General features: G+C 36.3%; 21 protein-coding genes, 3 long non-coding RNA genes and 2 pseudogenes across 57 annotated transcripts in view; 12 read left to right on the top strand and 14 right to left on the bottom strand.

The window, feature by feature from the left end:
- The window catches only part of LOC143905801 (uncharacterized), a 2,104-nt gene extending 1,335 nt beyond the window's left edge, over window positions 1–769 (bottom strand). For both annotated transcript variants that reach the window (XR_013259325.1, XM_077421392.1), the window contains exon 1: window positions 1–769. This exon is cut by the window's left edge and continues 19 nt beyond it. Coding sequence is in view for 1 of the 2 variants with exons in the window: in XM_077421392.1 (XP_077277518.1) it covers window positions 1–741 (741 nt within the window). In the remaining variant the exon portion in view is untranslated.
- LOC143905809 (uncharacterized) overlaps window positions 1–50,382 on the top strand; it is a 55,302-nt gene extending 4,920 nt beyond the window's left edge. For 3 of the 8 annotated variants that reach the window (XR_013259326.1, XR_013259331.1, XR_013259330.1), the window contains 2 exons: window positions 35,289–35,445; window positions 50,114–50,382. This is a non-coding gene — a long non-coding RNA (uncharacterized LOC143905809). Of the gene's footprint in view, window positions 1–12,487; window positions 13,042–20,418; window positions 20,546–26,446; window positions 26,582–34,149; window positions 34,994–35,288; window positions 35,446–50,113 lie in introns of those variants that run through there. The other 5 variants (XR_013259332.1, XR_013259329.1, XR_013259333.1 and 2 more) reach the window with 5 other exon arrangements.
- Window positions 813–3,069, bottom strand: LOC143905793 (uncharacterized). Its single transcript, XM_077421383.1, has 2 exons — window positions 1,075–3,069; window positions 813–929 (listed from the first exon to the last, which is right to left on the bottom strand). The coding sequence occupies exons 1-2, from the start codon at window positions 3,067–3,069 to the stop codon at window positions 813–815; spliced, it is 2,112 nt and encodes a 703-aa protein (XP_077277509.1).
- LOC143905792 (uncharacterized) lies at window positions 6,504–7,446 on the bottom strand. Its single transcript, XM_077421381.1, has 2 exons — window positions 6,757–7,446; window positions 6,504–6,634 (listed from the first exon to the last, which is right to left on the bottom strand). The coding sequence occupies exons 1-2, from the start codon at window positions 6,968–6,970 to the stop codon at window positions 6,504–6,506; spliced, it is 345 nt and encodes a 114-aa protein (XP_077277507.1). The 5' UTR covers window positions 6,971–7,446.
- On the top strand, window positions 9,114–10,862 carry LOC143905791 (uncharacterized). Its single transcript, XM_077421380.1, has one exon. The coding sequence runs from the start codon at window positions 9,114–9,116 to the stop codon at window positions 10,860–10,862; it is 1,749 nt and encodes a 582-aa protein (XP_077277506.1).
- On the bottom strand, window positions 20,466–23,493 carry LOC143905805 (uncharacterized). Of its 4 annotated transcripts, XM_077421403.1 has the most exons (6): window positions 23,362–23,493; window positions 23,192–23,284; window positions 22,986–23,110; window positions 22,305–22,880; window positions 21,435–22,224; window positions 20,466–21,311 (listed from the first exon to the last, which is right to left on the bottom strand). In XM_077421403.1, exons 1-6 carry the CDS (start codon window positions 23,465–23,467, stop codon window positions 21,067–21,069), a joined length of 1,935 nt encoding a protein of 644 aa, XP_077277529.1. In that variant the 5' UTR covers window positions 23,468–23,493; the 3' UTR covers window positions 20,466–21,066. The 4 variants fall into 4 exon arrangements, with proteins under 4 accessions (XP_077277529.1, XP_077277528.1, XP_077277527.1 ...); XM_077421402.1 differs by having other exon boundaries at window positions 22,986–23,284; XM_077421401.1 differs by having other exon boundaries at window positions 22,305–23,110.
- On the bottom strand, window positions 23,761–34,673 carry LOC143905790 (uncharacterized). The gene is made up of 5 exons (XM_077421379.1): window positions 34,527–34,673; window positions 25,787–26,033; window positions 24,772–25,620; window positions 24,570–24,678; window positions 23,761–24,503 (listed from the first exon to the last, which is right to left on the bottom strand). The coding sequence occupies exons 1-5, from the start codon at window positions 34,671–34,673 to the stop codon at window positions 23,774–23,776; spliced, it is 2,082 nt and encodes a 693-aa protein (XP_077277505.1). The 3' UTR covers window positions 23,761–23,773.
- A 4,798-nt stretch (window positions 50,383–55,180) lies between the features above and the next one.
- Window positions 55,181–55,921, bottom strand: LOC143905789 (uncharacterized; annotated as a pseudogene).
- Window positions 55,922–58,831: 2,910 nt separating this feature from the next.
- LOC143905798 (uncharacterized) lies at window positions 58,832–59,648 on the top strand. The gene is made up of 3 exons (XR_013259322.1): window positions 58,832–58,946; window positions 59,060–59,222; window positions 59,351–59,648. It is a non-coding gene; the product is annotated as an uncharacterized LOC143905798 (long non-coding RNA).
- Window positions 59,649–60,286: 638 nt separating this feature from the next.
- LOC143905797 (uncharacterized) lies at window positions 60,287–64,201 on the bottom strand. 2 transcript variants are annotated; one of them, XM_077421391.1, is made up of 4 exons: window positions 63,645–64,200; window positions 63,369–63,531; window positions 63,149–63,239; window positions 60,287–61,153 (listed from the first exon to the last, which is right to left on the bottom strand). In XM_077421391.1, exons 2-4 carry the CDS (start codon window positions 63,522–63,524, stop codon window positions 60,615–60,617), a joined length of 786 nt encoding a protein of 261 aa, XP_077277517.1. In that variant the 5' UTR covers window positions 63,525–63,531; window positions 63,645–64,200; the 3' UTR covers window positions 60,287–60,614. The 2 variants fall into 2 exon arrangements, with proteins under 2 accessions (XP_077277517.1, XP_077277516.1); XM_077421390.1 differs by lacking the exon at window positions 60,287–61,153 and having other exon boundaries at window positions 61,863–63,239; window positions 63,645–64,201.
- Window positions 64,202–66,669: 2,468 nt separating this feature from the next.
- On the top strand, window positions 66,670–67,410 carry LOC143905788 (uncharacterized; annotated as a pseudogene).
- Window positions 67,411–69,200: 1,790 nt separating this feature from the next.
- On the top strand, window positions 69,201–73,567 carry LOC143905814 (uncharacterized). Of its 3 annotated transcripts, XM_077421417.1 has the most exons (6): window positions 69,211–69,735; window positions 69,821–69,950; window positions 70,043–70,552; window positions 70,633–70,866; window positions 71,325–71,464; window positions 71,661–71,693. In XM_077421417.1, the coding sequence occupies exons 1-6, from the start codon at window positions 69,592–69,594 to the stop codon at window positions 71,676–71,678; spliced, it is 1,176 nt and encodes a 391-aa protein (XP_077277543.1). In that variant the 5' UTR covers window positions 69,211–69,591; the 3' UTR covers window positions 71,679–71,693. The 3 variants fall into 3 exon arrangements, with proteins under 3 accessions (XP_077277541.1, XP_077277543.1, XP_077277542.1); XM_077421415.1 differs by having other exon boundaries at window positions 69,201–69,735; window positions 71,325–73,112; XM_077421416.1 differs by lacking the exons at window positions 69,211–69,735; window positions 69,821–69,950; window positions 70,043–70,552; window positions 70,633–70,866 and having other exon boundaries at window positions 71,359–71,464; window positions 71,661–73,567.
- Window positions 73,568–75,435: 1,868 nt separating this feature from the next.
- Window positions 75,436–78,562, top strand: Dhfr (dihydrofolate reductase). Of its 5 annotated transcripts, none has more exons than XM_077421426.1 (6): window positions 75,436–75,814; window positions 77,316–77,436; window positions 77,507–77,662; window positions 77,734–77,851; window positions 78,112–78,221; window positions 78,301–78,562. In XM_077421426.1, the coding sequence occupies exons 1-6, from the start codon at window positions 75,793–75,795 to the stop codon at window positions 78,374–78,376; spliced, it is 603 nt and encodes a 200-aa protein (XP_077277552.1). In that variant the 5' UTR covers window positions 75,436–75,792; the 3' UTR covers window positions 78,377–78,562. The 5 variants fall into 5 exon arrangements, with proteins under 5 accessions (XP_077277552.1, XP_077277553.1, XP_077277551.1 ...); XM_077421427.1 differs by having other exon boundaries at window positions 75,804–75,886; XM_077421425.1 differs by lacking the exon at window positions 75,436–75,814 and adding an exon at window positions 75,841–76,003.
- Window positions 78,511–79,841, bottom strand: Hint1 (histidine triad nucleotide binding protein 1). The gene is made up of 2 exons (XM_077421430.1): window positions 79,520–79,841; window positions 78,511–78,949 (listed from the first exon to the last, which is right to left on the bottom strand). The coding sequence occupies exons 1-2, from the start codon at window positions 79,739–79,741 to the stop codon at window positions 78,680–78,682; spliced, it is 492 nt and encodes a 163-aa protein (XP_077277556.1). The 5' UTR covers window positions 79,742–79,841; the 3' UTR covers window positions 78,511–78,679.
- Window positions 79,842–80,075: 234 nt separating this feature from the next.
- Window positions 80,076–161,549, bottom strand: LOC143905815 (cyclin-dependent kinase 4). 6 transcript variants are annotated; one of them, XM_077421418.1, is made up of 5 exons: window positions 161,497–161,549; window positions 82,659–83,349; window positions 82,110–82,469; window positions 81,542–81,702; window positions 80,076–81,453 (listed from the first exon to the last, which is right to left on the bottom strand). In XM_077421418.1, exons 2-5 carry the CDS (start codon window positions 83,331–83,333, stop codon window positions 81,231–81,233), a joined length of 1,419 nt encoding a protein of 472 aa, XP_077277544.1. In that variant the 5' UTR covers window positions 83,334–83,349; window positions 161,497–161,549; the 3' UTR covers window positions 80,076–81,230. The 6 variants fall into 6 exon arrangements, with proteins under 6 accessions (XP_077277544.1, XP_077277549.1, XP_077277548.1 ...); XM_077421423.1 differs by lacking the exon at window positions 161,497–161,549 and adding an exon at window positions 95,322–96,664; XM_077421422.1 differs by lacking the exon at window positions 161,497–161,549 and adding an exon at window positions 95,322–96,663 and having other exon boundaries at window positions 82,659–83,353.
- On the top strand, window positions 110,868–133,689 carry Pwn (calcium-binding EGF-like domain-containing protein pawn). The gene is made up of 16 exons (XM_077421385.1): window positions 110,868–112,198; window positions 124,088–124,403; window positions 124,726–125,064; window positions 126,089–126,324; window positions 126,499–127,356; window positions 127,643–127,816; window positions 128,244–128,439; window positions 128,924–129,165; window positions 129,245–129,372; window positions 129,742–130,012; window positions 130,280–130,496; window positions 130,567–130,692; window positions 130,785–130,867; window positions 130,958–131,082; window positions 131,447–131,689; window positions 132,779–133,689. The coding sequence occupies exons 1-16, from the start codon at window positions 112,135–112,137 to the stop codon at window positions 132,884–132,886; spliced, it is 3,726 nt and encodes a 1,241-aa protein (XP_077277511.1). The 5' UTR covers window positions 110,868–112,134; the 3' UTR covers window positions 132,887–133,689.
- LOC143905813 (uncharacterized) lies at window positions 154,008–225,228 on the top strand. 3 transcript variants are annotated; one of them, XM_077421413.1, is made up of 10 exons: window positions 154,008–154,559; window positions 204,234–204,307; window positions 207,832–211,096; window positions 211,540–211,729; window positions 212,051–212,176; window positions 214,667–214,834; window positions 217,811–218,053; window positions 221,625–221,891; window positions 222,335–222,649; window positions 222,895–225,228. In XM_077421413.1, the coding sequence occupies exons 2-10, from the start codon at window positions 204,262–204,264 to the stop codon at window positions 222,949–222,951; spliced, it is 4,677 nt and encodes a 1,558-aa protein (XP_077277539.1). In that variant the 5' UTR covers window positions 154,008–154,559; window positions 204,234–204,261; the 3' UTR covers window positions 222,952–225,228. The 3 variants fall into 3 exon arrangements, with proteins under 3 accessions (XP_077277539.1, XP_077277540.1, XP_077277538.1); XM_077421414.1 differs by having other exon boundaries at window positions 154,008–154,563; window positions 212,069–212,176; XM_077421412.1 differs by having other exon boundaries at window positions 154,008–154,563.
- Window positions 175,596–199,863, bottom strand: LOC143905818 (uncharacterized). Its single transcript, XM_077421432.1, has 3 exons — window positions 199,483–199,863; window positions 199,111–199,160; window positions 175,596–176,052 (listed from the first exon to the last, which is right to left on the bottom strand). The coding sequence occupies exons 1-3, from the start codon at window positions 199,576–199,578 to the stop codon at window positions 175,869–175,871; spliced, it is 330 nt and encodes a 109-aa protein (XP_077277558.1). The 5' UTR covers window positions 199,579–199,863; the 3' UTR covers window positions 175,596–175,868.
- A 19,197-nt stretch (window positions 225,229–244,425) lies between the features above and the next one.
- Window positions 244,426–261,363, top strand: Nkcc (sodium potassium chloride cotransporter). Of its 3 annotated transcripts, none has more exons than XM_077421445.1 (20): window positions 244,432–245,120; window positions 250,095–250,238; window positions 250,665–250,725; window positions 253,139–253,400; window positions 253,978–254,231; window positions 254,642–254,756; window positions 254,869–255,188; window positions 255,657–255,888; window positions 255,992–256,113; window positions 256,487–256,686; window positions 256,836–256,983; window positions 257,076–257,317; window positions 257,417–257,634; window positions 257,939–258,050; window positions 258,435–258,541; window positions 258,680–258,794; window positions 258,942–259,090; window positions 259,182–259,293; window positions 259,638–259,801; window positions 260,668–261,363. In XM_077421445.1, the coding sequence occupies exons 2-19, from the start codon at window positions 250,105–250,107 to the stop codon at window positions 259,771–259,773; spliced, it is 3,039 nt and encodes a 1,012-aa protein (XP_077277571.1). In that variant the 5' UTR covers window positions 244,432–245,120; window positions 250,095–250,104; the 3' UTR covers window positions 259,774–259,801; window positions 260,668–261,363. The 3 variants fall into 3 exon arrangements, with proteins under 3 accessions (XP_077277574.1, XP_077277571.1, XP_077277573.1); XM_077421447.1 differs by lacking the exon at window positions 244,432–245,120 and adding an exon at window positions 245,863–246,021; XM_077421448.1 differs by lacking the exons at window positions 258,942–259,090; window positions 259,182–259,293; window positions 259,638–259,801; window positions 260,668–261,363 and having other exon boundaries at window positions 244,426–245,120; window positions 258,663–258,794.
- Window positions 255,897–257,033, bottom strand: LOC143905832 (uncharacterized). The gene is made up of 3 exons (XR_013259339.1): window positions 256,893–257,033; window positions 256,498–256,664; window positions 255,897–256,102 (listed from the first exon to the last, which is right to left on the bottom strand). It is a non-coding gene; the product is annotated as an uncharacterized LOC143905832 (long non-coding RNA).
- Window positions 261,364–262,627: 1,264 nt separating the features above from the next.
- Window positions 262,628–263,529, top strand: LOC143905831 (COMM domain-containing protein 7). The gene is made up of 2 exons (XM_077421460.1): window positions 262,628–262,923; window positions 263,275–263,529. The coding sequence occupies exons 1-2, from the start codon at window positions 262,875–262,877 to the stop codon at window positions 263,448–263,450; spliced, it is 225 nt and encodes a 74-aa protein (XP_077277586.1). The 5' UTR covers window positions 262,628–262,874; the 3' UTR covers window positions 263,451–263,529.
- A 604-nt stretch (window positions 263,530–264,133) lies between these two features.
- Window positions 264,134–270,794, bottom strand: Ripk5 (receptor interacting protein kinase 5). 4 transcript variants are annotated; one of them, XM_077421451.1, is made up of 5 exons: window positions 269,338–270,167; window positions 268,679–268,853; window positions 266,149–268,581; window positions 265,575–265,817; window positions 264,134–264,665 (listed from the first exon to the last, which is right to left on the bottom strand). In XM_077421451.1, the coding sequence occupies exons 2-5, from the start codon at window positions 268,800–268,802 to the stop codon at window positions 264,634–264,636; spliced, it is 2,832 nt and encodes a 943-aa protein (XP_077277577.1). In that variant the 5' UTR covers window positions 268,803–268,853; window positions 269,338–270,167; the 3' UTR covers window positions 264,134–264,633. The 4 variants fall into 4 exon arrangements, with proteins under 4 accessions (XP_077277577.1, XP_077277578.1, XP_077277576.1 ...); XM_077421452.1 differs by having other exon boundaries at window positions 264,451–264,665; window positions 265,674–265,817; window positions 269,338–270,166; XM_077421450.1 differs by lacking the exons at window positions 264,134–264,665; window positions 269,338–270,167 and adding an exon at window positions 270,220–270,794 and having other exon boundaries at window positions 264,814–265,817.
- A 1,738-nt stretch (window positions 270,795–272,532) lies between these two features.
- Bin1 (histone deacetylase complex subunit SAP18) lies at window positions 272,533–273,741 on the top strand. Its single transcript, XM_077421455.1, has 4 exons — window positions 272,533–272,825; window positions 272,954–273,060; window positions 273,197–273,391; window positions 273,513–273,741. The coding sequence occupies exons 1-4, from the start codon at window positions 272,754–272,756 to the stop codon at window positions 273,604–273,606; spliced, it is 468 nt and encodes a 155-aa protein (XP_077277581.1). The 5' UTR covers window positions 272,533–272,753; the 3' UTR covers window positions 273,607–273,741.
- A 911-nt stretch (window positions 273,742–274,652) lies between these two features.
- Window positions 274,653–276,260, bottom strand: LOC143905830 (WD repeat-containing protein 47-like). Of its 3 annotated transcripts, none has more exons than XM_077421459.1 (2): window positions 276,162–276,260; window positions 274,653–275,354 (listed from the first exon to the last, which is right to left on the bottom strand). In XM_077421459.1, the coding sequence occupies exon 2, from the start codon at window positions 275,307–275,309 to the stop codon at window positions 274,938–274,940; it is 372 nt and encodes a 123-aa protein (XP_077277585.1). In that variant the 5' UTR covers window positions 275,310–275,354; window positions 276,162–276,260; the 3' UTR covers window positions 274,653–274,937. The 3 variants fall into 3 exon arrangements, with proteins under 3 accessions (XP_077277585.1, XP_077277583.1, XP_077277584.1); XM_077421457.1 differs by lacking the exon at window positions 276,162–276,260 and adding an exon at window positions 275,430–275,609; XM_077421458.1 differs by lacking the exon at window positions 276,162–276,260 and adding an exon at window positions 275,417–275,576.
- LOC143905828 (uncharacterized) lies at window positions 276,200–278,048 on the top strand. 2 transcript variants are annotated; one of them, XM_077421454.1, is made up of 5 exons: window positions 276,200–276,341; window positions 276,519–276,853; window positions 276,969–277,146; window positions 277,222–277,329; window positions 277,404–278,048. In XM_077421454.1, exons 2-5 carry the CDS (start codon window positions 276,604–276,606, stop codon window positions 277,411–277,413), a joined length of 546 nt encoding a protein of 181 aa, XP_077277580.1. In that variant the 5' UTR covers window positions 276,200–276,341; window positions 276,519–276,603; the 3' UTR covers window positions 277,414–278,048. The 2 variants fall into 2 exon arrangements, with proteins under 2 accessions (XP_077277580.1, XP_077277579.1); XM_077421453.1 differs by having other exon boundaries at window positions 277,222–278,048.
- Window positions 278,049–278,393: 345 nt separating this feature from the next.
- Window positions 278,394–281,171, bottom strand: LOC143905778 (uncharacterized). Its single transcript, XM_077421369.1, has 5 exons — window positions 280,550–281,171; window positions 279,863–280,220; window positions 279,402–279,754; window positions 278,867–279,297; window positions 278,394–278,800 (listed from the first exon to the last, which is right to left on the bottom strand). The coding sequence occupies exons 2-5, from the start codon at window positions 280,174–280,176 to the stop codon at window positions 278,636–278,638; spliced, it is 1,263 nt and encodes a 420-aa protein (XP_077277495.1). The 5' UTR covers window positions 280,177–280,220; window positions 280,550–281,171; the 3' UTR covers window positions 278,394–278,635.
- Window positions 281,172–288,358: the final 7,187 nt, after the last annotated feature.

The raw sequence follows: 288,358 nt of genomic DNA, 5'->3' as shown, positions 1-288,358 counted from the left end.
CCAATTTGCAAATTCCTTTTCATCCGCAGTTCTCATATTTTGCTGTAATTTAACCTGAGTTACATTTCTCCATATAGGATTGTATTTGACAGTTGACTCAATTATGGCTGCTTTATGTGCATGAGGTACTACTGGGAGATTTTGTCTGAAATCTCCTGCAAATAAAATAACTTTTCCTCCAAATGGTCTAGGATTCTTCATTAGATCCTTGAAGAGTTTATCAACTGCTGTTAAGGCATGCCCAACCGTCATGCTCACCTCATCCCATATAATGAGTTTAGCAGAGATCAGTTCTCGTGCAGCTTGAGAGTTTCCTCTTATATTAGATTTAGCTCCATCATCAATTGGTATTGAAAGTTTGAACAGGGAATGATAAGTTTTTCCTCCTTTTAGAAGTGTGGCTGCAATGCCAGTTGAAGCACATGGAATAACCATTTCGTTTTTTCCTCGAATAACACTCAGAAATGTGTTAAATAGATAGGTTTTTCCACTTCCTGCAAACCCGTCAATATAAAATAACCGCTGAGGTTCATTCTCATTGTCAATCGCTCGCATAACTATATCGTACACGTATCTTTGTTCAACATTTAATGTTGATAATAAATAGTCACCACGTCTTCTTTCTTCATCTACATTATATTCTGTGACGTAAATATTCACTGGAATTGGATTTGGCAATTGGAAGTTCTCACAGCTACTTCCATTATTTTTCAGAATTTCTTGTATATGGTTTAAAGCCATATTTTCAGGATTGACAACATTGTTGTGTACAAAGTCCTTAATCATGTGATCTTTATATTTATTCCAAAGAGTTAGTACATCTGTTGGAGTTCCATAGATGCAAATGTAGGCAAATAGCTCTCGAAGTTGTACGGGCATTTTGGAATCTGTTGCTTCTTCCAGCGTTTTTTCCCAAAGATCATCAGCTTCTACCAAATTTTTTGCAATTGCTGCATCCTTAAACGTTTTATAAAGAACTCCATTTACAGTTCTCAAATCTTCAAAACATTTAGCTCCAACTACATGAAGTAGAAGAAGACGGAGATAAAATCTCTCAATATCTTTTATACTTACTGTATAAAGTCTTGAAATTATTTTATCACCACCCTTTTTGCGTGGCTTCCACTTAGTTTCTTTTTTATCATAGATATAATGATAAGGAATATCTGTGTAAAGAAAATGCACCGCATTTTCATCAGATTGATTTAATTTAAACCATGCAGTCAACGTGGTATCTCGAGTTAGCTCTCTTTGAGCAGCTTGTTCTTCATTTCCCGCTCGGAAATAAACCATTTGGCGATTAGGCAAATGAACTGCCAGTCTTATTACTGTGTGAGACTTCATGAACAGATCATATCCGTTCAGTCTCCACATTGCTTCTGGAGCACTAACATATCTTGCATCCAGGTATGAATTAACTTCATCTATTTTAATTAACCTTGTGCCATCTTGTGCTTGTACTTCAATTGCAGCACAATCAAATCCTTTATGAATATATTTATATAAGTATTTTACGCTCTTCACTGATGAACATATTTCCAAATTGATATGTCGATCATATTTCATAATTAAATATGGTGAATATGGTACTACCCATCGATTATCAATTTCTTTTCCTCTGACGATGTATTTTTTCTTAAAATTCCTTCGTTGATACATAGGATATCCATTTACATTAGCATTAGTTTCTTCACGAAACTCTTTTGGAAAACCTTTTGAACATTTTCCATCATCCCCAGTGCAAGGATATCTCTGAGAATGATCTCCACAAGGACCATGAATCATGTGCCTCAAAACTTTTACATTAAGTTCTGGATATCTTTCTTTGTCAGGAATTTCAGCCCATACCATCATGTCAATGACTTCTTGAAGTCTGGGCTTATCTTCATCACTCAACATTGCAAGTAAATGCAAATGTGGAAGTCCTCTTTTTTGAAATTCAATCACACCTGCATAAGCTACAATATTTCCAAAAATATTATTTTGGGTTAAATCTTTTAAAACTTCTTTGACATCCAAATTAAATGTTTTAGCGACCAAATCAGGTCGAAATTCAATTAAACATCCATCAAGATTATCTTTAATTTCGGGGCATTGAGGATTGCAAGTCATCGTAAGAAAAATATCAGGTTTACCAAACTTTCTAACCAGAGACATGGCATCTTGATATCTTTCTTGCATATTTCTTGGACTGCCCATAAATGAAGATGGTAATATTACAGGTATACCAGCTTTAATTCCTTCATTTTGTGCTCGATTATCTAGGTGATCCATTAATCCCGAATAAAGTTCTGCTCTTAATTGAGGTTGATTTAATATAATATAATTAAGCCTATTTGCTTCAGTTTTCATATAAGCATCAAGTATAAACTGACATCTTAATTTTCCTGCCTTTTTAAATTGACTAAATTCAACTCTTGGTGCCAACAGGTGAGCATAATAATCCATTTGAGTTACTTTAAATCCTGGATATTTAAGATTATATGATTTAAGTTGTGAATGCCATCCATCGTTACCATATGGATATAACAACGGATAACACATTGGATCACATCTTTTGTCTAGAATTGATATTTGTTGAACATCGTTCGAATTTTTGTTATAAATTCGAATATCTCTCTCAAATGGAGGCTCACCATCAACATTTTGAAAAACCACAGCTATTTCATTAGCTCGTGGAGCATTGTATCTTCTTTGATCGTGTTGAGGATCATTTCGAAAGGACAACATTAAATTTATGGCTTTATTGCCTCTCGGATTAAGATCTTGTTCAACTTGACGCATCATCTTAAAAGTTTTTGCAAATTCATTGCTTTGGATCATAAAGCAGGACAAATCTTTCATTAAGACTGGATCACACTTTTGATTAGCTTTATTATTCATTCTATGATTAATAGCTTCTTCTGTATCTAAAAAATAAAGCTGCGCAAAACGCGGAGCTTGCCCATCCGCTGGGCGCATTGCCGTTGTGGTCAAATGATGATATTGCCCATGAATCTTCAAGCAATAAAGAGCATTGTTCACAACATCCAATGGATTTCTATTGCCCGGGGCACCCATGGAAGCCATAGCTAAAGCGCTATTATATGAACGAATATTATCAAGAAAATTTTTTGATACAGAATCATTTCCCATATATAATTTTTTAAGAAAATTAGGACAATTTATTGGTTTTAATTTAAGCTTTCCCTTTTGGCAACAATATGTAAATTTTCCATCTTTAGATTTTTCACATGCAAAGTTTAACGATTTGCAAAATTGACATTCTACATTCATTTGGCCAAGTGTATGAACTGGCACATTTATTTCATGTTCTTTTGAAATTAGCGCAATGTGATGATTTAATTGTCTAGCTTGGTGCCTTCCCTGAGCATGTCTCTGGGCATCAGCTTTGAGTCGTTTATTCATTGCGTCATCATTTTCATTGACCCTCTGCTGAGCATGTCTCTGAGCATCAGCTTCGAGTCGTTGAGTCCTTGCGTCATCATTTTCATTGACCCTTTGCTGAGCATGTCTCTGAGCATCAGCTTCGAGTCGTTGAGTCCTTGCGTCATTATTTTCATTGACCCTTTGCTGAGCATGTCTCTGAGCATCAGCTTCGAGTCGTTGAGTCTTTGCGTCATTATTTTCATTGACCCTCTGCTGAGCATGTCTCTGAGCATCAGCTTCGAGTCGTTGAGTCCTTGCGTCATTATTTTCATTGACCCTTTGCTGAGTATGTCTCTGAGCATCAGCTTCGAGTCGTTTAGTCTTTGCGTCATTATTTTTATTGACCCTTTGCTGAGTATGTCTCTGAGCATCAGCTTCGAGTCGTTTAGTCTTTGCGTCATTATTTTCATTCGCCCTATGCTGAGAATTTCTTTGAGCATTAGCTTCGAGTCGTTGAGACCTTTCCTCCGAACTTTCATTTTTGCGCATTTGTCGTAAGCGTTTATTTTCGCGACTCACTTTAGTCAAATTTCCGTATTTTCTTTTTTGAGGCATAATTATTTACGTCGTACCGTAGGTATTTATACGAAATGTTATATAACAATACGTAAATAAATAACAATATACGTAAATAAATACAATTATTTTTCAAATCTATATTAGTTTTCAAATATATTCTGAGCGCAAACTACTTATTTGCATTAATATATCGATTTTCTTAATAGATCTTTTCTTTCTCTTGCTTTTTCTGTTTTATTGATTCTTTATATAGGCGCACAGCAGCTCTGTATCGGCGGATAGTAGTCGTTTTTTTACAGGCGCACAGCAACCTTTTTTATACAGGCGCACAGCAGCTCTGTATCTGCGGATAACAGCCGGTTTTTACAGGCGCACAGCTGCTCTGTCTCGGCGCACAGTAGCCGTTTTTTAAAAGCGCACAGCAGCCTTTTTTGTACAGGCGCACAGCAGCTCTGTGTCGGCTCGGCGGATAACATCCGTTTTTTACAGGCGCACAGCAGCTCTGTCTCGGCGCACAGTAGCCGTTTTTTAAAAGCGCACAGCAGCCTTTTTTGTACAGGCGCACAGCAGCTCTGTGTCGGCCCACAGCACCCTATTTTATACAGGCGCACAGCTGCTCTGTATCGTCGCACAGCAGCCGTTTTTTAAAAGCGCACAGCAGCTTTTTTATATAATGTATTTTTTATCTATATATATTAAAAGAAAAATGTAATAAAAATGTAATTATTAATGTAAAAATATCTATTACAAATATTTAAACACATTTATTACATTTAATAAATATTTAAATACATTTATTCCATCACCATGGTAACTTTTTATCCACAATATTCATATTATACGCGTACCACATCTCCAATTGTTTTTGAAGCTGTCCTGCATATTTCTTCTATATAATAATATAGTATATAATATTATATACGATATAGTTTAAATGCTTACAGAGATCGAAAGAAACAGCGAAAATGCATGCACTTCACAGGAGCATAATGTAAGTAAATTTGAATTTTATAGAAAGAGAAAGAGAGAGAGAAAAATGACAGAATGAAAGATAGAGAATGATATTAAAAGAGAGAAAAAGAGAAAGTGTGTGTGTGTGTGTGAGAGAGAGAGAGAAAGAGAGAGAGAGAGAGAGAGAGAGAGAGAGAGAGAATGAAGTTAAGAGAGATAGAGAGAAAGAGAAATTGCCGTTATTAAATATCTATATAGATTTATATATCTTTTTTTAGAATGACCTGGAGGATATTAATGCCAAAAATCGGCATTTAAAGAGGAAGTTGCAGGAGTTGCAGCGGCAACTGGCCGCTGCTTTGGCCAAGCAACCACCACTGCAGGCTGTGGTGGCTGCTGACAATTTACAACCTGCAGTGGTGGCTGCTGACAATCCACAGCCTGCAGTGGTGGCTACTGAGATTCCTCCAGTGTCACTGGAGGATGAGATATTGCATCGTAAGTATATAGAATAATAATTAATATAGAATAATAAATAATACTAAATAAATAAAATAATAAAATAATATAGAATAATAATAAATAATACTAAATAAAAATAAAAATTAAATTTTTTACAGCAATAAATAAACCTCGACGATGGGCCAGAGGAGGAAGCGGGCGTGGCCGTGGACGCGGGCGTGGCCGTGAACGCGAACGTCGCCGCGAAAATACAATTATTATTAACATGTAATAATTTATGTTTTATTATGTTATATGTTATTTATTTATTATTAATGTTAAATAACATAATAAAACATAAATTATTACATGTTACATTAATTTACATAAATATTACATATTATTACATCTATATATATAAGTACCGTCCGTCTGTCTGTCTGTCTGTCTGTCTGTCAGTATGTACGCGAACTACTCATTCGTTAGTGGACCGAATTTTTACCAAAAGTATATGAAACAGGGGTAGAATTTCCCGGGGATGAAAATGTCGTGGCCATTTTTTTGCTACCGATTTTCTGGAAACCGATTTTTCTAATTCTTCTAATTTTTCGGGAAATAATTGACTAAATTTAAAAGAATTATATATAAAACAGGGGTAGAATTTCCCGGGGAGTGCCATAAAGTGTATAGTTTTTTGTTAACAACCTTTTAGAAACTAATTTTTTTAATTTTTTTAGAGAAAGAGAGAGCAAGAGAGAGAGAGAGAGAGAGGGACCGAATTTTTACTACGAGTACATGAAATAGGGGTAGAATTTCCCGGGGAGTGCCATAAAGTGTATAGTTTTTTGTAATTTCTTTAATTTTTTTAGAGAAAGAGAGAGCAAGAGAGAGAGAGAGAGAGAGAGAGAGAAAGAGAATCAAATTTATTAATTTAAAATCAAATGGGATGAATATAATTTATTTAACACAAAATTGTAATAATTTATGTTTTAACATGTAATAATTTATAATAAACATGTAATAATTTATGTTTTATTATGTTAACATGTAATAATATGTAATAATTTATGTAAATTAATGTAACATGTAATAATTTATGTTTTATTATGTTATTTAACATTAATAACAAATAAATAACATATAACATAATAAAACATAAATTATTACATGTTAATAAAAATTGTATTTTCGCGGCGACGTTCGCGTTCACGGCCACGCCCGCGTCCACGGCCACGCCCGCTTCCACGTCCTCGGCCTCTTCCTCCTCTGGCCCATCGTCGAGGTTTATTTATTGCTGTAAAAAATTTAATTTTTATTTTTATTTAGTATTATTTATTATTATTCTATATTATTTTATTATTTTATTTATTTAGTATTATTTATTATTCTATATTATTTATTATTCTATATACTTACGATGCAATATCTCATCCTCCAGTGACACTGGAGGAATCTCAGTAGCCACCACTGCAGGCTGTGGATTGTCAGCAGCCACCACTGCAGGTTGTAAATTGTCAGCAGCCACCACAGCCTGCAGTGGTGGTTGCTTGGCCAAAGCAGCGGCCAGTTGCCGCTGCAACTCCTGCAACTTCCTCTTTAAATGCCGATTTTTGGCATTAATATCCTCCATGTCATTCTAAAAAAAGATATATAAATCTATATAGATATTTAATAACGGCAATTTCTCTTTCTCTCTATCTCTCTTAACTTCATTCTCTCTCTCTCTCTCTCTCTCTCTCTCTCTCTCTCTCTCTCTCTCTCTCTCTCTCTCTCTTTCTCTCTCTCTCTCTCACACACACACACACACTTTCTCTTTTTCTCTCTTTTAATATCATTCTCTATCTTTCATTCTGTCATTTTTCTCTCTCTCTTTCTCTTTCTATAAAATTCAAATTTACTTACATTATGCTCCTGTGAAGTGCATGCATTTTCGCTGTTTCTTTCGATCTCTGTAGGCATTTTAAACTATATCGTATATAATATTATATACTATATTATTATATAGAAGAAATATGCAGGACAGCTTCAAAAACAATTGGAGATGTGGTACGCGTATAATATGAATATTGTGGATAAAAAGTTACCATGGTGATGGAATAAATGTATTTAAATATTTATTAAATGTAATAAATGTGTTTAAATATTTGTAATAGATATTTTTACATTAATAATTACATTTTTATTACATTTTTCTTTTAATATATATAGATAAAAAATACATTATATAAAAAAGCTGCTGTGCGCTTTTAAAAAACGGCTGCTGTGCGACGATACAGAGCAGCTGTGCGCCTGTATAAAATAGGGTGCTGTGGGCCGACACAGAGCTGCTGTGCGCCTGTACAAAAAAGGCTGCTGTGCGCTTTTAAAAAACGGCTACTGTGCGCCGAGACAGAGCTGCTGTGCGCCTGTAAAAAACGGATGTTATCCGCCGAGCCGACACAGAGCTGCTGTGCGCCTGTACAAAAAAGGCTGCTGTGCGCTTTTAAAAAACGGCTACTGTGCGCCGAGACAGAGCAGCTGTGCGCCTGTAAAAACCGGCTGTTATCCGCAGATACAGAGCTGCTGTGCGCCTGTATAAAAAAGGTTGCTGTGCGCCTGTAAAAAAACGACTACTATCCGCCGATACAGAGCTGCTGTGCGCCTATATAAAGAATCAATAAAACAGAAAAAGCAAGAGAAAGAAAAGATCTATTAAGAAAATCGATATATTAATGCAAATAAGTAGTTTGCGCTCAGAATATATTTGAAAACTAATATAGATTTGAAAAATAATTGTATTTATTTACGTATATTGTTATTTATTTACGTATTGTTATATAACATTTCGTATAAATACCTACGGTACGACGTAAATAATTATGCCTCAAAAAAGAAAATACGGAAATTTGACTAAAGTGAGTCGCGAAAATAAACGCTTACGACAAATGCGCAAAAATGAAAGTTCGGAGGAAAGGTCTCAACGACTCGAAGCTAATGCTCAAAGAAATTCTCAGCATAGGGCGAATGAAAATAATGACGCAAAGACTAAACGACTCGAAGCTGATGCTCAGAGACATACTCAGCAAAGGGTCAATAAAAATAATGACGCAAAGACTAAACGACTCGAAGCTGATGCTCAGAGACATACTCAGCAAAGGGTCAATGAAAATAATGACGCAAGGACTCAACGACTCGAAGCTGATGCTCAGAGACATGCTCAGCAGAGGGTCAATGAAAATAATGACGCAAAGACTCAACGACTCGAAGCTGATGCTCAGAGACATGCTCAGCAAAGGGTCAATGAAAATAATGACGCAAGGACTCAACGACTCGAAGCTGATGCTCAGAGACATGCTCAGCAAAGGGTCAATGAAAATGATGACGCAAGGACTCAACGACTCGAAGCTGATGCTCAGAGACATGCTCAGCAGAGGGTCAATGAAAATGATGACGCAATGAATAAACGACTCAAAGCTGATGCCCAGAGACATGCTCAGGGAAGGCACCAAGCTAGACAATTAAATCATCACATTGCGCTAATTTCAAAAGAACATGAAATAAATGTGCCAGTTCATACACTTGGCCAAATGAATGTAGAATGTCAATTTTGCAAATCGTTAAACTTTGCATGTGAAAAATCTAAAGATGGAAAATTTACATATTGTTGCCAAAAGGGAAAGCTTAAATTAAAACCAATAAATTGTCCTAATTTTCTTAAAAAATTATATATGGGAAATGATTCTGTATCAAAAAATTTTCTTGATAATATTCGTTCATATAATAGCGCTTTAGCTATGGCTTCCATGGGTGCCCCGGGCAATAGAAATCCATTGGATGTTGTGAACAATGCTCCTTATTGCTTGAAGATTCATGGGCAATATCATCATTTGACCACAACGGCAATGCGCCCAGCGGATGGGCAAGCTCCGCGTTTTGCGCAGCTTTATTTTTTAGATACAGAAGAAGCTATTAATCATAGAATGAATAATAAAGCTAATCAAAAGTGTGATCCAGTCTTAATGAAAGATTTGTCCTGCTTTATGATCCAAAGCAATGAATTTGCAAAAACTTTTAAGATGATGCGTCAAGTTGAACAAGATCTTAATCCGAGAGGCAATAAAGCCATAAATTTAATGTTGTCCTTTCGAAATGATCCTCAACACGATCAAAGAAGATACAATGCTCCACGAGCTAATGAAATAGCTGTGGTTTTTCAAAATGTTGATGGTGAGCCTCCATTTGAGAGAGATATTCGAATTTATAACAAAAATTCGAACGATGTTCAACAAATATCAATTCTAGACAAAAGATGTGATCCAATGTGTTATCCGTTGTTATATCCATATGGTAACGATGGATGGCATTCACAACTTAAATCATATAATCTTAAATATCCAGGATTTAAAGTAACTCAAATGGATTATTATGCTCACCTGTTGGCACCAAGAGTTGAATTTAGTCAATTTAAAAAGGCAGGAAAATTAAGATGTCAGTTTATACTTGATGCTTATATGAAAACTGAAGCAAATAGGCTTAATTATATTAAATTAAATCAACCTCAATTAAGAGCAGAACTTTATTCGGGATTAATGGATCACCTAGATAATCGAGCACAAAATGAAGGAATTAAAGCTGGTATACCTGTAATATTACCATCTTCATTTATGGGCAGTCCAAGAAATATGCAAGAAAGATATCAAGATGCCATGTCTCTGGTTAGAAAGTTTGGTAAACCTGATATTTTTCTTACGATGACTTGCAATCCTCAATGCCCCGAAATTAAAGATAATCTTGATGGATGTTTAATTGAATTTCGACCTGATTTGGTCGCTAAAACATTTAATTTGGATGTCAAAGAAGTTTTAAAAGATTTAACCCAAAATAATATTTTTGGAAATATTGTAGCTTATGCAGGTGTGATTGAATTTCAAAAAAGAGGACTTCCACATTTGCATTTACTTGCAATGTTGAGTGATGAAGATAAGCCCAGACTTCAAGAAGTCATTGACATGATGGTATGGGCTGAAATTCCTGACAAAGAAAGATATCCAGAACTTAATGTAAAAGTTTTGAGGCACATGATTCATGGTCCTTGTGGAGATCATTCTCAGAGATATCCTTGCACTGGGGATGATGGAAAATGTTCAAAAGGTTTTCCAAAAGAGTTTCGTGAAGAAACTAATGCTAATGTAAATGGATATCCTATGTATCAACGAAGGAATTTTAAGAAAAAATACATCGTCAGAGGAAAAGAAATTGATAATCGATGGGTAGTACTATATTCACCATATTTAATTATGAAATATGATCGACATATCAATTTGGAAATATGTTCATCAGTGAAGAGCGTAAAATACTTATATAAATATATTCATAAAGGATTTGATTGTGCTGCAATTGAAGTACAAGCACAAGATGGCACAAGGTTAATTAAAATAGATGAAGTTAATTCATACCTGGATGCAAGATATGTTAGTGCTCCAGAAGCAATGTGGAAACTGAACGGATATGATCTGTTCATGAAGTCTCACACAGTATTGTAAACAAAATTGTAAGCGTCGCGTCACTCCGGCGCACCAGTGCAGTGCCATTCCGCGTTGCGGGTGTTTGATGTAACTTATTTACTAGCACATATGTACGTCTGCAATTAGCTTATAATATGTATACTTTTTAATTTTTATAGTTTCCAGAGTTTACTACGTGGAGGTTGCAGTACGGTTTTAAACTCCTTATTGGGGGCTTTTTTAACGTGAGTCCCTTCGCCTCTCACTATATATTTCCGCAAAATCGGGGTGCTTTTTTAACGTGAGTCCTCTCGCCTTTCACTACGTTTCCGTAAAATCAGGGTGCTTTTTTAACGTGAGTCCCTTCGCCTCTCACTACGTTTTCGTAAAATCAGGGTGCTTTTTTAACGTGAGTCCCTTCGCCTCTCACTACGTTTCCGTAAAATCGGGGTGCTTTTTGAATGTAAGACCTCTCGCTTCTCATTACGCCTTACACCTACGATTTTATTTAATCTTCTTCACTATCACTGTCTATTACTGGAATGTTATTTGTTTTTTTAAACAGATCGCTCAGTATTTCTGCTGGTTTCAAAATTTTCGCTAAATATCTTGCATGAAATAGATAATATATAATTGCAGCAATATGACAGCAGCATCCAATTGTTCGTAGCCCATTAGCGATCTGTTTAAGAAAACAAATAACATTCCAGTAATAGACAGTGTGTGATAGTGAAGAAGATTAAATAAATCGTAGGTGTAGGGTGTAATGAGAGACGAGGGGTCTTACATTCAAAAAGCACCCCGATTTTACGGAAACGTAGTGAGAGGCAAAGAGACTCACGTTAAAAAAGCACCCTGATTTTACGGAAACGTAGTGAAAAGCGAGGGGACTCACGTTAAAAAAACACCCCGATTTTACGGAAACGTAGTGAGAGGCGAAGGGACTCACGTTAAAAAAGCACCCTGATTTTACGGAAACGTATAGTGAAAGGCGAGGGGACTCCGTTAAAAAAGCATCCCAATAAGGAGTTTAAAACCGTGTGCAACCTCCACATGGTAAACTCTAAAAACTATAAAAATTAAAAAGTATACATATTATAGGCTAATTGCAGACGTACATATGTGCTAGTAAAGTTACATCGAACACCCGCAACGCGGAATGGCACTGCACTGTGCGCCGGAGTGACGCGACGCTTACGATTTTCGTATTTTTAACTATGTTCCACCATTTAAAAAAAATTGAAAAAAATATATGTTATAGTGGACATTTTAAGAAAAATTTTCGTAAAAATAATTTCAAAGGGGTACCTCGAAAATATCACCCTAAAAAAAAATATTTAAAAATTCAAATATTTTTTTTTGGTCTTTTTTTTGGCAAACATTTTAGACATTTTTTTTGTTAATTAGTTTTATTAGTCTACATAACATATATTTTTTTCATCAAGATCGGTCAAGTGGTTTTCGAGAAAAATATATTTCTTTATTTTATTTTCTCCTTGCATAACTTCTAAAAAAATGAATTTTTCTCAATACTAGGCCAAAAGTACGTCGTTCCGGCTTCCATCTTACGGCAGAAAGCCTAACTTTTATGCCGTGATAGTGTCGCGCATGCGCTCTGCGACAGCGGGCCGAAAGGTACACTGATGAGACTGGTACACAATACACAAGACGGCCGAAAGTCGAGAGTCGCTCACTCTGTTACATAGAAACTTATTCGCGCGCATTAATACAATAAAAGAAGTTCCCATCATACAGTAGAACCTCTATCTTCTGTATTAACATTCTAACCACACTCCGCTAACTACTCTTGATTTCTAACCTTAAAATTTATTTGCAATTGATGTATGCCAATATTTGACAGTTATCTAATTTTGTGAATTGTGCATAATAGAAATTGCTATTACTACAATTATGAGTGCAAATGAATCATCCGATGAATCATCAGATGAAGATGAAGTTAACAGAAATTTTGAAGCCGAAGCGCAATTAATTATTGAAACTGACACCTTACCTAAGAAATCTGCCGAGAGATACCTACTTGTGTACGAAACATATAAAAAATGGAAAACGGAACATAAAAATGCATTGTCACAATCCGAAGAAGATAATCTTATAGTATATTTTCAAAGTTTACAAACAAGGTTAAGTCCGGCAACGTTGTGGAGTGTGTACTCAATGTTGAAAAACATATTATACACAAGAGAGAACATTGATTTAAGCAAGTATTACAAGTTAATAAATATAATAAAAATAAAGCCAAAGGTTATAAACCAAAGAAATCTGCTGTGTTCACATGGGATGAAATTATGAAGTTCATGAATGATGCGCCGGATCACCAATATTTAGGATTAAAAGTATGTATGGTCGGGGGCAGGCTTCAAATCAAATACATTTAAATAAATAAATGTAGTTATTTTTCTGGAATACTTATTTTTTATTAATTTGTAAAACGAACTTTTATTATAGTTTTATGAAGCTTGGTCATTATTTTGCGAGTAATAAAAATTATTAACAATATTGCCATGAAACACACAATTTTCATATTTTATACTTGAATCTTTGATTTTAGCTGAATGAGTAGAAGTTAAATCTGATGCCTGGTTATCCCTTTCAGTTGTTTCAAATTTATTTCTTTTTATTGGTGGTTTATTTTCTTTCTGACAGTGAACAACAGAGATCGGTGGTTTGTTCATGAAATGCGTTGGCTTGATTGATTCACTATTAGCATTTACAACTATTTTTCTCTTGCTCTCGGCATAAAAAAATGTTGGTGACTGTTTTGACTGTCCTGGTAGAATCAGTTCTTTTGGTAAAGTAGGTTCTTTTGGTAAAATCGATTCTTCTGGTGGAATCAATTTCTCTAGCTCTGCTAAAGCGTCATTATCAACTTCGAACTCTTCATGAAAATAATCATAACCAATTTCTAATGTGTTTCATGGCAATATTGTTAATAATTTTTATTACTCGCAAAATAATGACCAAGCTTCATAAAACTATAATAAAAGTTCGTTTTACAAATTAATAAAAAATAAGTATTCCAGAATAATAACTACATTTATTTATTTAGATGTATTTGATTTGAGAAGCCTGCCCCCGACCAGCAGCACTCGCTTCGCTCGTGCAGCAAATGTCGGGGCAGGTATCAATATCATTTAACACACGAATGCAATTTCATTCGTACTTTCGGCCTAGTATTGAGAAAAATAGTATACACTACATGGGCAAAAAGTTGAGAGCCCTGAACTGCGCAGTGCAGGAATCTCAACTTTCTGCCCTTGTAATGTAATATACTATTTTTAAATAATATTTGGTGAAAAGTTTTATCATATTGGTACTAACTTGTGACATTAATGTCAGCTTTGTATAATCAAGGGCCGATTTCACATGCTTACTCCGCTAGGCCCTTCGGGTTAAAGTCGCAATTGAATCGAGTAAAAGTCGCATACAGAACACATTAACTTTTTATTAAAGTCTTATATATAAATATTCTGCATCATGTATGGTTCTGGATCATATATAATCCACATAAGTTATCTTATTAAATACAAATTAAAACCATATTTGATTCGAAGTGTTATATGATCCACATAAGTGATCTAATTAAATTTTAATTAAAGCCCTATTTTATTGTGGATCATATTTAATCTACATAACTGATTAAAATAAGTGCAAATTAAAACTGTATTTAAACAAATATAATTTTAATATAAAATCTGGAATTAATTTGAATTTTACCCAAATTTAATATGATTTAATATGATTTTAGTTATATTCATATTAGATCGTTTTTCGCGGGTTTTAATTAAAAATCCGCAAACATATTTAAATGCGTTTTCTTCTGGCAGATCCATTGAACGATATTCATGAGTCGGAATATTTAAAATGTTATGCGCCGATGATGAAGCAGTAAATTCCGAAACAGTGGACTCTTTGTTATTATCTAACGTTCCAATAAGATTTAACATATCATCATTATCAGAAGCACAATTCTGCGTATCCAAATGTTTTAATAATGTTGTACTAAAAAGTTTTGGTAATTATGCAGTATAGGGGAAGCACCTCCGATGACCTTGACCTTGACATATGTTGTCAAGGTCACCCTCCTGAGTGACCTTCAGAAGGTTTTAGCCGTCGCTCGTTTTTTATTAAAAAGTTATAAACAAAAAATTTTTCGAAAATATAGCAGTTATTTTAAGTACTGAGAGGCATAAACGACTAATATTACGTTTTTCTTTAAAGCAGAGAATAATTTATTTCGCGAGACAGCCGCTGCTTTACCAAAACACAACATTTAAAGCAGTAAATTGTTGATAAATTGAAATTTTTTTGTTAAAGCAGAGAATACATTATTTTGCGAAAAAATCGCTGCTTTACCAAAACACAACATTTAAAGCAGTAAATCGTACCTATGTAGGTTAGTGACGCGCTTTAAAAGTATTTAAGTGTTTAAAGCGCGTCAACTAACCTATATATGCACCTATATATGCTATACTTTCCAAACTTTTTTTGTTAATAACTTTTTAACGAATAGCGAGCGACGGCTAAAACTTTCTGAAGATCACTCGTGGTCATGACCTTGACAACATATATCAAGGTCATTTAAATCGGTGAGGTCGCCAAACTTTTTTTTGTTAATAACTTTTCAATAAAAAACGAGCGACGGCTAAAACCTTCTGAAGGTCACTCAGGAGGGTGACCTTGACAACATATGTCAAGGTCAAGGTCATCGGAGGTGCTTCCCCTATACTGCATAATTACCAAAGTTTTTTAAAGGCGCGCTTAAATTGTATAGGTGTCGGATTAAGACAATTACCGCCTTGTTTCCGAACGGAACCAAAAAAATTTTCGACACAATCTTGATTCAATCTACGTGTTCGGAGATATGGAAAATTATGATTTTTTAATATTTCCCAAAGCTGAATGATGCTATTAATTGTTATCTGCCAGCATTCAAAGCATTTAACTTTTACATATTTACCATTATTATTATTAATAACTACTTTAATACTTTTTATAAGATCTGACATTTCTTGCAAAAACTGCATTTGTTTTTCACTTCCGGTAAAAACTTTTCCATGTTCTTTAGGATTATTTACGGCGGACGAATTTAACATATCGAACAACTTATCAAAATGATCAATTAAATCTATAGTTCCAACGACTTCAGTCGGAAGAAGACCGACAGACATCTGTGTACACATTCCTGCACATACATGGTTACTAAGTACTTGTACGGCATATTTAACTTTCATTCTCATAAAGTTATTTGGGTCCATATGAATTTTTGATAATTTAGGAGCTGCTCTTATCCATTGTTTGACGTCTTGCATATAAAACTGTCTAATATGATCCCACGAAGCTACTTTATTATTAAATTCAAAATTATGTTTTAACAAATTATTTCGGGTTGCTTTTATTAAATGTGGAGTGTCAAAAATGTAAACTAAATTTTCTCCGTTAACTGAAAAAGTTGAATTTTGTGTAGATATTCCTAAATCACGGGACAGTTGTATAAAATTAGAACCCATGTCCGTAACCAATGCATGCACCATAGCACCTGTATTTCTTAATTTAATTATTGTATTAAATATCAGATTTTTTAAAAAGTTCATATGGCATGTAGTTTCTACAAAACAAAAAACAATAGGCACCTTCCAATTACCTGCAATACTACGTGCCATAATAACTAAAGCGCTTCTTGCAGGTTTAGATGATTTTTTATCACCAATGTCTTCGAAACCAATTATTTCATCCCGTGATATATTATAAAATAAATGAGCTTTTAAACTCATTTCGTCGGCACATATTATGCAATGACGTTCTACAAGAGGCAACGTATTCAATTTTAATTTAAGTGCTTCAAAAATTTTATCATTTATACCAGGCTCAATATTCCATTTTTGCGTAAATAATTGTAGAGAACGTACAGAAGGCAATGCAATTGAATCTTTTAATTCCCGGTACATTCGTGGATTTAAAAAAAATAATGATAAAGCAAATTTCTTAAATTCGAGATCATATCTTCTGCCACGTTTACATTTTAATTGTGCGTCGACTTGTGTCGCTAATAATCTATTAAATTTTTCCGGTAATAACTTACGGCCTAATTTTATTAGTTGATTGAATTCGTTTTCTTCTTCAACTTTTGTAGCTTTCTTCTTGTTTTCCATACGAAACCGTCGGATTGTTTCACGCATTACTTTATTTTGCGCCTTTAATTTTTGGAACTTCTCTCGCAATTTCCTTTTTCTCGGGCTATCATCAGACGATTTAGTCGTAACTGCAGGCTTCTTGATAGTGGATGTGCTCCTATAATATATTCCAAACGTTAGATCATAGCACAAAGATTATTTTAAAATATGATATATGTAATTATGTAACTATTTTGCTGTAAGAGACAAAAACAGCAAAATAATATTAAATAAAATCTAAAGTTAAAAAAAATTTAAATATAAAGTGTTAATAAATAAATTACATATATCCTGACAATTATATTTTATAAGAAAACTTTTATTACATAACAAATAAAGAAAATAAAAATACATAGAATAATAAATTTCTTTCGCCAATATATAGAATAACAATTAAAGTAATTTAAATCGACCTGACTGGCAATATATATAACGTCTTTCCGATATGAACATTGAAAAACTGTGAGCCAACTCGGTTTGTCGGATTCACACAGCACTTTTTTTCAGATCGATATCGAGACATTATTAATTTTGACCATGGTTTTGGTCAGTTGATGTAATTTCTAAATTAAATAGTTTTTAATTTTATTGCGAAAAATATTACCCCAGCCAGGGTTTGAACCTAGAACCTCCCGTATACCGTGCGGGTGTCGTGCCAATTCGACCACTGGGGCTGTGGTAATATTTATCGCAATAACAACTGTAAGATGGAGCACCGATTACTAGGTCGACGGTGTATAATAAACAGAATAATAAATTTCTTTCGCCAGTATATAGAATAACAATTAAAGTAATTTAAATCGACCTTTTGCAATAAAATTAAAAACTATTTAATTTAGAAATTACATCAACTGACCAAAACCATGGTCAAAATTAATAATGTCTCGATATCGATCTGAAAAAAAGTGCTGTGTGAATCCGACAAACCAAGTTGGCTCACAGTTTTTCAATGTTCATATCGGAAAGACGTTATATATATTGCCAGTCAGGTCGATTTAAATTACTTTAATTGTTATTCTATATACTGGCGAAAGAAATTTATTATTCTGTTTATTATACACCGTCGACCTAGTAATCGGTGCTCCATCTTACAGTTGTTATTGCGATAAATATTACCACAGCCCCAGTGGTCGAATTGGCACGACACCCGCACGGTATACGGGAGGTTCTAGGTTCAAACCCTGGCAGGGGTAATATTTTTCGCAATAAAATTAAAAACTATTTAATTTAGAAATTACATCAACTGACCAAAACCATGGTCAAAATTAATAATGTCTCGATATCGATCTGGAAAAAAAGTGCTGTGTGAATCCGACAAACCAAGTTGGCTCACAGTTTTTCAATGTTCATATCGGAAAGACGTTATATATATTGCCAGTCAGGTCGATTTAAATTACTTTAATTGTTATAAAAATACATGTTTAACTGTAAATTAGTAAAGAAAAACTTACGGTTGAGTTATTTCTACGTCACTGACAATAATTGGGACGATTGTTTGTGAAGTTTCTGCTTTGCTGAAAATATACAATTATTTTTCTTTTAGCTATTATTGTTAATAAACGTAAACAAGTCTCTTATTAATATAAATTACCTATTATCTTCTTGCACTTGCATTTCTGCAACAAAAAATATGTATCATATAATATCTATTATAAAATATAATATTATAACAAATAGAACATTTATATTTAGCATACCTATCTACTTTCTCTTTAACCACATTTTCCTCATTTTGTTGTGTTGTTTGTTCGGGTGCTGTGTTGTCCCTAAAAGATTTTAATTATTTTGTTTTTATATGTTACTTTCACATAATACATAAAAAATAATGTAAATATTGTTAGATATTGCTGCTATTATTTTTTATATACCTTATACCAGTATTATTCAATTTTATACTTTTTATGTGAAACAAAACTAATTTAATTAAATTAAAATATGTAAAATTAATAATTATTTGTTAGTAAAAACTCACTGTTGTTGAAAACCTGGTCCAAAAAATATAGTGGGTACAGCATCTGGGTGAAGACGAGCCCTAACTTTATTAATTTTGTACCATTTGTTTTCAAAATGCAAATGGCACAAACGACAATTCTGGTGGGCATATTCTGGACCTTTAGGTTCTAGATCCAGCCTTCTACATGCTCGTACCCATTGCAGCCATCTGTAAATGTTGTACCATTTTACCAATGACAAAGTAATGCACACATTACAATTAAAAAAAATGGGTGCAAATTACAAACTTGCACATTGCTTCCTCATTATTACAGGAAGCTTATTTCATTTAATGTATAAATTTAATGTATATGAGGAAACTTTTATTTTATTTAATATACAATTATTAGTATTTATTTTTTTGGCTTCCTCATAGAAGAAGCTTTGTGAGCAAAGGGTTCTACTTGCACACTTAAAAACTATCAAGAAGCCCGATATCTCAATATTTGCGGAAGTTAGAGCAAATTTACCAAAATTTCTATAACTCCAGAACTAATCAACCAAATCTTAACAAATTATATATGAAATAGGGGTAGAAGAGACTGAAAAATGTAATAAAATTAGAAATAGATCGATATCTCCAAATTTGCGGAAATTAAAGCATAAACAAACATTTCTGCAAATTCAAAATTTTATTAAAAAAGAACCCCTTGATTATTAGCAATTTTTATTAATTCTATTATATTCTTCAGTTTTTTCTACCCCTATTTCATATATAATTCGTTAAGATTTGGTTGATTAGTTCTGGAGTTAAAGAAATTTCGGTAAATTTGGCACGTACACACATACATACACACACACACACACACATACATACATACAGACATTTTTTAAAACTGCAATTTTTCGACGTTTTAGAACATTCTGAACGCGTTCAGAAAAACAAAAAAAAATTTTTTTTACGAAAACAAAGCTTCTTCTATGTGAGGAAGCAATATAATTTATATAAAAAATAATAATATTATATAAAGCAATGTGTTATACCTGTCTTGTTCCTTTGGAAATTAAAAAAAATGTTGCACATCAATAAAACTTCTTAACGCACTCTGGTACTGCACAGCTTGGCTTTCTTATCGCATTCATTTTTAATTATTATATGCAGCAACACCTGAAACAAAGCTAAGATCAAAGTGCTTCCAAGAGAATTGAAAACTTATATAATATTTATATAGGTTAACTATTCCCTTAGAAAAAAATTTCTCTTTTATGTTTCCTTCGCTTTTATCACTTTTTATCATTTTTATCATTTATTTCACTTTTATCACTTTCTTCACTTTTCTTTACTTCATTCTTTCACTGTCTTTATACTTTGTAAACTCTTTTCACTTTAATCACATAAACGTATTCAGAGTCTGTCAAACACTTCTAACAGCTCTCAATAGCATTCAGTGACTAATTGAGCTAATTCTCTCCAAATTTCTGTTCCAATACAGATAGGCATTTATTTAACTGACCATTTAAATTCTAAGAGGGAGCGAAGCAGAACGGAGAAAGGTAGAGCAATTGAGAAAGAAGTTCAGAGAACGACGTTCAGATGGGGTTAGTGGGCGCTTACTTATTTCGCGCATGCGCACTCCATTTTAGACAACAAGAAATCAGGAGAGTTGCGCTGCTGTATATACTGTGTCGCAAGATACACGCACAGTCTACATGTCAATCTAACAAAGAGGTTAGGTTAACATGTAGACTGTGGCTGGGTTCGAGGAGCGCGCTTTTAGCGCTATGAGCGTGCTCTGTCCTTGTTCAACTTTCAGTAAGTAACAGAGACAGAATGACGTTGTCAGCGCTAATAGCGTCTCCCCGAACGCAGCCTGTGTGTGTGCTTGCGACTCGCGTTCTGCGTCTTATGTAGATAGACCTTAACGGCAGTTGCTAAACGTAAACATGCCGGTGAATTTTCTGTCGGGGGGTTTTTCAGTCGCTCTCGGGTGAGAGCTATTTAGTGTCTTGCACCGTCGGTGATTGACACATGGCCTCTTAATCTAATTGTAACACTTTGCACTTTACATAACAATACTACTTTACGCTTAACCTATCTGGATTTTTTTTTCTCGTACTATTTATATAATTCTCTTGGTCGACTTAATAAATTGAAATATTATATTCAAAACTTTCCAATTTTTCCGTTTAATTAGTTTAACAATATCTTCTTCCAGAAAACCAATTGCTCTCAAATCCTTATCCATCTTTATTCTCGGCTCATCATAATGGCAACACTGCAGTATCACGTGGTTCAAATCTTCCCTCTCGTGACCACAGTCACATCTCTCACTATCGACGTATCCCTTTCTCTTCAGAGAAGAACCTAGATTGAAGTGGTTTGCTCTCACTCTATTTATTCAAGTTATAAAATATCTTTCCTTATCCAGCTTCGAAAACCATGGTTTTGTGGCCCGTCGCTCATAAAAATTTGTGAAGTAAAAAGCACCTTTGTACGTTGATTCAGCCTCGATCGAATTCTGCGTTGTATCCCACGTAGCTCTCCTTATACCAGTCATCATATCACTCACCGGCACGACGATAGAAGGGTCCGCTTCCTCGGTAGCAGCCTCCTTGGCTGTTGCATCCGCCAGTTCATTACCGAGTATACCCTTATGAGCGGGAATCCATACAAGTATGACTCTTTTTTCGTGTTTATAACACAGCTCATACAATATTCTTCTAGCTTCAATAATATATTGATTCCTATGAACATCCAATATATTGCTCCGAATACTCATCAACACTGATCTACAGTCAGACAGAATAACCATATCTCTTGCCCTCCTCTCGATCTGACAAAGCATCAGCCGCAACGCAGCCATCACCGCGAAAGCCTCCGCAGTGTACGACGAACACATGAACGGGAGACTGATTTTATATGCGATCTCCTGATCACATATAATCACGGAGGCACCAGTAGATCTCTTGTTTTCGTCTTGAGATCCATCTGTGAAGATAATTTCTGGCAATTCCAAATTATATTGCGTAATAATCTCCTTAATCAAAATTTCGTCTGAAAATTTTTTGAATTTTCTTTTCAAACCGATATCAAAATCAACTAAGGGAACGAAAGTATGTGCTTCATAATTCCCCCGGAAAACCTCGAACTGCCGTGATGGGCCCAACCAGTCTCTTCTCTTCAAGGAGGACTTCCAAACCTCCGACAGGAGGGAGAATCTGTACGTGGGAAAGAGAAACCGTGCATAACTCTCACAATCACAGGCACGCTGTAGTTTCTGGAATAAGTCATTTTGGTTGTACACCATAGCTTTGTTGATAAAGTTACTATAAATGCTCGGTCTCGAAGAGATCTCACCTTTGCTTCTGCAACGATTACATTGTTCGGGGAACTGTTCCTATATCCCAGGGCCGTGCGTATACCCATAAATTGAGCTCGTTCTAACTTGAGTGAATACGAGGCATCTCTGGGAAAATACACAAATATTCCATAATCCATAACAAATCTAACGAGGTTCTTGTAGAGCATCAAAGCTGTGTTTGTCTCCATACCAGTAGAAACATGGCAAAGATATCTCATAATGGAATTGGCTCTATTTACTTTTCCTCTTATTTCCTGTGTTTGACGATGGAAAGTCAATCCGCCATCAAGCCAAATTCCAAGGAATTTAGCCTCACCTCTATTATACACCTTAGTTCCCTGTATATTGATAAATAAATTCCTATCCACGTATCCGCTTCTGGAAAATTCCACCAGAACCGTCTTTTTCGGTTCGAGATCTAAACCAATCCTCTTGAGTCTTTCAGCGATCACATTAACAGCACGCTCCAACAGATCCCGGTTCTTTCTTCTACTAATACCAGATACATATAGACCGATATCATCGGCAAATTCTACTGCCTCCACTCCCTCCGGTAACTCCGCACATAAACCCTGCGTGAATAGAGAATACATGATAGGGCTAAGAACCGCGCCCTGCGGGAGCCCTCCATAAACAAGGCGATCCACGTATTCTTGAGAATTTATAGTAAATCTCACCCTTCTACAGTATAACCATTTACAGATGAATCTAGCAATGTTTACAGGGCAATGAAGCGCCACCAGATTGTCCATCATGATCCAGTAATTCACACAGTCATACGCCGCAGATACATCCGAAAAGGCTGCCAAGGTATATTCGTTTGAACAAATAGAAGCACGTATATCCGCCGTGATTCGTGCAAGGTTATCGGTACAAGATTTACCTCGTCTGAATCCGCTCTGTGATTTACTGAACTTGTCCTCGTTCTCCGCCCACCACATTAGTCTTTCGTTAATGAGTCTCTCTATTAGTTTACCTACACAGGATGACAGTGAAATAGGACGTACCTTCTCTCGTCCTGGCTTATCAATAAATATAATCTGGTATAGTTACCAATCCTCCGGAATGACTCCCGTTTGCCATACAGAATTGTACATGTGTAACAGGCCCTCCCTGCCTGAGTCCGGCAATAGCCGTAGCATCTTGTATTCCACGCCATCCATCCCCGGCGCAGAGTCCCTCCTAGCCATAGCTATAGCCCTGTCCAGCTCAGCCCTCGAAAAAGGGGTGTCAAACTCACCGGCAGCTCTCTTGAAGTTGTTATAAGGTTTATTACCAACAGTAGGGGGGGGACAAGCTGTCCGTCGTTCTCCTAATTTCCGATTCTCTGTCATTTGACTGCCATTTATTCCAAGAAATGTTATTCCTGGTCTTCTTAAATATACGGATGGTCTTCCAAACATATCCAGGGTCCGTAAATTTATTTATTCCTTGACAGAGTTCCTTAAAGTTTTCTTTCTTCTTCTCATTGAGTCTTTTTAACCAACGCACAACATCTTTTGTAATCAACCCAGGAGTGAATAGTTTTATGTTTCTTAAAAGCAGAAAGGGCAGATTTCCTATTTCTAATCATCTCGTCACATTGCGCATCCCACCATCTATGGGATCTCTTGTTTTTATTTGGTTTCTTGTTTGCCTCAGATGTTGTTTTTCTTCCAGAAGCTCTAGCGATACCATTCTTGAGAATATCTATAAATGTCTTATAATAAAAATCAAAATTAGAATCAAGATTATTCGTATTTGTTACCGAGAATGTTTCAAATTCCCCAGTAATCAACTTACAATATCGCTCCCAATCCGTTCTTTTGGTGAAAACACGATTGGTTAGCTTCCTGTAAATTCGTGTCTGTCGATCGATTCGAAAAGTCAATGGAAAGTGGTCACTACCCCATTTATCCTCCTCCTGGCAGCATTCCATCTCGTCTATTATGCCCATCGAACAAAACAAAAGATCCAGATTGGAGTCACGCTGGCCACTATAGCCCAGTCGTGATTTCGTGTCAACGTTCACGCACAGTAAATCCTTATCGTTCATAATATCTAACAGAGTATCCCCGCTCTCATTGGTTGAATCACAATTCCAGAGAGTGTTATGTGCGTTGAAATCTCCAAGGACAATCACATCATCCTCACCATTCCTCATAGAGTTGAACACTGCTCGAAAATTTTGTCCAGCTATGGCCTTTCTCGGGTGTCTGTAAACAGCCACCAGATTAAAGTTATGATTCAGATTCTTGGTTTTAATAATGATTACGTCATACCCAAACGGGAGAGTCGCGATGGGAACAACATCAAAATCAATATGTGTACGGATTGAGATTGATACTCCACCGCTGCCTAATGGATTATCACTATTCAGAGTTCTGAATCCTGGAAAATAAACCTGACTGCGTGACGAACGTTTTGTTTCCGTAAGGACCACTATATCGTAGTCCATGACTCTCTTAGATAACTCTTGCTTACGGCCTTTGAAACCCTGGCAATTCCATAATAATAAATTGAATTTCTCCATAACATGGGAAAGCAAAGTTTCCCCCTCGTTGATCGTCTGTGTATCATATTCCATCTCGTCAGTCTCTCTAGGTCGCTGAGGACTCCTTTCAGATATTGCTCGCCTCTCTATTCGCTTGAGTGCCTCTATCAATAGGCTTTTCACCTGTGGATCCCTTTGCAGCAATAAAAGGATTCCCTCGACAGTATCTCTGGCATTCGAGACCCCAACGGAGCTCGTCGTGTCTTCCCCTCCATCGCAGGATGTCGCATCTTTGCAACCTCCTTCCTCTGATGCGTCGCTGTGGTGGGCCCCAAGCGCCACGCCTCTCCTATCTTTGGTAATTTCCTCTTCTCGAAGGTTAAATTGTTTGTAAAATGAGCGGGAGGGATCTTTCTTCCTTTTGTCCTTGTGAGTATCTTCACGGGGATATTCTACCCTGTAGTCATTTTTTGATTTAGAAGTTTCTACCTTGTTCCGGGCGTTAGATCTGGCTTTTGCGGAGTACGTCATGCCTCCTTTAGGATCCGGTAGGGTGGGCCATGCCCCCGGGTTCACGTATATATCATGGCTGGGCAACACTGGAGCTTCCTTGCCTTCCACTATTTTTCGTGCTCTGTAAAATGATATATTAGTGTGTGCTTTCACAACATTAATTTTCTTATTTTTATCAAAAATAGGACATCCTCTAAACGTGGATCTATGAGGACCATCACAATTACAACACTTAACCGGTTTCGTACATTGACCATGGGCCTTGTCACCATATATGTATAATGCATTTCGTCTTGCTCTTACATGCATTCTTTGTGTGTCCGAATCTGAAACAGTTATAGCATTGTCTAACTTGCATAATGTAAGGCCGAACTCTCAGGCCAACCATATTATTAAATATTTTTAGTCCCCTCAGTTTATTATCTCTAAATGTAATGATAATATTGTCTGTTTCTGCCAGAGAGGCAATCTTATTTGTAGCGTCCCATTTACGTCTATACATTCGTTCCAAACTAACTATATTTGTCTTATCGCTAATAGCTGCCCACAAATCGGGGATCGCAGAAGGCCAATCTGTTATAACACCTTTACAAAAAATTTGGTGTTTTTCTATATTAGCAGTTATCTTTTTAGTCTTAAGATTCTCTATTTTTTCCAGCGCAGAATTTGCCGATGATCCATTTTCAAATTCTGCTTCGGCCAAAAAATAATTTAATATAACAACGTTATTTGGACGGATCTTTAATTCAGTTAGAATCATCCATATCTTAATATGATTCCTAATTTTTCTCGTTAATGTTTGCTCTGGGGGGAGCCGGAGGGTCAATGATACCTTACCCTCGTGATCGTCAGAGAATCTATTTTTGAATGTGCTCCACTTCGTCCACAAGTGCTGCACTCTCAATCAACTCCGATCACGGCCGTATACACAGGTCGCGAAACTCCCGTGGTGGGGGTATGCCTCTTGGGGTGCGTTCGGGAAGACGCTATTAGTGCTATTTGCTTATTTTATCCTTGTTTTACAACTGATGAGCGATAAAGATAGAATGATGCAATAGCGCTAATAGCGCGCTTCCCGAACGCAGCCTTGATGTAACGACCTGTGCTTCACAGATCGTCCGCTACAGTCCGCTAGCCGCGGAGCGCTGCAATCGTATGGTAAAACACAGTTGACAATGTGACAGTGACAGTGAGTAGGAATCGGCTCTCGGCAGCTCTCGGCTTTCGAGTTGAAAGTTTCGACGAAGTGAATTAATGAACATCGTTTCTGTCTGTGGCTACATTAACGTAAGTAACATTGTATAATCAGTATTAAGTTTATAAAGTGTTTATTGATATCGAGAAGATTAAATTTGAAAGTATGGGTACAATAACGAGTTAAGGGTCGACAGGAGTCACGGCCGAACTCCGAATTGATGTTGGAGACCTCGCGCGGTGACAATACGAAACTTCGTTTCAGTGTCGCCAATGTCGAGAAACTAACTTCTGGTTTTATGTGTGAATACGCACACACACCATTGAACTGCTCACGCGGACGCATGGTAGAAAGACATATGCTAAGACTGCGGCGTTGCCGCGTCTGTGCGGCGTTGCCGCGTGCTCCCCGCTTTAGCAATACGGCCTGAAAAATGCTTTCTGGCCGTCCGTAGCAGAAGGCAGTAACGTACCAAGGCCAACAAGCACCCGCTTTAGATAAATTTTGTGTTTTGCTGATGTATTTAGAAAATTTACAATAAACTAGAATGATTCATCAAAATGTTTTTATATCAGCGGTGCACACGTACTTTTGTTGTTAAAATTTTGCAGCAAATATTGAGATTCTGATGTATTAAAAAATTAGATGGATAATAATGTTGATAAACACTCCTTTTTTTTATGTTATAAAACTTTATTTTAACATTATACAAAATTATTTTACAATAAGTTTTATTTCTGTAATATTATATGTAAGTTATATATATAATATCACATATGTCATAATTATACATATTATTATGAGAACACTTTGCAATAAGTATGTATGTGTGTATATATATATATATATATATATATATATATATATATACAATCATGCAAGTATTTGCGACAATTTTTCGTCAAATAATGTTTAAAATAATTTTATTGCAAAACTACGCAATTAGGCAGTTCTGTATTGAAAAAAATGAGAAGAAAAATAAAATAATGACTTTTTTACTTGCTATAGTTTCTATATAGTCACTCTTTCAAATACTACAATATCAGAAATGTTAAATAAATGAGAATTAAACATATTATTACGAGAACACTTTGCAATAAGTATGTGTATATATATATGACATATATGTCATATATATATATATATATGACATATATGTGATATAACACTTACATATAATATATTACAGAAATAAAACTTATTGTGAAATATTTTCGTATAATATGAAATAAAGTTTTATAACATTAAAAAAAAGAACAAAAAACGGAGTGTTTAATTAACATTATTATCCATCTAATTTTTAAATACATCAGGCTCTCAATAATTGCTGCAAAATTTTAACAACAAAAGTACATGTGCACCGCTGATATAAAATCATTTTGATAAATCATTCTAGTTTATTGTGGATTTTCTAAATACATCAGCAAAACACAAAATTCATCTAGGTTTTCATTTATGTCTTGCATGTATGTTGAGATAGGTACTGCACCTCTCTGGCCACCTTCTAATGCATAGAGCATACAGTCTTATCCAATATAATACCGACTTTATTTTGGTATACTATTTAATATCTTATTGATGTTTACTGTGCTTTTCTATTATTCAATTTTATAATTTTGTAATTTTTATTTATAACTCATATTTACCTGTAATATATAAAATAGATATTATTTTCAAGTTACATCATATTTTAATCACAGAGAATATGACAGATATATTTATAGCATTATTTACTTTAATCTTACCATTGATAATAATGCCAAGGAGTTTGGTGTTGAAAATTTATAATTACTTCGACTGTATATATAATTGTATATAAAATTGTATATAAAATCATTTTGACAATAAATCATTCAAGTTTATTGTAGATTTTCTAAATATATTAGCAAAACACCAAATTCATCTATGTTTTCATTCATATTTTCTGCATAACTATAATTATAATGTATGTAAAGAGTTACTGCATTTCTTGCACTTCTAATAATTTTTTTCCTTGTAATATAAATAATGAATGATGTATAACATAATTTATTTTATTTGTATGAAAATAAATAAACAAGCAACAAAAAAAACGAAAAAAATTATTAGGAACTATATAGGAGATGGATTATAATGCATTCAATGTACAAATCTGGATGGATGTCGTTCTACAAATTTTTAATGCAAATCAAGGACCTATTAAAGGATTCAAATCCATGTTAATTGCCAGTATGAAATCTACACATGTGTCACAAGATTTTGGGACGTATATAGAAAAAGCAGTGACCGAAGCTACTAAATTTGCATCCAGACATTTAAAAAAAATTGAGCTTACTAATAAGAATGGATAAGCGATTATACTTGTTAAAAATTATTATATTATTAGCACAAGAAATACATATAATTGTAATAAAATCATATTTTTATCTCTATCTTTATATAAATGAATGTATGTGTTTGTCCCGGTTTGTCCGCTATGCAAATCTACAGTTTTGAAATTAAATCAACCTAATTTGGTATACTATTTTATGATACTCTAACTTAGACCGTAGACATATTTTAAGAACCGCATCATTACCGATTTTTTGGGATATCGGTTCTAAAATATTTATAATGTCTGTCTGTCTGTCTGACTTACCTACTGCGAACTACTCATTTATTAATGGACCGATTTACTGGAAACTGGTGCCAAAATTTTTCTAACTTTTCGGAAATAATGTACTAATATATAACATTCTTACGGTGGTGTGTACGTATGTTTGGACGTTACATTTATATATTTTATGTATATTTGTCAAATAAAGAAATATAATAAATAATATAATATAAATTATGTCACTCTTGGTCGTGTTCCGAAACTGCCAGTACTAAAAATCTATAGGTCACGTCACATGTATTACAGATTTTCAGCACTGGCAGTCAATTTCGGAACACAGCTCTACGGCCTGTATTACAATATATTGTACAAAATGTTTAAAATAGTCATTGGTAAAGAGGAAAATAAATTATTATTTGACGAGGTATTCAACGTACGTTGAATGTATACGGACGTAATGTACGTATTTCATGTTAAAACGTTGTTTTTTTAAACAGCTGTACATAATTTTGCACAAAATTGTACTTTTAAGTACGACATTCCTATAGAATGTTTTCCTTGGCAAAATCAAACAACTTTTTCTATTTTAAATTGTGTAAAAAATGTAGAAGAAATATATATATTATTATTTCATTAAATACATATATGTATATATGTGTATTTAATCCGTGGTTATAAATTAAGTTTTATATCTGTTTTTTTTGTAATAACATTATTTATATCGATTTTGATTTTATTATAACATATTTCTTTTGTTAATTTCAAAAATTGGCTGTAGTCGTAATAGTTTGGATGATTTCTGAAATATTTTTGCTATAAACCAGGTAGCAGACAGTCGTCATAATGATGTGATTTTTACGTCATTTTATGACGTATGTTACGTCATTTATTTCTAGAGTTTAACGTAAAAATGACGTATTTTACACGGTCCTAAGTCACATCCCAAAGACGTCATTTTCTGACGTTTTATTGACGGCAAAAATGGGTTCAATGTACGACATACCGGTTTCTAGAAATGTTTTTTATGAAATTAAAATTTTAAAACTTGAAAATTTTGTCTACTTGATAAACGTTTATAAAAATATGTTCTTTTTCTTTATTTAAGAAAAAAAAAGTTTTTTTAACTGTTTCGTTACATGCCATGTGCATATAGACGCTCTCTCAAGGCGGTCACGTCACCCACCCATCCTAGTACAGTACCGTCGGAGTCGCTTGACTTCGATGATCCAGTGGACAGTGACGATCTTCTCACCCTGATGCTTTCTTATTAACTGTACTTATCTATAAAACAGGTACATCTTTAAAGTGTTCAAAAATCTTGTAATAATATCTTCTTGATAGTTATAACACTGCATGAAGTAGTTGTCATAAAACTATAATTACACACGCAACTAGATCCACTTATACCATAAATTCACCACGTCAATCATAAAATTACGAAACACTTTATAAATGTAGGAATATTCCTGTGAAAAATACTGTGAAAAATATGCCATTTTTACGTTAAACTTTAGGAATAAATGACGTAACATGCGTCATAAAATGACGTAAGAATCACGTCATTATGACGACTGTCTGCTACCTGGGTAGTCACGTAAACGTCTATATAATGTCATTTTACAAAGTCTTTTTGACGTATTAAAACATGACGTTAAATATACGTCACTTAATCGACGAATGACGTTACTGACCAATTATGACCAAATATTGACGTCAAAATGACGAGTGCTTGCTACCCTGGAATGTTATTATTTTCAGTATTATAATAAATAAAACATGTGCATTTTTTTCCGATTAAACACTAGAAATACCAAAAGCTATTTTCAACCGTTTCTATTTTTTAATATCCTGTTTTTTATTGTAAAAGTAGAAAATGTAGATTATAATAAAAAAATTATTCGATGTTTTTAACATAATTAATGTAACATTACTTTTAAAAATTGAAACGGTAGAAAATTATTTGATATTTCTAGTGTAAAGGTTACTTTAGACAATCTAATATAATTCACGTCAGAAGAATTATATAATTCTATTTGTTATGTTTTGTATTTTGTAATCTAGAGAACATTTGAAGATGTATAATTAATGTATGTATGTATACATATGTCTGTATCTGTATATATTTTTTTACATGTACCTCTAATTTTTTGAATGTTTTTTTATATATGCAATTTTGTCACAAACTGTCGTGAATTATAAATCGTGTAAATTAAAACTAATACTCTTTTAATATCTTTTCTTTTTCTATGTTCTGTCCTGTATATTTTTGTCTATCCTTTTATATTTTTTTTATGTCTATCCTTTATACCAATTCTATGTCTCTCTCTATCTTTCTCTTTCTTTGTTCTATTTGTATTCGTAGGAAATGTAAAGAATTGTTTTCTTTAATATTAAAGAAAACAATTTTTACATTTTCTCTTGACGGAAAAGACCACCGCACCTTCTCGCGGTTTCCGTTGAGCAACAATATGTACGTTGTGTCCATGCATTTATTTGAGAACAATTACAATAAATTTATCATATTGTTGCACAAATAATTTATTCCTTTTTTAAATTTTATATTACATGTATTTGCCATTAGCAAAGTAATTATACTATCAAAACAATATTTCTAAAACAAACAATATATAATTTAATGTTTTATTTCACTTTTCTTGTGTTAACAATAATTTATTTTCTACATTAATAACATGATTTTTTTTAGAAGAAAGCGTACATATTGGCCAAGAGTGGATTTCTATTATTTACGCTTTTTCTGTTTTTTATTTCTTATATACAGTTTATTTTCAAAATAAAGATAATATAGTTTTATTAGATATTATTTATGTAATTGATCAATTTTACTAACATTTTTTGTTATTAGTTTCATTACTTTTAAATAAGAGACACACGATAGTGTTTCACGCCTAGTGTGGGAAGGGATATTTTATTGTCATATGCAATGTCATAATATATATTTTATTCATAATCAACATCAGAAGGGAAACGCGAGACATAACAGACGAGTCAAGTCAGCCGACGCGCTAACGCATATGAACGCATACGCCGACTTTCGGACCGGCTATGGCTATGGCTATGCTTATGTATGCGCTTTTCTACCCGCCCGAAGCTGGCCGAGCCGCGCCGAGTCGCCGGTCGCCGCCGAGCGCCCAGCGCACACGTACACGGCTCCGTCAGCTGTGTGCGTGTCCCCACCAGGCGCGCAGGCAGCGGGCAAACAGCACCATTGGCACCTCTGAACACAGCCCTTGTCAGTATGTTACCACGGAAATTCCCCATAAGCTGCTCTTACTAGTGAGAATCGTTTGTCCCAAAGTTTAGCCTAATTACGTAATGAATCTCATTAAAATTAGGCTCATTTTAATCAGTAAGATCAGCCGCAAGCTGGTACAGAGCCGGATTTTGCATTTTGGCTCTTAAAAATTTATTATAAATAAAATACGGACTCGCAGCTGACCCAACCTGACCCGTGTCTAGCTGCGCGTTTCCCCACATTTATTATAAATTTTATTTCGATCCTTTTTCCAAAATCCGGCTCTGTACCAGCTTGCGGCTGATCTTACTGATTAAAACGAGCATAAGTAAAATGAGATTCGTTAATTAATTAGGCTAAACTTTGGGAAAAACGAATCCGTAATTCCCGACCGGCCGACAGAGGTCTCCACTCTTACTCCTGTCGACCCTTAAGTGTAATGTTATTCCACCTATACGTTCATTTGTATATTGAGATGTAGCATTACATACAACTTCTCGGTAAAAAAATTTTTCATACAAAAACATACATAAATATATATATATATATAATTATAAATAAAATAGGCCCATACATGTTTTCTTTCTCTTGTACAATTTCTGTTCGTATATACAAGAAAAATAAAAAAAAAAATCTAAAATAATTAAAAAAATTATTTTTGCATTTTATTTTTTATAAATAGTTAAGTTTGAGGAAATAAGGAAAATGTTCCTATATGTATATAACAACAGTTACATTTATTTATGATTATACAGGCCTATATATAAACAAATTTTTCTCGTTTCCTCAAACTTCTCTTTTTTTTTAAATACAATGCGAAAATGATCTTTTTAATTATTTTTAGATTTATCTTTTTATTGTTTTGCCTGTATATGCGAATAAAAATTATATAAGAGAAGGAAAACATGTATAGACATATTTTATTTACAATTATACATATATACTTATATATTTTTTTATATAAAAAATTTTTCTTTTATCAACCATTGAAATGTAAGTTTACTTTTAGTAGAAATCATAGCTTCGAATTTTAAATAAATATTTGTAAATTACATGATTATATACTGCTTTTACAGGCTATCTATGTAAGCAAATATTAAAAAATGAAATTTACAGAACTTGTAAATTTTGTCAAGAAGGTTTAACAAGGTCCGACATATATACATCAGTTTCGCAATTGGTTAACATGAAAACAAGAGGAGGCTTAATTCATGCAAATTTACATTTTTTTAATTTAATCAAATATGTTGAAGAATGTTTCTCTAAACACGTGACTAATTCAAATGTCTTCAATTTAACGGTTGATGAAGTATTAGATAATTATGAATTCACATTTCCTTGTAAAGATCACGGTTCAGACATCTTGTCTTATGCAATTTTTTATTATATTCGACTAAGAATGCGCCAATTCACTTACCAAGAAAATCAAAAAGTAAAAAAAAAATGTATTATTCAAAGAAAAATGTCGAAACTTAACAACGTTTAATATTTAATATTCTTTATTAATATATTATGAAAAAAAACTTGACAGCGAATTAACTATTGGACTTTCAAAATTTGAATAATATACGTACTATTCAAATCTAATATAGTTATCCAATAGTTACTTCGCTCTCAATAGTTTTTTATTAACACGTTCATTTGCAACAATAATGTGTATATCTATATAAATGTAAATGTACCTATTATATATACATATATGAATATATTTATAATATTTCATACAGATATATATATATATTGTTATTTCAAATCCTTCAAAAAATACTAAGAATTTATCTACATAATTGTTTCACATATTGCATGCATAATGTTTTAAGTATAATTACATTTTTTCAACCATTACGAAACTTTCAATCCTTCAAGAATAATTAATGCTTTTAGTGTTATTAATGCTTGGTGTTATTAAATAAAATTTAAATTATACAAATAATTTCCGTAATTTTTACATTATTTATACAATTTGTGTAAATAATAAAACGTCTTCTTGTCATTTAAAACTTTGTAAGAAACAAAACTTTATAAGCAAGTAATTTGAAGCTATATATATATATATATATATACCTATTGTTTTCACATTTACCATACGATCGCAGCGCTCCGCGGCTAGCGGACGATCTGTGAAGCACAGGTCGTTACATTAAGAGGCATACCCCCACCATGGGAGTTTCGCGACCTGTGTATACGACCGTGACTCCGATCCACGTACCCTGTATATCTTTCTTTCCTTCATTCCTTCGATGAATTTGTCGAAGTCCTTCTCCGAAACGCCGGTCTTGACTAGATCGTTGATCACTTTATCTGAATCTGCGGGCTGATACCCGACTTCCTCTCTCTCTTCGTCTGAGATCTCCATTTCCAATCGTCTCTTATTCAACGGAAAAAAAAGAACAAAAAGAAATATATTGCTTCCCCTCCGAGAGGGGAGCTCACAAAATACTAGAAATTCTTTATTCCCTCCCAAAGATTTCAGCCCAATTAGCACCGAGAACCTGACTTCAAAATTGCATTAACCGGAACTATCCCTCTGCGTAACTATGAATATTCCAGAATAGGTTAAGTGCCAGATCGCGCTAATACGTCCGTCACGTACGACCGCTCAACCGGAACTCTGAATTTTCTGTCATTCTGGATAAGGTTAGGTGCCCGCGATTTGGCTATACCCAAATCCTGTCGGTATGTGCACGTTTTTGGTTCTCTTCCGTGCTGTGTCTACTATTTTGTGGTAATGTCAACGATTTTTGGGTTCTCTTTTATGTTATGTTCACAATTTTTTGGTTTTCTTCCGTTAGATTCATGATGTTTTGGTTTTATTTCCAAAGAGAATCAAAAAATCGTGGACATAGCACGGAAGATATAGTGGTATATTTAAATAAATGTTATAATCTGTCAATATTTTATCGTTTTTTTTTAAGGCACTTAATTAGCACTTAATTAGCACTAAATTATAGTGTACTTATCTTCTCTGTAGGATCATTTTCTGATATGTGGGATCCCAGCTTAATAGAGGTACCTCTAGAGCCACGACGTCAACGACGACCCCGGCGGTCGTAACGGCGCCCATGGCCATGGCGACAATGTCGACGACAGCAACGGCTCCGACGGTGACTCAACCGATCGTATTAAACGTAAGTATTAAAATAATGGGATAATTTCTTATCATTATTAATAATGTTAACACTTTGCAACGACAGTTGCACATATAACATGTGACGCATACGTGACAGCGTTCGACAAAGTGTTAATAATGAAATTTATTTACGTGTATATATTGTCACGACCTTTTTGCACTCCCGGACCGCTCCGGGACGTGTGCCGGATCAAAAGGACTTAGGAGAGCGGGAGGGTCGGCCTCTCCAGTGATTTCCTCGCACCTCCGATACTCCACGAAATGTTCCGAATGTTGGGTGCCAGACGCGTACATTCGCGTCCACGAAATCGCGAAAACCTGAACGAGACGCAAAACGAAGTGTGGAGGTGCATGGAATCGGCTAGCTTGACCTAATCACGGGCGGGGTTAATGAAGGGCGGCGCAATATTCGGCAGGGTGACACGTTAGTTTCATACTCAGTCAGATAACAAAGAAAATAACATTTATTGAGTACTTACTGGTTGTCGAAGAAATAACATTTATTGAGTACTGGTTGTCGAGAAAATAACAACGCTTATCCATCCGGCTTCGATCAAACACAAGATAAATTCAATAAATAAATCAAGAATAGCCGGTGGCGGGGTGTCTAGATTCCTCTAACAGAAATAATATTAATGCGGACGCGAGACACCCATGAAGTATTCATTGAGTCTCTAATAAACACGCTGAAGGCGCTATTCTCAAACAATTGATAATTCGAGTCGAAAGTTATAATACGCAAGAATACTACACTTAATATCACTAAGAGGGGTGAGGTTCAACGTAAAATGTCGCGAAATAATGGTACGTCACGCTGGGATTGCGTGAAGACCACGTCCGGAACCGTACGAAAACTCTGTCACCATGATATCTTAACCTGACGCGAGTGATTTTGCTCGGGCGCAACGGGGAGGCGCCGAGTCATTTAACCAGGCAAAGAATACGATAACTAACGCAAAATACTGGATTAATGCGGTCCTCCAATGATGCAGAATGCCGGTCAACGCGAAATACTAGAGTCGCGGTATCGCTAATAACCACGGAACGCCATGAAGAACTACGCAAGTAACGCACGAAACGTGTGAACGCCGGTAATTTCTTAACGCGAGTACAAGTCTAACATAAGTAATCAATCGGCGGGAACGACATTCGGCCGCAATTAACAATGCCATCGACCTCCCAACGCAAAATTCGAGGTTATCGCGAGCAGGGACGCCATAGGACGTAACGCAAGTAATACCGGACGCAAAGTTTCTCCACGCGAGAGCAAACCTTACGCGATCAACCCGTAATAACGAGATCCGAACACAAATCGACACGCTAACCCCGACGCTCAAACACAAGAATTTCCCGACGCGAAAAAACGGTAACGCAATTTACGAAGTACCGGCCCGTATGCGGCCGTACCCAGGGTCGCGAGGACAACGCAATATACTCGCGATATCGAACTCATTAACGCCTATCGCAACCTCCAGGGATTCGCCATAACGCTTGTACCACGGTTCCGCGGCCACGATACCATCCCGAGGCCCTTCGCTCTCGTTATCGATCGCGAAATTACACTCGATCTTAACATGCGTTATCCCGAGCGAGAGCGTGCACCGGAGGGCGGTGTCGTGGCTTTACATCTCGCGATTTACGGGCAACCTCACCGGTGATACGCCTCCTCCTGGGCTCCTCGCCGTCACCTTCCACCAACGATCCTCGATCCGCCAGATAAAGATCGGAATGCCCGACTCGGGGTGGCTATCGCGTATCTTAGCAAAACGTATTATCTCGCCGACGGACGACCAGAGAGTGAAACGCTAAACCCGCTCGATTGCGGAATTGATACGGTACCCCTTTCTGAGGGGCGCGCGAGCCAATCGGGCGCGAGCTTGTAAGCCCGCGGTGTCCCGGCGCAGTGCTGTTGATACGAGGTCCTTCGGGGGCGGGCAACGGTCCCTCGGCGGCGTACGACTCCTCAAATTTTTGTCCTTAGCGGCGGAAGGAACTTCGCTCGTGCCGGTGTGCCTCCGGTTTGACCCTGGGGCGGTGGCCAGCCACCCCGTGGGTCGGTGTTTTATGGAGATCATTTGCTGAAGCCGGGTGTTTACCCAAGCGCTTGGGGCCTCGCTATCGGTGGCCTCGTCCGTCGCTGCCGCACGTGCCGCCCTCCTGCCGCGTTGCTCTCGCCAGCCCGCGATCTCTGCTGTTTTCGTGTTAGCCACCCCTCCTTGGTTATCGATCGTCCTTGATTTTTTTCGCCAAGTACTCCCTCGAAGGTTTGCCGTGGTGTGGGTGAGGTGTCGCGCGTATTACATTGCATAAAAACAAAAGAAGGTAATCAGAATACGGAAACGCGATTAAATACGACTCCTGGAGATCTCGTCGTTGCCCTACTGGTCCGTCCCTGGGCGCAAAATTCCGCGCCTTGTGACGGCGGCGGGGCGCCGCGACGGTGCGGCGAGCCGCAACGTTACAATATATATACATATATATATATATATATATATATATATATATGTAGGGTATATATATATATATATATATATATATATATATATGTAGGGTTACGATACCGAGGATGGTGCAGGAACGGACGTTTTCTTTAATACAACTTAAGGACTTCAATGCCGATATATGCGTATACAGTCCTTCTCCGAGCGCGGTCGACTACTCACTCTCCCCGCGCGCTCCCTGACCTACACTACTGTCCTCGCGCAAGCGCCGCGCGCGCGGGTTTTCTGTCGTTAGCGCCACCAAACTAGGGGCCCACTCCTACACTCGGCCATTCTGCTAATCTTCGGTCCCCGAAGATTCACCTCCCTGGTACAGGTATGGCTTCATGTAGTCCGCTGCCGTAGTAGTTATTTTCGGACCTTCTCCTTCTCCAACTCGAATCACCTCATAACGATGGTTGCCGTTTACCTGCGATACTTTGTATGGACCAAGAAACTTCTTTTTAATTTTTAGTCCGGGACCAAACTGTGTTCGTTTGATGGCCACGATGTCGCCCTTCTTGTACAATATAGCGGCCTTGCGGTTTCGGTTGAACGTACGCCGATTTTCTTCTTGTATCTTATACAAATTTGCTTTGGCTAAACTACGTAGGTCCTCTCGATTATTCTCGAACAACTCGGCCGATTCTTGCTCAATTAGTTCCAGAATTCGTGGATCTTCCTTCCGCCGCATCTTTACGCCAAACATCAGTTCCAATGACGTCATTCCAATACTCCGTTGATATGTGCTGTTTAGGCAACCCTGAACTTGGTCTACATAGCGATACCATCTGTCGGGATGATCCAAAGCCAGCTTCGTTAGTATTGGTATAATGATTCTGTTGACTTTCTCGACTTGGCCGTTTCCTCTAGGTACTCCAGTGGTGATTCTGATGTGCTCTATATTCTCTGACGTGCAGTAGTCCGTAAATTCGCCTGATGTGAATGCCGTGCCTCGATCGCTGATGATCCGTTGTGGGCTGCCGAACGTCATTTGCTGCATCGTCAGTTTGGCAACCACCTCTTTCGCATTTGTTGTTTTGGTGGGGTATAACCACACGAACTTTGAGAAGCTATCAACAACTATGAACAAGTGTTTGTAGAGCTTCGACGTTGATGTCATCGAGCCAAGATGATCGATGTGATACGTCGACAATGGTATATCCCCTTTCGGGATAGGCATGAGCTCTCCTTCCATCTTTCCCTTCTTTCTGTCCGCCAGAATGCATGGTACGCAACAACTGACAAATCTCTCAAGCTTCTCTTTCAACTTAGGGATGTAGAAGTCCTCCTTGATGCTTTCAGACATTTTTTTCACACTGAAGTGTCCGTTTTCATGGGCTCTGCGAATGATGTCCATGTGCATACTACTAGGAAGCGCTATGACGACCTTGTTATCGATTCTTTTCATTAATAAACCGTTCTCGACTATGTAATCTTCGTACGGCTCCGTCTCCAGTATCCGTTTTAACGCTCGTAGTCTCTCATCTTCGTCCTGTCGTTTCTGTATCATCTGCGTAACCGTGTCGTCCACTATTAGGACGGGATAGCGACTGAGGGCGTCTACATGTCGTAGACGTGATCCTGCTCGATGTTCTACCTCGTACTGGAATTCTTCCATGAACAACGCCCATCTTGCGACCTTGGCCGGCAGGTCACGCTTGTCCAATGTCTTCCGGAATGCATCACAGTCCGTTACGATCATGAATTTAATACCCTGTAGGTAGACTCGGAATTTCTTCAACGCGTTGACGATGGCGAGCACTTCCAATTCGTACGAGTGAAGCTTCTGCTCGGCATCCGACGTCTTGCGGCTCATATAGTAGACTGGATGGAAGCTGTCGTCTACTGAGTCCTTCTGCAGCAGAATTGCCCCGTATCCCAGCTTGCTGGCGTCCGTATGGAGTTCCGTGATTGCGTCCGGCTTGTAGATTCGCAGCACGGGCTCCTTCGACAATATCGCCTTTAACCTGTCAAACGCCTCCTCTTGCGCTGCTCCGAAACCGAACCCCTTATTGTCCTTCAGGAGATCAGATAATGGTCGAGCGATAATTGCGTAATCTAAAACAAACTTGCGAAAGTAGCCTGTTAAACCAAGGAAACTTTGGAGATCCTTTCGACACTTCGGCCTCGGAAACATCTGCACTGCTTTGATCTTTTCGTTGGAGGGACGAACACAGCCACCTCTGACAATATGTCCAAGGAACTCCACCTCTCGTTCCAGGAACTTGCATTTCTTCCAGTTGATCACCAACCCATTTTCAACTGCAACTCTCAGGGTCTCACGAAGTCCGTACATTGCTCCTTCTTCATTCCTACCCGGTATGACGACGTCGTCTAAATACTTGCGAAGAATGCGTCGCCTGATGAGTTCATAGAAAACTTCCTCCATGAATATCAAAAATTCGGTCGGACTGTTACACAGACCGAATGGGGAAAACAGGAAATCATACTGTCCGTCAGGCGTCACAAAGGATGTATACGGTTGACTGTCTTCCGCAACTGGGACGTGGAAGAAGCCATTCTTCAGGTCGATCACCGAGAAAACTCGGGCTGAGGCCAAATCATCGATACAGTCTTCAATCAACGGTGTTGGAAACTGGCCTCGAATAATCTTCTTGTTGATTGGACGATAATCAATACAGACGCGATAAGTTCCGTCTTTTTTCTTCACGAGTACCACGGCACTCGAATAGGGCTTCTACTGGGCTTGATGATTCCGTCTCTCAACCATTCATCGACTTGCTTCTGTAGGATCTGTCTTTCTTGCACTGACAGTCGCCGTGGTTTAGCACGAACAGGTTCTTGATCTTGCAGCACAATCTTCATTTCGACTTTAGGCCGCACCTGCTTGATCGGCTTGTAATCGTCTATCAGCTTCCTGATCTCTTCTGCGTAAGGTCCTCGAACACTGATTTCATCGGGCTCGACGTAGTTGATTGTAGACAAACCACATCGCTCCCATTCTGCACTGACCTCATCGCCATCTTCGTCTTTGGGTCGGTTACCCTGCACACTCTCTTCGCTCTTGACCTCGTGCGCGGGTGTTCCATCGTCAATTGCCTTTATCTTCCGGAATGTTGTCTGTCCACCGAGAATACGGATATCCATCTGTTTGAGTAGGTCTTTCCCCATGAGCATCCTCGCGTCCATTGTTTCGACTGGAACAACATATACTTCGTTGCAATAAACTTTGTCTTGAATTATCTCTGCATAACTCTGCAATAAGAAATAACTCTGCATCGAAGACGCCTTTCGCCTTGCTTCGCGCGTTTCCAAATCCTCTAAATAAGCGTACCGTCGGTTTTAGCGTAGGACTGCCGATCTTCACGTATTCATCTTCCCGTAAAATAGTTTTGGAACTGCCTGTATCCAGTATAGCCAGCGTGTCTATACCGTTAACTTGAATCGCGATGGTCTCTTCGTCAACAGTCACTCAGTTGATTTTTTCGTCTTTCTTGCTTGTCTTGGCTGGTTGCTCGCAATTACTTGACACGTGTCCGTACTGGTCGCATCGGAAGCACTTCGGTCCTTTGTCTTTGTGGGGACAATCCTTAACCGCATGATCCGGTGATCCACATGCAAAACAATGAGCCTTTTTTGTCGATTGCTTCGCGTCCTTCTTTTCTTTCGCGTCATCCTTGCTTGATTCGCCCTTTGCGTCAGCTTTACCTGCTGGTTTCTTCCGGCCCGACTTCTCGCGCATGCGGTCATAGAGCTCCAGATTCTTCTTCACCTCGTCGATCATCCGTGAGTTATACAAAATCTGCTTATTTGCTTCATAATCCGGGATGCCGTCAATAATGTATTGGATAAGGGCCTCGTCTTCTACACGGCCTTGATTCGCGATCGTTCGCATAGCGTACACGTATTGACGCGGAGTCCCGTTGGCTTGACGCTTACGCTTCTGTAATTGAGAGTGGATTGTCGCGCTGTTAACCTCCACTTCAAATTCTTTAATGAGACAATCTTTGAGAGCCGCCCACGACACTAGTCCTTGCTGTAAGGCAATGTATTGTTTCGCCGACCCGCGAAGCATTTTTTTCCGTAAATTACCTTCTGTAAATCGCTTCATTGCAACAGGACGCTCGTATCTTCGAACTCCTCAATCAAATTTTGGATGGTCATCTTATCGTCACCGGTGAAAGTAAGGATACTTCCTTCAACATCTATGATAGTAAATGCAGCTTTCATGTGATTTACTTGTGTCATTTCTCGTTCGTTTGGCACGCCGTGCCGACGATTTGCTCGCACTCGCGTTTCGTCTTGCGTTTCTTCCGGGTCGTCTTCACTGTTGCTTACCAATTCTTGTGTTTGAACTCGCCGGACGGTTCGCTTCGGCGAGCTATGACGTCTCGTCTGCTGACGTGTGGTACGCCCCAGTGGCTGCAAATGGCGCTGTCTTCGATCCTGAGCACCATGCACCACTGTCAGTTGTTTAACCTCTTCATCGTCGCTGCTGTCATCCGTCGCGTCGATCTCCGATCCATCGTCCTCGTTGTCTATTGCTTTTTGCAAACGATCTGCCAGGACCTTTTTTTTTCCTGCTATCGATAAGCCTTTCTTACGTCTTGGAGTTGTAACACTGTCATCTTTTCGATCGGTATCTGCGGTGTTTGCGAGTCGACTTGGTCGGCTATTTGTTTTCCCGCTCTTCTGTCGGTATTACCGACGCCGTCCATCTTTCGCACGACGTTCGACGCGTCCTCTGTATTCGCCGTACGGTCGCCTCCTTCGTTTCCGCTGACCGTTGGCGCCTTTTCTTTGGGAGGCGGCGTCCGCGGCGTCGTAAATATTTCGGCACTTTACGTTGCACGATTATGTCCTGCGTACGATGATGCACTCGACACACGGCTGCCTCTTGCACGCGATTGCTTTTCGACCGTCTTCTGCCCACAACCGTCTCAAACACCACTGTCTCTCTTGCACGACTGCTCGGCTCGTGCCACGTTCTATGATGGCCGCCGTATCGCGAACTCGATTAAACGCACGCAACTTCAACGTTGGCTTGCACGCGGCGACTTCCGCGGTACACACCGTTTCGCACGTTTGATGGAAATCCGCACAACTTCGACTGTAACAATTTGCTGGCTCGCTGAGCGTCGCGCGTGCGACACGTTCGAGCCCGCTCACGACTTTTTGGTTGCGATTCCGAGTCGCCCGACTTTACGACGTAACTCGACTTTTCTTTTCGACTTCACCGATCCCACACACGCTGTCGGCCTCGATCCCGGACAAGCCCCCAACTGTAGGGTTACGATACCGAGGATGGTGCAGGAACGGACGTTTTCTTTAATACAACTTAAGGACTTCAATGCCGATATATGCGTATCATAAAGTTACTTCATGATGCGTATACAGTCCTTCTCCGAGCGCGGTCGACTACTCTTCTTCTTCTTCTTCTTTGCGCCCCTAATGGATCTCTGGCTCAACAGGCCATGGTACCACGCTTTCCATACAAGACAGTGGATCCAGTGGCGGGGAGCACTGGAGCCCTCTTGTATCATTTACAGGAGGCTTCAAGCCGATTCAGTTATTACTTTGACCAACTGAGAGGTCGATAACTTCAAAAATTCAAATGTGCCATGCGCACGTATCAACAACCCAAGATTACAATCTTTAATAAAGGAGAGTATCGCCTTAACAATCTTGTAATTAAAGTTACTATATAAATATAGGCAAGAAAAAGGAGCCAAGAGTTTAAGGTCAAAAAGAGATCGTAAAAACCTAGATCTACCACTTTCAAACCGGCTACATGCCCAGAATAAATGATCAACATCTTGATACTCACAGCCACAAGGGCATGAGGGGGATTCGCCGATACCAAACCTATACTTAATAACGTTAGTATATGGGTAACCAGCAAGCAAACGAGCCATAATTCCAAAATTTCTCCTGCTAATTCTAAACTTTGATAAAAATGACAGATTCAAATTTAGATCGGCCAGATTTTCCATGTAAAACCTGCCCGATCCATTATTAATACGGTCCAAGAACCCCGCATCAATATCGTTGTAAGCATACAAAAGATGAGATGAAATATCCTTATGAGAAATTTTGTTACTAAGTAAGGAGCCACTTAGCGAAGCTTCCTTAGCAGCCGAGTCGGCCTGCTCATTACCCAAAATTCCTTTATGTGCAGGACACCATGAAAATCTAACCGTCAAGCCGCTTGCAGCGGCAAGACTAAGCTTAGACTTTAGATTCGGAACCAAAGGGCTAAGTTTGCCATTGCTAAATGGTTTAATATTTGCGATAGTTTGCAAGACGCTCCACGAATCCGTACATATGTTAACATGTTCCCACGAATTGACCAGCGTCAAATCGACAGCAGCAATAATCGCCAGAGCCTCTGCGGAGAAAGAGCTTGTATATCTATTCAATTTAATTCGTTGAGTAATATTTAATTTGGGAATCCGAACCGAGCAGCCCGCAAATGGAACTCCATCAGTCCCCACAGATTTAGAACCATCGGTAAAAATATCAATCTCAGTAGGGAAAGATCTATTCAGAGAGATCAAATTAGTGAAAGCCAAGTTAGGGTTACCGTTATCCTTAGCAAACTGACCAGAGGTGCTATCTATGGGAGGGGAAACAGCGAAAATATGTGACGGGAAAGAGAAAACCGGATGTACATCCCAGGTATATAAATGACTGCGGAACGGAACTATTACAGGCCATCGAGAGACAATGAAGGGAACATTACTCGGAGCAGTGTTTTGCCGATTATTCAACCAATGCAAATTAGCAACCTTATTTATCATTTTATTATTACGCAATTAAATAGATCTACCCAAATATTTGTCGCATTTATACGAAATTCTTCTAATAAAGGATCTCTGACCCGAAAACACCCAACACACCCTGTTAGAGGAAGATTTGGGAATATTCAGAGCAACCTTGTACGCAGAGCATAACAGACTCTCGACGGTCCCGAGATAAGAGCGAGCAGCGCTAATATACCACATAGAGCCCCACTCACAAATCGCACCAAGGGTAGCGTTAATGAAGTTAATCGCAAGAATGGGGCTGATACCCCAGGATCTTCCCGCAAGCCATTTCAAAATATTCACAAAAGTGAAAGACTTGGTTCGCAAGGAGGAGATATGATCCTTCCATCTAAGACCACGGTCCATAATCAGCCCCAAATACTTAATAGAAAGGCTAAGAGGTATATTGCCACCAGGCAACTCCAGAATATCAGGCAGGATCAAAGATCTTTTACGATGAAAGATAGTGAATTGAGTTTTTGGGAGAGAAACCGACAGATCCAAATCATTCAACCACTTCTCCAGTCGAATAAAGGTCGACCTCAAACCAAAAATAATATTATCCAATAAACTGTCAGAACATAGAATCGCGATATCATCAGCATATTGTAATAAGACAACATTATGAGGAACATGCAGTAGAATATCCTTAACATATAAATTAAACAATAACGGGCTCAGGACAGACCCCTGAGATAAGCCCCTTTGCAGAAGCCTACTACCATATGAAATGCCCGACTCATAAAAACACGCAGACCTAGGAGAAAGTTCATGAAAAATTTCTTATACCCAGAAGGAATCCTAAGTTTATTTATCAGGCTAAACAAGGTACAGGGATTGACATTATCGTAGGCACCTTTAATATCTAAAAAGAGAGCACCCGTCATGGAACGTTGAGCAAAGGCTTTATATACCTCCAGGTTGATAAGAACCAGGCAGTCATCACATGATTTACCCCTCCTGAATCCAAACTGACAATTGGGTAAAAGCATTTCCAACTCAATGAACTTCTCAAATCGTCCCTTAATCATTTTTTCAAATATTTTCAAAACATTGGAAGCCAAGGAGATAGGTCTAAAGTCCACCTTGTTAGGCTTAGGAATAAGTACCACATCAAATCGCCGCCATTGAGACGGATATGACCCATCGCGAATAATTAAGTTAAAAATGTCCAAGAGCTTAGATCTAGCAGAGTCAGGAAGCAACTTCAAAAGATGATAACCAATCAGATCCGGGCCAGGAGAGCTAGAATCTCTGGAAGAGTCAATAGTCACATTAAGCTCAAAAAAGGAGAATTCGTCATCGAATAAAGAAGTGAAAGGAGTATCGGAAATATTTTCAAACCGATTAAAGGCCCAGGGGGTGAAAAATTATCAATGAATTTATTTATACCTTGAAATTTACTACTTGAAGGGGGATTGTTTGATTTGAAAAATACAGAATTTTTAAAAGAATTGATCGTTTTCCAAAAAGTTTTAATATTAAAATTTTCATTTAAATCATTAACAAAATTGACAAAATTTTCCTTTTTTCTTCGACGGATAGTTCTTCTGGCATAATCAGAACTCTTCCTGTACAGATCAACATTCTCCCTAGAAAAGCGAGCACAACAGTTCTTGAAAGATCTCTTCCTTTGAGCAACAGCCTCCTCACATTCCGAGTCCCACCATGGTTTACGGGTACGATTTTTAAAATTAGGTTTATAAGATTTACAGGTCTGGGACTTTCCATCAAAATACTGGATGTGTCCTGTAGCATCAAAAATTGATGCACCAGCCTTAAGGGCACAATCAATTACAGAGGAAGCCCCACTGATCATACGCACAACCTCTAGAAATACCTCCAAGAGTGAAACCTTCCATAGCTGCATTAATTAAATCACTAAAGTAATCCTTTTGCATCTTATTCATACACATCCTAGGTCTTTTATTAGAATCAACAGAACTGGCAACAGGGGAAAATTGAATATAGATCTGAAAATGGTCACTACCAAAGGGTTCTTCAGAAATAGACCAAGAGCAATCTTGACATAGTGAGTTAGAAATAAAAGTGATATCAGGACAGCTATGGATGCTCGGATCATCAGAGACTCTGGTAGGGTCCCCATTATTAAATAAGAGAACAAGGTCATAATGTAAAGTTGCCTCTAAAAGGGATACACCATCTCCATTGTTCCTGGAAGAACCCCAGGACTCATGCTGGGAATTGAAATCCCCACAAAAAATAATATCTCCTGAATCAGAGGCACCAACGACTCGGAAAATAAAATCTCTCCAACAGGTTTGGTTAATATATACATCCGGGGGTTTATAGACAGACACAACCAGAATTCTATGGGACCTTATTATTAAAAAGAGAAATACATGTGAATTCAATACCTGGATTACCAGGGAAATCGATTTCTATAGAGATAGGGTCCAACTCAGGTCGGCATATGATGGCAGTGCCACCACCTATAAAATCATTAGGTCTATCGCTTCTAAAAGCAAGGAAATCTTTAAGGGAAAAGTAAGACCTCACATGGAGCCAAGTCTCCTGCAAGCACACTACATCGAAATCATTAATCATATTAGAAAATTCTTGAAATTTACCCGTAATTCCCCTGCTGTTTCACTGCATAATCCTCATAACTTATGCCCTACTGAAGTTTACTAAACAAAACACGCAGATACTGCGACACAGTATGAGCCCTTATATGGGATTTTTCACTATTATATAACATTCGTATATCATTAAGAATAATATCGGGATTCGGGAATAGACCAGATAATGAAGGCAAAACATATTCCGAAATCAAATCCGAACGAGGTTCGATTTGGAGGTCCATAGCCTCGCCAGACATAGACCCTTCGCCGGAAGGACGAATAGTAGATTCCAAATCGGGGGGGGGGGGGTGGAGACAATTCAGATCCATCGCTAACACTAGTCGACTGACTAATTCTCTTATTCTTACGACGAAGATTACCTTCCACAATCTCATTAGGAACCACCTTAATCCAGGCATAATAGGCTTGGGACCTAAACTCACTAATGGCCTGTTGGCAAGACTCAATACCTCTAGACCTAACCAGTCTTCTCGACTGAGAGAAGGAAGAATTTGTATAGGCCATAACGGTATTTATTATCCGATGTGCTGAATAGGTAGGGCAAGAAAGATCAGATGAGACATGTTCACCCCTGCAATTGATGCAGCAGAGAGCTGAGTTACAGGCTTCAGACGTAAGGTGTGACAATCCACAGCTCACGCACAGAGGTTTACCTCTGCAAGCAGCCGCAGAATGTCCCCATCTATGGCAGTTATGACAGTTACGAACTTTATTAACAAAGGGAAAAACTCTACACTTAACTCTCCAAATATATACAAATTCCGGAAGGAGATTAGATGCAAAAGAGACTTTAATCAAAAACGAATCCTTGATTTCACTACTTGTTCTATCTCGATACTTCATTCTTTCAAGAGAGAGAATTTTCACCGGAGCATCAGGCCAAGAAATACCATCCATAATTTCCTCACAGGAAAGGTGGATATCTACATTTCTGATAATTCCGGTTCTGAACAACTTATAGTTAGGGATATAAGCATACAAATCCGAGGGAAGGAGGTTTTTAGTTTCAACAAACGAGTTAGCTTCCAAGTAATCCTCAAACTCGACTTTAATTAAATTCCTGCCAAGTCTTTGCAGGGTATTAATATTATATTTATTACATAAAAGTTTGCCAATTTTCATAGGGTGAGCATTACCAATATTATCAGACGAGTTAGAAGCACTCTCAATATGAACCGAAAAAGGAGCAAGAATATTATCCGAATATCTATTCCCCAACTGAGACTGAATAAAGCGAAGTCTAGAAGAAGCAGGGTCAATATTAACTAGGACCAAGGCCAAGGACGAGGACGAGGACGACTCATTATTATCGTCCTTTTTAAGTCGCTTAGAAAAGTTACCATTTTTATTCTCCTTAGGGGAGGAGGGAGAACGATTCCCTCGATTCCCACCCTTAGTCATGATGAGTACACAATAAATCGGTATGCGAAAAATATATTTCCGCATATATTAGTAGAAAAACAATAATAATAAAAAGAGAAGTGAAAAATAATATTTTATTCACCATATAATATATTATTAGAGAAACAGAAATATCAGAATAAGAATAATATGGAGTGTGGAACAGGAATGCGAAGAAAAGACTCTCATAAATATTCTCGAATAGAACACACTGTTACAATAACACAAGAGGGAAGCAGCCCGCCTCTGAAAAACACGCAAAAACCAAGGCGAGCAACGGAATGTAAACACACAATTCGAAATAACGAGTTCCGAAAGAACCTATCGCAGGCAATAATATAAATATTAAACCATTTAGCTGAAAGAAAAATACAATTAAATCATAAATAATAAGGCATATAATGCAAAAAGTAACAATGTAAGGAACGAACATACAATAAATACTCCGAAATATTGCAAGTTCGTAATGTGATTAATAAGGCAAATATAATGTTCTGATATGAACGGTATCCAAAATGTTCCCGAATAATAAATACAGATACAATAACGACAGCACATACAAGTATAGTACAAATTAACGAAATTTCAATAGATACTAGCTATTCTGAAGAAATAGTAATAACAATAGAAATAGAAAATCAAAAAACTCCAGAATCTCAAAATGACTATAGTTAATTAATTAAATATATAAGCATAAGCATGAAATCAGCGAATATGAGCATATAGGCGAAAACGAAGTAGTAAATATAGTAGCTTAACAGAGAAAATATCCGAAGTGAATTTTAAAGAACGGTAAGGCCAACGTACGGAATGCTCCAGAATGTATCTAAGAATGACGATAATTAACTAAAGAAGTACAGGTGAAAACGAAAATATAAACCCAAAGTATAATAGCAAAACGGAGTAAAAATATCTGGAGTAAATTTTATTTTTTAAAGAAAAGTAAGGCATATAAAGAACAGACATAGTTATCTCGCTCGTCAGCTCACAGAATGTCCTCAGCGTTCTCAAGCAAGCGGCCAATACTCCTGCGTCATGTGCTCCTCCAAGCCATTCCAGAAACACGTGCAAGCATTCCCATGCAAATGCGGAGCAGGATATATTGCGAAGCGCAAAGCGGGATATATGTGAAGCGAATGAAATAAAATTATGAATATATATAAGCAATAATCGGATAGAATCCGCCCGAAGAGAGTAAACTAGACACGTCCTACTCGGAGCATGTCTCAAGACGGAGTCGGTCGACTACTCACTCTCCCCGCGCGCTCCCTGACCTACACTACTGTTCTCGCGCAAGCGCCGCGCGCGCGGGTCCTCTGTCGTTAGCGCCACCGAACTAGGAGCCCACTCCTACATATATATATACGCGAAAATGTCATTTTACTTAAAATATTTATTTTTTGTTACAGCCTGAAACGTTAAGCTCGTTGGTGCGGGCGGTATATAACGCGATGCGAGGGAGAGGCAGAGGCAGAGGCAGAGACAGTGGCAGTGGCAGTGGCAGTGGCAGAGGCAGAGGAAGAGGTGGAGGTAGAGGAAGAGGCAGAGGCAGAGGCGAAGCTGGAGAAGAGAAAAAAAAAATCACGGAAATTCAAATTCATTATTATGAGAAATAACTTTTATATCATACGTACTTTTTTTTTTAATTTACTTTGAAATAAAATAATATTAATATACATATAGGTAATATATTTTATTTATGCGTAGCTGTTCCTCTGACTCCTAAAAATCCTTTCCTTCCTTAATTAACAAAAATAGTATTACGTTAACAAATAATTTTTATGTTAATAAATATTTCAAAATAAGTCGTTTTATTTTCGACCCAACTGGCCAATTGAAACCAAATTGCACAACGTTTCGACCGAATTCCGGTCCTTATCAAGTGCTTTAGGTTACACTAATCCGCATAACAAAGAGCATCGGCAAAAAATGCCCGTTTTCGGTACCTCGATTTTTGAAACTTTTTTTATGCCAAATGGTTATTTATGATGACCCAATAATCCCTGCAAAATTTTAAGAGGAGCATACGCCCCGTTTAAGAAATATAGGGGGTCAAAGTTGACCATTTCCAATCAAAAAATATAGCAGCTTCACATTTATACTCCAATAATAATGTCCAAAAAATTCAGCCGAAATGGTTCTTTTAAGATTTTTGGCTGCTGATTACGAATCTGAAGTCAGATTTTAAAAATTCAAAATGGCGGATCCAATATGGCGGATTAATTTTTCTTAAATTCATCGGATTCACTTGAAACTCGTTACTCGGGGATTTTGGGGGTCGCTGATTGCGAATCTAAAGTCAGATTTTAAAAATTCAAAATGGCGGATCCAATATGGCGGACTGATTTTTCTTAAATTTATCGGATTCACTTGAAACTCGTTACTCGGGGGTTTTGGGGGTCGCTGATTACGAATCTGAAGTCAAATTTTAAAAATTCAAAATGGCGGATCTAATATATCCAACAAAGGCAAGATGTAATAATCCAACCAACGAAGGCAAGATGTAATGCATAATGCAGCCAGCAAAGGCAAGTTGTAATCGACAATCCAGCCAGCAAAGGCAAGTTGTAATAATCCAACCAACGAAGGCAAGATGTAATGCATAATCCAGCCAGCAAAGGCAAGTTGTAATAATCCAACCAACGAAGGCAAGATGTAATGCATAATCCAGCCAGCAAAGGCAAGATGTAATAATCCAACCAACGAAGGCAAGATGTAATGCATAATCCAGCCAGCAAAGGCAAGATGTAATCGACAATCCAGCCAGCAAAGGCAAGTTGTAATAATCCAACCAACGAAGGCAAGATGTAATGCATAATCCAGCCAGCAAAGGCAAGATGTAATCGACAATCCAGCCAGCAAAGGCAAGTTGTAATAATCCAACAAACGAAGGCAAGATGTAATGCATAATCCAGCCAGCAAAGGCAAGTTGTAATAATCCAACCAACAAAGGCAAGATGTAATGCATAATCCAGCCAGCAAAGGCAAGATGTAATGCATAATCCAGCCAGCAAAGGCAAGATGTAATCGACAATCCAGCCAGCAAAGGCAAGTTGTAATAATCCAACCAACGAAGGCAAGATGTAATGTATAATCCAGCCAGCAAAGGCAAGATGTAATAATCCAACCAACGAAGGCAAGATGTAATGCATAATGCAGCCAGCAAAGGCAAGTTGTAATCGACAATCCAGCCAGCAAAGGCAAGTTGTAATGTAGGTTCTTTAGTTTTCTGTTTGCATTGGTTGTGGCTTTTCCTTAGGTATAGTTATAGAAACGTCACATATTCCAGGGTTAGGTGTACTTATTTCATGATATTGTCCGTATCCAAGAAACCAAATAATTGTCATAATGTGACTACAACAGCCAACTGTTCTAGCGCCACTTTCACACGTACAAAAATATTCTTTAATAGAGTTTTGTCCTGTTAAGGCTCTGTCAAAAAGAACAAAGATGTGATGGTGTTTTCCACCACGGTATCGTGATTTCATGTAAGCTTTTATTAATATAGGATCTTGGATAGTAATATTAAAATCTGTGTATCCAATAGCTGCTGTTTTGTGTTTTGGGTTTGGTTGAAACTTAGAAACCAGAAATATTCCTTCATTCTGATGTTCTGCATAATAGGAAGTAGCATTTAGTATTTGATAAGGACCCAGACTAATATTATACAAATCGTCTAGTGTAAGTTGTGGAAAGCGAAGCTGTTGGTTGTTTTCAACATTATCAAGTGTTACATATTCCATTTCCAAAAACGCTGCTCTAACTTTTGAAAGGTTGAAGTTTTCTACAATACATTGTAATCGGTTTGGAATGTGTAGTCTCGATTTCATTAGCCGAACTGTTTAAAACGAGACTCAGTCCGCTCGATGCTCACCGCTCCTAGGTAGAATATAGGTCCAATGTAAGGAAAAATAGGTCCATTGTAGGACAAAATAGGTTCTATGTAGATTTAATGTAGTGACAAAGAAGATTTAGTGTTGGTTAAAAGTTAGTTCACCGTTAGATTCGTGATCAGCGACCCCAAAAACCCCCGAGTAACGAGTTTCAAGTAAATCCGATGAATTTTGAAAAAATCAGTCCGCCATATTAGATCCGCCATTTTGAATTTCTCTAAACTGACTTCAATTTCGTAATCAGCGACCCCCAAAACCCCCGAGTAACGAGTTTCAAGTGAATCCGATGAATTTAAGAAAAATTCGTCCGCCATATTAAATCCGCCATTTTGAATTTTTAAAATCTGACTTCAGATTTGTAATCAGCAGCCAAAAATCTTAAAAGAACCATTTCGGCTGAATTTTTTGGACATTATTATTGGAGTATAAATGTGAAGCTGCTATATTTTTTGATTGGAAATGATCAACTTTGACCCCCTATATTTCTTAAACGGGGCGTATGCTCCTCTTAAAATTTTGCAGGGATTATTGGGTCATCATAAGTAACCATTTGGCATAAAAAAAGTTTCAAAAATCAAGGTACCGAAAACGGGCATTTTTTGCAGGGGGCTTGCCGATGCTCTTTACATGCATCGTTGACGTGGTGTCCTGACAACGTCAAGACAAACGCAAAACTAAACAAAAGACAAAATAATACATTTAACAATAAAAAACTATACAAAATCGTCATAATATCGCGCTGGTCAAAAACAATAAAATTTGTTTATTTATCGCACACCTTGGACCAGAAAAATGGTGTTTCATCGTAACGAAGGATTTTTTGTCAACATCACGAGACGGTTTGGACGGAAGACAACGTTATTATTGAAGTCTTGGATGAAGATCAAACTCAAGGCTATTTCCGCTAATCAACAACTAAGATTTTTGCTTCGAAGATTTGATGTCTTACCTCCACACTTACACCGGCTGCAGTTGAATATCGAATTGCATAGTAATAGGGTAAAACACGAGTTTACTCTTTTCAAGAGACGCATACAGACAAAATTCCTTAATTTTGAAATTAATGATACTAATGTTAATTTATGTTTTATTCGTTCCAAGATCATTAGAATAGAGAACCAACTTCGTGCGTTCTTACCTGGTCATGTTGTCAACAACTTTTTCTATGCTAACAACGATTATTTCCATACATATGACCAAAAAATACAAAGAAAACTTATTAATAAATTTAACACAGTTATAGCTGCGCAAAACCCAGTTATTAATTCGTTAATAAACTTTGATCACAACAAATGGATTATTAATATTAGCAGCAAACAAATCCCAGACAGAGTACTGAGGTTTCTTAGTCTTGGCGATAGATTCGCTCTACCAGTTGACAGCAATGACAAGAGAGATCGCATAAATTCGGTGGTCGACGTAATTAAAAATTTCGAATTCAATGTTTACCAGATTTCTGACGATATTGTTGACGAAGCGCGCAACCGTATTTCGAATTCGTTGTTTAAGTTCTTGCGGACTAATAAACATATAAAGTGTATAGAGAAGTTTATTTTGCAAGAATTTAGATTCTGTAAAAGGTTATTCCTCCGCAACAACGATGATGTCTTTGTTACAAAGGCAGACAAGGGCCAAGTTACCGTGATCATGGAAAAAAGTACGTTAATAAGATGACTGACTTACTTAGTGACAGTTCCACGTACAAAAAATTGAAAAGCAATCCTATAAGAAAAATAACATCAAAAATCAACGAATTGGCAAAGTCTTGGTTTAACATGAGCATCATCAATGAGCAAGTTTTTAGACAATTAAATTGCACTGATGGGAATCTCCCGCGCAGTTACGGGCTCCCGAAGATTCATAAAATTGGCTCACCATTACGTATAATTGTTTCCACTTTAGGCAGTACGCTCTATAATATCGCCAGTCGTTTGCAAAATATTTTAGAAAAATCTGTTCCTAAACCTGAATCATATGTTAAGGACGGCTGGTCCTTTGTAGAATTGATTAGAGGAGTAACAGTGGGAGACGGTGACGTTTTAATTTCGTTAGACGTCACTTCTCTTTTCACTAACGTACCTAAAGATCTGGTTTTAAAAGCGATTATGAAGAGAGATGGAATTACATCACTACAAAAACTGATCTCAGCCTTCCACAATTCTTGAGTGCCGTAGACTTGATCCTTAGTTCTACTAGTTTTCTGTTCAACGGCCAATTTTATGAACAGATCTTCGGAAGCCCGATGGGGTCTCCCCTCTCTCCCATCTTAGCCGACATGGTCATGGAGGATTTAGAGAAACATTGTATACAGCGGCTCAGTTTCAGGATATCCTTTTTTATTATAATGCTTTGTAAACAACTGAGTACAGTGGCCAAACTAAAAATGCGAACTGATCGAGGCAAGCGTCGTGCTCAGTCTGGGGGGAAGTTAACGAACGCGGGAAAAGTTACGGTAGCGCGCATACGCAGTGTATCCAACGGAAGATCAAAATAAGCATAGACAATACAAATATATGAGATGAGATCTTAATAGAAAACTAATACAATTTTCTCCACAACACTCTCCCTAAAACTGTATTCGGGTTACATAAGACCAATTTTATAACTAAGTTCTTTTAAACGCAACGGTCCTACAGACTTTGTGAACATATCAGCTACTTGATTATTCGTTTCGATATATTCTAATACAATCTTCTTTTCCGACACCAATTCTCGAATGTAGTGATATCTCACTGCGATGTGCTTCGTTCTTTTGTGTTGTTCAGGATTGTTAGCTAGACGAATCGCAGCTTGATTGTCCACGAGGAGGCGAGCTTGAATTCCAGGTTTGAATTCGTTTACAATGTTATGCAACCATACTAGCTCCTTGGCCGCTGTGGATGCCGCCACATACTCAGCCTCCGTTGTCGACAAGGCTACACAGTTTTGTCGCTGACTACTCCATGTAATAGCTCCATTTCCCAAAGTTGACACATAACCGGTAGTGGAGCGCCTTGTTAACACATCTCCCGCATAGTCTGCATCAGTAAATATAGTCAAATAATTATCAAAGGACTTACTATAAGTAATACCTAGCCCTACTGTTCCGCTTAAATATCTAAGGATACGTTTAACAAATTTCCATAAGCCTATTGTTGGTTTCGACATTTGCTGAGCTGCCTTTCCAACCGCAAAGGCCAAGTCAGGTCTTGTAGTAACTACAAGGTACATAAGACGCCCAATGGCAGAGGCAATAGGATGTTCGACGTCGGCTTCCTTCTCATCATATAAAATATTCAATGATGCCTGATCTGCAGGTACTTTTGAAGATCGACAATCATCCATCTCGAACATTTCCAACGTCTTTCGTGCATAGGCAGCTTGATGAATTTTGATATCTCCATTGTCCAAGCGTTCTATTCAGTGATGTCTTTCTTCCGGTGTGCAAGGACTAGTCCGTCATCAACATAAACGCCAATAATCATCCAACTTCCATCAGCATTTCGTTTAATGAATACACATGGATCAAATGGACATCTCGTGAAACCGATGGACTCCAAGAACTGACTCAATTTTTCATGCCAACACCGAGGTGCCTGTTTGAGTCCGTACAAGCTCCGAATCAGTTTGCATATCCGTCCTGACCCATCATCATAGCCTTCCGGTTGTACCATGAAGATCGACTCCTCCAACTTTCCATTTAAGAAGGCCGTTTTACAGTCAAATTGACTGATTTCCAGATTGTCTGCAGCAGCCAACCAAAGTAATAGTCGTATCGTATCGTATCGAACTACAGGACTGAAAGTTTCCGTATAGTTTACGCCATAAACCTGCTCGTATCCCTTAATAACCAGACGAGCTTTAAAACGATCAATTTCTCCATTGGCTTTGGCTTTAATACAGTAAACCCATTTTACTGATAGAGGATGCATATCTTGATTAAGCTCCACTAGCTCCCACGTACCATTCTTCCTATGAGAATTCATCTCGTCATCCATCGCTTTAATCCAGCTCTCTCTCTCCGGTACTTGTAATGCTTCATTGTAGGAGTTCGGCTCGACAGGGGATTTATGAAACATGTAAACAAATCGTTGCGGTGCTTGAAGTGTTGCTCGATTTCTCAACTGATACGTTGACTTCGATTGGTCTTCATTTCTTCCTCTTTTCGCTTGACCGTTCTGTTCTTGATTTTCTTCCTGTGTACATTTTCCTTGAAATTCCTTTTCTTGTAAGCTTTCATCTTCTTTCTCTCCCTGGTTCAAATCTATCAATGCTTCCGGAACAGCGACTTCACGAAATTCAACATCTCGGCTAATTTCAACTCGTGTCTCATCCGGTATCCAAACACGATAGTTTCCAGTAATGTCTTCGTATCCTACAAAAATTCCTCGCTTACTTGTCGTTCCAAACTTCTTGTCATTCCTTTTCTGTTTTGGTACTCGTACAAAGCATTCACTTCCAAAAATCTTCAAATGATGTAAAGGATATTCGCGATTAAACCAAGCTTCATAAGGTGTTTTCCCTTTTTCCCGTGACTTTCCCGAACGATTCAGAATATATCCAGCACAGTTCAATGCTTCTGCCCAAAAGCGTCTAGACATCCCATGCGTTAATAACATCGTTCGTGACATCTCAATTAGGGTCCGATTTTCCCTTTCTGCACGCCCATTTTGTTGAGGTGTATAAGTTGCTGACCTTCCTATCTCGATGCCATTCTTCTTTGCCACTTCAACGAAAGCTTGATCAGTGTATTCCGTTCCGTTATCTGACATAATAGTTTTGATCATGTTTCCAGTCTGAGTGTGAATATATTTAACATACTGTTCAAAACATGATGCGACTTCATTCTTATGGCGAATAAAATAAACTTTTCGATACTGTGTGAAATCGTCTTTAAATGTCACAAAAAATCGGTATCCACTCCATGACGGTTCCTCCATGGGTCCACAGACATCCGTTACGACCAGCTCACCTGCTTTACTTGCTTTTGGCATTTCTCGAAAATTAGTACGTTGACATTTTCCAAAGGAGCATCCATCGCAATATTCCGTTCCATCCAATGACGACGTTTCAATACCCTTTGATGTCAAGAGTTCTTTCACGTGAGTTTTACTCTGGTGACCCATCTGTTCGTGCCATACTTGTAGAGAATTCTCCTTCCGACTGCGCGCCACAAAGCTGTGTTCCTGATTGAGAATTACATAAATATCCAAGATGTACATATCGTTTTTCTTGTAACCTTCAACAATGAGTGATCCATTCTTCTTAAATAACCATTTGTCACCTACAATGGTCTGCATGAATCCTTTCTCAGCAACAGCTCTAACCGAGAATAAATTAGCTTTCATTTCAGGAACAAACATGACACTTTGGAAATAATGTTCTTTTCCATCTACATGTGAACGTATTCTAATTTGTCCGCTACCTTCCGCTGACACCTTACGACCATCGCCCAATTCAAAAGTAATAGTTTCTTTCAACTTTTCGTAATTCACAAAATATTCAATTGGCCAGCAGACATGCTCTGTACACCCTGAATCAATGATCCACTTCGTTGTGTCGGACGTATTCGAAAATCGCGTACTCACCATAGCAAGGCCATGAGTTTCTTCCTTTTGCTTATCTTCACTCTTACCGTCTTTCTTCTTCTGTGAGCAGTCACGACGTAAGTGTGGGCCTCCGCAAGTCCAGCATTTTAATTTTATTTTATAACTGTCGCCCTTATCCTTCTTGTGTGTCCTCTGAGCAGCGCTTCCTCCTGCAGCATTTCCCTTCAGTTGCTTCTTTGCCACCAAGGCTGATTCGGCACCCACGTTCATGTCGCTGATTCCTAATCTCGTTTCTTCAACCATCAGTCTAGATATGAGCTTATCCAAGGTTCGCTCGACAGCAGGGGTCGAATCCCAAGCGCTATGAAAATGTCGAAATGCGGGAGGTAAGGTATTCAATACTGTCGTTATCAGCATTGTATCAGAAATCAGCTCATTAAGCTCTTGTAATCGACGAGCGAATGATTCTAATTTGCTTACGTGAGTTGCAATATCATCGCCAGGATTGTAACGATACTCACGAAACAGCGTCTGAAGCAAGTAAACTGAATCCGCAGATTTCTGTTCATAAATATTCAATAACTTTACCCACATATCTCGTGCTGTATCACACGTCATAACCAACGACAATGGTTTTTTGTCTAACGTTGTGACCAAAATTGCTTTTGCTACCTTATTCGCCAATGATCACGTGATCGTGAGATGACGCTGATTGGTCAGGGTGAATTGTGCTTATGTAGCTACTGCCATATTGAATTATACATAGCGACAACGCGTGTACACATGCAACGACACATGTGTTTCACTGTCATCTTATAGAGGTTAGCACATTTTACTTTGACGTATTTTTATTATTTATAGGCTTTTATTCAACGAATTATTGTTATTGCATTATTAAATGCTTTGCATTAATTATTGCACATTTTTTGTTCAGACTCGCGATGCCAACCTTTTGTGCGGCAAATCGCTGTACCAATAACAGTAATAAAGGTTACTCTGTCTTTGATTTTCCATCAAACAAAGAGTTACGACAGAAATGGATAGCAGCGCTTGGGAAGGGCTCGGATTGGCGACCCACATTTCAAAGAATTTGTGAGGTGAGTGATAAAAATTAATTTTCATTAGTTTATTATCAGCTGTAAAAGGAATAGAGCTTTTAATAACTAGTGTTTCTAATTTATATTTGTCCTATTTCTCAGTCCTGTATATTTTTCTTATATTTCAGGTCCATTTCAATTCAGTGGATATACAGCTCGTTGCTGGACGGAAGCAATTATGTGAAAATGCCATACCATGCCATTTCTGTGTATGCCCGTATGATAAGGAGACTAGTAAAAAAAATAAATTAAGGAAGAAGTCCACCAAGCCATTCGAAACTGCAGACCATGCGTATTGTTCAGAAAAGAAGTCTTTACCTCTGCAACTCCGCTCCTCTAATAATACTTTGCCACACACTTATATATCCGAACACAATTATTTTGCTGACACTGGAAAGAAGAATAAAGGGTATTTTGTAAAAGAAATGTCTAATGATGCAAAGAAAAAATTGGGTTGGGTAAATAGTAAAAGAAATACACATGCTGATCACTGCCCATTATTGAAGAGTCCGAGGAGTTCTCTAGAGCAATTATTGACAGAATCAAATATGGAAATAATATGATTTTGTAACATAATTTAGAATAGATATAAAATAATATGATTTTGTAACATAAATTTGATTTGATATGAAATAATATGATTTTGCAACATAATTTTGAATTAATATTAAATATGATTTTGTGACATACCTAATTTTGAATTGATATTAAATAATATGATTTTGTGACATATCTATATATAATTTTGAATTAATATTAAATAATATAATTTTGTAACATAATTTTGAATTGATATGAAATAAAATACACATTTATTTAATAAAAAAATGTTTATTTTTATATTTCAACAAAATTCTATTAATAGTACATCTATTTGACGTTTACAGAGAAATTGCGTAACATGGGGAATCTATTTAATAACATAGTCAAAATAATATACTTAATAATATATGTAACTTGAAATTAATTATAAATCACTCTCAAGAATAGGAACTAAAATGTGAGAAATATCACAGAATTGTGAGGAACAATATATCCATTTAAAATAAAAAGAAGTTGCACAACATGGAATCTACTTAGACAATAATATACTTAATAATATATGTATGTACCTAATTTAACATCTAAATTAGTAAAAAATAAGAACTAAATTTTTGGCACAATGTCACAAAAGTGTGAAAAATAATATATGCATTTAAAATAAAAAAATTGCACAATATGGATTTACTTAATATTATAAATAATAATATATTTAATAATGTATTTAAATTTGAATTTAAATCACTCTCAAGAATAAGAACTAAAAATCTAGAAATATTAGAATTGACAAAAACATAAAATAAAAAAATTGCACAAAATGGAATTTACTTAATAATATAAACTCTTAAGTTTTTATCTGGGACGTGGATTAAAAGCGTCAGCAAGTAATCTTGAACCCATACTTTTACTAGCAAATGCAGTATTCTGGTTACTTTTTGGGCAAGGTAGTAATTGACGGAGTCGCATGCTAAGAAATCTTGAAATTAATGTTTGTCTTTGGTCATGACATGTAGACAATGGAAATGAAGATAATTCCTTCATTATATGACTTTCCAAAGTACATTTGAGTGATCCTCCTAAATCTTTCATTATGTTCTCAGAAGCCATTATAATTGATTCTGCACCATGAAGAATCTGATACACTTCATCAGACACTCGTACTAATGCAGCTTCTACAAATTCACATACAAGCAAAAGTCCAGCTTTGGGATGATCTACAGGTCTCTGGTGTAGTAAACTATTGTAACATACTTTACATTTTATACTTGACTGCAGCTTACGGAGAACATATCCACACATCTTGTATAAGGTTTCTTCTTCTTCCAAGGACAAGGATGGACAGTCTTGCAGTTTTGGCAGTTTAATAGAAAGTTCGGAAGTTTGTTTTGTGTTTGGCCTTTCAATTTTCTGCATGAGACTGATCAATGTGGGGCTGTCATCATGGTCGTAACTGGAATTTGAAATACGAGTGGCTTCCCCAGATATGCTCAAATTTTTTAGGCGGTACTTGAAGTCTCTTGCTGTAGACTTAGGACAACTTGATCGAACTTGAGAGAATTTATTTTCAACTGAATCTTGAGTCAAATTACCAAGATATACAAATTCGAAAGATTTCTCTTGCAAAAGGTAGTTTTGAATTTCCAATATACAATCACAGTACATTATTACGTGAGACCGAGTTACTTTCCAATTCTCTCCCAAGTCAGCATTTTTAAATATATTGTTCACTAGTTGGATGATTTTAATGGAAGTTGTATAAGCATCCATGTTGTGGAAACTGAGAGCAAAACGTCTGTTTCTGGAAGTCACAATTTTAAACCAGTGTCGCAAAATCAATATAAACCAACCTGTCGTTATCATGACAGGATCCTGAAGTAATTCACCATATCGGAAAAGACCACTTGCTGTCTGTTCATTTAATACTGAGGTTGTAGTATAAACTTTCATTTTTTTTAAATGATTTGCTTTAATATTTTTCTTCTTCAATTTTGGTGCAAATTTCAAGCCCATGTCAGACTGTTGTTCATCAAGCCATTCGATCAAATTCATATCTATAGTTTCCGTTGGTAAACCATATTCACGAACCAATTCATCCGGAAGAGTAATAATCCCAATTTTCATGAGCATTCCTTTTAGATTTTTAAATACATGAACTACATCAGGCAAAGCAAATAACTTCTCCTTCTTATTAAAAGGATGCTGTATACTGTATTAAATATCATTTTTACGGCAACTGAAGCCCAGCTGGTTTAAAATACCTCTGTTTCCCATGTCACAAACTAATACAAGCACGTAAAGCCCAGAAGTTTCACATTTTTCTAACAGGGATAAAATAAAGTCTTTTACAGTTGCACTGTCTGTAGAAGTTGATGTGAAATGGTACGCAAAAACTTGTTTATATCGTTTATAGACTCCAGCAATAAGAAATAGCAAAGCCTTGGATGCTGCAATTGGAAGGGCTGGAAGAGTACAGTATCCCATGTTTGAATCACTACCTCGATCGTACTCAATTTTAGGCTCTATACTCATTTCATCGAAGACAAAACAACAAAGTTTACTTCTCTCCTCCATATTGTTGATTCTACTTTCTAGACACAAGAAAATATCCTCCAGGATTCCTGGGTTGAATGAAATATTTTGAATTTTTCTCTGAAGTGTTCTTGGTGCAGGGAGCTCAACATCAAATGCTTTCCTAACTCGATTGTATCCGCTTGTACCACATGCAGTCCAAAGGCTAAGCCCTTTTATAATTGATTTGTCAGAATATTGACTTGGTCTTGATGTTAATTTATCAACTGATGAATTGATTCTTATGATCTGTTGATTGAGTTTCTCTAGTTGTTTTTTTAAAGCTTTGTTATCAGCGGTAACTTCTTTTAGTTTTGCATCTTGGTCATTTATCTTCCTAGTTTGAGTCATCCGTATTTCATTTAACTTCAACTTCAGATTTTCATTGTTTTTTGACAAAGTATCTATCTTAGAAATTAAAGCTTGTCTTGAATTTATATCTAATTCATTGTGATTCATATCCAAGTTTGATTCATTCTGATTTATATCCATATTTGATTCTGTCCATAATTGGTCTATAGAAATCGGACTCTTCAATAATGGGCAGTGATCAACATGTCTATTTCTTTCACTATTTACTAAGCCCAATTTTTTCTTTGCATCATTAAACACTTCTTTTATAAAATACTCCTTATTCTCCTTCCCAGTGTGAGCAAAATAATTGTGTTCGGATATATAAGTGTGTGGCAAAGTATTATTAGAGGAGCGGAGTTGAAGAGGTAAAGACTTCTTTTCTGAACAATACGCATGATCTGCAGTTTCGAATGGCTTGGTGGACTTCTTCCTTAATTTATTTTTTTTATTAATCTCCTTATCATACGGGCATACACAGAAATGGCATGGTATGGCATTTTCACATAATTGCTTCCGTCCAGCAACGAGCTGTATATCCACTGAATTGAAATGGACCTGAAATATAAGAAAAATATTACAGGACTGAGAAATAGGACAAATATAAATTAGAAACACTAGTTATTAAAAGCTCTATTCCTTTTACAGCTGATAATAAACTAATGAAAATTAATTTTTATCACTCACCTCACAAATTCTTTGAAATGTGGGTCGCCAATCCGAGCCCTTCCCAAGCGCTGCTATCCATTTCTGTCGTAACTCTTTGTTTGATGGAAAATCAAAGACAGAGTAACCTTTATTACTGTTATTGGTACAGCGATTTGCCGCACAAAAGGTTGGCATCGCGAGTCTGAACAAAAAATGTGCAATAATTAATGCAAAGCATTTAATAATGCAATAACAATAATTCGTTGAATAAAAGCCTATAAATAATAAAAATACGTCAAAGTAAAATGTGCTAACCTCTATAAGATGACAGTGAAACACATGTGTCGTTGCATGTGTACACGCGTTGTCGCTATGTATAATTCAATATGGCAGTAGCTACATAAGCACAATTCACCCTGACCAATCAGCGTCATCTCACGATCACGTGATCATTGGCGAATAAGGTAGCAAAAGCAATTTTGGTCACAACGTTAGACAAAAAACCATTGTCGTTGGTTATGACGTGTGATACAGCACGAGATATGTGGGTAAAGTTATTGAATATTTATGAACAGAAATCTGCGGATTCAGTTTACTTGCTTCAGACGCTGTTTCGTGAGTATCGTTACAATCCTGGCGATGATATTGCAACTCACGTAAGCAAATTAGAATCATTCGCTCGTCGATTACAAGAGCTTAATGAGCTGATTTCTGATACAATGCTGATAACGACAGTATTGAATACCTTACCTCCCGCATTTCGACATTTTCATAGCGCTTGGGATTCGACCCCTGCTGTCGAGCGAACCTTGGATAAGCTCATATCTAGACTGATGGTTGAAGAAACGAGATTAGGAATCAGCGACATGAACGTGGGTGCCGAATCAGCCTTGGTGGCAAAGAAGCAATTGAAGGGAAATGCTGCAGGAGGAAGCGCTGCTCAGAGGACACACAAGAAGGATAAGGGCGACAGTTATAAAATAAAATTAAAATGCTGGACTTGCGGAGGCCCACACTTACGTCGTGACTGCTCACAGAAGAAGAAAGACGGTAAGAGTGAAGATAAGCAAAAGGAAGAAACTCATGGCCTTGCTATGGTGAGTACGCGATTTTCGAATACGTCCGACACAACGAAGTGGATCATTGATTCAGGGTGTACAGAGCATGTCTGCTGGCCAATTGAATATTTTGTGAATTACGAAAAGTTGAAAGAAACTATTACTTTTGAATTGGGCGATGGTCGTAAGGTGTCAGCGGAAGGTAGCGGACAAATTAGAATACGTTCACATGTAGATGGAAAAGAACATTATTTCCAAAGTGTCATGTTTGTTCCTGAAATGAAAGCTAATTTATTCTCGGTTAGAGCTGTTGCTGAGAAAGGATTCATGCAGACCATTGTAGGTGACAAATGGTTATTTAAGAAGAATGGATCACTCATTGTTGAAGGTTACAGGAAAAACGATATGTACATCTTGGATATTGATGTAATTCTCAATCAGGAACACAGCTTTGTGGCGCGCAGTCGGAAGGAGAATTCTCTACAAGTATGGCACGAACAGATGGGTCACCAGAGTAAAACTCACGTGAAAGAACTCTTGACATCAAAGGGTATTGAAACGTCGTCATTGGATGGAACGGAATATTGCGATGGATGCTCCTTTGGAAAATGTCAACGTACTAATTTTCGAGAAATGCCAAAAGCAAGTAAAGCAGGTGAGCTGGTCGTAACGGATGTCTGTGGACCCATGGAGGAACCGTCATGGAGTGGATACCGATTTTTTGTGACATTTAAAGACGATTTCACACAGTATCGAAAAGTTTATTTTATTCGCCATAAGAATGAAGTCGCATCATGTTTTGAACAGTATGTTAAATATATTCACACTCAGACTGGAAACATGATCAAAACTATTATGTCAGATAACGGAACGGAATACACTGATCAAGCTTTCGTTGAAGTGGCAAAGAAGAATGGCATCGAGATAGGAAGGTCAGCAACTTATACACCTCAACAAAATGGGCGTGCAGAAAGGGAAAATCGGACCCTAATTGAGATGTCACGAACGATGTTATTAACGCATGGGATGTCTAGACGCTTTTGGGCAGAAGCATTGAACTGTGCTGGATATATTCTGAATCGTTCGGGAAAGTCACGGGAAAAAGGGAAAACACCTTATGAAGCTTGGTTTAATCGCGAATATCCTTTACATCATTTGAAGATTTTTGGAAGTGAATGCTTTGTACGAGTACCAAAACAGAAAAGGAATGACAAGAAGTTTGGAACGACAAGTAAGCGAGGAATTTTTGTAGGATACGAAGACATTACTGGAAACTATCGTGTTTGGATACCGGATGAGACACGAGTTGAAATTAGCCGAGATGTTGAATTTCGTGAAGTCGCTGTTCCGGAAGCATTGATAGATTTGAACCAGGGAGAGAAAGAAGATGAAAGCTTACAAGAAAAGGAATTTCAAGGAAAATGTACACAGGAAGAAAATCAAGAACAGAACGGTCAAGCGAAAAGAGGAAGAAATGAAGACCAATCGAAGTCAACGTATCAGTTGAGAAATCGAGCAACACTTCAAGCACCGCAACAATTTGTTTACATGTTTCATAAATCCCCTGTCGAGCCGAACTCCTACAATGAAGCATTACAAGTACCGGAGAGAGAGAGCTGGATTAAAGCGATGGATGACGAGATGAATTCTCATAGGAAGAATGGTACGTGGGAGCTAGTGGAGCTTAATCAAGATATGCATCCTCTATCAGTAAAATGGGTTTACTGTATTAAAGCCAAAGCCAATGGAGAAATTGATCGTTTTAAAGCTCGTCTGGTTATTAAGGGATACGAGCAGGTTTATGGCGTAAACTATACGGAAACTTTCAGTCCTGTAGTTCGATACGATACGATACGACTATTACTTTGGTTGGCTGCTGCAGACAATCTGGAAATCAGTCAATTTGACTGTAAAACGGCCTTCTTAAATGGAAAGTTGGAGGAGTCGATCTTCATGGTACAACCGGAAGGCTATGATGATGGGTCAGGACGGATATGCAAACTGATTCGGAGCTTGTACGGACTCAAACAGGCACCTCGGTGTTGGCATGAAAAATTGAGTCAGTTCTTGGAGTCCATCGGTTTCACGAGATGTCCATTTGATCCATGTGTATTCATTAAACGAAATGCTGATGGAAGTTGGATGATTATTGGCGTTTATGTTGATGACGGACTAGTCCTTGCACACCGGAAGAAAGACATCACTGAATAGAACGCTTGGACAATGGAGATATCAAAATTCATCAAGCTGCCTATGCACGAAAGACGTTGGAAATGTTCGAGATGGATGATTGTCGATCTTCAAAAGTACCTGCAGATCAGGCATCATTGAATATTTTATATGATGAGAAGGAAGCCGACGTCGAACATCCTATTGCCTCTGCCATTGGGCGTCTTATGTACCTTGTAGTTACTACAAGACCTGACTTGGCCTTTGCGGTTGGAAAGGCAGCTCAGCAAATGTCGAAACCAACAATAGGCTTATGGAAATTTGTTAAACGTATCCTTAGATATTTAAGCGGAACAGTAGGGCTAGGTATTACTTATAGTAAGTCCTTTGATAATTATTTGACTATATTTACTGATGCAGACTATGCGGGAGATGTGTTAACAAGGCGCTCCACTACCGGTTATGTGTCAACTTTGGGAAATGGAGCTATTACATGGAGTAGTCAGCGACAAAACTGTGTAGCCTTGTCGACAACGGAGGCTGAGTATGTGGCGGCATCCACAGCGGCCAAGGAGCTAGTATGGTTGCATAACATTGTAAACGAATTCAAACCTGGAATTCAAGCTCGCCTCCTCGTGGACAATCAAGCTGCGATTCGTCTAGCTAACAATCCTGAACAACACAAAAGAACGAAGCACATCGCAGTGAGATATCACTACATTCGAGAATTGGTGTCGGAAAAGAAGATTGTATTAGAATATATCGAAACGAATAATCAAGTAGCTGATATGTTCACAAAGTCTGTAGGACCGTTGCGTTTAAAAGAACTTAGTTATAAAATTGGTCTTATGTAACCCGAATACAGTTTTAGGGAGAGTGTTGTGGAGAAAATTGTATTAGTTTTCTATTAAGATCTCATCTCATATATTTGTATTGTCTATGCTTATTTTGATCTTCCGTTGGATACACTGCGTATGCGCGCTACCGTAACTTTTCCCGCGTTCGTTAACTTCCCCCCAGACTGAGCACGACGCTTGCCTCGATCAGTTCGCATTTTTAGTTTGGCCACTGTACTCAGTTGTTTACAAAGCATTATAATAAATCTCAATTGTAACCGTATTGACTTGTTTAAAGACCCTAACAACAACATTAGTGAATCGTTTATTTACGGTATTCTATCAGAAACTCACGTTACAAAATACTTGGAATCTTATCGTAAATGTCTTCTCAGCTGCACATCAGTTTCTATCGTTTTTAATATGGTTAGTGAATCGTTTACTTACGGTACTCTATCAGAAACTCACGTTACAAAATACTTGGAATCCTATTGTAAATATCTTATCAGCTATATATCAGTTTCTATCGTTTTTAATATAATTAGTGAATCATTTATTTACGGTATTTGATCAGAAACTCATGTTGCAAAATACTTGGGATTCTATCGGAAATTTCTTATTACCTTTATATCGGTCTCATTCAGTTTTTAACATAATTGAAGTTTCGTTTATTCACGATACTCTATAAGAAATTCTCGATACAATACACATGGGCTTGCATCCTAAATTTCTTATTAGTGGTGCATCGGTTTCTATAATTTTTAATGGTATTAAAGTAGCTATAATTGTCTTTTTAATATGGTTAATAGTGAACCGTTTATTTACGATGCCTTGTCAGAAAAAAATTGGAAAAATTTGAAATTTCTCAGCTATATATCAGTCAGAACATCTTTAGATGTTTGCTACTCTGCATGCCACCGGATTATAACCGTGTAAAAGAAAAATAAACCGTATCAGAGATCTTTCTATGATAAAGAAAGAACTGCATTTTTTTTTTAATAATTAAGCTTCCACCTTTGCGACAACAGCACCAGGAAGCCAACGGCCAAACTTTTCACGGTTATTAGAGAAATAAAAACAACATTTACATTAGAAACGTCTTATTTAAAATTGCACTAAAATACAAATAAAATATTTTATTATTTTAATCTTAATAACAAATCACACACACACACACACATAAAAATACTTCGACGAACTTTGTTTTCGAAGATGATAAGTTGTATGTCGGAAAATCCTGATAAGAAACGATAGATGTGACGGTTCGGTTAAGTCGTATAAATATCGACGAGATGTCTATCGTTTTAACCTTATAAAAATATATGCAAAGTAGAAGGTTTTCAAACGATTCAATTTATATCATTAATATACGATAGAAAACGAACCGATTTGCTGCCGTACAGAAAATGATAAGTTGTATGTCGGAAAATCCTGATAAGAAACGATAGATGTATCGGTTCGGTTAAATCGTATAAATATCGACGAGATGTCTATCGTTTTAACTTTATACAAACATATACAAAGTAGGTTTTCAAACGATTCAATTTATATCATTAATATACGATAGAAAACGAACCGATTTGCTGCCATAATGATAAGTTGTATGTCAGAAGATCCTGATAAGAAACGATAGATGTATCGGTTCGGTTAAGTCATATAAATATCGATAAGATGTCTATCATTTTATTCTTATATATCCGTATTAATGCATACGGTAAAATTATTACCATAAATAACGATACATATTATATCGTGTATATACGATTGATTCAGATGGGCAATAATTGTACATATAGAAAACGATTCATAACTATAAAATTTGTATAGTTATTTTCTTATTCGGACCTAAAACGATAGAAACCGATTCGATTCGATTAATGTTTTATCTGTCTTCTAAATATGCAACGATAGAACCGATAAGATACGATTAAAAACGATACAGATATAGCCGTTTTTAATCGTTTTCTATCGGATATGGTTACCACTGTTACCAGGGATGGTAAATTGCAAGGTCGGTAAATGACGCGTCGGTAGCGACGCTACTAAGGTCTTCCGACGGCCGCCATTTTGGATCCAGTGACTGTGTATTAGTGCACGTCGTACAATAGTTGTTACTGTGTGCGTAGTTCGCCATTCGCGCTGATGGTGTACGGCACTGCACGGACACGTGTCTCGTCGGAATAAAGACGAAAAGCTGCAATGGTAGGCTGCTGTGCAAAACATTGCAAGAATCGCAGTGAAAATGGGTTTCGTATGTTTCGGTTTCCCAAAGACAAGCAACGAAATCAAGTATGGCTCGAAAAATGCGGCAAAAGTATAGCACCGACTTCGAGGTTATGCGAGGTATGTAAATGAATTATGTCAATTAAAAATATTATAATTTAAATTTCGAGCAAGTATTATAATTATCACTCTTTATTTTATGTAGCGTCACTTTGATGACTCCCAATTTGAAAACCACCGAGAGGATAAATGGCGAAAATTAAAACCAAACGCTGTTCCAACTATTTTTAATGATGAAAATTCAACAATTACATTCAATAACCAGTTAGCAGTTGGTAAGAATTATTGCAGAATCATATATTTTTATTCAATATCTGTGAATATTAGATAATAATAATTATTTTTTAATTACATTTATTATTTGCAGGGCAACAAACTCCTCACGAAAATCTATTTGAAAATGATTATGTTCAAGACTTTAATCCGGTGATTTTAACTAATTTCAACAGTAATATTAGGGATAATGAGAACGTTATCGATGGAAATTCACTAAATGAACATTTTCCATCAGCAAAAATGGTCACAGATACAAGCATTCAAACTGATGGTGACAGTGACACACTTATGTTACAAACAAAATACGTTTCTAATGAAGAAGGTACTATCCGACAAGCTAATGAAATAAAATACTTGCAACTGCAATTAGAAAAAGAGCGTGCAAAAGCTAATATGCTAAAGTCGAAATATGAAAATGAAAAATTATTACGACTAAAAATGACAACAAAAATGAAATCTTATAAGAAAAAATGTTGTACCTTATCTGGAAAATTGGAAAAGATTCCATTTTTCAAGAAATTTGCTGCAGGATTATCTAATCCACATCAACCAAAATGGTCTCCTGAATGCTTAAAATTTGCAATACAAATAAGATACGCTGGTAATTCCCTCAATTTTTAAATAAAGTAATGTTAGTTTTTGTATGGAATTAACACTAATTTTGATACTTTCTGTTTACAGTTGGATGGAAGGCCTATTTATATTTGAAAAAAGACCTCCAGTTACCTTTACCAGCTTATTCTACTTTATGCAAACACATCAGTAAACTTGATTTCTCTCCTGGTCTGTTAAAAGACGTCCTTTCATTAATGGCAAAGAAAAAGAAAACTCATTCATCTACGCATCAAAGTGATAGTGTAGTTTTGATGGATGAAATGGACATTAAAAAATCCTTGGAGTATGATGTTAGCACAGGTATATATGATACAAACTGAAGTTTATATTTATATTACGACTAATGATTACAAAATATGATTACAAAAATAGGTATTCTTAGCATCCTTATTAAAAGAAACTCCTACACTCTGTATATCTCTGTATACAAGTACTAATTCATGAGTGTTTTTCTACAGTCTCTTTATTAATAAATAGAATATATTTTCAATTGTATAATAATAATATTAATATTAATAATAATTGTAAGAATAATAATTGTAATTAAAATAATGATTTTGATAATAGTATTAATAATGATACCTATAAGTAATAGTATTAGAGTAAAAAAATTGTAATAATAATAACATAATTTTTTTCTCATATTTTGTTATTTAGTCATTTCCTTGTCTCTCTATACAGTTCATAGGCGTAACCCATTGGTTCAAAATCCAAAGTACGTTAAAATTGAAATATATATTTTTAATCTATAACTACAGGGTCATTTATTGGACAAACAACGTGTGAAGAAGGAGCAAAACTAAGCACTACTGTTGTTGTTTTTATGCTCAGAGGACTAACAGAAAACTGGAAGCAAATTATTTCGTGGCATCTGACGTCTAAATCTTCAGATGATTGTGTAATGACCCAATTACTTTTAGAAATTGTTGAAGAAATCGAGAAAATAGGCTTTAGGGTTCATGGATTAGTCTGTGATATGGGTCCGAAAAATCAAGCTATATGGCGCAACTTAGGAGTAAATGTTTCGAGGGATAACGTTGTACCGTTTATAGATCATCCTGTACGAACTGGTAATTCTTTTTATATCTTTCCAGATGTTCCACATTTTTTAAAAAATTTACGAATGGCGTTAACCAATAATTCCATCATTATAATAGCTCGATCAATTGTAGAGTCTGAAAATTTGCCATGTAATGAAGTACGATTTAAATACCTTGAAGAATTAGTTGCAATTCAAGAACGACATAGTGATTTAAAATTAGCACCAAATATAACAGCTGAGATTTTAAGGCCTTCTTCTTTTAATAAAATGCAAGTACCACCAGCAGCGCATATATTTAATGTAAGAACTGCCGTTGCTCTGGAAACTTTGATTGAACTGAAAATGATAGATAAAGAAGCTGAAACTACAGCTTGGTTTATAAGAAAGGTTCGAGCTTGGTTTGATGTAATGAATAGCAGATACCAAAGTGAAGCTATAAATTTAAGTAATAAAAACGTAAAAATAGCTATTATTGATGATTTTTTAGATTTAATAGAAAATATAATAATTGGCAAGTCATGGAAACCAGTTCAGACGGGTATAAAAATGTCAGTTTTAAATACTATAACACTCGTGAATTTATTATTTAAAACTGGATATAACTTTTTTTTAACCTCTCGCCTTAATCAAGATGCCATAGAAAATTTGTTTTCGACTTTACGTCGACATGGAAACGATAATCCAACTGCTTTAGAAACTAAACGGTGTCTACGACTGATTACATTATGTCAATTTATAGACACTCGAAAAACTAAAAAAAATTATGAAGATGATAATGATGAGCATTACGTTCAATTTTTTTTATCAAAAGAACCAAAGGAAGGAAAAGATTTAATTGGGATTTCGCCAGAGGATTGTATGTATTCCCCCGTTTATGAAAATACACAAAATTACACTTATGTAACCCCAATAACGAATAGATTAGAGTGTAATATTATAAACAACGTACTAGGAAGTGCAATTTCTTATGTTTTACGAAAAAAATACGCTTGTAGTGATTGTTTAAAAGCTTTTACTGATGATAATGGTCAGTATTTGTTTTATACCAAAGCTCTTTCTTTTGGATTCTTAGAAAATCCTTCAAATAGTATATTTAACTATATTTCTTTAGTTGAAGGTCATTTGCAAGCGCATTTTGATAGATGTGCTCTGCACCCTCGATTATTTGAGCATTTATTACAAATGATCGAAAAATGGGCACCTTATAAAGAATTAACTATCTCAAACATTTGTGCGGAACGTACTAAACCTTGTAATTTCTTCTACAATATTTTACGTCGATATATTCATATTCGACAAATTATTTTTGTTAACGATCAAAAAAAAAAAATACGTTTAACGAAAAATAAATCATTTGCTTCAAAAAGTGCTTATAGGCAATCTATTATCTAAAAATCAAAATTATTTACAAAGTAATATTGTTATTGTTTTTAAATATTTATTTTAATAGCAATATTATTTAAATAAATATTTTTTTGCAATATTTTAATCGCCAGTTAAAGTCCATTTAAAATGTATTATTTGAGTTATTATTTTAATTATTATAATTACATGTTTATTAATAAAAATAGAAGATTATTGGAAAATTTAATTTCTAATCTAATTATTTTAAACACTCAATGTGTTTATAATTAAGAGTTAGTAATAAAATTAGTTAATATATTTGAGAATGCATGCTGTTTATTTTTCTAATTTCGATCAAGTATTATTTATTTTTGTTTTTTTAATTTAACTTAACTTTTAAACAGCCTAAACATTAACATTTACCTAAAAATCAAACATTATATTTTTTGGCTGATTAGCTCAAGGTCCGTAGATATACGCGACGTACCTGTCGTCGCGTCTATCTATGGACCTTCGATCAGCTGAGCGTTGTGGTCGCCATTTTGGATCCAAACAGCTCGAAGTGCGGCGGAAGACCTTATGTAGCGTCGCTACCGACGCGTCATTTACCGACCTTGGTAAATTGAGTTTCCTTGATACCACGGTCATCCGCGAGAGAGGCGCATTGCTCACGAATTGGTTCCGTAAACCAACTTTCTCGGGCCGGTATATAAATTATTTTTCAAGCCATCCTATGAAATATAAAATTAACATCGTAAGGAATTTGGTTGATCGGGCGATTCTTTTGTCCGACGTGCGGTTTCACAAGTCTAATATTAGTGAAATAAAAAAGATCCTTATTAATAATTGTTACCCGAAGAAAATTGTTGATAAATATGTCAATGTCCGACTTGGTGAATTGCGAAATCGTAACAACAATGATCCTGTCAGTAACGAAGTGGCCCAAGATCCTCGAAGGTGCATTACTGTACCTTACATACGGGGTCTTAACGAGAATGTTAGCTGTACAATGCGAAACATGAACTTTAGAGTTCTTCACACCATCCCGAAGAGATTAGACTGTGTCATTAGAAAGGGCAAGGACGGGTTGCCGAATCTCAGCCAGACAGAGTTAGTTTATAAGATTGATTGTGCAAATTGTGATGCAGTATATATTGGCCAGACAAAAAGGCATTTAGAAACACGCATCAAAGAACATCGATGTGATATCAGGAAAAATGTAGATAATCATTCGGTTGTGAGCAAACACCGTCTTGCACACAATCATGATTTTAAGTGGCAGCATCCAAAAATTTTATACAAAGAAAAACATTTCAAAAAAAGAAAAATATCGGAAATGTTTTTCATTAAAAAACATGATTGCACAATCAATTTACAAAACGATACTGAGAGCCTGCCATCTAGCTATTTATAACCGTGTCATTGGTATTACTTAGTCGGCCCTGTATATTCGGTTCTGCTCGTTTTTCCCACCAGAGCACCTTTTGCTATCCGCGGATTACGTTTGACAATTTCATTTCGCTTTGACTGCAATGTCTTAAGGTGCCTTTTCATGCTGACGCTCGACGCTCATTTTCAGCGGCAAGAAGGTCGCATGACCACACGTGACGTCGGCGTCAATTGAAATTCATGAAAAGGAAAACAGCGTCAAAATTTCGGCGTCTTCGCGCTGCTTTGGCTTTGACGCTAAAGCTGAGAAAATCCAGCTTTCTTTGCTTGACGCTAGCGTCAGCGCGAAATCACGTGATTTCGCGATACGCTGAAACGAGCGTCCCATGAATTCGCACCTTTACTGTTCGGACGTTGTGCCTCGATATGGCTTGTGACGTTTTGATCTCACCGTTTGTTTTGGAACGCATAAGAATTGTAAGTTTTTAACTGATTTACAGTGTTAATTAATTTATTGTTTTTGACCAGCGCGATATTATGACGATTTTATATAGTTTTTTATTGTTAAATGTATTATTTTGTCTTTTGTTTAGTTTTGCGTTTGTCTTGACGTTGTCAGGACACCACGTCAACGATGCATGTAAATTTGTTATGCGGATCGGTGTAACCTAAAGCACTTGATAAGGACCGGAATTCGGTCGAAACGTTGTGCAATTTGGTTTCAATTGGCCAGTTGGGTCGAAAATAAAACGACTTATTTTGAATTATTCGCTGGCGAGAGAAATTGTTTTGTTTATTAATAAATATTTATTTTGTTTTATTTACAGTTTTTATATTTATAAATTATATATACTATATGTATATATATATGTATATATATATATATATACATATATATATATATATATATATATATATATATATATATATATATATATATATATATATATTGTATATATATAATATATATATATGTACATATATACATACATACATACATACATACATATATATATATATATATATATATATATATATATATATATAATTTATAAATATTTATAAATGTAACGTAGCGCATCTCATCGATTTGCCAACTCGAGATTCGGCACTCGGCGAGACACCGTACGCGATACCCGAAATGCGTGGCAACGTCGCATAGCCGGCGAAGCAGCACGTCATAGACGGAGACAACCGAGACAGTAAATCGTATGTCTGTCCTTCTCTTCTCGCTCGAAGCTTGCCGAGCGGCGAGCGCCGGGGCCGGCCGAGCGCGGCCGCCGCGGCCGCAGCATATCCCAGAGGGGTCCGAAACTCCGAACTGGCTAGTTCGGACACGAACCATTAGCACGGACGCAAACCATGTGCGGTTACCGAGCGAAACGACGTAGTTGATGCGCACTTTCTCAGGCGGCGCGTCGGAAAATGCGACACAGAAAAATTGACGAAAAATGCCGGGATGGCCTCTCTCAGGTTTCTCTCTGCTCATAGTTTAAAAGTTTCTCTCCTATATCTTTTATTATATGCATACATCACACGTGAAAGGTTTTTCTTCCTTCTTCTTACATTTTTCAAGAAGTAAAGAAGTCTATCAAAAAGAATTACTAAAAATATCGAGCGTCTTTATGGGAGCGTTTCCTTTAAGAATTACAAAACAGAATGGTAGGGGAAAGCTATTCGAATGAATGGCTCAACTCGCTCGACCGTTAGTGTTTGCTAGTTGGTTGGCTTCGCGGTAATCAGTAGAGTGGTGTTAGAGCAAATAAAGCAAGCAAATAAGTTGACTTGAGAAGATCATCGGAAAATTTAATACGTGGCGATCAACATTGAAGCAATTTAGACCTTCCGTTCACGTAACTAACATGATTATTAGTCTATTTAAGGGGATCCTAAAGTGAAGGCTGAACTTCCTCGACGTCGGTAATGTCAACATTTCTAATCCTGTTTTCTATGTCATATATCTATATCTGTCCTTGTCTAACGAGAGGCATCTGTCCTTGTTTCGATTGCTGCGCCATCTCTCGCTACACGCAATGTCAACCTGAATGTGCTTTTGCACATATAAAAGTTTATTTAAACTAATCTTTTTTTCTAGGCTTCCAATCTTAGATCTAATTGCATGATATTGTTCTTAAATGTTGCCCCTAGGTCATGCCGGTCTAATTTTGTGGATATTTATTGTGGAAATTTTGTACAAAGCAAATATTGTCACGTATACCAAAAATTAACAAAAATATTAATTTTTTCTCGTTTCCGATATAAATTCGATCACCATGACCTAGATTTTGATGCGTACTTTAATTCTAGACAAGAATTTTGCATTTCTATAAAGCCAATTAAAAGATTAGTGCTAAGAAAAAAAGCCGGTACTAGTGAACTATAGAATCTTGATTACAAAACATAATAGGAATTGTGTAAAAGTATTTGTGTATGCCAACAACTTCTGTAAAAACCAAACGGATTTTTAGTATAACTGAGAAAATATCTGATAGAAAATTAAGAATAGAAGTAAAAATATGCAAATTTTTCTGAAAAATCATAAATTTTAAGGCTCTTGCCTCAAAATATATGATTGCTAAATACAATTTATAAATTCTTTTATAGTTATTATAATATAATTAGAGAGATAAAGCTTATACTTTTTGAAGCAAATTTTTAAGAGACTTCGAGTTATAGCAGTTTTGTCATTGACATTGACAAAGTGAAAGGAATTGTAATTTTCTTGATTGCTTGATAAGATATGAATTAAAGCGACTATGTTATGATTTGTAATCGTATCTGATACATCTGAGTGATTGTCGCTTTTTTAAACTCGTAATTACATTGAAAAATCAACATTAAATATTTCACGTTTTTTTCCTATACTTAATTAAAAACTTTACTTTAATGGAGTAACAAAACTGCAGATAAAACCTTTTTTGCCATAATGATTTTTTAAATAAACAGAATTTAATGATATTATTGCATGGTCCAGGACTGTTGCACCGGATTTACTCGAGAGTGTATCTCAATATGCCACCTAAATTAGAGCTAATCGCTGCAGCATGCGAAAATATGGGCATTGGAGCAAATGGCGATTTACCTTGGCGTTTAAAGTAAGATTGTTAATAAATTATATACGTGACTGAGCTCGAAGAAACATTTAAACTAAGTATTCGTACGTAGGACGGAAATGGCGTTCTTCACGCGCATGACGACTGACACAAAGGACAAAAATAAAAGGAACGTCGTACTTATGGGCCGGCGCACGTGGGAGTGCATCCCCGGGAAGTATCGACCTCTGAAGAACCGCATAAACATGGTGTTGACTTCGCAATTATTGTAATTATAAGTGAAATGATGTGAAAAAATTTTAATTCTTCAGAAGATAAGAGATCGTATATCAATTTTAGGAATTGCAGAGACGAGGCGATAGCGTGCAAGAGTATACCACACGCTCTTGACGTGATTTCAGAAATGCAGAATCAAGTAGAAAGGATATGGGTAATAGGAGGAAGTAGCGTGTACAAGGTATTTTGTACAATGAATTAACGTAATGTACATTTTGAAAAAAATAAATCTGTCCTTTTTAAATGCGATGCTATAAATATTTTCTACATTTAACTTAAAACGAGTATTCGCGACTCAAGGACAGAGGAAAGAGAAATAATTTTAAGAAAGTACAGAAAGTGCGACTAAAAGAACACAAATCTAATACGGTAATGAAGGCGTAAATATTAGCAATATAAATTTAAATTAGATATAACAATTAGTGTATAATTTTATATTAGAGCGCTATGGAATCTCCACACTTTGGACGATTGTACCTGACGCGTATAAAGAAAAAATTTGAATGCGATACGTTCTTTCCCCTTATTCCGAATGACTTCGTGTCAATTGAGTAAGTATTAATATTTCTCTGTTGGGTTTTATGTTTCACATTCATGTCACCGTCTTACAATAGCTAATAATAATTCCAGGGATCCAGCGGTACCACAAGGTACACAGGAAGAAAATGGAATTGAATTTGTATATGAAGTGTATGAAAGAAGATAAACAGCAGAACTACTTCTTCCAATCATTAAAACTATAAATAAATGAGGCCGTTTTTATAAACACATCTTTTGCATCTGTAAAAATAGGATATCGCGAGAAACGCGATTATAATATTAATGCTATTGTCAATCATATTCTCTCTAATATATGTATAAGTACATAATAAATACATATTATTGATAATAATACGTATTTTATTATGCAATATCCTTTAATCATATATTTTCACTTTTATCTATACTTTATAACAGAAGATAAAGACTTCATAATGGAAATCAAATTTATGTTCAAATGTGTAACACTTTAGCCGGGTGGCCACTGTAACTGCCGACCACCAAGAACATGCAGATGTAGATGGTACACAGACTGCGCACCGTGTTTTCCATCGTTGACAACTAAGCGAAATCCATTCGTCAGACCTTTTTGCTTGGCAACTTTTTGAGCGACGTTCATTAGGTGACCGAGCAAAGGTTCGTCCTCATCTTGAGCTTTCGAGAGCTGTGGAATCGGCTTTCGTGGAATTACCAAAAAGTGCACGGGTGCTTGAGGACTTACATCATCAAACGCAACACACTGTAAATCATAAAACATCTTATAATATCAGCGCTCTATTAAATAAAAATAACTAAATATAATTTTTATTAAATAAAAATGTTATTTAAATGAAATTTATCGTTGTTCATTAAGCGATTACCAATATATATAAAAAATAGTTTATACATATAATATCTATGACAATATTTTTCAATCTATAATTTTTCTAACATAACAAGTCACCATCTTTACTATGATAACTCGGTAGACTCGAGCAAGTGTGATTATGTAATAATTATAGACAGAATAATAGCAAATCATTTTAGATAATTGGACAGAATTTTTGCTGCATACATACGTAAACGCGATATACTTTGCGACTACGACTAGATGACATATAATACAAATTAACTTTAATGCTTAAGACCATGTTTGCATCACTCGCTTTAGCCACACTTTTTGTATTAAGACAAGCAATATCGCACCAAAATAACGTTTGATATTTTTGATAACAAGCTTAAATGCAAGCGTCCGAATGACGCCGGTGTCGAATCTGTCAGGTAATTCGACAGAAAGGACGTAATCTTCGTGTGCTATGCCACTGCTTACCTGGCTGTCCTCGTAAATAAAGTTACATGGGATTTCTTTACGTATTATTTTCCCAAATATCGTGTCACTTTCCGGCGCAGCGGCCTGCGACTTCTCCACCTCGGTCGCCATTTTTCTGTAACTGGCGGATTCCGCGGTGGCGGTGCAGACCGGCAGGTTGCCACCAACTGTCAAATGTTTGCACGCATTTGCGATGACGTTCGATAGCAATCTCAATCTCATGTCGAAAATCGCTGTCGCAACTACGACAGTCAGTAACGTGCGTATCGTCAGCTTCACGTTTACGGTTTACGTTTCGATGCCTTATTTATTTTATCTGGATTCCATTTTATTATGGTCCGAAGGTCGCGAGTCGAGACATTCGCGTCCATGCAGCCACGATCGAGATCTCGAGGCGCGAGTTTCAAATCCAGACTACTGCTGAGAACCAACTAAACGCACGCTTTTTCCTTTTTCAACAGATCGCTTTCCCCATTTCTTTACGACATTGTAAAAAGTCAGCAAGTTTACAGATGAACATATCACGGGGAGATTACAGACTTACAGGCCAGAGTCCTGCATGTAAAACTATAAAACTTTTATTTCATAGGACAGTCTTCTCATCTTAATAATGCGCTTATCCATTTTCGACATTCTCAACACAATAATGCACCCTAAGGGCACATAAATATTATTGTTACTTATTGCTTTATACACGTGTCGTTGATATTGTACAGTAATAAAAATACGCTATTAATGATTGCAATGGCTCATGGTACATACAAAGTATAATGGCAGTGCGCTTTCTGGTTTTCTTCGGAAGATCTTTAAATCATTCCCGTGTCCCTAATGGGTCGCAAAAGGCCCCAGTCTTAGAAAAGTAATTCTACTTATATAAAAAAAATATACATAGCGTTATCTTACAATTAAATTTACACTAATTTCACATTGAATCAAAACTTAAGTTAGGTATGTCATACATACAATCGCACATCGCTTTTTTGTATCTCTAATAGGATTTGCCGCAACTACGCGTATTTTACGTAACTAATGCAAATGTCGTGCATACAATTAAACTATTAACCGCTAAGTAATAACTGCTGTGAAATAAAAAAAAAGTTACTGCAGAGAGGTATAATTCATAACGTCATTATAAAAAGACAACTGACTGAAACGGTAAGACATTATTATGTAAATAAATAACATATCAAAAATAATAATAATAATCGTCTCATCTTCACATTGTACATAAAGGTACCTAGGATAAATTAACTTAAATATTATGGAACTTATTTCTTAAACTTATTAAGTTGTTATATATTTACTGTTAATAACTTAATTTTACGCAAGGCTAGTTGTGTAAAAGTAAGGGATATGTATAATGACTACTATTTAATACGATATAACAAATTTAAATGCTAATTAAATTTATAATATTGTAGCATTTATACGCACGAGTGATCGTTAATACTCGGATTAGATATTTAATAATCAACGTGTTACTAGCAATTCTACGTGTGTACTATAATATTTTATACTGTTGTAGTAGGCTTAAATGATATATATATATATATATATATATATATATGTGTATAATGTATATATATACATATATATATATATATATATATATATATATATATATATATACTTCTCTTCCTGAATATAATTATGTCAGTCTGAGTTTGCCAGATTATAATCCAGCAATAAGTCTACATAACTTATGGAATAGTCATTGTACGCCCTCCTCGGAAAAGTATCGGTGTCTTACGGCTTGAGCTGCAGTTATACGACTATGAGGATCAAACATGAGCATATTCCTTATTAAGTCTAATCCATGTTTGTTGAGATCTGGTATTATTGCACCGAGAGGTCTGGGTTGTCTGTATGGAAAAGCTGTCCAACTGAGCGATACATTCTCTGGCCACGCTTGCTGCGACGGAGTACCCAAAACTCTAAAAAACGGAAGGGCGCGAAATGTATAGAAAAATATTGTAAGATGCAAATTTTATTCTGAAAAAAGTATAGAAAAATGTAACTCACTGGAAAATTCTGTCCAGTTGATCGCCTTCACTGGTACCTGGGAATAACGGTTCCAGCTTGCAAAGTTCTGCCAGTATGCATCCGACAGACCAAACATCTACAGGAGTAGCATAGGAACATCCTAAAAGTACTTCAGGTGCTCGATACCATTGGGTTACAACCTATAGATGTACAAAATATCACAAGGTTTTATTAATAGCAATATTAAATAATACATATATCAAACATTGCTTATTTTCTTTAAACTACAGATACCAAAGTAAAACACAAAACGGCGATTGTTTTTATACTTTATTATTTATAAATTTAATATTTAAAATTAAAAAGTTAAAATATAAATATATGTATAAATCAATAAACCAATATTTTTCGATTGATTTTTTTAATCATTTTAATCTCTCATTAAAGAAAAAATTATAATAAATAAGCTCAATTTTAATTTTAAATATCAATTTTAATTTTAAATATTGTAATCAATCAAAATATAATCTGAATTTGTCGAGATATTTGTGGTCGACAAAAGCACATAATTTGTAATACGTTGTATATGCTATATCTGTCCACGTACCACGGAAGTTAATCTCATCTCAAAGTCGTAGGTCTTAGCCAGACCGAAATCCGCGATTTTGATTCTCCCTTCTCGCGTTACCAAAAGGTTCTGCGGCTTCAAGTCCCTGTGTATTATTCTATGGCTATGTAGAAACTCTACCCCGCAGAGTATCTCTTTCGACATTTGCCTCACGAGATACGGCGGGATGCCCGATCGTGGCGAGCTATTCCGATGCTGAGCAATGTACGAAGCAAGATCTCTTTCAACGTGTTCGAACACCAACCAGAGGGTGAGACCACGGTCCAGCCTTTCGGATCGTTCACCGTCACCCGACGGTAAATCAAGATAATCTCCTTGACAGACGTCCAGTAATCTGACCTGAGAAGAGAGCAAACATATATATCGTATTTACGTTACATTTACGTTATTAAGTATTAAGAACATAATTAATGAATAACAATATCCTATTTTTGTTAGAAAATGCAGAATATTGAAGATTTCGCAATATATTCGTGGTACGTAGTTATTTTATTAATAGAGATTATATTGTGATTAAAAGGTACTTACGATATGTGGGTGCTCGTATCGCTCGAGCGACTTCAGGGCGGCAATCTCTCTTAGCGTGGACATAGGCAGACCGTCCTCCGTCAAAGGTATCCTGACTTTCTTAAGTGCTACGATTTGACCGCTAGTCTTATCCTTAGCTTTGTACACCGTCCCGTAAGCGCCGTTCCCGATAAGGGACAGGTCCTCGTACGACGCATGTTCGCGCAGTAAGAAACTTTGTACCGTCGTCTCCTCCGATCTTTTCCCGGAAGGACCAGAGAGCTCGCCCTGATCGCTGTACTTCATTACAATGGATTTCAGCGTGCCGAGCTGTTCTTCGGGTTCTTCTCTCGAGGTACTCGGGATCGGCGCGGTCTCGCTCTCTCGCTCGGGGAGATCCGTCTCGGTCGATTCCGGGGGGGACGTTTCGCCGATCAAAACCGATTGCTTCGACGTTTCCGCCTGTTCCTCCGTAACATCTGAGAGTCGTTTGTCCCCTTCCCGGACAAGCACAACCTCCGCCTGCAAAGATATCTTACTCGTGGTCGGCGGCGCCTCTGTACTTTCCACTTCCGTTAGGTGCTCCTCTCCAGACGATTCGGACGAGGTTTCGGATTGCTTGGGTCTCTTTGGGGCAGTTGGCGCCGATAAATCTGGTTCGAGCTCTGTGCTCGAACGTCGTGACCTACCAGCCATCACAACATCTCGACTTCTACCTGAAACAAAATTTTTTCTTATTGTCGGCGGAAGTAATAAAATTAAAAAGTAAGGAAACACGGCAATTTCTTCAACAAGAAAAAGAGAAAACCTTGACACTTTTATTTCAATTTTTCTAAGTATCTCCAAATCAATAGAGAGTTCAACAGTTTTGTGTAATAAACGCGGCAAACATAGACATTTTCCTAATAGCACAAGAACTGTATGTTTCAAATAAGCTTTCAATCTCCCTGCCATCAGGAATAATTTGAGAGAGAGAGAGAGAGAGAGAGAGAGAGAGAGAGAGAGAGAGAGAGAGAGAGAGAGAGAGAGAGAGAGAGACCATATTATTTTCTATATAAATTTTAATATAACTTCTATATAATTTTAATATAATTATATAGAAGTTTAATTTTCTAATGCAAATCGTAAAGAAAAACTTAATTTAATAAGTAGCCATTTAGAACAAAGTATAGTTAGAATCCCAGCGTTAAGCCCGAACCTTACGACAGGTCTTACTTCCGCTCGCTGATTCCGATCACTGATTGTTTAGTTTGTCTCTACGAAAGCCTCGACATCAGATCCGCATTCAAATCTATGCAGAAATGCGCGAAGACAAGAATGCATGGCGCGGAAACCGTGTGTGCATGCGTGTTTGTACAGTCGCAGCACCCGGGTTCGCGTCGTGAGACAATTAATATACGGGACCGGCTAGCTTCTCTCTTTCGCTCGCGTTTTATTAAAATTTCGAGAGACGCGGCACCGCAAGCGGGACGTGCGATCGTGGCGGGCCGTCTGCTACGCGACATCTGCACCGACACCTGCGCTCATATAATAGCCCGCTACGCCGGCCTCATCATCGGCTTTCCAGAACATCTTGTAAACGCAAGGGAGGCCCTAAACCCTACCACCCGGGGTCCTTGCCGGTTGCCCTTTGTCTTCTTCGCTCAGGTCCAGTGATAGTAAATTGGTTGCGCGAAAAATATATCGATTGAACCATGGTGATCTTAACAGACTAACTGTTAAGATCAGATTCCGTAACAGACGGAAATCCAAGAAGAAAAAGAAGAAATAGATCAATCGTGTCTCCCCGGATCATTCGGCTATTTTTTTTAAGAACTTTAGAGCTTTAAAACTTTACTCCTTGAATAGTTCACTATCTTTTGCGATACATGACGATCGGAGAGCATATATAACTCGGCAAGTGGCTACTTTTCATCATAACGCTTATTTCCAACGTGACACCTAATGCTATCTTCCTTTACGTTCAAAATTGATCTCGAAATTTTCGGCGAACTATGTAAACTATTAATTATGAATGATACATATGACGCGTCAACTTGGTTTCCGCGGAAAGCTGTGATGAACGTGTCGAACAAGAAAGGAAGTTGGAGATATTGAGCGGCGCGAAGAGATACGAATCGAAGCTACGATAGGGGAGATCCGTGTGGCATAATTCAAATGGTTTAAATAGCCGGATGCCGAAAAAAGACGCCCGCCTTCGTCCAGAGGAAATAATAAACTATACGCTGTTATCACTTCGTAATTTCTTAGTGGCACATGGCCGTTAGATGCTAGCTGTGGGAAAAGGCCGGGTATAGATAATACAATGTCATTGATTTAATATCACAAAACATATATTCTTTTATGTCAGGAGAAAATCCTAAACCTTTTACGTTTAGTCGAATAATGATCATATTAATAAAATATTTTCACTGTATTATGTTAAACAGACATAATGTCGAGTGACCCATATTGGTGGTTTCGGAGAAGAACGCTTCGCGCGCGCGCGCGCGCGCGTAAACGGATGTTACTCTCGCGGCTTTGATTAAATTCTTCTATCAACTTCCTCTTACGATAAGAAATTCTAAAGCCGAGCGGAAGGAAGGAAAGAGCGAGATGAACGAACGAAGGAAAAGAAGTTGGACTTTTACATCGTGAAAATTTTTTTCGTAATATCTGACATCAAACCTATAGAGAAGGAAAAAAACGAGATGCCCCTTGTGCGTGAAATTTCAAGGGGCCATTGTGGAAAAATTCTGGACGAGATCTGTCGCAAAGTAAAAGAAGCGAAAGGGAAAAAAGGGAAATGTATGGGCGATTCACGGAGTTGGAGAAAAACGTGTCTTCGTTCTGGAGGCGAGCAGCAACTTTTTATGTACAGAGCGCGTTTTCATATATGCGGCATTATCTCGAGACCACCTTCCTGGAAGAGGTGGGCAGAAACGCAGATGTTTCTACGGTTTCGTTGGACACCAAGAAGGAGAAACAGTGAAGTTGATGAAGCATATAGTCTAGCAATACTCTTTTAACACGACGTTTCGAGAAGATGCAGGCCGTGCAGGCGTGTATTTCGTTTGTCTTTATAATTACTTTTCGTTCATATTCATTTCTATTAGTAGGCGCAACGGTGTGCCAATAATTAATTTTCGCTGGTAATATAATGCAATGCACTTTTGTAAATAGTATTTACGTACTTTGCACATGGTGTTGGAACACATAAAGGAGACTAAGAGAAATACGTCACTCCATTATCATGTATTATTAGCAAGTTAGTTTTTATTAGCAAGTAGTAGAAAATTTGGATAATCGTACAAAGAATATTCTCTTTCTCTTGCAAGTCTCTAAAATTGTAAAACAACATGTTTGATCCTTATTTTATGTTTTATCACTGCAAAGAATTCCATTCACTTTCAACTCCATTTTGCAACACAAGGCCACAATACTTATCGCTGCAACACTTTTCACGGGACTTTTGATAAATTCATCGATCGTATGATCTCCAAAAGTTGCCATTTACGTCGTAAAAATATTGCGTACCAGCGAAAATTTACTGAGCACAGTATTCTTTGGGCACTTGCAGCGTTTGAACACATACACAACAGACACCTCCTCTCATCCGAAAAGTCTCCGTTTTATTGTCCACAGAATCTTTTCTGTTCTCACGCTGTCGCGAGGTGCAGGAGAGAATACGATATTCTTCCACATTGTTATATACATCCAGGGTCACGTAAAAAGGACGAGAACGGCCCAAGAAAGTTGACGTAGCAGATAAGCGGTCGGAACGCTCCGCGGGAAAAACTGATAACTCGAAAAGTATTCGTGCTAGATAAACAGCCGTGCACGAAAGAGGATACCCCGATGGAGTACGAGAAGAGGTTCAACTGAATTTTGACTTGAACCGTCTTGACTAAACCGAGACGTACGGCGTTGACGTATCGACTCGGCGCGGCGTGGCGTCGAGATGTAAAATCGCGTAATGCTCGTCTTTAGAAAAAACACGACTTCCTCTGGTAAATTAGATAACGTAAAAACTTTCGAACGTCGGAATGTCGAGTTACTCAATCTTCTTATCGTATTGCTCGGTAAAGTACACACGATGGATATATACTCAGCAAAATTTCTTTGTATAAATAGATCCAAAATTGAAAAAAAACCATGCAAAAATAGGCAACGTTCTGATTTGTATAATACGATACATGTCAGCGTTATTTTAAATGGTAAGGGCTGTTTTTCTGCGTATATACTTCGGGATGTAAAACGTTAAAAGGTAGAAAATAATGCAAAAGCGCAATTAAGAAAAACGAGGCTATTAAAAAATTGTCTTAAAAAATTATTTCGCTTCAATTTTCTTTTCTCTTGTCCCAATTTTTGCAGAAAAAGAAAAAAAGGGTGCACTGTTAAATAATGCTCTCAGTAAATTATTATCGCGTCACATTACTTTCATAGGAGGATTGTTTGATTGTTTCCCATCGAAGTCGTTTGGTGTTAGGCTCATTAGGTCTCTCTCGATGACAGAAACACCGAAATTTTAGGTCGCACGAGCTACTTCGTAAAGTTACACGTGTCACGATTGTTTACGCACTAATGTAATCGCGTAGCGTAAGCGGCGTAGTAAATCACGCGTCGCCGCAATTGCAACATAATTGAAGCACACATTTACGGCCCATTGTTTGCAAAGTCGAGCGTCAACATGCGTATGTCCCGTGCTGGATGAATGAACGGCTACACGTGAGTGTAAAATACACTGTGCGCCATTAATTAATTCATGACAAAAATACCGCGCTCCGATATCCACTTTGTTAAAAATTTCAAATCTTGTGTTATCTCACGAAGCGATTCTCGATCAAGTCTTTATTAACTTTAGAATGTACAAAGGAGGTCGGTCAATCACTCTAAATGCAAGATTATCTTATCTCAATACGGGCATCCGCGCTACAACTTTGTAGTGAGAGTAAAGATAAAAAAGAATACACAAAATTACTCTTTTACATATCAAACGATTATTTCAAACGAAATGTAAAATTTTGATTGTAGGTAATACGATTTAATTAAATCTAGCAATCAGAAAAATAATCACAAACATAAAATGAGTATACAAAAAAATGTGTGAAGTTTCAGAGTTATGCATTTTTGTGTATCAAAAATATTGTTATGCTTTTTAAACTAGAAATGTTTAAACTAACAATATTGGAAAGCAATAAGTATATATCTTTTTCCTGATGAAGAACTGATGGACAATTGTATTTGTATCAATTTGTAATTGTCAATTGGATGGAAAATATCAGAAAGTATTGTATAGAAAAAGGAATTATTATTTTGTCGAAAATAAAATAAAAATGTTATTTGAATTGAAATAATTAACAATCGACAAAGAACGCCGTTCTTTGTGCGGGGAAAACTTCCCTGAGGAAGAATGCAGTGACGGTCTAATTAGGAACTCGAATAATTTACGGACACTACCCCGGCCCTATTCAATTAAAAACGCTGAAAATACACACGAATCTTTGACAACGATATTCCGGGCTCTCGTTTACTACGCTAGACTACCGAATCGAGTAAACAGGGCGTTGCTGCTTTCAGATTATCCATGGAATTGACACTACTATGTGCTCAAGTCTTTCACACAACAAACACCTGCTCAACGCTCTCATTCACTTCTATTTCTAGAACGAAAAGTCGAGCGTAAGCGTACTAGAAGAATACGCACACTCAGTATCGTATATCGCTTCGATGGAGCACCAAGAAGCTGAATACAGTCTCTCTATCTTCAAAAAAATAACATCCGTTCTATAGAAAATAATGTTCGTTAGGTCATTCAATAATATTGCTATTCAAAATTAATATTTCTTTTGTAGAAATAATTCGTATCTATGTATATAACAAAAGTTAATATTTTAAACAATTACAGTTTTATTTTATAAAAAAATTATTTTTTATTTTTAAAATATATTTTTATATGCAATATTTTTTTAAAAGTATAAATATTTAAATGTTTATAAATATTTTACACAAAATTTAACTTTATTATTTTCTTGAAATTTATAATTTAAAAAAATTGGACTTATATCACTTAAAATAACAAAAGTGTATTTTTATTTCAAGCTGTGTTCATTGGAATTTTTATAAGTGAAGGAAATTGACGATAATTATTTCGCTGCGAATAGTTTTGTAATTATTGACCAATGTCTGTAAAATTCATATAAATATATAGGTTATCTACAAATGTGCAAGTTCAGTGACGCCTTATCGTGGAAGAATCATCATATTTCTCAGAAGATACAGAACTGCAAGCGTTGCACTTATTATGTGTCATCAGAACTGCAGATTTGAATAAATGTGAATGCAATGTATGTTGCGGTTTTCTCGGAATATTGTTCAGTACAAATTATTCATTTAGGAATAAGCCAACAGAATTATTTTCTATATATGCTAAACACGTTTCGTTGCTTGAGTAACATGCGCGTGTCAGCATAGATAGAGAGAGACGATGAGGAAGATGTGAAGAAAATAAAATAAAAGTTATTTCGACGTTTGAACATCCGCGCTGATTCATTTTTTAAATAATTTATCTCTTTTTCATCCGCATTAATCAGTATATATTAATTTCCAAAATACAAATTGCTTCTTCTAAGTTGTCGTGCAATAAAAACACCCTAAATATGAAATTTTTATCCACGCGACGAAATGCTGCGATCTAGCTTCTCGAGGATATCCCATGTTAAAGACATCACGTGGTTTTTCTACGCGTTCTCTACGCACACCGTTCGTAAACAAGAGGGACGGACAATGGCGGCGGGAGCAGGGCAAACCAACCCCGTCGCCAAGCTGTCGCTTCTTGTCTTATCTTCACACACGCTGAAGCATTCCACACACTCGTCTTGCGTTTCATAGATATGCTATCCGTAATCCCATTGAAGTGCATTTCTCACGATGTATATTACGAAACACGGTGATAAATGAAGACCGTATGTCTTGCGTGAGAAGAGAGAGAAGTAGGAATTATTTCTTTAGACTTTGGATATATTCTCTTGCAAAGATTCGTCACGTTTTTGAAAACTGCGAGTATTTGGATGACACGCAATAAAACAAAATAACAAAACAATAGTATTTATGAGTACTCTTTATGAGTAGGACGAGAATACACCGGTTGTTTATATTTTAAGAAACATAAAAGGAAATCCATAAGGTTTAGATATCGAAGCTGTAACATTTGAAGCTACAAGAAATAATTTGAGAGAAAAATATAACTTCGGTACATATATATATATATCTCCGTATTGTAATAAAAAAAAAAATATTCCGATTTATAAATTTTTCACTCGCGCGCAGAAGACTATCGAATTATCCGTGCGTTAAAATCCTTATTACTCAACATAACTCCGCGTTCAAATCATGTCCACCTATCAGATAAGAAATCTACGAGCGATTCGGTTGGTTTGACATCCCGGAATTTCCATTCGTCAGCGAGATCAGCGAGATTTAAATCGCTCCGACTCTCTCTCACGCGCGATTTTTCATCGGAGCTCCGCGGAGAAGCGATTGGCGAACATTCGCCACGAACCGTCTTCGACCAATCGTTACGCGGATTCCGGTACCGGCAGCTTTACCCGCGAGACACACGGTGGATCCCCCGCGTTGGCCGCCAACGCAAAGAGAAGAAAACTACCGAAACCGGCCGCTCATATTTTACCGCGAGCTCTCCTTTCGAGAGGCAATGGAAGGCTCCTCTCTCTCTCTCTCTCTCTCTCTCTCTCTCTCTCTCTCTCTCTCTCGCTCTTTTTCTTTTTCTTTTGGGATATCGGCATCTACCACGTTCCAGCGGTAGCAACCCCGAGAGAATCCCACATTCCGCACTTACCTACCAACCGACGCTGAGGTGCTGACCTCCCGCGAGAAGAGCGAAACAGCGGAAACCGCTGCTTATACTCCGCGAAAGACAAAGAAGAAGAGAATGAAGATAAAGACGAAGATGATGGTAGTGTAGAAGAAGAAGAAGAAGAAGAAGAAGAAATGATGATGATGAGCGCACGCAGACGATAGAACGTCAAGAGCTGGACGGACGGGTGGACGGACGAACGGGACGCCGCGCGGCGAGACACACAACACACAACACAACCGAAACTGTATGCACGGTCCCGGCGCGCGCCGGAAACGGTATTAAACGAATGCCCCAGCGTACGCACTCGCTCGTAAGCACTCGCGCGAGACACAACGGGGGTTATGAGCCGCACACAGGAGGCGACGACACGTCACGTATATACCAGCCCGTTCACCACTCACAATCGCGGTCGGCGCGCGGCCAACGAATCGTCAGGCCGTATCCGGCTCCGGCGTTGAGGCGGCATGGGACTCTGCACAGGCCGAGCTGTGGGTCAGGCCGTAGAACAACCGAGGCTCGTCACGCCGGCGTCGCCGGCGTCGCCGGCCTCAACGGATCCGATCAGTTGACGGCGGGCCCTCGAGCGGGTTGGCCGGTTTCCGAAGAGGATTGTTGTTCGTGGCTGCGCGTTCTATGCTAAGGGAGCCGCGACCTCTCTTCTCTCTGCAGCTGCCCGTCCTATTTTCCAGCCCGAGCCACGATCGGATTACCGGAGAGTAAACGCACTCCGTTGCTCCGAAAGAGAGGGATAGGGGAGACCTTCGAAGATAACTTCGAAAACCCTTGCACTTGGAGTGGGTAATAGTTTCGAGTTGGTATCTCGATCCTAAACTTATAATCCCAACTAAATGAAATACAATATTTAATAGGGCTACACTCTTATTCATTGAACAATCCTATGCAGGATTGTTATCTATCGTACTTTGACACTATTGAAATATTTTTATACCTAATTGTAAGGCTTTGTCTCAAGTTCGTTATGTTAGAAAGGAAGATATTGATCCTACATCTCTCGGTATCTTTATTTAAATGACTGAAAAAAGAGCGTATAGTTTAATATCAGATCTTAAGATATCGTTGTATTTGAATATTGCAGATTTCTGTACCCTTGAATTACACGAGGAATTGTGTTGACACATGATGCTATTTATAGATACACGCCTTTCGCGAGCGAATGCAGACTCCTATAAACGATAGATATAGAGATGAAATTTTCAATCTTCCGCGGTGAATGAATTACAGGCGCCAAGTCTAAGCGGTAATTTATAATTTGTCGTTACGCGTTTGTTACGTCAATGACATCGTAATTTAAAACATACAGACTGATGCAGGAAACTAGTTGAAGTCTGTGCATCAACATAATCGATCCATGGTCTATTTTTATTTGCCTAAACTAAATAGTGGTCACTATATATATTATGTACACGCACACTATGAAATATATATATAAATAATAAAAAATATGTAAGCAGCAAAATTATTCATAAAAAATATATAAAAGCAATAAAAAAAGCATCATTTATGGTCTATCTACTATTATATGTAAATATGTTTACAACAGAAATTAATAAATTTTTTTTCGCTCCGTTTTAAAACAAAAAAATATCTCCCAAAGATTATTAATATTAGTAAGCTTCAAAGTGACTGAGAAGAGAGAGAGAAAGAGAAAACAAACTCGTAATATACTGAAGAGCAAACAGAGTCGATATTCGCCCGTATGTACTTACATATTTATGGCCGCAGTAAGTGATCCCTAAAGCGGACGGCGCGTCGTTTAAATAGGCTTTACAAGCGGCGGAGAACGTGTAATTTTTCGTCATCTCGCGGAACCCTAGTTTGGCTGGGTAGAGAAAGGGAGGGCGCGCCGCCGCTGCTCCGAAGACCCGGGTCTCGGTGAGTTGGTGTTTTGGAGGGACGAGAGACGCGCGCCGCCGGAGCCGATGTATATACGGTGGCTCGTTCGAGTTACTGAATGGCCGCGCACGCGATACGCCACGGAGTTTTATATGAACGGAGCGAGATTATGATTTCCCAGTGAGTACGTTCGCGGAAACGATCATGACGTTTCAGCGTGTACTACCTGCCTATACGGTAGTGGAATGTGATTCACGACGCTCAATCAGCTATCCCGGAGTAACACGTCACTCCGGTTGAAGTTTCGAGCAATATAGTCGCGGGCGATTCTTGGACGATACCCAAGCACGTTGGATGCTGTCGGATTCTCTTCTGGGAAACTGCAAGTTTGCAATCCTGATGGGCGTGGAAATGCGGATTTCAAGTGTTCCGGATATATAGAGGACCATTTGTCAAATGCCTGCCGCGCGCGCGCGCGCGCGCGATGATATTCTCAGTATTATTTTTCTACCACGAGAGCGCAAAAGTTATAATAATCGTAATATAATGTGTTTTGAAGGATAAAATCAACACGAAGAAATATGTATAATATCTCCTCTCTCTCTCTCTAGGGGATATATATAAAAATAAATTAAAACAAACTCGAACGTTAATCACTAATTGTAAGTTAAATAATCGCTATTTATTGTACTATGTATTGTATTGTATTAATAAAGAGAAAATCAATACATTTTTAAGCTATATAAAATGCCAATATGTTATTTATATTATAGCAATTGCAATTGAGTTTCCAATGTTTATTTCGTCTGCATAACATAAAAAAATGATATGTTAATCGGCGTACATTTTTAAAACAAATGCAACGTTACACGGGTCAGTGATTCTGAAAATCCCGTTTAGTAATCTGATTTTTTTTCCCGTTACTCATACAAATTTTTCAGAAAATAGAGTACATCGTTAACACGACGCCGATTACTGACGATGAATACAGAAACCGATTATTATCGTGGGAATTAATGTACGCTTATTCAATGCAGGATCATGAATATCTCGTTGTTCCGCGAATGATGGTAAAGTCCTGCCGAGTATATGCAAATATCAGCATACATTGCAGTCTGAAAATATACACAGGTAATGTGAAATGCTTAACATGGACTCGCTAGTGTATCTAATGTGCTATATCTAGTATCTAATGTATCATCCTTTTCCGAGTCATGGCTTATATAACGAATAATTTGTAGTTTACGAGATGTACTCTGCATTATTCGAAACTACACTATGGAGTACATTGTGCGATTACTGGTCATCTAATGAAATTCGGGTTTTCATTCCGGGATGAAAATAATAATGAGTCCGTCTCGATATTACTTTTGACCTGCTAAGTAAGTGGGAAGTCACAGTTTATTGCAACTTTTATATTCCGCTGCGACGTTAAACGATCAGGACGACCCGTCGTTCGTCGTAGCCGCAAGCTACGGGACTTCGGTATCGTCACACGCCGGCGGAGTCGTATGCATATTCCCGGGGAAATTAGCGGTGCGACATTACACATTCGTCATCCGCGCCTGACACTATCACCCACAGAGGGAAGCAAAGGAAGTGCGGCGGTTTCAAGGACCGCGCGCGCGCAACGACCAGGATCCCCCGTCCGTTATTTCAACATCCGTGTCGTCGTAAAAATTGCGAGTCTGTCGGTCCGTCGCGCCGGATCCCGCCGTGCTTTCGGGAGAATCCTGTTGGAGGAGAGCGCCGCGCGCCGCCACCGTGGAGGAATTCTGATGCACGGAGGCTGCGCTGAAACGTTTCTTTCGAAAGGCCTTCCGGAATATCTCTTGTCGAGAGGCATGCATAGTATATATAGATTGGCGATACACGGCGGGACTATTACATTAATTGGACGATTTAAAGACGATAATCTTATATATATATATATATATATATATATATATATATATATATATATATACAAAGTGAGAGTATACTGGGGAGTTCAACAGCCGCGTTAGCATGCGGAGAATGCGCGATGGTTATGCGCTCTGGAGACGAAGAAAGTCTCGGGGTGACGGTCGGTTACGAGCTCCACGGTCCGTTTTGCTAAATAAAGATTATTTACAATAGCGCCGCCGGCCTTCGCGATTCACCGGTGCCGGTGAATGATTTTAAATCGGCCGAAAACAGATATGATAGAGATCAAAATATGTAGCCCGATAGTGGAGAGATAATTCGCGGACTGAGTCATTATTACCGATTACGGTTTTATCGGACGCGACAGTGCCGATACGCGATTTTAACATGGAAATGATATAAGATTATACTGTTCCGCTAATTACATTACATAATTACATTCCGCGGTCGCGACAAAGGTCGCGCGATCTAAAGTTCAATCGCGGAATTTTTTTTAATTCCGCCCGCAAAACGAGATCCGGGAATCCCCAGACAATACAATGTCCAAAATCGGGACATAAGACGTCTTAAAGACGTCTTATATTTCTTAATGATGTCTTTAAGACGTCATATCATAAGTCGACTTGAAGGCCCGATTTTGGACACTATGTTATCTGAAACTACACGTTGGCCACTCGGAAAATCGAGAACAGCGGGAGATTCCCATGGCATTTTAATCGGCGCCGACGCCGACAGGACAGACATCTCTCGCTGAACGTTCTACCATTCTAAACCACTCGTCTTTATCAGTAGCACAAACACGTGATAAACCTCTTAATCAAGCCGTTATATTTACAGACACCCAATTCTCTCTCTATCTCGAACTAAAAGTGAGATAATACGCCGCGCGTTATTATCTTCACACCTCTCCGATGGACGTTCGCACGGAACTTCTCCGTCAGTATACTATAAAAATATTCCGTCCGTACCGTTTTTACCCACGATCCCCACGAAACGCGCGCAGGACGAAAAAGCGGTGTAAAGAAGAGAAAGAAGAGCAGAAGAAGAAGGTAAACAAAAGAACGCACCAGTGCAGCTTCACTGCATCCCCGAAGGCCTGAACACGCTCAGCGCGGTGCCCATCAGACAATAACGCAGGACCACGTGCTAGCAGGCGTTGTTGGACGCGCTTGCAGGTCGGATGGCTGACGTTCCTGGCGAACCCGTCGATCGTCATCACGGCCGTCATCACGGCCCGTCCGTCGCTGAAGGCGGCCCACCAAGTAGCGAGGAGACCCTGCGCTTCTCCTCGCGGCACGGCGGGACCCCGAACGGCCCTCACTTTCTCGTGGCCTTTTCTCTCTCTCTCACACGGCGCGGCGACGAGCGTGTTGCGCGCTCCGAGACATGAATGGAATGCTTCCTCCGGCGGGCGATGCACGCGAGAGACGACTACGGCTCCGGAATGGAATGGAATGGGCCGAGAGGCTCCAGCACGGGTCTGGCCCCAGGAGTGGGGCCGGCTCTTGTCGGGCCCTTTGCAGGGCTCGCTTTAGTATCAGGGCTGTAACTACTGTTTTCTGTGTCGAGTCGCATGTTCGAGCGTGGACGTGAAGTTTCGAAAATGCTGCCTTCCCATTTGTTGCCGAGTGAAGTGATAAAATAACGAGAATGTAGAGAGAAGCTCCGATCGTGAACATAATGACAGAATCGATGGATATCTTCTTTTTTTTTAATTTAGATCGTGATACTTCATTCCAATGTGCTCGCATTGTCTTTCCGATAAGATAAATTAATTGTTTTATTAACGAGTGCATGAATCGATGAAAGCTATCCGCTTGCTAAAAATTGCTAATTACAAGTCATTTGATCGCGCATATAATTATTATGTTTTTTAAATGACTATTTTTTTCCAAATCAAGCAGTATTTTTGTAATTCTTTTCAGAATATTAATTCCGTTATCGCCGACGCTGTAAAGCGCCAAGCATGTCGGCGGAGTAGAGAAAGGCCCTCGCTAATTTCTGAAATTTATGACGGAACGTTCCTTCAGCTTGGAATTCCGGAGTACTTCAATCGCTTCTTTTATACTTCATTTTAGAACCACGGCTGTAAAGAAGTCGCCACGCGGAGCGTGCAAGCATATATAGGCACAATATTTAATTGGACCTGTATTTTTGTTAGTTCTTTATTTGAATTTCCGGCGTAGGAAAGTATGTCGTTGCATACTGTCTACCGTGATCGGAATTCGGTGCTGGTAAGGGCAAGGCGTTCGGCGTCGAAGGTATAGGATTAAAGAGTCCTTATGCGTCGTATTATTGATTGACCTAAATGTGTTTGATTTCTTGATAATTTCACTCAAGTGTTTCTTTTCCTTCGTATTCTATGTCAACGATCACAATAGAAGATATTATCACGAGCAATACTTTACTTTTTAAAACATTTAAATATAATCTTGCAGAAATTCTGTAAGTTTTGCATAACATAATTATACGTTCTTCTAAATTCAAAATTTCTTTAAATTATTAGACAGAAGTTACAATATTGTAAAATATTTATCTAAAACCGCGTAATTTTTGTACGCGTACCGATGTGAGGATAACTCGAGTTCTTTGGCCTGAAGTCAAGAACACACTATAAATGGTCAAGAAAATTATTCTGTTTTATATATCTGCGAATGACTAACGTTGGCGCCCGCGGATGATGATTAGGAGACTTTTCATAAGCGTCACTCGGTTATTCGAGCAGCTTGCGCGGAATTATCCCGCGTGACGAACCAGTGATGCATCTAACGCCGCCTGTTTCTACATATAAGTGCAGTAACGCAGTGACGCATACTGTAGCCAGATGACGTATATGAATCAATGACCATTATTGCCGCCCGACGAGCTATATCGTGGTTTACGCTGTTCCACTTGGTTACAAATCCAGCAAGTCGATTGATAATCAATTGAAATCCAAATAAATGCATGTAGAAGATACTCCCTTGTCATTTACGTTCACAAATTATTATTATCATTATTGTTATTTCTTTTCTTATTATTTTAATCGATGAGATATTGTAATTAATAACAAATAATTAATTTAAAAATCGTATCTATTTTTGGCGTGGTCCTTTCAGTTGAATTATCATTGCATCAAGAAATACAATGGAAACTTTGCTATTCATTAATGAGTGTCGCATCTTGTAGGGTAATTAAGGCGGGGAGAATTAGATGGCGAGTCTTCGTAACAATGGATGGTGCTGCGCGCGACACATTCCACGTAGAAAAATACCTGGCGACTCTGGAAATAGAGGAGGATTGAGTTCCGTTACGTGCTGTATAATGAGGACCCGGTGCACCGACAAAGTAACTTTTTTTTGCCGCAATGGGTTCTCATTAAATTATTCAAGCCACTTAGAAGGAGAACGCATATTTTACTTGTAGATCGTTTCTAGGAATGCACACAGTGGGAACGTGGATCTAAAATGTACTTTTCGTTTCTGAATGGAGAGAGAGTTAATTTTCGGTTTAATCTTTAGGCCTATCGTTTTCATTTAATCGACAATTGAAAATCAAAGGAATAATTAATAATTACTATTCTTACACACTAGCAGATAACTATATATATTAGATATCTGATTGATCGACACAGAGAGATCAGATCTGAAGTATTTTATTTGACACAGTGCAATAGCCGACTGAACAATTTCCAAAAATACATCAGGATACTTTCAAGCAAAAATAATGAAGACGATAAGGCCAGGGTTGTCTTGACGTTGCACTGAGAAACACCTGGAGACCGTCTACACCTGGTTGCTTATAGAGGTCCTTTCATCGCATTTTAGTGTGCTACTTCGAAAGGGACGGAGAAAGCACAATGAACCGACTGTACGTAGTCCTGGAAACATGTCGATATTGCACTTCAGCTTCTTATCGATGCGTTGAAACGTCGCGGCTAGCACTTCTTCTAGCGTTTCACGTTGGCTAGCGGACTATTCGCGTGACTATAACACGATGTTGTCTGTTAAAATATCTCACGCTAAGAAAATATAAAACTTCGTCAGCCAAGACTGTCTACATCCCAAGACTTTGGGAGTAGAATCGAGCCAGTCGTACGGAGGAATGTCAGCGGGCGTATCGAGCTGAGGTGTGATAAAATATACTCTAGCGCAGCAAAAAGCAAAAACTTCTCTGACGATCTGACGAAATAAGAAACCGTCTAGATTACTACCCGCCCGCGCTCACTTCTCTGGCGTTTTAACCTTGCACCTATCTCGTACCAACGTACACCAATTTGACACGGGGGCCGAGCGTGTGCTCGTTGGCACTGCCGGTGTTTTCCTATGCAACGTACTCGAATAGGACGCGGTTAGCGATTCCTTTATTTTTCGTTCCAGCGCGGACCCAACAATGGGGGATCTAAATTGGGCAAAAACCAGTCCGACGTCTAGTTTGGTAAGGTCGGAGGCATTCTGGTGCACAGTGGGACCAGGAGCAGCGCCAGGGGGTTAGTGAGAAGGACAAGAAGCAGGAAGGGAGAAAGAGAGAGACAGAAGGAGGCACGTCGATAGTCTCACAATGCAGCCGAGAGCCGAGTCGCACAAAGCGACCGGGAGGGATCTGCGATCGATCCAGCGAGGGGACCGTTCTGTTCCGATGTCCTCGGAAACCTGCGAGCAACCGGCTTTTGCGGATAAAAGTGGCAATTAACACAGCGACGACTGTGAAGGAATGTCCCGTGCCTATAATATATACGCCATTCCGCTACCCGGCTAGTTCGTTGCACCCTTTCGGTCAGTTATGACACGCGAATTTCGTTTTACTTTTTTACCCTTCCTTTTCGTTTGTTTCTTGAAGCCGCGCGCGATTCTTTCCCGATAATGTTTACGGCATTGTTTTTTTTTGACTCGCCAGCTCGCGCCAATGCAGCTGTTTCTTGGAAGAGTATCCGGGTTGGTCGTCGTTTAGGGATGGACGTGTCGGAATGTGGGCCTTTTCGGAAGGAGGATGCGCCGGTCGGACGCGTGAGCTATGTGTCGGAAACGGCGGATATCTTCGCCGACAAGATTATTCGTCAAATTGATTATGTTGGAAGAGATAAGCGAGGCAATTTACGAAATTAATATATCATTCGAAATAAACTGTGATTCGCGAATATTAATGCATATAAAAGCAACATTAAAGATTGATGAAATTGAGTTCATGATTATGAGAGAAAGCAAATATGAAAATTATTGAAAAGTATGAGATTATAGACTGTCACTTCTATTTCGCGATGCATTTGACAGCTCTAATGATATAATTGTAGAAGGTTGTTTTTAATTTTACTTATATAAAACACATAAAGGATTAATATAAACATGAAATGTAATGCTAAATTACCATTTAACAAAAAACATAGTAAAAATGCGTTTGTTAAATTCAATGTGCATTTTCTCTCGTCTTCTCTGTTTCTAGAAACCACCAATTATCAGCGTCCAACAAGATCGCGCTCTTCCACGATCCTTTCTTTCTTCCCTTTTTCGAATCTTTTTTTAAACATGATAGCTTCGTCTGATTGCTCATCTTGCACTTGTAAACGAAGACAGTAATTGCGCGCCTGACGCAGACGACAACGTCGTTTATGCTCTCGCCTCGATTGAGCGTACTTAATAAAATTTTGACGCCCGGTCAATCCTTTATGCTCTACCGTATCGATACTCTCTACAACCTGATTATCCTATTTTATAATTATTCACAGATTTTAATAGCATTATTTATTTACGTATATTAATTTTTTGGAATTAATATTAATAAAAGTATCGATTATCTCTTTAAGAAATTTTTGCAAATATAAAATATTAGTTGGATATTAAGATTGCATTATTGTATGTTTTTGTTGTATATATACTTTTGGTATATATGGTAACCATGCAATAATAGGATATGTATATATAAAAGTATTTTTATAAATACATTTTTTGTAGAGTTCGTATGTTTATATATCTACTGATGGTAGATAAGAAGTTCAACTTGTTAGTTGAGTTTCTAATGTATTTTGTATATCATTTGATGTATCGAGTTAAAATGAAGATGTATCAATATTTCATATTTCTCATTATTTGAGATAATTAAGAGTAACTCTCTCTGTTTACTTCATTTTCAAGAAACGCAAAGATTATTATCAGATTTATCGATTGAACGTAAATTTTGTAACCAAAAATATTTTTCGTTGTGTATTAGCTGTGTAGAATTATAAATGGTCTTACAAAATAGAAATACATGTGCCAGTGTATTTCCGCAACTATTTCATACATTAATTGACAGTTAATATGATATTCAACTGTCATCTGCGTCATATTTTTTTGTATAAAAATTTCTCAAATTATAGAAATATAAGATTATTGAGAGATGCAAGTGCATGAAAAACACATTACAAAGCTAAAATATGATTTACAGGAAAATAGGGAAGAAGACAAATTCGGAGAAAGAAAGAAACACGTGCGTTGTGTAATAAATACAGTAAAGAAAAATAGTAGTATATTCTTGAGTATCGCTCTAAAGGGCGCTGCAATTTTTTTTACACATAAACGCATTTGAAGACAGTTATATATTAAAAAAGATAATCATACTATTTATAGCCATCATTTCAGAATTTTTAATCTATTAGTTATACATTTTTATCGAAATTATTCAATTTATCTATGAGGCTATTATTACTTTTATTTTTATAAAATATACATTTTATTTATTAATAAAAAAAGAAGTATGTGTATAAGTTATTAATTTTCTTTATTATCAACTAATGGTCAAAACTAAGGAGGAAGCATTCCCAATTGATACTTTCCGATTTTGTGTGTGTGTGTGTGTGTGTGTGTGTGTGATGAACTTTAACTATAAATACATTAAAATAATAAGAAACAAGTTTTTTTTATTCTTAATTGCATGTTAATAAGTTTAAAACTTGTCCTTGAAGTCAGTCCAAATAGATTAATTTCTAATGCAAATTTATAGATCGTTAGAGATCGTTTAAGGTGAACTTGAGGTGGTTTGGCTGTACGATCACTGGATGGCTCGAGTGTCTCGAGGATTGCTAAATTCCGAACTCATAAATATGAGGGAAGAGATAATTTTCAGATTATAATTACAAACCATAAAGTTTTTACATGTTTTTAATTTGGTATATACACGACATAGTTTTAAATTAATTAAAAATGTAGATAAACAACATGTACATTTCTAAAATTGGAAAATTACTAAATTTTTTCTTTACACCGCACGCAATTCTGTAAATTTATTTAATTATTACATACATTTATTAATTACAGAAAGTAGAAATTTGATGTATGCACTCTAGAAAAATATCCCAGCGAAAATTTCACATGTTTTAAATTTAGCAAGTAAAAATTACGGTTCAACCTGCAGTCCTATAAAATAAAAATTTAATGCAAGATGCTTATTGTTAGTAATAAGCGTAGAGCTTATTTTTTAAATATCGTAAACTGTTATGTCAAAAATCAGCATGCTATATCAACTAGTAATAAGTGCAAATATTCCACTCTAAAATTAAACTTAAAAAATTCAAAATTTAGAATTTAGAAATCTCTTTTTCTTTCTCTCTCATTTTGTTTCAAAGAAATGTTTAAATTTCTAAATTTATAAATAAATACTTTTTCTTATTTTGTTTTTCTCAATTTGCATATACAAGTTAAAATAATGATAGTTACACTGCAATTAAAGTAGTAAAGAATATTATTATGTATCTTACTTAAATATAATTAAATACAATTAAGCTGGGTAATATTGTACGTAATTCTTATAAGTACTATATTTTACGAAATTGGAAACCGCATCTTTTTTCAACAGAAATGATGGATGTGATAGCAAGTAGTTATTATTAAATATTTAACCATTAGAGAACGGGCAGGTTTTTTAAAATAATTTTTAATGATTTTTATTTATAACTTTCATATATGTTATGTATGAAATATATACTTTTTTTAACACGTTATGTATAAAGTATAACTTTCATATGTGTTCAGGTGTTATGCTACGAAAAATAAGTGACTCCCGTGGAGCCTAAAAATAGGCTTCCCGTCTGGTGCATTAACATAAATGGAAAAATTGAATTAAATATTCATATAATTGGGAATTTCAAAAAAATTATTATTTATATTTAATTTTAAATGAGAAATATATATATATATATATGGAAATACTTTTTGTAAAATCTTATTATAAAAATATATTTTAAAATTGGCTAAAAAATGCAAACAAATTTATGAGAAGGACTTTGTGAGAAAAAAAATTTTATTTATACGAGTAAAGGTATTTATATAGAGTAGAAAAATAGTAAAGGTAGAAGGGACATAGTATTTAAAGGTTTCACCAAAGAGTTCTAACAAGATAAGAGTAATCGCTTCAATTCTCAGAATTGGCTATTCTCACTTGTTTCCCTTAGATTCCCTTAGAGTTCCCTATCAAAAAAATCTTATATATAATATTTTATATAGCGCACACATAAACAGTTTGAAACCTAAAAATAGGCTTCCTGTCCTCTAAAAATTAAATATGGTGATGTGGGTGAATAACATCTAATAAGCAAGACTCTATTTCCACTCACGCAAAGATAATTTTCTTCATATTCTATTCTTCTTTCTAGATGAGAATCATCAGTTACTGACCGAGCAATTTCATGCGCACTTGACCAGGGGGCTGCCCGTTACTTAGAAAATGCAATTTTAATTCTTCGTGCGCCGTATAGTGCAATGCGGACAATTCCACTAAAGTTCGTGTAGTCGCTTATAGAACCGGGTGTGCCGATACGTGAGGTTAATCGATAAATAGATCCTGATTATTAATGAAAAAGTGAAAAAAATATTTTCCGGTCAAAATAAATATCTTTTTTTTATTTAAAGCTCGACTTTTTTATCCTGTTTTTATTTAATTGCTCGATATTATTAATTAATGCCTTAAATTTACACTTTTTTAGAAAAAAATTGATTCTAAGAAATTTTTAACAAAAAGAGTATTATATTTTTATAAAATCCGTGTAATACATAATGTAATATACAAGTATTATTTATATGTATATTAAATATGTAAATAATTTCTAAATTGCATAAATTTCAGTGATGGCGTTAAATCAATATCATTTAAAATATTATCAAAACAACTCCAAACCCGTTTTTGTCGTATTGGGAAAGAGGAAAAAAGAAGATATGCAATTAGACAGGAAAACACATGGTATTTATATCATTTGCTAGAGAAAATAATACAGAACTACCAGAAAGAAATACAGACGTACGTATGATATACGTCTTGCAGCTGTCAAGCTTTCACAAAATTAGCGAGTCAGAAAAGCAGGCCAGCTAATTCTACATATGAAAGTAATATTCTCTCGAATAATTCCATTTAAGTAACGCGATAAATATTACGCGAGTAGAAATATTTGAGACAAATAATATGCGTGAGAAAGAAAGAAAAAAAAAAAATAAATAAAAAAAAAATAACAAAAAAAAAAAAAAAAAAAAAAAACAAAAAAAACACAAAACAAACAAGTAAACAAAAAACAAAAAACAAAAAAAAAAAAATAAAAAAAAATACAAAAAAAAAAAAAAAACAAAAACACAAAAAAAAAAAAAAAAAAAAAAAAAAAAAAAAAAAAAAACAAAAAAAACAACACAAAAAAAAAACAAAAAAAAAAAAAAAAATCAAACACACAAAACACAAAAAAAAAACAAACAACAAAAAAAAACAAACAACACAAACAAAAAAAAAACAAACACACACACAAACACCACAAAAACAACCAAAAAAACACAAACACAAAACACAAAACAACAACACAAAACAAAACAACACAAACAACACACAAACACAAACAACACAAACACACACCACACACACACAACACAACAACACACAACACACACACACACACACAACCACACACACACACACACACAACAACAAACAACACACCACAACACACAAAACACACAACCACAACAAACACACAACACACAACACAACACACACACACACACACACACACAACACACACACACACACACACACACAACCACACCCCAACAAAAACACAAACACACAAAACACAACACACAACACACAACACACACACACACAACACACACACACACACAAACACACACAACAACAACACAACAACACACACACAACACAACACACACACACACACACACACACCACACACACACACACCACACACACACACACACACACACACACACACACACACACACACACACACACACACACACACACACACACACACACACACCACACACACACACACACCACACACACACACACACACACACCACACACACACACACACACACACACACACACACACACACACACACACACCCACACACACACACACACACACACACACACACACACACACACACACACACACACACACACACACACACACACACACACACACACACACACACACACACACACACACATACATACACACACACACACACACACACACACACACACACACACACACACACACACACACACACACACACACACACACACACACACACACACACACACACACACACACACCACACACACACACACACACACACACACACACACACACACACACACACACACACACACACACACACACACACACACACACACACACACACACACACACACACACACACACACACACACACACACACACACACACACACACACACACACACACACACACACACACACACACACACACACATACATACATACACACACACACACACACACACACACACACACACACACACACACACACACACACACACACACACACACACACACACACACACACACACACACACACACACACACACACACACACACACACACACACACACACACACACACACACACACACACACACACACACACACACACACACACACACACACACACACACACACACACACACACACACACACACACACACACACACACACACACACACACACACACACACACACACACACACACACACACACACACACACACACACACACACACACACACACACACACACACACACACACACACACACACACACACACACACACACACACACACACACACACACACACGCGCGCGCGCGCGCGCAAAACCTACATTATGTAAAATTATAAAATTTCATAATACGTATAAAATTATATAGCAAGCTTTAAATATTTTTTAGCGTAAATAAGTGTATACCTAATCATGACTTTTAAAATATATCTGGTATACTAAAAATTCAAACAGACTTTTCCAACCAAACCACAAACGATAAAAGGAAAACCTGTTAGGAAAGGATACCTGTTACGAAACGACTTGCCGGATTCGAAGGACAAGATCGAGGATTTACTTATACACCTACCAGGAATCCACCGATTCATCACGAGAATTTTTAGGGGTGCTCTAATGGCACTTTAGAAATCTAAAGTTACGATCTCTCTACCTATACCTCCCTAACCACGTTTTCTGGTTAGCATTATTTATTTCTTACATTTACATCATATTTTTTTTAGTTTTAGTAAACGCAGTCTGATAATAATTGTATTTGAAGCTTATTTTATCGAAACTCAATTTGAAAATTTAAGAAATAAATGGAGAAAGAGCAATGCTTGAGAAAAGGAATAAAGAGAAAGAGCAATGCTTTAATCTGTCTATACTAATCTATACTATTATGTAAAATCCTTACGGGTGGTGTATGTTTGAACGTTAATAACTTGAAAACTATTGGACCGAATTTTTACCACAAGTACATGAAATAGGGCTAGAATTTTTCGGGGAGTGCTATAGAGTGTATAGTTTTTTGTTACCGATTTTCTGGAAACCGATTTTTTTAATTTTTCTAATTCTTACGGGTAAAAGAATTTAAAAAATCGGTTTTCAAAAAATAGATAACAAAAAACTATACACTCTATAGCACTCCCCGGAAAATTCTACCCCTATTTTATATGGTTTTAATACAAATGCGGTTCAATAATTTTTAAGTTAAAAACGTTCAAACATATACCACCCGTAAGAATTAGAAAAAAAAAAACGTTATTAACTTAAAAACTATTGGACCCAATTTATATTAGAACCATATAAAATAGGGGTAGAATTTTCCGGCGAGTGCTATAGAGTGTATAGTTTTTCGTTATCTATTTTCTGGAAACCCATTTTTTAATTTCTTTAATTCTTACAAGTGGTGTATGTTTGAACGTTTTTAACTTAAAAACTATTGGACCGAATTTGTAGGATAAAATAGGGGTAGAATTTTCCGGGGAATGCTATAAAGTGTATAATTTTTCGTTTCCGATCTTTTTGGAAATTGTTATCAAAAATTTTTTGAATTTTTCGGGAAATAATTGATCAAACCTTAAAGAATTGTATATAAAACAGAGGTAGAATTTCTCGGGAAGTGTTATAAACTGTATTAGTTTTTCGTTACTAATCTTTCAAAAATTTTACTAATTTTTAGAGGATGGATTTAATTGCCACAATGTGTATTATTTTTCGATAACAATTTATTTTTTTACGTAGGAGTATAAGTTGTTTATTTCACATATTATATGTGAACAGAGTCACTTCAATTCGTGGCTTTCGTGACTGTCGCGAGTGATAGAAAAGTTATTGGCGCTTTCTTGCAATAACCTGCAGTTAAAACGAGAGAAACAACTTATTCGATTTTTATATAAATAAAATTATTATTAAAAATTTTTGGATAAATAAAAAGAAAAATTTCCAAGAAATAATTTACACACAAAAGAATGACGCCAAAATTTTGATAAAATATGTGTGTAAAATAATCCAATTTTTTATGAAAGGGAGGGGGAGAGGGAGTGGGAGAGGAAGAGGGAAAGGGAGAGGGAGAGGTAGAGGGAAAGGAAGAGGGAGGGGGAGAGGAAGAGGGAGAGAGAAAAGAAGAGGGAAAGGGAGAGGAAGAGAGGGAGAGGGAGAAGAAGAGATAGAGGGGGGGAGAGTATAGTTTTTCATTACCGATCTTTTTGAGAACCAGTATCCAAAATTTTTCCAATTTTTTGGGAAATAATTGACTAAGTTTTAAAGAATTGTATATATATAAAACAGAGGTAAAATTTCCCGGGGAGTGCCATAAAGTGTATAATTTTTTGTTACCGATTTTTTTGGAAACCGGTATCAGAAATTTTTCCAATTTTTCGGGAAATAATTGACCGAATCTTAAAGAATTGTATATAAAACAGGGGTAGAATTTCCCGGGGAGTGCTATGAACTGTATAGTTTTTTGTTACTGATCTTTTTTGGAACCGGTATCCGAAATTTTTCCAATTTTTCGGGAAATAATTGACCGAAATTAAAGAATTGTACCTATATAAAACAGGGGTAAAATTTCCCGCGGAGTGCCATAAAGTGTATAATTTAAAGTGGTATTTTAAGTGGTATTTTCCGGGGAGTGCCATGTATATTAGTTTATCGTTATCGATTTTTTGGAAACCAATTTTTCTAATTTTTTTAATTTTTCGGGAAATAATTGACCGAATCTTAAATAATTATATATGAAATAGAGGTAGAATTTTCCGGAGAGTGCTATAAAGTGTATAATTTTTTGTTACCAATTTTTTAGAAGCCGGAATAATTTAATTTTACATTAATCTACCGATTTATTGATTTAGTTAAAACCGGTTCGCTTTTGTTGAAACAGGTTCAAAAATTTTAATAATTTAATTTTACATTAATCTACCGATTTATCGATTTAGTTAAACTGGTTCAAAAATTTTATTAATTGTTCGAGAATGGGTTTAATTGCCAAATTAATTTCTGGGAAGTGCTATAAAGTGTATAATTTTTCGTTACCGATTCTTTGGAATAATATCTTATGGATATATACATACATATATATATATATATATATATATATATATAAAATATATTATTTCAGAAGATTTTTTTGCTTGCTGAAAATGAGCGTCGAGCGTCAACGTGAAAAGGCACCTTAAGAATATTGAAACACAATTGAAGTCGGTTGAAAAAAAAACGACGCTCGGGCGAAGCCCGGGTAACCATCAGCTAGTCATTATATAAAGATATACAAATTTTAATTATATTTGTAATTTATTTAGAAATTACGTATTTAGTGTTTCAAAATAAAAATGAATAATTAAAATCATAATATAAATATTAAATTAATTAGTTATTTGATAATTAATTGTTAAATAATAAATAATTTTATATATGTATATAATCAGACAAAATTATTAAATTATTTATAATTTGAATTACAAATTTACGTTAATGTTGATCAATTTACATGATACGATATTTCGTGACAGTAATATGCACGATTGTAACACGGACGTTTGTTTGAAACGTAAAGAGATGAGGTAACGAGTATGGGCACGCGATTTATCATAACAACGGGAAAAATAGTAAGGCATCGGTACATCTTGTATTTACTGAATGCAGAAAAATATGCCTGTGTGTGCGAGATGCAATGTACTTGCAAGATTCAGTTATGTTGCACTGACCAATTTTCAGTTTACGTTATATTCATTAATAAAGCAAAATGCACACGGATTCCATGCACTCGCTACATTTTGAGCAGCGGTAAAATGAGAAGTAGATTCTACAATACAATTTAAGCTGTATTATTTTGTTTAAAAGTGTTAAAACGTGTTCCATTATTCGTAAAAATACTTTAATGTACGTTTTAATTGTTTAATTTTTCAGCAAAAAAGAAAAATGTTAAAAACTCTTTATTTTTCTTTTTTAAATTATATAAATCAAGCTACAATAAATAATGAACTGCATGGAGTAAAGTTTTGATCAAATTTTCTTTGGAATGTAACATGTACCATATGTTTATTCCTCAGTTTATTACATTAATTACGTGTATTTTAAGCGTTAAAATTTAGTGTTAAAATTAGAGTTTTACTTTCTTCCCAATAATAGAGATTTAATATTTTATAACTTATTATTCTGTATATTATTGTACTTCGAACTTTTCGTTAAAAAAGTTAAACAAAAAAGAAAGAAAAATACGCAGAGGCTTACACAAAATTTCAATTTTTGTAACAACTTGGGAAGGAAGTAACATTAATGACATTTTGATGCAATTGAGGCTCCCATGCTCACGATGTATCGAAGTCCCGTTAACTATATATGTGCGCGACTTTGCGTACGTTACACAATTACTTACAATTACTTGATTGTACATGAAATAGAATTTTAACGACATTTCTGAAGATAAAAATCTTAAATTGCAGTACATTGTTTCTTATTTCTATTTTTCGTAACATTTTATTCCATTTTGTATAATTTGTAATGCTTCAAAAGAATTTGCTAATAAAGAACAGATGGCACATATGAAAAATAAATTGTAAAAGATTATTGTTAATAAAGCATAGAAATTATCGAAATAGTATTTCAGAATAGATCGTAAGTGTTACGTACTCTATCGTTTTTTACAATCATAAACACCATTGAAATAATCAGTTTTACTGTAAGTATGGAACATAGCACAGCAGAAGTTACTGAGGGGATAGATATAATAGTGTACACTTAGCAGCTCTTGGCAGCTTTTAATAAGAAAAATAGTCCAGTGTTGACAATTATGTAATTAAAACTATACGACTGAAATAATTGATAATACCATATAATTCCATTTTATTATCACTGTTATTATTTTTTAGTTATAACTGACTTGAATGTGAAAGTATAGTAAAAGCTTTATTGTTTTAACTTTTAAATCTTGTTCTATTGATGAAGTATGTTTTTATTAACAATAACATGTATTAACAATAAAGGTCTTCTGAAAGATGTCCGAGATTTTCCCAACAAAATATTCAGTAATAATTATTCAGTTTATCACATCGTAACTATAATTTTACATGTTAAATGAGTAAAACTAGAAAGTCACGAAAAACGAGGTAGAAACCAGGCAATTCCGCCTAGCGCTAAACATGTTATTTAGTGTGAATAGCGTGAAACACGAGGAATACTTGGTACAATTTACTTTTCGTAGTCTTATTTAAAATAGTTATTCACAAATACTTTATAAATCTTTCGATAGCGGTTATTTATTTATTAAGACTTTCCCTATCACGAGACACTCTAATTTCCTGAACTTTAAAAAAAAAGAGCGTCAGCTAATTTTGATTTCCATCGTAAAATTTTGGAGTCTTAGTTTTGTGGTTTTCAAGTTTTATTGCATCTAAGAATTTTTTAAGAGAGAAGAATATGATATAGCTTAAAATATATCAGTTTAAAATGATGAAAGGATGTATTCTCGGATTTGAAGGGTTCAGTCCCACTTTGGCTTTCTATTTCAGTTTTCCGTTTCTCATCGCCAAAAGCATATACCAGTTTCAGTTCAGAAAACTGGATACGCATACCATGGGCAGAAGTTATATAGTACTATACCAGCCGTGCAGGTAGACACGCTTCGCCACAGAAAATGTTGGGATGAAGAGAGAAAGATTCATGGGAGTGGGGATGGAGAAAAGGACTGCTTTAGAGAGCGGGAATGGTGGTAGAGAGCCACGGCATGGTGGAAGTCAGCCAAGAAGACGTGACGTACATACTCGGCGGTGTACAGTGTACCCATAGCTATGGCATAGTTAAAGTGGGAGAAACCGTGTATGACCGTCCTCAGCCTGAGCCAGTCTCGTGTGAACGACCGTGAAGTGAACCTCGTATGGTGCACGCTCAAGGACCTTGAGTCCTTTTTTCGCGCTGGAACTCCGGAACTTCGGAATAACCAGTGGCTGCTAGTTGACGGAAGTGGACTGATCGTCAGTGCGCTTTTCCGTGCTCGAATTTTGACAGAACGAAAAAAACGAAGGGGACCGAGCTCCCGCTGTCATTGATGATTTGTTCCCCAGAAGAAATTTGTGTTGCTCCAGATACTTCGTGAACCGTATTCACGACGTGTGTCTTACGGATGTCTTTGGTGTGAACCGAGTGCTCGGATATTGTACCGAGGTGTTTTAAATGAAAGATATAACATTGAAAAAACCTTGTTGCTTGAGCGATATTTAATTTGTTGACTGACTTGTTATTCCGTATTGAATTGTGAACATCGCCTGCAAAACCTTGACCATCATTTTGTAAACTTACTCTGCATTGTCATATTATTCAATATATAAAAGGTACTTTATATTTCGATCAATCTGTGAAATATTTGAATTCGACGTTTTCTAAAAGAAGCGATACCTATTGCTGAAACCACCTTGTTAAATGTAGTTGCCAAACAGTCTTGTATTTTGAAAAATTTATAAGCAATTTATTTTAGAGTAATAATTAAAAAATGTTTTCTCTTTGAGAATCAAAAGAAAGTTGTCTGAGAAGAATTTTTGACAAAAAATAAAATTCTTTAAAACGCAATTCAAAGCAAAATAGTAAGATAAAATAAATCTTATGACAACGGAATACAGTCAGTTTTGTAAAACGGGCTCCTATCTCATCGGATATTAAGTTAAAGTCCGGCGCGGCACATTGGCCAAAAACCTGACGTGTACACCGGTCTGATCCGCCGCCAAGTAGGTCAACCGGCGTGTGCGAGAGTGCGAGACTGAACAAGAGAAAAAAAGAAACACCACGAGTGGCAGGATAAGGGGTGGAGGGAGAAAAAGAGAGAGGGGCGAGAGAAAAAAAAAGAATGGTGTGCCGCAGGCATCGCCCGTGAAGTCGGCTCTCCCGATGTCCAGCGGCTCGTTGTGTAGGCTTGTGATCCAAAATGGCGGACATTGGTAGGCACCACAGCTCGCTTCGAATCTACGACGACCGATCCGGATGCGCGGAATCCTGAAGAAGGGATCCCACGCGACATCGCGTCCTTGACATTAGCAGTCCTTGATCTTGCTAGGAAAAGCGCGGGGGTTGCGAGAGCAGTCGATGATCATGGCGGGACCAGTTGGGTCGAAGGTCCTCGTGACCTTGACAATCCTTGCACTGTCCGGTAAGTCCGGGAGAGGAAAGGTTGGGATAGGGTAGTGAGCCAGGAGGTGGAGATGAAACTATTAGACATGGAGTTATTTGTGTTAAATGCGATGGAATACTCCTAAAACGTAATGGAATTTATATAAAAAAATTTAACAAAATATTAACTGTATCTCATTTTAATTGTGAGTCTCTCTATTTATTAATCGGATCAGCAAAATTATATATATTTGAGCGTGTAATTTTTGATCTATGATTATAATTCCGTTGATTGTAAACATAATAATAAAGTACAATTTAAAATATAGTTAGTGAGAGATAAATTTTCTATTTAGTTACTAATACATCTCGCCTAACTCGTGCGCATTATAAAATACGAATTATGACAGAGCGCAAGATTCGGTGGAGATATCAACGATCGCAATGTAATGTCGTCACGGTGACATTAACGCTCAGCTTAAGTATATGTCGGCGTCACGTTATTTACTCGCGAGATTATTAGTATAATTTACAAAAAAAATGCGATCTCTTGAAACGTATCTTGAACCTGTCCGATAGGTTTTTAAGCCAGCGGCGTGTCGGCATATTCGAAACCGGTATCTTGACCTCTACCGAAAAATTCGGCGGGCTCAAGAATGCTATAGGATCGAGACGCTTCATCGAATCGCACGTGGCTATTAAGTAATTAAGAAATATTTTATCACTTCCTCGTTGGACGTAACGTTCTGTGAACGTCTACGAGGGTACCCCGCCAGGATAATTATACATATGTATGATGTATATTGATTTCCATTTTTTTTCGAGGAACATGTCAAGAATTTATGCAAATACGGCGCGACTGCCATGCGTAAATAGAAATACGTCCGGTTTCGCAGCGGTGTACGCGTCAATGCTACCTGAAGGAGATAAGCGCTCCGGCATCCGTGTCGTGCCACTGCACGTCTGGTTTCGATTTACCACGTAAATCCCATCCTGTGTAAAATCATCAGGCTCGCATATTCACACACACACACACACACACACACACACACACACACACACACACACACACACACACACACACACACACACACACACACACGCACGCACGCACGCACGCACGCACGCACGCACGCACGCACGCACGCACGCACGCACGCACGCACGCACGCACGCACGCACGCACGCACACGCACACGCACACGCACACGCACACGCACACGCACACGCACACGCACACGCACACGCACACGCACACGCACACGCACGCACACGCACACGCACACGCACACGCACACGCACACGCACACGCACACTCACACGCACACGCACACGCACACGCACACGCACACGCACACGCACACGCACACGCACACGCACACGCACACGCACACGCACACGCACACGCACACGCACACGCACACGCACACGCACACGCACACGCACACGCACACGCACACGCACACGCACACGCACACGCACACGCACACGCACGCACGCACGCACGCACGCACGCACGCACACGCACACGCACACGCACGCACGCACGCACGCACGCACCCACACACACACAATCCACAGAATATATACACGCTTATAAAGCACATACGCCGCGGATGGCGAATTCAAAACAGAGATATTAAATCAGAATTTTATTATTTAATATCTCGAATTAATATATTATAATTAATATTTCGTTATACATCGCAACGAAAACAGCTACGCAAAAAGATAATTGCACCGAGATCACTCCTCTCAAGAATTGAAACATTCGGAGGTCTTTACATTTCAGATTAAAAAGCTGGCTACGCGGTTACGAAACGCGTACGCATATGCAAAATTTGTCAATATAGTTTTAAGACCCGCATAAAATTGTAGGAATCGAATAAGTGATATGGCCTATATTTTCTCTATTCGTCTCTCACCACCTGTATCCATATCAAACGGAGACAAACGGAGAAAACGTGTAACACTCTTTTTACCAGATTTGTAGTCTACACGAGGCAAGTGTTCAATATATTCACGAGTTATTTTAAATTCCTAAATGCGTTGTTTAAATATTGATTATTATCTTGCATATTACGATTAATTGTGTTTCTAATAAATAGACCGCAAAAGTTTAGGAAGTTTATATCTTGTTTCTTTCATTAATTTTATCATTTCAAAACCACTGGAGTATAAAACAGACATTTCGGTATGTTAAAAATATTTAATCATCGCTGAAAATTTATGCAAATTTTATGGATTTAATTTCGTACATTTTGACACTCGATAAGCGCAAGTCATTAAAGCAATGTGACCATTATTGCATTTCACGTATTTTCGCTTATTAGCGTTTACACTCTTATCTGTGTAGCATTAATATTATGGATTCCGTGCCTCTTCACGTACATATTAATGAGTGACATATTGCAATTCATTTTGCGCTAATATAATTAACAATGATGTATAGAATTATGAGCTAATATATTCTCAAAACGTCGAAATATCAAATTGGCATCGTTATCAATTTACTGCGCAATATCGATACCTTTGACGCTCGATGCCGTAAGAGCATTCTTTTTCACCAATTAATGAAAGAGTCATCGACTGACGCATCACTCCCGTAGCTTTCGTGAGTTTTACCGTCGTTATATCGGGCTTCCCGTTTGCGCAAGGAAAGATATTTGCATGAAGCTACTAACGTCATCGGGTGCGCGCGCGCGGGAGCAACGACACCGCGAGACGTATATCCGGCATAGAGTTTCATCACTCCCTGACTTTCGCCTAACCGCACAAACCGTGAAAGTGTCACGAAATCGCTGAATGTGCAGTAGAACAGAAACAGAAGACTATAGTTCAGGCTGCTCGGAGAATCGCTATTTCGAAGATCGACAATAATCCGTTTATCTGCTGAATTTTTACAACGAAAGTCGAAAGTCAAATTTAAAGCGAGAGTGAACTTTACGGCACAAAAGATGGAAAAATGAACTATACACTTGAATTGAAAGCAGGATAATGCTATTCATTATATTATAATATTTAAAATAAAGTTAAAAAATAGTAAAAACAATTGTTGATTTGAATCATTAGTCGCGAAAGATTATTGTAACACTCTTAAAGCGCAAATTAAAGTTTTGCTAATCTTTTGCCTCGCGGATAACGTGAGAATTATTTCACGGTTGACATTTATGGACTATCTCGCGCCGATATACGGAATCGCGTGCGCTCTCATCACGTCACGATTACCAGCTGTCGTAAAGCAATCCATGCTCTTTTGCGGTATAGTGTCACTTTCACGTGACACGTCGATTTGCGTGTGCGCAACATCGATTTTACAGCTCCGCATAATGTCGAATCGCACCGCGCGGATACGAAATGTCGCGTTTACCGGCGAAAAGAATAAATATTGGGCTGGAATGGGATACCGTTAAGTCTGCCGTTACCGCCTCGAGAGACGGCACATAGCACGCACGGTACACACGTCCACGGGTAACCCCTGTCAGGTTTCTTTCCTGTCCCTTTATGGTTGCGTTAGATGAAGCTTATCGACGTCAAGTCAGTCCAAAGAAAAACAGAATATATAAAGAATTGGAAAAAACAATAAAACAGAGTGTACAATATTAAAAAAAAAATTATTAATATATTTTGTTTGTCTCGTCGTTAATTCAAATATGTGTCAATTGTAAATCAGGGAACCAAAATAGTGTGTCGAAAGAGTGGTGGCGCAATAGTGGTACTTGAATTAACTCCGCTCCGCGAACAATAAGAGATGATTACTCGAGATTTAACGTAAGAGCTATTATCGCGCGCGCGCATTATGGGAAATTCGTCGGGGCCGTGCGAACCGGATCGATAATCTTTTGAATTTTAGATAGGACAGGTCGGAGACTCCCATGCTTAATCGGCCACCTGCACCGCTTCTTGAGGTCACCCGTGCGCGTCATAATGTCGCGCTAATACCGGTTTCGGGTCAGTATCATTATCGCCGATAACAGGAAGGTATTTGTGAGACCGGTAATATTTTTACGTTTACTCCTCACTCCTTCTCCGTCTCGCGCCGACACGATGTAGCGATTTCGCCGTTTTGAAAAAGACGTTTCTATCTTCTCGTGAAAAGAACGTCCGTCGTCCTCTCTTGAAAATATGCGTTACCGCCGAACAATTACCTTGTTTTTCAGCATTCAGTTCTTTACCTACAAACCGTTTGTCGTGCTAACCCTGGCAACCTGCGGTTTCTACAAGTAACTATAAAAATCTTATCTTTATAGTTCTGTTTATACCCTGCCGTCATCTTTTACACCATTGCGCTTTCCTGTAACTGCTAACAATAAACTGTTGACGGAAACTGTTGGCTAATATTGATTTTCAACTTTTTTTTAAGACAAAAGTTTATCGCATGAAATATTCAACGTAGAAATTAAATTGTATTTGGAGTATAATTTTAGAAATATATTTTTATATGTAAAATTTTTGATAACTAAGTACCTATAAGCTAATAGAATATAGGTATGTTAAATGTGTAAATCTACAATTTCTCGAAGTGGAAGTTGCATAATTTCATGCACATATATCTCTCTATTTTGAACATTATCATATATCTCTTATATATTATAAGCATAGTACGGTTTTTATTCCTTGAAACAATTTCAATTCCTCTATTCGCGTTCTCGGACTGTGGAGCGATTCAGCGTAAGAAACGTTCTGCCAGAAGCTAATTAACGAAGTAAAAGTACCGCTGAAGAATCGTTGCGCCGCGTAGGTACTCTCTCGCACATCTTGCTCACTAATTATTTCGAGTACGATTGCATGCGGGCGACGCGACGTTTCGTCTCGCCCGGCCGAGAGGCGAGAATCGCGCGGTTCGTCGAAGATGCAGAATATTCCGGTCCCCGCGAGAGGCTCGGCGGGACTGCATTCCGTTCGTTACGACGGCGTGGCGGCGGCGGAGCTCGCTATGCGATTCACCTACATTCTCACGGCTTCCCCGGCTTGCATTAGAGGAGATCGTAGTGCCCGTGAACTCCGTTACTTGTTTACAGCGTGCAAAACTGTAAAAATATTCTCCATTAATGCGCGCCGATAAAACGGCTGCTTCGCTGCGTGGAACGACCGACTAAAATTTTAAATAGACTTCAGACCGTTTCAACAAACTTATTCTGATCAATGTCGTCGTTCTGATTACTTTGATTAGGCTTTTTCGTAGGAAATTCTCAAGAAGCCTTTATCTCTTTTAAAATTAATTGTTAATAATTGTTATTAATTGTTAATTGTTTTTTCTTACATCAAAAGTGCTTAAATAACAATTTATCTTGTATAGCTGTAGTAATATTGATAATATAAACAAGTATTGATGTATTTATTTGATACCCAATATTGTAATAACAATTGCGTATAGAGCATCTCCGATTGATCCTTTGTCTACGTGCGTGTCCAACATTTTTATGATTTGACACACTTTCGGAGAGATAACTGTGTAGCAGTCGAGAATCTTATTTACGCGCGCACACGTTGGGCATTGTATTTTAATCAGAATTAAAATTACACTCTCCCGCGCGCATGCACGACCAATTGTCAGCTCCTCCGTACAACCCAGAAGCGCTCGCTTGCAATTACGGTGTATTATCCTGTTACGCGGAATGTCCTACTATTGTGAGCATTAGGCTTGCAGCTGCAGCCGATCTCGAGTTGCAGCGGATAGTTTGTATATGCATATATTACGCTGGATGCCATTGAGGGAGGATACCGTGAGAATCGAGGAAAATTGTATAGTCGTCGTTATTCCGAGAATGTCCCGTAGAGTCTGATAACTTCTATCAGTACACGCGGAAGAGAGCGCGGAGAGCGCGCGCCGTGAGTTTTTCCAGAATTTCTGCCAACAGCCACACGTTTGAATAATGTTCGAGCTTTGTGCGGAAAGGAAGCCGCGCGAAGGAATCTTATCATTAAGTACATCCACTTCCGCATCTTCTTTCTCACACATCTGGGATTGCACAGTAATATCTGTATATAAAATAAATAATAATTTTGTAACAGCGTTTACATCAAATTAACTATATTAACGAAAGGAAGGAAACGTCGGCGACTCCTTTGCTGCAATCGACGCATTATTATCTCTTATCGAGAGGTTTCATCAAGAGAATTCACCAGACAATTCATCATACGGAATTTAGATTTCCATTCTCCAATGAGAATTCCATTGAAAGTCTTAAGCTGTATATGCACATAATAATTTCGCACGTAACACGACTTTCTCAGAAAAAGGACAACGATATTCATTTACACGTAAAGGAACAAACTCAAAGTACTTCAATGAGAATTAATTTAGCGTACTTCATCTCACTCGTGATTTATCGTATCTTAGTACCATCAGTCGTTTTATCATTCCTTTGCATCAACCTTCAGTTGATTTAATTAACGATAACAGAGCATTGTACGCGCAGCAACGGTGTAGCGCAATGGAAAAGAAGTCTACATCGGAAACGTGCTGAATGCAATCCTAATCATCCCCTCAGAAAGGAGCTTCGCATTCAAAATCGCGGCGTGTCGCACGTCGTTCAATGATTAATTGGGAATAGAGACGATGCGTGGCGGAAGCGAGCAGCTTTCGCGGAAGAATAATCGCAAACTAGCCGCGGCGAACCGATTCGCGGAGGCACAAATGTGCTTTTTACCTGAACGATCGGGCACCTTCGCTAATGAATAATTAATAGTTGACGCGGCGGTCAGTCAGCGATGCGAACGGCTTTATCCGCTCGGCTGGATCGCATGCCCCCGCAAGAACGTTAAGGTTCTTGTGCCCCCTTCCCCCCCCCCCGGAGACATGAGGCTTATATATCTTCCTATTATTTCACAGTACCGCCTGGATAATGAGTGCTGATCGTCTTCATGTTTTATCAATTTCCACTTTTGCGATACGCTGGATGTGCGATACGTAATCGTAATGACGAGTCGTCATTGACATAAAATGTAATTTTCTTCATATATGCCTGTCTTTCATGATAGGTACCTTGTCTTGTAATTCATCTCGTTGAAGGAATATAATTTACCGGAACCTTGTAACGCAAGTAATCGATTGCTATTATCTAATTTTCCAGCATTGCCTGGCAATTCGGATGTCTGTTTAAGCATCTCATCGATTCACAAACTTCTGCTTTCATTGTACGATCGCGATATCAGCTAAATAACATGAAATTGAATCTTCTGCTAGCGTTTTTTTTCGTATTGAATTATCTCTTATAATTTCTATCATTAGGATTCCTGCTTGGAATAATTGAATAGCGGAGGATACGCTATTCAGAAAGACGTCGCGAATCTTGATACTGTCAATCTCGTTTCGTGCCATTGTCGTCAACGGTGAAAGTCGCGACAAGAGGGAAAGGCTCGTGAAAAAAAAATGGTTCTCTAATATGCACACTTTCTACGCGATAAGTCCAGATGCGATCGACGGACGCGTCTCGCCAGGGGTGCGGAGATATATTTACGCGGTCATGTATGTATGTACATACGTTTCGCGGGATAGGCGCGCAATTAATTGTTTCAACCGATATATTCCATATTTATGGACGATATTCAGGTCGGCCGTGGCCATTATCGAAACGTCGTGATCTAGGTATGCCGCGGCGCGTCGGCGTCGTCTTAGTTTCACTTAAATTGCTTCGCGCGTCGTTGCATCCCCGCGCGGGGATACGCCATTGTCCGACATGTGTACGAAATGCAACGCGCGGTTAGTATCCTCGGGAGAGATCCTGCTATCCGAGAGTCAAATGTAAACCGCAGTTGACTTGAAAGTAAAGTAAAACTAGATGCTATATATATATGCGCGCGTTCAGACAAATAAATTATATTATATCTGATAAGAAATTAAACTAGCCGACAGATTACATCACGGATGCGAAATAAAAAATCTCTGTTCGGTTACGGTTAGAGTACGATAAGACAAGCTAGTGGATGTTCCGCGGTTTCGGTTTCGATTTCTTGCTTAAAGAAAAAACCGGAACCGTTTAAATTACGGTATTTCTCAATTACAGTTACGATATCTTTAGTTCTTTTTTTCTGACGTTTTCGTCTTTTAAGTAAACAACGTAAGTTTTCTTTCTATTTCTTCTATATAATATTCGTTAATTCTACTCTTTAATGCAATTTTTAATTTTTTATACGTATTAAGTTTTCTGATACACTGTTCAACAAAAATGAGAACAATTGTTTCTCGTAGTTTTGTGAACATTGAATGCAACGATCCCGTTTACTAAATTGCTCTATCACGTTACAATTCTGAGAAATTTGTAATTAAATTGCAAAAAAAGACTATTTTAGTGTATTTTGGCATATTATAACTACCAGAGATGTGCATTATTTGATATAGATGAATTTCAAATGGAAATACAAAATGTAAAATGCCTATTTTGTATTTTGCATTTAAAATACATTTTTTAAGAAACTACTTTACATTTCCATTTAAATGATTTTTATTACCTAATTTTCTATTTTTCAAATTTATTTTTCTTGCAAACTAAAAATTAATCGTGATATCAATAACACTGTTTAACAACAACAAATAATGCACAAGAACGAGAATAATCATTTGCCATAGTTTTTTGGACGCTGAATACGATCCCGTTTATTAAACTGTTTTGTCACTTCACAATTTTGAAAAATTTGCTTTGCAGTTAAAATTGCAAAAAGAACTATTTTAGTGTATTTTGGTATATTATAACTATGATATGAGACGTGCAGAAATCTATTAAAATCAAAATTAAGTATGTTGTTAAGACTTTTAGCCCTTAAAAAGAATTTGTTGTATCGATTATGATTTAAAAAATTTTGATGATTAACGTAGAGTCTATTTCGTCAAAGTTGCGATTATTGGGATTTATAAAATATTTTTTAATTATGTTATTTAAATTCTTAAGAGTTTTTAAGTTGCTAAATACTAATCTGATGTCAAAGTTGATAAATCCAATATGGCAAATATCAAAATTTAAAAGGTCGAATTTTTGAGCAAATAATAGAACAATTTGATAAACTGGATCATATTTAACGTCCAAGATTTTTTTAATTTTATTTTAATATTATTATAAGAAACGTTATTCTCGTTCTTGTGCTCGAAAAAAAGTAATTTTTTGTTAAACAAAGGTAGTTATAGAATTTTTATATACATTTAATTACCTAGTTTAGTAGAATTAGTAGTTTAGTAGATGGAGAAACATTATAATCATCGAATTTGCACAATTTGATTTTATGATCGGGAATGTTACGTTATTTACGTAACACGTATAAAAATTTTCGTTACATAAAACGAAAATGCGTTATATACAATTTTCCTGCAGAAGCAGGAGTATATAATTACGGAACAGAAAAGATCGAACGTGTTGCTTACATTGTATTCGTTTTCACCCTCTTTGGGGTGCTTTTATTATGTAATTATGACATTAAGGAAGTAAAGCCTAGAAAATTACGAGACAGACAAACATTTCATTTGCAGTGCAATTCCTGTGTGAAACAGATAAGCGTGTTACGATAATATTAAATGCGTTATCATCAATCGTATGGGAAAGATCTCACGGAAACAATTCAACGCGGCTGTCTTACCCTCCTTTACGCGATAAATTAGTTACTAAACGCGCGTTATTTGTTCATCCCTTGAATTATACAATTAACCTGCGCTAATTTCTTAATTCTTCTATAATTTTGGTGTTATTTGTATATATCATATGCAGTTTTTAATTAGATATACTAGGTTGCTATATAAGTTTAGTTTTTCTAAGTTAGAATGTAAGACAAGAGTTCAATTCTTAGGAGCGTCTTGTATTCAAAATCCAACTACACTGCTACCGTTATAACGATTTCTCATTCTCTTTTTTTTATAGATCTTTATCTTTTTGTGTGTCATTTCTGGATGTTGACTTTAAGGCACGGAAAATTCCGTATCTTCCGTATCTTCAGGTACGGAATTTTGCAAGCCATCGACAGCAACGTGTGAACGTTCACTTTCGCCAACTGTTTCTATAATTCTATAACGTCCAACAAATGTTTTATTTTTTTTGCTGCATATTTATTACATTATGGCCAAGTTGAGACTCGCGGCTGAGAGCAGTCAACAAGAATTAAACGGCCATTAAAGTTGCTTGAACAAGTGTTTGCCTGATCTTCTAAACGAAATCGATTTTGCTCCTTTCGGCTCGGCAACAAAACTAAATCGCGAGTAAAATCGAGACAAGTGGCCGACCGTGGTAGCCACTTCCGTCTATTCCTTGATTGGCTTTCCTATCAAGAGGCGATCTCAGACTACCGATCGATTTCGATGCGGCGAATCGCCGACGATGCGCTCGATGCCGTCCGTCGATGTCAATGAACCTTTTTACCTTCGATCAAAAGGCGCAAGGTGCTATCGAGGTGCACGAGAAGGAGAGCAGAGGTGAGCAGAAGCCGAGGAAGCTGGTGAGGTGAACAGAGCGCAATCGTAATTTCATACCCGTCACGTTCGCGATTGGTCAAACGAGGCTCGATACCGGCCTCGAGAATGTCAACCGCTCGAGTACCGTTCGCCTACCGGCGCGGCGGATCGACCATGGAACTCGACTGTTGGACCTTTTTTACAACGGCCATGGATCGTCGCGCTGGCTGATCCACCCTTTCGCGAGAAGGAGAACGCTGAAATCACCTGACTAGTCGAGGGCATCAGGGTCACGGATACAGCCTCTCGATGGTCTCGAAAGTTCCCGCTCGCTCGGCCCAACGCGACATACGTGTTAAAGAATTTTTCCTCAGCCGGAGAACAGTGTTTTCTCTATTTTCTAATTGTTTACGCAAATATTCTACTTTAATTTTTAACCGTCATGGTAACATAGTGTGACTTTTTTTTATTAAAATATTTTCTTACATTTTTTTTTACATAACTTCCTTAAATTTATAAAAGAATAAAATTTACCGTAAAATTTCCTTGTTGTATAAAAATGTACAAACTTCAGAAGAATTATGTGTGAAAAAGAACATTCACATTATGCGAAATTAATTTGTTGAGGAAATGAGACTATTTACGGTACGACAGGGCAACCAGAAAGGTTACAGTAAATTTTCACTACCCCGCGTACACAAAGGGCTATTTGCTGCGTATCTTCAGCATCGTGCGAATTTAACAGTGCTTTCAGGAATGAGGAACCTTTCTCGTTTAATAGGGCCGAGAGGTGCGAATCGACGATAGGTACCGTAAAGTACCTTTTCAGTGTACCGTTTGAGTGCGAAATTATTTCATCTGTGTCTCAATCAAAGAAGTGCACGAGATCTTTCTCACGCGAGCATGGCAGGGCTAATTATGCCCTAACAACGATATAATTATACAATTTTTTTACGCGGCGGAATGAGGAAGTGACCATTGCAATTTAGCATGGTTTCTTTTTTTCTTTTCATCCGCTGCAACAATCACTCCCGAGCGGCCCTCTTGCCCAGCCTCTTTATTTCTTACGCGCCGACACGACGCAACGATCTGAAGATATGCAATTTGGCCTTTTGTGAACAGCCGCGTTGATGCAATATGCACGAAAAAGGTTCATCAACCTTATACGCAAGATATTATATACCGCGAGTACCTCAAGCATGGCGAATATTCCTTATATGACCGTAGGTCTAATAGTCTTCACTTCAGTGGTTTACCGTTTTAATATTCGCGTAAAGTACGAGCGTGCATTATATTTAGGTTTATCGCCCTCGCGTATGAGATCTGCAATATAATCGAGCATAAAGCGTGATTTCCTGTAGCGTCCTATTATCGAGATCTCGATGGTGGAAAATCCTAGCTTAAAACTCGAACTAACAATTAAAAGCGCGCTACGTTAATTATAATATGTAACATTAATAAAATATTTTATGATAAACTATTATTTTTTTCATATTGTGGAAAACGTTGATAGAATGTGCGGAAAAGGTGACACTGGCTTTCGTTCATTTGCAGGGGTGTCGGCCATACAGAACGATAAAACGTCCTCTCGAGTGTCCCGGGATAATATCGTGTTGAGCGCGAGCGCTTACACCGGTCCCGAAAAAACATCCAGCGGGAGTCAGCCGGACGAGTCCCGGACTTTCCAACGGACCGTCCCAGCGTTTCAACTGGAAAGCTCAAAAAACGTCAACGATTACGACAGGGAGGAGACCAGGCTCGTGTTCAAAGATACGAGTCGCGACGAGTCTGTCGACGAACTAACGTCATCGAAGCACGTGGCCCATATCGACGGTAATAACATCGAGGCGAAAACCGGCGAGTACTATCAGTAAGTTTCATTTCCGTTTTTATGAATACTAATATAAGGGCGAATTGCACGCGAAGGGTTATATAAACGTAAATGGGTTCTTCGTATTGACAATAGTGTAACTACGTCCTGCTCCAAGAGATGTCGACATTTATTAAAGTTTCAATTAACTCTGTGTTTCTGCTCTAAATGCGATCCAAATTAAATTAAAGTAATGTACTGAATGTTATATTAACAATTAGTCCACGCGTAAATTTCGTTTAGTTAGCGTTAATTTTGATTAAAAGCTCCAGTTTCAAAGTACGAAGGCGAATCTTCTAAAATAATCCGTTGTCACAAGCAGTATAGTGCCCACCACCAGCGAATCGATGTCGGGGGAAGGACAAGGGGCTCCGCTGAGAGTAGATCTCCTGTCGGAGCCCCATCAGCTGGTTGGCGCGCCGAGGCAACAAGCACAGCATTCGCCAGTAACGGATCAGCAGCGGCGAGGTCGTCAAGAGATCCCGAGGATCTATAGCGAGCACGCGCCGCCGCCGCCGATTCTGCAAACCGCCGCGGCAGGTCATAGACAGGCGAACCCCGATATACAGGACATCATTACCGGAATCGTCAAGCTGCTCAATGGCAACGTGAACGTAGCCGCGAACACGGTGAGGCCGTTGAGGCCAATACAAGCCACGAGGTAAGCTAAATATCAATTTTTCTAACAGATATTGTATTTTACATTACAATATATGACGATGCAATCAGGTTCTTTTAGCATCAGAATCATTACGATAATTTTCGAAAATTTTATGTTATCTAGATTTCCGCGTATATTTATATATAATATAAGAAAAATACTGAGAAACTGACAGAGAAAAGTGCCTTTATATAAAAAAAAGGTAATTATGCAGTATAGGGGAGGCACCTCCGATGACCTTGACATATGTTGTCAAGGTCACTCTCCTAAGTGACCTTCAGAAGGTTTTAGCCGTCGCTCGTTTTTTATTAAAAAATTATAAACAAAAAAAGTTTCGAAAATATAGCAGTTATTTTAAGTACTGAGAGGCATAAACGACTAATATTACGTTTTTCTTTAAAGCAGAGAATACTTTATTTCGCGAGAAAGTCGCTGCTTTACCAAAACACAATATTTAAAGCAGTAAATTGTTGATAAATTGAAATTTTTTTTGTTAAAGCAGACAATACTTTATTTTGCGAAAAAATCGCTGCTTATTACCAAAACACAACATTTAAAGCAGTAAATCGTACCTATGTAGGTTAGTGACGCGCTTTAAAAGTATTTAAGTGTTTAAAGCGCGTCAACTAACCTATACATATATGCACCTATATATGCTATATTTTCCAAATTATTTTTGTTAATAACTTTTTAACGAATAGCGAGCGACGGCTAAAACCTTCTGAAGGTCACTCGTGGTCATGACCTTGACAACATATATCAAGGTCATTGAAATTGGTGAGGTCGCCAAACTTTTTTTGTTAATAATTTTTTAATAAAAAACGAGCGACGGTTAAAACCTTCTGAAGGTCACTCAGGAGGGTGACCTTGACAACATATGTCAAGGTCAAGGTCATCGGAGGTGCCTCCCCTATACTGCATAATTACCTAAAAAAATTTATATTGTATTAATTATATACAATACTATCTGAAAAAAGACACATACAAGTATGTCTCATTATTGGCAATGACATCGAATTTGCAGGATCAACAACAGAGGACCACCCAGAATATCGGATGTGCCACCGTTGTTGACGGACTTTGACACTCCTGGCATGAATCCACCGCCGCCGCCGCCGTCGTCTCATCCTTATCCGTTTGAGAAGCCTCCTGCACCTGACAGACCGCTGTTGCCACCGGAGAGACCCATTAGGCCCTTCATCAGCGGAGTGCCATTACCGGAGCAAGTTGTGCCGCCTTGGAGTTGGGATTCTTCTCACAGTACGTTGTTCATCCGTAAATAATTATGCACCTAATTAATCATTTATTTTGCATGGCTGCTTTAACACAACGGGACGTGAATATATAAAACAAAGTAATTTTCCGGGTAATTTTAGTAAAATGAGAATTATTTTATCATGATTATCCGGAAAATTAATCTATTTTTTTTCTAAGATGGAAACAGACGACCGGCACCACCTTACAAACCCTCGCTACCGTCGCTGGATTCCTCCTTCCATCGCGACAAAAACCTTTCGACGACGGAGAACTCGCAGTATGATTTAAAACCGGAATCCGAAACGCCCGACGAGAGCTCCACGATAAAGAAAGATGCCAGTCATCGAGAGACACTTATCGAAGACGACAATATTAAGAATCACACGGGCAATTCTAGTAAAGTCAGTAAAGATCGAGTCGAATCCACGGTGGCGACCGATGATTCAGCTATCCAGAACACGACGAAGAAACCGGGACCCGAAGAATCCATCAAGAAGCACCATGTTACAATTTACAAGTATCATACGCCATCGAAGGAAAACAAGATCAACGGCGACGAGACACTGATCCTCGGTCTCGCCACGGACGTCAATCCGACTCACACGACGCGACATTCGGAGTCCTCGGTAGCGCCTTCGAACAGTCAGAGCAAAGTTACGAAATCTTCGAAGAGCGAAGAAAAAATGTCCGTGACGCCCAAGGGGGAAAAACCGATCGAGAAAACCACCTCGACAGCAACGAAGACTTTCTCGACCAGCACTCTGAATATCGAGACCAGTTCGTCGGTCCAAGTGATCGAATCTATGTCGACAAAAATTCTTCTTCGACCGACCGCGACTACCGTGAAATCAAGCGTCGATGCCAAGTTTGGTGTGAGTTTGGAGCCTAGCAGCGCATCAGACATTGAGTACATAGAACCGACGTCCAGCATCTCGACGCCGACTGATGGTCTGCCTACGACTTACTCGAAGAGCTCGGCCACGACGGAGAAAAGCGTCGTTCATTCCACCACTTCGATTTTCACGAAAAATACAGGCACGTAAAAAATTACATAAAGACATATGTACATAAATATATCCCAAAGTTAACAAGGTGACGTTTAAGTACGTCTTAATGATATATTATTGACGTTAGAGACGTCAGACGGTATTAATACGTTTTTTGACGTCACCTTGTTAACTGGGATATTATTACGTTATTGTTATTATAAGAGTGTGTTTGTGCACACTATTGTGATTATATGCATACTGATGCGTAATTCATAATTGATATCGTTTATTTATTACAAATTAATACATAATCTGTAAAATAATTGTAATAGGATCCACTGAACGTTATCGTCCACGACCTGGAATTGTCTTGGATGATACTTTAGATTATACGGGAGCGCAAGGAATGCCAAGTCAGAGGCCTTACGCACCTTCGAGACATCCATCCCCCGGTGACGTCTTTGACGTAACAGTTTCGGCAATTCAGGGACCCGGAGGAAGTTCCGGTAATTTTTATGTCATTGTTTAATCCACGATCTACAATTCACGTCAGAATTCACGATAAAATATTATTTTATGTATCGTGTGCAATATGTGAGAACCATTTATATAATTAAAAATACATTACAAGTATAAAATATAATACTAAAACACAAACATATATCGAAATACATGGTATATAAAATTATATATAGAATCCTATCGTAAAATCTGACGCGAATTATGGATCGCTTTATGGTATCTTTTTAGTTATACGTGCAAATTAAAAATCATTAATTTAATCAATTTTTTATCAATTTTCTTCCTCAATATGTGGAAATTTGTGAGTAACATTTTTTTTAAACATGTGGACAATTTAATTATAGATTTTCACAAATAATTTTCTTTAAGTGACTAGATTTTGACGACTAATTATTTTTTGCTTTAATTTAGGGGAGAGCGTTAGAGTATCCCTAAACTCAGGTGGTGATGTCATATTAACTTCCGCAGTGGGCGGAGAAGGTTTCGTGAGTATTGACGGTAAAAGAACGTATTTGAATCTGTTTGATAACACGGAACGGACGCCCGGACCCACTCATGTACAACCACAACCAACTAGAACTCAACCGCCACCTATAGTCGGTAGTGGGTATGTCTCGATTTCGTGATCTTTTTTGAGAATGTCATCAATCAGAAAAAAATATGACAAGTTTTTTCGACGATTTAAATCTTTTTCTGCCAAATATTAGACGATTTATGAGCAATTTCGTGGTGAAAAAATTTTCCATATTTTCTCAAAAATTTTCTAAGAATTTCTTATATTTTAGATTTATGAAAAAATATGTCAAATTTGTCAGATATTTTCAGAAATAATTAGATGATGATTTTTAGCGGGAAAAATTTCACATTATTTTGTCTTAGTTTTTCTGAAAAATGTTCCAATAAAATTTGTATAAAAAAGATTTGAGCAAATCTTAAAATTTTGATGGTCTAATGTGAAAAATTCTGAGACATTTTTTCACCAGGGTTTCGTTTTCTGTCTTCGGAAAAAATTTCAGGCCGGCCTCCATAAGATGGACGATTTGATCAAAGATAAAAATGTTGCATGACAAATTTCTATTTCTCTTGCCCAGTCTCGCCATTCCACAACCGGATGCTTCTCCTGCCACTTCTCGTCCGAATGGATCAAATCGGAGGCAGCCACCGTTATATCGAAGACCGACGCAGCCACCTGTCAGAATAGACACTTGCATCGTGGGCGACACGAGCACATGCGATGCAAGTCAACATGAGGCTTGCGCGACGGTTCAAGGGGTATCGGCTTGTCACTGCAAGCCAGGATATGCGAGATTGCAGCATTCGCTGCCATGCAAAAGTTAGTATACGATTGATAATCGCGAGACATGTTGAGTTGTTACGATTCATAGTTTGCATATTCCATATTTCTTTTTCAGAGATTGTCAGTATCGTAGTGTCAATTAGAGTTGACAAATTTTACGACAAGAAAGTCGTGTGGGATCGAGGACTGGCTGACAAGGACTCGGAATCTTATCAAACTCTTGCTTACGAAGCCAATAGAGCCGTAAGTGCAAATTAAATTATTTAATTATTACTCGAAAACACTTAATGAAATGTTTGAATAATAATTTCAACTTCTCTTTTAATAAATTATATATATTATAGCTAATTAAGTAATTAAATGGTTTATTAATATGTTTTTGACATACATTGTAAAAATTTTAATGCCGTATCTATATCTAATTAATAAAATAAAGAAATATGTATAAAATGCGCTAGAAATACCTCGACCAGTCACTTAATTACTTAATTAGTCAGAATACAATTTATTAATTGAGAAATTATCTAACCATCTATCTCTTTCTCCATTTATTATTAAATATAAATTTAATTATGTTATTTATTTATTATATGTATAATTTGTTCCGTACAGGTGGAGTCTGCCATGTCTATGACACCATTTTCAGACGAATATATGGGGTCGCTGATAAACAACATTTATCAAGGAGACGTAAGTCAAGGACAAGGCGGAGTTTTCGTGAACGCAACTCTAAAACTCACTTATGAGCCGAGAACGATTAGGCCAAGCTTAGCTGGTGAACTTCAAAGACATCTGCTAGGTGTTATTCATAGGAAAAATAACAACATCGGAAACAGTGCTCTGTACGTGGACAGCCCACCGGGATCTATATCAAACTTGCAAGGTAAATGCTCGATTGTTAATTGTAATTAGCAGCTATAACTGGTGCGATTCCAACAAACATCAAGTAACATGCAACTTAATTACATGCAAGCAAGATTGGGAAAGTTACTTTTTTAAAATAACTAGTTACCGATTTAAAAAAAATAACTCGTTCCCATTATCGTTACTAAAAAAGTAACGAATCGTTACTATTTTTGTTACTTTATTTAATTTAAATATATTTTATATAAATAAGAATTTATAACGTAAAGCATTTCTGGATTTATAGATCTGGACGAATGCGCCTCGTCGGAGTTGAACGATTGCCATTCATCCGCCAGCTGTACCAACATCTTCGGCGGTTTCACGTGCTCCTGCCACCCGGGATTGAAGGACCCCCATAAAAACGATCCCAATGAATCCGGCAGAACGTGCTTGTCGTGTCCCTCGACCTATTGCAACAATCGTGGCACCTGCTCTTATCAGGGAGATCAGATGCAATGCACGTAAGTATAAACGCGAATCTTATTGTGAGTGTTCGTCAAGTGTATTGAAAAATTTTTTTTCCATCTCCAGATGCACCGGCAATTATTACGGCGCGCAATGCGAGGTCGACGGCGAGGTCTTGGGCGTCGCCATAGGCGCGTCTGTGGCCGCATTAATAATCATAGTTTTGACTCTAGTCTGTCTCGTTATGTGGAGGTAATCAACGTTGAAAAAAAATTCGTTTCTTGATACAATTGTTATTACTATACGTTAATGTGCGTGAACCCAACTGTACGTATGTTTTGCAGTCGTAAATGGTCTCGTGAACAAAAGTCAGCGGGTTCTCCGGTGTACGGTTATATCCAAGGTGGAATACCCGGTACTCTTCCAGGTAAAAATCAATTAGCAGTTAAATATAAACTTGATCTCTTTCGCTAGAGGATATATATATTTAAAGATTACGCGAATAATTTATATATAGGGACCTTAGCGAGGGTCGGCTCTGTGGGCACTCTGGCGTCCGTGAAACAAGGACCGCCGACGAATTTGCCACCTTACATGTGGGCTCATTTTGGGGAGCACATGGCTACAGCGAATCTATATGCGGTATGCATCTACTTTACTAATTAATAGCTATAATAATAAATACCAGAGATGTAATAAAAATTTTGTTATTGAAGAAAATATCGTGTAATTTTAAAGTTGAATTCAAATAAATGAGAAAAAATAAGAGCACGCATAAAAATAAATTTTAATGTGTTTATAAATAAATAGACGATAGGCGATATAAGCTTTATCACGTGAAGAAATATATGATTGTTATATATAAGTCTTATCATGTGCAAGATACTAATTCTTGAATTTGCAATGCAAACTGGATGATTTCTATATACGCAATAAACTATAATTAGTTTTGCTTGTCTGCAATAAGAAACTAATCAAAACTCATGAACATTTTCTTTACTCGAAGACCGAACCCATGGGTCCTACGCGACCAAGCTCGGCGATGTTCGGTTATCCACCTATAAACGTTCACGGAACATTGCCTCCGATCCCATTACCGCGACTTCAGGCCCCATCACGGCCGAGACAGAGACCCCAACCAGATCCGGATAGCTCGGATTCCGAGCCGCAAGATAAGGACAGAGCCGACCTAATTCCTCAGAGCAGTGGTTTTCATGTGCCGAGGCCAAAGTCGAGATCTTCATTAGCGGTGAGTACCCATTAACTTAACGAGTATACATATATATTTTATTTCGTGGAAAATAAGAAATTAAAATATATTGGGTGTGTATGTGAAAAGGATTATTTTCAAATTAAATATTTGATGCAGGGGATCAAGGATTAAAAAATGTATCTCCCTAAGATTTAATAGTGCATTTTATTAAACTTAATAGTGTAATTGAATGACGAATATGGAATAAAAGAAGAATTCACATTGATATATAACAGTTTTGAATAAAAATTGTATAATAAATAGGTTGCCGGCCAATAACGAGCAATGTTAGACGTTAAAATTTCAAAATTTATTAATGTAACATTACAAATGGTACGTTTCGGCAACACTGTGCCTTCCTCAGCCAATTTTAACAACCGTTGTCAACCGATTCCGACACAGAACGAAAATGCTCAGTCACACACAAGATTCGACACGATACAGTTCCTTCTGAAAACTTTACTAACTCGAATTTGCTATGGTCTCAGTACGTATAAGTGCAATAATAGCCTTAGATTTACCCACGTTGACAAGTTTTAATTTATAATTTACAAAAATATTAATTCAACCATTGACTCTTGATTACAGTTTACACTTTCATCGTAATTATTGACTCTTGATTGTGACGGACAAAAAATCACAGATTGACTCGATTCGTTCTCACTGCCGACTGAGGAATTAATCATGGATTTTATCATTCGACGTTTAATTAAGATTGATACACAACGATTCCGAATTTATTAATAAAAGATCCTTATAATCCCTTCACGTTAATTGAAATATAATAAGAGATAGAGATAAAAAGAAATAGAAAAAAATTCAATAATTATAAAGCCAATTCCCAAGACCGAAAAAAATCCAATATAATACCGCAGAACAATTTTTGATTAATTTATTTTAAATTGCCATTTTTTTGCGCAGATACCTCGTTCTGATTCTTTTCCGATTTGTTTCTTTTCCAATATAATTTAAACTCTTCAATTTTTTATCTTAATCCGATTCATTTGTATTATCGTTTAATTACAACAACCGTAAAAACTAATTGATTGCTATAGTTATATATCGATAAATTGGCTTATATTTCAGAATCAAAGCGGTATCTATAACGACGTGGAGTACGATCAGGGTGACGTTCATCATTTGTCGAAGAACAACATCCCGATGTCCACTTACAGGCCGTACTACCGAACGTGAAATTCACATCGCGAGAAGTAATACATTCGCGCACGTGTCAAGAGACGGTGCTAAATAACCCATCGCGAATTTATCGTCTAAAGTGCTCAATAAATAGTGCATTAGGACACGGTGCTGCTGCTGCTGCTGGTGCGACGTAATCCCACGGTGGGAAGCTGCGACTCCTTCCAACGTCGTTGTGTGAGCAAACGTACCGTATGTGCGGAAAATTTGCACATGTGGACTGGAAGTGAGCCTATTCGTCTCCGCGGGTTAAGCGGATTAGATCTTGCTCGCTGTAAAGTCGTGTTCTTGTAGTCACGCGATATCGTACTTGCGATAGATCAAATAATTTTTAGCGTAATACGCCGATATTTATTATTCGTTATTTGAGTTCGGATATATTTTGTAAAATCCAAAAATTTGCTTACGTTAGATAGTTTTATTAAGATAGACGTGTATGCGACGATTGCATTTATTTCACTATTTTAACTAACTCGTTATCATTGTTAGCTCAATACTCAGAATAAGAGTAATTTATAAGAGCAGATATATCGACTGTTTATGATTAGAGTTATAATTGTTAAGCAGAAAACTAACTCTTGCGTTATGAGTATTAAACAATTTAGCACAGAATTTAATTTTTATGTTAAATTACTTTAAGAATTTAAGAGTATATAACTGTATTAATATAATTACAATTAATTTATTAAAATCTTTTTGAAAGAGGTACGCTGAGATTTAAGGGCAGTAAATAATTATGTTCTTACGCATCATGAGATATTAGTATTTTAACTTATTAAGCACTCAATGTAATTATATATTGTAAGTAATTATATATTTTTTAGATTGAATACAAATGTCAATATAAAATTTAATTTAGTTTGTTTTTATTTTTCTAACTTGTTATTACCTGCATAAAGTAATAGGTAGCAGAAAATTAATAGAACATATACGAACTGCAAAATTAAAAGTTTAATCAAAATATAATTAAAGAAAAAATTACTATTTTGACATTAATTATTGAACAAAATTATGACGAAAAAAATATAGTTCAAATATAAAATACCAAAAATATAATTCAATATTTTCGCAGAATATATATTACAGGTATACGCGATATCGAATTACGCGTGCAACGAGAGAAATAAAATAAATAATACGGGTTTAGCAGGTAAAACGTTATTTATTTTCTAGCGATGTGTGAAAATTTAAATGGTTTTAATTTGGTTGGTTTCAGCGAGGAAGTCGCGTCGCGCACGTCAAGAGCCATCGATCCGCGTGACACATACGCGGTCGAGACAACATTGCATTGGCGGAAATAAAATATTTAGTCGGGTAAACTACCGACGAATGAACACTAGATACGTGCGTATTGGTATAAGTAGAGAAGGTGAACGACCTCGATCGATTTCCACCGAGAAAGCTGTGGTTGACTGCTCAATGTTTCAAACGTTTTACTTGCTTTTAAGTCAGCGACAGTCGGAAATCGCGACAGTTGTTCGGGACAAAATTTCGTCCATGCTCCTAATGTAAATACCGTATTATCTCTCATCACTTTAATTTCGAACCCAATGAGATTAATTTATACGCGCCATTTTTTCGCAGAATCTTAATTTTAATCGTAATGTGATATTTTCCGGTTAGTTTCATGAAGTAGGGAAGGGAAATGGCTAATTAAATTGCTTCTTTTTCTAGCAAGATGCGCACTCATTTGGTACTAATAAGCTGGATTTATGTCCAATTAAAATATTTTAATCAAAAATAATTAACAGAAGAAACAGGGTGGAGAAACGGCTTGCCGTATTCACGTACGCCAGGGCTCCCATGTGCTTTTTTGGTATTTTTGTTCGCCGCACGCTTTTGAATGCTTAATGGCGCAATTCTTCCAGTCTCTAAAGTAGCCCCAGTAGGAAAATCTCTCATGTGAATCACCGTCTCGCGGTACAATGCATTTCACTTTCCCTACCTGCGTTTATTGCCCGATATTTTTGCAGACTTATGAAATTGTCTCGTATATTATCATAAAATTATGGAGCTTTCTAGGAATATATACATTATTGTAATATATTACATTATAAAAATTTATATTATTTAAAAAAAATGGTTTATTTGTTATAATGTTACTGCAATTAACAAATCCTCGCAAAACATTTAAAGAATATGATTAACAGTTTTATTTCAATGGCAATTATAAAATAATAATTATCTAAATTATCATATTTTACAACTTATTTATATTTGACAATGGTCACATGGAATGTAGGGTTCGAACCCTGGCTGGAAAGATATTTTTCGCAATAAATTTTTTACAGTGATTTAATGAGGATGCTTATTAGCATCAAAATTTAAATAAATTATTGATTTAAGTATGTGGATTTACTGTTTCAACAAGGAACTGTGTTTTAAAGATCGATAAAAAATCGACAATTTATTAAATTTGAAAAAAGTATACAAAAATTCACAATATTATTATATTAGGCCTATATATATTGTGACGTGACAAAAGTCGCGTCCCTTACCCCAGATGGGAGCTCGGCCGAGGGAGGCGTCAGGGATGGTGCCTCCGCCCGAGGCGGGCGGAGAGCGAGCCCTTAGGTTAGGATTAAGACCTTTTGCGAGCGTTACAGGTCAAGGGAGTGCGGAGCAGATGGCCAGGGTCACGACGAGTGTAACGGCTTATGCCGCGTCGAGGGACTTACGGCTGGACAACCAGGAGCTTCCGAGGGCGTACGATCGGCGGGCGGGTCACGCTGGGGCCCACAGCCGGCAGATCAGATGACCTGTCAAGGCGTCACGGATGGCACGAGCGCACTGCAGCCCGGATACGGGGGACGCCCCGACGAAGGTCCCCGTTAAGGAACGGGGCCACCACCGCTGAGTACCGCTCCCGGTCGACGAGCCATGGCCCGTCCAGCCTGGCCGTCGAGGAACCGGACGATGAGACGCGGCCTGGACAGCCGGTCTCAAATAGGCGGGCTTCAAAACTACCGCCGGCGGATGGGCGCAGTGACGAGGGGCGCTCGCGAAGGGCGCGACGATCGCCTAGAGGGATCGCTGGCAGGCCAGGGCGCAGCACCGATCAGGCTAGGGAAACCGGCGCGCGCGGGCGCGCGCGGGCCCTGCGTGGTCCCGCCGGATCAAGGAAACGCCACTGTCGAGCGAGCCGCCATCCCGGTAACATCCAGCCCTAAGAGCGAGTGACGAGCCGCCGGAACGAGACGAATTTGTAAGGCCACTGCTCAGCCTTCCTCGAAGTAAGATCGCGAGAATACCTAGGCCCTCCCGGGAGTCGCGTTGTGCCGCGGTAAAGTATGAAATCGGCTGTAACGAAAGAATATCGAGTGCCATACCGCGGGAGGGCCCGTGCGACGAAATGATCGCGAGTGCCCGCCTCGGGGATGAAAACGTACGGCCGCCGACAGTCAGCGTACATGTAATTTCGTTGTGATATCGTTTCGTGTACTTCGTTGCGTATGATTTCGTGGTGAGTAATTTCGTTTGCGTAATTTCGTTGCGGGTGATTTCATCGCGTGGAATTTCATGAACGCCGTTGGCTTCACCGTGCCGTAGTTTTGAGAAGTGGCTCTCGTGCGTGAGAGAGCCTCGTAGTTATCGTTGCCGGTTAAGTTCAGGCCATTTGTAAGTAGCTATCCGTGCGTTTCATCGGGATTAACGGCCCACGGTTGTGTCGAGTTAACGGGTGGGGCCATTCGTGCGTTTCGAGGGGAGAGAAGATCCCCGGCGTTGTCGCGGTAGACCGTAGGGAAATTGCGTAATTGTTAAGGGAGATTGCGTTGGTTATTTGTTAGCACCTCGCGTTTGACCGTCCGGGTGGAATTCGCTGCAACTTATGTCGGGGAATACTTTTGTGCGAATTCAATCGGGATTGCCGTGCAGCTCAGCGACGGAATGAGTATCGCGCTCGTGGGGTGACACGTGGCGTGTACTCGAATTCTGCTTGTTCGCCGTGGAACTCGCTATCGTCCACTTGTTATCTGCCTTAACCGAAATATAATTTAATGTTTTATGTATTTGAGTGTGATGATTGCGCTACGCTCCCTCTCCTATTCCATCCGCGGTTGATCAAAGAAGCCCACGCCTGAGAAATACTGCGATCTCGTGAATCGTGGTGCGAGGAATCGCACCTGGCGCCCAACATAACATCTCTAAAATACTCAGTCGAGCTACCATCGGGGTTTCGGAGAGCAGTATCGCGAATATTGATAGAGATTATAGTGAAGAAAGCGACGGCGCGCTCCTCCACGGCCGGCGAGACCGTGAGGACATCGTCGTCGTCGTTATAAAATTTTGGCGCCCAACGTGGGGCCTCTCGCCCAAAAATTACCAATTAACGAAAATCGGGAGAGAGAGCGTGCGCAAGTGAACTTGTTTTGTGCAATTATTATATTTATGTGTTCCCCTATGATTTATGTGATTCTCTTGTGTTAGTTATATGTTCGATCGGATTTTTGAATTATTATTTCGTGGCCCTGGAATTTTGGTGCCATGAGTGCGGTGTGTAGTGCCGAGTGAAGGCCGCTTCGCTCGACTTTGTTTTGGTTCGCACACGGCCGGTATTCGGGAACTTGAGTTTTTCAGTCGAATTCCTGCCTGTTTACGATTTCGGGGACTGTGTTGATTCGATTTCGGTTAAGTTTCGCGAAAGTAAATACCGTTCGATAGTGTTGCGACTGGCATACCTCTTCGTCCAAATAATAAGCTTGGAGAATAATAACGTACTTGGTAATTCCGCGTATTGGGAAAAGGAAAAAGGCCTTGCTGGTGTCTTCGGTTTCGCGTTCGGTGGACGTCGAAAGGGGAGGCGAATAGGACTCCTATGCGGGAGGACGACTTGCTGGAATCGCCTCTTCGGTGGATCAACCGCCTAACGAAAGAACAAGCGGTGCGACATTTAGAAGATCGGGGGTTGGACACGGCCGGAATTTTGCCAACTTTGCGCGCACGTTTAGCTAGATTTGAGGAAAAGTCGATTCGGAAAAAAATGAACGACCAACCGACTCCACCCCCACCCCCGCCGGCCATCGAAATACAATCTGCTAGTCCTCAGGGGGACCAGGGGGCGACCCCGAGGGACAAGGCGACGGGAAGGGAGGACCCCTTCGTGAGTCTGGGGGCGTACAATTTTCCGCCTGACCCCCACAAAACATGGGGGGAAACTTATCAGCGGGCACCCCCGCCGCGAATAGAGTACCCGCCGCGCCATGATAGAGGAAATACGCGCGGATCCGCGGCCGAGGCTTATAATATAATGAGAAAGTGGAACCTCCACTTCTCCGGACAACGCGGTAGCGACGCGGAAGCATTTTTGTTACGGATTAAGGAAGCCCGCTCCATTATTCACGTAGATGACGCCGAACTATTTAAGTGCTTGCCCCTATTCCTTTCGGGTACCGCGCTATATTGGGTAAGATTGGAAAGCGAAAATTGGCGGGATTGGCGGGATTTCGAACACGCGTGGCGAAGTCGATTTGGCGACCCGGACTATTTAACGACCCTTCGGGAAGAGATACAGCGACGAACGCAGGGAGAACACGAGCCGGCGGTCGAATATTTGACCTGCTTACGGTCTTTGTTCACGCGAATGAGCCCTCCGTGGTCCCTCCCGGAGCAGCTCACATTAGCCCACCGGAACTTATTGCCGCGGCTACAGTTCGCGATTCGACGGTGGGAGTTTAGCGATTTTCACACGTTGGAGGATTTGGCTACGCGGACGGAACGAACCCTCCTCGCGGACAAAATGTATAGACCCCCCTTGTTACCGGAACAGTCACTTTTTCCGGACTTAGCGTACCACGCGCCGAAGGGGAAACCGCGATCCCCGAATACCGTTGCCGCGGGGGAGGCCGCCCCTCAGGGAGACCCAAGTAGAGGGAAGGCCTGGAGCGCCGCTGCGTCCACCGACGCCACCATACCGAGATCGGTTCCCGATGATTCCAACTTAAAATGTTGGAACTACGATCAGACGGGCCATCGGGCTAGGACCTGCAGGGCGGCTCGACGGCAACATTGCTACCGGTGCGGGAACCCGGGGTTTACGACGCGGACATGCCCTAGGTGTTCGGGAAACGTGAAAGGGGGTCAGTAGGACGGGTCCCTACGCCCCCAATTATCGAGAACGAGGCCCGGACCGCGAATACCCCGGAAGAAAAACTCTCGTACGTGACGCTCGATCCCGACGAATTCCCCCCGCTGAAGTATATTACAATCCGGATAGGCGGCCGGCCCCTGTTAGCGTTGGTGGACTCGGGCTCGAACATGACGCTCCTCGGTCGCGAGGGGATGCAAATAGTAAAAAGTTTAGGCGTCCCAACCACGCGAGAGGGGGGCGCGACCATCCGAATGGCAAACGGACAAATAGCCCCGATTCAAAAAGAAGCCTCGCTTTCTATCCATCTAAAGGATCGGAGTCGGAAGATCTCGGTAGGCATATTGCCGGATTTGGCCGTGCCGTGTATCGTGGGGATGGACTTCTTGACAAAATTCGGTATCGCGCTAGACTTCGGAAAAGGGGAGTGGCATTTTGCGGATAGGCATCGTGTCCGCTACCAGTTTCAATTGAAAGAAACGGACCCCCGCGTTTGTGGGCTCGCGGAGCTAACTAAAGATCAGGAAAAACATCTGAAAAATTTTTTACGGAAAATAGTAGCACCATCGGGAGACCCCGGTCTGACCAACCTAACCGAACATAAAATAGAAGTAGGAGATCATCCGCCGCTAAAGCAACGCTGCTACTTAGTCTCGCCAAAGGTGCAAGAAGCAATCCGCGCAGAGGTAGATAAAATGTTAGCAGCCGGAATAATTGAGCCGTCAGTAAGTCAATGGTCGAACCCAATCGTGATGGTGAAGAAATCGAATGGCAAGTACCGGTTTTGCCTGGATTTCCGCGGAGTTAATAAGATATCTAAAAAGGACGCGTACCCGATACCACCAATGGACGGGATACTCAATAAGTTACGTTCGGCAAAATATATTTCTACAATCGACCTTAGCCAGGCTTACTTTCAGATCCCGTTGAATAAAGATAGCCGAGAGATTACCGCGTTTAGCGTCCCGGGAAAAGGCTTATATCATTTCGTCCGAATGCCATATGGATTAACGGGTGCCCCCGCGACGTTCCAGCGACTATTAGATAGTTTAATAGGCCCGGAAATGGAGCCTTTCGTTTTCGCGTACCTAGACGATATAATTATCGCGACGGAAACTTTCGAGGAACACCTCGAATGGCTAAAACAAGTGCTAGATAAAATTAAAGCTGCGGGATTAACGATTAATATGGATAAATGCGAGTTCTGTAGATCTCAGGTTAAGTATTTAGGCTTCGTGGTGGAGGCGGGAGGCGTATCGGTGGACCCAGAAAAGACGCGCCCCGTGCTAGAGTACCCGGCGCCTCAAACACTGAGACAATTGCGTAGATTTCTCGGGATGTCATCGTGGTATCGGAAGTTTATACCGGAGTTCGCGACGCTAAGTGAGCCCTTGACCCGCCTTTTGAAGAAAGGCAGGCGCTGGGAGTGGGGGGATGAACAAGTTCATGCATTTAATAGCATTAGGAGTAGCTTAATGGCGGCCCCCGTCCTGGCATGCCCAGATTTTAAAGAACCTTTCGTGTTACAAACCGACGCGAGCTCGGTTGGGTTGGGGGCGGTCTTGACTCAGAACCTAGAGGGGGAAGAACGCGTAATAGCCTATGCCAGTCGCGTGTTGTCGGACCCGGAAAAGCGGTACTCGGTGACTGAACAAGAGTGCCTGGCCGTGGTGTGGGCCATTCAGAAGTTTAGGCCGTATTTAGAAGGTTACAAGTTCACCGTAGTTACGGATCATAGTAGCTTGCGGTGGCTCCACAACTTGAAAAATCCCACGGGTCGTTTGGCCCGATGGGCGTTAGAATTATTAGAGTATGATTACACAGTGGAGTACCGCAAGGGAGCCCTACACCACGTGCCCGATGCCTTGTCGCGAATGTACGAAAGCGCGGAAGGTGGAAGAGTAAACGCCGCCATCGAGATCGAGGAGTGTGAGGGTACAAGTGACGAGTGGTATCGCAGGCGGTATGGGGAGGTAGCGACTGACCCGAAGCGGTTTGCTCACTGGAAAATAGTTGATCGGCAGCTATACTTTTTGCGACCGCGACCGGTGATTTCGGACATAGTTGAGGATTTGGACCGGTGGAAGCTGGTATTGCCGAGAGAATTACGCGCCGAGGCCCTTCGCGAATCCCACGACGCGCCGCAGGCCGGTCATTTGGGAGTCGAAAAGACATATCAGCGTCTCGCCGTGTCGTACTATTGGCCAAATATGTTTCGCGAGGTCACTCGGTACATTCGGACGTGCGACACATGTCAGAGGACGAAGGTCGAGCAAGCTAGTCCCGCGGGGTGGATGGGCCGCCGCGTTATAGAAGGGCCGTGGACTTCGATCGCCGCGGACATAGTGGGGCCCTTGCCTCGCAGCAAGGCCGGCTACCAGTACCTTCTGGTGATCCAAGATTTATTCACAAGATGGATCGAGTTGAAGCCTTTGCGAGCGGCTACCGGCCCGAAAATTAAAGAGGCGTTGGAGGATCTTATCGTGTCGCGGTGGGGTACGCCGAAGATCCTCCTCACGGATAATGGAACTGAGTTCGTGAATCGCGTGATGAAGGGTTTCGCTGAGGAGCATGGCATCACGCACGCCACGGTGCCGCCGTACCACCCGCAGGCCAACCCCGTGGAGAGGGTCAATAGGACCCTGAAAACAATGATCGTGTCGTTTATTGAGAGGGATCATCGGGAGTGGGATAAATACCTTCCACAGTTTCGTTTTGCGTATAATACGGCGGCGCATTCGTCGTTAGGAGCGTCACCGGCGTTCGTGAATTTGGGACGTGAGCTAGTGCCGCCGAACTTGTTGCGTGACCGGGGGGAGGACGTGACTCAGGTGGAGCCGCGGGACCCGGCGGAGTGGTCCCAGCGGATGATCGAATTAAGGGCCGTTCGAGAATGGGTGGCGGAGAATATGGACCAGGCGAACCAAAGGCAGGCCGCGCATTATAATCTGCGTAGGCGACCGCGAAGATTCCGAGTCGGGGACTTAGTATTAAGGCGGCAGCACGTGCTGTCGTCAGCCGCACAGAATATCGCGGGAAAACTGGCGCCGAAATTCCAGGGACCCCTACGAGTGAAACGGGTGATCTCTCCGGTGGTGTACGAGTTGACACAGCTGGACGGGTCAACCGTAGGGAAAGTGCATGTTAAGGATGTGAAACCGTACTACCCCCCTAACACCGAACCTACGTGTGGTAATTGAGCGTGTGCATGTCGAACCCTTCCGCCTCCTTCCTGTTCCCTGAGAAGGAAATTCGCGTGGAGGTTGGAACGGGGCGAGATGAACGGGGTGGGACGTAGTTGAGGAAATTTGGAGGGGAACAAGGTCGGGAAACAATGGTGCGGTGAATTGGTCAGTTAAATTTGGGGAAAGATTGGGAAGTAATTCGGAGATTTTCGTTCCGGTGATTTTCGTGTACTATTGAGTAACGTTGGAAGGGAAGACGCAGTGACTGATCGGGGTCGGACGGGGCAAAGCCGTCACCGACGGAGTGAGGTCTCATGAGGGAAATGAATGGGGTATATCAGAAGGCTTGAGCGGTGGTCTCCGGCGGACCGGGGCGGACGTCCCCCTCGGCACTCGTCTGGGAGCGGGGAGTTGTGACGTGACAAAAGTCGCGTCCCTTACCCCAGATGGGAGCTCGGCCGAGGGAGGCGTCAGGGATGGTGCCTCCGCCCGAGGCGGGCGGAGAGCGAGCCCTTAGGTTAGGATTAAGACCTTTTGCGAGCGTTACAGGTCAAGGGAGTGCGGAGCAGATGGCCAGGGTCACGACGAGTGTAACGGCTTATGCCGCGTCGAGGGACTTACGGCTGGACAACCAGGAGCTTCCGAGGGCGTACGATCGGCGGGCGGGTCACGCTGGGGCCCACAGCCGGCAGATCAGATGACCTGTCAAGGCGTCACGGATGGCACGAGCGCACTGCAGCCCGGATACGGGGGACGCCCCGACGAAGGTCCCCGTTAAGGAACGGGGCCACCACCGCTGAGTACCGCTCCCGGTCGACGAGCCATGGCCCGTCCAGCCTGGCCGTCGAGGAACCGGACGATGAGACGCGGCCTGGACAGCCGGTCTCAAATAGGCGGGCTTCAAAACTACCGCCGGCGGATGGGCGCAGTGACGAGGGGCGCTCGCGAAGGGCGCGACGATCGCCTAGAGGGATCGCTGGCAGGCCAGGGCGCAGCACCGATCAGGCTAGGGAAACCGGCGCGCGCGGGCGCGCGCGGGCCCTGCGTGGTCCCGCCGGATCAAGGAAACGCCACTGTCGAGCGAGCCGCCATCCCGGTAACATCCAGCCCTAAGAGCGAGTGACGAGCCGCCGGAACGAGACGAATTTGTAAGGCCACTGCTCAGCCTTCCTCGAAGTAAGATCGCGAGAATACCTAGGCCCTCCCGGGAGTCGCGTTGTGCCGCGGTAAAGTATGAAATCGGCTGTAACGAAAGAATATCGAGTGCCATACCGCGGGAGGGCCCGTGCGACGAAATGATCGCGAGTGCCCGCCTCGGGGATGAAAACGTACGGCCGCCGACAGTCAGCGTACATGTAATTTCGTTGTGATATCGTTTCGTGTACTTCGTTGCGTATGATTTCGTGGTGAGTAATTTCGTTTGCGTAATTTCGTTGCGGGTGATTTCATCGCGTGGAATTTCATGAACGCCGTTGGCTTAACCGTGCCGTAGTTTTGAGAAGTGGCTCTCGTGCGTGAGAGAGCCTCGTAGTTATCGTTGCCGGTTAAGTTCAGGCCATTTGTAAGTAGCTATCCGTGCGTTTCATCGGGATTAACGGCCCACGGTTGTGTCGAGTTAACGGGTGGGGCCATTCGTGCGTTTCGAGGGGAGAGAAGATCCCCGGCGTTGTCGCGGTAGACCGTAGGGAAATTGCGTAATTGTTAAGGGAGATTGCGTTGGTTATTTGTTAGCACCTCGCGTTTGACCGTCCGGGTGGAATTCGCTGCAACTTATGTCGGGGAATACTTTTGTGCGAATTCAATCGGGATTGCCGTGCAGCTCAGCGACGGAATGAGTATCGCGCTCGTGGGGTGACACGTGGCGTGTACTCGAATTCTGCTTGTTCGCCGTGGAACTCGCTATCGTCCACTTGTTATCTGCCTTAACCGAAATATAATTTAATGTTTTATGTATTTGAGTGTGATGATTGCGCTACGCTCCCTCTCCTATTCCATCCGCGGTTGATCAAAGAAGCCCACGCCTGAGAAATACTGCGATCTCGTGAATCGTGGTGCGAGGAATCGCACCTGGCGCCCAACATAACATCTCTAAAATACTCAGTCGAGCTACCATCGGGGTTTCGGAGAGCAGTATCGCGAATATTGATAGAGATTATAGTGAAGAAAGCGACGGCGCGCTCCTCCACGGCCGGCGAGACCGTGAGGACATCGTCGTCGTCGTTATAATATATATATATATATATATATATATATATATATATATATATATATCCACGTGGACCATAAATAGTATTTTTCTCTCTAACTGATTGTATCTAATAACAGTCCTGTTTCATTTATTATTATTATTATAAAATGATAAATTCACAAAGATAAAATATTGTATTCGTTATATTTCATTGCGAGCATTCGGTTGTTCGTTCTACATTTGCACAGTGATATATATGTATACAAAGACGAAAACGCATTTGTATACGAGGAGAGAGAGGATTACTTCGAAATATTGCTTTCATTCCTGGCGCTTCACGCTCAACAGTGCTGTCTCTCTACTTTTAATTTAGTTTCATTAAACTCGAACAAAATAAAAAAATGTTATAAAATAATTCTACTATTTTGCGATATTAATGCAAAACGTTTCATGTTTATTTCTTATCGTTTTTAAAAATGATATGATCGTTACCGATTACTACGTAATAATAACATTTTTGTGTGTGGTATTTATCTTTACGCACCACTTTCTTCACGTTCATGTATTATAGTTAATTAATTTAGCTCTACGATCAACAACAATGCCACAGTTTGAATATGACGTTCGAACATATGAATCGACATATTTCTTGAACCGTATATGGAGTATGCTTGATATTACAAGCAGGATGATACGCCCCCGGGATAAATTACAAGTTTTATGGTAATAAACATCGTGTCTGGACTGAAAGTATTGAATTTCTCTATATGTCGCGTCATTTATCGGACAGCAGACGTTAGCAACAGCTAGAATCATGCGATAATGACGTAAATTAATTGGCAGCAGAATATTTTAATGCTTAATTCATGGTTTTTCTTCGAGTGGGTGTATATTAATAATAATATTTATAATGGGAACACACATTTTTAATAACTTTCATTGTCGATATATAGAGGAAAGTGGGGTAATAGTGCGGACCTAAGGTAAATCTGTTTATACAAAATGGCTTATATAGTTACAATTAATTTAAATGCAGCTATATGGAACTTTTAAACGTTTGTCTACAAGTATGTGAATTCATACTTGATAATAATATTTTGGTGTTAAATATTTATTGAGCAATATTTAGGATGCAAAATCGGACAAAAACGAAAGTGGCAGGTAATAGTGCGCAATTTGGAAATTGCAAAAAATTGCCTGCAGCGTATAAATTTCGAACTTTTCTGCTTAAATCATTAGTTTTAAGTATAGTTAATGTAAGTGATGATAAATAATTAAAAATTAAACGCAAAACTTAAAAAATATAAAAATATTAAAAAAATTTTTTGCGAGTAAAACTGAATCATGGGTTTAACGCACGATTAATTCGACATAAATATATATAAATTTAAATATCAATAAACTATATAAAAACTATGTAAAAACTATCTCTATCTCTCTATATATATAAATAAATGTATGTTTGTATATTTGTCCGCTATGTAAATCTACAGATTTCAACCAAATTTTAAAGAATTATATATGAAACAGGGGTAGAATTTTTCGGGGAGTGCTATAGAGTGTATAGTTTTTCGTTACCGATCTTTTCAGGAACCGGTATCCGAAATTTTTCCAATTTTTCGGGAAATAATTGACCGAATCTTAAAGAATTGTATATAAAACAGGGGTAGAATTTTCCGGGGAGTGCGATAAAGTGTATTTGGTATACTATGTCACGATACTCTAACTTAGGCCGTAGGCGTATTTTGAGAACCGCGTCATTACCAATTTTTTGGGAAACCGATTCAAAAATTTTTTTTATTCGTTAATGGACCGAATCTTAAAGAATTATATATGAAACAGCGGTGGAATTTTTTGGAGATAGCTATAATTATTTTTTGTATTATTTTTTGTTATCGATTTTTTGGAAATCGGTTCCAAAATTGAATTACATATGAAACAGGATAAATATATGTTTAAACAGATATCCCGCGTTCATGAAAATAATGGAGAGGCGACGTTACTCTGACGCATGATTGTTGTCAATTTCATGCGGGAAATGCTTTTTGGCGCGAAGTTATTCATGACCACGTGGCCAGCATATGATCACGTGACGTATTTCTTCTTGCACGCGCGCTCTCTAAAAAAGACGATCATCGCGCATCGTTCTGCTTGAGCCTTCACGCTTGATAATCTTCCTGTGTCTGATATCTTTCCTTTCTATGTAATGTTGATCGTTCTTCGGGTATCGAATTTTCGTGATTACGAATACGAAAAACAGCTTATTTCATTAATCTAGAAGGTCAGATAATATTCTTGAGCCTTAATTCACGCTGAGAATCTTTCTGTTCCTGATATCTTTCTTTTCTACGCAAAGCTGATCGTTCTCCGGGTATCGAATTTCCGGCGTGATTACCAATACAAAAAATAGTTTATTTCATCAATTTAGGAGATTAGATAATAATAGATATAACATTAAAATTATATATCTTAATTAAATTAAAATATGTTTGACAGATTGAAAATTGTTTTCTAATAAGTATTAAACATTGCAGATATTACATTTCTTATTTTCCAGTTAGGTTTATAATTTAGACCGGCATAAGCAAGCTCGGCATCACCCTAGGAACCGGCCCTAGGATATGCATTGTGCATTTTCCTCCTCCAATGAAAAACAAAAAAAGGCCCAATATCTCAAAATTTGCGGAAATTAGAAAAATCCGATCGAGCAACTTCCACGTGGTATGTACATATCGGGTTACGCAAATGCTAGCGGTAACAAAAAATGAAAGATTATAAAAAAAAACTAAAAAAAAATTTTTTTTCAAGTATAGAAAATTATAAACACAGAAGTGAGTGAGTGAGTGTGTGTGTGGGTTTTGGGAAGGGATCGGAGCCCGGGGACAAGAGGCTCCCATACAAAATTGTCTAAAAAAAATTATTTCACTATGTTATACCAATTACAGTAGCATCAAATAAAAATTGCTCACTTATGAGCTTAACTCCTGTTAAGCTCGTAGTAGAGATTTCCAAATCGATATTTCGGCTACTTTGTTCTTTGGTAGAAATCCCATTGAAATGTATTATAAATACAGAATGCTGCATTCTATGCTTTCGTTCTTGAAACAGGATTTATCTCGTTTAAATGTCCTTGCTATGTTAATACATAGCTTAGACGTCGATACATTGACAAATGCAGGCTGGGCAAGTGCTCACATTACGAGCGGCGATCTCGCCGCCAAGCCTTCGAGGTGCACTTCAAAGACAAGTTGTTTTTTTACGTATTTTTTTCTCGGGGTATCTGGAGCTATGTCTCGGAGGGACAAAATAGATTTTCGCTGTCGTTACGAACTATAACTCAATTAAAGCGCGGACAGCCCGTGTCAATAAAATTGCCCGGCCGCCGCGTCCTCTATTAACCTTATTGAGGCGAACTGGGCGACAACCTTGCCTTGTAATTCTGTAATCCTATATTGCAACTTGATTCATGCCAGTTGCTCCTTCGCCGTGGAATTAACCGTGCAATGGCTTTAGCCCGATCTCAATCGTCTATCCAGCGCCAAAACGAGAAAAATGAGCGTGCGATATCTTTGCAAAGAGTCTAACTATAGAGAATGCAAAAATGGAGTTTTTATTTTATGCCAAAAATTAACACGATAAAGCGTCTTCGAACTAGCGAAACAATCGTGACAATAAAGACACAATGATTAATGTAAAGTATATCTTTTATATTATTTTCAGAATTGATTCATAAAAATAACCCTGTTTTCAAAAATTCTATTTTCAACTAATCTTTAAAGTAAAAAGTAGCTTATTCAAATATATAATTGTAATATAACATTTCTTAATTTAATATGATCATAATAAGAATAATGTTATAATTAATACACAAATGTTTTATTAAGTAGCATTATTGCAAGAAACAGTAATTTTTCTAAATTAAAATATTAGTTCTTATTACATATTATATATAAACCTCATTTATATCAATTAGAATAATTAACGTGCATTAATTAAGATAACGGTAGAATTAGCATAGAGATTTCTCGAACAATAGTGGTCGGTGCTGGCTCGTATGTCAAGGAAATCCTCTCGGATTTTAACCTCCGCCTCTCTAATGTCAGAACTGGCTAAGCATTGCGATTTCCTGGGAAACCTTGGTCTCGTTCATCGCGAGCGATTAAATGGAACGTGATTTTTGTGAGGACAGAGTGACACATTAATACAATATAGCTTTAAAAGTAAAAAAAAAAAATACATGAAAAATATGTATAAACATTGTTGATCAGCAAAAAAACAAGTAGCACTTTTAATTTGGAGTAAATTAAGTTTTGATTTTTACTTTTTAGCGTAAAGTAATGAATTTTAATTAAAAAAAATATATATAGTAATATATACATATATAATTTTACGCATTTATTTATATAAAACATGTATTTATATAAAATATATTGTTTTATATATCGTAATACTCAAAAATGTATTTCATCCAACTTTTTATTTCTCTTTTCGCTTACCGCGAATATATACACGCATGAATTTTCTGCAGTTACCATTTTTTTGTACGTTGACGGGTGAATCATGTATAGTGGACATGCATTTATTAAACTGTGACATATCTGGTAAATTTCTGTCGGTGTTATCGATAATTCGGTGAGGGGCGTGTGATCGATTTTATTTATAGCGCATACAGTGTATATTACTCTCGCTCTTTTACGATTAACATGTCTTTCTAATATGCTATGTCACAATTATCAAAGATATGCAGAGAAGTTCGTTTAGATAATCTGCAAATAATTATTTCATGTGTTGCGTAAAATTGGCGTTATGTAATTTATATGTATAAACATTTTATATTTTGCTTATAAAGTCCACTCTTTAGATAATTTGTAATTTCTACCAGATTTTAATTTTATATTTATATAATTTTATATGTATGTATATTTATCGTTCTTCAAATGTTTTTAGAATATTATTTCAAATTCTGACACAAACTTTAGATCGTTGAAAATGGACTTGAAACTTTTCATTGATTTATTTCGTCAGGGCCGAATGCATCTGCAATGGTGATACGCGAACAATAATTAATTAAGTGAGTTGCGAAGCGCAGCGAGGTAGTTAATAATTCCACATAACTTGACGTGCAAGTTCGCATCGATATACCACCTGTGATTCGCGTTTACGCGATATCCCGGTATTTAAGCTTTAAGAATCCCCAGAGCATAGAAACGAAATACGTTTCGTCAGGCGAACACGCCTCGTCGGAGTTAAATCGAACTCGACTGGTCCAGCTTTCCAGCAATGTGAATTCTCTAACCCGAGTTATATAATCCCGGGAAATTGGATTTGCAAGTTTCATGGGGGATATACCCGCGCGAATGACGATCCAAAGTTTATTCGCAAAACATTATAGGCGTAAGAAGGATCGACACAATTGGTGCTTTACAAAAGTCTTTACAACGATACTCGAAAGACCTCAGAAAAATCCAAGAACATTCTGCTGATCCGCGAAATCGCGCTGTTATACATTTTGCGCTATCAAAATTTTTAGAGAAAGTCTTGATACCTATACGCGCTTATAAATCTTGTATTTGCGCGTTACAAGAGAAATATCTGTTTTATCAAAGAACCTTATTGTATAAAATTTGAAAACCATACTCTCTATTGTTGAATTCTGTTTCAAGAAAGTATAAATTAAAGAAGTAAAGAAGTATCTGTTTTACATCAAAAAATCTTATTTTGTAAATCTTTTAAATGTTGGAAACTACACTCTTTTTTGTCGAGTTGAAAGGAAGTAATTATAAAAAAGTGACATGAAAGATATAATTTACATTATGTAATGAACAGACATCTGTCATTGTCCACTTGATTAATTTGAAAAATCCCTTAAATGAACACCTGCGGCGTATAAACACTGACTCACATGAGTTATCGGTTGTGCCTACATAAATCAAGTAGCGAGATTGCATAATGAACTGACAATTCGCTCGTCGATGCTCGTCAAACTATTCGCTTCACGATTCATTTCGCGTGATGTATATTGTATAAGTTGAATTTGCGTACTTACGAATCAACAAGCGAACGAATTAGTCTTCTGTTTTTACTTTTTACCATGTAAATTAGCGGCTACTAATTCGAGCTATTCAGTTATTTTTTTGGACTTACTTTAGAAAAAAGAGATCAAACGAAACTCTTATTTCGCTCTGTTGCCTTATGATTGCAGCAATCTTTAAATAAAACTATACAAAAATGTAACTGAGACTGTAATCGGTCAAGTTACATTTTTCATGCTCACCGACGCCGCTTGCATTACAGCTGTCGGTTTAGTTCATAGAAAGTTAGCAAATAGAGCTCACGTAACCTTAGCTAAATACAACAACGAAACGTGAAGTATAACAAGCACTGTCATTGTCTTTAACATACGTAAATACTTTAACGTTTTTCTCTAGACGATGTTTTCAACTCTCACGAGTCCCTATAATGTATAGTTAACAGGATATTTGATGGGTTTGGAGCATCTTGCGTAACGAGTATAACGAGTATAACGAGAAATGTAGTCGCAAAATTGAATTTCATGCATGGGAAAAAGAACCATTAAACTTTTCGCCGACGCGTAATAACCGTAAGAGGAAAGTTTTAGTGTAATAATAATGATATTTAAAGGTTTAAGGTCGTTTGTAAATTTTTGCGTCGGTGTCATGCTTCTCACGTAATTTATGATGAGAAATTTTATGTTTAATGTTGCTTAAATATTAGAATTAGAGAGAATACTGGAAGAAAGAATAGATTATTGTAATCACATTAGTACACTGAGAAGAAAAGCAGTTGCTTCAATTAAAGTGCTATCACGGGGTGCCAAAAACATAAGTAGTTTATTAAATTGTATTATTATTAGACCCAATATCTGGATTATTAAACCAATAATTAAATTAAATTAAATTAAATTAAATTAAATTAAATTAAATTAAATTATTGGTTTAATAATCCGAATATTGGGTTTAATAATAATACAATTAAATAAACTACTTATGTTTTTGGCACCCCGTGATAGTACTTTAATTGAAGCAACAGCTTTTTTTTCTCAGTGTAGTGTAACATATTAATTTAATTTATTATTATATTTTAATAGTCGCGTAAAAATAATAGCAATAATAATTTAAAACGCAATAACAATCTAATTTCCGTAATACTAAATAAAATAATACAACAAATATATATACATGTACTTAAAATTGTAACAATAATAATAATAAGAGCAATATAGTAACAAATTTATTAAATAAATTAAAGAATTTTTGCGTAACGTTAAAAAAATGTCATATAATAAATATCAAAGACTATTTTATTAATAGATTGAAGCGCGATATAAAAAAATAAAACAGCACCCACAACCATCACCATAGTTGAGAACGTCAGGCAGACAAACGTGATTTTTCGGATTTGCAACTCGTAACCGGGAATTCATGCATTGTTGCAAATATGCGGCGGATTTTCACGTTTTATCACGCACACGTACGATAAAGAGTGTGTACATAACAGACGCGCGAAGGGAAAGTGCATTCTCTTGCCGTCACACATGAACATCAGCGATATGTGATTTACGCAAAAAATAAAAATCAACAATGGCCTTGCATATCACCGTCGCGTGAAACGTGTGGAATTCCGTGAAAAATCAAAAGCACAAACTGAGCAGCGATTCGTCGGTAAAGAGAAATTCAGAAAAACTCTCTCTCTTTATAAATTTGTAGATTTTATCTTCCGAATGTCGCGCGCTTAATAAAATAAAAATTTAAATTTAATAAATAAAAATTACGTCATTAGCTGGTCAATAAATTAATCATCTGAATTACACATTAATTAAATTTATCATTTTATGACACACATTATTCACTCTTTTCGTTTCTGCCAAGTTGCGTCAATTTGTCCGGAAAATTTAGAGCACGCTGACGTTTTTCCGCTGTCGTTTTGTAGTTTGCTCATATTTAATAATCATGTTCCCGATATACGAAACGAAAAATTTTTTATTAAAGTAATTTATTTAATGAGCAAGTTTAATGTAATTCATGACTTTTGTGCACGCGAAACAGTCATAAGAACGGTCATTGCCGTCCCGCTCGCGGTTTCCGGAGACATATACCTACGTGTCAATTTTCGAAGGCGAAGTTCGTAATGAGGGGACAAGCATAACGGTGCACGTCACGCCGACAGCTTTTGTATTTTTTTTCGCGGTATCTGCACGTGTATATGTATATCTACTACTCGCAGATAATTACCATCTGCGTCTGCGGAAAAATACTGTGTAATATATGAGCCTCCGTTTCGTCATGCCTCTTCGAAATTATGGGTAGCAACGATTCTTGTGTCAATTCTTGCGTTCTCCGAAAGAGAGAATCAATCAATAGAAAAAATATGCGAGCTACGAAACACTATTTGCGCAGCATCGATCATATTTTGTGGCAGTATTTTAACTGAAAATATTATACGTAGATGAAATATATTATTCTTGACAATACATACATACTGATGAGAACTGTTTCCATTTTTTTATGCGTTTTTGGTTACTTAATATGACCAAGAAAAATTATGATTAAATAGTGATAATATTATTGCTGTGTTTAAAAGCGTAAATTAATCGAAAATTCTGTTTGGTACGGAAATCTTTTGTTATCTTCGTACTCAAATGTAATCGGTCGTAATCGTTGGCACATTTGAAGGCAGTTATTCAGGAAAATCTACCAACGAACAATAGGTATTGCGCGGTATATGCGCGGCATTATCATCCTGGCGTGGATTTCCGCCTTTTACTATACCAGCACAGAGTTTCAGATTGGTATGCGCGAATACGTAATACGTGTACAACCAGTAACATCTTCCCTCCTCATCGATCTTGTCGTCTTCACATCTCCGCGGTAAGTCGTGAAAGAAGCATGGCTCCCGACCGCAATGTTCACCTGTCATCATCATTTACAAACTTGCAATAAAAAGAGATTGCAAGCGTGTAAATAAAAATTTCAGAAAAAGCTATAATACTCTTCGGTCGTTGCAAGCTTGTTTGAAAGTCTCTTACGAAAAATATTACGTTTTTATTCCTGCCTCTTGCCCTCGTTCAGCAAACAAACGTTAATGCTTTTGTATAATACGAGCACTGCGCCTATACACGGAGAGATTTTTTCGTTATATTTTACCGTTAAATTCAATGCAAATGTAGGACAACTTGGCAATCAAATATCGGTAACAATAGGAATTTTTGAAATATACAAAAGATATTTTACAAACGACGTAATACAAATTACTAAATACATTGGTAGTTTTTGAAAAATTTTTGAAATTTTACTATATATTTTAGTAAAATTAATCAAACACATATTTTATATTTTATCGTAATAGATATTAATATTTTTATTATGGTTATAGATATTAATCAGCTTGCATAGAACGCTAGTCGCACACAGGCTGCGCGACGAACGGGTTAAATACCACTCGCCATTGGAGGACGAGCGCATCATTTGCCGACCAAATCCCTCGATCGCCGGTGGTCACGATCGGTTCGATTTGGTTCCTCGGCGCCACGCGTTGAAGAACACCGATCGCGTTTTCGCCTTTTACCAGCGACGGCGCATGCGCGCGGCGCCGCTCGGCTCAAAGGCATCAAAGCGTACGTCGCCGCCTGCACCGTCGGCTCTCCGCGCGGACGGTCAGTTACGCGCCGAGCGTCGTCGTGGAAGGGTGACGTTTTCTTTCTTCTTCTTCTTCTTCTTCTTCCGTCGTTCGCGCTCACTTGGCGCCAAATCGGAGCAAAAGCGGAGCGTGTGTCTCACAAGTTGTACACCGCCCGGCTGACTCGACCCGGTCGATCGGCGCGGATGAGCGCGGAGTTGGCGTATATGCCGTATATACATATTAAAGCAAGTGCGAAAAGAGAACGCGTCGTCATGGGTACCATGTGTTGTGCCCCGCGGGTGTAGAGTGCTGATTTGCGCGCGGTCGGGCGAGGGGGATAAAAGAAAGGGGGCTGGAGAAGCGGAACGTGCCGTGGAGGGACCGAGGATACGGACTACGGAGTACCGCGTGGGCTAAACCACGACCCGCCGAGGCGAAGTTACATCGTGGAGGTGCACGAGGGAGATACGGAGCCGGAGGTACGGGAAAAGGTAGAGGCGCGCACGGAGAGACGATAATGCGGAGCCGTTGCTTCCGTCTTCAGCGACAGGACGACGTTCGGATCTGCTCGTAGTAAGTAAGTGAAATATACCACCAGAGATGCTCGCGAGGATAACAAACTACGTCGGATTTACGAAGGATATCGTACTCCAGACATAAGACATACAACAGTGTCGTCTGGGAGGGGTTGCTCGCCCTCCGAAACCGACTAGCGAGTTCCACTCGTGCTCTCGCGATGCGCAAATCGCCTTTAACAATTTGTAATAATTGGTCAGCACGACAGCTACTCTCTCTGACGCGGAAATTTAGTTATTAATTGTGAGAATATCATTTCATATTTAACGATGCTCTCGCGTCTTTTATCTTCTTTTATACTATGCATTTCTGACATCTGTTAAATTCACACAAAATGGACGATGATAATATTCTCCTGAAAGTTTAATCCTTTCAAGCACTCGCTTTCCTTTTAATTCAACAAACAATAAGCGAATGGAGATAATGCATATTAGAAAGTCGGCGGACACATTTATCACCCAGTAAGAAAATAATCGAAGTTCTGCTTTTTTTTTTTAAATCCTTTCTTCACGCAAATTTTCTGTATATCTTCTTTTAAATTAAATGAGAAATTATGTCAAAGGCAGCGCCGCGCGCCGTGTGTGTATGTGTCAGTTTTGTTATGATCAAATATGATATATTTGCCATGTGAACTCGGAGCGCTTGTGGACTACAAAAATTAAAAATATCAAATATAAACGTTTCACTGTTGTAAAAATACGCCGATCATGTATCGGCGAGTTTCATATTTTATAATAACAGCAGTAAACACTCTGCGCCCGTTGTAATAATACCGCTTACGGGAGTATCGAGTTTTGAAGCGAAAACTCTCTTAGTCCGAACGAAAGAAGATTATTACAAATATTACAAAAAGAGAATTATTGACGAATGAAAATATTAAACATATTGAAACGTATTAACGATATTATTGATTTAACTATACATAATTCTACGATATACGTAGATACACACACACACACACACACACACACACACACACACACACACACACACACACACACACACACACACACACACACACACTATTCAGAACTCAATGACATATAATATCTCAAAATGGGAGTCGCTCGAAAGTAATCAATCATTCACGCAACCTTTCGCATTCTTCTTATAATAGAAAAAGATATCAATCATCATCAGAAAGGAGATAATGCCAAATTTATTCTCTACTTAATTAATAAACTTTCCTAAAAAGTACAGAATCCACGATTAGGTATATTGATATTGCACCTCTTTGTAAAGTTCGTACCTTATTATCCAAAGTTAGACGAGACTGATCTTAGCTCGATCAACACCACTCCATATATTCGTGGATTACTTTGCATCTAGAAGGCAGTTGCAACTCTTTGTAACATTGGATAGTTATAACTGTTCGTATCGCTTAATTGACTGATCCAGTTTACCGCGAGTGCTATCGCGATCGTAATTCTCATCTTTAATCGAGCGCACGTTTCGTCTGCGTCGATCAAAACGATGATGTCGAGCGGCTGAGTGCTGCACCATCTCTCGTTGCCCCAATTTTCACGTAAGAACGGCTACGCGCCGGTTCCGTTGACGTTGCTTTAAAGGGTTAAAAATAAGGCGCAGTCGCTTGAGGCGATTGACCGTAAACTAAACGGCACCGTATATATATATATATATATATATATATATATATATATATATATATATATATAGGCAGCTCCATTACTTTTCGACCAAAGGTTGCGGGGGTGGGTCACCGATTTTGATGCCGATTTTTTCCTTGAAAGTACACTAGAAAAGAATATAATCCTGAAAATTTGACCCCGATTCCATCAAATCCGGCCACTGGAAAATTTTTTAAATTTTGAGAAAAATCGATTTTTCAGTAATTTTCAAAAATTTATATCTCTGCTTCTATATAACTTAGAGACTCGTTTGAGGCTGCATTCTTTTCTGTAAACCCTTTACTTTTAAGGAAAAAATTTGTCATTGGTTTACACTCAAGTCCGGCTTCACGGCGAGCTGCTAACTAAACCACTGTTTTAGAGAAATTTTGCCTATTTTTGAAATGCTGTCATATCTACAGTTTTCGAAGTAGAGGGTTGATCAGCAGCTGATATTTTTTGTTCAGGTATACTCTGAAGAAATCAACCCATTTTTTGCTTGATTGCTTTTATTTCGTTAAGTTATGGCCATCTAAAGCCGATCGATTTTCAAAAAATCGCCATTTTTAGATAGCCAGACCTTTTTTCTTTCAACTCGAAATCCTTTGAAATTTTTAGGGAATATACTTTATTATATCCTTAAACAACCCTGAAAATTTCAATTTTGGAATAGAAGTGGTTTCCGAGTTATGAAGTTTTTAAAATGTTAACTTTTCGATTTAATATGACATTTTTTGTGGTTTTATCATCAATTTTGTAAATTTAATGTAAATAATTGATATTTTTTGGAAAATATATTCGAAAATAAAGAGCAAAGCGCGCGGATTGTTTGAGAAAATTGAGGGAAAAAATTAATATTTTTTATTTTGATTTATTTGTTTAAAATTGTTCAAAGTTTACAGTACTAACGTTAATATTGTTATTTTTAATGTTATTGTTGTTATTTGAAAACTTGTATTTAACATATTATTAAAGGAAATAAACAAATATTTACTTTTTAAAAATTTTAAACAAATAAATCAAAATAAAAAATATTAATTTTTTCCCTCAATTTTCTCAAACAATCTGTTTTGCTCCTTATTTTCGAATATATTTTCCGAAAAATATCAATTATTTACATTAAATTTACAAAATTGATGATAAAACCACAAAAAATGTCATATTAAATCGAAAAGTTGACATTTTAAAAACTTTATAACTCGAAAACCACTTCTATTCCAAAATTGAAATTTTCAGGGTTGTTTAAAGATATAATGAAGTATATTCCCTGAAAATTTTAAAGAATTTCGAGTTGAAAGAAAAATGTCCTGGTTATCTGAAAATGGCGATTTTTCGAAAATCGACCAACTTTAGATGGCCATAACTTAACGAAATAAAAGCAATCAAGCAAAAAATGGGTAAATTTCTTCAGAGTATACCTGAACAAAAAATATCAGCTGCTGATCAACCCTCTACTTCAAAAACTGTAGATATGACATCATTTTAAAAATAGGCACAAAATTTCTCTAAAACAGTGGTTTAGTTAGCAGCTCGCCGTGAAACCGGACTTGAGTGTAAACCAATTACCAATTTTTTCCTTAAAAGTAGAGAGTTTACAGAAAAGAATGCCTCAAACGAGTCTCTAAGTTATATAGAAGCTAAGATATAAATTTTTGAAAATGACTGGAAAATCGACTTTTTCAAAATTCAAAAAATTTTCCAGCGGCCGGATTTGCTCGAATCGGGCTCAAATTTTCAGGATTATCTCCTTTTCGAGTGTACTTTCGAGGAAAAAATCGGCATCAAAATCGGTGACCCACCCCCGCAACCTTTGGTCGAAAAGTAATGGATCTGCCCATATATATTTATATATATATATATATATCCACCAAAGGAAATTCTTTCAAAGTATATGGACATGTCTTCTCAAATGTTGACCTCTTATTGTTAACAACCGCGACTCACCGGATAATAATACGCGACAGACGTCGTTTATATAACATCCCATTCGCGCAGAAGTCGAAAATGTTCGCGAATTAGTCGAGCGGAAACAACAGCGGGACAAACAGTTTGTTGTTACGTTACTGTGTTATTGAATTATTTACCGTTGGATAAATTAAATTGCAATTGTTGGAGAAATAGAACGATGTGTGGTCCTCTTTGTCGTTTAGCGATTTGTCGCATTTTCGATTAATTGGCTCTTTTTTCTTATTCGCCCGTCCGCGCCAATAATTTAAATTGTTCCATTTGTGTCGCGAAAGGAGTTCTGTTAATTGCGTCGTTATATGAATATGTAAAACACGATTTATTCGAATTACGACGTGAGAGCGATTTGTATCAGAGATCATTGATGTGTGTTAAAGTACAGCGACAACGTAACACAAGATGAGAAATGTGTTACGAGTTAATATCTGATTACATATTAAAACATTAGCATTAGAAAGGTGTTACTAATTCAACCATTTACTCGTTACATCATAATGATTCTTCTGATTATTTTCGAACGATTATTTCGAAGATTTATTACATGTTTTGAAGTCGCGCGTGAACAAAGAAAGAAGAAGAATGGAACTTTCTCCGCTCTGTGTGAATTTCAGGAACTTATGCGGACTCTACCGACAAATTCCTGAGATCTTAATTCGTTGAAAAAGTGAGATTTAAATATAAATTCCGATTACGGATTCGCAAACATCGCGAAATTATCGAGTTTCATCTGGTCGCAATCTTTCGCGATAATTTGATCAAACATCAGAATTTCTATTTCTGGATATATTAGTGTTGTAATGAAAAAACACAATATATCTTATTAATATTTAGAGGTGTTATAATATCTTTATAACTGTTACCTGCGCAGAAGATTTAAAAACTGGTTAATATAAATAGAATGCATAACGACGAAAGTGGTAAAACTATAGTTTAGAACAACATTCGATATAGACAAGGATATATTGATTTTGTGGTGCATTAGTCGTTAATTGGCCGAATCCGAAAACCGCGTAGTGGCAATGCGACATATTTATACAAAAGCACGTACGATAACTACGCGTCGGCGTTAATTATAAATAATTGCAGTTTGCGAGTGCGGTTAATTTGAATGCTTCCGTGCTGCAAGAACGAATCTATATCTCAAAATGTCGCTCATTGAAATGTGCGAGACATTGCGCGCGATTCTGCAAACTATGATAAAGGCTGTTTACTAGCCGCTCTCGAAGTGCGAGATGAAATCAATTTGATTTTCCTTTGTTAATATAGGGATTCGATTTGTCGGATAAATTCACGGGAATTTAATGCATCGTTTCACAGATATATAAGAATCTTCCATTGAAATTGCAGCGCGATTTCAATATAAAAACGGTTTTATTGAGGAAACTATTTTCATCGGAGAACAGAGATAATTGACTTCGCGCGTTTTTTAATTTATACCTCCAAATGAATGAATTTTCTTCTTTATCTTTGTTAAGATATAATTACGGCTTTAGAATGCGTAGTGATGCAGAATAGAATAGACGATAATTAGTTTTCTGAGGAAAGTTTACGATATTTTATTTATAATTTCATTAATTTTTCACTGCAACTCCGCGTCTTATAAAAGACCGCATATTCAAGAATCCTTAAAAGCTCGACGAATACTTATTAGAGTTGCATGTTGTATTATGTAATAATCCTTGACTCGTCGATAAATCAGCTAAAGAAATTTCCTTTGTGTACGCCATTACGCATCATTGCATCACTATTTCTCTCGTAATATTCGCCACGCCGTTTCTCGAAAAGGCGCAATTCTTTTCTTTCCAGCAGTATCACGTAAATCGACATAAATGCATTTCATTTGCATTCTGCTGATTTGATTTGGCATTTGAATAAAATAATTTGACGAATTAAATTTGTATAATGCTGTTATAATAAGCTAATTAAATTGAACATAAATTCATTACCTTTTAATCGGCAAGTTCGCGATTTCACAAACACCCATTTATTATTTATTCGTTTATTTCAACTCCTGCGTATTTGTATTAACGACTAGACTCAGATATAACGCAATTTATCAAGTTACAATGCAATATTCAGCTTGCATGAATATCGGGAAATATAAAGTTAAATGGAACCTCAACATTTATATACGTGTTATACGTTATCGCGCTTAATCATTTTGCTTTCGGTTTTAGCGTTGCATTTTGTCATCGCTGGAATATTTCACAGTGATGACACGCGAGCCTCACACGCATTCATTCTTCCGCATCTCATAAATAAAGTGGCGCACACGTGACCGCGAAGAGTTCCCATCGTGCAATTATGCCCATAACTTTTCCTCGCCGCGCTCGTTTATCACCCACGCTTTTCGCACGGGCGATTAGCGGGATGGGAAACGCTTAACACACGATTAACCTTCGGGCATCGATAACATGTTAAGTGATTCTCCGATTGCCCTCCGTTCTTTTTCGAATCACCAAATCACGCATCCATTCCTCTTTGGAACTCTAAGTGTGGAGAGACGCGCGCACAATCTTTACGAGCTCACAAATTCTAAACGACGCTAGAAAGCGTCGAAAACTCGGTCGAAAACGTCCAACTCACTTGCCTGTGTGTGTGTGTGTGTGTGTGTGTGTGTGTGTGTGTGTGTGTGTGTGTGTGTGTGTGTGTGTGTGTGTGGTGTGGTGTTCTTATTTTTCCTGGAACGAAGCATCCAAACTCCACAAACGAGAACGATTGCAGATCTAGCTCGCATCAGATAAATCGTTTCCACCGCGGTCGCAGCAGCACGCGCGTGCGCTATATCGTTACTCAAAACGATCAAAGCTTTGTAACGATTAATCAAATAATGAATTCCAACGTTGTGGAATTTACGGCATAATTTCATTTCATTATTCGATGATAAAACGCATCGCGCTGAAATTGCAAATTGCAATCCTGAAACGAGGATGAGATCTGTGTGCCATCAGGTAAAGGACGCACTCCAATAACACAATCGCATAAAATACGCAACGGTACATCGCGACAAACGCCGTTACTTTGACTATTAGTTCGAATTTACTCCAAGTAATTTTCCGTCCAACAGAATTTTTGTGGCGCGCATTATCGAGAGAGTATAAAGAAGCGTTCTGCGCGCCGAACCTGCAAGAATGACTCAGACGATTTCAGAGGAAGCTTGAGTCATGATTTATGAACAGTTCGAAGATTGCGCGATCGCGCTTGCCAGGTTTTCTCCTCGTTTTTTGTTTTGTTTTTAAGCGCTTCGCCTGTGCGGTCGTGCTGATTATCCGCTTTTAAAGCGTCGAGCTATCGACTAAACTCTGTTAAACATACATACAAAGCGCTTAGATAGTACTCACGATACATACGGAGCTCCCGGTCGATATACGGAACAAAAGAAAACACCTTGCAATCCAGCGCTCGTGCGATAATAATGAAGCGACGAAAAAATAATACGCGGTAACGTTGACTTTTCATTCTGTGAGTCACGACGACGCGACGGACGCGGGACGGCGCGGTGGCGTTGGAACGCGCATGCGCGAGACACAACGTGAACATGCAAAATTACGTTAACCGAGAGAATGCATCCGCGCTGCATGCTAAGCATTTCGTCGGGCAGATTTTTATCTCTTTTCTCTCTCGTTTTGCTATCGAGTAATCTCAGCAACTGCGAATTTCGGATTAACGCAATATGCGGGTCATTCCCGTTTTTCACGCTGCATGTCAATACTCGGAGTAAATTGTGTCTGAATCATGAAAGCCGTGACACTAATAACATTTAAATTGAATATTTAGGGAAGTTGCTATGCGTTTTAATTTCAAACAAGCTTTATATAAAATAGATAGTGAAATCTTTTATTTCAAAGCTAGTTTCGAAGCCTTCAATAAGATTTCCATTTAAAGATTAATGTTGCAGACATCTTCCGTGTGTTTTCATTAAGACGAACTCAGCTCCAAATTGGTCAAAGAAATCGTAGATGAGAGAAATCTAGGACACTACGTATAGTCTATCCGTATATAACCAAGCTTCGAAACACTGCTTATCAAATAATAGTGGAATATTACGGTCGTCTTTGGCGCAACAATTCTAATCCAAACTGCGATAGGGATTAGCCAACGCAATTATCTGCATTTTCAGACTGTTAATCAGGTTACAATCATAATCATAATATATCACGCGCGATCGTGCGTTTCTGCCATTTAAATTTACAATGAGCGCTGGTAGGAGAACCGAGGTTCTCAGCTACGACGCGGATCGAATGCCGATTAATTTGCATATGCGTCAATGCGAGAGAAACAATCTTTCCTTTTTCTCTCTCTCTCTCTCTCTCTCTCTCTCTCTCTCTCTCTCTCTCTCAATGAATTAGTGTTGCACTTAAATGCTCAAAGTTTTTTAGCACACAAAGACGAAATTGAAGAACTAATAATAGATGAGAAACCGATAGTGGTTTGTTTAACTGAAACTCGCGTAACAGAAGACATAAATAACTCTGAACTAATAATTAATAATTATAGTCACAGTAGAGTAAACTCGGAAAATAAATATACAGGAGGTATTCTTGTGTATTTTAGAAATGACTTGCAATTTAAAATTATTAACAACAAAAATTATTCTTCTAATACTTGGAACTTAACGTTTTCATTCCAATTACTGAATGAGATTATTATTTCAGTAGTGTATCACTCACCTAGTACGAGTGATGCACTTTTTATGGATATATTAAAAGAAATTATTGTTGATTTTGCTGAAAATAAACAATTTATTTTACTTGGTGATTTCAATATTGACATTAGTAAAAATAGTTACTATTCAAATAAGCTTCAATTAATAATGGGTGAATTAGGACTTAAGAACTATGTCCCAACGTTTACACGCGTTACAAATAATTCACAAACAATGATTGACTTAGCTTATTCAAACAAATCTCTCTCTCTCTCTCTCTCTCTCTCTCTCTCTCTCTCTCTCTCTAATGCGCAGCTTACTTTTTATCGGATTATTCTGCATGTCGAATAGCGAGGCACCTCGATGGGACGAATCCGAAATCTTACGGTATCCGAATGCGCGAGTGTGGTGCGCGCTCGTGTACCAGGACACACGCGAGATGTCCCGTTTTAATCTCAGTTGATAAATATCTCTCGCAGAGCGCGATATATATTTCGGCCGGCTCGGGAAGGATATTACGCAGTTGGAATTTCTGTCCGGATTTTTTTGCCCGTCGCTTTTATATCGAGCCGAATACACACAGGCGCGCGTTTTTTGCAAAGCAGTATGCGATGTCGATACTGTGACGTGAATTTATATTAAAAATGTTCTGCGTCGCGCGTTGGAAACTGCGAACTGAGAAACTCGGACATTTGAATATTGTGGAATGTTTCACGCGCTACGACACACCTCGAAATTTCGTTTCCCGGCGATGTAGGAACAATGTAAAATTTATCAAATGCTTTTGATTATTCATTTTTTGAATTTTTGTTCCTAATATTATTTAATAAAAAATAATTGAATGTGTGTGTGGATGCCTTTTTAAAATTAAATAATGATGCAAGATATATTTAAAGGTATGAGAATAACTTATTTTTTTAAATTCTACTTTATGAAATCCTTCCTTCACGTTAAGTTGTTTTGTAATCGATTTAAACTACTTATTCTTTGTTTGGAGAATAAGTAGATTCGTGCTCAAAAACTTCGAAAAATGTTTTCTTCTTTTTAAATTTTTTCATTATTCTCATACCCATGAAATTATGTATTTCTTTTAAACATTTTTTTTCTTTAAAAGAAGATTAGGGAAAGATTTAGACTTTTTAGAAGTAAATTGAAAGGCGGCCGCGTTCACGTTTACGATCGCAAGAATCTCATAAGTATCACATCGGTTGCTACTCGTGACGCTCAACAATCGGAACAATGAAACACCTTGTACACAAAGTCGTGGCAGACGACTCGTCAGTAAAAAGCAATGCGCGGAATGTACACCGCCGTCTTTCACGGAACCTTTTCTTTTACGTTGTGTTGAAGAACGAAGCGCAAGCATGCGATGTTATACTTCGCGGTGGGAAACGCAATTGCCGTGATCCCTTTTCCTTAGAAAAATAAATGTTATCTGGCACACCATCGGATTTATTAATAAACGCACGTCGCGATGTGGCTACAAAAATGTAACGTCGTACTCATCGTAAAGTATTTATACCTCGCGGTTTGTTGGTCTCATTATTTTCTTTTCTTTTCCATTAAGGCTATAGCATTTAGGCCAACAGCTTTTTACATCAATAATTACCGATTAATACGAGCAAAATTTGTGAGTTGAATATGTAGAACAAAACACGCCTCAAAAACATTTTTTATATTTTTATGCTTTTCATATTTTAAAGACATTTAATAATACTTGCTGTTACTAAAACACTTAACGATGCTTTAAATATTTTGATTTTGTAATTTTCTTGATTTTAAGATGGCTCTATAATCGCGAGCACTTTAATCGCCTCGAGTAGTTTATCCTGTACCGATATCGATCAATTTTTACGGCAACGTTTATATATAGAAGCTTTTTCTACAAATTAAGAAACTTTATCTAAACGTGTTTCCTTGTCGCCCTCGGCTTACACGGCTTCTCACGAGCTTCCACAGCCTATTTTCCTTCGCATATGCCTTCGCGTACGCATGCCTCCACGTCACGACGTGATACTCTCTTCACGAGCGCACGCAACGCGAGCACCATTATGATTTTTAATTCGTGTCCCCGTAGGACACCGATGCTAAGTAAGTGCCCCCGGGCCCTTAGCGCGCAACACGAAAACGCAATAATCTCTCACTGGCTGTGGGAGCCCGCCTGTAATTTATGCAAACAGAGTCACGAGAGAAAAACGACGTTCGTGGAAGACAATAATGATCGGTGATAGTAAATGATTAATGCATGAGTCTTCAGCTTTATGAATGCTTTTGTTGTTTTCAACATTTACCATTTTTAGGCTCGATATTAAAACGTTATTAAAATATAATATCCCTCATGTCGTAATCCCGTGTTTATACGTTAATATGTTTTTAATTACAAAATGCTTCCGACTGTTGTCAAAATCTGTCCACATTTAAAAAAATCCATGACACGTTGATATATATTCTACCCCTATTTCATATATAATTTTTTAAGATTTGGTTGATTAGATCCAGCTTTTTATTAATCATGCGAATACTTTTCAAGAAATCTGTGTGAAATGAGGGGGAGGGGAGAAGAGTAAAGATGGGAATGTGATCAAAACGATATCGTAATGATATATAGTATGGAAAAATTTATATTGCGCAATAACTTTTTACGAATCTGTTTGAAGCAAGGTTTTGATATCATTTAATACTATTACTCTTATAGTACTTTTAGAATAGAAAAAAAACAAATTTAAACAAGTGAAAAATATACTTCAAAATTTAATATCATCTTTTACTTAAAATTATTTTTTTTATTTATTCTCGAAACATTCGCGAGAGAACACCGTTCGCTTTTCTTCGTTTATCATACAAGTGGTATATTATTTTTACTTCTCTGTTATTTTAAACGCGCTCTTTCTCGATGTCATTGTTTGAGTAATGCCGGGCACAATGAGTCATTTCATTTTACGATCAGATGGGCTATTCCGTCGCATTGCCGACAGGGGATCGGAATTAATATCTATGACGATACATAGGTACATATATGCATAGTATGTGCCACAACACACACACACACACACACACACACACACACACACACACACACACACACACATATATATATATATATATAATCTACATACATCTATATATATATAATTCATACATACATATATATTATATATACACATATACATACACATACACACGTGTCTGATTGAGCTCAAAACCAATTTCGAACCAATCTAAGTTGCGGTCGTACGTAGTACTTGCGCTACGTAAGGGATATGGAGATGTAGCCTATTGTGGGGCACACAGTGCGCACCGACTTGATCACGTCCAGCAATGGAAACCTTGCAAATTGGAGCAACTTTCGCTATTACATATAGTGGTACGTCTTCGAATCACGGGATATGTTCCTCTTTCATATGTGGTTTCGGATAGTTTGGGCATCAGACTCTAAAGACGGATGAACCGTTGAAATTTGCGTTTTCATATAGAGGTAAGTAATTATATGACTTTGCCGATATCTTATCGAGCTAATTAAAACGGCTTAGTCATTGATTAGCACAACTTGCACATTGTTATATACATGCGACAAGCAATAATATTTTAGGAGAAGCGCAGATATATTTTGTTTTTTAAAATATTCTCTATATAAATATAATTATTGTTTAAAACATTTTTATAAAGTTTATATTAAATTATTGTAAGTATGAAAAATTTAGTGTTCTCGTTATGTCTGAGACTATATTTAAGATACGTGTTTGATTTTAACGTTTCATATACGTATTATCAAGCGTTATACAAACATTTTATGATACCAGTATATGAAATGTATAGACGGTCACGAACAACTGTGCAAAATATTCAAAGAAAAATTCTGCTTTCCATGCGATCCATGGACACACATGAATTATTAACAAGGGGAACACGAACGATCGCGAAGGCGCGTATTTCAATAAATAATTTTACGGTTGCTCTCTTTCGGGTGCTGAAACTTCGGAAAGTAAAGCTGGGAGTTTTTTATACATTTGATATCTAGCCTTGATGAGTCACATCGATGTCAATATAATATTCCAGCCGCCTGGCAATCAATGAAATATTTGAGTTAATATGTCACCAAACGTCGTAAAGAGTACGTCGCGTTGACACGCGATGCGACAATTGATTCATTCTCATGACAGTAAGTTCTACACGAAAATCTTTTAATATTTTATACACGGTACTTTTACCACGAACTATTTAACCCGCGTCACTTCTTGCATCAAGCATCTAATATCAATTATCGTGATAGAGACGCTGGTTCATCAAGTAGTACATCGATCAGGCAAGTTTGGGAGCGACGATATATAATGGATCAAACGCTTTTCGTGGACAGGCGAGATCATAAATAATTCCCATTGAAATGGAAGGCGAGGGTACGGTAGCGGTCTACGTCGTGAAATATCGACGGGAGAAATTCTGCCTGTTGAACGGAAGATGTTATAGACTCGAACCGCGCACCAACTTGAGCACTAATTCCGGGCGACTCGAGTTTTTCCGTTATTGTTCGTCTATAACATCAAAGCGTAGGAAGAGAGAAACGGAGGGAGAAAGATCGGTGGCTCGGAATTAGCTAATCCAGACGAGAAAATACGATCGAGTGCATGAATGATGCAGTGGTAAAGGAGAAGCGAGATTGGAGAGAAGTATACTCTTCAACGACGGAGTAGTAGATGAATCCAGATAAAGGTGGTTCGGATGGAGTTCGCAATCGTCGGGCAGACTACGAGATCGCGTAAATGTTACGGCACTCCGCTAATGGCACTCCGGTTACGCGTCACTTAACAGGCGTAATGAGCGTTTGCTTTCGTAATAAAATGATAACGGACCGACGAACGAAATTTGCATTTATAACGGGCTACGAAGAGCGATCGTTTTACAGCGGGGGTATATTAGCATAAACGTTATTTATTGCGACAAGGCGTCCTCGCGAGAGCGACGAAATGTGATCTCGTGTGTGCCGATCATTGATCTGTCCCTCTGAGGGCGTAAGACCCTAATGTGATTCATAAAAGATCCCATAAGTTATGATTGCAGAAGACATGAGAAGAACAACAACGCGCTTATTGTTATTTCAGCATACTGACGATTTATTTATCGCGCCGGTTTACTTATTTTATGTTTTATATATCAGTTTTATATATTTTATATTATATACATATTGTGTGTGTGTGTGTGTGTGTGTGTGTGTGTGTGTGTGTGTGTGCGTGTGCGTGTGCGTGTGCGTGTGCGTGTGCGTGTGCGTGTGCGTGTGCGTGTGCGTGTGCGTGTGCGTGTGCGTGTGCGTGTGCGTGTGCGTGTGCGTGTGGGTGTGCGTGTGCGTGTGCGTGTGCGTGTGCGTGTGCGTGTGCGTGTGCGTGTGCGTGTGCGTGTGCGTGTGCGTGTGCGTGTGCGTGTGCGTGTGCGTGTGCGTGTGCGTGTGAGTGTGTGTGTGTGTGTGCGTGTGCGTGTGCGTGTGCGTGTGCGTGTGCGTGTGCGTGTGCGTGTGCGTGTGCGTGTGCGTGTGCGTGTGCGTGTGCGTGCGTGCGTGCGTGCGTGCGTGCGTGCGTATGTGCGTGCGTGCGTGCGTGCGTGCGTGCGTGCGTGCGTGCGTGGGTGCGTGCGTGCGGGCGTGCGTGCGTGCGTGCGTGCGTGCGTGCGTGCGTGGTGCGTGCGTGTGTGTGTGTGTGTGTGTGTGTGTGTGTGTGTGTGTGTATGTATGTGTGTGTGCAATGTATATTTTTTAACGAAATTGATGGCATTTTACTTATTTCTCCATTTTTTTATCTAATTCATTCAATTTGCTAAAAAAATTGTTAGATCAATAGGTAGATAATTTCACGATATTTTCCAATTTATCTATTTTGTGTCGCTTATAATCTATCTCATGCAAATCGAGGGATATAATTGCATCCTTTTTATCTCAAATAATCTAGAATCGAATTGTAAGGCGTGTACGTTTCACGGTATGTGATATGCACAAGTCTATCTGTTTCAAATGCATACCAATGTATATATTCGTTCTCCGTAATATATCACGGTTTTTTTTACTATTCATGAGCAAGGTGTTAATCGATTTGCGCATACGTGTAAGTGATAAAATAGATCGCCCTTGCGTACCGAGGGAATGCAAGAAAGTCGCAACCTTTGGAATAAGTCAGCGCGCGATCGTCATTATGTTTCTCGTTTAATGATACGTATATATATGTATACGTGTATATCAGGCCTTGTGTTTTCTTCCATTTACACCGTCATCTCGGTAAATAGGCATCTGCGCCGAGCGAACAAAGAGTAACGAGTAGCCGCGACTTGTGTAATGGCATTAAATGTCAGGTCAAGTGACTGGCGAAGCCAGCGTAGTCTGTGTGCGAACCGTAGCCTCTCCGTATGCTTTATTTCCACCCGCGAATATAACATACCTACGAACGGCGCGGCGCGCCTACTCCCATTCTCCATGGGTGCACCCGCGACCGGCGCGTTCGAAATGTTCATCTAGCGGAGCTTTTTATTGCCCGCTACGCGGTCAAAGAGAATTTTGCATAACGCTTGCGTTGCGAAATATCCCGTGGGAGTCTTTGCGCCGTGATCACATTGCACTTACGTCTCTTTTCTCGTTTGCCCGTAATATGCGGAGATATTACGGAGATAAACAAAAATTTATATATAATTGAATCGATATTCCCCGAGGGGAATTTAAATGCGTTTAAAATAAGAATTAATTTAATCTGAAACAAATAAAATATTAATTATGAGCTTTTTCTTTTTTCTTTAGCTTCAATTGGAAAGCTATTATGGCTATATATAACATTAACAAGAATTACATTAACAATATGAAGATTAAAATTTATCTTCATATTGTTTGAAGTAGAATACTAATTATAATTGATATTTATAAGTAATATATAAATTTGTTTTATTATTTTTAATTTAAATAAAGTTGAATATTCATGCGGCGTATGAATTCTCCGAAACATGTTTAATTCGATTTACTATTATTTGGTATAGGTGTATTTTTGTGCACGAATATAAAGCGTAATGGATTTTTCTTTCTTACAAAAAGGATAATAAAAGGATCTTTGTGTAGTATTTTTTTGCCACGAGACGAACGACACTCGACCGAAAGGCTAAGTGAGATATCGGGAAAAAATGTGGGAGGCAAATTGTATTTTTAACAATAGTTTCTATATCGCAACACCTGTTCCATTATGTTCGTAATATCCTATGAACCTTTAACTTTTATGATTCATAGTTCAGTGAAGTATATAGATATTTCTGTTGTGTATAAAAATAATTCTGGGACGAGACAGTCTCCTTTAATTCATGGAAAATGTCGCATGTACGTATGTATTTATAATATATATGTACATATTTATGTATTTTTCATATTTACGTATTTAAAAATTGATATTATTAAAAAAGAATTTTTTAATTTAATTAAAATACGTTAAATACGATATAGCTGCTTGCAATGTAGGATGATTAGCAAGTAATATACACGATATTTTACATCGACATATTCTTCTCTTTTGTTGAAGAGATCGAATTTAAATGATTAAAGTATTGAAGAATTAAAAAATAAAGGTATCGAGGATCTCTCGTATGCATAATGGACATGTAGAGAGCGGAATTTCTTTATATCTTATGCAACGAGGTAGTGCTGTATTTTTGCCTGATATTCAAAAGAGGAATTTTCTATAGTGCAATTTCCACAGAAGATTGCATGAGAAATCAAATTGCGCATCTTCCTTCTTATATAAAATTCTTCTCTTTTACATCATGTAAAAGCGGAATAGTTTATCTCGTTATCATTATTGATTTGTGTTATACACAAAAGTCTATATTATGAAAAATATCTTTGATATGCATTTGACGTATATTTATGAACATATATACAGACATGTGCTCTTCTTCGTGCTATATCTTACTATTGATTTTGCTAAATCGCCGATATCGGGAATTTATTAATAAAAAAAGTTATGTGAAAAAGAAAAACAGAAAACGTGAGTTCTCTCGCATACGGCATTCACTATACGTATTCCACTTTGTGCCGGCGAGTTTATGTTATAATGTAATGCTATTTTGTTTGCGTTAATTAAATTTTCTCGTGTGCATATAATCGCATTTGCAAAGCAGCTCGAAACAAAGTTACGCGAGTTGTTTCTCGGATTTCCTCGTTTAAGGATGTCACTTTTAACTTAACGAAAAATTTTCTCTAATGGCAGAGCGATGAGATCGCGCAGAATGTCTTCAGAATTGTTTCTCGTCTCGTTAAGAGATTTCTGCATTTGACGCGTTCTTCATCACCGGTTAATTAAAAATGTCCTGTGTACAATTGCAGTTGCGCAACTAAAGTGGAGAAGGTGCGATTCTTCAATTTTCCTAAATGAGATTTTCTCCTCTTAATTTGCAATATTGATGAGTTGCACTGCCTTTGTTGCACTTGCTTTTGGAGAATGTTAACGATCCAACCTTCCTCGAAAATTGTGAAGCATATTTTATTTAAAGCTGAAATAAGCGTGTCCCTTCTTCGACGAGGAAAAGCAGCGAATATTCTTATTTGAAAACTTGTTTGTAAAAATAATCTTCAACATTTTCCTTGATATTGGATATTGGATAAAGTTATTTTTATATATAACATACTTATAATAATATTAATGTGTTTTATAAATAAAGAATATTTTTAATATAATTACCCTTAACAAAAATATCAGTTATTGTTACTTTATCATCTTTAATAATGCTGTTTTAATGGATAATTGACACTTGCTCGAGGAACATTTTGCTATAAAAAATTATAATGTTGACTAAATTATAATTATTTCTCTCTCTCTCTCTCTCTCTCTCTCTCTCATCCTCTCTTCTTCAATTTTTTTTACTGTTTCTCGAAAAAGTGGTTGGGAATATTCCTACGTGCCTCTTTTTTCTCTCGGGTTAATTGCGACATGTACCTACACGCGGGTTGTGTGACGGGGACCTTTTCTTCGTAGAAGCTTATTTCCGGCGACTTTCTTGAAACCTCTCGAACCTACACTGGATTTTATAGCTCTTTCAGATACACTTTCGCAGGAAAAAGCACAGTACACGACATACAGCTTATTGAAAAAATCCCCGATTACAACTTATTGAGAAGAAAGTAGCGACATTTTATTCCGCGAAATTGTTATACCACGTGATTCTGTATTGAATTCTTCTCAATGAATTTTTCCCTTTATGTAACTTTCATTTAATTTCATACATGGAAGTAACACACAATACAGGACAGTTATCCATTTACATTTTTACGATCGAATTACCATTCGATATTTTTAACCGGATAAATGTTGCTCTTAAGGGATACGTTAAAGGAAAAAAAGTAGCAAATGTTCCACTGGGGAAACGTTTACTTCTAACGTCGCCGATTTATTGAGGGGGTCTGAGTCATCTTGAAGATCGTTGCACCTACAACTTACACAACTGCTACATTGCACTTTACGAGATTTTGCTACTCGGGAGCGAACGTCAGAACTGCCATGATAAGATAAGCCAATGCCATAAATTGCTTTAAGTCACACGTTGCTGATTAGATTATTCGGCGAACTTCGCAAGGACTTTGTCGATCTTGATCGACGTATCTGATGGCAACCATTGCAAATGAAATAGCACGATTTTCTGGAGCTAACATGGAAAAAAGAGAATTTCAGCAACCTAATTCTCTATTGATGCCTATCTAATATGTGCGTGTACGACTCATATATAATTAATTTGTCAAGGTCTACTTGTTGAATTATTTAATTACATATTTCACCTGAGTGCCATAATTAAAATATCGGTTTCAAATGTTTGTCAACGTATACATAAAACTATAAAGCCTTTCCATGTCAAGTAATTTTATTTTTAATTCCGGAATTTCATTAAGTTTATGTACAGTGTGTATCGAAACAAAGCACGTGAGAAAATGGATGATTGGTATTACTCGGCGGACTTGTCCGTCCGTGTTCGATTTCCGAGCTGCGGTTCGATTTGAAAGCGACTCGCAGCAAGTCGCCGTGGCACACATTACGTGTTATGGCCGGTACGTGTTAAGGAGAAGCCGGAAGCGTCTATTTTCAATCGCACGTCAACCACGTCCGGCAATTCTCTATATTAGTACCGTACTATTCGAAAGATTCCGCCGTGATTTGTCACGTGAATATATGCGCGCGCGCGACGCATTAAATCAAGCACATTGAAGTGGACGGCTATCTCGCTCGCAGATTAACACAATAACGTCGCCAGATAATCCTCTTATTAGGGCGCCAATTTGGTACTCGCCGTCGCGAGGCGGTGGCTATATAGCTAAATCAAAAGTATTGAAATTAAACGGTGGTTCTACAATCGCGAAATAGCTCAGTGCCCGTAACACGTTAATGCAATTAACACAATTTTTTCTAAAAGCTTCAAATATTAAATATTATTATTTGCCATAAATTGCTATTAATTACTAATACATACGGTAATATGTTAAGTATCATGGACGAGTATTATCTAACCTTACAAGCATCGCTAGCATTAAAATTACAGTTAATTGTATAAACTTAATTTTTTAATTAAAAATAAAAATATGTGCCATAGAAAAATATTTTTCTATGCATATAAATTAATTTTTTTAACAAATTGTATTTTGATCACTTATTTCTAATGACATGTAATTTTATCAAATAATAATCATATTAGATTCTAAACATTTTGTTAGCAAACATTATTTATATGTAGAAGAGAAACGGAGGAGCGTATTTATTACAACTTTGTAGAAAAATTGTACGCAATTTATAATTTTTGAGAATTTTAAATGGTTTGTGCTATTGAAATTTGATAAGAGTACTTTTTATATTTTTGGTTTTATATATCGCAGCCTTAAATGTTCAATATATTATCAAGTCAAAAAAATATTATAAACGTGTTCATTTCTAAAAACTAGATCACACAAAAATAGTTTCCATTATATCCATATATTGGCTGTGTCTCACGTTTCGTAGAAAGAAATCACGATTGACAGCGTCGAGATCCCGTTACTAATTGCATCATCAGTACTGCCGTATTATTATTGCTTTTGTCATTATAATTGTTTGGCTTAATTTCAATGCGGAGACAGAAATGAGATCGCGTCGGAATATCGGTTTCGCCGAGACGTCGAAGCTCTACTGCCATTCGATATCTCGTGACGACGAAATGTTTTGCGGTTTATCGGAGTAAACCGGAGATGTACGCCATCGTTGCTATTATCGTTCCGTTTAAGGGACTTCCATTAACGTGATTGAAATAATTCTCTGCAGCATCGCTTTTTTCGTTTATCAATGTGAAAAAACACTCGTATTTACAGTAAGAATAATCTATTTCAGCTTTTTCATAAGTTTCCTTCAAACGCCACAATCAATCGCGATTTTTATCGATACGAAATGTTAAATCGAGGCGTCTTGATACAAGTGAGCATTGCAAAAGAAACGTTTAAATTTTTGTTTAACCGAGATATTTTTTAATAAAAATAAACATTGCAAAAGAAATGTTTAAGCGATGATCGAAAGGGTAAATAAAGGATTTATATTTTTAACGAGAAATAACATCGCAATAAGTATACATGTATTATGTGTTTACGTATATATTTTTGTTTAACCGAGGTATTTTGGTAAAAGTAAGCATTGCAAAAGAAATGTTTAAGCGATAATTGAAAAATTGAATAAAGGATTGATATTTTTAACGAGAAATAACAACAATATGTATATATATCATGTGTTTACGTATCAATATCATATTTTTGTTTAAACAAGGTCTTTTGGTAAAAGTGAGCATATAGAGTAGAAATAACGTTTAAACGATGAACGAAGTGTTTACGTTTTTAATCAGAAATAATATTGTAATATACGTACCATGTGTTTATGTATTCCCTTTGTTTGTCGCATGTGGAAAAATTGACATTAGTCTTTTAAAACCTTTATTCTAGAATGCAGTTATATACGCGACTATACCGAATAAATTATAAAGCTAATATTTAGTTTGCAAAAAAATAAGACATGATTGCAGCGCGCTGATATGAAAAGAATATCAGCAACGGGTGTAATTACGGTGGCTGTAATGACCACCTGTAATTGCTCCTAAAAAATAATTGTGCTCGTACAAATTCTTCCATTTTTTTTTATTTAAACTCCTTCCGCTTTATATATATTTGCATCTGTTTGCGAACGTGAGAAAGGTTCGAGTTGCTTTAATTTTTTTCTTTCAGATTCGCCGTATAAATGTAAATGCATCAAACATGGTTAATAATTATGATGTACGTCTGCAAACGGAGAGATGAATTTTTATACTATTTTTACAGCAGCGCAGTGACGTTCCGACATGTATACACGCGGTGAATTTCGATGAGCTGTATTTCAGGGTAAAGGAAACCAAGGTTTACCTTTCAGAGAACCGTGGCTGCTATCAGCTCCACCGTTGCTCTCTGTCTGTTGTCTTAACCCGGAGTAAAATATTATTTCAGTGTCAGCGTACTCTCTTCTCTTTCATTACCGAGCGATAATATTACGTTATAACATATATATACATATATATATATGTAACATATATATATATATGTATATATATGTTATAAAAATAACATATATATATATATATATATATATATATATAATTATGTTATTTTTTGTACAAATAAATTTAAAAAATCGCCGTTATAAAAAAAGATCTGTTATTCGATAAACGTTATTATGTCACATGTTAAATAAAAAACATTCCATAAAATAAAAAGAGATTGTTTTTTTCAGTCCAAAATTTAATAAAAGAATTTAATGTTATTTAAAGAATAAAGATTGGAAATATATAATATTTATAAATATTATTTAGTTATGATATGGTTTAATAGATACATATTTTTTTATATTCGATTATTTTATATTACCTGCATATATAAATTTATGGGCTTAATGGATATGACGTGTGCATTTAATTTTAATGGACTTTTATGCGGAAACAGTAAATTGCGCCTGCAGCTGTACGATGAACCTTAATTAATCGACGAGGCATACATTAGCATTGTGACGGGTACGTAATACTCGCAAACTATTAATAAAGCTTCAATGAAACTATGTACCTACAGATTTTTATTGCGCTGTACAGCCACTGTGTGTTGCGATTAATCCAACTTTCACTAACTTCGCAAAAACGAAACTCCGCTTCCGGACAGACTTGCGGATTGCGTGCTCGTCGACTGTGCCACACTTTCCTTTGTTTCACTAACATAGCACAACTGTAAAGAAATTGTTTATGTCTTTAACGCCCTTTATTTAAAAAAACAAACTTAAGACTGATTAAAGAGCAGGAAATACGCATATGTGTATGATTCTTGTATAGAACATAATTGCAAAGTAATTTCCAAAACTAAACAGATAAAATAAGTTATTTCTTTATATTAATATTAATCCCAATAAGCGGACAATTTTTTAATTGGCAATGTCTCGTTCTTTGTAACAAAGTAATTTGATAATTTGATTAATGTTACAGTAATGTTACAGTTTATCAATTTATATTAAAACAAATATTAATCAGTAATTTGTTTTATTTATTTTTAAACATAGTGTTCAATATTCCACTAAGTGCTTAAATATTTCCTCTGAAAATAGATTTTATCGTGATTTACGACGTTGACTTTAACAATCTTGTTCAACAATTTATAATTGCCAATTGCCTTTTACGTACTCAGCGGGCAGAGGTTACCGATGAGGCAATAAACACGAATGTCATGCATTATCAAACAAAGGGTACCTAGTGACAATGACGAGACACGTCGCGATTAATCACCCGATTCATGCCTGCGGAAACATCCTGGGAACATTTTCCATGGGAGAAATGGAAGTCGTTATGCCGGCCTCGGGCGAACAATGCCCTCCTCGTGACGGTAATTCGCGGTCCCCATCGCTATTTTGCAATTTGCTTTCGCGCGACGCGAGTGACGTTATTCGCCTGTGACACAATGAGCCGGCCTTATGGGAGATCGTATTACGCCGTAGCACTTCTAATTAGCACCGGCACGAGAGAAGCGAAAGAGACGGTGGCAGAGAAAGAGATGCACGAGTACATTCAGTACTAATAGATTAGTGAAACTAAAATTTTTTTCGTATTTTAAAGTTAGAAATAATATAATAGTGCAAATTTTATATATATTATAGATATTTAACTTTTTAATGTTTTTTTTTCATGTCTGACAACTTTTTATACTGTAATATATAATAAATATAAAATAATAAACATAAAATATACATTAATTTTATGTAATTTATATTCTTTGAAAAAATATATAAAAGATATAAAAATTATCTTTATATATAATTAGACATAAAATTAGATATAAAATTCAGATAAAGTTTCGAAAAGCCCATACCTCCGATCGTTCTGAAATTTTGTATAGATACTATTATATTTTGATATGCTAATTATGAATATGTCAATGAAAATTGGCGCAAAGGTAATTTTATAATAGGTAAAAATAAAAAAAGAAATTTTTTGCATATTTTTTAATTACATAATTAAATATACATTTTAGAACAAAAAGTTTCAAATATAAATTGTACGTCTCTTAAAAACGGAGGTGGGGGTGAACCTATAGTATTCCCTTGTTAAATTTAAATAAAATTTTTTAATCTTATAAAATTGTTATCATACATTCTTTTCTAATTGACACAATGTAAAGATTTTTCAAAGTAATGCAACAATTATTTTTTGAGGCAATATACATGTTCTCTCTGTAATTGGCGCTCTAATTTAAAGAGATATCATTTCTTTTTTTGTAATTGTAATAGATCACTCAAAGCGCGACTCTTTTTTTTGATAAGGTAACATAATTTTGTGACGTGTATCACTTGGATTATAATTTTTCGGAAATAAAGATACTACTGCTTAGATTTTTTCGAGATTTTTTGAGATGTAAAAATCTACCACTTGTTACTTAGGTTTTTTCGAGGTATAATACTACCACTTTCTTTTTTTCGAGGTAACAACATAACAGGGTAACAAACATAATACATATACACTACTATGCGTGTACTTGGCGCCTTTTTTTACCTTTTTTTTAAAAAGGTAATTTTGTACGGATATCACGCCTTTTTGTAGTGTTACGCATCTTAATTTTATAAACAATATATCTTATAATCTTATAAACAGTATATGTATAATACAAGATATGAAACTAAAAGTGTTACGGACTATTATTTCTAAAGAAAACAACAATTTAATATTTTGCTTAGTTTTTTCAAAATAATAATCTGTAATCCTTTTCGTTGTACACTTTGTATATATTTTTCAATTTTAACATAAAACATAATCGCAATAAAGCATGATTAATGTTAATAAGTCGGTAACTGTAAAATTTTTTATTTATTTTTATTTGCGTGTCTTACTGAATGTTGTTCGCAACTGTATATGTATCGATATCTTCAGGTATCGATGATTTTGATAATTACAGATGAACACCTGTAACACGTGTCTGAATTTTACCTCATTTGTTTATTCTTTTATTTCCTTCAACTAATCGCAAATTAATTCTATTTGATAAAAGCAATTCTGTTAAAATTCTCATACATAACGCATCGCTTATAATTTTCTATTAATTATAAATATTAAATAGTACGATATATATATATATATATATATATATATATATTCGTACTCACATTCTTGAAAATTATTTCGGGAATTCGAGCGAATGTCACAACTAGATAAAATTATCTTTCATATTTTGACAGTTGAGTAGGAACATATTTGAGTTGGCGAAAAATGATTCTCTGAAACCGCACGTGTGTGTAAATAATTTAGTAGAAAATATATAATCATCATTTCAAAATACATTTGCACACTACGTACCAAAAATATATAATATGATAACGTAGTTTTTGCTATTCAATTGATTGAATTTCAGAAAAAAAAAGATTTAAAAGTATATAACTATGTCAGTCAACAAAGAGACATAGACGCAAATTGAATCATAAATATTTAATTGCTTGCTGAGTATATTTTTCTATACTTAAATGCAATAAGAAGAAATAATTAAACAAGTATCCTTGCATAGGAATATTATGCATAATTTTTACAAAACATTTGAGATTCGCGCAATTGAGATAAATATTAGATGTACAAATAAGTCTCCGCCGTTTTACAATAGATGGCCCCACCAGGAGGTTATGGTTGAAATTGTCAGATGTAAAGTGTTATATCGTAAGGTTGGACATCTGGCAACACCATAAACTTGACATAGTATCAGACTGTATCGGCATCACATAATTCTTTTCGTGCGAAAATGTCGAATTTTGAGCCGAATAAGCGTCATTTGCGGGAACTTTTGATTTATTTCTTTAATTTGAAGAAATCTGCAGCTGAGGCGCATTGATTGTGCTTTAAGTGAGAGAAGATGTCGTGAGTGGTTTCAAAAGTTTAAGAACGGTGATTTTGACGTCGAGGACAAAGAACGTAGCGGAAGGCCGAAAGTGTACGAAGACACGGAATTGGAAGCATTATTGGAAGAATCGTGCCAAACGCAAAAAGATCTTGCACTTACATTAGGAGTGACTCAACAAGCAATTTCACATCGTTTAAAATCGTTGGGAATGATTTTTTTTTTATAAAAAACGGCGGAAACTTATTTGTACTCTTAATAATAAAATTAATAACGATTCTATAAATCTTAGGTATATGTTAATAATAATACGACATGATCTTTTTAATCATGACTAGACACTACAAACGCGCGCTTCGCGCGCGCTATTTAGCTTTAACATTATGCTATTACTATTACACTATTAACCCTTGATACACACAACTGTGTAAATATACAATGACAGCTGCAAATGAAGTAAGCGCAGCAAGAAAACCAATCGGCATCGCGGAAAAGTGACAACAATACCTACGACATGCCCTATTTAGAAGAGGAAACTTACAAACTAACGGAAAAAGATTCGTATCCTAAATGCCAATAATTTTTCTAATGTAACAATAATACTGAAAAAAAAAATATATATATATATATATATATATATATATATATATGGATAGAAATATATATAATAAATAATAACATAATTAATGATGATACGCAAGAGCTTTTGTCGCGCATATCGATTTTCAATAATGGATATTATAACAAATACGTTTTACGTTTATTCAAAAACAAATTATGTGTACATATAATAAAAATTGCATGAATTGAAATTATGTGTATACACATAATAAAAATGCGGAATTATTTTTACGTCAGACATAATTTCAATTTATCCAATTTTTTTTATGTCTAGACATAATTTTAATTCAGCGATTTTTATTATGTCATAATTTTAATTCTGGCGCTAGGGAATTTTTAAGTAGATTCTTATGAATCAAGCTTGAATTCAATGTCTAGGTGTCCCTGGTTGCCGATGACGAGGTCCACATAGTGCGCTCTATAGTTTTTGGTGTCAAGGTGTATTAATATTTTGAATACGATGGCCACGTGTTCCAAGTTGCCGATGACGAGGTCCACATAGTGCGTTTTGTAGTTTTCGGTGTCTACATGTATTAATACCTCGAATTCGATATCTACGTGTCCTACATTGGGTGCGTTCAGCCAATACTCCGCTAGCCTAGCAATCGTGAGCAGTCGCTCGTTTTCGCTCGTTTCCTCTCTTTTGACCGAATAGATTAAAAGGATAGGAAACGAGCGAAAACAAGCGACTGCTCACGATTGCTAGGCTAGCGGAGTATCGGCTGAACGCACCCATTCAAATTTAAAGTTATTAATACACCTAGACACCGAAAACTACGGAGCGCGCTATCTGGACCTCGTCATCAGCAACCTGGGATACCTAGACATCAATTTCAAGGTATTAATACACGTAGACACCGAAAACTACGGAACGCACTATGTGGACCTCGTCATCGGCAACCTGGGATACGTGGACATCGAATTCAAGGTATTAATACACGTAGACACCGAAAACTACGTAGCGCACTATGTGGACCTTGTCATCGGCAACTTGGGACACCTAGACATCAAATTCAACGTACGATTACACCTGGACACCAAAAACTATGAAGCGCACTATCTGGATCTCGTCATCGGCAACCTGGGACACCTAGACATCAAATTCAACGTACGATTACACCTGGACACCGAAAACTATGAAACGCACTATCTGGATCTCGTCATCGGCAACCTGGGACACGTAGACATCGAATTCAAGGTATTAATACACGTAGACACCGAAAACTACGGAGCGCACTATGTGGATCTCGTCATCGGCAACCTGGGACACCTAGACATCAAATTCAACGTACGATTACACCTGGACACCGAAAACTATGAAGCGCACTATCTGGATTTCGTCATCGGCAACCTGGGATACGTGGACATCGAATTCAAGGTATTAGTACACGTAGACACCGAAAACTACGGAGCGCACTATGTGGACCTTGTCATCGGCAACCTGATACACCTAGACATCGAATTTTTTTTTTTTTTTTTTTTTTTTAATTAAATAAAGGAAAGACCGTGGGGGTAACCCATGTGGCCATAATAGAGAAACCGAAACTATAAGCTGTATCACATCCAAAGTAAGACTTATGACTGGATCAACATGAACGCCTCAATAAAAGCGTCCCAAACAGAAGTTAAACTGCGCAGTATAGACTATACTATAGACTCATTCACTTGTAATTCCTCACACTCTAGACTGTGTACGTGTATGGGTGTATGTATAATTGTTCGTGTATGTCCGCGGTGTTTTGAACTCGGTAATGCCGTGGGTGCGTTAGGTTCAAGGAACTGCGCGGATCACTTCCCCCTGCGGCCAGACATCAAATTCAACGTATTATTACACCTGGACACCGAAAACTATGAAGCGCACTATCTGGACCTCGTCATCGACAACTTGGGATACCTAGACATCGAATTCAAGCTTGATTCATAAGAATTGACTTAAAAATTCCCTAGTGGTACTTTCTGCCAAGCGTAGAGAACCTTCTTTTCCAGCAGCGGTAGTAATACAATGTAAGGATACGAAATCTCTCCAGATAAACATGAAGCAATTGACTCAATATATATATTATATATATATACCTAATTTTTTTTTTTTTTACCTAAATAGAAATCTTCCTCCTGACCGATAAGTCTATCGACCTAATTTCGAAATACGCGCGCGATATCGAAACAGGCGATACCTGCGCCGCCAGCGTCGAAAAAGTGAAAGTGACGTTCCTCTAAAATAATATTGAGACGTCGGCGTTAGGAGGAGGATGAGGAGGAGGAGGACGAAGTATCTTAAAAATAAATTTTCACATTTGGACTTTGCGTCGCAATATCTCCGCTCGTAGGGCACGTAGCGGAATATTATAAGAGAAACCCCCCCCCCCCCCTAATTCGACCTCAAGCTATCGATCAAGCCTACTTAGAACTCGATCCGTTCACTCGTTATCGAGATCTCAACATCTCGGGTACTCGCAACCCGTCGCGTCGCGTAAAAGAGTCACGCTCGCTCCGCGTATACTTGGCGCGAGGCGCGAGACACTACCGTGTCTCTTGATATGAATTTTTCTTACATTATATTTTTCTCGTTAAGTACTGCTTTTACAGTAATAACGTATAGAATATAAAAGTTGCGTTTTTAAGAGATGTACAATTTTTATTTGAAACTTTTTGTTCTAAAATGTATATTAATTTGATAATTAAAAAATATGCAAAACATTTTTTTTTAAATTTTTACCTAGAAAATGACCTTTGCGCCAATGTTTATTGACATATTCATAATTAGCATATTAAAATATAATAGTATACAAAATTTCAAAACGATTGGAGGTATGGGCTTTTCGGAACTATACAGCCTAAAATTCTAGCAAGTTTAGTTTGAAGATTATTCTTCTCAAATGCTCAATTTCTCATGTTAACGCTTCAAACGTTTAAAATCTGACTTTTTAAAGTTACTTGAATATACATAATTGAAGTCCTTCTTAAGTTTTTAATATTTGAATTTTTAAAGCTATGTATAAGTGTATTATGCGAACATATATCTAAAATATGTAATTTTCTCTTTTATTGGTTTTTCTTTAGATGATATATCGCGACGGGATTAAAATTGAAATAACGTTACGGGTCATGTTTATAAGAAAATGTAGCTGTAGTATTTATATTATCATAAATAAATATAGATACGTGTTAATTCAATGTGTGTACAAAATCGTAAGTTTTATATCTAAACATGTCCATGTCAGTTTCAATTCCTATCTTATCGTTAGAGACGATACGAGCGGACATTTATGCGGAACTGAGATACATTCAGCGTCTAATGTATACGTGATTTGCATAAAAGATTTCGTGTATTTCTCCAGCGTGTCTGAAGCAAACATTCTCGCGCGACACAGCTAGTATCCAACCGACAGCAAACAAACTAAGAGAGCGTAATGGGACGTCATTGTTCGGCAACGCAAGACAAGGCCGTGACTTGTTATTGGATAATTGAGCACTCGTATTCGCACTGGTTACTCATACTCGTATCTACGCACGATGCCACCGTTGATGCAAGACTCATCGTGGCGTGATGAGCTTACAAAATGATTCAATCCGCTTAGAGTTCTCGGCAACAAAAGCACCGGACAAACAGAACAATGATACAAAAAAAAAGAAAGAAAGAAATGGAACAGCCAAGATATCATTCGGAGCAAATCAGGCTACGTGCGCGGTGCTGATACGTTCCCGCGATATCAGTAATTATCTGATAACGCGATAACATCTATCACGACCATGAATGTATAATCTTTAATCGTAACTCAGCAATGAATATTTCGCATGGATGCTTAAGGTCGTAATTGGAACAGCTATTTGCGAATGGTCGCATGCAATGAAACTATTATTCCATATAGAACCTATAAAAGATTAATTACCTTTCAGCGCTAAATCCAATTATTCGGATAGTGTTGCGCTTAATACGGATATGATTCGTGGAAAATGCGATTCCGCTTTTTACTTTTCCGTTTTTAAGCTGTACTTCAACCAATATATTTTGACTAATCGAGAAGATTTATTTACATCAAATATTATTGATATTTTTGTATTAATCTCATTATTTAAAGTTAGCAAAATTTGATACATTGGTAATGCAGCTGCCGATTTCTCAAATGCGACTTTATTCGACGGAAATGCTGCACTCATAAAGCGTTTCTTGAACTACGTACATGGTTTGGCTCGATAAAAAGAGCCGGGGCATCGCGATAGACTTTTTCATAAGTTTAGAACACACCCGTTTAAACGCGGTGCTCGATCAGAAACTTTTTTGGAGCAGTTAACCGGCCACTCGTACTTGCAATCGAGCGTTGCGGGTCGGCTAACTTTAACATGGAATTAGTATAGTTGGAACGGAAACAGTGATGCGCCGCGGCAGTCGAGCAAATGCGAAGGCGGTGGGCGCGCTTCTTCGACGTTTCAGGTTTCAGCCAATAAAGAGGATAATTATTACAACGTTTTAGAGTGACGTAATGTGTTTCCCTAGTGGCGTTACCAAACGAACCGGAAAATAGCACGACTGCCGTTTCCTCTGCCTAAAGTACGGTCGATAGAAAGCATTCGATATTTGGTATTGCTTTGCTTCCAATCAGAAGAAAGTTCTTTCAGTGTTTAATGAAAAAGTTTCTTTGCCACAAACTTGGAAGATTTAAAGACGGAAATCTAATAAAAAGCACGACAAAATACTTCGCAAATACGATAAAACTTAATTATTTGTTTGAAAAAATAAAAGTATTTTTATTAATAGTACGGGATCCGACCGCGTGATTTATACGTTTATCTGTTATTTTATCGAAATGCTTTTTTAATAAAAGATTACATCGCGGCCGGTGTGCCTAGCAAAATCTTGCCGCAAGTATACCCTCAATTAGAGCTGTTTTAATTAAATTTTTTTAGACAACTTCGTTTATTTGTTTGCGAAGTAAATGAAGCGTCATCTGAAAGAGAGTGATCTAAAGAACTTGAAAAAAATAGGTTGCCACTTCTCAGTCTGCCGTAACCTTCTGGCAGACAGGTGCAAAAAGGTCCTTTTTCGTGAATTATCAACGTTCATCGTGTATCGAGACAATTTTTACACAAATTAAAGCTAAATTTTTTCTCTACACGATGCAATATGGTTGCCTGCGTAAAAGCTGCCGCAAATGGTGGTTGCCAACAATGGTGTTACAAATGGAATAATCACAGCAATTTCCTTGAATTTTTTTAATATTAGTTCCTAAACAAGTTTTCAAAAATTTCTTTTATAAATAAATTCCGCCGCTCATTCGTCTTTCGACTCGTTTGAACTCGCAATGTCATACTATAAATCATCAGAATTATCATTCGCGTTTTCAGAACTTTCATTCATCGACACGCGCAATACATCTTCGACTTTCAACGGCGTTGGTTTCAAAAAATCATTCAATAACCAACCGCAATCTTCAGCGCGTAATTTAATACAACACGGATCTGTAGCATTTGGCCACATCAAATTTATAAAAATTGCGCGTGTCGACGAATGAAAGTTCTGAAAACGCGAATAATAATTCTGCAGATGATTTGGAGTATGATGTTGCGAGTTCAGACGAGTCGGAAGACGAATGAGTGGCGGAATTTATTTATAAAAGAAATTTTTGAAAACTTGATTCAAGGAAATTGATGTGATTATTCCATTGTAACACATTGTAAGATTGAAGAGCTTGCGCAGGCGACCACCATTTGCGGCAACTTTTACGCAGGCAACCATATTCCATCGTGTAAAGAAAAAATTTAGCTTCAATTTGTGTAAAAATTGTCTCGATACTCGATGAACGTTGATAATTAACGAAAAAGGACCTTTTTGCACCTGGCTGCTAGGAGGTTGCGGCAGACTGAAAGGTGGCAACCTATTTTTTTCAAGTTCTTTAGATCACTCTCTTTCAGATGACGCTTTATTTATTTCGCAAACAAATGAATAAAGTTGTCTAAAAAAATTTAATTAAAACAGCTCTAATTGAGGGTACTTGCGGCAAGATTTTGCTAGGCACATCGGCCGCGATGTATGACCTGATATGTAATCTTCCATTAAAATCGCATTTCGATAAAATAACAGATAAACGTATAAATCACGCGGCCGGATCCTAAACTATAACAAAAAAAAAATAATTGTGAAAAAAATGTAAAAATATTTTCTACTGAAAGATATTGATTATTTTTTTTACAGCTGATCAAGTAATGTTGAATTAAATATTTATTACCAAATTTAAAATTATATTTAATTTTTATTAATATATTATCCGATCTATTAACGAGCACGCATCAAAATTATTTTACAAAGATTGATTAATTAATATCCTATAAATACGATCGAGATTCTCTTATCCTTGACACATTAATCATTTACATTATTATAAGGAGAACTATTAAGCAGCATCTGTGTTCAATTTTTTTCAGCTCGTGTAACACTTACAATTTCAAAGCGCGCCTGCGGATGAATCGATCAAACGTTTCCGCATAACCATATTCATAAAATACGGCGCACGCATAATCGCTTATATATTAATGTAAATTAATATATAAGCGACTGGGAGCACAAACGCGGGCGCGCATGGCGAAACAATGGAGGCCGACCGTGAACGAGCGAATCGATATCGGAGTGTCATTCCGTCATCGGTCGACATTCACGTTGCATCACGTTGAATTCGATTGACAACACTTACCGGGCCACTCCCGCCGCGTGCTTCTGTTTCACTGATGCATCACGTAGCTGACGTATAGCGCATCGTTACAACTCTAATCAGAACGATCCGGCGTTGACTCAAACTGCGACTGAATTGTCTCGGTGTCGTATTAATCGATATACGACACATATTGTTTAAAATAACAGAATAATATCTATGCATTAATTAGCAAATCATACATTTTTCTATCTTATTATTAAAGTCTCGGAAATAAAAATGCGTACACACGTACTTTCTCTTTAAGATTTCTTTTAATTAACTTGAATTATTTATATTTGAGCAAAACTCAAAAGAAGATTGAGTCAAATTATAATCTTCACACTATTTGCTTATAGTAGTTTTCTTTCCCTCTATAATATATTATATCCAGTCTCTCATTGATATTCTATGATACAGAATGATATTAAAATATAGCAATCGGAAATATAGCTACCAAAAAAGTAATAAAATAGATAATTAAGTTAATATGTGAAGGTTAATACTAACAATATCTTGGCAGCTGATTGGATATAAAATGCATTAAATTTTTATATAGGTTACACTCTCTGCTTTAACGTGGATCGCGCTTGCAATCGAACGTTGCGAAGCGTGTAATTTTATACGACATTAAACGCGCGCCTGCTTTGTCTGCAATGCTTTTCTCCATCAAAAGTTTCTCGCGATGTACCAATCGCAAGCAAGGTTTTGGGAAAACTCATTCTTGGCAACATTGGATATAATATTTTTTAGAGTATATTTTCGTATTTATAATTAAGAGGTAAATGTAAAAGGTACACCATTTTCAAGTAATTAAAAATTTTCAATAAATGTTTTTCGTTCTACAAGTCGCTATTTTATATAGAAGTGAAATAAATAACGGAATAATTGATTTAAATTTGATAATAAATTTGATAATAAAATAAAATATTTTATTAAAATACATAAATTTTTCTTGTAAAAAAACTTGGCGCTGCTAGACCTTTTAAATAAATAAAAACAACAATAAATAAAAATAATTCAGAGAAGAATACAATGGGAGTAATATTAAATGATTATCAGCGTGGATGTGGGAGTGAGTGATATGGGTGTGCGTGACTACGCGGACGGCGGATAATGCGGCTTATAATTAAGTATAGAATAAGTTTATTTATTTATTTAAAATTTCGAGGTCTAGCAGCGCCAAGTTTTTTTACAAGAAAAATTTATGTATTTTAATAAAATATTTTTATTTTGTACTGTTACTTCTGTAATTCTTTGTGGCCATTAAAAAATACACATGTAAATAACTTTGTATTTAAATATCTTGTATTCCCTTGTTAAATTTAAATAAAATTTTTTAATCTTATAAAATTGTTATTATACATTCTTTTCTAATTGACACAATGTAAAGATTTTTCAATGTAGTGCAACAATTATTTTTTGAGGCAATATACATGTTTTCTCTGTAATTGGCGCTCTAACTTAAAGAGATATCATTTCTTTTTTGTAATTGTAATAGATCACTTGAAACGCGACTCTTCTTTTTGATAAGATAACATAATTTTGTGACGTGTATCACTTGGGTTATAATTTTTCGGAAATAAAGATACTACTGCTTAGATTTTTTCGAGATTTTTCGAGATATAAAGATCTACCACTTGTTACTTAGGTTTTTTCGAGGTATAATACTACCACTTTCTTTTTTTTTTTTAGGTAACAACATATACACTACTATACGTGTACTTGGCGCTTTTTTTACCTTTTTTTAAAAAAGGTAATTTTGTGCGGATATCACGCCTTTTTGTAGTATATTACGCATTGTATAAACAGTATGTACAGGATAAAGCTATTTGGAGGTATAATACTACCACTTTGTTTTTTTCGAGGTAACAACATAACAGGGTAACAACATAATACATATACACTATTATGCGTGTACTTGGCGCTCATTTTACCTTTTTTTTAAAAAGGTAATTTTGTACGGATATCACGCCTTTTTGTAGTGTTACGCAACTTAATCTTATAAACAATATATCTTATAATTTCATAAACCGTTTATAATACAAGGTATGAAGCTAAAAGTGTTACGGACTATTATTTCTAAAGAAAACAACAATTTAATATTTTGCTCAGTTTTTTAAAAATAATAATCTGTAACCCTTTTAGTTGTACACCTTGTATATATTTTTCAATTTCAACATAAAACATAATCGCAATAAAGCATGATTAATGTTAATAAGTCGTTAACTGTAAAATTCTTTATTTATTTTTATTTGCGTGTCTTACTGAATGTTGTTCGCAACTGTATATGTACCGATATCTTCAGGTATCGATATTTTTGATAATTATTTTTACGTCAGACATAATTTTAATTCATCCAATTTTTATTATGTCTAAACATAATTTTTGTCCAATTTCTATTATGTCTAGACATAATTTTAATTCAGCGATTTTTATTATGTCATGACATAATTTTAATTCTGCCGCTAGGGAAATTTTAAGTCGATTTTTATGAATCAAGCTTGAATTCAATGTTTAGGTGTCCCAGGTTGCCGATGACGAGGTCCACATAGCGCGCTCTATAGTTTTCGGTGTCCAGGTGTATTAATACCTTGAATTTGATAGCCACGTGTTCCAAGTTGCCGATGACGAGGTCCACATAGTGCGCTTCGTAGTTTTCGGTGTCTACATGTAATAATACCTCGAATTCGATATCTACGTGTCCTACATTGGGTGCGTTCAGCCGATACTTTGCTAGCCTAGCAATCGTGAGCAGTCGCTCGTTTTCGCTCGTTTCCTCTTTTTTGACTTACTGGATTAAAAAGAGAAGAAACGAGCAAAAACGAGCAACTGCTCACGATTGCTAGACTAGCGGAGTATCGGCTGAACGCACCCATTCAGATTTAAAGTTATTAATACACCTAGACACCAAAAACTATGAAGCGCATTATGTGGACCTCGTCATCAGCAACCTGGGACACCTAGACATCAATTTCAAGGTATTAATACACGTAGACACCGAAAACTACGGAGCGCAATATGTGGACCTTGTCATCGGCAACCTGGGACACCTAAACATTGAATTCAACATATTATTACACCTGGACACCGAAAACTACGAAGCGCACTATGTGGACCTCGTCATCGGCAACCTGGGACACGTAGACATCAAATTCAACGTACGATTACACCTGGACACCGGAAACTATGAAGCGCACTATCTGGATCCCGTCATCGGCAACCTGGGATACGTGGACATCGAATTCAAAATATTAATACACGTAGACACCGAAAACTACGGAGCGCACTATGTGGATCTTGTCATCGGCAACCTGGGACACCTAGACATCGAATTCAACGTACAATTACACCTGGACACCGAAAACTATGAAGCGCACTATCTGGATCCCGTCATCGGCAACCTGAGACACGTGGACATCAAATTCAAGATATTAATACACGTAGACACCAAAAACTACGGAGCGCACTGTTTGGACCTCGTCATCGGCAACCTGGGACACGTAGACATTGCATTCAACGTATTATTACACCTGGACACCGAAAACTACGAAGCGCACTGTGTGGACCTCGTCATCGGCAACCTGGGACACGTGGACATCGAATTCAAGGTATTAATACACGTAGACACCGAAAACTACGGAGCGCACTATGTGGACCTCGTCATCGGCAACCTGGGACACCTAGACATCGAATTCAACGTACGATTACACCTGGACACCGAAAACTATGAAGCGCACTATCTGGATCTTGTCATCGGCAACCTGGGACACGTGAACATTGAATTCAAGGTATTAATACACGTAGACACCAAAAACTACGGAGCGCACTATATGGACCTTGTCATCGGCAACCTGGGACACCTAGACATCGCATTCAACGTACGATTACACCTGGACACCAAAAACTATGAAGCGCATTATCTGGATCCCGTCATCGGCAACCTGGGACACGTGGACATCGAATTCAAGATATTAATACACGTAGACACCAAAAACTACGGAGCGCACTATGCGGTCCTCGTCATCGGCAACCTGGAACACGTAGACATCGCATTCAACATATTATTACACCTGGACACCGAAAACTACGAAGCGCACTGTGTGGACCTCGTCATCGGCAACCTGGGACACGTGGACATCGAATTCAACGTATTATTACACCTGGACGCCGAAAACTATGAAGCGCACTGTGTGGACCTCGTCATCGGCAACCTGGGACACGTGGACATCGAATTCAACGTACGATTACACCTGGACACCGAAAACTACGAAGCGCACTGTGTGGACCTCGTCATCGGCAACCTGGGACACGTGGACATCGAATTCAACGTATTATTACACCTGGACACCGAAAACTACGAAGCGCACTGTGTGGACCTCGTCATCGGCAACCTGGGACACGTGGACATCGAATTCAAGGTATTAATACACGTAGACACCGAAAACTACGGAGCGCACTATGTGGACCTCGTCATCGGCAACCTGGGACACCTAGACATCGAATTCAACGTACGATTACACCTGGACACCGAAAACTATGAAGCGCACTATCTGGATCTTGTCATCGGCAACCTGGGACACGTGAACATTGAATTCAAGGTATTAATACACGTAGACACCGAAAACTACGGAGCGCACTATGTGGACCTTGTCATCGGCAACCTGGGACACCTAGACATCGCATTCAACGTACGATTACACCTGGACACCGAAAACTATGAAGCGCATTATCTGGATCCCGTCATCGGCAACCTGGGACACGTGGACATCGAATTCAAGATATTAATACACGTAAACACCAAAAACTACGGAGCGCACTATGTGGACCTCGTCATCGGCAACCTGGGACACGTAGACATCGAATTCAACGTATTATTACACCTGGACACCGAAATCTATGAAGCGCATTATCTGGATCCCGTCATCGGCAACCTGGGACACGTGGACATCGAATTCAAGATATTAATACACGTAGACACCAAAAACTACGGAGCGCACTATGTGGACCTCGTCATCGGCAACCTGGGACACGTAGACATCGAATTCAACGTATTATTACACCTGGACACCGAAAACTATAAAGCGCACTATCTGGACCTTGTCATCGGCAACCTGGGATACATAGACATCAAATTCAAGCTTGATTCATAAGAATCGACTTAAAAATTCCCTAGCTGCACTTTCTGCCAAGCATAGAGAACCTACTTTTCCGTTGACTCAATATTTATTATATATATACCTAATTTTTACTTAAATAGAAATCTTCCTCCTGACCGATAAGTTTATCGACCTAATTTTGAAATACGCGCGCGATATCAAAACTGGCGATACCTGCGCCGCCAGCGTCGAAAAAGTGAAAGTGACGTTTCTCTGATAGATCGCGGCGTTAGGAGGAGGAGGAGGAGGAGGAGTATCTTAAAAATAAATTTTCACATTTGGACTTTGCGTCGCAATATCTCCGCTCGTAAGGCACGTAGCGGAATATTATGAGAGAAACCCCCCCCTAATTGGACCCCAAGCTATCGATCAAGCCTACTTAGAACTTGATCCGTTCACTCGTTATCGAGATTTCAACATCTCGGGTACTCGCAACCCGTCGCGTCGCGTAAAAGAGTCACGGTCGGTCTCGCTCCGCGTGTACTTGGCGCGAGACACTACCGTGTCTCTTGATAATAAATAAATTTGAGAATTATGTCTTCCGTTAATTAAGTTTTAGTACTTACAGTACGCAGTCGTATTACTTATTACTTGCGTTAAAATATCTTCCGTAACTTTGTTTAATAGAGTTTTGTTTAAATTATTGTACTTCAATGGAGCAGCTAGAATTAATGCCAGAAAGCAAGTACTCTCGTGCACTTCTCGATGAGACATCTGAGGGGTCTTTATCTCGCATGCTACATACCTCGCAAATATTAATTGAAAAAAAAACCGTTAGCACCGTTGGCACCGAACTGGTTTTTCTTCGCCCTAGCGTACCCACTCCGCGGTCACGAAGCGCGAAGACGTCGTCGCGACGGACGTTGCAGTTAGTGGAGCGTACAACCGTGTGCACCGTATCCGGCGAAACATCGTGAAACACGAAGAGCCAGCTACGGCCAACAATAAAACACCAAGGGGGAACAGGTGGTCACACTCCGCTGACCCGCCATCCATACTCGAGACCAAGATGGTTTTTTTCTAAGAGACGCCCGGTCAAACACCCCCTCCCCCCCCCGGTGCGGGAATGTAAATTCACCGGGAAGACAGCGTACACGAACCTCCAGTACGGTTTTCTTCGCCATGAGAAAGACAAGATCGAAGGCAGAACAAAATCGGTCTTGTCGTGTTAAAATTCAAAAGAAAGAGGAAAAAAGGATTATTACAGCGCAAGCGCATAATTGTGCACTTAATTGTGTAATTAATTGCAGTTAATTCGTAGATCATAAATAAATATAAATTATGAATAATTTTTTTTAATACTTACAGTATTCAGTATTGTATTATTTATTGTTTGTAGCATATCTTCCGTAATTTCGTGCGTAGCTTATTAATAATTTCAATTACTGTATTTTAATGAAACAGTTAAAATTAACATATTTTTAACAGCTTCTCTTGCGTATAGTAAATTCGTCGCGAGTTTGAAATTTTCTATAAAAGCTACAGCTTTTGTTCAAAGTCGCAAAGTGCGGCATTGTCGCGCGTAGAGATGAATAGAATTTAAAATGTTTCTTGAAGTTGCATCAAATATCATTAAGAGCGGAACTTTCCGAAATGACTTTTTTACGATTCTTTTCAACTTCTGCACTTTGCAGCTTTTTTGCATATCGCGAAATTCGTGGCTCTTGAAATTTTACTGTCTCAATAACGTTTATATTCATCGCGCTCTTGCGTAGAAAGATATTATACCTTCATACACTGCAAATCCATGCACGTGTTATTTTCGTTGAGGCTCTTCTTACACATTTCTTGCCATTTTAAATCACTTTATTTTCACAATTGAACGTATCAACTTATAATTTAATGCGATCAGACATGTTAAATGACGTAATTTAACACGCAAGAAACATGTAAGAAAGCTTCAGCCAAATTTGTCATTTTTAGACGTTTATGCGTGTAAAAATAATACTTATACTTGGATTTGCAGTGTAAGCCGGCTGCTGCAGCGAGATAGCTGCTAAAAACACGTTGAAGGCGCAATCACCTACCGCAAAATTTTTTTATTGCAAAATGCAAAACGCAAAGTGCTCGCGGCGCATAAGAAGCGAGGGAAAACTCGCGTAATTCTATTTGTCAGATCTGGCGGTAACTGGCTTAAGGTTCGCGAAATTATAACGTGACCTATTTCTAACACGGAAAACGCGCGTCAGTTACCTATTGCGATCCTCGAAAAACCACGAGAAAGCACGCTGCACGTACGTACGCGAGAAATGCAGCAAAATTTACACGCTCGAGTTACGCGCGAGCCTTTTCGCCCAACAATGAAGTCTTTAACTATCCGCAAGTCGCCGCCGTCGCCGGCAGTTCTATTAGCATGTAAATGAAGGAAGTTGAGTAACGCGAATCCACAGGCGGCTTGTGTGTGCATTTGGGATGCGTTGCGTCTGGAGGAACAAGCAGACGAGAGGGAATTCATGCGCTAGAAATGTGTTTCACTTTTCCGTCAGCCATGGACGATGGATCAACTCGGCGCCGGCGCGCAGCTCGTGGCGCTTCGCGTTCTCGCTTTAGTAAACTGCTTTTCGTACCGCATCGTTCGCCGCGGCTTGGAGAAAGTGCGGCGTTTTCCTACGCCGTTCTACTCGCTGCTGCAAAATTTCTGCATCTAAATTATTCTAAAACGAAGGACAACATTTGCGTGGTAATAATTAAACTCCTATAGAGATCCCCGTATATAATAATAGTGTCCTAATTTTTTAAACTCATTCTATTTTTTTAATAACAACGTTTTCCATCAGTAGAATTAATAATAACGTAGGGATTGCAATTAAGAAAATCGTTAATTGCGAATGAAATCGCCAAAATCACAAGTACCTATCAGTTTTTTTTGCCGTTGAACGAGTTGTACGAGAATATAATCGCACTTGAAATCTGAAAATAAGTTTGTTGATTATCTCCAACAGACTTGTTCGCTTAACAAAGAAAGGGAATGTCGCAATAGTACACAGATACGTTGCGTCTTCGATACCGCGCGGCGATTTCTTCGACGCGGAGGATATCCGCTCACGCGGAGCCCGGAGCCCGGCACACAACACATCTCGGCACTTAAAAAATTTATACTAAACTTTCTACTATCTCTCGATACGTTTCACATCTCAGAGAGAGATGGACGCGGGGCGCAGTGGCCCAATTCGCGGCGAAAAAAGGCTTTTCGCGACGGATATCGAGTGGCGGAAAAGCGATCGAATCAACGGAAACAAAGGGAGCAAGATTGGTTGAAAATGCATCCTTTATGTATCCCGCTTTCCATGCAATGACTGCCGTTTGAATCGTCACAAAATGGACGCGTGCTATTGCTTTACGAGCTGCGATAGATCAATCCAGCACAATAACAGGGCATTTGACGTAACCGCGCAAGGGATGGAAGAGAGAAATGCGAGGACTTCTATATAGTATAGTGTACAAAGTTAAAACATTAAAAAAAAATTATATTATATAGGTATTAGAAAATGACTAATTGATGTTGTATCATCAATTAGTCATTTTCTTTATCGCATGCGCGTTATTTAAAAAAAATTTGTTTTTAAAAATATATATTTTCTATATTATGTTATATCACTGTGTACATATTATCTGCAGCAAAATCTCTGGCATTCTACGCGTAGCATTCATCAAATGTGATAACAGCTATGCAATGTATATAATACATCTTTTGAACGATATTAATATACCAGGTTGCAATAACGTTGATGATTTTTCTGGAAACGATCAAATATATTCGCTAAATTTTAGAAAAAATTGTATTGCATTTGTTCCGTTAAACCCCGTGCAAAATGTAAATAAGGTAGCATTTTATACCGATATATGCAGACAATAGTGATGTATAACGCGGGCCGTGAAGCATTATTTGGCTTACAATAACCGGACAGCGCTCCATGTCCAATATTTGGGTCACGGTAAACAGCGGGATACGAAGTCCTGGACAAACACATGCAGAATCGGTATTCAAAGCCCCAGCCTGCCCTGTTTGCCGCGCACAAAGAGATCGCGAACGATAACGTACAACGTACGGAACTGTTGCGCGACGAGACTAGATTCCGTTCTCGAGGCAAGTTAACTTGTACTAATCTAATACAAGCCTTGAGGTCGACCTCTTTCTGGTACCGCTGACTGGCTGAATGATCCCCGCAATGCTGCATCATAGACGTCGTAACGAATTCCGCGCACATTGCACGCATATTCCGTGTCCACATGACTAACAGTGGATCTGTCAAGTTGGCACGACATTCTACGAATTTCAAAAAAATTACAAAAGTTCTGGTAGCACTTTTCATAGTTCTACAGTTCCTGATAAAAATTAAAAAGAGTTCCGCATTCCTTATATTAAAAAATCGAAATTGAAATAATGTCGTGCTAACTTCGCGAATCTAGCACGACACTTCTCCTCTAAAGTACCAAAATGCGTTGAATATTATAATATTTCACAGGAGTTCCCGATAGTTCTAATCAAATTCCACACATATATATAATTTTAGATCGATATTCCACCAATTAACCATTTTTAAACAATTATGATGTCCGCGCACAGCATGACGCTTAATGACAAGTGTCGTGCTGAAGATTTTCCGCGGTTTAACGATTATTTTTGACAGTTCTAAAAAAGTTCTGTGCCTTACAATTAGTCGTAAAGAAAGTTCTGGTGATTAACAATTTTTTAAACAATTTTAGCAGTTACGTCCAGCACGACGCTTAGTGAATACGTGTCGTGCTGATGATTTTCCGCAATTCTGAAGAAAGTTCTCGGTAGTTCTAGCGGAGTTCTATGATTTAGAATTATTTTTACAAACAGTTCCGACTGTTTACTATTTTTTAAACATTTTTAGCAGTTACGTCTAGCACGACGTTTGGTGAAAATGTGTCGTGCTGATGATTTTCTGCGGTTCTATAATAAAGATAGGTCTCGGTAGTTCTAGCAGAGTTCTATGCTTTAGAATTAGTTCTAAAAAGAGTTCCGGTGATTAGCTATTTTTTAAACAATTTTTGATATCCACGCCCAGCACGACGCTTAATGACAAGTGTCGTGCTGAAGATTTTCCGCGGTTTAACGATTATTTTTGACAGTTCTAAAAGAGTTCTGTGCCTTAGAATTAGTCGTAAAGAAAGTACCGCGTGATTAACCATTTTTTAAACAATTTTAACAGTTACGTCCAGCACGACACAAAAAATTGTTTAAAAAATTGTCAATCACCGGAACTTTCTTTACAACTAATTCTAGCAAAACTCTTTTAGAACTGTCAAAAATAATTGTTAAACCGCGTAAAATCTTCAACACGACACTTGTCATTAAACGTCGTGCTGGGCGTAGATTACAAAAATTGTTTAAAAAATAGCTAACCACTGAAATTGTTTGTAAAAATAATTCTAAATCATTGAACTCCGCTAGAACTACCGAGAACTCCTTTCAGAACTGCGGAAAATCATCAGCACGACACATATTCACTAAACGTCGTGCTGGACGTAACTGCTAAAATTGTTTAAAAAATAGTAAACAGTCGGAACTGTTTGTAAAAATAATTCTAAATCATAGAACTCCGCTAGAACTACCGAGAACTCCCTTCAGAACTGCGGAAAATCATCAGCACGACACATATTCACTAAGTGTCGTGCTGGACGTAACTGTTAAAATTGTTTAAAAAATTGTTAATCACCGGAACTCTTTCTTTACGACTAATTTCTAAGGCACAGAACTTTTTTAGAACTGTCAAAAATAATCATTAAACCGCGGAAAATCTTCAGCACGACACTTGTCATTAAGCGTCACGCTGGGCGCGGACATCATAATTGTTTAAAAATGTTAATTGGTGGAATATTGATCTAAAATTGTATATATGTGTGGAATTTGATTAGAACTATCGGGAACTCTTGTGAAATATTATAATATTCAACGCATTTTGGTACTTTAGAGGAGAAGTGTCGTGCTAGATTCGCGAAGTTAGCACGACATTATTTCAATTTCGATTTTTTAATATAAGAAATGCGGAACTCTTTTTAATTTTTATCAGGAACTGTAGAACTATGAAAAGTGCTACCAGAATTTTTATAATTTTTTGGAAATTCGTAGAATGTCGTGCCAACTTCACAGATCCACTAAGAGTGCATTTTGATGTTTCTCGCAACTGATGACTTAATCCTTCCACGTGCTAATTAATTGAATAGAGATGTTCGCGATTCTCCATTCAACTCTTCCCTTTTGTATTAAATGTATTCCCTCGTGTGTACCGTGTGAATTATATATACCGTGTAGTGTTATGGCGGTTATTTCAAGTAAAATGTACAGAACGGAATATTTCCTCGTTTTGCCAACAAGGAGATGACATATTTTTCTATATTTTTCTATATTTTTCTGTTAAAGAACATCTTCCCTTTTGCGACGGCATCCTTCGCTAATTCTCCAGAAGATTTCAATCTCTTTTGTGTTCTTTCACAGAACACTTTTCTCTTACAGCCTCAAGGCAATACGCTGATACACGATTTAACTTCATCCTGACGATAATCACCAGAAAAATATATATAAGTAATCTTATCTTTTTATATTTTTTTAGATTGCCTCACTTTTATCAAATATTATTGTTAGCTTGATCTAAGCTTTAAAGTTGGTTTCAAATGCTTCTAGATTTAAGTCGATTTATCGTCACCTTAGATTATCTTAACTGGGATCAAATTCAGTTATCAATCAATACAATATGAATAGACTAGAAAGGTTTAAAATAAAATTGACGCCTTACAAAAATAAGTAACAATAATTAATAATTGCTAGTTGTTCTTAGATAAAATATCTGGAATGACCAAAATCGTTTTTTTTGTTTAAGCTTATAAGACATATATTGAAAGAGTTTCCGTATATATTACTTTTTTGCACTTTTTCAATTAATATAATAAGTATTTAATCCTGCATGAAAGAAAAATATTTGAGAAGAAGATAGAAGCGCTGTATAGAAATAAAACAACATACTTATTAACTGTATAATCATTTTTTCCCTATTTTTAAATAACTATTTATTTTTATTTACTATATTTTTTTACTCGTTTAATTTCTTATTATTTATATTATTTATTCTCGCTTATATATTTATTTGTATTTACGGAATTATTTAATAAATGTCACGTAGCTGATGTATCTCGTAATTAACGTTTTGTTTTATAGGACAACAGAACACGCCAATAAATGGCGCGTCGATAAAATGAGCTCTGTACGCGTGCGACAAATTGATGAGTAATTGCAGATACAGGACATCAATATTTATCCTAATTTGTTCCAGCCTATTCATTTTAATTTAAGTAATGGATCTGTGAGATGTTATATATTTATTTGTATAATATTCTCATAAGTTTTTCATGTACATCTGACGCAATATTCACGAATCTATTATTTGAAATAAAATTCATAACTTTAAAATAAAATTTAATTCATCACTTACCAATACGATGCGCAACAGCGGAGTAATCTACGCCGCAAATTGCTATGAAACTGTAACATATAAACGTAACAGCCAAATTACAACAACGGTCAAAATAGCTAATATAAAAAAAGAAAACAATTATTGTGTGCATGACATTTTTTATTCATCTTTCAAGTAAATATATTTAACAAAAAATAAAATAATAAAATTTTATATTTTTCAAAAAAAGTTTTCTTTTTTTCTCCCTTCTTAAGAATAACATTCATAAATTTTTATTAAACGAAAACCTTTCTTTTTAATCCTTATTTTTTGAATTATTCAAATGACAACAATTCAGTTAAAGGGAAATGTGTTAATTTTAAAAAACAATAGATATAATTAAATACTCACCGTAAGCGAGGTTGCTCCGCCTGATGCCTTTTCTAGATCTGCTCCATCTGTCAGTTGACAGGAATTGTTGCACTCACACAACATTCGCAAAGTCATGGGTAATCGCGCATGAACTAATTGTCAAAATACTGACTATCGCACGGCACTCTCGAAATTAAAATTTACGATAAAATATCTCTTTGCCACTATCTGCTTGTTTGACTGTTGACGCACGAATGATAGCGCGGCGCAACCTTGTATAAATGACATAAATGTATACACAAGGCTGTGACGGCGCGTTGTACGTCAAAAAAACAAACAAGGCCGCGCGCCGGCCAGCCGAATTGTCATCCTGAAAAACATTGAAAATGCTTTATGAGATAAATTTATTTCAAATATTCTGTTCTTGATACGTCAAATTGAACTCAATTATGGACTAATGCATTAAATGTCATGTTTACGTACTACGCTTGTTCGAAAATACTACTTTACGTACGATTTATCGCTATTGCTTTTTTTGCCAAATATTTCCGCATCGAGAGCAACGAAAAATCATGACTTTAATCAATCAAAAATATATCTGCGTAATAACTTTTCCGTTTGCAATAGCTATACACAGAGAGAATTTTTCGTTATATTTTACCGTTAAATTCACTACAAATGTGAGACAACTTGGCAACCAATCAAATTTTATTGTAACGATAGAAATTTTTGAAATATACAAAACACATTTTACAACGTAATAAAAATTACCAAGCACATTGGTAATTTCTTAAAAATTATTGAAATTTTACTATATATTTTAATAAAATTAATTAAACATATTTTATATTTTATTTTGTAATAGATATTAATATTTTTTATTATACTACAGATATTAATCAGAATCGCTCGCATAAAATTCTTCGTAATGCATGTTGTCCCACAATGTTTTTCAGGATAAATTCTAAGGGAAAATTCTCTCTGTGTATGCAATCAGTTTGATCGATTAAGACATTTGCTTGAAATGTGTTAAGACATTTGCTCGAAATACGTAAGATGTAATACGACAGACTTGCTACTCATAGATACACGTCGTTAATTCCATGCACGGTATTGTCCTTATTACGATACTAGGTAAAAACTATGTTACGTCTTCACTTGTGCAACGGAATTACAACTTCCGATTGTCGGCGCCGCTTTATAAAGCGTCGCTTATGCGACTAGTCGACACAGTGTCACAAACTACCTACGGGATTTAATAGATACTTTGGACATGCTCTCTCGGGAGGCAAAATAATAAAGAATATGAGCGAGAGCTTGCCAGAAAATGACGTGCCCTGAAATAAAGGCTATAAAGCAGAATATGATTCCATGAGGCAAAGCGAGGAAGTTATACCATTACGTTCATTCGAGTAATCTTGGCAGTTGGATAAGAAAGAATGTCTAAAAAAATTTTTTCGTGTTATTAATTCTTCTGCAATTTTAAATTGGCGTGAGATAAAATTTTAGATTTTATGATCATTGTAAAATCATAGCTGAAGAAAGTACACCCCAAAAAAATATTCTATACTTATAAGTGAATAAGAATTCCTCTAAGCATTTCTTCTAAAGTATAAAAAATCTTATATATGAACCATATTTTTCTTTAAGTAAGCCGTATTAATTACTTTATAAAAGAGTGAATGCGTGAGTTATAATCAAGAGTAAATTCCTCTATAGCAAATTCTACTATGATAATCCGAATAGCCTCTTAATATAAGAGGATATGCAAGATATTAGTGGCACGCGCGTTTGTTAAAAAACGATTGTCTTATTAGCTACGCGATGCGTACGCCACCACACGAAACGATGTCGACGAGCCTGTGGCTGCGTGCGAATTGTGTGCACATTAAAGTGTAATGCTAATTATATAGTATTCTTTATTATGAACGGATGAACGAGATGAACAAGTTTTTGATGGAAGCGGCACATTTAGACGACTACTGGCCCGCATTTGAGAGTGAGTATTTTTTCCTATTTTAGTAGTTTCTGTTTAAAGTTAAAAGCTAGATCTACAATGAGACGTAAATCGTAGTTGCATGATTAGGGCCAAAGCATATAGATAACATGGCGTAGCGATATACGACAGTCATAATCAGTGGACGTAAGTAACACACAAGCTTTGACGTATCCTGACTGTTAATACACCAAAGCTTGTGCGTTACTTACGTCTACTGACTATGACTGTATATCGCTACGCCATGTTATCTATATGCTTTGGCCCTAATCATGCAACTACGATTTATGTCTCATTGTAAATCTAGCTTATAACTTTAAACAGAAATTACTAGAATAAGATTTTTCTTATTATACTCACTCTCAAATGGGGGCCAGTAGTCACCTAAATGTGCTTCCATCAAAAACTTTTTTACCTCGTTCATGTTATATGCTTTGACACAGAAAGAAGTTTTCTCTCACAATCAGTCAACATATGATAATCGGATATAAGTGTGTGTGTGTGTGTGTGTTTTATGCTTAATAAGATTGAATAAAAAATATTCGTTTTAAAGTATTATTATAAATGCTATAAATAAGATTATTATTTGATTTGTGAGAAGAGGATTCTTCTAGCATTAAGAGGACTGCAATCTTAAGTCTAGTGTCTCATGGTTAGAGGATATTCCTCTAGATTTTACAATATCTTCTTGAGACCGTATTTCAAAGAAAAATTCTCTAAAATCAAGCGGGAGCCACTAAACAACAGAATATTTTTTGAGGGGTGTAAAATTACATTGGGTACATTCCAAAACTTCTTGAATATTTGAATTATATCTGCTAAACACATCTGAAGAAAACTTTAAATAATTAAATTTCAAAATTTACTTATCAGAATCAAAAAGTTAAATTAAAATTGCAGATTTAATTTATGTGAATTTACTGGTGCAACATGAAAACTGTGTTTTAAGACTGACAAACAATCGGCGTGCAGTTTGATGAGTAGAAAAAAGTATACATACATATATATATATATATATATATATATATATATATATATATATATATATAATACACAGAGAGAGAATATTATCAAATATACTACAAAGGTCCGACCGAAAATGGCATTCTCTCTATTTAATGGCATTTCTTTTTCTAGGATTCATATGTCGGTCAAGTTTTACTTATTACTGTTTAAATTTAGAGTTTTTATTTGATATTTGACTTGTTAATATTATGAGTTAATTATACTGACTGAATTTTTCTCTGTACCCCTCTAATATGAAACATATTTCTACATTGAAAGAAAGATTCGGTAATAATCATATCTAGCCTGACCACAGTTACTAACATAAGTGCTTTAGTGAAATAGTTTCAACTCAATCTTTAAGTAAATATACTCAAATAATTTGGTAAATATTTCAAATAATCATAACAAGGCTTGGCGATTATTACTAATTTATGTGGTACATATCACTAAAAAACAATTTTTTTACATAAATGCTATGGTAATTATCAAATTATTTGGTAATTATTACCAAAGTATTTAGCATTACTTACTAAACCATTTAATTGTTTCAAGTGTTTCAACTGTATAAAAAATATGTCTCGTTACTTAACTATTTTGTAATTATTATCAACCGCTTGGTAACAATTACCATATTTGTTACTATACTTATCAAATAATGCGCTAAAACGCACAACCAAATGCGTTTAAGTATTAGTAGTATATATTACAAGACTTTTTTCTCTGTGTTCAATGCGGCATAATCGATACGTCACGAACGTTTAAAAAGCTGATCTTCTGTTAGCTCTTAGGACATGCGCGCAGTCTCTATATGCATTAGCGACAAACTGATAATTGTACTTTCTACGATTACTTTCTACAATTAGAGTCACCGGTATGCGTTCAGTGAACGATACCACCTGCACGCTACCGCAGCAAGCGCGTTCGTGCAGCAAACGAGGCATTGAATAGCGGAATAATACCAGCCTACATATTATGGAAATTGAGTAATTGCGATCGGATTTTGGCACAACTTTGTTTCATTCACACTATCGAATCGAAATTGCTTTCGTGCATGAAATCTGAAAATATATCTTGTGCCTGCATTCCTTACCACTTGAATGCACTAAGCACACACACACACACACACACACACACACACACACACACACTAAGCAGTTTCTATATCATATAAAAAATAATTTATTTTCCCCGAGAAGTTTCTATTATTTTCTTTACAAAATTGGATACGAACGGTATTGAACTATTTCAGCGCACAGTCGGGTAAATAACAAAAAAATTGCGCAAAGATCTGCACGTTTGATCATCCTTGACCGACTATACCGGATCTTTGCACAACGTTGCTAACGCAGAATGAAAACTTTTAATAAAGCTCTCTCGTGCTGCATTGCGCCGCGCGGACTGGAGTTTTATGTTATACTCCCTAAGGTGAACAGGCTCGTAAACGAGGTCATCTTCAGCACAATGTTGAAAATTATGTTTGGATGTATATAGCGAGCTGTCATTTCCAAGCTTTCGGTCGATACGTGTTTTTTTTTTGAATATCAATCGGCAGCATACTGATATTGTTGACTTGAAATATTCATATACGATTACTTCTTTTTCATAACTTTTATTTGCATTTATTGTTATAAATATTCTGTACTTTTGTACCTTAACGAAAAACTAACATTTTATTTATAAATACAAAACAATCAGAACCCAAGGCTAATTTCTATTTATTTACAAGCTTTGTACTTTTATTGCAATAGTATGCATTTTTGTAACGATATTGTGCTTTTTGTTGCAGATCGAGCGGGAAAATCTAACGGTCAGAAATGACGCGAAGAAGAACGTTTATCTTCGTATTGGTAGTATGTACAGGTGAGTTCTAGTTGCAAAAAAATTCAATTCTTTCTATTTTTCACAGTTATTTCCCATTTACGAAAAACTACAGAATGAACATTATGGCGTTGCCTTGAATTATTCAGAAAAGAAAAGGAGAACGGTTTTTTAAGCGGATTATGTACACGCAATTTTTATTTCGAGTCGTACCGCGCGCGCAGCGCGGCGGCAGATTGCCATTCTCGAAGAGAATGGGCTAGCATCTCTCGGCCGCATCCTGTTGCATTGTGAACTCGTGATGTAAAGCTTGCCAATCGAGGTGACTGCACCAAGTACTGTTAGGTCTACTGCAACGAGCATGCCTGCAAGAGTTAACTGTAACTTGCAGCTTATCAACAAAATTTTCCGTCCCACCTCGAGACGCGAGATCGTCACCTTTCGGTTTACGGCTTTATGGTGAACGTGAACGACTCGATCTAAATTCGATTACTTTCAAATATGAGCGAATAAAACTCTGTAATATTTAGTTAAGTTATCTGACGTAAATGTCGCAAATGCATGTTACCCGGATTACGGATGTATAATATGCGTTAAATATCTTACACATACGTGTATCTATTTGCATACAAAACGTATTTGCATTTTCTTCAGAAGGAGTTAACGTCTGACGACGACAGAATTCTCGCGAACTTAATTAATTATAGCTGGAATTAACGTCTGTAAGATAAGCCCGGTGATGCAATGGGTAATAAGTAATAAGATAGATAATTATTTTAACGATGTTTCTTTTCCAACGTCGTGGGCTATATATTTTCCACCTAGAAAGAAATGAAGAAACTCAAACAATATTGCCTGCCTTTTTTAATGTCATTGCAAAATAAAAAAATCGTACACGCATGCATATATATCATTTTATGTACATTTAAATTAACTCTTTTTAAATGTATTGTTGAGCAAAATGCTATATGATATCAGGGAACAATGTGCAAATTCTCAGTAATTACGTTAAAGAAGTCTTGTGTAAACTAACGAGTTAAAAGAAACAACTATTATTAAAAAACTTGCGCGCTGCATAAATAAATGCCTCGTTTATTCGAATCATCTTGTTGCGAGACAAGAAATGTTTAATAAATAATTATATAACTTTTACGTGCATCAATATTTGGATGTTCTATAGGTCAGCCCAATCAAAAGTATGCAGGAAATATTAAAAACTCTGATATTAATTCTCCAGGGATCCAAAGACAAAAAATGTATATAAATAGTTACGGAACATCTAATAGAATGTAAGAGACGTAGATTTAGTGACTGTAAATAACTATTACTACTATTTTTTTTTTAATTTCAAAAAAAATTGTTGTAAATAGTTTCAAATTTTGTTGCTATATTTTTGTTTGTTGGTGATCTATTTGTGTGTAAAATATTATTATATTGGTTACATTTTTTAATGTTTACACTTTAAACCCTTTGTAAAACGGATATTCAAGAATTGATAACTTTTTATTTAAATTGTGAATCGATTTGAAATTTAGCCCCGAACTTTGAAAGAAAATACACAATATAATATTAAATTTTCGTCAACTTTGTTACATTTTAACTAACTCTTTAGAACACCCTTAATTAGTTTATTATTAACCTATATAATTAGTTTAAACAATAATATTATATAATATTACATAATGGTAATGGATGAAATGTGTCTTTCATCAATACCCCGATATATGTATTTTTGCCGTATTTTATTATATATATAAATATTTCGATATTATATAAATATTATACAATAGCTATTTCCAGAGACGGATATTATTCAATACGAGATTTACACATAAAGAGATACTATTGGCACAACAATCTCTTGACAGGATAATCACATTTAAATGCGTACTTTATGTCGCGTTTTATGCAGAATCTTTATTCCAATTGTATTTTGAAATAAATTTAAAATATAAACTGCTTAAAATATACATTAACTTTTCAGTTTTTATTTTATTAAATGTCCATATGACAGAACTCGCAAATTAAAAATAAAGGAAATATTTGGTTCTTATATGAAAGAGAACTGAACGAGAAAACACGTTTTAAATGTCAAGATACGCGAATCTGGACAGTAGATAAATTATGTATAAGAAAAGAAACAAGGATTTTTTATCTTTTCTTTTAAATAACCAAGTTCGAGAAATCGATACTTTGTCATAAAATCTTCAGCATCCGTCGGAAATGCATATCGAATAATGAGTATCGAGGTAGAATCAAGTGGAAAATTCTCCGCGCTGGGAAAATCCGCATCAATAAAATAAATATTTATCTCGGTTTCGCGCGACGTTCACGGTGAGGACTAGTCGTCTCTCGTATCGACGTAAATCAGCAAAACACGAGGACACACTCGAAGCCCCCTGCATAATTCCGAAGGTCTGTTTAATATTCAAACGCACGCTCTCGACGCGCGATTGCGCGAATTTCAATTTGCAGAGCGCAAACTGTATCGTAAAACCTCTCCTGAATAGTTCCGAAAAAACCCAGGCGGTAATTCCACGGACAACCGGTTTTTCGATCCATTAAACGTCTCGTCTACGCACGCTACATTTTTCTCGCATCGCGCATCTCGGTGGAAACCAGTTGTCGTTATTGTCGATGAGCGAGCAGGAACTTTTGTTTTCGTGCGTCAAGCGAACTTATTACGGATTACTAACTATAATTCACCGATTTATTGTCAAACGTGTGACTTAGATTACGTGGAATAAACAATTAACGCGTTACACGTGAGAACCAATTTACTGCTAAAAGCTTCCCACACAATTTTTAATGAATGTTTTGAAACCGTAAATCTCTTGTAAATACAGGTTTTAAAATATAGCATATAAATATGTGTGTGTTACATAATTATTTCTATCTTCTCTCTAATTATCTTTGACAGATTGAAATAATAAAAAAGACTATTCACTTTTTTAAGAGTTTTTCCCTGAAGCGTGCTTATTAATTTACAACGATTTAATCCGTAAATAGATCACTCATAATTAGTTTATAAAAACCAATTATTTTTATTACGTGTTATTATTTGTTACGTGTTATTATTCCTCGCATTACATGTGTTATTGAATTTTATGTTTTATTTTACTTCAAGCAGTATAAAATCAATTTATACATATATAATTGATACATACATATATACAAATAAGATTTGAAATATTAGGGTAAAACTGGCATATTTATTAGAATAAATATAATTAATTGTTGTAAGAGCGTTTTTTTTTAATAAACTGGAATATATAAAGTAGTAAAAGTAACTATAAGTCTGACGCGCGAATTCTATACGATGTCATTGGTCAACTTCAATAAGCGGTTCTAAAATATTGTGATTCTTTTTTTTTCAACATTCTCGTATTATAATTTTCGATTTTAATTAATTTTAGGCAACAAATATGATATTAAAGTACCATACGGTGATCATAGAACCCTCTATATTTGGGGGGAGTAAAAGATAATCGTAAATATATAAAATAATAATTGTATCTTCAAAAAAAATAAAGTTGTATATAAGAGATCGACCTTTGCTATTTCAGGCACCTTACTACTACTCTTTAACAATGTAGTGGCGGAAGTTACGGAAGCATCGATCGCATCCGAGAAATTTGAGTCCCAAAAACTATCGACTCCCCATGGATCTACGACGATTCTAACCAGAGTCTCTTCGAGCCATCAAAATGGATCATTTGCCGAAAACAATGGAAGAGATATCGAGTTGACGAATCGAAAAACTCACGACACGGAAGATGGATCGCACGACAGTGTCATCAACGGCGCAAATCAGGATGGAGAAAAAGTCGATGTGTCAACACACGCGAATTCGCAGGCGGAAAAATCAAGCGATGATTTCGAAAGTTCATCGTCGAATGGAAACAGGAAGCCGCGGTACGGAGAGATCGCTGAAAGCACCGGGAAAAGCACCAGCACGAAAGTCGTCTCCGAAGATCTCCTCAGACTTTCCAGGAAGAACGAACTAACTGCGGCGACCGCGAAACTGTCTTTCAGCGATTCGAAACAGGACAGTAAGAACCCAGAGGGTGACACGCTTCAAGAATCTTCCAATCGTGAAAAAGTATCCAATGCGACCAAGCTTGTGTCGCCAAATACGAAGGAAAAAGTTGTCAACGAGAAGTTAATCGCGTCCGTTATGGAAACCTCGGAATCTAAAGAGGCGGGAAAGGAGCCCTCCGTTAAATATGAAGAAGAAAATAATGTAGCTGCGAATAAACAAGAGATACCGACCGTCAGGTCTATCTTTTCGACGACTCCGAAATCGACGTTGGAAGACACCGTCAGATCCGACGAAAAGAAGGACAAAATTATAAAGCTCGAGCATAAGGAAGTTGTTTTGAGAAAGGACAAGAATACAGTTTTGACTGACTTGAAAGAAGAACTGGAAGATCACACGACGGAGGTTCGTGATCGGGAATTAACCACAGCGCACAGTGAAAATTCCCCGGGATTTAAGAAGAGCGCGAATGTAGGAACGACGGCGTCTGAAGCATTCGATCTAGAGAAGATCGACGAAAAGGGACACGAAGGAACTGTCTCGTTAGTTAACGACACTTACGTGAACTACAATCACTTTTATAAGACTGTGACGGAGAAGGATCCCAAAGCTAGCACGGGGAATCGTTCGATTGACGCGAGCGAATCGCGCGAGAAAGGCGACCCGAAAGAAGAGGTGGAGATCATTAAGAACGTAACTCACCTGCCGGTACAGAGGATCGTAACTATCACGAACGATACAGCGAAGAACGATTCTCACGTCAGTGAACTGAGTAATCAAGAAGGAACCGCTTACGCGAAGAAAGAGGAGACTAGCGCGACAGATGAAAATCATCGTGAGCAAAGCGTAGATTCCTCCATTTCCAATGCAACCGCTAAGTTTGCAAGTACAGATGGTGTGGAAGAATGGAGATCAATAGGGGAGCCTGAGAGCCAGGTGAAGTTGCCCGAGACAATGACTCAGAGCGCGCGACTCGAAGAGCGTACCTCGTCCACTCCTGAAACCACTCCTAGTCCACTTCCGCAAGGCAGAACTATCGGATTTTCCGGAGTCAATAAGTTTCCGAATATTGAAGTGAAATCTACAGCCTCGACGAAAAGGACCGTCGACGAGGGATCGTCGGTCACTCAAAGCCTGCGAAACAGCACGGCAAAAATAGATCAAAGACCTTATCCGTACCTAAAATCCAGCAGGGAGTCGTTTCAGGCAATAACGGAGGCTAGTTCAAAACTGAAAAAGGAAGGTGGTGACGTTACGGAGGAAACTTCCGCTTACGAGAACACGATCGGGAGAAGGGAGTCCGAGAAGAAGCTCGTTGTCACGGAACCTTCGGTCGTGATCGAGAACAGCATCCAACAGCATAAGTCGAATAAGAAAAATGTAAACGAGTCCACGAATTCCACGACAAAAAGTCTCTTCTCTTCGACGCCGGTGACGGCGATTCCGATTGTCTCGGCCGACGTTGGATCAACGAACGAAACTTTGTCGGAAGGATTTAACAGCAGCGCGAAGGTGACGGAAATGAAACGCTCGAAGTCGAACGAGAATGATACGTCGGGTACGAAAGTGATTGCAGGCAAAGACGAAGGTTACGACGTGACTGGAAACGGAATAACGGAAGTGAGCCTGACGCCGGATGGCAAGGAAGCGAAATCACATTCCGGCGAAGCGACGAAATCGTCAACGTTGCACTCCACGGAAACAAATACGTCTAAAACAATGTCTCTGAATACCGACGTTCAGATGGAACCGGAAAAAGCTATGATAATCCGCTCGACTTTCGTCGTTACCGAATCGACGAGCATGGTTCCCTTGGACAACGACACGACGACGGAAGCAAACAAGTCCAAAACTTCGACGACTTCGACGTCGGCGGCGGAGATCAATACGATCGCTGCGACGGTTCTCGAAAATTTCACAGAATCGGCGCCGAGGACGAACGTCACGCTGCGATCTTCATCGAGTGTTAATCAAACCACCGAATCTCCCTCTGTCACGTTAAATTTCGACGAATCCTCAATCCCGACGACCACGTCCGTCGAATTCGAGTTCGTCAGTCTCACGGAGGCGATATCTCCGGGAATTAACACGACCGAGAAGAGCGTCGAAGGACGAACCTTCGAGGAGCAAACAACGCTTTCGAGGGTGACGACGATTCAAGATCCGTCCGTGACGAGCAATTCGACGGAGGACGCGGTCACCACGATGAAACCGGAAGATTCCACCGAACTTCCGATGACGACCGAAGGCGGAACTCCGACGACGGATCAAGTGTCGGGTGTGCATCACGCGGACAACGAAACTACTAGAGATCCTCAAGATACTCCAACCACTTCTGAGAGCCAAAGTAATCGCACGGAGTTCACGAGGAGCGAAGTTACTGTAAGCGTTATCGATCTCACCAGCGTCACCGCCGCTGATGCCACGGCAGCCTCCGGCATTACGGAGGATCCTCTAAAGTCTATAAAGGATTCAAGTTTCAATGCGAACATCACCGAGACGTCCACTCCAGGCGCGACGGAACTTTCGCCGAACATAGGCGTCGCGACAACGACGAACGTCACAAAGAGCCCTTCGGCTACGAGTACTTTGGAGCCGATAGCACCCTGGAACACAGCGGGTTTCACGGAATCGCCTGAGGAGGAGGTAACGGAAAGTATTCAGACTCTGTCATCGGATGAAATTACGTTACTGGTTAAAATAATCATCGAGGGCACCTTACACGAGGTCTGTCCTCGGCTGGAGGATCTAAAGAAGGCGCTCGCGGACGTCCTCAGAGACGGACTAGACAAGTGAGTGATCTGCAAAATATTTTTTATTTTTCTTTATTTTTCTTTATTGAGTATAAAATATTTTTTTAAAGCTGAATATATGGAGATGTACTAATTATTATTATTTATTTTTAACTACTATTTTCCATCTAATATTATCTCATAAAAATATAGTATATCAACATTTTTCACACATTTAGATATTTAAATCTGTGCAATTAATAATTTACATACCTTTGTATGTTAGAAATAAATAGCTCTTTTGTTATATAGATTACATACTAATAGTAATAAATTAATAGTAAATGCTTCTAAAATTGTTCTAAACTCATACAGAATGTAAAAGTTTAGATTAATATATATTAAAATTCTCCTAGCTCTTAGCTTAGCACACTCAACTTTCAACTAAGATAACTAAAAATGCACTTGTTACATATTACAGCGTGGAATACTTCATTTTGCAGGCCTGTGCAGTCGAGACAAATTATCATCCGTCAGAATCCTTGTCGCGAGCAGAACTCATCGCCGACACCCACAGAGGTTTCCCTAATCCCGATTCTGATTTACGTTGTCGACGAGGACAACAAGTTCGACGCCGCCATGACGAAGATTCTACCAAGTTTATACAAGGTGTCTCTCAACTTCCCAGTGAGAGTAAGTTGAAAACGGCGGAGAAGGTCTTAGGCGCGGATTAGAACATCGTGGCTGTCGGAACGTCAACACAACTCCATTATAACTCTTGTGTGCTTCGGCACGTCTCGTGAAAATTCAATCTCCCCGATTATCAACTTATCATTATAGACTCATTCACGTCGCTCGCGAGTAATCGCTCGGTTATCGTTCAAGTTTCTACGAAGCGTCCCTTCTCTCTCTATTAGCTTTCTCTATTAATTGATCGATGCGCCGTATCAAAGTCATTGATGTTATACGCAATGGCACAGTTATCAAAAGAATATCTCTATTAAATTTCCTTAGGTCATTCATTCTTTCCAGATACACAAGTTTCTTCTGGTATCGGAAGCGGATTCCGGTAACGCCATAGCGGTCGTCGTAGTCTCCTCCGTGGCCTTCATTTGCCTGGTCCTTTTAGCCGGCCTTCTGGTAAGCGTTTTAATATCTACGCATCATATTTAATTTATGACGGACATTGACGCTTTTGACATTCGAATCTTTTACGCAAACGTGCACGTGAAATAAAAGACGCATCATTGTTTGGCATGTCACTTATCACATATAAGATTGACTTTATTTATTTTATTTTCGCTATTTTCGCGAAGCGAAGATAATCGCGAGAATTTTCAAGCTTAAATCGTTCTACTTTATCTCGATCGTTTTTTTTTTTTAGAGTATAAATATGTGTCGCATGCATTTTTTTGTCTGCCGTTCTCACACATCATATGCGGCACATTACTGAGAAATCGAAGCAGGAAATACTAATATTTCAAGATGACAGCTGCGCAGGTCCACGAAAATCTATGCTTACTGAGTAATCCTCTGCTGCTAAAAGTCGCGCTTGCGATAAACCTCCGTTCACGGGAGGTTTACGTTACATGTGTACAGTTCATCTCCGTCCATTCGCCCGTCTATCTGTCCACACTCATAATTCTCTTCTAGTGTACGTAATACGTTCATCATAACATGTCTGTATATATATATATATATATATATATATATATATATATATATATTTCATCTAGGAGGTGAGAGAAGGATGTTCTCTCGTCTTCGTCGCGCGGATGACGAAGATAATGCGCTCTGCACGCGCATAATATTTCGCGGCACGAACGAGTTTTTTCCTCCTACTCTTGCGCTTATAATTAGATATAATGGCAGCTTATTATATGCAGGTTCTTTTTTTCAGTTGCGCTTATCTTCACGTTCCGTTTATTCGTATAATAATACGCGTGCACACGCGCGGTTGCGGTTCCGTGGAATGCAAGTTGATATCGCTTCACGAGAAATCAAGAAGCTTGCAAATTATACTCGTGTAATAGATATTTTATTCATATGTATAAAAATTAATAGGAAAAAATTTGAGTCTATTAGATATTGGCAACATCATTAAACGCGAAAAATGATGGTTACATTAATATTGCTCGTATTATATAACTTTAATATTGGAACATGTTCTGTTATTATATCGATAATAGCATCGCTATGAGATCTACTACGTTTTCTTCGACCATCAGTAACATTAATACCGTGCTGCTTGCACAGCGTGCAATAATTAATTTTAATGAACGTATAACGCCAAGCGGAATCTGAACTAACCAAATTTAACAAATTAATTAATATTGAAGAGAAAGAAAATTACTAGTGGCCTCAGGAAATACAAAACGGTACTATCTTATTTTCGTAACTGTACTCGCGCGTGTACAAAAGCAATTTTACTTAATGAGTAGGTCAGATAACTGTATTAAACAAACAAATTTTGCGTGAAAAAATGTTTTAAGACGTGAAAAGAAAACCAAGCGCATTTTTAGAAAGCTTATAATTTTTATAAGCTTTCTAAAAATACGCCTTTAATTATACAAATTGGTGTAATATCGTAAAATATTAAAAATAGTAATGATAACGGAACACGAATAACGATGATTATAATACGGTATTAAATCGCGGAATTAAAATCGATACGGTTTATTTTGAAAAGCGCTCAATCGAACGCAGACATGCGTGGGGCAATACTGTGAAGCGTATATATGTATTTGCAGTAACGTGCTGTAATTAACGATATTGGAGAATTGACGTCGCGCGTCTTCTTACCGGAAGAAATGGAATGTCATTTGCACACGCGATTGTCCAGCCTTGAATGGCTGATTAGATTGACTGGGCAAACGGCGTTCCAACACTTCATCAGTGTCGCTGCGCCGTGTTTTCTCGCGGTTTTTGTCGGGCATGCGAATGACGATGTCGAAATGGCCCGCCCGGCTACGTTTATTCTATTTTGCTGACCGTCGCGAGATTTCCTCGATCTCTTTTTAGATATGTCGGTCATGTGGCGTAATTGGTAATACAAGTCGTTGCTTAATTGCAATGAAGAGGACTTATCAGAATGTGTGATTTACAATTATAATTGTTGCATTCGATCGACGCTGACGGCCAATCATTATATCTATTTAAAGCAGCCTCACTTTTTTTGCTTTATAAATTATGTTTAAAAACGTAAGGAAATTACGTAAAATAATTTGCATCAGATAGTTGATCTGACTGATAATATAATTGATCTTCTTATACAATCATTTTTTGTTAAAGATGAAATAAGAGAAACACGTAATTATATACAATAATTCTTCAATATACTGATTTGCTTAAATCGAAATTATAATTAATCTAAGTGGCACACCTTTATTGTTTGTAAATATGTATATTTTGCACGCTGGCGAACTCTGCAGTTTTTGATTCAGTGCATGGCCACTAAATTAACCGCCACCGCATTTCGGGATATTGTGAGTATTTGTAGACGAGTTGTACTGTTATACAGAGCGGAGTTGCAAAGTTGCGTACAGTATATAGAAGGTCGCTATATATCGGCTTTTGCTTTTCGTTTCGTCGAACGTAACGGCCGCTAACCTTAGGTGTATCTACTTGCAGTTCATAATGAGAAAGAGGCAAACGAGGTTCAATTACGGTGAACGGTGCCGGCCGGTATCCTTGGACGCCTACAGCCTCGACAGCGTTTCGGCGTACAATAGCGTAAGGCGCAAAGGTGCGGCAAGATCCTCCAAGAGAAGTTACGGCAACCCGACTTTCGAAGATTCGGTAAGTTCGAGAAGAGTAATCGTATAGAAGCCTTCAAGACATCAAGTTTGAATTTCTCGTGCTATTAGGAATTTAATCTTGTGTCTTATATATATATAAATATGTAGGTCCGGAAGTATGTTCCGGGACTTTTATTTTTGATATCGGTATATTCCGGGACATTTGGCAGTTTCCAGGACTGTCCTGGAAAAAATTGATGTCCTACGGCAATTTTCGGGACAGTTTTTTGAATCTGATTACATATATAGCGTTATATTCCAGGACTGTACATTTCAAAAAACGTAAACAGTCCCGGAACATACCTCTGGACCTACATATATATATATATATATATATATATATATATATATATAATCGATGATTATATAGTGTACCTACTACATCAGAGATATTTCGATCTATGCATATGTACCTTAGCTATACATTAAAAGAGAGTTAATAAGTTATATAAATTAATTTAAAAATATTTTCTTGTGAGAAATACAAACTGGCGTCATTAAATATATTGATTATTATGATAACAGAGAGAAATTGTTTTTCTTTTTAATAGATATATTTTTTTATATTATTTTGAGAACATGTGTGCTTATGGCACATTTATACATATAAAGAGACAACTTTTTTCTTCCAACAATGCATTTTTAATAACATATAGTTATATATTTTCTATTACATTACAGCAATAATTTTCCTTTCTTTATATAAGCTGTTACGTGTTACGAAAGTATAGATCTAAATTAATCGTTCAGGTAAACGATTGTGCAATGCAATAATATCGCCTGTATTCAAGTAGCGAAAGAGTAGCAGTATTCAGGTTAGCTTGGCAGTAGATTCGATCGGCACATTAAAGTAAATAAACTATGTTGCCGCTTTGTTTGATTTCCGCCGTTAGGTTTCCGTTAGTTGACTTAGCAGTTGTTCCAAGCCAGTTGTTGGTAAATCAATAGTATAGTTAAATTATATGTCTATCTTTGTTTAATTTAAAGGAAAAACAAAAACAATAATTTAACTGTTAGTTAGTTTACCAACAGGTTAGAGCAACCGACCCTTAGATTCTTATTAGAATTTTGCAGACGTTATTGAAACAGCAGATCCTGCGTCAATTTTATTTACAATTAATATCTATGTTCTAGAACAAATTTAATTTTATCTGGGTACCATGTACTTTGTTTAATTATAAAATGACACGTATCAATAAAATATTACCTGAAAAGCATCTAGATGCTTTGAACAGTAGCTAGCTTTTAACCAGTTAATTCCATAAAGAATTATTTGCACATCTGTTAGGTGAATCTTAGGCCGATATTCATTCGGTTTTTATATCTAAGATCATCTCAAGTACAATCTTAAGATATCATATATAAACCAATCACAGAATACCGGCCTTAATGTTGATTTATAAGTATAAAACGATGAGTACAATTATTATAAAAGAGAAAGAAATTGCACATATATTATCAATATTTCCAAATGTATTTTGGTTTATTGCACTTTACTAAAGTTGAAGATCGAACTTTCCCCAACTTAAAAAAAATATATATATATATATATATATATATATATATATATATATATCTATGTATATAAGTTGCGTCGTCTGTCTGTCTGTCTGTATGTACGCGAACTACTCATTCGTTAGTGGACCAAATTTTTACCAAAAGTATATGAAATAGGGGTAGAATTTTCCGGGGAGTGTCACTATGTGTATAGTTTTTTGTTACCGATTTTATGGAAACCGGTATTCAACATTTTTTCATTTTTTCGAGAATCAATTGACCGAATTTCAAAGAATTATAGATCAAACAGGGGTAGAATTTTCCGCGGAGTGCTATAAAGTGTATAATTTTTCGTTACCGATCTTTTTGGAAGCCGGTTACAAAATTTTTCCAATTTTTCGGAAATTAATTGACCGAATCTTAAAGAATTATATGAAGTAGGGGTAGAATTTCCCGGGGATTGCCATAAAGTGTATATAATTTTTCGTTACCGATCTTTCTATCCACCTACGTACGCAACATACGCATCTACGCGCATTTACTCATTCGTGGACCGAATTTTTACCAAAAGTATGTGAAGTAGGGGTAGAATTTCCCGGGGATTGCCATAATGTGTATAAAGAAAAAATAAAGAAAAAGAAGAAGCGAAAACAAGAGACTATAAGTTGTTGATTTCACATATTAAATGTCAGAATAATGGAAAATACATATATGAAAGCGATAAGGCATGAAATGGAACATAATTCGAGTGAAGAATCAACAGAAGAAGAGTCAAGAATAAATTATAAATTACAATTATTGTATACATAAATATTATTTTATATATATATGTATTTTATATGTATAAATCTATATATATTTATTAAAAAATATATAAATCTACTTATATATATATAAATGAATGTATGTATGTATGTATGTATGTATGTCCTTTATACACTCTTGAACTATTCGACCGAATTTTTACCAAAAGTATATGAAATAGGGGTAGAATTTTCCGGGGAGTGTCACTATGTGTATAGTTTTTCGTTACCAATTTTATAAAAACCGGTATTCGACATTTTTTCATTTTTTCGGGAAATATAATAGACCGAATTTCAAAGAATTATAGATCAAACAGGGGTAGAATTTTCCGGGGAGTGTTATAGAATGTATAATTTTTCGTTACGAGGAAGAGAGGGAAAGAGAGAGAGAGAGAGAGAGAGAGAGAAAGAGAGAGAAAGAGAAAAAAAGTGAGAGACTATTTGCGTGTTTTACTACATATGTCCTCCGGGGCGAAGCCCGGGTAACCAGCTAGTATATATATATACACCTTTTTACTTAATTAAATTTAGAAAATTGGCAAATTTGAAGTATTTTTCAATCGATATCGAGTTATTTTCTACGTAGCGCTCCGGTCAAAGGAAGTAAGACAGCGTTCTCTTCTGCATGAGCGAAGCTACGAGCAAAGCTTTCTATGAGAGGTATTCTCTTATTTCAGAGCGCCATTCCCTCTCATCCCCTCAACTTCGCCGGGCTTTCATCTTTCTGTAACGACGTTAATGCAATCAACGAAGAGTTCGCGGGCATACCCCAGGTTTCGGCGAAAATAGACGAGCTGCCGCCGGGCGCGGAGGTGAAGAACAGGTACGCAAATGTGATACCGCTTCCGGAGACGAGAGTACCGTTGCAGAGGTTGAACAATGACGCCTTGACCGAGTACATCAACGCTAGTTACGTGCGGGTAAGTGAGAGCTGATTTTTGCGGGCGTGTATGTCCTTCGAATTGTACGTATCGCGTTGTTCACAAGGGACATGTCTTTGTCGCTGCACACGCGTTATTGCTGTTGAAGGCGTTTACGACGTGAGAAACATAAAACCTTAAACCCGAGCTCGAATTCGAGCATAATTTACACCTAGGTTCCTGTATTACGGGTTCACATTTCCGCGTAATGTGAATTAATTAATTTGCAAATCAATAGCGAGCAACAGTCGAGTGAAAAATAAATCCGATCTACCTATACTCGTTTTACTTTTATGTGGACCATGGGTGAATTGCATAATTATCTATCTATGTCATTAGGATAATAGAGTGTTTATATGCGAGATCAGATTACGTCAGCCACGTCATCACAGTGAATGCTAAAGTGTTAAAGAGTAGCAAAGCGTTTTTGCGGTTGTGGGAAAGGAATATTGGCGTAACACGCATCGCCGCGGGAAAGTGAGTGCATTGTATCGCGCAAGCTGGGAACTCAGATGCGGAAGCGTTAGGAATTGTTTACGGAATATAACTAGTTCATTTTCTGTAGCCTCAAAAGCTTCACAAAACGGAGTCAAAGAAGTCTAATCATCTCGCGTGCACAAGGTTACAAGAATACAGCATTTGTCCTGAAATATACATACGCTTCTCGTACATTTTAAAGAATTAGAATTTTAGAAATCCCTGAAAAGCAGACAAGCTTTGCACACAATTTCATAAAGAGATTAAAGAAATTAAAATGATGATTTTTTATACATTCCCTCTCTAAAATATATGATGAAATATATTGTACATAGGATGACCAACCATCCCGAATTTTCCGAAACATTCCGATTTTCAGCTTTCATTAAAAGCATCCCAAAAGAACTGTAGACGGGACGTTATTTGTCCCGATTTTTCATATAACAAAATAAATAATATAAAATATAATAATAGATCGCATTATAAAATTCAGGTCCGTTGAATTGAAAACATAATACTCATAGTCAGTCTGCAGTGGTGGTAGAAAGGCTTCTCTTTGGTAGAAATACCATTGCCATATATGTACTGTTTTTTCTGCGCGATAACGATTATTATATAGAAAATAGAAAATAATAAAAAAAAATGACAAATAAATCATAACAGTTCTCTTCAAGAAATAGTATAAGTTTCATTATAACAAAATATCATAAACGTAATTGCGTTATAGTTATCTCACAATTCAAAAAATTGAATTAAATTTTTTTTCCTCTTTCCTGAAAACTGTGAATTTTTTAGTTGTGACAGTATTCCTCTCGGGATGCGTTAATATTACAAGGTATTTTTTAATCTGATGTACCAATAAAAATGTCCCGATTTTTTAAACCTTTTTTGGTCACACTTCTCGAGAATCCCGTACCGGTCACACTGGGTGAAATACACCCCCAGCGTGTTTGCACGTGTATAAAAAATTGTAGGTGACCTTAAAAAAAAATATCCTGTTGTAGTTTAAGTCTTCCTTAAAAAGACTGTATAGGTTTGATTTGCAAAAAATTAATTTAACATATGTAAAAAAATTGTTAAAAAAAGTCGGAAAAGTGACTTTTTCACAAAAACTCTAATGTAACTTTTTCAATTCTTAAGATATTTTAATTTATCAAACGGTTTTTTCATCCTCATCAGATGATGCACTTTTCACTGATTATTGCAGTTTATGCGGCCGTTCCAAAAAGTTTATTTATTTTGAGGTATGAAGGTGCGTTTTTTTGCGGAAAAAAATGCCGAGAGAGAACTAGCGGGCCGAAAAATATACCACCGACGGGGATCGATACTTGAAGGTCCCAACTACCTGTAGATGGTGGCACAAGGCCCATTTCCATTTACTGGGTCGTTTTTGAAGTAAAAAAAACGCTGGGGTGTATTTTACCCAGTGTGACCAAAAAGGGTTAAATTGATATCCCGAAATTGGTTGATCGAGAATTGGTCACCCTAATTGAATAATATATAACAAAGTAAAATATACTGATACAATTCACATAGAAAGTTTTTTCGCAGCGCACGCTTTGTGGGAGATCTATGATATATAATAAATTTCTAGACATAATTCTATTTCAATTCCATCTCCAGTTATAAATCATCTAAAGGGGTCTAAATATTGATACGATTAAGTTTAAGGATAGCTTTCGATAATGTTGTCTTAAAATAAAAAAGGTAAAAATTGTTTTGAATCACATAAATTTGGTGTTAGAAAATCGCCTTTCTAAAATTCTTTCAGTTTACCTTTTACTAAAATATATATTTCTTTAGTTCGAGAGTAGGTACAATGTTTTATTTTAACTGTACTTTATTGAGATATTCACTGATTTTTGAACTATCTCGCATCAATATTAATTAAATTCATCTTAGTAAAACGCACTGCAATTGTTTAGTTCACGAAATAATTTCGATAGCGGCAATCTGCAATAGAAGTAATACTCGAAGAAAAACCTGCGCACACGCGTAATCTCCTTCATTGCATAAATCGCAGGAGGATGTCGCGAATGTGTTATGTGCACGGTGCCGTAACGATTTACGCGATGAACAATTTTATCCAATAAAGTCAAGATGCGCGGAGACTGAGCAATTTTCAATTTATCGCTTGGGAAATTTTTTTATAATTTATTTTCTTACTATATATTTTCGTACAAGAAACAAAAGGCCAGAGGAAAAAGTGTAGAAACACGCAAGAGAGAATCGTGCTTCTTTTTCTTCTCCCAAGTATCATCTCCTGCGGCGCCCGGCAGCAATCCCCATTTATCTCGTATGCGTTAAGACGCGCTTCCGTGTGGGATTCGACGTGGCAACGGACCAGATTTCTATTAGGAACGAATCGATCGATCAATAAGCGTACCCCAGCAGTATCACTTCCGCCTTTGGATTGCTTCATATCACGGATACAATCGAGCCGCGGCATTCGTATACGCTTCCGCACCTTGTATATACACCACCGTATATACATATACAACGTGTATAGCGTACGTCTTGCAGTTACGGAGCGTGCAGGCATTAATGCGCGTCGAATGTAGTCGATGGAACGCAGCCTGACGTGTAATTAATTTCGCTCCACTGTCGATAAGGTCGCGTAATACTCCGGAAACACAATTGCACGTCTGAATAGAGCGTGATTGGTCGCGCACGACAATTATCTATAAAAAAATTCTGCTGTTTTTAAAAATATAATATCATTAATTAAGATTGCTTTATGTGAACGTCCCGTAATGTTAAATTAAGCGTAGCAGTAATCAATGAACGAGTGAATTTTAATTGAAAATAGGTTGAAGTTTCCGGCAAAGTAAAGAAAAGTAATTTTGTGTTTTAATTGATAATTTTATGAGTTATGAATATTTTATAAATATTAATATTAACATTAGTGATTAAATATTAGTAATTATAAATTGAAGAGAAAAATAAAGTTAATTCCTCATTTTCTTATTTCTAGACACAACGTATTGAAACTCGATAAAGAAGAAAAGGATGTTTAGTTTCACTGTTAGAAGATATCTAGAAATAATTACAAATACTCTTGGATGTGATTTAAAAACGCACATCTTTTTCTCAGGGGCCCAAGAACGCCACAAAGTACTATATCGCGTGCCAAGCGCCAATCGAGTCGACCGTTACCGACTTTTGGCGAATGATCTGGGAGCAACAGTGCAAGGTGATTATCATGCTGACCGATCTCGTCGAGAACGAAGTGGAGAAGTGTACGGAATACATTCCACCTTCGGAGGTAACGGACTGTCATCGGCTTTACGGTGACTTCCAAGTCACCCTGAAAAAGCGGGAAGCCAAGGAGAAGTACGCTATCTCTACACTTCATCTGAAGGTAAAGAACATTCCTAGTTACGAACCACTTGGTGATAAGCCTCTTTGGAATCTAATAATCACTAACGTGTATTATTTTATGAACTCAATTATTAATTATATTTTCTCAATGTTATTATTAAATTTTCTTCGCTTCAGTTTAATTATAATTAAATATCGAATACAAAGTAAATAATGTTCTTAATGAAATTCAAAGTATAATATATACCGCAAAAGAGATCTCTGTGAAAATGATCCAATTATAACTCCAGGGTCATGTTCCAAAACTCACTTTAGTTAACTAAAATGCTATAGTGTACGTGACGTACGTAAACTATAGATTTTAGTTACCCAGAGTGAGTTTTGGAACATTACCCAGCGATAGCTAGCTGTGTATAGCAGTTCAAATATTCAAAGATAATCTTTTCAAGCTGCAGCAATTATATAATTAAATATGTTTTGCAGAACCTGGAGAACAATACGTTCCGAGAGGTATTCCACATCTGGTACCTATGGCCGGTGAGTGGCGTCCAATCAGACGGTACAGGCCTAATAGCGGTGCTCCTCGAGGCGAGAGCACTCCAGCGAGGTGGCCCTGGGCCCATCGTGGTCCATTGTAGTCCTGGCACAGGCCGCACTGGCACGTTAATAGCCCTCGACCTAGGGATTAGACAATATGAAATTACGAGGACCGTGGATGTGCCGAGGGTCGTTTACACCATCAGGAGAGACCGGGCTGGCGCAGTTCAGACCAAGGAGCAATATGCTTTCATATACAAGGTGATGCTCGATGCTATCAATCGCTACACGAGGACACGTGTCTTATTGCTAAAATAGAATGCGCGTATTCCTCAAATCTAATTTAACCATACGAGTTTAATCATTTGTTTGATAACCTATTTTTTTAAGTATAAAAAGTAAAATTTATAAGAAATATAATTAGTTTTTATCAAATTTAAATAGAATGTATATAACACCGTTCAAAGTTGTCACCGTAGTCTAAAATAAAACTTTCTTTTTTAAAGGCACTAAACTTGTACGCGACAAAACTCGCCGGCGGCGTATTATTAGAGTCAACGTGAAGCAGAAGTTCTGCGAAGATCTACAAAAATGGACGTCAATTGACGAGGGTCGGTTGTTTGGTTAGCGAATAGTGTGTGCATGAGAAAATAAAAGGACCTTTATCCAAAAAAGGTTTTCGCACGGACAGATAGCTGTGCAGGTTGCTGGCTGAAGAAAATCAACTACGAAGATGCCAAATGTCGTCTGATTTAAGGACAGAGATATTCCAATATTACTCTTTAGAAAAAGAAAACACAGAACTTTGTCGAAGTTATAAGACAAAATGGTGATCACGAAATAAATACAAAACAGGGTGCATGTGTATTTTGTTAGAATGCTGAATTTTAACGTAATGATACGTCGATCGGATTGTGAAAATTGTTGGAAGAATTAAATATGTTACCTAAGTTAGAGCGTGAAATTAATTTGTGATATGTGAACTCTTAGATTACTTGTAAGTTTGCTGATATTGACACAATTCATTTCATTGCTGATTTGTGATTGGCGCAGAATTTTAGGGATTCCCAAGAATTTTTCTTATTATTAAAAAAGAAAAGAAGTTTTCGCTACTTTTCATAAGTAGACCAACGTCGCATAATTTAGACATATTTAAATTGTATTTGCGTACGTATACTATTTTTTAATTAGAATTTGTTTGCATAACACAAGAATAAAATATATAAATAAAATAAAAATTAATTTAAAAAATTAATTAAAATCTAATTTTACGATTATTTACTAATCGATGTTTAAAAAGAGAGAAATTTTTTTTCAAATTCCCTAAACAAAGGTATTATTTTTGGGCATCCCTAAGATTATAATAAGATATGTTGATATGTTGATATGTTGATCGCGTGCCCGCGCGCTCGGTGTGACTCGTATATGTAGAATATCGAAGACCAAAACTGGAAGAGAGACGAGTTTGGTTGGAATTTTTATATTGAGATTAATAAATTTTCTTATTTTTAAATAATTTTACATGAATATATATATGTGATGCGTTTAAGTCGTCTTCAAAAAATTTGGGAATATTTTTAAGTAATTTGGGAATTATTTAAAATAATATTCTAAAATTGATTAACGTTGTTTTAAAAAAGTTTTAAACTCCTGTTTATATATATAAAAATAAACTTTTAAGGCAAATTTCACGAAAATTTTGTAAAGAATATAATTGGATATTGTATAGTAGTTTGAGATTTAACGTATATATTTGTTTATAAACTTCCAAATTTCTACTACTTAATATTTTTAACGTTAAATGTTTTATTCTATAATAAAACGCACACCCTGTTTTAAAAGACGCTTCTTGATAGCATATGCAATTTGAAAATCTCAACTCATTTGAAGAAAAAAAAGTACTTTTTTTATCTGAATGTGTCGCTACTGTTCATATAAAAAAATAATGACATTTTATATTTTAGGAAACAAAGTTTGAATATTGCTCTTGTCGTCGAAAAAATAGAAATTTTTAATATTTTGATGTGAATCGGGTAAAGACGATAAAGAGATATTTTTCAAACATGCATGCAAAAATAAAAATAAAAATTGATTAGTACAGAGTTGTGTATTAAATATCATGTATATCTTCGTAATTGTAAAAGGTGTATCTTATATAATAATTATATTATATGATAATTATATAATAATTATCATTGGTAACGCAACAGTTATTTTTGTAATAATACCCAGGCAGAATGATTTCTGATTTTTTTCTCAAATCAGATATTTTATTGTTGTTATTGTTATTATTGTTGTTATCATTGTACAGAATATATCTCAATTCCGTGGCACGTCGCTCTCTATAATTGTAAATATGTAGAATGTGAACGATTATTCCGACAATTGCGTTGATTAATCGACTTGAGAGATTTTATTTATACATAGGAACTGTTAATCATCGATTTTTAGGCCGAGAAATACCATGCGTTCTTTTCCTGACGAGCCTAACTGTACGGACTTGAAGCGAATGTCCGTCCATAAGTGCAATGTACCAAGTGTATTTAAAGATTAGTATAGTTATGTTAGTTACTAAGGAAGTTTAGTCTGGATTATGATCCCTATTAATAATTAGGACGAGACATGACGGAATCGACTTTAATTTTTCGAATGCAAGTGAATTATTAAGCGATTAATTGACAATCCAGTGAATTTTATTTACCTGAATTTATTGGAAATTAATTTTAATTGTTCGACTCTTCGGTGATGTTAAAGGATGTTTTACGTGGGCCACAATTTTAATTTGGACATTTAATTTAATAAATGAGTGTTTAGATGTCATTCGTGTTCATGGTCAATTGCTGTGTTCTCAAAAAGAAGCATGAAAATATCTTTTAATATTATAATATAAAAACATCACAGTTAATTTCTAACGTGATCAAGTGTGTAGTAAAACTCATAAGTCAAATTTATAGAGAGAGATACATTTTGTCTTTCAAATATTACATATACAAATGACGAATTGTATGAATAACATAATTGTATTATCCATTATTATATGAATAATGATACCGCGATATTGCTAATTAGTTTATGACGGCCGTGTCTGCGATTGTGTATTGTATTTTATAACTGCAATTATCGACTGATGTGAGAATAAAAGTAATAATTATGTAAAAACGCCCGATAACGTTGCAATATTGATGAATTATGGAAATATGAAAATTAATAGGCTGTAAAATAGCATCACGTTGTATCTATAGAGTCAAAGGACATAACAGGATTTACAAGTGATATTTATCTAACAGCAAATCCTTTTAAGAATATATACATATCTTGGACCACAATATGATAGACAATATTGCGATAATATTACGAAAACTATCGAAATTTTATGTATACAATATTTATCGGTATATATATATATATATATATACCAAGCCAAGTCGAGAATGTAAGCTGTAAGCTTACAATCATAAGCTTATACTTTCAAATCATAAACTTATGTTTCCAAAAAAATATACAAATTATATTCAATCAATAAGTTTCTTATTAAATAATAAAATGTCTATATAAATAATGTTATATTGTAATTATACATACACGCATGCTCCAGACGTGATTGTAAAATATAAAATAGACGCAGTGTATATAATCATCTAATTGTAAGTTTTATCTACAAAAATAGAGTTCATGTTTATTATGGGAAAACCAGATTTTTTGCACTTTATACTATACAAAGTATCACTTTATTACTAAAAAAAACATAAAAAGAGACATTATATAATTACATTTTATCTATAAAACTTTATCCCGGAAAAACCCAAAATTCCTACGTACCTTATATTATTTGGAAATATTATTTTATTATATTTCTGAAAAATATTGACAATTGTGCAGATTAAAACAAAAATTATCTTATTGTGTTTTACTAACGTTTAGACACTTCGTACGTGCGACTAAAATTTGGTAACATTATAATATTTATAATTGTTATTGGATCGATTATTCTATTAAGTATTTATTATTATCCTCATTGGTAACTATATACAGTAAAATATTTTTAACTCAATAATCTTACTGCAAATTTCTTTTTGTGAATGTATGACGTATATTTAAAAAAGCACTGAAAGATTCTAATGCGCATCATTTTGACTTTTCTGTTCTTCTTGGAAAAAGTAACGCTAAAATTTACGTTTGCGGTCTTTTGAATTGCGATCAATTAAATTGCTTTTTATTAATTTATATTATTTTCTTTTTCTCATATTCAAATCTAATTACATTTTTGGATTTAATAAACTGAAACAATAATAGATGTAACACAATTACTACAATATGCAATAATAATAATAATAATATCTTATAAAAATTGATTATAGTTTTTGCACCTACAAAGAAGTGTTCGACTTAATTAGTTTCTATATTAAAATGTTAAATATTATATATAAAACTCAGAAATGTTTTCTTCGATATACGATACTCTATCTCCAGGCAATGTAATATAGCAAACTCTTAAGTAGTTACAGTATGATAAGGATAGAAGAAACGAAAATCTCTTATTAGGGAGACGAACTTTTATTATAAGCGAACGAGCGATACAAACTCAGCGCGACACAGAGAGCATCTGCTGGACGGTTAGACGCAAGTCACGCATGACTCCTTTGAGTATATATATAATATATACGATATAGAAGGCCGCAAGTTTTCCTTGAATATCTCAAAAAGTATTGGACAAATATTTGTATTTTTTAAATAAAATTCAGGCCCCGGACCTAAAATCTAATAAAATCGTCCACTGCGGTCTCCTTCAAACTCTTCAACTTTGATCTAAAACATTTTTCCAATAAACCAATATACTTTCTGAGATAATTGGCGGAAATAATTTGCACACGAAATAAAACTTTATTATATATATATATATATATATATATATATATATATATATATATAAACTTTGTTTATATGTATAGTGTGTGATGATGTTCTCTTTTGCGGATATGTATTATCGGTGGAAGCAAATTGAGAACATTTAAATATGGGGTTTATTCTCTTTGGGTGTTACTTTCATTTAAGGGTTCATATTTTTAGGGTTTATATCGTCATTTTTAAGGATTAACCATTAATTGAAGATTAACCATTACTTGAAGGTTATAACTGGTTATAACCATTATCCAAAGAAAAACTCTTAAAGTTGGGTGTAATTTTGGACCGCCAATTGATGGTTAATCTTCAAATGATGGTTTTTATCTTTGGTATATTTTTCTTTGGTGTTTTTTTTAACGGTTAACACCAAAAGTTGAGTGTATTTTTCCATAAGGAATATTATATATAAGATAATTGATCGTCCAAAAAAACACTATTCACTATAATTTCTTTCTGTTACGGTTCTGCTATCAGGTCGTGATAGCATATCGTACACAGATTTTGCCACATTCCTGCTGTTACAAATTTATAATGAGCTATATTCAATTCTTGCCGTGTTTCTTGTGCCGTCATATTCTTGTGCACAATTTCTGCTGAGTTTCTGCCGTCAATAACTCATATGGTAGGTCATGTACGCGTCCTATTTTTTTCTGTTATATATGTTACAGTTAAAACCCGAAATCCGTCAAAACCCGAATTTACTGGTAAATTCTAATTTTAACTAAGCCAGCTTGGCAATTCGCGTTCTAGCTGAAATAATTTAATCAAAACTAGAATTGACCAAGTGCTTTAGTATATTCGCGTTCTAACTGAAAAAATTTAGTTAAAACTAGAATTAACCGATTGCTTTAGTAAATTCGCGGTCTAACGTGTTTCTCTTACAGTCAAAACGCCAAATCCCTTAATCGGCAATGCTATACTTACATGTGTTACGCCCAAACACCGAAATCGCTCAGTGAGCAAAAAAAACATCCACAACGCGATGTGTGCATTTGAGAAACGTCCACAACGCGTTCTGCATAACTTTTGCATGTACTTTAAGTTATAAAGCGAGGTCCACGCTGCCTACCGGCGGAGGTGGTTGCGGGAGGGGGGGCCGAAAGCCCCCCTTGCACCCCCGCACGCGCGTGTATGTGTGTGTGTGTGAGTGACGCGCTTTAAAAGTATTTAACTGTTTAAAGCGTGTCAATAACTTACATAGGTTAGTTGACGCGTTTTAAAGGGATCTTAAAGACGTTTGTATTACCGACCGGGTAAATGTTTAGTATAACGCTCTCCTCTCCAATTTTCTTAAAACTTTGTAAAATTGTTTATTTCTGTGTGTAAAAAACATTCTGAGAAAGAAAATCGTCGCTCAGGTCTCGTTTTTTTTAAATTTAATTTCAAAGTTTTGATGTCGGTAAGGTAGGAAAATGATAATTTACGTTTGGGCATACGCACGTGTGTGTGTGCCCTGCTTTAATAAAAATCAGAACTTAACGCGCGTGTGTGTGTGTGTGTGTGTGTTTTTGTGTGTGTGTGTGTGTGTGTGTGTGTGTGTGTGTGTGTGTGTGTGTGTGTGTGTGTGTGTGTGTGTGTGTGTGTGTGTGTGTGTGTGTGTGTGTGTGTGTGTGTGTGTGTGTGTGTGTGTGGAACCCTTCAAGTCGTGACACAGTTGCTGTTGCTACCCATGACGAAATGAAGTTGTGCAGTATTTTAAAAACGTAAATTATCATTTTCCTATTTTACCAACATCAAAACTTAGAAATTAAATTTAAAAAAAACGAGACCTGAGCGACAATTTTCCTTCTCAAAATGTATTTTACACACAGAAATAAACAATTTTACAAAGTTTTAAGAAAATCGGAAGGGAGAGCGTTATACTAAACATTTACCACCGACCAAATTCTATATCTGTCCTTGTATAGACAATGATGAAAGACAAGGATAGACACATGGTTATAGGTTATAGGTTATAATTTCTTCGAAGCTCTCCTTTTTATTCCAGGCTTTCAATCTCAATTTCAGAGGTACGTTATTGTTTGTGCACGTTGTGCACTTCTGAAGGGTGGGAACATTTCATTTCGTACATATTATACTTATAGAATTAAAGTACGTACAAAAATCTTGGGTAGAAAATGCGATTTTATATCAAAAACACCAAAAAATTAAAAATATTACTTATTTGGGCACATACGCAGCTGTCACCTGACGACAATATTTGCTTAAAGCAAAAATTCTGCAGTTTATACATACATAATTTTTATCATCTGCCCTTGGGAAAACATGTATAGGAATAATATCGTGCAAGTAGAAGTAAGATTCAATGCGTACAAAAAAAGATCCATCAAAAAATTATTTTAGTAATGCAAATACGGATGCAAATGACAAGAAGAGCAGCAACAGTAGTTGCCAGATCTTGCGAGAAATGGCGAGCAATCGAAAAAAGGACAGATGTCATTTCGTTAGACAAAGACAGATAAGTATTAGGGAAAACAAAATTAGAAAGGTTTACATTATCACAGATTAATAATCTGTGACATTATCGACATCGAGGAAATTCGCCAGTCACTGCAAGATCCCCTTAAGGTAGGCGTCTCGCTACGTGCTAGTCATGTGACTGTTTGTAGGTTTTCACGTTCAGAAATATATTTTGGTGTAAATTATAATTATGGTGTAAAATTTCATACGTGACAAAGTATGTTATTTTTTCCAAATTATGTGATTTTTCTCATTTGACTCCGTTTTGATCAGCTCAGCTGATCATGCGAGTCGTCGAGAAAGGTTACTAAGTGAGAAAAATACTTTTCGATTGAATGTTGACAATTACTGAGAAAAGGTTTCAAAACGCATGACAGGGGTGTCAATCACTATCCAATTCGGCTAAGAAAGACGAGCCCCATAACCTGCAACTACAGTGATTAGCCAGGCGCCGTTGCCAAGTCTTCCCAACCTCACTTCGACCAAAAAATGTCTGCTCGATTACCGCATTTTCACTAAAATAAACTAAAAAATTAGCAGCGAAATCTTCGGTAAACTATATATTTTATGGTTGCATCGGATTCTTCGAAATCTAATGTACAAAAAGCAGTTTTTTCTCACTTCATCTAATCGAAAAATGCGAAAATATGTGATTGAAACCGTGATAGAGCCTTCTTTTTCTGGCCGTCTGTATGAAGTAATTCAAGTAATGCAAAAGTTGTGATTTTTGAGATCGATTTTCTAGAGTAAATAGTCGGTAAGGAGCCACAGAAAAAATCGACTGCAAAGCTGATCATATAATTTGATATAAAATCCAAAATCGAAAACTTTATATCTAATACATGCCCTGACGAGACGACTACCTTAAGATCTATAGTTGCAGTCTAGGTGCAGTACGTCGTATTTTTAATATATCGTGATTCGAGTAAGGGGGATGTAGAATTGCGCATTAATAATATTCTAGAAATACGACGTGGTGCGCAAACGTTTGCAAAAAGTATTCTTTTGCAATTGCGTAAGTCAGTTCATACAGATTAGGTTTCGCCTACTTTATCCTTATAGTAAACATTGGTATGTGCCTGAACCCCACGTGTAGCTCCATCGATCGATTACAACTCTTTCTTCGCAGCGGGCATGACCCCATTCGGTGTACTTCTTATGACGTATTCCGTCGGAAGCTTCCACGCCTTTTTTTCTTAAGACGCCGGAATAAGTAGTCGCGAATACGGCACGTGTAAGAGATACCGAGTACATACATTGCAGGTATTTCACGAAATTCATAACGGATTGAAACGGATTGGACGTTAATTGTCACAATAAAAGTTGATTAGAAAATTTTCTTATCTTGTTTATATCTTGTAGATCCAATTGATTTCTTTTAAAACATTGTTAGAGAAAATTAAATTATTATAAACTAAATTTATTTATTAAAAATTATTTTTGAAACATTTTTGTATAAAAAAAAGAGCATGAAGTATTTTAAATAAAGATTTATAGATTTAAGGAAATCTTCTGCAGTCCTTTTAAGAATTATTTTATGATTCTTTTATTCGAAAAAATATACAAACAATTAGAATCAAAAGCCATGCGATCCAAGCTTAGGTCTTTGAAAGCCTTATATTAGTTTCTGTATACATATATGTCTATATATATATATATATATATATATATATATATATATATATATATATACATATAATTTTTCCAACGAACTGCGCGCCGATTATTATAAGACCTAAGCTTGGATCGCATGGCTTTTGATTCTAATTGTTTGTATATTGCTACGATCCTATTTCTCGAAAAAATATATAATAAAATTATTGCAAAAATTTTTCTATAATAATTATTCAATTATTATAGCAAAGGAAGACAAGAATACAAAAAGGAAACAACTGACCAAAAATACGACTACAGACATATTAGATATGGAAAATTATTATTATTACCATCATAGTTGCAACAGTTTAGATTAATTTTAATTCTTCTTTTTTATGTATAATAATCATCATTTTAAGTAGTGCATTTAGTCATTATCCTTGGAGCTGCGTTTCATACAAGTGAGGACAAGCGCTTCGGAATCCCAAACCTTGTGGCATTCCAGATGGTCTACCAGATCGGCTGGATTCGACTGGCTTTAACTGGATCGTGGCTGTTGGATCTCGAGATGTCCGGGCTTGTTCGCGCCTATGCCAGTTGCGCATATTCAAGAAATAATTGTATTTGCAGAAAACAGAGGCGGAGAGACGTGACGGGGTTTTTGTCGAAGAAGTGATGGTTTTGTTTTCAGAACAAAGTAAGTTTTGCGGGTAGAAAAACGGATCGAAAATCGAAATACAAAACAATTGTTTGACTACTGACTAGCTGTCTATTGTGTCGATTAATAAACTACTTTTGCAAAATATTATCGTTTGTTACCGGCAAATTTAAAACGAAAGAATTGCGAATGGTCTTAGTACTTATTTTCTTTGAGAAAATAGTTGAATCTTTTTATTTTGTACATTCTTTTCAAGTCACTGAAGTCACTATTTAATATTATTATTGCAATAAAACAAATACAACAACGTTTCATAAAACAAAAAAGAGTTTACAATTTGATAATGATAAAGTTTTAAACCTGATAAAATCGATAATACAAATATAATCTTTAAGTGATCCAAGAATACATTTGGATATAATCTTGGATTTTCGGATAATTAAGTATAATGTGATTTTAATTAGGATTATTTCCCATATGAGACATTGAAATCATACTGTGTTAGATTCTTATATCTTAGATATAAGAATCTAACGCAATCTTCCGAGCAGAGAGGGTGTATCCAATATAATCAGCTTTGTCCAGTGTTTCAGACAATTCTCCTTAAAAAAGATTTAAAAAATAATACATAAAAAAAGTATTTTTGAACTTGTGTGCACAAGTCTACGTATAAAAGTCTACAAAAATAAATATAATTTAAAAAAAATGCTTTCGAAGTAGGAACTATTTAAGGACAGATATATGACGACAGACCACGACGACGGATACTCATTGTCTTCGTGAAGACATCAATTACAGGCAGAAGTTCGTGGAATCGATCGCAATATCCATCCACCACGATTGAGAGCTAAGCAGGGGCGGAATGCCATGGCACTTGGCCTCATTGAAAAGATTATTCCCTTTGCTATTTAATCGCAGATGTGCCATCGATTTTCCACACGAGCTTATGCCTCGAGCGCGTGTATACTTGAAGCTTGAAGCTATCTTATAGCCACCTACGGATTTCCTACGGGATTATAATAATTTAAGTATCTCGCACGTGTTCGAAACCGACGATGACAAACAGTATGTGAATCTAATTTTCGTTCAATTATGTGCAGAATTCAGGTGAATAATATCTAGACAGATTGCATAATTGCAGCTGCGGTTTATTTGAAAGCTCCTGAGTTTTCTGTATCGTCATCATGCAAAATCAGTTATGTAATAATAATCACTGTGCACATCATAATCTGCGCAAAAGATCTCGTGTGTTGTAGATTTCTTCTACACAAATCCAGCCAAGTAGAATTTTAATTATTGGTACGCGATTTTGTAAGTTTAACAAATTAAGTTGCTCGCAGACCTCGATCTTATCTCGAAATCCATGAAACGGTTCATTGATGAACAGACTCGGCGGGCTTTCGAAGTAAAGGCTGATATTTGCGGTAAATAAATAGACGGACGTTGAAAGCCCGTAGCGCACGCGCGCGTGGCCAAGTTTGACAGGATGTCGGCGTCGGTACACTCGAGTGTACACCCGGGCAATCCGCCAGTATCATACTAGCCATGATAATGAAGTAACATGTTGAAATTGACAAAGAGTCCTATATTGACGTCATAAAAATTAGACGATTGACATACATTCTGATTTGTCAGATCAAACAATGCCTTTGCCATATCTCTGCGAATAAATCCGTCTTTTTATAAATCAGAAAAAAACGAATTATAATCTTCGCCTCTTTCTTTGTGTAGAAAATCCACAAATAAACCTTCCAGTATTCTTATCATTTATATTATTAGTCATCAAATATTGACTGAGATAGGATATATGAGTAAACTAGGGAACAAAAGTTGTGTACAAAAATATGTCTTTCTTTAAAGAATTCCTTGTGTATTCTTACGTCGAGACGATATATATTTGCAAAGTTACTTAAAAAATGCAGCAAGCGAGCTACTGTCAATAGATGTTAATAGGAGCCATTATCTTGACGTGGCGTACACGTTTTAGTTAACAAGTTGTAACCTCGAGAAACGCATAAAGTTCAAAGAAATACCAACCGACGCCGTTTGAAGACATTCATACAGGTCGCGCTTGTATGGTCGATGATTAGCATTTAATGAGAGTGAACGAAAAATGTATAGTCTCATTCATTCAATTATCAGTACAATTTATTGCGTTAAACAACGGATTATTAATGAATATAGTTGAATCAGATATACATCAGCGCCAAAACAATCATTATTTAATCAAAATTGATTAATTTTTTTTATATAAATGTGATATAGATTTTAAATTTTATTTTATAATTATTGCGTGTATGTTTTCGTAAGTCAGCATATTGCAAAATAGTTTGATACGTGAGATATCTTTTAATATTGAAGACTTTTCGACTAATGACTTCAAAGCGCAGGAAGCTTAAAAGATTAATATTAGAAGTCATTTTTCTATATTACTGCAAATAAAAAATGCATTTAAGATTGTGTCACTAAATTAAGATATTATTAAATTAATCTAACTCCACTTCGATATAACCCTAATGAATAAATTTCATATACTTTCTCAGAAATTTTGTAAGAATTGAGACTTACGAAAAATCCTGAAAAAATATATGAAATTTCTCAGATATGCTTTCAGAAATAATTGGATGAGAATTTTTGAAATATTTCAGTATCCATATATATATGAAAATTTCTGATAAATTGCCCAGATTTTCTCATATTTATTCAGATTTCTTACAAATATGTGTTGACAAAAAAAATCTGAAATATTTTATTGTTATTTTGGCTGACTTTTCTGAAAAACCAATTCGTATAAAACATTCGAAGAATTCTGAGCATTCTGAGAAAGTCTGAAAATTTGTATAAAAATTATGATTAAAATATGAAAAATTCCGAGACATTTTTCCACCAGGGAACAGAGCTGAAGGTGTTAAGTTAGATACCGAGAATGTATTCTGTCGAGCAAAGAATGAAATTGCGTGTATATTCTTATTTTTTAACGTATACCTATTCCAAATAGCATTGCAGAAGATGCCTTACTAGTTTTGGTACAATATGTTTTATCTAGCAACGTTGTATGGACATAAGTACTTATCATCAGTGTACACACATGAGAAGCGTCACCATCTGGCAGGCCGTGAAGGAAGGAACTGACCTAATGAAATCCGCCTGCTTTATTTAGAATCCCCTCGAAAACGCATAAAATGTGTACCGTATATCTCGGCGGCCATGTGTACGCCGCGAAACGGACGTAAACTTGAAGAGGCTTGCGATCGTTTATTCGCATTTCCTGTCCTAATTGGAATCGGGTCGGATAGTATACTTCTCTTGTTTCCAAATTGTTGATAAAAGTTAGTTTGCGATATCCACGATAAATACATAATTCATAACTCACGATTTTCGTATGAATTGGTAGGTATGCATAATATAGAAAAAAATTTGCTTTTTTTAAGTAAGTTGTCCCAGCAGCAAAAATAATTTATCTATATAAAAACGATTATTTTCATCCACAAAATTGTGCTTTTTTAAAATAAAAATTTTATTTAGATTTTTTTAACTCTATATAAATCATCGATTACGAGTTATTGCATAATATTGTAATAAAAAAGTATTGACTTTTATATTTAGCAAATGTATTTTATGTAATTTTATAGGAGTTAATTCAGCAAAATTTTAATTTTTTGATACATAGCATTATTTTTAATGTTTCGTGTTGCAGCACAAGGACTAATTTTTATGAAAAATGCAATCTTAAAATTGCATTTGTTACTGTATTACAATTACATTATCACACGAGAACAATCTTTAACACATATAAAAGTCAAATGAAAATTTCAGGGAAACGACGTAATGTGTTATGAGTTAATTGTTACACATGTGACATAATGTTAAAGCGCATGAGCTATTCGTGTTATAGCAAGATTCTATGCAACGTTAACATACAAAAGAAGTAACGATGCAAAAGATAAGAATTCATTAAATTATCAACTTCCTTTGAATCATGATATGTAGATAATTTTTTCTCGTTGTGATTTTGTTCTATTGTTTCATTCCACGCAATATCGTGATTTATTTTTTATTATTTGTGCAATAAATATATTATAATAATTTACTAATGTAAAGTCTTATATCCGTTTCTACTAATGCAGATTAAATTTGATCTTGGTTTAATTTACCTTTTATCTGTCTCTAATTTTAAGAACTAGAAAAAGATAAAAAGTAAGTTAAATCGCGATTAAAATAAATCTACATTGGTAGAAATGGATATTATTGGCTGCAAAATTTTTTAATTGTTTTAGAAAATAAATATTTTCTTCAATTGCGCCTTTACCTGTTCTCTCTCGCATTCAGTTTACGGCGAACCGATTTAATAATCATTACGGTAATTGCAAATAGGCAATTTCGAAGGCGACGCAATTACGCAATTACGGTATGTAGTGCATGAGAGACGTGATCGATAAATGTAGGACTTCATTCGATCATATACCTTTTTGACATGTATATCAAGCTCATTCTGACATGCATATTCCAAATTGAATAATAAAATAAAATAGCTTATAACTGTTAATTTTAATTATTTTGGATTTTGCGCAATAAACAAAATATAGGTATCTACTTGTGTTTCTTTAATTTTTCGGCTTTAAACACAATCGCAAAAAAAGTGAATATATTAATTCTAAAATCTTTCTAAAACAAGTACTGGTACCCTTTAGTTTAAGTGTATATAATTAACAATGTTGTTTTATTATATGTATAGGTAACAAATCTTTTAATAAATCGATATTCAAGATATTTTATTACACTTCCAACTGTTCTCTGTCTCAATGTCAACTACAAAGAAATAAAAACAGCTTTTTCTCATAATTTTAGCTAAGGAGCTCTGCAATCTGCTGTAAAATGTTTTCTCATATAAATCATGATTGTCACGCGATAAAATAAAGTAATCAAAAAATCATTGAGCGACGTATGCATGTGATTTCGCAACTTGGTCGTTAATTTGGATTTCCGCGCAAGTCTGGTGCCACGCGAGCTATAACTAGCCTTCCTGGTAGATTACGTGCTCACACAGAACACTTATACTGTTGATTTTTACACTTTCACACGCGGCACTTTGCACGGTTCTTCCCCCGCAATAAGGATTTGCGACCGATTATATGACGGTTAAAAGACCTAAAAAGTTATAAAAAGTTGTAAATTTCTTATAGTTTAATCTAATATTTTGTGCAATAATTGTGTTTAATTCACAAAATCAACTGAAAATTTTAAAATAATTCAAATATTGAATTTTAAATTAGTTTTGTCGGTACTATAGATCACGTTGAAATTTTTAGTTATAACCAATTGATATAAATCAGTTAATTATAAGTAAAGAACAGTAATGTTTCCTTTCTCTTCTCTTTTGGCATCTCTACATTTTTGGCGAGAAGGATTTCGACGGATAGATGACTCAGTCGCATAATTTTTTATTTATATATATCAAGTCCTAATATATTCTCGCATATATTTGCTTATGATATATATATCTAAAATAAATCTGAGAAGCAGCATTACGTACAAATAGCTTCAGAAAATATGGCATATGTATATAACAAGGTTCCCGAGTGACAAAATTTCATCGAATGGTCGGGGTGATGAACCATTCTGCGATGAATCATCGTGGTATCTTTTGCCAAACATAAACTGGATTCCACGCGATCACACAACAGTCATGCCAGTTTTGGAGCAGTTGATTTTTGCAGCGGCGCACGGTATAGTGAATCACATATGCCTTTGAGATGATATATTACTTCGATTTATTCGCCACCAAAATTTGTATCGTGCCAGTTATGCGCGGAATTTCAAGTATTGCCAGTTTGTCAAACTTCCTGTTCTTTTTCGACGAAGTCGACCCCTAGTAACTCAACCCCTTGCACGTGCAACAATTTCAAAGCCACATTATTTAAATATGCGATTCTTTAAAATTCGCATTAAAATTTTTTTTTTTAATATTTTAAAATATTCCAGATATTTTTGAAAAAATTGATTCTTATTTCTAATTTTAAATATTTATGTACTTTTCGTTTAACAAAAAGATAATAAATTATTAAAAAATTTCTATTTTCAGAAAAGCTATTTTAATCAATATATATTAATTTAAATTATTTTAAATAATAATTAAAAATGATATTTTTTTTAACAGATATCGATATTATTAATATTAAAAATTTATAAAGTAAAATGTAATCATATGCAAACAATACCCTCTTTGATATTAAATTTCCATATAATAGAGAACCTTCATGTTTTTAAAATGTTATATATATTATTTTTATATTATTTTATTTATTATTAAATATAAGAGTTTGATAAATTTTGTTTATTAAGATTGTTGTAATAATTTTCTTGTAATAGATCTAGCATATTATATATTTTTTAACGAGTATTTCAACAAGTTTTGTGTTAAATTCATAAGTTTTAACTCGTTTCGTTGAAATTGTAAACGAAAATTATTCATTGCTACACTGTACTTCGAGTATAGTATAAAAATAAAATGCACATATGCAACGTGTGCGCAAATGCGCTCTGAATAATATCTGATACTCCCACAAAACGCGGAAGTTATGTATAATGCAACTGCGACACCAGGATCAATTATATGCAATTAAAGTGTATGAGAAATAATATAACGATTTTCTACTGACTGTTACATTATTCTCCATAAAGATTGATATCTAGAATATAAATAAGATTAAGCTTAGCCGAGCTAAGATAAAAGAATTTACCAGCTATCCGCGTATAATTGACGTAGTTTTAACTAGTAACATACTTGCCTATATCAGTTTAATCCGGTAAAGTATTTGAGCACGCGTTATAGTACCTGACGCAAGACGGATATATAGCATACATGATAACCAAACGACAAACAGAGAACATGAATAACGTGTCGAAATTCCGCTGATGTAATTATATCAACGTCAAATGTATGAACGCGGAAACATTAAGCCTGGCTATTCTTCTTTTTGGCTTGAGTTTACATCAAATTGACATATGTCAAGTTCGAAGAGATGATTTCATTAGGCAATTAAAACGCCAGAGAATAATGCTCCATATAGCTAGCTAAGTCATCATAATTAAATCGTAAAAAGTAGCAAATTGCGAGATTTAAAATTTTTGTTAAAATTTTGTTCAAGCACTCATTTTTGCATTCTAATATCGTTTTCAGAAAAATGCGATATTTTCGAATTCATAAAAAAGGATAAGTAAGCGAATAAGGAGGATGAGGATTTTTATTTTAACCTTATTTTTTCGGCAAATTTGCACTTTTGTAGAAACAGTGATTATTGACAGATAATATAATTATAATATTCTCTCTCTTTTGATTACACAGGCACACAAAAAAAATGTGCGGAGCTAAAAAAGCAATCTATATAGCATTGTAGTATTGGTCGAGCATAGTCGAAATCCAAATTTTTGGAATTTTCTGCTTACCATTTTTTTTTTTATTTGACCTTAAATTTTGGGTTTAGGTTGAATTCTTCCAAGTTGGCTACTAAACATTTGAAATCGTTTTTTTGAGCTGTAAAGTGGATTTTGTTATAGCTTTTATGTTGAAAAAGATTTTCCCGAGTTTCGGTCGCGAAAAAAACTTTTTTCGCGAAAGTTATTAACAATAAAAGTATAATGTTCGAAAGATAATCTACTTCCAAATTAGTGTTTCGAGAGGAAAATAACTATTCTTTTGAAAAGACTGACGCAAAACATGGTCTAAGTGCTCGCGCGTCACACTGAAAAATTTATGTGAGGTGTGATGATAGGAATTATATAGTATTTCTTTTAGCATTCCTCTCCAGGAAAAATGTAGAACGACGTGCAGTAAAAAAATATTTTTAGGTAGAAAAATTTTAATTTGTTTATAAACAATTAATATTTTTATAAACAAATTTAATGTTTGTATATCCAAAAGCATATTTCTAGAATGTACGTTTATAAATAAAAAAATTGACGTCAGAATTGTTAAAATCCGTTTAGCCGTTTACGAGAAAAATGTTGATCGTGTTGTAACATTATACTTTTATTGTTAATAACTTTTGCAAAAAAATTTTTTTTTGCGACCGAAACTCGGGAAAATCTTTTTTAACATAAAAGCTATAACAAAATCCACTTTACAGCTCAAAAAAACGATTTCAGATGTTTAGTAGCCAACTTGGAAGAATTCAACCTAAACCCAAAATCCAAGGTCAAATAAAAAAAAAACTGGTAAGCAGTAAATTCCAAAAATTTGGATTTCGACTATGCTCGACCAATACTACGATGCTATATAAGTCGCTTTTTTGACTCCGCACATTTTTTGTGTGTGCCTGTGTTATTAAATAAAATTTTCTGCCATTGTCGATGAATGATGATAGAATATATGATGAATCTAATTCTCTGCCAGAGTTGTCCGAATATATGATGTCTCTCGGTCTCGATCCATCATAATGAAACTTTAGATTTAATTATAAATAACAAATAATAACATCCTGATTTCTTTATCTAACAAGCTCATATCATTTTCTATGACAACTTGAGATTTAATATATGTATATATTACATATATACATATATATAAAAGCTATATAATTCAATATACATGTGTATCGTCTACTTGTACAAATTATACAACATGTATTAGAATACAATTTTATTTATACACTTTTTAATAATATAATTTTTGATAATTCTATTGCAATAAACAAGGATTAATTAAAACTGTTACTAAATAATTCTGCGAAAATTCAATAAATGTAAAAGATGTTACTGCATGCATTTTTCCGTTTCTTTACTAGTTTCTATTTCTATAATTGACTAGTGACTCAGATGGTATGCGTCGTGCGAGTTTAACTTTGAAATTATAACGTACTTTTCCTGATAAACAAAATTTGCACATACAGTTACAATTGTCATCGTCACACACACACACAATTATTTCTATAAAAAAATTTTTAAACTAGCCTTTTTTTGTACATCAAAACTCTTAAATTATAAATATTGCATTGTGTGTGCGTTTATATAATTAAATTTTTACTTTTTAAATAATTAAAACAAAAAAATTTATTTTAATATTATATATATACATATTATATATATATATATATTTCTTGCTATGTATATATGTATAATTTTTGCTATAATTTATGTAAAATCTTATATAATTGCACCTGTGCAGCTGTGATTTGTTATTACCATATTTTGACTCTTTTACAATTACGTATTGACAGCCGTCACATTCTACATTGTTTATATAAGACATACCTGTCATGTCAGCGAAAGATCTTCTTTCGACAAGATTTCTGATTACACATATGTAACTAATCCTCTCTTATACTCACGCGAAAAAACTTGTTATAAAATTCTTTATTTCTTTTAGAATACGAAAGTTACTAACTAGACTATAAAGAAATCAATTTATTTTAGAAAATATATAATTATAATAATGAATTAAGTACCTTTTTAAGTATGTTAGAAAATATTTATTCAATATCTTATAATATGCACATGTAACACAGATGTAGCAAAAGATCATTTACGAAAATTAGATAATAATTATAATTAGTTGCTCTCGGATATTAACCCTAGCTTCCCACACTGAAGTGCCTGTAACCCCAGGTAAAATTCTCTAGTTTGCTTCTTCGAGAATTTACCTTTTTTTTACAAGCAAATATTTTCCAAACTATTGTCTTTTTCATATTTTCTTATTCATAGGCATATTCCTTGATGTCTGGCGTATCAATGGAAAAAAAGTGACTTAAAATCAGTTGATTTTTTCATATAGTTTTAGCTAAATATACTACGTAGGATAGCTTGTACCCCAGAGTGGGAAGCTCGTAAAAATTTGGAAGTGTGTGAAGCTAGGGTTAATATATGTAGGGGAGACCGGGGCAAAGTCGTCATTACGTTTTCGGTGCCATTTTTTAACAACAAAACAAATAATTTTAGTAAAATGTGGTATACCGTTGTAAAGAGTGAACCCTTGACTACAAAATTTATACGGACATTTTTGGTCTATGTCGCTTTGTTCAACTGATATAGAGTGAAAACAACAAAGGTGCAAAAATTGAAATGTCAAAATTGCCGGGTCGTCACTCCATTCTCGGACTGAATTTTAAATGAAAATTCATAATTCCGATCATGAAAAATGATAGGATATATTTTATTAATTATTTTTTAATAGAAAAATGAAAACATTAATTAAAAACACGGTGGCGGAAAATAATTACAAGAAAAGCGCACACATTTATGTGCCCTACGCTTGCACGTTTATCGTCAGCTCTATTCTGTCATCTCTGAGCACACGCAGCACATATTATCCAAGTCCTCGCCGGAATCCGACCACTGCTGCTTCTTTGACTTTGATTTTTGCCGGAAGCCTCCATGATATGACTTGGTAACGACTTCGCCCCAGACACCGGACACAAGTTTCAAGTTTGGTCGCTCATAAAATATTAGAAATCAATGAAAATAAAAAAACTTCACTGCATTCGTGTTCAACATACATTACTCTTTAGAATCACTTACTTTGAGAGTCGGAGACACAATAATATTTAAGATATTACAAATTTACGCGCAAAATATTTTACTTTCGACCTCTGAAAACACGTTTGCCTCGATAAGGATCACAACATGGCACATAACCTCACTAAACTTCGTTGGTCACGTGGGCACACTGGGCACCATAAGCCGCGTTTACAGTATTAATGGCGAGTTCACATCAGCACAACATACAGATTTCGAGATAATTGCAAAAACGACTCCGCCCCGGTGACGACTTCGCCCCGGTCTCCCCTATAGCTTCAGATTATACAAATTATGTTATTATTAACAAAATACTTTGACGAACAAAAAATGTAAAAACTTTGTATTGTGTAAATTGCTTCTTTATGACGTTAAAGTTATCGCACGATTTACGCAAAAGTCTGTGTTGGCATGTTAAGCTCGCGTCGTGTCGTTCCTCTTAAGAAAATCAGCATATTCATGCCAACTTGTTAAAAAGATGTTAAAAAAAGACGCATCCACCGCTTATATCATTCCAACGTCGTGCAGCAGTGGATTTGATTATCAGCTTGGCACACACCTGGCAGTAAACTGTTATTAGCTGAACACAATGCCCGTTAGCAATACAACCCGTCTTGTCTTAGGTATTTTTTATGTATTTAAAAGTTGTTGATACATATATATAGACACATAACAATAAATGTATTTATTCGTCTTAAAACAATCTTCAATATTTTGAGTCTACTTAATTGCGTTACTATTGAAACTAGTATCTGATATCTTTTAAATTAAAAACAAAGATTTTTATAAAGTAAAACATTTTGTATATGGAAAAGTATACGAATTAAAAATGGTTTGGCAGGGGTTGATTGATAAAAATTTTGTATCTATTTGCAACTTTAAAAAAATTGAAGCATCTTTTTCAATCTATTTTAAATAACAATAAAATCACTAATAGACACATATCTGACGTTAAATTAGTTTTCTTTGCATTCTACTGAATATTTTTATATTTTTTATTCTTGAAATATACATATAAATACATTTGCACTTTAGAAAAAGGAACAAAATAGATTGTTAGATATGGTTCAGAAAGACAAGCAATCAATTGTCTAACATTAGCTACGACATTTTTTGTTCAATGTACATGCAAATTTATAAATCATTGCTTCTTTGACGATAGATTAAGCGTGATAAACGAAGCGTGAAACCGCGCACATGTAGCAAAGTGTTTGCGTTATCGTTTGCGAGCAAACGAGATAATCATTGATTTAACTACTTATCAATTATCGATTACTACTACTTGTTGAACAGAAAAATTAATATTAATCGTAGATAAGAAAATACCGATGTAATTGCTGTGGTGTTTCATCCTTTTATAAAATAATATAGCACATCATACAACAATATTCGTAATTTTAATCAGTACGATGATTTGATTGGTCACCTGCATTAAAGAATTTTTTGTATAATTTTTATAAATTTATTATTTTTATATATTAAAAATACAAAGAAATACACGTATAAATGCATATACATCTACATATATTTTTAGAAAACTTTATCTTAATCAAAATTAAATTGTATAATAATGTGATATCACACATTCAACTTTTATCTTCAAGTTTTTGATCGGTTAACTGTTAACTCAATGAAAAAACAATTCTGGAATCGAGCAAATTATATCTATGAAGTTTTTCACTGTAATACTACTATTAAAACTGTATTTATTATTAAAATAATTTTATACAAAACAAGAGAATATATATATATATATATATATATATATAGAATATATTAAATATATTATATACGTATATAATGCGTATACAAATATAATTTATCTATGTTACCGTAAAAATAATGATAAGAACAACATGAATAACAAAAATTATGTCGATAAGAAGTAATATTACGATTGCTCAAATCGATAAGTGGCTTTTTCAGAAACACTGCACATTTTTTCGCCGATATATTTCTTCTTTGGAAGTTCGTAAACACAGTTTAGTTGTTTAGTTTATACTTTGTCAGTAATAAAACATGACTGTAAAGTGTTCTTCAAAAGATTCCAGCGCAGAAAGACCGGCGTTGCATCACTTCGGCCAGCACCACTTATTGTTAGGAACAACAATAGCAAATAACAATAACTCGACGAGAAGAGCAGCCAGATGATCTATTCGCGGATCCTGCACTTCCTTCCAGTATATAAATTTCAAAGCAAGGGTGCCTTCAGCATAGACGTATATCTTTGCCGTCAATGTAAACATCAAGCCAACGTCATCGGCCGCATTGACAGTTCCTCGCGATCTATATAAATGTCGGAACCACTGAAAAAGGTAGTAGTCGCTCGCGGAATTCGATCGGCCATCCTTCGGCGACTCGCGCCGATAACGATAATTGAACCGAACCGTCTTCGTCGCAATTTTCGTTCCGCAAACGACTCTTTCGTAAAATAAAATAAAATTTGTCGCGCAAGTACATATACGCGTTTCCAAGGACAGACAAAGTTCAACGGACGATTTTCCGAAGTGGAAACTTGGCTAATTGAAGCGTGGTATTATTAATACCAAAATACTCTCTTTCGAAAGACTCTTACGTGAATTTAAAAATAGTGACAAAAGTAACAAGGTGAGTTGGCTTTTCCGCTTTTTAACACACGGCTACATGTTATTTTTATGTTTGCGATGAATAGCTTTCTTCATTATGTTTGACTCTTTCCCTCTTTCTCTTCCGTGACCTCCTGTTTCACATAATTTTTTTCAAGTCTCATTGTTCGCGTTCTAAGTTTGCATTATATGTGTTGTTCCACACACGTATCGTCCGTGCACAAAGCTTACTTCTTTTCGCGCCACTCTGTACGCATTAAGAGGCGTCAAAGGATTTCGAAATGCGAGCGAACCACCGCCGCGGTGACCTTCACCCACGCATCTTCTCATCTCGCGTCATGGACATATTCTGCCCGTGGCATTCTGGCGATGAAAATCACGCTCATTTCTCTTGAAAGCTCATTTCTTTTATCCTCTTTTCCTCCCTCCTCTCCTTTTTCCCTCGTTTCCTACCCGCGAGCACGGTCGAGGTTTACGAAACCGCGCACGCAGTCGCCCACGCGGACTCAAAAAATCGATGCGCGCACGTTCTCGCGTGCCTCGCGGACACGCATGCGGCATTGTAGTTCTATTAACCCTTCGAATATATCTTCATGTTAATTGAAAGAATTTTAGATGGCCGACCGTATAGCAATTTGTTTAAAATGTTACGTCGTGTGGCCTCGCGCATTCGGAACTGCGCGTGTGCGTGTGTGTCACACACGTTCGCGGGCCGTGTAAGCGGATCGTGGAAAGGGAAGTTCGACGCATGCTTCCTTCCTTAATGTCTCGAGGGGTTTTGATCCACGAGGGGTTCAAATTTTCGCGACGCTCAGTGCCTCGTGTCAGATTCTCGCGGATCGCTTCGGCAATAGTGTGAATTGCAAGTCGCGAGTGATTGTTAAAATTTCCATCCTCGTAATCTTACAGCCGAATTTCACGTCGTGAGTATCGGATTGAAATTTTCTTCTGTGGATTGAAATGTTTTATCGTCGCGATTTTATCGTCGACTTTTGCCTTAACTCCGTAATTCTAATTATTTAATATAATAATCGCTCGATTATAAAATTCATCGTAAAACATGATCAACATCAAGTAGATCGAATTTAGATTTTGCGCCGATTGCTTAAATACATTTATCTCGGAATCTGTGTCAATTTCAATTCCTTTCATCGTAATGGCGCGTAATTGACAAATTCTATTTGAATCACAATCAATTTTGTATAAAATTTAAATTATGCACGCGCGTGTTAATTACATTTTTAAGTTGTGAAAGATGTATTGAGTTATATATATTTTATTTTATCCAAATAATTTTTATAGAGCTTTTAATAAGTTTATAATTTTTTTTTAGATTAAACTTTTTTTTGTTTTCATGTTAGCAGTAAAGTAATCTTTTATAATTTATTTTTTATTATAATTTATATTTTTTTCTATTATAATTTATATGATTAATTTTGTGTAAATAATTACCATCACTTTATTCACGGTTCACAGTCAAAACACTGTAAAATCCAAGTGTGTTATTTCTACACTCATAAAAATGACACATTTGACTGAAGCTCGTTTTACATGTTTCGTTGCATGTTAAATTACATTATTTACACGTAATTTAACTCGTTTAATTGTATTAAATTAAAAGTTAATACGTTCAATTGTGTTAAATGACGTGATTTAAAACGGCAAGAAATGTGGAACAAGATTGAGCTTTAATTAAAATAACATACTTAATGGATTTGCAGTGAACATCTTTCATATTTAATTACTTCTGATTTTGCCTTATCTATTACAAAATATATCGATTAAAATATTGTTAATAAAAGAATTTTATAATTTCTTCAGCTAAGTGGACTGTTTTATCTATATCGATTGTGTTTTACTGGTTTTATTATTTTATAAAATATGTAAATATAATTAAAAATAATTGAGCGATTATACATGATTTTCTTATTACATAAAGAGATTGAATTTTTGAACGTATTACTAATATATATTTTATAACATAAGGTATAAAGTATAAGTTTAAGGATACAAATTGGAACAATTTAATTTTAATTTAATATAAATATAATTTTGCAAAATTTATAGTATATTTAAATTGTGATGTATGCAATATATTAAACCTTATTTTATTAATTGTTAATTCTTGTTAGTTAATTTAACCTAAACAAGAGTAAATTAAATAAAAGTATATAGTATAGAGATTTTGTGCGAAAAAAAGCGATTACAAATTTCTCTTGTGTTCTCAAAATTATTATATTTTGAATAAAATTTATTAGTGAGAAATGTGTCATAAACAACATGTACGCGTTATTGAAAACGTGTCATTGTTTGAAAGCTATTATCTTTCAAATAGATTGATTTAATCGGCCAGAGAAAGGATGCAAACAGACGTATTATTTTGATCGATTATCTGTTCGTGATTCGCCTGTCGCGTAAGCCGTGATAAATCGAAGTCTTGTTCCGAGCCAAGTTGATAAGGGGAGCGACCGTCAATGGGAGGCACACGTTGAAGGGCATCTCTGTGTCACTGTAATAGATCGATAACGAAAACCGCGAGAAAGTAAAGACCGCGACAGGCAGCACCGGGAAACCGTTTCGTATAAATTTATTTGTTTTGGCATTGTCGGACGCATGCATTTGCAAACTGCAAGCAATGGTAAATCGACGCAAATGAATCGTTATTCTGTGCTATGGGCGTTCGTTATCGATTTTGAGTTATCAGTTGATCGTGCGCTTTCCATTTCGTTGATCCGTAATTACCGATGCGGTGCAGCGAATCAAAAGAAGGAATCGCACAGGAGACAAAAATTATATCAAGATTTTCTTCAGATATTTTCTTTCTTTTGTTTTACCCTGGTTATAAAAATTCCTTTCTATTTCCTTTCTACATATCCTTTCTTCAATCATTTTCCTTTCTGTCTTTCTTTATAATTTTTTTTGTTTTTTGCAAAACATAGTTTGACAAATGATAATATATACACAATTATATCTAAATTATATATTTAAATTATAATATTTAAATTGTATTTAAATTATATTATAATTATATTTAAATTTGTCAAAGTTTATTTTTTTCTTTTATATATATATATATATAATTCTATATAAATCTAAATAAATTATAATATAGAAAAAAAATTAAAATTGTATTATTTGTGCTAAGTATATAAAACATTGATATTTATAATATTGTGATTAAGAGCACCTAAATATCTAAAATATCAAGTATTTAAGAAAGTAGGAAATAGTTTTTGTTTTTCTTCTTTAATTTAAATTGGGCTTAAAATATCATTAAAAAATTTTAATCTTTATTTAAATGTTTAAATATTTAATATTGATGTTTATAGACCAATATTATAAGTAACTGCCTTAAAATTTTATTTTTAGGGTAAAATTGATTTTAATTTCATCAGTAAAAAAATAATTTTTTAAAATTTTATATATTAAAAAAACAATAATTATTGTTTAAAAAAATTTAAATTTTGAAAAAATTAAAGCTGTTAGATTTATCATCTTTTGTGGCATCGATCTTCGACAAATTCAAATGCGTAGAACTCTATTTTATTAAAATTCAAACTGTAAATCAAAATTACAAAATTAAACTAAATATACTTGAAATAGTTCTAGTAAGCTTCTAGTAAGCTTAAAAAATAACATTTCCTTTTTTGATTAAGATATTTTTTCACATTATTCTATTACATTATTTCACGTTATCGCGTAGATATATGCGAGACGTGCGTATCTGACATCAGTAAACATGGAATACATCTTTGATAGATTCTCTTAAAAACTTTCTCTTATTAAATTACTTGCTCCTTGGATCTCATAGAAAATATTGACCAACGAAGTACCGATATTACATCAACGAACCAAGTGCGTGATTTGTTTTCTCATAATTATCATTAAAATCTTGGTGAACTAGAATCTTGGTCACTAGAATTAATTAATATATCTATAAATATTCCAAGTTTCTCAAAAAATATTAAAAAGAGGAAGAAACTAAAGATATCGATATAAACCGTTTAGTTTTAAGAACACATTACATATAATTGCATTGGTTTCTTTATTTTTATTATCACAATTCACAAATAGAAACTTATTTGTAAAAATAATGCTTCTACCTTCTACCAATAAATGACAAAAAATTGATATTTTAACAACAAATTGTATTATACATTGCTTATTATTTTCTCAGATAATTCTTACGAAAAATTGCTCGTAAATTTACTTACTATATTGCCAATAAATCTTTAAACTTGCAAGACGTTGAACTGCATAAAGATTGAAAATTTCGGGAATGTGGCCAAATAATCACTTGAAAATTTGCGTGTCGCAAAACGCAGTCATATTACTATTTATAAATCTGTAAAAAGGAGAGAGTGTGGATGGGAATGAGACTGATAATATTCTTTGTGCATCTGATGTACGAACATACTTGTTCACAAATCCGATTAAGAAAATCTTTAAACATAGATTCCAATAGTATCTTATCTTATTTTTGGGGCTTTCCTGGAGATAGTTCAGGTGACTTGGAAGGTGAATTATGTGAGCATGACCGGCCACTATAATTAATTAAAGTGTAAAAGAGTCGTACATACTACAGACATTTGATCCATTTCTGACTCATTGCTGGCAAATGTTCGTAGAATTTTCTGCGAAGTACTTCCATCCGTGGCCTTAATTGCCCTTAGTTCTCGTTATCACTCCGTGAGACCTTCCAATCAATACCGAATCACATGTTGTCTTCCAAAAATTGCAACTTACGCAATATTGGAGAGGCTATTTTATTACGCACCATACCTAAATGATATAATTATACAACCCGTAGAACGTATACATATACATCGGAATAAATTGTTAATGTATATTTATTGTCTTTTTTTGCAATTGTTATCGTCTTAGCTATTTAATCACCTTATAACTTGACTATTCATGCGAGAACAAAATGGCTTGCGCAATGTGCAAGAATAGTTGAAAAGTAAATAAAACATTGCTAGAAAAATGTGTTTTTCAGACAAGGCAAGATGGAGAATCGTTTTCAAGGCAAAGCACCGGAAGACGATGTAATTGGGCAATTACAGCAAAATAATAAGAGACCCTCAATGTCTCTAAATATGGGCGGATTATGGGATGTAGTTCCACGATTGGATCATTACAGGTATACTTTATTAAGTTAATTAAAGTACACTTCAGAGTGTATCACGTTAATTAATATCAAATTAATTACATACGTACACTGTTTTCAATTGTCACGTTATATGCTTTGTTGCGTAAAATTGGTTTAAAGAAGAAAAAAGAACTCTTAATTGTTACAAAATTTGCTATATAAAATTTGTCATATTTCGGTTTATCGGCCCATTTATATCGATGCGATTACGTAACGATGTTTTCCACGTTTTGTTCGTTTAAGCATTATATTGGAAAATCATTAATCTTTTTTTGCACGTTCACGTTACACGTTCTCGATATAAAAAAAGCAGTATTTTTTGTACGTATATCCGAAAAGGAATTATTCAGTTTGGCGAATCCGCGACCGACTAAAATAACAGTTTTATCGTTACAATATCACTAATCTTTTTTATAGATTAAGCCGTCGCGCGAAAAGGCCATCTCTGAGCACTTTGCATGAAGGAAATCTTATAAAGGTAAGGAAACTTATATATCACAGTATACTTTAGAAGATTAGTATCAAAACTTCAGACATTAATTTAAAAATTTGATAATATATCATTTTATTTTAAATAAAATATGATATATTTAAATATAAAACACAGTTAGTTAATTAATAGATATTAAATTAGCGAAACTGAAGCAGATAAATAAAATTAAGAAATTTTTAATACACCTATATACTATTTGTTGTTTATATAAATTGTTTAAAATATATAATACATATATGTGAAACACACGTGAAAAATCGAATTTTATTTGCCACACCACATATACACATATGTAGACTTAATTATTTCATCCGATAAATATAACGATTAATATCTATATATACCAATAAATACTCGACGCAAGTTTTTATGGAATACTATCAATTTTTACTTTAAAGTGGATTTTTATAATCTTAATAATATTTTTCAATGGAATATCGGCTTATCAGTTGAATGTACTTAAATAGTCATCGATGTTTTTTGATTTTAAGAACGTATTTAGAATTTTACTACACTTTTAAAACGTTTATTCTTATTGGTAATTATTAAATAAGCAGTATTGTAAAAATTACACAATTTTGCCGTCTTCTTCTAAAATAATACTAAAATTTAATTTGTTTATTTATCCACAATCAAATTCTTCATTAAAATCATATATATGATGATTCCTAGGTCAAGTTTACCATCAGATGCCCATTTTTAAACCCTAAACTCTTGTATTAAACATTTTTTTCAAAAACGTCATCCGTTCAAGTTTTTTCGGGGTACCCATCTTTGGAACACCCTATATATATATATATATATTATTATATATATATATATATTTTTATATAATTGTCTTTTAAATGCTATAAAGAATTAAAACACAATGTTTCAATTGAGATTAGATAAGATTGTTTAATAAAGTGATAATTTCTAAGAAAGTATATTACGTAAAATATAACGCAAGTATTTGATATTTTTGCGGATGATAAGAGAATCGCCTCACCCTGTGATTTCTCTTCCCTATGTCAAAGAAAGACGATCGAAGTCGTGAAGGTAAAACTAGACAAGGGGAAACTAGTTTATTAAGTTTACGCAGCAGTAAACATCCGTTCAGTGAGATTGGAAGAAATATACTCTCCTGTGTACAGTAGATATAAAGTTTTTATACGCAGTCAAGAATTTAATAACGTTGATTCTATAATATAATTTTTTTATTCAACAAAAGATAGTTTATTAGAAAAAAATATACTCTTTTATAATTATTCCATGTATAAAAATGTTTAATATACATATATATATATTTTCATGTACATAAAAGTAGAGAGCCGAACAATAAATTAATTATTATTTATTTACAAATTTATTTATATTATTATTTATAAATTAATATTAAAAGATTTGTTAATTAAATGAAGTTTTAATTACCTTGCTTTAGTCCCGCTGACTGTCGCGAGATTATAACACTGGTAGCATTTACTCTCTCTGGTAGTATTTATTTATTAAATATAAATAAAGAATTTTTTTTTTAAAAACATTTATCGAAAGGTATACTTAAATTCGATAACGCAATTACTATGTAAATGAAAAATAGCGATTGAACCAGAAGTATAATTTTATTTAAAATGTAAAGTAAAGTGAAAAGTGTAAAAAATAAATAAAATAGATTTAAAAAAAAAATATATATATATACATATATATATATTTATTTATATAGTACATAATATATATATATATTTAAATAAAATGGAAACTCACAAAATATTATAACTTTTAACGTACTGAAATCGTGATAACACTTGGCGTGCAACTAATTATAGCGTTATCTTGAACACAAATGAGAGTTCATGAAAATTTGCAACAATCGGTTTTTAATGTACAAGGACATTTTTCACTTATCACTCAATATGTCCTTGTACATTCTTCAAAAGAGCAAATGTTTATGAGAAAGTCTTTACATTGGTTCAAGACACATATATACATCCACATTAGTTTAGTCCATATTTTAGCTTATTTATTATCAAAAATACATTAATTTTATTATATTTCTGAAATGTAGAAAAGCATATTTTACGCTAACTCAATCAAAATTTGACATTGACTCTCTTCGAAACAAGGTATAAAAATTAGATTGCAATTCTTGTTGCAACGAAAAATGTAAAAATTGAACAACGTAGCACGCGTGTCGTGTTCCTAAAATTCAAATAATCTTCAAAATGTTTAAATGTTTTACGATCAGTGGAGTTTTAGAAGTTTTTCGTCAAGCCAGCATACCGTTAAAATTATGTAATTTGTGTAATTTAAGGATTATCATACTATCGGAATTATATAATTTGCGACGCCGCGTGGCATCGTCATTGAATTGGTCGACGCGGACAGCGCGGAGAATTGAGCGTCTAAATAAATCTTGTTCCAGGACGCCAATGCTGTCGAGACCGGGCAGGTCGGCAGCGTCGGTCAGCAGGGTCACACCGGAATAAAATTAGGATGGATCCAAGGCGTTCTTATACCATGCCTGCTGAATATATGGGGCGTCATGCTGTTTCTGCGACTCTCGTGGGTAGTCGCGCAGGCCGGCATTCTGCAGACCATCGTCATTATCGGAATATCGGCGGTCGTCTGCGTCATTACGACGCTTAGCCTCAGCGCAATTAGCACTAATGGGGAAGTAAAGGGAGGTGTGTTACGGTAACGCATTCTGTAATTCTTTTTTTCCGAAGGAGTGGCGTCGTGCACACCACCGCGACTGCTCTATATACGATTGTGTCGTTAGACGCTCGTGGTTTTTTCCCCAAGCTACAAGATTCTCATCAGAATTATTTATCCAATTTAGCTACGGGGCAATTTGTCTTGATAGAGGAAGGCAGAAAACATGATTATATAATTCTCTTAAATTTTGCTACATTTCTTTTGCTTATTGAAGAGATTATGATTCATCCAATAGAATAGCAATGAAATATAGAGATAAAATTGTTAATATAAAAGTATAATTACTTTAAAAAAAATTGAATGTAGCAATGTAAAGCTTTGAGTTTAATATATTATTTTTTAGTGTAAACATGTGTGTGGTAAAATCCTAACTTTGAATAAATTCTGCTTTAATTCGTGGCTTGATAATCTTAACAAATTTTTGATAATATTACAAAACTGATCCCAAATAGTTCGAATTCATTGTCGGAGAGATATCCTATACTCTTATTCTTGCGAGAAGACTTTTCACAGTTTAGAAGTGGAATAAAATCGATTGATTTACAGGTGGGATATACTTCATCATATCTCGTTCTCTTGGGCCTGAATTTGGCGCATCGGTCGGCATCGTGTTTGCGTTCGCAAATGCTGTAGCGGCTTCTGTGAATACGATCGGTTTCTGTGAATCCCTGAACGACTTGTTAAAAACGAACGGTTTGAAGATCATAGATAATAGCGAGAATGACATAAGAATCGTCGGTGTAATAGCGCTCGTCGTTATGATACTTATCTGCGCGGTCGGCATGGAGTGGGAATCAAAGGTATATGCATAGATTCGTTTATTCCAGAATTATTTGGTTTATTCCAGAAAATGTATATTGAATTTTTTAACTCGTTATATAAACAAATGACAATTAAAAAATATGATTATAAAATATGTATTTTAATTCTGCGCTACCGTTCTCATTTTCCGTTTTGACGCACAGAATATCTTTACGTGTGCATGATGTGGTTAGGGCACGATGTCAGCGACGTAATCGATATTTTGTACGCGGTTTTTGAGGATGCTTAGCTTGATGAATCACTTGAGAAGGACAGAAATTGCGGTTGAAACGTTGTGAATTTTAAATATAATTAATTATTTGGCCAGTTGGGTCGAACAAAAACGACTTTTGTTTTGTATTTTAATTTATTATTGATTACTAATTATATTTTGCGCTTCTTTTATCAGGCACAAAACTTCCTTATAGCCGTCATCTTGGGTGCGATCTTTGATTTTTTAATTGGCACTATCATGGGGCCGCAAAGTGAAGAACAAAAAGCGAAAGGTTTCATAGGGTTCTCCGGTGGGTATAAAGCTGCGACTAATGAAGCGATAATAGTAATGCGATGTGAATTAAATGAAATGAATCTAACAAAGAGATTATTTTAATAATTAAAAATATATATTATTTCTAGCGGACGTATTTAAAGGTAATCTCGGGCCGGACTATCGATTCTCCGAGAAAAACAATCAAACTTTCTTCTCGGTGTTCGCCATCTTCTTCCCATCGGTCACCGGGATTCAAGCGGGCGCTAACATATCCGGTGATTTAAAAGATCCAGCGAGCAGCATACCTATGGGGACTCTTCTCGCTCTGCTGATCTCTATGTTCAGTTATGTAACTTTTGTCTTTTTTGCCGGTGCCGCGGCTGTCAGAGACGCAGATGGTTTTGTGAACAGCACTATTGTGGAATGTATTCCCAACTGCACGTACGGACTACACAATAGTTACGCGGTAAGTATATAAAATATGTTGCTGAAGATATGGTCTCGAAATTATAACATTCTCTCTCATTTTGATCTCAAATGGCAGCCTCAGAGCTGAAAAATACATCTTTTAAAAAAATAGAGTATCAATTTTTGCAGTAAAAATCTTAAATTAAGAATTGATTGAATTTATTCGCAAACTAACTTCACAGAGCATAAACAGTAAAATTTACAATGTTATATTTTTTAATTAATTACTAGTGCACTTTGTTTTTACAAAAATATGCGATGTGAGATAAAGCAGATAAAGCTGCTAAATATAGCTGTCTAATTTTGCAAACAAAATAAATTTAATGTTAGTCGCAGCAGCAAATATTCATCTAAAAGAAATTTGCCAAGACATTGTAAAAATACACAGTAATTGTTAGATATTTTTCTTTAGTAAGTCAGTTATTAACTATTAATATAATTTTATACAAAGCAATTTTTTTCTCAGGTCATGCAGTTAATGTCATTGTGGGGTCCGCTAATTTACGCGGGATGTTTCGCAGCTACTTTGTCGACGGCGCTGACAAATTTATTGTCAGTGCCGAGACTCATTCAGGCTTTGGGTCAAGATCGAATTTATCCCGGGTTGATTTACTTCAGCAAAGGATACGGAAAGTCCGGAGAACCCTATCGAGGATACGTTCTCACATTTGGCGTTGCGGCTCTCTTTCTCTTAATCGGTAAAGTGACTGTCTCGTAATATGACGAAATTTATTGGAAGATATTGAATTGCTATTATCATTAACTCTGTTTCCTAGAAACTCTTAATCGTTTCCCTTTCAGCCGATCTCAACGTAGTCGCACCACTCATCTCAAACTTCTATTTAGCGTCGTACGCTTTAATCAACTTCTGCACTTTTCACGCAGCGTTGATTCGACCTCTCGGATGGCGGCCTAGTTTTAAAGTAAATTAGAAATATATCTAATTAAAATAGTACAAAAATCTAGAGAACGACACGTTTTTAAAGACGCTTCAATACCACAATATCATTCGATACTAAGGATCTCTTTCTTCGTGTGTATGTCGTCATATGTTTAAAGAACTTTTATTATAATTAAAACAGGGGAATGAGATATTTTAAAATTATAATATTATTTTTTTATTTATTTTATTACATGCTTCATTCCTTATATTTAAAAATAATATAATTATTCTTTTTACGAAAAGACTAAAATAGTACCCGCGTTGAGAATTAAAAAATTTTGAGAGAAAAGATTAAATCTTTTTTAAGCGTCTTTACAACCGAGATAAAAATAAACGCGTTTTTCTTTTTATAGTACTACAATACCTGGCTGTCTCTAATGGGTTTTATTCTTTGCGTGGCGATTATGTTTCTCATCGATTGGGTGACTTCACTTGTCACCTTTGTCATCATCTTCGCGCTATATCTAATAGTAGTTTATCGTAAGCCAGACGTGAATTGGGGCAGCAGCACGCAGGCGCAGACCTTTAAAACTGCAATTTCCATCGTCTACAGGTATTATTTTAAAAAATAATAACATCTGTTTTGTTCTTTTTGATCGGATTCCTCGCTTGGAATTCTCGTTAAGAATATCTCTGTCTTTGTATTTTAATTCGAAAATTTCAAAATGAGGTTTTCAATTTGAAATTTACGATAACTTCTAGGTTGAACTCTATTGACGAACACGTGAAAAATTACGCTCCCAAAATTCTGGCGCTTACCGGTCCGCCTGCTGCGAGACCCGCGTTGATACACTTAGCGAATCTCATCACGAAGAATAATTCTTTGCTGATTGCTGGCGAAGTCTTTCCGGTATCGATTTAGTCACAATATAACTTTACGCTTATTTGTAGTCGTTTATGTGGCAAAATTGTGACATCGCTAAATTTTCAACGCAATTTCAGACACGACTGTCGTATCGACTACGCTCCGTACGCCTGAATAATGGTTCCTTCTGGCTGCAACAACAACGCATAAAATCATTCTATCACTTGGTGGATGACTTGAGCCTGGAACGAGGTGCTGCCGCGCTGATGCAGGCTACCGGGATAGGCAAGTTAGCTCCCAATGTGGTCCTCATGGGTTACAAGACTCACTGGTCGACGTGCAATCACAGAGATTTGCAGGAATATTTCAATATTCTTCAGTAAGTTGATCAAATACCTGCTCCAGAATTACTCTAAAATGGCAAATAATAATTGCGGACAGCGCATTCGAAGATTTTAAAATTCGTTTTTTTTCTCAGCAATGCTTTCGATAACAAGTTGGCTGTAGCAATCTTGAGAATTGCCGAAGGTCTGGATTGCTCCGGCATCACGAATGGAGACGATGCGAACGGTTACGATGACCACGGAAGTCTCGCACAGAGTAGCTATAATTTGGCGGGGAACACTCTAATGCACGCCGACAGCAATCTCTCCATGAGCACGCAGATTCCCAGAGTACAAAGCGTGCCGACAATAGGTAAAAACTAATATTAAACTAATATTAAATTAAGACAGAAAGAGATTATATCGCCTTTTTTCAATTATGTCAATATTTATAGTTTATTGTTATTTATAATTTATAATTTATGCATAAAACTGTATTGTTTTATCGTTATTTAAAGAAGTTATTCCATTTTTTTTGCGAATATATCTTGAGCAATTTATTAAATAGAAATTAGCTTTATCATAGATAAACCTCGAGATAAACAATGAATATGTAATTAAAAAGTGTAATTTTTCCATATAATTGTTTCTTACATATTTCGGTTTAATACCATTAGGTACCCCATTTTCCACACCCGATACGACACCTGTGATCGGATATTCAGCGATACATTGGAAAGCTCAAGAAAATTTAAAACAGAAGAAAAAACACGCTGTTGATAAACTGCTGTAAGTAAAACGTTAAACATTTTTACTATATTAAATATTATCAAAAGTTTGCTTCGTCAAACTTAGAATAAATTTTGTTCCATGAAAATTTAATCATACGTTTTTAAAATTTATTTATTTTTAATTTAAAAAACAATATTAAATATTTTAATAATTAAAACCTAAATCAAATTTTTATTAAAGCGGCTTAAAATTAACTAAAAAGTTTATTTGTTTTATACTATTAAAGTTTTATACTTGCCACGTTTTCAATTCTTAAAGTTTAATATCTTCTCCATATGTATATGAATTTTAAAGTAATTTTTTTTCTCAATAAAATTTTGAAAATCCAGAAAAGAAATTATTATTTATGTATTATTAACGATTCATTATTAATTATTTTAGCGAGAGACGAAACGGCGGAATGGCTTCCATACCGGAAAATGTAACAATTTTCCAACAGAAGTACAAAAAAGGAACCATCGACGTATGGTGGCTATATGACGACGGAGGTGACTTACAAAAATAGATTTAATCGGGTGATTGGGGTATGTCGACTGAGTTGATTTAGATACGTACCTCAATCATCCATATAAAATTCGTTGGAATTTCCGACTCATTTGTAAGTGGCAGAAATTATTATTCGACAGGTTTGACGATTCTCCTACCGTATATAATCAGCACGCGCTCAAATTGGAAACACTGCAAGATGAGGATATTCGCTCTGACCAATCATAAGCACGATCTCAGCGCGCAAGAAAAAGAGTAAGTAAATATAAATAATAGGAGATATAAGGTGCTTTAATGTGCGAACACTGATAATTTATCGAAGAAGTTATTTTGAGCACACAATTTCACGAAAATGTAAATAAAATATCTCGCTGTAAGATTATGTTATTAATTATCCTGCAGAATGGTTGAGATAATGAGTAAGGCACGAATTAACTACAGCAGCCTGAAGATAGTAAATGACATCGGCGTTGAATTAAGAGAGGAGACGCGGTCTTTTTTCGATAAATTAATATCCGATTTTCGGATAAACGATTCTTCCGAAAATGGTGGTAGGTTATTGACAAAAATTTATTTAAACAATCCTTAATATGTGCATCTAATATGCATCTAATATTCAAAGTAAATAATTATTATTTTTAGAATGTTATATTACTGATCAGGAGCTTCAGACTCTACGAGAAAAAACGAATCGGCAACTGCGACTGCGAGAATTATTATTAGAAAACTCGAGTCAGTCCACCTTGGTAGTTATGTATGTATAATAATATATATTTAGCATTACATAATATTCCTCATTGCAAAACATAAATATCTATATTCGTATATTTATGTATAATAATTTTTTATTTTAAAGTATATTCGTTTAATATATAAAAATTTAACGTAAAAGCAAAAAAATATCAACGCCTGATATACTTGAATATTCTTGAAAATATATCCATAAAAAATATATATTTTTGTAAGATTATATTCAACTACACGGATTATAGGAATATGTAACTCGCATATCTTCTTACATTATTTTCTGCATTACAATTTACTGCATTATTCTCTTTGTTATTGATGATTTCTTAAGAATGCTTTTGTAATTCATAGGTCTTTACCAATGCCAAGGAAGGGTGCAGTTTCAGCGCCCTTATACATGGCTTGGTTGGAAACACTTACAAAGGACATGCCACCCACGATTTTAGTCCGCGGAAATCATACATCTGTATTGACATTCTACTCGTAGTCCACCGAGCATAATCTAACTATATCTGGTATGTCTTAGCAACAACCATGAAACAATTAAAAGATTTTAATTAAAAGATTAATTTATCAATCGAAGAAAAAGGAGCGTCGAGCCGTAATAAGGTGTTTGTGTTAAAAAATTCTATATTAAAGTAAAAAATAACAAACGTTTTGGACCTTTATAAGACCATCTTCAGTGTCGCATAAAAATTAAGTCAATTTCGGATAAAGTTAACAAACGTTACAAATATTACAACTAAAATTAACGCAACTTTTGTTATATATTTTATACGCGGGCATAAATATGCGTTTTTCCAATTTTTTTCAATTTTATTAGATATAATTTTGAATGTTTTATTTATTATAAGCACATCATTACTGAAATGTCGATCCTACAAAATAGTTCACAGCAGAAAGAAACAAACTTAGATTATGGTCCACTTCGAATTCAACGTTTTAACTGTTGCGTTAATTTTAGTTGTAATATTTGTAACGTTTGTTAATTTTATCCGAAATGTTAATTTTATCCAAAATTGACTTAATTTTTATGTGACACTGAAGATGGTCCTATAAAGGTCCAAAACGTTTGTTATTTTTTACTTTAATATAGAATTTTTTAACACTAACACCTTATTACAGCTCGACGCTCCTTTTTCTTCGATTGATTTTTAATCTTTGAGCCTTTTTGTTATATATTAATTTCTCATTTGCATTTTTTAATATCAATTATTCAAAATGCATTTTCTTCTAAAGAGATATAACCTTCATGGCAATTTAACTTTATAGGTATAACTTTATAATATAACTTTTGCAAATTGCTTTGATAATCCTTTATCAAGAGATGGCCAAGGCCTTCTATCCATAATCATATTAAAACGCTTTATATTCGTTGCAGAAATTTACTGTCCGTTTTTGCCAAGTTTGGAAAATGGGCTTGCATCGACCATATCGGAACAAAGAAATGGACGAAACGACGTAATTGGAGGTTTTGATATAGCCTACAACTGATAAAGTTGTCGAACTCGAAGATTGTAATGACGAGCACAACAAAAGGACCTTACTGGAGCTCAACCATCGATATGACCCAGCAAGATTCTCGAATATGTGCGAATATGACTTATAATTATAGCTGTCCTATGTGAAGAATATGCTAATGAACATTAACGATAAGAAGATAGTGAGAAAAGATTCGAGTCTTTTGGCAGAATGAGCGAACGTTTTATCTCTGAATCGAGCGATAATAAATGGTGAAGACATTCTCCAACCCAACGAAATCCCAGTTTGACAAGAATAGTGTGAGATATGCCAACAATCAAATTTTGACAGAAAAAACTAGGAATAATAAAAATAGAAATGTTTTGAGAAAGACATATAATAGTGAAATAGTGAAGATTGAGAAATGGAAAGAAGAATAATGAAGCAGAAAGAAAATAGAGACATATTTTATAGAAAAGTTTCATTGTGATCGAATAAGATTGCTCGGATTAGAAATATAATATAGAATTAGCGCTATTATTGTAAATAACTTGACTATTTTTTATTAAGTTTAAAAATGTAATAAAGTTTCTCCAAAACAATGTACAATGTATAACTTAACTATTTAATATTTTAGATATTATTTTAAAGTTATTTGAAAACAATTCTTGCAGGCTCTTCTCATTTCATTTTATTCTAACGCATGTAATTAATACCATCTTTTTTAGCTAAAAAAAAGTTACTTTTTTATTTTGGATTTAAGGAGGTTCGATGGCTTCATCGGAGGGAGTAGTGGGACGCGGGGGTTCTGGAAACAGCGCAATAGCGTTTGAAGTAGTGGGAATGAAAGGGATTGCTCTGATTGGTCGCCGCGTGCGTATAATGCGTGCTGCTGTTCACGTCGTTCACGACCGTGGCAGTCTAGCAGACGAAAAATCAAGCAATTTATGCTTTAATAATTAATTTTTCTACGAAATGTGCGGTAACCTTTTCCTTTCTTTCGCTCATTTATTTGTAAATTATTAAGTTACATGTGCATATTTTTCTTTCTTTATCATTTGCATTTTTTCTTGCACTTATTTCATTTTGAAGGTATATGCAATATATCATTTCCCATAAAAACCTATGTTAAAAATGCAGCCAGTTCCATGAAATTTTAATATGTTGTTTTGGAATGCAAAATAGAATTATGTGAATTTTTTGGGAATTTTTTACCGTCCCGTTTTGAAAAAAATCTAATCCAAAAATTGTACTTTTTAAGTTTTTGGAGTAGATTTTTTTCAAAACGGGACGGTGAAAAATTCCTAAAAAATTCACATAATTCTATTTTGCATTCCAGAACAACATATTAAAATTTCATGAAACTCTCTGCATTTTGTTGTAGCCATCGAACCTCCTTAATTTCGGACATAAAAATTTGCGAAAATACACCGCGAGTGAATAACGAACAATCGAAATAAAATAAAAGACAATAGGTACCTGTCTTATCTTGTCTCAAACCCAAAAAGTGATAAAAGTAAAACTGCAGTAGTTTTAAATAAAAATCGAATATTATCGAATCGTAAATATATATAAGAACAATCTTACATTAAGATAATAATAAATCATAAAATTGATATTATATTACGATCTATAGTCTAAATTTAATCGTATAAATTTTAACAGTCACGACATTTTTTGCAAAATTGTCGATTTTTAATAGTATTTTTCCAAAAATAAACTTTAAGACATCTTACCAGACATCTAAAAGATGTCTAAAAATTGTTCAAATGTCTTATAAAATTGTCAGAAAGATATCTTTTAGACATACGTGTTGCTGGGTTGTCGGTGATATGATGCGTTGCCGTATCCCATGTTACCCGTCGGAAATATTTGTAGACATCAATGCGGATAGGTTACTACATACATGACTACGTAGTTCAACGCACACGTTTCATGTATGTACATAGAGGCGCCAGTGGACGGGTTCCATGTTGGCCATGTTCCATCTTCCATCTCCATTTAAAGTCAGTGGTACACGGTACATGTTTTCCTGCTGGATTACTTCAGCTCACTGTTCATTCTCAGGTTTTTCTCTCTCCTGTAATTAACCATCGTATGTCATAACGCATGTTCTGAGTTCTGAAGATGGAGAAAAATATCAGCAAAATACTTGACATATCGTGGAGATTCGGAGGTAAGATAATAGTTTATAAATTGAGACCAATATCGATGTTTGTCATATTACGTTCTTAGGTTATTATTATCTCTGTTAGAAGATCTATTAAATAAAAAACAAAGATATTTTATATTTTAATTATCATTTTCTATTAATATAAAAATTGTGTATATTGTATTTCTATTTAATTTAAATATTATATTTGATTAACTTTTTAGTAGTAAATACTAATAAAAAAGGTATATAATTTAATTAAGTTATGCAAATTTTTATTTCCGAATTGTATTCTTATTTATAATAGATTATGTATTCTCACTATAATGCCAATCATTAATGAATAACTATGTCATTTTTTTTAACTTCGTTTAGTGACCGCAGCAAGTAACGATTCCAACAATGTCGCAAAATCATTTCTACAACTTAAGTTATGTCTTGATGATGATGGTAAAATCAAGAATGTATTTATTGAGATGACAATAGGGCAGTTTTACAAATTTCTACATGATTTGGAAAAGGCAAAATGTAATCTTGATTTGTTACTGTGAACAAATTATACATGCATATTAAAATAATATTCTATGTAGATGTTACCCGTATTAAGATATATATTTACAACTCAAACAATTGTTTTTTTGAAAAAGTTTTTTTATGTATTTTCTTATAATCTACATTTTTTTAAATAAAAATATTTACTATCTTAAGAAAAAAAATTAGATTATCTAGTAAGATAGTAAAATATTTTAAGTAACATTCTTTGGATAACATTCATCAACATCATAATCTTAGTATCATAGGCCCTCATAATTAATTTAAAATTTACAATGTATGGCTCAATCTATAATCACTTAGGAAATTACAAATATTATTTAAATTTTCCACTTAATAATTTCAACTGTATATAAGCTGCTCTATGTGAATGCATCAAATTGTGGCTTTAAAGCAAGAACAGAAAAAAATCTTATACAATTTAAAAATTAAATAATTTTAATTTTCCATGTTCTGACGTTATATAACTATGAATTTATGTGCATATATAAATATATATTTATATATGTATAATATAAAATGCAATTTTGTTCCCTACGACATTTTTTTTCCATTTCTTTCTATCTCAAAACTGCAGTTTGATTTAATGGAAACCTTGTATATATTTTAAGATTACAAAAATATTCGACAAGTAATTAAATAAATACAATAAATAAAAGCGTCAAAAATTTTTGCAAAAAAGTTGTCAACTTTATCAACTGCACTAGATTTATCATTACTATTTCGATAATGAGTTTTGCAAAACGTCTCTTAAACGGTATAAAAATGAAATTAGTCATGGATCACATTACAGACGTTAACAATACATATATCAATAATGGTCAGCTAAGTATCTAATATTGATAAATATATACCTTTTAATCTTTTTCAAAACATAGGCAAATATGTTCACTGTAAAGTACCACATGTAAGAAAATTATGACTACGTTGTAAGTATATTTGATTAAAACTTAATCAAAGGATCGGAATCGGATAACTAAATAACTAATAACTCATACCTCAAGAGATTGCTATTCCTCCTTTCTTAAAAAAAATATATACAGGCTTTACGCATCTATGTCGATCTTTGATTAAATAGTTCTGCGCATAATCTTCATATCCTCACACTTATCGAGTAATAAAAATATTGTACAATCTATTATTATATTTCCTTGAAACAATTATCAATATCCGCCCAAATTTTCATGCAGGCTCGGTTGCGAAGAACGTATTATCTGAAAGCAATATAAAATACATTTTTTACAATCAAATACAAAGTTCTCTATTCGCGAATAATAAATATACATATTTGTCTGCAGATATATATAAATATAGGTGCGATAGGTTTTACAAGAGACAAAATGAGTACGTATCAACAGCAAATACAAAAGTGAGAAACTTTATTTATTCTTCAACAATATACATTCATGGTTGATCATTTCATATTTCCCGGCTTAACAAAATCATGTAGTCATCACAATTAGGAATATTAAGAAGTAATTTAACAATCAAAACGCTATATTTTACAGCAATAAATATGTTTTCATATAAAAAAAGAAAAAAAAAGGTTTAACATATCTCGTTAACTAGCAATAAAAATATTTATATTATCAAATGCTTATATACATTATTTATTATAAAACCTGTAACAATTCTATAATGAGACTGTATAAAATATTTAAAGTATAATCTGTTGAATATTTATTGTTGATATACTATTTGGAATGACTTCGGCCCAATTATTTTATATTTGATTCTACACATACTTTATACTTACTAATTGTGTAATTTTATAAAAGAAAGAAATATGCTATATTCTCTAAAAAAGTAAAGTAACTCAAACATGTTCGTGACTCTAATACTGTGCTATAAAATACTATTAAGGATATCATCGAATCAGCGAAAATGAGAATAACGAGCCGTATATCAAGCACATTCCAAGCAATAAATATATCAATAAACTATCTTTAACAAAGTAATTAGACATATTTGGTCTCCTGACATTTAAAATTCTCGCATTTGAACGAACATGTTCATGGAACGAACGTGAACATGAAAAAATTTGGTCTTATGAAAAGGTCCTGCGACAGGATTGACAGTTCTAAAAGCCTTGCGTCTAGGAGGAAACGGACTGAATACAGCACCTCTTTGGTTATTAGGCTCTGCTAATGCTAGCGCAGGATTTGTATGTTCGGATGATGAACTCTCTTGTAGTTTCAGTGCGCCTAATTGCAAGGACTTGCCTCTTTCCGCTTTGTCCTGAATAGACTCTAACACTGGTTGAATCGCACCGAGCAACGGCCGTTTGGAAGGCTCCGCAGACCAACATTGTTCCATTAACGTCCAACACTCCTCGTCAAAATGTGGTAGTCTCTCGGGCCTAAGACCTAACGTAAATACGTTCGCTTAACAATTCATGTGAGTATGCGACAGTAAAAAAAAACAAAACATTGAGATAAGCAGTAATTTGAATGATTAAATATCAATCAATCCACTTAAGGCAGTTAAATCAGCCAACAATGATATACATTCCTCACTATTACTGAATTAAATTTGAGAAATTTGCATTATAGAAATTTTAATGTGATTTTTGTTTATCATGAAATATGAAATTACAAAATATGTGTGAAATATTAAATTAACCTTTTCCTTTTTTTAGCAAATAAATAATGATTATAATGCAGGCTCAACTTTTCTCTGTACGTAATGAAGTATTACCTTTCCGCACGCTTGTCCATAACTGCTCCTTGTTATGAAATTGTTCAAATGCATACGGTAATCGAACCTTCCCAGCACATATATACCAAAACAAGATGCCAAAGGCATAGACATCGACACTGCTGTCGTAATGGCCAGACAGGAGTTCCGGTGCCATGTGGATCGGCGTTCCTACGATACTACCTGACATCATAGCTTCGGTAATACAAAATCCGAGATCGGTTAGTTTAGCCCTGTTTTCCGTATCGAGCAAGACATTTTTCAATTTGATATCACGATGAACTAGGCCTTGCGAGTGAAGATAACGTATTCCCTCCAGGACATCTATTGCTATTTGTATACGTTCCAGCCACAAAAGACCGGCGTGTATACCGCAGTATAAATCGCGACTTAACCGGTCAGTGATTAAGAGAACTGCAGTGCCCAATCCGAATCCCCCGCCGTACGATTGGTCTACAACGGATCCGCGAAGCTTCACTATCCTTTTGTGATCTGGTATCGACCTGGTATAGTAAACCTCCATCGCGAGATCGTTCCAATGCCTCTCGTCCGGCGGAACAACGGATTTTACCGCGCATGGTCCCGGCGCACCGCCCCAACCGTCGCAAGCAAACACCACACCATACTGTCCTCTGCCAATCTCCTTGCCGTAATGAGGAATGCCGAAGCGAATCGCATCCATCATCGACGTGGATTCCAACGCGAGTTTAGCTAGCTTGGGTGCGTGGTACTTTCGTATAGCTATTCTCTGTTCCTCGGTTCTCTCCAGCTTCCCCGAGTAATAGTTTTCTAGAGATTTCAAGGCAGTCTGGAAGGCGTCATGCGACGATTTCAGTTTGTCTCTAAACTGCGTGGAAATTGTTTTCGCCAATCTCGCTGCCGACAAGGAATTCAAGATATCGACAGTAACCTTCCTCCTCCAAGCCGTGTCCAGAGTCGGGGTAGGTGTCCATGGCAGCGGTAAAGATTTAAAGAGCTGTCTTAATCTTTCCAAAAACGAGTGCACCAAGGATGGTGACGAATTGTGCAATTCCACATTGTATGCCGCGGAGAGTATTTGCTTCAAGGCATCGCTAGCTAACAGGCTGCTGTCGTGTTCGTAAGTTTTTTCAAGACTTATTAAGCAACGTTGAAGAGTCCCGATAAAAGTTTCTCGAAGACAGTTTACCGAGTTTACGAGCTCCTTCGCGACTTTTTCGCCCAAGCGACCTAGTACAAATCGTTGGACCTCCGACGTCGCAACACGAACAGTAACCGTCCACTCCGCTTCGCTATTATCGAAAGGAACGGTCTGATACTGGAAGATATCGCCAGTGGACCCTAATATATCGTCTTTCATCTCCTGAATAATACATTGTATTAATTCAGTCAATTCCACCTGCTGCTCATTAACAACCTTCATTAGACTAGCATAAAGTTCGTTTTCTTTCTGTTGGGCGTATTGTATCCTTCTAGGAGTGATCTGTATTTTTCGTGCCATGTCAAACGCACTTAAAATAAATTTACGTAGACTGGTTGTATGTATTTCATTCAAATAAGTACTGGCGTTTATTAGATAGCTTTGCAGGCAGGCACGCGTGAAATGTAAAACGCGGTCCGTTTTTTTGCATGAATCCACTAGGTCGCTTGAATTATTAACGTAACGCTCACCGACAAGCCACGTTAATTGATGAACTTCCACAGACTCTTCCATCCCTAGGAATCCTAAACTGCTCAACTGATCTAGCCACGTTAGACCGAGTGAATTCATTTTGTCAATATTAATACTATCATCACTCTTCGATTCCTTAGATACGTTCGGCACCTCTATCCGATTTTGCAGGCTATGCTGCTCAGACTCAGTCAATTCCGCGTCTGTGCCATCCAACGAAACATTAGCTAACGACGATATGAATAAAATCGGATTATACGGATAAGTCTCTTTCAAATCTCTCAATTCTTCCAAATTTTCTTCAGTCAATGGTTGCTCCCCGAGAGCGTAGAGAAATATAGGTAAAATTTTCAACGAGCCTTTAGCGAGAATTTTTACTACACCACTGTTGGGGACGACAAATATTTGAACACCTTCTTTCAGTATTGCTTGATCTAACTTCACTTCCAGCACTGTAGGGCAATTGATGTCTTCGTTTATCGATTTTTCTAGATCCTCGAATGGGAGCGTGCTCCATGATTTTTCGTTTGCCCGTAACGTCTCGACTACTTCGTATTCTAAACCTAACGTGAGACTGACATGATTCGTATGACCATACGTGATCTTGACCCATCTCCATGGATCGTTGGACAGCGGCAAGATATCGGCGGAAAGCAAGTTGTTAACCAGCGAAGCTTTGGCTTTATTATCTTGCCCAAAAATGACTATTGCGGGGGAATTATCAAGGATGTGTGTCACTCTGTCCAAAGTCAACGGAGGCAGTAATTCCTCGATGATATTCTCTATAAGAAACATTATATAAATGTTAAATAAGACTAATCAACAGCTTATTAGATTTATCGATTTAAATGTCAAACATGAATAATTATGAATAATTACCTCCAGGGAAAAAGTTCTCAAGTTTTATAACCTCTAATGTACGCTGTGTCTCTTCAAGTATATGGTGTAGCTGATTCCTGTTCCTCTGATACTTCTTGAATTCTTGTGGTAAATTGCTTACCATTTTTTCTCACATTATTTTAGTCATGTGTACATTCCACAAAATGGTCATACCCTATCAATATTATTATACAGTTAATAAAACCATCTTTTGCAGTGCATATTTATGTAGAATCAGACTCGAAAACACAAGTGCTGTGACAATGTACTAAATTCTATATACATAAATCAGTATTTATTTCTCAAGTTCTGAATTCACATCATATATATATATATATATATATATATATATATATATATATATCTTATGAAGCTACGAGATACGCGCAGATGTAAACAACGTTCGCCGAGCCTGAATCATGTCCGAGAATAGTGCTCGCGTAAACAAGACCGACTAAAAATCTCAGCGTTTTATCAGACGGGGGACACGGGACACCCGGCAGCGAGTTGTCATCGCTCTATGATACTATGATCAATGATGTGCTCCACTGCTCCGAGTGCTCCATCAGCTCCGTTCGTCCCGCGGCCGGAACGCAGAAACGGCGGAGACCGCGAGCATTGTTTTTCCGCGTGATCGTGGAACCGGCGCTTAAGCTCACCATAGGATTTCTCGCGGTCATATGAGCGCGAGAGGAGATTGAAGCTCGCCAGATCCGCCAGGTCATCCGAGCGCAGGCAATCCGGAGTCCGGATCCGCGGACGTTAGCTCACGCTGCTCACGCGAGACCGCTGCGTATCGCGTATCGAGACATTCGAGACGTACGTCGCCGACGCATGCTGCCGACTAAACTCTAAACTCGAGTCTCGACGTCACGACACGAGTGGCTGTGGCCTGTGCCGCTTCGTCCCGGAGTGGCCGTAGTTCGAGCCTCCGACTCCGAGGGGACGCGAACGTATAATGTATTATACATTCTATTAGATGCTAATCGGCGCGACACGCCACGCTCTTGACGCTCTTGGCAACGAAAGCGCGAAAAGTCGTGCGCGATAAGGTGCACGCATCGTTTAAGCTTTATTTACACGCGCGCGGCGGCGATCCACCTTTTTATCTTTTCACGCGAATATTGGGAATCGATGCGCGTCGATGGCAGCTGTTTATCAAATTAGAATAACTATCATATTCTGTTGCAAAAGAGGCAAAAGTCATCATTATATAGAGTTGTCAACTTGTCACTTATAGTCAGGCTAGCTGGAATTCCAATCAGCGCTCTTCGCGACTCCATGCAGTTTTAAAAAATATCTTGCGATGGATGTTGATCAGTGAAAACAAAAACCGATTTTTTAAAGAATCATGTTGGATGTTAACTGACTAATCGCAAGCGATTCTTCGCTCTCTCGCCTATATAATATGGTGTAGTTGTTACGCTCCAATTAGTATTTCAACGATTAGATGATTAAAATGTTTATTGAGTTTTATAAGCGTAAATATATAATAGATAGACGTAAAAATATGTACCAAATGTATAAAATTCACGACTTACGATACGCGTTATCTTTTCGACGACTGCTCTCGGTATGTACGACTCCTAATAGCTCTCTCTCTCGACGCAGCTTTATTAACGCACGAACTTGTATATCCTCCCTCATCTGCATCGTCCGATTGACCGAATATTCTTATCCGATTTGCTTCCGCCACGATCGTCACTGCTTAAATTAAAATATTCATTTAGGGATATGAATTGCTAAACGCGGACGTATGTTATTGTACGTGTCAATGGACTTTCGTTTCAATGGGACGGATGCACTGTCCTGCTATATGTACGCGCCGCCGGTAGCGTCACACTCGTCGCGATTAGGGATACGCAAACCAAGAAAGGAGAACGTAAACAAGGCTCCCCCGTTCGTGCATCAGATAATGCCACGCGGCGAAGACATATGATGTACTTTTCCGCTTTTCAGGAATCGAGTTCGCCGCAGCCGCCCGCGTTAATCTTCCCGCTCTATAGCTGTGGTTCACTTATAATAACCCTCGGTTGTCACCCGGGGTCAAATAAGTGACCCAAGACTTTTTTTTTATTAAAGCATCATATCTTAAAAGTACTGTGCAAAATTTTGAGCAAGAAACATTGAAAAATTTAAGTTATAATTTTGTTTTTTTTTTTCTGAAACTTATACATTTTTTAAGGTTTTTTTTGTACATGATGCCACTCAAAAAGTTAATTTTTTATAATAAGAATACATATTTCACAATGTTTAAACTTAATTCTAGATTTTTTTGCGATCCACTTAAACCGTTGTTAATTTTTAAACAGCAGTTGCGCTTGAAAATTGGTTGGGGTCAAATTGACTCCGTGTGACAAACGTGTTCGAAAAAAGAGGTGTGACAACCGAAGGTTAACATTACAAACGTTTCAGTGATGAAAGAAGAAGAATTTAAGAAGGAGAAGAAGAAGAAGAAGAAGAAGAAGAAGAAGAAGAAGAAGAAGAAGAAGAAGAGGAACAAAGCTTCAAAGCATTTGTAACATCAAATGGACTGCATGCAGCTTATTAAGCTTTCTTTTGTTCTTTTAAAACGACCGCGCCGCGCGCGATAATAATATATATATATATAAGCGGTAATACACATATATATATATATAAGAGGTAATAAATCATCATGGTCTGCAAGTAGGAAAAATGTGGGAAAGTACGTTATGCCGATGCACGAATCCGCATCGCGGACGCGAAGCAGGCGCGATCGCAAAAGCTCTCTTTTTCCCGATGACTTCGACCAAAGCTTAATTGATTAACTTAACCAGTGATTAATTTAATCGGCAGAATTGCCTACGGCGGTATTTCTAGCTACAATAATATATAATTCGTTCTTAATCTAATCTTTCTTCACACGTCAAATTATAAAAAGTTCAAAATTCTCCAAATAACCGAATCTCTCGAAGACAGATTTTTCTGCAAATTTTGTCAACAAATTGCCAAGAAATATAATAAAATCTCCGATGGCAACTGACTGCATGCAAAAACCGAGAAGCTGTTCGTTTCGTAACTGCTTAAAAATAATATATTTTGTTTAAGTTACGAAACTACAGATTCTGCCTTGTATTGGTTTCTGCTGTCAAATTATGTTGGCGGATTCTACTAGCTGTGCTAGCAAAATTTTAATACGGGCGCAGTTGATAGCAATATTTTGTGTCTTGCAGGTATTGAATCTGCTGACAATAAATTGCATGAAACATTTTGCTGAGTCTATTCATGTTAACAAAATAGATACATGCAATAGAAAAATGTATTGTCAAGTTAATTAAGAAGTTTGGTCGAAGTCATCCTCATGAAATCATTAGCGTGCAAAATCATCGAGGGGAATGCCGCCCCTCAAATAAATACATGATAATTTTGAGTAAATTTATTAAAAGTAATGTTTATATGTAACGTAACTTGTAAACTCTAAGAAGTTAAACTTTAAAGTCTTTAAACTATACTCGACCTTTTATTTTTTATGTATTTATTTATATATGTTTTTTTTCTTATTATAGTTTCTAATGTCCCCCCAAAATTTATATAGCTAACGGCACCATGCAGTGAGCCATATTATGAGTAGTCCATATTTGCGATTAAATCGTATTTCTGCTGATCTCTGCATATTGATCGCGTTTTTGCGAGCGAAAGAACGTTTGATAAGAAATGTATTCGTTATTTCTTGAGATTTATTACATTTATACATTTCAACTCCAGAGATTCCAGTAAAATCTGCTTGATTATTTTGTTCTCATTACTTTGCATATATACATACATTTATATACATCTGTTGAACGATCGCCCCGACCTTTGTGGAAATCTCCATTACGCTATCGGTCATTTTGAATACTTGCGCGCGACGCGATCGATAGAATCTCATGGAAACGGCCTTTAACCTCTCCAAACATGAAACATAACCTCTAGAATTAACTGAATTAAGCGGTTCACCGAGTTCACCATTTTTTCTAAACGCGACGGACGATCACGATTTTGACGTTTCTCATCCGCGAACGATTCTTTTGTAGTTCACGAGCCCGATTACCAACGGCCTTGATTACCAATCGAAATGGCATCGGCTTTGGAATCTATGGTAGTCGATGAAAAACAGCTTCCCGAGAAGCCGGTGGACAGAGAAAAGGTAAAGGTGACGAGACAATAATGAGCGTTTTCCAGAAATGTCCATCTCGTAGACTTAAGTGCTTTTTTAACCGTAAATGTGTGTGTGTGTGTGTGTGCGCGATAACATTGCATTTGTTTGCACTTCAGACGTGTCCACTTCTACTGCGAGTATTCTGCAACACCGGAAGACATCATAATATAATGGAGTACAGCAGAGGGAATGTCCCTTCGAATGAGCTGCAGATATACACATGGTAACATTAACATTGTTTATGACGGAGAGACCATAAGATTTTATATCTCGTTATGATTCTCTGATTAATTTAATGTGAATTTTCTTACATTGTTGTAAGAAGTCATCTCTAATTTTAATTATTTCTGTGTATAAAGGATGGATGCAACTTTGCGAGAAATTACAGGCTTAGTTAAGGAAGTGAATCCGGATGCTCGCAGCAAGGGAACGTACTTTGACTTTTCGTTAGTGACTCCTGAGTTACGCAACTCCGGTTATCGCATGCGTGAGATTGGTGTTACGTGTTCCGGACAGAAAGGCGCAGATGACAACAAAACGCTAGCACAAGCAAGGTAATAAATCTTGATACATGAATTAGAATCTTGATAAATTTCTTAATACTTGAATTAGGAAAGATGATTTTTTAAAATCAGCATTTATACTTGATTATGTACGTATTTTGTATAATTATAGGTTCACAATAGGAGATTATCTGGATATATCGATAACGCCGCCGAACAGGATGATGCAACCGGCAGCTAGACGTGGTGGTTTACGTCAATATTAATATAATAATTTCAGTGTTTAAGTTATGATAAGATCATGTCTCTTACAGATGGTACGTAAATGTCACTACACAGAATTCCAAAAAGACTTCCTAAACTTTTGTATCTATAAATAAATAAAAAATCATTTTCTTTAATTTCTTTAAATTTGCTGCATTAAATATTAACATTTTTTATTATGTTTTTTAGCAATATAAAGCTAGTTTTATTTTTCTTTGAAAAAACTAAAGACATTCCTAGGAATGTCACATCCCTGGGATTCCTGTTAATTATAAAGTTAATGCAATTATTTGGCAGGATCCTTGGTAACACAATCTGATGGTTCAGATACGTCCCGAAGAAGTGCGCAAGAAAACAGTCCAAAATTGCGACAAAAGTGCATAATATTTGATTGAACGAGTACTTACTGTACTATTGCAGCAGTCTGCTGTAAGAAGCTACTGTGAAAATTTATATATAAAACTGCCGCAATTCTTGCGCACTTCTGTCGCAATTTTGGACGTATCTGAACTATCAGATTGTGTCAGATTGTGTTACCAGGGATAATTTATTAGCTGTAAATTTTGATGTCTCTGATATAATTTGTGTTTTAGATTCCTATATTTAGAGAGAAGACTGAGAGCGGCCACGTCGGCGATCTAGTGAGTTCTGAAATTGTGGATGTAAACCTTTGCACAATATCAGGCAACAGGCAATAGGAACAGAAAACAGAAATCAAAAATACTGAATGGACACACAGGCAACGAGCACAGAATTTCCAACGTGACGGAAAATTTCTGTTTATTGCCTGTATCATTGTCCATTCTACATTGAAACATTTTATTGCCTGTTGCCTAGCATTGTGCAAGGACTTTTACATCCACAATTTCAGAACTCATTAGATCGCCGGAGTGCCACTTGCAGTTTTCTCTCTGATTCAGATTATACTTCTGATTAATATCACAAATAATCACAAATGCTTTTTTTCTTCGTTAAGAAATCGTTTCGTGTTTATGTAATACCCTTTTTTTAAAAAAAAAGGTAAAGAAAGGCGCTAAGTACACGTATAGTAGTGTATATGTTGTTAAATATATAATTTTAATTTTAATTTTGATATAATTAAAAAAAAAAAGATAAAGAGACAAAAATCACTTGTTCGCTCTCTTTCGACCCGGTAGCTTTCGCTTGGCAATAATTTACGCAGAATTCGTACAAAATGCCTTTGATGATGAACTGAATGAGCTGATCGTTTTTCGCCGAGGTGATCGGATGCGCGGGGTCGGCGCTCTTCCTGTCGCCCGGCAGGAACTTCTCTACCAAAGGGTGAACCTCGCGGAAACATTACACCCTCGCGTTACTGGGATTCTAGTCCTTGTACTGCAGGTGATCCGTCAGCCGCGGCAGAGTAAGCAACAGGCACAGGCTCACAGGCTGCTGTATTCTTCCTTAGAAGGCGCGACCTTTCGCTCAACATCTTGACAACCTCCTCCACGGCGTTGTCGACGCTGCCGTTTGTCCCGGCGGCGATAACGTTTGCCTCGGACTTGATGCACAGCAGCTCGACATATTTGTGGCGCAGGATCGAGTACGTAAACTTTCTCATGTCGAAATTCGACAGCACTTCCAGCGGCTGGATGAACTCGAGCACGTCGTCCCATTGTCCGTCGAGGATCAGCTGGCGCGGGAACAGCACGTCGGCGTCGTCGCTGTACTGGCCGTTTATCATGCCGGTCTCGCGCTCGAGAGAGAGCTGCGAGATGTGAAGGTCGGGCTGTGAAGAAACTCCAAGGTCAGTCACACCACGGTAAATGTCTAAATTAAGGGCGATCTCACCGATTTCAATGACCTTGATATATGTTGTCAAGATCATGACGCCGAGTGACCTTCAGAAGGTTTTAGCCGTCGCTCGTTATTCGTTAAAAAGTTATTAACAAAAAAAGTTTGGAAAATATAGCAGCTATTTTGAGTATTGAAAGGCATAAATGACTATGGCGTTTTCGATTTGCTACTCGACCCGACTCGGGTCGCATCAATGGACGTGGAATACATACATATTTATGTATGTATTCCACGTCAATGATGCTAGAGTCCTGTATACATGATGCGACCCGAGTCGGTTGAGTCGGTTGAGTCGCAAATCGAAAACGCCATAATATACATATATGTCGAAATAGTTCACGCATATGATATAGTCAATGTGTGTGCCCTGCTTTAACGAAAATCACAACTTCTATAAAGCAGGGCATACACACGTGTGTATGTGCCCTGTTTTAACGAAAATCATTAAACAGTTAAATCGTGCAAAATAACCAAGCATCTCGATTCAAGCAGTTAGGGCTCACGCTGGGAGTTTCTTTAGTTTAATTATGCGTGGGAAGCACACACACACACACACGGGGGGGTGATTGAACATGAACAGGAAGGTTTTTCTCCTCTGCATTCCCCCCCCATGCATGTACTTTATAATTTCGCTTTACAACGTAAATAAAAAGCTACATTATATGTTAACAATAAGAACTTAATTTAAAAAATTTTGATTTTATTTGTTAACAGTCACAAAGTCCGAATTAAGCCACACCTAGGATTGACTAGTCAAAGTCCGAAGTGATTTTTCTTAGGCTGATGGCAGAGAAGAAGACGTGAGCGCTTACGTCTGAGACGTAGACGTGAACTAAAGCAGAGAAAAACGTAGAGTCGTACTTCGTAATACGTATAAGTCGTGGTCGTGACTGCGGAATTGCGTTTTGATACATAATATGTAAGTATATAATATATATATAATTTATAAATAAATATACTAAAATAAAATATAAATTATTTTTTACTTTAAAAACTTTATTTACAAAGACAAATTTATTTGCCTTTTTCTGTACCGAATGGTCAAAATATAATGACAGTATTTGAGGTTAACCAATAATTTTCTTTGTTATTTCAGAGTACACTGCTGCGGTAAAAAGATTTATAATTGTATTGTTATATTTCTTTAGAAAACATTTTTGAGTGCTACTTTGAGCAAAAAAATGTCGGATCATTTAAATTATTATACTGTTGATTCATCTGAAATACATGTAAATGATTGTGATCTGAATGATGGTAGTGAACCTGAAAGTATTATTACTATTGAAGAAAAGAGTGGTGATGAGCTTTTGATAGAACTGTATAGAGAACGTCCATTTCTATATGATAAAAGTAATAACAATTTTAAGGACAGCGCAATGAAACAAAATGCTTGGGGTGAAATATCAAAAATAATGATCCAAACGAACTGTGGTGAGTAAATTTCACTTATTGTACCATAAATTATGTAATTAATAAAATAATAATAATGTGATGATTGTTAATAAATAATAATAATTCTTAACTAAAATGTTCTATTTTTATTTAGGTGACATTTATACTCCTTCGTATTGCCAAAAAAGATGCATATCATTGAGAGAGCAATATAACAGAGAGAAAAAAAAGATGGAAATTGAATCAAGAAGTGGCAGTGGTGCTGCTAAATCCTCCCGATTTCCTTTTTTTAAGCAATTAGAATTTTTGGATAATGTAATTAAAAGACGAAGGTAGGGGGTAACTTATTGAATTCATTATTTAAATATATATATTTGTTGTCCAACACACGAATGTTTTATTTTCAGAAGCTACACAAACTGCACAAAATCACAGTCGCATACACTTGAAAAAAATAACAGTTGTGATGAATCACAAAGTGTTGCAAATGAAGAATGTGTGAACACAGAAGAAAATGAAAATGACCAGGAGCACATTTATAATACGAAGAATATTAATAAAGAAAATGAAGAACCAAAACAGAAGAAAAGAAAAATTAATGAAACTAAGGAATTAGAACAAACATTATTTCAAATGAGTCAAAAAATTTATAATTACATGGAAAAAAAAAGATAAAATTCCGACAACGAAAGCAGATGATGCTTTCATGGAATTTATTAAAATTCAATTTAGTAATATTTCAGAAAAGGAGAAAGATACAAGAAGAAAAATGGTAATGGATGCTCTAACTGCACCATTATCAGAGAAGTAAATTATTTTGTTCAAAAGTTCTTTTTGTTTAAAAAAAAGATTTTATACTTTGTTTAAAAATATTTTATATATTTTTTTGTTTAAATGTGAAAAGTTCTTTTTGTTTAAAAAAATTTTATATAGTACGATATAGCTATGAATAGATTGCTTTTTTTTATCTGTAATAAGTTTGCTTTAAAAAGATTTTATTTACCAAAGACAACATGAAAGTGATTTTTTTATTTACCAAAGTTCCTAAGCTTGCAAAAAGTATGTTTTTTTTTGTATATATTGTGATACTAATAATTTAAATAATTTCATAAGACTACAAAAGGTTGTGAAATATATGTTTTCTTATTTAAAATGTTACAACTAACGTTTAATATCATAGAATATATTTGTACCGCATGTATAGTTTATTATATAATAAATTTATCTATATTAATTGTGTGTGTGTGTGTGCAATAATTTTATTTCACAGAATCCACCAAAAAAATTGCAAATGCAATATTCTTCTCAAGAAATTCCTAATAAGAACCTTTATACTAAATAATTTTTAACAAAGAAGAATTATATTACTATAATACATAAAAAAGTTATACATAATAAATATAATTATTTACTTATAAAATTTTCTTTAATTATAATATATTACAAGTACATATATATATATATATATATATATATATATATATATATATATATATATGTACTTGTAATATATTATAAGTATATATATATATATATATATATATATATATATATATATATATATATATACTAATTTAAATATATATATATATCTACTGTAAAAAAAATAGTTTACATATTTGTTGTTTTCTTTATTTAGTACAGAAACTTATGTCAAATAGATAATTTTTTTTAAATATGTTAAATAATCTAACATATCAAAACATAATGTTTCTCTCTCTTTCTCAGTCTCTCTCTCTCTCTCTCTCTCTCTCTCTCTCTCTCTCTCTCTCTCTCTCTCTCTCTCTCTCCACACACACACACACATACATACATGTATAATTATTCGTCTGCATATACACCTCTTTGAACATAATCATGTTGCCATTCCACTTTTCCAGCTTCAGAGATAAAATAATTACTCAAAGTATTCCTTTGATTTTCGGCATATCTTACGTCATTATCTTCTTCAAAATTACTTATTGGTATATTGATCCAAGGAGAACTCTGAAAAAACATCAAAAAATATTAAAATTCAAAAAATTAAATAATTATTTTTATTTTTATTTGTACCTCGTTAGTATTATCTTTGAAACTTGGTTCTTGACTGTACATCTTATGTCCATTTTGTTGTTCTTCTTTCAATACATAATTATGGAGACACACAGAAGCTGTTACAATTAAATCTGCAGTTTCTGGTAACATACTAATCGCTGTGTGGAATATTCTCCACTTATTGGAAAAAATTCCAAAAGCACTTTCAACTGTCCTCCGTGCTCTTGAAAGTCGATAATTAAAAATCCTCTGTTTGTACATCAAATTTTTGCTGGAATAAGGCTTCATAATTCTCTTAGACAGTTTAAAAGCATCATCAGCCACAAAGTACGTGTATGTTTTCAGATTGCTATTAGGAAGATTTATTTGTTCATTTGGTAAATTTAACATATTATTATTTAAATCTGTGCCTATATTGCAATCGTTAAAAATTCCTCCGTCACTGTTTCCTAGAACAAAGAATTATACAACAAGAAATAAGTGTAATAAAACAATATATATATGAGATTATTATATTATACATAAAATTAAAAAAATTTTTGTTCTTGCTTACCTCTATACGCTCCAATGTCAACCAACACAAATCTATACAAATGATCAGCTACTGCCAATAATACGATACTATAAAATTTCTTATAGTTAAAATATAAGCTTCCAGATCTTGGAGGACAACGTAATCTGACATGCTTGCCATCAACAGATCCGACACAATTTGGAATGTTCCATCTATTCCAATATCCATGTGCATATTTTCTCCAGTCTTCTTCTGTAGGTGAACTAAGATATAATGGGTCTAAAACCTTATATAAAACATGGCAAACTTCTTTTACTACTTCTCTTACTGTAGATTCACCAACTCTAAAGGCTAACGCAATGGTAATTGGTAAGTCACCTGTAGCAAGATATCTATAAAAATATAATAATTACAATACATTAATATTAATTATAATATGAAACAATTATATATAATTTAGTTATCTATAAACAGTATATATATAGTTATTATATAAATACCTTAAAGTTATTAATAGTCGTAATTCTGGAACTAAGCACGAGGACTTTTTTTTTGTCAAATATGGTTTTGTCATTTGTACTAACTGCTGAAAATGTACCAATGTCATTCTGGTATAACGATAAAACAACTGAGGATCATTTTTTATTTCTTGGAATAAATTATTGTAATCTCCAAGCTGAATTCTTCTCATATTAATAGGGCTCACAAGCCATCGTCTATTTAGCCATCTAATTTGTCTTTTTTTACGTATTAGCAAAAGACATAAGTTTATCCAATGTATTACCAGAATTAGAAATTCATCATCATTTTCCATTTTTATTACAAAGACTGTAAACTGTAACTATTATAATATATATTCTGAAACATTAATGTATAAAATTTATTAATTACTTATACCTTTTATTAACAATAATTTACAATTATAATAAATCATATTTAGTTCATAACTGTATTTTGTACTACAATATATATAATTAAAAATATTACTTTTCAAATATTTTTATGACAACATATAACAAAAAGAAAATATTGGTTAACTTCAAATACTATCATTATATTTTGATCATTCGGTAAAGAAAAAGGCAAATAAATCGTTATCTTTGTAAATAAAGTATTTAAAGTAAAAAATAATTTATATTTTATTTTAGTATATTTATTTATAAATTATATGTATCTTATATACTTACATATTATGTACTCTTATCAAAACGCAATTCTTTAGCAGTCACGACCACGACTTATACGTACTACGAAGTACGACTCTACGTTTTTCTCTGCTTTAGTTCACGTCTACGTCTACGACAGACGTAAGCGCTTACGTCTCGTTCTCTGCCATCAGCCTTAGTTTCTAACTTTGACCAGCCGTATTAGTTATTCCTAGGATTGACTAGTCAAAAGCCGAAACGCAAAACTTATTTCGGGCTTTGACCAAGACGTTTGGTCGTTCCCCAGGATTGACTAGTCAATCCTAGGAATGCCCGCGTTTCGATCGGGCTTTGACTATAACACATACACTTTACGCATATAAGTTTGTTGTAAACATTATAATTCTCTATTAATTTTCTGAATACACATATTTTATGTCATTTAGTAATACATAAAATGAGTCTCCTTCAATTCTTTTCACATGGATGATCGACTAACTTTCTTGTTTAATACCACCTCTACTTAAACGAGCTTGTAAACCTTTTTTAAAAATTTAATCACGTCCGTACTTTTTGTCTCGGGACGGTTTCACAATGTGCAAACTGAGGAAATTATATGCAATTTTCAACCTAACGTCAGCGATTCGGCGAAGATGATCGCAGCCGTCGCCGACAGGTTTGAGTTACATGCGATAACGTCGTATATAATCTGTAGAGTCAGCTTTTGTTTTGTCGTCGCGCTCTTCGGGAGGAGACTCTCCTGAAACCAGTCTCAGCCTGTTCGCCGATCGGGACAGTAGGTTTCCGACAATAAGATCCATCCCTAATTAACGAGTTTCGCGATGCTGATGATGCTGATGCTGTGACGGATGATGACGGGATGACGGCTCGTATCTTGTGAGGTTAGTAATACAGTAATAAATACAGTGTTATGGATATAATTATCCGAACAATAAAAAAAGAGAAAGGTATATATTAAAAAAATATTTATTATATATATATATATATATTACAAATATATTTAAATTTATATATTAGTTAACTTCTTTATATACACTACCGCTCACACACATTAATTTCATCAATAACACCTCCAGATTCGTTAATTGATTTCTCTGTAAAGGATGAACATCATGATACTTTTTTTGCACAGAAATGAATGCATTTGCTGTTATAAACATTTTACTTGCATGCATTGCATTTTTATATATTATTTACATAAAAATCTTTGAAAACTGTAGTTTTTGAAAAAACGAGGCTAATAGAGCCGGATAATGTTTGATCTCTGAAAATAAAGAAAATACACGCGGAAGATCAGGTCAGGTTAGGTGACTTTGCGCGCGTATTTTCTTTATTTCCAGGAATCAGACACTATCTGGCTGTTAGCCCTTTTTTCGAAAATTACAGTTTTCAAGGATTTTTATATAAATAATATATAAAAATACGATGCACATGCAAGTGTTGAAAGTGTTTATAACAGCAAATGCATTTATTTCTGTACAAAACACACGTAATACGTGTTAAACGTATACATAATATAATGTTTATCATTTACAGAGAAATATATAACATAATATATTATGTTTATTATTTACAGAGAAATTAACAAATCTAAGGGTATGAAATTAATGAGCGATAGTGTATACGTTTAAAAATTCAATGTAAATTTACTGTAAAATGTAATAAATAAGATTTATTGTTCGATATCAAAGATGAAACTTTCAGTTTCATCATAAATAGTGCAACTATACAGGTCAAATAACACACACAGTCAATTATATTTTTTAAATAGAAACCTTAGGCTAAATCTTCGTGAGTAGGTTCGGTTCGACAAGACGCCCAAGTCTTCCCTGTGAAAATTCTCGATAGAGGTAGCTAATGAAGTGCACAGGTGTAAAACATGTCAATTTGGTGGGTGTCGAAATTGTCTGACTAACAGTAAGTTTTTTATTGAAATGTTAAGATAATTGAATAATAAACTCGGAAAAATAATTGTCCTACAAAATGAATGGTTTGACTAGAGCGTCCTCCGCTCCGAATATGTCCAAATAACGAGATCATAAAAATTATTAATAACCAGCTGATTTTTTGTATGCAGCTTAGTAAATAATGAATTGGCCACATAGTCCTACAAATTTGGTGGTACGTTTTCTCAGTCCTACGCTTGGAAGTTGTCGATTCCACGGTAACACTTTTTTCATTAATAACAACCTAGTTATAATTTTTTCCTATTGGGAATAAAGTGTAGAACACAATTTTACCACTGTCCTACACAAAAAGTGGTATGTATTTCCAGGAATAGATATATCTTGTTCACAAATTTAACTGTATATTTTGATATACAGTTAAATGCATAAATAATCCCGAGTAAATCACGTTGTCGTTACACATTTAAAAAAAGCCCAAACACAATTCTGTACTCTGTAAAACTTTAGTATATGTCAAGCGGCCCTGATAAGCATGTACCATTTTCCACCGATAAGGTTGTAAATGCGTTTATGGCAATATTTTTTTTTAACATAACGAATAAGAATCACTAATATTAATGGAATAATTGATTATCTTAAATTATTAAAGAGAGATCGGAATCCGACGAAGATTAAGATTATATTTAATTAGTTTTATAATTGCATTTTTTAGTTTTATTTTGGCAGGTCATATACTATTACAGTTCATACAACTACAATTATATTATCAATTATATTATATTTAATTATATTATATTTAAAAAAAGTATTGATTCTGCTTACGAATACATGTGTCCCAAATTACATAAACTACAACTACGAAATTATGTTATTTTCAATATTCTTGTAGGACTAGCGATACATACCCATTTTTTGGTAGGACATTGTTTGATTTATGCAAAAAATGCACTAACTTAACATATGTTTTTTTTGTCCTACGGTTATTAATGAAAAAAGTGTTACCGTGGATTCGACAATTTCCAAGCGTAGGACTGAGAAAACGTACCACCAAATTTGTAGGACTATGTGGCCATTTCATTATACAAATATTTACTAAGTTGCATACAAAAAATCAGCTGGTTATTAATAATTTTTATGATCTCGTTATTTGGACATATTCGGAGCGGAGGACGCTCTAGTCAAACTATTCATTTTGTAGGACAATTGTTTTTCCGAGTTTATTATTCAATTATCTTAACATTTCAATAAAAAACTTACTGTTAGTCAGACAATTTTGACACCTCACCAAATTGACATGTTTTACACCTGTGCACTTCATTAGCTACCTCTATCGAGAATTTTCACAGGGAAGACTTGGGCGTCTTGTCGAACCGAATCTACTCACGAAGATTTAGCCTGTTATTAATCACTGAAAAAAACAGGCGGTGGCTGCTGGACTATAAGGTTTTCCGACGCGTGAACAGCCCACATACAGTTGTCCATGTGAGAAGCACGGATTCTCCAAATATAGCCCACACGCACTTGCAGCAATTGTCCTTGTGCTTTGTTGATCGTCATTGCAAAAGCGAGTCGCACCGGAAACTGCAAACGTTTAAATTCAAATGGCATATCTGTTGGAATCATTGGAATACGTGGCAATAGTACATCTTCCCCCTTGAATTTCCCATTCAAAATTGTAGCTTCAATGACATTGTTCATCATTCTTTTCACCGAGAGTCTTGTACCGTTGCAAAGTCTTGGTGGTTTGATGTTTCGGAGAAGAATGATAGGCACGCCAATTTTCAATGTTAAACTGTGCGATGGCATACCAGGCAAATCTAATGAATTCAAGAATTTTGTTGGGTAATTGACAACCTCGTTTTGATTCATTACAGTATCAATGGACTTATACGTTGTCGCTTCGCCTGGTATTCCGTTTTGAATGCTAAAGTTGATGGCATTTACATCATTGTTTCTAGCTGCTAATATTACACGTGCACTAAGCCAGTGATGATTTTTGTAATTACACGCGATATTTGGGAAAACTTTTAGAATCAATTCTTCTTTGGTTGATGTCATCTTACAAAAGTTTGTTGACAACGTGATACATTGTGTAGATCTATCGATTTCCATCTTCCTATTTCTAATATCCAACAATTGTTTTTCGAAACCTTCGGCGGATGCATTATTTTGTAATTGAACACGCATATTGATTTTTAAAGTCAATTTCTTTACATATCGCCATAAAACTGATGATTTGAGACATGCATTAATTTCATCAGCGGGGGTTGAACGTGATATAACTGGCAGAGTTTGTCGAAAATCACCAGACAATAAAATTAGTGCTTCACCGAAGGTCTGTCCATTTCCCCTCAAATCTTTTAATGTACGATCAAGCGCTTCCAATGCTTTTTTATGAGCCATTGTGCATTCGTCCCATATGATAAGTTTACATTCTTTAAGAACTTTGCCCATTCCGGAATTTTTAGTGATATTGCATGTTGGCGTATCAGTGATTTGCAAATTCAACGGCAATTTCAGTGCTGAATGCGCTGTTCGACCACCATCCAAAAGCGTTGCCGCAATTCCAGATGATGCAATTGCCAGTGCAATTTTATTCCGTGATCGAATGGTTGCCAAAATGAGTGAAATAAGAAAAGTTTTGCCTGTACCTCCAGGCGCGTCTATAAAGTACAATTCGCCGCTTTGATTTGTAATTGCTTGCATTATTGTGTCGTATACAATTCGTTGTTCTGGAACCAATTTCGGAAGATTTGTTTCAACAAATGTATTCAAATCATCAATATCGAAGTGTATTTTCACGTTGTAAATCACGATCATAAACGTCATTTGCAAATCGATTCGGAGCACACATACCCAAATTTACCAGTCGTTTGTTAGCGATTACTAAACATATATCCTCAATCAAAACCAACGCTTCATTATACACGTTGTGTGAATTGCATATCTTTATTGTGATTCGTTGATTGTAAACGACGTAAGATGTCTTCACTCATATAATCTTTCTATTTTTTCCAAAGAACTTTCGGATTTGATGGGAAACACATTGTCAATATTATCGCAAATAACATACGTATTTGCTGTGATTGAGCAGTATTCGATGCATCATCGAGTGTTGTGTCCCAATGTGCATCGTTTTCAAGAAGATTCAATTTTTGGCAAGCTTCTCGATAGGTCGTACATAATTCACCATTTACTGTTCTCAGTTCTTGGAACGATTTCGGTCCACGTACGTTAACTATAACAGTAATCGCAAGTAAAAACATTCTTGATTGTTAGGATGAACTGTGTACAGACGGTCTAACGCGTTGAATAAATATAAATTCGAATGTCCTTCAACTGGTTTGCCTTGTTTACGACGTTGAAACTTTTTCGCTGATGCATTCCATGTGTAGTATTTTGGCACTTCTGAATAAAGTAGTGTTCTTGCGAACAAATCGTCTATGCACAATGAGAAGAATGCAGTTAACGTTGTATGCGGTGGCGATAATGCTCTTGCATGTACATTTTCGTTGTGAAATACACGCGCTGTCCATTTTCAAGATGTACTGCCAAATGAATAACTGTTGGATGACGTTCATGAATTGGAAATGAGGAAATTCGCCAAACAGCTTCATTGCTACTAATGTAGCGTCCCAATTGATATCGTTCGATTTCATCGATTGGTGCAAATGCATTTTCCACTCCAAAAACTGCCATATCGCTTCCTTTGTTGACATTTTTGCAAATGTATTTAATCGATTTCACCGAATTGCAGTACTCGATATTTATATGTGCTTTGAACGTTTTTGAGAGTAATGGTGAATACGGCACAACCCAACGATTATCGACCTCAATATTATTGTTACGAACTTTTATAGTGATCAATTTACCACCATCTTTAGTTGATCTTCGACGATATTGTGGATATCCATCATTTCCAGTGATAGTTTCGGGGTGTAAGTCTCTTGGATAGCGTTTTGTGCATTTTCCATCCTTCATGCACGGAAAATTGTTGTTGATCGCCCCACATGGACCATGAATATTATTTTTGGTAACTAATTCGAATAAGCCTGGATCATTTTGGACATCTGGTATTTCTGCTAAGATGACTTCATCAATTTTGTCTGGTGTAATTTTGTCGATCAACCAAATCAAAATATGTTCATGCGGTAATCCTCTTTTTTGCCATTCAATAGAATACATCCAACGGCGTGTCTCTCCAAAAACATGATGTTTAACCATAAAATCCATCATAGATTTCAATTTTAGTTTGAACACACGTGCGATGATGTTATGGCGATCCGCAGACGATTGTCCAGGCAACAAAAGTTCTTTAATTTCATCTCACGTACGATTGCATGTGAATGTGATGAATGAATCTGGACGGCCGTATGCGCGAACATAAGTCATTGCATCTTGTGCGTATTCATGCATGTGCCGTGGGCTTCCTGTGAATGTACTCGGCAGTATGACTATCTTTTCCAATTCATTTGGATTGCTATCAATAGCAATTGCATCGCGTAAATGAATATATTGTTCTGAGCGCAGCTTGGATTGATTCAATCGAATGAAGAGAAGTCGCTCGGTCTCGATTTTTGCATATATATCAACAATGTATTGATGAAACAATTGACGACATTTCAAAATGTGATTGTCTGCGTTCTCACGAATCATTAATCGATATGAATAGTAATTCATGGCACTAACTTTCTTATTGGTCTCCTCCATCTTCTCCATCTTCCATCTATCCATCTTCTCCTTGCCAGAATAAAATTAGATATTGCAATGCATCGTATGAGCGATGAGTTTCTGAGACTCGCTGAACATTACCATCTCTACGATGAAGAACCATATCACGCGAGTTAAATTCTTCACCAACTATCACTTTTTGTATTGTCTTTCATGTTGGCCCGGTGGTGTTTTGTCAGCTCTAATGACAACTACGTAATCATCAGCTGTCATTCGCTCAAGTGCCGTCCTGGACATTCGAAGTAATTCGTTGTGTTGATCGAATAAATTTTGTAATGCAACAACAATTTCTGGATTTATGCCGGAATGGAATCGACAACGTTGATGAACTTGTTCATCACTGGTCCCCATAAAATAAATCTGAAGAAATTTGTAATCTGCATCCGGCATTGGTAGAAGTGATCCAGCACGATGGTAAATTTGCCCTTGCACTTTGAACGTTGGCATGTAATTGTCACATATAATTTCTGTTGCACCGAACGATGTCATTTGGAAACATGAATTATACTTACGTATGTTTGCCAAGAAATGTTTCGACTCGTTTGTGTCACCTGATACTAATGTTGATAATGGGTCGGGTGGTAAATGCAATTCTGGCAATTTTACTTTTCCACCTGCGCAGCACATTCCTGAATTTTCATTCTTAAATTTCAATGCACGGCAAAATTCGCATAACTTATCCATTTTTTCAAAAAAGATACTTCGATGGAGACTATAATCATAATCAGCATCGTAATTAAACGCAGCAAGATTCAAATCAGCATGCAGTGTCCCTCTGAATCAAACATTGCGTTCTCGATTGGTTGCCAGTCTTGATTCTCGTTGCTTTCCTGTTTCATTCGAACGGGCTTCAGCATTTTGTAGTCGAAGAGACCCGCGTGAAGTTAGCCCCCCAACTTTAAAAAAAAATAATTTTTTTTAGCTCATTTGATTGCTCATCGTTTGCACAAGTATGCACATTTTGAATTTTCGTTTGCACACTTCTAGTAAAAAAGTTATTAACAAAACAATTTTGGGGGGGCCAACTTCACATTAGCCCCCCAACTACGAGCAAATTAGATCCAAATAGTCTCAATCGATAGATTTTCGTTTGCACATTTCGAAACAGGTCGATTTTTTGTTTGCACACTCTTGGTTAAAAAGTTATTAACAATTAAAGTTTCGAAAACGGTCAATGTCAGTAGATAAGTTC

Source organism: Temnothorax americanus, unplaced genomic scaffold, assembly GCF_048541705.1.
Source record: "Temnothorax americanus isolate GAGA-0224 unplaced genomic scaffold, ASM4854170v1 Scaffold67, whole genome shotgun sequence".
NCBI classification, from domain to species: Eukaryota; Metazoa; Arthropoda; class Insecta; order Hymenoptera; family Formicidae; genus Temnothorax; species Temnothorax americanus.
Note: the sequence above shows the minus strand (reverse complement) of the source record. Positions and strands in the feature narration are given on the sequence as shown.

Coding starts and splice junctions, on each gene's coding strand:
- LOC143905778 (XM_077421369.1), bottom strand. CDS start 280,176: ATGGAAAATGATGATGAATTTCTAATTCTGGTAATACATTGGATAAAC. Junction 279,755..279,862: donor CGACTATTAATAACTTTAAG/GTATTTATATAA, acceptor ATATTTTTATAG/ATATCTTGCTACAGGTGACT. Junction 279,298..279,401: donor TGACATTGGAGCGTATAGAG/GTAAGCAAGAAC, acceptor TCTTTGTTCTAG/GAAACAGTGACGGAGGAATT.
- LOC143905792 (XM_077421381.1), bottom strand. CDS start 6,970: ATGGAGGATATTAATGCCAAAAATCGGCATTTAAAGAGGAAGTTGCAG. Junction 6,635..6,756: donor GGAGGATGAGATATTGCATC/GTAAGTATATAG, acceptor AATTTTTTACAG/CAATAAATAAACCTCGACGA.
- Pwn (XM_077421385.1), top strand. CDS start 112,135: ATGATCATGGCGGGACCAGTTGGGTCGAAGGTCCTCGTGACCTTGACA. Junction 112,199..124,087: donor GACAATCCTTGCACTGTCCG/GTAAGTCCGGGA, acceptor GTTCATTTGCAG/GGGTGTCGGCCATACAGAAC. Junction 131,690..132,778: donor AGTCGAGATCTTCATTAGCG/GTGAGTACCCAT, acceptor CTTATATTTCAG/AATCAAAGCGGTATCTATAA.
- LOC143905790 (XM_077421379.1), bottom strand. CDS start 34,673: ATGGAGATCTCAGACGAAGAGAGAGAGGAAGTCGGGTATCAGCCCGCA. Junction 25,621..25,786: donor TTTGGAACGAATGTATAGAC/GTAAATGGGACG, acceptor TAACTGTTTCAG/ATTCGGACACACAAAGAATG. Junction 24,679..24,771: donor TTGCCAGGGTTTCAAAGGCC/GTAAGCAAGAGT, acceptor TTTATTTTCCAG/GATTCAGAACTCTGAATAGT.
- Dhfr (XM_077421425.1), top strand. CDS start 75,865: ATGCATACATCACACGTGAAAGGTTTTTCTTCCTTCTTCTTACATTTT. Junction 77,437..77,506: donor GATTTACCTTGGCGTTTAAA/GTAAGATTGTTA, acceptor ATTCGTACGTAG/GACGGAAATGGCGTTCTTCA. Junction 78,222..78,300: donor AATGACTTCGTGTCAATTGA/GTAAGTATTAAT, acceptor TAATAATTCCAG/GGATCCAGCGGTACCACAAG.
- LOC143905813 (XM_077421413.1), top strand. CDS start 204,262: ATGACGCGAAGAAGAACGTTTATCTTCGTATTGGTAGTATGTACAG. Junction 218,054..221,624: donor TCAACGCTAGTTACGTGCGG/GTAAGTGAGAGC, acceptor TCTTTTTCTCAG/GGGCCCAAGAACGCCACAAA. Junction 221,892..222,334: donor TCTCTACACTTCATCTGAAG/GTAAAGAACATT, acceptor TATGTTTTGCAG/AACCTGGAGAACAATACGTT.
- Ripk5 (XM_077421450.1), bottom strand. CDS start 268,802: ATGGTAAGCAATTTACCACAAGAATTCAAGAAGTATCAGAGGAACAGG. Junction 268,582..268,678: donor TGAGAACTTTTTCCCTGGAG/GTAATTATTCAT, acceptor TGTTTCTTATAG/AGAATATCATCGAGGAATTA. Junction 265,818..266,148: donor ATGGACAAGCGTGCGGAAAG/GTAATACTTCAT, acceptor TATTTACGTTAG/GTCTTAGGCCCGAGAGACTA.
- LOC143905815 (XM_077421418.1), bottom strand. CDS start 83,333: ATGGCTGGTAGGTCACGACGTTCGAGCACAGAGCTCGAACCAGATTTA. Junction 81,703..82,109: donor AGATGAGATTAACTTCCGTG/GTACGTGGACAG, acceptor GTACATCTATAG/GTTGTAACCCAATGGTATCG. Junction 81,454..81,541: donor CAACTGGACAGAATTTTCCA/GTGAGTTACATT, acceptor TCCGTTTTTTAG/AGTTTTGGGTACTCCGTCGC.
- LOC143905828 (XM_077421453.1), top strand. CDS start 276,604: ATGTCGGATCATTTAAATTATTATACTGTTGATTCATCTGAAATACAT. Junction 276,854..276,968: donor AATGATCCAAACGAACTGTG/GTGAGTAAATTT, acceptor ATTTTTATTTAG/GTGACATTTATACTCCTTCG. Junction 277,147..277,221: donor AATGTAATTAAAAGACGAAG/GTAGGGGGTAAC, acceptor TTTTATTTTCAG/AAGCTACACAAACTGCACAA.
- Hint1 (XM_077421430.1), bottom strand. CDS start 79,741: ATGAGATTGAGATTGCTATCGAACGTCATCGCAAATGCGTGCAAACAT. Junction 78,950..79,519: donor TTATTTACGAGGACAGCCAG/GTAAGCAGTGGC, acceptor TATGATTTACAG/TGTGTTGCGTTTGATGATGT.
- LOC143905797 (XM_077421390.1), bottom strand. CDS start 63,524: ATGCCAACCTTTTGTGCGGCAAATCGCTGTACCAATAACAGTAATAAA. Junction 63,240..63,368: donor CATTTCAAAGAATTTGTGAG/GTGAGTGATAAA, acceptor CTTATATTTCAG/GTCCATTTCAATTCAGTGGA.
- Nkcc (XM_077421445.1), top strand. CDS start 250,105: ATGGAGAATCGTTTTCAAGGCAAAGCACCGGAAGACGATGTAATTGGG. Junction 253,401..253,977: donor TAATGGGGAAGTAAAGGGAG/GTGTGTTACGGT, acceptor ATTGATTTACAG/GTGGGATATACTTCATCATA. Junction 256,114..256,486: donor GATGGCGGCCTAGTTTTAAA/GTAAATTAGAAA, acceptor TTCTTTTTATAG/TACTACAATACCTGGCTGTC.
- LOC143905805 (XM_077421399.1), bottom strand. CDS start 23,467: ATGGCGTGGAATACAAGATGCTACGGCTATTGCCGGACTCAGGCAGGG. Junction 23,285..23,361: donor GGAGTCATTCCGGAGGATTG/GTAACTATACCA, acceptor CATCCTGTGTAG/GTAAACTAATAGAGAGACTC. Junction 21,312..21,434: donor GGCTGAATCAACGTACAAAG/GTGCTTTTTACT, acceptor ACTTCAATCTAG/GTTCTTCTCTGAAGAGAAAG.
- LOC143905814 (XM_077421415.1), top strand. CDS start 69,592: ATGGTAGGCTGCTGTGCAAAACATTGCAAGAATCGCAGTGAAAATGGG. Junction 69,736..69,820: donor CGACTTCGAGGTTATGCGAG/GTATGTAAATGA, acceptor TATTTTATGTAG/CGTCACTTTGATGACTCCCA. Junction 70,867..71,324: donor GGAGTATGATGTTAGCACAG/GTATATATGATA, acceptor CTATAACTACAG/GGTCATTTATTGGACAAACA.
- Bin1 (XM_077421455.1), top strand. CDS start 272,754: ATGGCATCGGCTTTGGAATCTATGGTAGTCGATGAAAAACAGCTTCCC. Junction 272,826..272,953: donor AGCCGGTGGACAGAGAAAAG/GTAAAGGTGACG, acceptor TTTGCACTTCAG/ACGTGTCCACTTCTACTGCG. Junction 273,061..273,196: donor GAGCTGCAGATATACACATG/GTAACATTAACA, acceptor CTGTGTATAAAG/GATGGATGCAACTTTGCGAG.
- LOC143905818 (XM_077421432.1), bottom strand. CDS start 199,578: ATGACTTTGCGAATGTTGTGTGAGTGCAACAATTCCTGTCAACTGACA. Junction 199,161..199,482: donor GCGGAGCAACCTCGCTTACG/GTGAGTATTTAA, acceptor TATATGTTACAG/TTTCATAGCAATTTGCGGCG. Junction 176,053..199,110: donor CGCTGTTGCGCATCGTATTG/GTAAGTGATGAA, acceptor ATTTCTTTACAG/TTGTGCTATGTTAGTGAAAC.
- LOC143905791 (XM_077421380.1), top strand. CDS start 9,114: ATGGCTTCCATGGGTGCCCCGGGCAATAGAAATCCATTGGATGTTGTG.
- LOC143905831 (XM_077421460.1), top strand. CDS start 262,875: ATGGAGAAAAATATCAGCAAAATACTTGACATATCGTGGAGATTCGGA. Junction 262,924..263,274: donor CATATCGTGGAGATTCGGAG/GTAAGATAATAG, acceptor AACTTCGTTTAG/TGACCGCAGCAAGTAACGAT.
- LOC143905793 (XM_077421383.1), bottom strand. CDS start 3,069: ATGGCTTCCATGGGTGCCCCGGGCAATAGAAATCCATTGGATGTTGTG. Junction 930..1,074: donor TAATTTCAAGACTTTATACA/GTAAGTATAAAA, acceptor AAAATTTGGTAG/AAGCTGATGATCTTTGGGAA.
- LOC143905830 (XM_077421457.1), bottom strand. CDS start 275,453: ATGATCTTGACAACATATATCAAG. Junction 275,355..275,429: donor TCTTGACAACATATATCAAG/GTCATTGAAATC, acceptor GTTTCTTCACAG/CCCGACCTTCACATCTCGCA.